Source organism: Ornithorhynchus anatinus, chromosome 3, assembly GCF_004115215.2.
Source record: "Ornithorhynchus anatinus isolate Pmale09 chromosome 3, mOrnAna1.pri.v4, whole genome shotgun sequence".
NCBI lineage: Eukaryota > Metazoa > Chordata > Mammalia > Monotremata > Ornithorhynchidae > Ornithorhynchus > Ornithorhynchus anatinus.
The window spans coordinates 50,139,085-50,378,467 of NC_041730.1; the positions used below are offsets into that span (position 1 = coordinate 50,139,085).

Here is a 239,383-nt window from a genome sequence, read left to right on the forward strand (position 1 = left end):
AGACCACGCTGTAGTCCAGCGCTTAGAACAGTGCTTGGCACATAGTGGGCGCTGAACAAACACCATCATCATTGTAAGTAGTAATAAAGAAGCCCAAATATCTCTCTGTGTTTTTATCCACCATATAGCCACCCTATCCACCGTATATATGATGGGGTGACAGGAGGGATGGAGGTCAGACAGCAGCATGGCGGATAGAGCCCGGGCCTGGGAGTCAGGAGGTCGTGGGTTCTAATCCCGCCCCCGCCGCTTGTCTGCCGGGTGACCTCGGCAAGTCACTTCACTTCTCCGGGGCTCGGTCACCTCCCCTGTAAAATGGGGATCGAGACGGGGGAGCCCCACGTGGGACAGGGACCGTGTCCGGCCCGATCTGCTCCACGTACCCCAGCGCCCGGTGAAGTGCCCGGCACAGAGCGAGGCGCCTGACGGATACCCCGATCGCCGTCATTATTACAGCTGGGAGGACCGCCCTGTGAAAGATCTAAGAGGGGAGGGGAGGGCAGGGCAGGGCAGGGCAGGGCTGGACTCGAGGCAGAAGGTCGTCTGCCTGTGAGGACGCCGGGACACGGCTGTGGGGGGTGAGACGGGCCGGCTGAGCTACGGAAGGTCCGGCCCCGGGGGCACCCTACGCCCCAGTTACCCCGTTTATTGAGCGCTCTCCCACGGGCTGGACGCCGTGTCTACCGGGCCAGACACGGTTGTTCTTGTCCCACCCGAGGCTCACCCGGTCCAGTTTATCCCGATTTCGCAGGTGAGGAAACTGAGGGGATTCGGTGACCTGCCCGGGGTCGCACGGTAGGCCAGAGGTGGAGCCGGGACTCCTCCTCTGGTGACCCCGCTCCTCCCAACACACCCAGTCCCTCCCCGTGGGTGCCCCTCTTTATTTGAGGTTTTAGGTCAGGGCGGCCTGCCTCAGGTCCCCGGAAGAGGGGCGTGGAGCCAAATGGGCCAAACAGAGAAGCGGCGTGGCCTAGTGGATAGACCCCCCCCCCCCAGGCCCGGGAGTCAGGAGGACCTGGGTTCTAATCCCGGTCTCGGTACCCGCCCGCTGCCGCAAATCACTTTACCTCTCTAGGCCTCGGTCACCTCCCCCTCGAACAGGGGGATGAAGGCTGCGAGCCCTGCGTCGGACGGGGACCGTGTCCGACCTGATCGACTCGGCGTCGCTCGGCGCGTAGTAGGCGCCGGATTTGAAAAAAAACAAAATGGTGCCCGGGACCGCGTGGACCCGGAACCTCCTCCGGATCAGCGGGCGGGAGACTGGGGTTGAACGGATGCAGGCGACTGACGTGACCCCTCGAGGCTCCCCTGCCCCTCTCTGCCTGAAGCGGGACCCTCGGGGCCTTCTGCGGGCCTCGTGACCCCGGGACCCCCGTTCCCCCGGCCCCCTCCGGCCGGCCCGCTTTTCCGGTGGCGAGACCGAGGCGCGGACGAGGGTCCGCTCCGGGGCCCCGGCCTCCCGCCCGGGGCGGGGCGCCCCGCGGCCCGGGCGCCCCAAGGTGAGCGGCCCCCCGCCCCTCGGGCCCGATGTGCTGGCGAGGCCGTTTTTAATTGTGTCCCTGTCAGCCTCCGGAACAAAGCGGCCACTCGCTCCGCGCCGGGGCCTTTCAAAGAGGCCATCGACCCGGACACAAAGGCTCCCCGGCTCCCCCCGCGACGCCCTTTATCTCCCCATCTGAAGGCTCCTCTCCGAGCCCCCGCTCGCCTCCTCCAAAGTCTCGCTCGGCCTTTCTTTCTCTTCCTTCCCTCTCCCGCCCCCCCCCCCCCCACCTCCATCCCTCTTCCTCCTCCTCCCTCTGCACCCTCCTTTCTCCCCCCTCCCCACCCCTCATCCCCCCCGCTCCCCCGGTCTCCCCCCCCTCCCCCTTTCGTACCCCTCCGGTTCAGGGTGGCCGAGGGCGGAGGCCAACGTTTAGCCTCAGCTCCTTCCCACCCCCGAGAGGGTGAGATTCGAAAGGGGCGGCGGGGAGAGAGGGCCCACGAGGGCCGCCGACCCCCTCCCCTCCGGCGGGGCACGACCTTTCTGCCCCCCAACCGGTCGCCTCCTCCCACCCCACCCACCCCGGGCCGTGAGGCCTCGTTTGGTCTTCCTACCCACCGTCCTCCACTCCCTGCTGCACTTTCTGCCCTCTTCACCGGCCTCGACTCCTTCCCCCCTACCCTTCGCCCCCCCCCCCCCCGCCCCCGGCTCTGCTCTGTTCCCCGTCCCCTCGCCGATCTCCTCTCGCCAGCCCCGGTGGCCCCCGGTCCACCTCCGCCGGTACGCTGCCTCTGCTCCCGGCCTTGTGTCCGGGGAGATCCGGGGACGTGGCTGCCTCGGACCGCCTCGGATTCATCCTCGCCGCTATAAATCTGCCCTTCCTTCCGCTCGGCAACACCGTTTCTCCTCCCTCATCGACTCCCATGCCCACTGACCCCTGCCAACCGGTGGGTCGACCGGTGGTATTTATCGGGCACTCGCCGTGCGCGGAGCACCGCCCCGAGGACTCGGGAGGCTACGACGGCGGCCCGGGAGTCGGAGGAGCCGGGGGCCGATCCCCGCCCCGCCACTTGGCCGCCGGGCGACCTGGGGCGAGTCGCTTCACTTCTCTGCGCTTCAGTTACCCCGTCTGTAAAATGGGGTCTGAGACTGCGGGCCCCGGGGGGGGGGGGAGGGGGACCGCCCCAGGGCTCAGCACAGCGCACGTGGTAGGCACGTTATTATCGTTATCGATCCCGGCTCTGCCCCTCGCCGGCTGCGTGACCCGATAATGACCATGGCATCTGTTGAGCGCTTACCGCAGCCTGATTTACCTTGCACCTACCCCGGCGCTTAGAGCAGCGCTTGGCACACAGTCAGCGCCGAACGGATACCGACTTCGTCATTATCATTATGGTATCTGTTCAGCGCTTACTGTGTGCCAAGCGCTGTTCTAAGCGCCGGGGTAGATGCAAGGTAAGCAGTTTGTCCCACGTGGGGCTCACGATCTTCATCCCCATTTTCCAGACGAGGGGACCGAGGCCCGGAGGGGTTCCCGTGGCTCGCCCGAGGTCACGCGGCAGACAAGCGGCGGAGCCGGGATTAGAACCCACCACCCCCGACTCCCGAGCCCGGCCTCTTTCCGCCGAGCCTCGCTGCTTCTCTAACTACTTCACTTCCTTGTGCCTCATCTGTGATATAGGGATTCAATCCCGGTTCTCTCTCAGTCGGTCCATCAGTGGCATTTACGGAGCATTTCCAGCACTTAGAACGGCGCTCGGCACGCAGCAGGCGCTTAACCGACGCCGTGATTATTATTTACCGTGCGCAGAGCACCGTGCTAAGTAAGCGAGCCCCGTGGGGACGAGGACTGTGTCTGACCTGATTATCATCTATCCACCTCTGTGCCCTGCCCGTGCTTGGCCCATCGAGGTCTTAACGGATATTACGATTATCGGATTCCTCCCCACCAGGAACTAACGCTCTAGTGTCCCAGACCCTTAACGCCCTCCGAAACCCCCCGATCCCTTTCCCCTCTCACCCCTCGCTAACCACCTTTTGACCAATTCAAAACCCTCCTCCAGACTCTAAGCCTGTTGTTGGGCAGGGAACGTGTCTACCAACTCTGTTAGATTTTTACCGTCCCAAGCGCTTGACGCAGTACTCTGCACGCAAGTGAGCACTCAATAAATGCCACCGATGGACTGAGCTGGTGAGAACGCCCCCCCACTTCTCCCCTCTCCTCCCCAGCTCCCTTTCCCCCCCACCCACCCCTCATCCATTCCGTCACCCTTCTCTGCCATCCCTCTGGGTTCGAATCTCAGCTCTGCCGTTTGTCTGCTGTGTGACCTCGGAGCAACTCGGGTTAACTTCTCCGTGCCTCAGGTCTCCCACATCTGCAAGATAAAGATTCCTCCATTAATTAATTAATTAATTCACTGATTTATTCATTTTACCCTTCCTCCTCCTCCTCCTCCTCCTCCTCCTCCTCCTCATCAACAGGATCGAGCGCTCACTGCGTCCAGAGCGCTGTGCGACGCGCTCGGGAGAGTACGACACGGCGGAGTCGGTAGACGCGTTCCCTGCCCACGACACGCTCATTCGTTCATTCGTTTAGTAGTATTTACTGAGCGCTTGCTACGTGCAGAGCACCGGACCAAGCGCTCGGAATGGACAAATCGGCAACAGATAGAGACGGTCCCTGCCCTTGGACGGGCTCACGGTCTCATCGGGGGAGGCGGACGGACGAGAACGAGAGCGATAAATAGAATCGAGGGGAGGAACATCTCATTAAAACGATAGCAGATAAATTGAATCAAGGCGATGTACATCTCATTTAGCGAAGTAAATAGGGTAATGAAGATATATACAGTTGAGCGGACGAGCACGGTGCTGAGGGGAGGGGAAGGGAGAGGGGGAGGAGCAGAGGGAAATGGGGGGGAGAAGGGGGTTTAGCTGCGGAGGGGCGAAGGGGGCGGGGGAAGAGGGAGCAGAGGGAAAAGGGGAGCGCAGTCTGGGAAGGCCTCTTGGAGGAGGTGAGCTGTAAGTAGGGTTTTGAAGAGGGGAAGAGAGCGAGTTTGGCGGAGGTGAGGAGGGAGGGCGTGGCCCAGGGGTCGACGGCGGGATAGGTGTGAACGGGGGACGGCGGGGAGGCGGGCGGCGGAGGAGCGGAGCGTGCGGGGCGGGCGGTGGAAAGGGAGAAGGGGGGAGAGGTGGGAGGGGGGCGAGCGGATCCGCTGCTTCAGAGCCGCTGGTGAGGGGTTTCTGGTTGAGGCGGCCATCCGAGCGACGGACCGAACGGCTCTGGAGAAGAACGATCCCGGCCGGCAGCACGGCGCACCTCCCTTCCTCCCTCCAGCTTAGACAGTGAACCCCAAACGGGGCCTGATCGGCTCACGTGGAGAGAAGCGGCGTGGCTCGGTGGAAAGAGGTCAGAGGTCATGGGTTCGAATTCCCGCCCCGTCACCTGTCAGCTGGGTGACTGTGGGCAGGTCGCTTCACTTCTCTGGGCCTCAGTGACCTCCTCTGTGCAATGGGGATGCAGACTGGGCGCCCCAGGTGGGACCGCCTGCCGACCTCGCATTGTCCCCCCCCCGAGCGCAGCGTTTCGAACGGTGCCGGGCACGTAGTAAGCGCTTAACAGATACCCTCATCGTTATCATCATGATGATGATGATGATGATGATGATTCTCTGGGCCTCAGTGACCTCCTCTGTGCAATGGGGATGCAGGCTGGGCGCCCCAGGTGGGACAACGTGCGGACCTCGCATTTCCCCCCCCCCCTCCACCGCAACGCAGCGTTTCGAACGGTGTCGGGCCCTTAGTCAGCGCTTAATTAGAGCGTGAGCGCGTCCCTGGGCAGGGCTTGTCTCTCTCTGTTGCCGATCTGTCCATTCCGAGCGCTTAGTCCAGGGCTCTGCACCTAGGAAGCGCTCAAGAAACACTACTGCATGAATGAATGAATGAAGGAAGGAAGGAAGGACCCCCCCCCCACGATGACGTCATTACGACGCGGAGGATGGGCGGAGGCGCCGTTGCCCGGGGAACGGGGCGGCCGGGGATTTCCCCCCTCCCTCCCCTCACTTCCGGTCCGGGGGCGGGTCTCCGCGGGGGCGCGGTGACGCACTTCCGGCCGACTCGCGGGGGGCGCGGGCGCCGATTGGCCGGCGGCCCCGTCTGTCCCGCCCCTCCGCGCGCGCGCGCTCCCTCGCCACGCCAGTTCCGCTTCCGGCCCCCCCCCCCCGGGGGAGGAGGAGGAGGGTGCGGGAGTCATGGCGGCGGCGGTGGCGGCGGCGGCGGAGGTGCAGCGGCTACAGGCCCGGCTGGAGGAGCTGGAGCGCGCCGTGTACGGCCCGGGCCCGCAGAAGCCGGACGCCCCGACGGTAAAGGCGGGCCGCAGCCGCCATTCGGGCGGGCCCGGGACCGTCCTCCTCACCGCGGGGTGTCATGGGAGCTCACTCGGTGCCCGGCACTGGGCTAAGCGCTGGGGGGACGGGCGAGCTCGGCCGGTGGGCCCCCGTGGGGCTCCCAATCTGCAGCCCCATCGCACAGATGAGGTCACCGAGGCCCAGAGAAATCAAGTAGGAATAATAATGGTGGTGATGACGATGGTACTTGGCCCCCGTGGGGCTCGCAGTCTCAGTCCCCATTTTACAGATAGGGGAACTGAGGCACAGAGAACGAGGATAAGAAAGAAGGAACGAGGGTATCATTTGCTGAGCGCCTACCGTGCGCCAAGCGCTGGTCTAAGCGCTGGGGGGGGAGATACAAGGCGATCGGGCGGTCCCACGCGGGGGCTCGCGGTCTTCGTCCCCCTTTGGCAGATGAGGGAACCGAGGCACAGAGGAGTGAAGCGACTTGCCCCCGCAGACGAGGGGCGGAACGGGGATTGGAACCCACGACCCCTGACTCCCGAACCCGTCCGCTTACGGTGCGCAGAGCACCGTGCTAAGCGCTGGGGATGTACGGCGCCTTAATGGAGAGGCGCGATTCCTGCCCACAACTCATTCAGTCATATTTATCCATTCATTCATTCAATCAATAGTATTTATTGAGCGCTTACTATGTGCAGAGCACCGTGCTAAACGTTTGGAATGTACGGCGCATTAATAAAGAGGCACGATTCCTGCCCACAACTCATTCAGTCATATTCATTCATTCATTCACTCATTCAATCAATAGTATTTATTGAGCGCTTACTATGTGCAGAGCACCGTGCTAAGCGCTCGGGATGAACCAGTCGGCAACAGATAGAGACGGTCCCTGCCCTTGGACGGGCTCACGGTCTCATCGGGGGAGACGGACGGACGGACGAGAACGATGGCGGTAGATAGAGTCGAGGGGAAGAACGTCTCGTAAAAACCGACGGCGGCTAAATAGAATCGAGGCGATGTACAAAATAAACAGGGTAATGGAAATATAATTATTGAGCTCAAAAATACTCATGGAGCGCTCCTGCGTGCAGAGCACCGTACTAAGCGCTTGGAACGTACGATACATTAATACATTACGATCCGTTGTTAAAGACGCACGCTTCCTGCCCGCAACTCATTCGGTCGTATTTATTCATTCAGTAGAATTTATTGAGCGCTTACCGTGTGCAGAGCACTGTACTAAGTGCTTGGAATGTACAATTCGGCAACAGATAGAGACAGTCCCCGCCCAGTGACGGGCTCACAGGCTACCGTGTGCAGAGCTAAGCGTTTGCGATGTACAATCTATTAATGAAGAGAGACGGTCCCCGCCCACAATTCATTCGGTCGTGTTTACTGAGCACCTACTGGGTGCACAGCACCGTCCTAAGCGCTCGGAAAGCAGACTACAGCAAGGAAGAGAGACGATCCCTGCCCACACCGGGCTTACGGTCTAGAAGGAAGGAGGCAAACGTCCGAACGGGTGAACGGGCGTCAGCAGAAATGAGTAGAATTACAGATATGTCCGGCCATACGCACAAGCGCTGTGGGGCGGGGAGAGCAGAGGGAGCGAGTCGGGGCGACGCGGAGGGGAGGGGGAGCTTGATGTTGCTGCCCGTTTACTGGGAATTGTACCTTCCAAGCGCTCGGCACAGAGTCCTGCACACAGCCGGTGCTCGATAAGTGCAGCGGAATGAGCGAGTGTAAAAACAGCAGTGAAAAGCACCTAACGGAGGCCCCCCTTTGAGGGAAGACAAAAGTCGCTCACGCAGTCCGGCGCGGGAGGGGAGGAGGGGACATAGTCAGGGAAGGCCCCTCGGAGGAGCCGCCGATTCCGGGAGGGCCCCGAGGGCGCGGGGAGCGACGGCCCGTGGGACGCGAAGGGGGAGAGGGGTCCCGGCCGGCAGGGGGAAGGGCGCCAGAGTGCGGCGCGGGGAGCGGGACGGGAGAAACGGAGGCGAGCGGGCGGGCCGGTGGTCCCTGGGAGAGGAGGGAGGTCGGGCAGGAGGGAGAGCGGGCCGGGGGGCCGGGGGGACCGGGGCTCGGGTGAGGGAGGAGGAGGACGATGATGACGTCGGTATCCGTTAAGCGCTTCCGACGTGCGGAGCGCTGTTCTGAGCGCTGGGGGGGGATACGGGGTCATCAGACCGTCCCCGGTGGGGCTCACGCTTTTCCGTCCCCATTTGTACAGATGAGGTGACTGAGGCACAGAGAAGCGAAGGGACTTGCCCAAGGTCACCCAGCAGACAGGTGGCGGCGCCGGGATCAGAACCCACGACCTCCGACTCCCAAGCCCGGGCTCTTGCCGCTGAGCCACGAGGGATGCCCCGGAGGCGGCCGGGAGGGAAGGACCTAGCCCGGGTGGGGTCGGGGGGTGGCGGGGAGTGTTCAGAGGAAGGAGAGGATCGCCGGCCTCGATGGGAAACGGTTTTTTGGCGGGGGGGGGGGAGGGGGGAGTCTTTAACGGTCTCCGATAAGCGCCCGCCACGTGCCGGGGTCTGTACCGGGCTCTGCACCGGGCTCTGCTGTAGATAGAGGCTGATCAGATCGGACCCAGCCCCTGACCCGCGCGGGGCTGACGGCCCTAACCCCCGTCGTACAGCGAAGGAACCGAGACCGAGAGAAGGGAAGCGACTCGCGGCGGAGCTGGGCGTGAGAACCCGGGTCCTTCCGCCCCCCCCCCCCGGGCCGGCCTCTCTGCTTCTCACCCGGGGCCCGGGACGCAGTGGGCGCTTAACGGACGCCGGGATTGGCGGCGGTCGCTCCGTAATCGTCGTCGTCACTGTCAGAGCTCACGGGGTCCGGACCCCAGCCCGCGGATGCCCGGACCCCACCCGGACACGGGGGGGGGCGCGGGGGAGGGGAGCGGGGCCCGGCAGACGGCAGCCCCGACCCGCCCCCCCGCCCCCCCCGACACGCCCCGCCGCTCTTCTCTGCAGGTGGCCGACGGCTTGGTCAAGCTGCAGGTGGCCCTGGGGAACATCGCCAGCAAGAGGGAGAGGGTGAAGATTTTGTTCAAGAAGAGTGAGTACCCCGAGGAGCCCCTCCCGCCCCCGCCGGCGGTCTCATCCCTTCTCCCGGTTGCCCGCCGCCGTCCCGTCCCAACAGCCCCCCCCCCCCCCCCCGCCCGCAGCCGACCCTGGCCTTCCACCCCGCCCCTCACCTCACCTGGCTTTCCACCCAGTCCAAGACCTGGTCAAGTATCTGGACCCCCAGTACATGGACCGCCTCATCATGCCCGACGCCTCCAAGCTGCAGTTCATCCTGGCAGGTGCGGAGGGTCGCGCCGGGCGGGCAGAGGGGAGGGAGGCGGAGGGTCGGCCCGGGCCCGAGAGACGGGCGACTTGGGCCGCGCCTCCCCGGAACGGTCGTCGTCCGGTCATCCGGTCGTATTCGTCGGGCGCTTGCTGTGGGCGGGGCGCCGCAGTAAGCGCCCGGGGGCGGGCGGTGCGGCAATGAAGAGAGGCGGTCCCCCGCCCGCGGCCAGCTCACGGCGTCGGGGAGGCGGGGAGTCGTGGCCGGCCCGCCCCACCCCGACGCCCGCCCTCGCGCGAGGGGCGAAACCGAGGCGGGGCCGGGGGGGGGGGGGGGGGGGCGAGGAGGAGGAGCCGGCCGGGGTCCCCGCCCCTCTCGGGGCCGGACGGCTCGGCAAGCGGACCGGGCACGGGCCGAGTCGGAGCGGGTCCGGCGGCGTCACGGGGACGGGCGGGCGGGCGGGCCGCCTTTCGCCCCGGGCGGGCTTCGCGGAGGAGGTGTCCCGCGGGGATCGGCGGAAGGGAAGAGAGCGAGCGTTCCCGCGGAGGCCCGGGCCCGGCGAGGAGGGCGCCGGGCTGGGGGGCGAGGACGGGGGAGGCGCCGGTCCGTCCGGAGGGAGGGAGGGACGTCCGTGGCTCGGCCGCCGCGGCTCAGCGTCCCCCGCCGTCTTCCCGCCTCCGTCGCAGAGGAGCCGTTTATCCTGTCCCAGATGGCCCTGCTGCAGCGGGTGGAAGCCCTGGTGCCCCTCCTGGACAGCCCCCAAGTGAAAGGTAACGCCCGCCCTCGCCGCCCGGGTCCCGCCCGCGCCCCGGGCTGCCCGCCGGTCATCCGTTCGCCCGTCCCGTCCCGTCCCGTCCCTCCGGCGCTCACTGCGTGCAGAGCACTGGAGAGTACCATCGGGCAACAGATAGCGACAGCCCCTCGCCGACGGCGGGCTCGCGGTCCGGAAGGGGCGGTGGGCGGAGCGGGGGAGACGGACAGCGGAACAAGGCATCGCCACCGTCGGAACAGATGAACGGAACCATAGGTGAAGGCGCCTCGGGAGTGAAATGAGTAGAGCGATCACCGCGTGCAAACGTACACGAGTGCCGTGGGGAGGGGAGGGCCCCGTCCGGGAAGGGGAGCCCCGGTGGGGCCGGCCGATCCCCGGGGCCGGCGGTCCGCTGGGTGTGCGGAGACCCGATGCCCCGATCCCGCCGGGGCCCCCGGGGACCGTCGAGCGGCCGGGGCCCCCGGGGGCTGAGCCGCCCGCCGCCGGTGTCTTCGCAGTGGTCCCGGAGCACGCCCGGCGGTTGCGGGCCCTGGCCCAGATCCACGTCCAGCAGCAGGTAGGGGCCGGGCCGCCGGCGCCCCGGGGGCGGGGAGGGCGTCGGGGCCGCCCCCCGCCGGCCCCGGGCCGGGCCGGGGGCCGGGGCCGGGGTCGGGGTGCCGCGCGGCCCCTCGCCGGGCCGTGACCGGCCCCCGCGCCCCCCTGCAGGACCGGTGTGAGGAAGTCACGGAGGCGTCCAAGCAGCTCCTGGAGGAGTACAACAAGATGGTATCCTCCGGGCGGGCGGGGGGCGGGAGGCGGGAGGGCGGCGGGGGGGGGCCCCCGGCTCGGCCTCGTCCCGCCTCTGGATCCTTGGCCCTTAACCGGGGGCGGCCCAGACCGTGCTGCTGTCCAAGCAGTTCGTGCGGTGGGACGAGCTGTTGACCCGGCTGGAGGCCGAGAAGCAAGCGAAGCCGGCGGCGGAGTGAAGGCGGGCGCCGCCCCGTCCGGCCCGCGCCCCCCACCCTCGTTCAACGTCGCGGCTTTGCCGCCGCCCCGGGTGCCCCGGGGGAGAGGGGGCCGGACGTGCTTTCGGGGGGGGGGCCGCCGTCCGCGACAATAAACGGCTCGTGCGGCAGGTGCGCGCGGTCTGATGTCCGGGCCCGTCCTCGGGCGGGGGTCGTCTCTCTCCGTCGCCGAATCGGACGTTCCCAGCGCCCCGTCCGGCGCTCTGCACGTGGCGAGCGCTCGGTAGATGCCGCCGGGTGCGCGTCTCGGGGCGGGCGGGGTGGCCTTCCCGCCGAGCGGCGGGCCGAGCGGGAGGGAGTCGGGCCGTCTCTTTCCGCTCTTGCCCCCTTCCTGCCCGGGGCTCGGCAGAGCGGCCCCCGGGCCCGCCCCTTCCCCGGGCTTCCCGGCCCTTTCCCTTCCTCCGCCGGCACCCGTCTTCCCTCTCGGCGAGGGCGGGGGCCGGGGCGGGAGCGGGACCGTCTCCCCCTCGTTTCCCCGGGCCTCCGTCTCCTCATCCCGCCAGACGGGGACGGAGGCCGGGGGCCCCCGCGCGGGAGGGCCCGATGACCCCGCGGCGCTCGACGGACACCCGCCGCCGCCTCGTGCGATGACGACGTCGGGGTCCGTCAAGCGCCCGCTACGGGCCGAGCGCCGGGGGGGGGATACGGGGTCGTCGGGCGGGCCCACCTGAGGCTCACGGTCTTGGGGCGCGGGGGAGTCAAGTGACCCGCCCCCGCTCACCCGGCCGCCGGGTGGCGCGGGCTGGATCCGAACCCGTGGCCTCGGACTCCGCCACCCCAGCCCTTAACGGACACCCACGTCATTCCCGCAAGCGCTTAACCGATACCGCCGTTGTTATTAGAACGGGGACGGAGCCCCGCGTGGGGTGAAGCCGACGACCTCGAATCGCCCTCCCCGCCGCGCTTGGAAAAGCGCTCGCCACCCGGTCGGGGCCGAACGCGGCCCGTGGGGATGACAGATGGGTGGGGAGGGGCACGTGGGAGGGGCCCTCGCCCTCCCCGGATCGGGCGGCTCGCGTCACGTGGGACCCGGGGCTCCCCCCCCCCCCCCCGCGGGAGGCGGCTCGCGTCACGTGGGAGGGGCCTTCGCCCTCTCCGGATCGGGCGGCTCGCGTCACGTGGGGCCCGGGGCTCCCCCCGCCCCCTCGCGGGAGGTCGAGTCACGTGGGACGGGCCCTCGCCCCCTCCGGATTGGGCGGCTCGCGTCACGTGGGACCCGGGGCTTCCCCTCCCGCGGGAGGGGGCTCGCGTCACGTGGGAGGGGCGTTCGTCCTCTCCGGATCGGGCGGCTCGCGTCACGTGGGACCCGGGGCTCCCCCCCGCGGGAGGGGGCTCGCGTCACGTGGGACGGGCCCTCGCCCCCTCCGGATTGGGCGGCTCGCGTCACGTGGCGCGGGGGCGCTCGGCTCACGTGGGAGGGGCCCTCGCCCCTCCGGGTCACGCGGGCCGGGGGGAGGGGGAGAAGGGGGGGAGGGCTCCCCTTCCCTCTGCGGATCGGGCGATCCGGGTCACGTGGGGCGCGGGAGCGGCCGTTTCTCCCCCCCCCCCTTCCCGGGCGCATGCGCGCGCGGCCAGACGGAGGAGGGGCAGCAGCAGCAGCAGCAGCAGGAGGAGGAGGAGGAGGAGGAGGAGGAGGAGGGTTCGGACGGGGACTGGGCCCGGGGCGTCGGCCATGGAGAACTACCAGAAGGCGCGGACGGTGGAGCAGCCGTGGCCGCCGGCGTTCCCCGGCCTGCCGCCCGGCACGGTGCAGATGCGGGTGAAGGACGGCAGCAAGATCCGCAACCTGATGGGCTACGCGCTGGGCCGCCTGGAGGCGGGCGGGGCGCGGGCCGTGCTGTTCAGCGGCAGCGGGCGGGCCGTGGGCAAGACGGTGACGTGCGTGGAGATCGCCAAGCGCCGGGTGCGGGGCCTCCACCAGCTCACCCGCCTGCTCTTCCGCCAGACCGAGGAGGCCTGGGAGCCCCGGCGCCCCGACGCCGGCCTCGACCGCCTCACCGTGCGCAGGAACCTGCCCGCCATCTGCGTCCTGCTCAGCAAGGACCCGCTCGACGCCCGCCAGGACGGCTACCAGCCCCCCGACCCCCGCCCGCCCCCTGACACCCCCGACCCGAGCCCGCCTGCGGACACGCCGGCCCCCCTCGGCCCCCTCGGCCCTCCCCTATCCGTCGGGGCGGGGGCGTCACCCCGGACCGGAGAGGGTCGGAGAGCCGCTGCGGAAAGGACGGGCCTCGCCGCCCTGCCCCTCCGTCGGGGCCCGGGCCGCACCCCGTCCTGAAGATGGCCCGAGCCCCGGTCGGCCGAGACCCTCCGGCCCGGGGACGGGCCACCGGGGACCCGCCGCCGCCGCCGCCGCCGCCGCCGCCTTCCGTCTGCGTGCCCGCTCCCCCGTGGGACCCGCTCGGAGACGAGCAGGGGGACGCCGCGCCCGGACGCCCCATCCCGGTCCGTCCCTCCCGCGCGCCCTCGGTTTGGCCGGCCGCCGAGCGGGCGGCCGGGCCCCTGGGGTGTCCGAGGCCCGAGGTCGCCCCCGAAGAACAGACAGCCCCAGACCTCGACGACGGCGGGTCGCGTGGCTCTCCCCTCCCGGCCCCCCCTCCGCAGACCTGCGCCTCGGCCTGGCCGGGACGATCCGCCGGCGGCCCCCGGCCCGTCCCCCGGCAGCCGTCTCGCGGCCTCGCCCGTTTGGTGCGGCCGCAAGGCGCCTCGTGCTCATCCGTTGGTCCGTTCCTTCGACCGAGCGCTCCCCGGGTGCGGAGCGCAGGACTGGGCGCTTGGGAGAGTCCGCCCGGGCGGCGGGGGGGAGCCGACCCCCTACCCCGCAACGGGCTCGCCGCCTAGAACCGGGGGGGAGACGCACAACACGACGGTGCCCGCGCTGGATGTAAATGGGCCGTGGAAGGGGAGCCGAGGCCGAGGGAAGCTGCCGCCTCTGAGATGAGTCGGGATACGATTTGGTGACTATCAGTTACCGCTAGCAATTATCGTCATCTTCGGAGGCAGAGGCGGTTCGGTCCCGGCCCCGCTCCTCTCTCCGCTCTCCACCTACCCCCCGGGGGTCCCCCCTCACTTCCGCGACTGTCTTTCTGCCGACGGCTCCCAAATAAAAACGGCGATAGCGGAGAACGGCGTCGGTCGAGCGCTTCCTGTGGGCCGGGCCCTCTTCTGAGGCCTGGGGTGGATACGGGTTCATCGGGTCGGACGCGGCCCCCTTTCCCACCAGGGGCTCACGCTCTTGCCCCCGTTCCGCGGGCGAGGCGACCGAAGCCAAGAGAAACCAACTGGCTCGTCCCCGCGGCGGAGCGGGACCTGAGCACCCGGGTCCTGTGGACTCCCCGGGCCGGGGTCTGTCCGCCGAGCCACGCCGCTTCTCGTTACAACCGAACGGCGCGCGCTCGTCGTGCGTGCCCGCTGCTGCGTTAGAGTCGGTGGGGAAAGCCGGCCGGCGAGGCCCGGCGCCGAGCGGTGTTGAGGGGGCGGGGGGGCGGGGGGGGGGGGGGCCGGGCCTGTGCCCCGAACCTCGCCGCCCGGACGGCGGTGACGGAGGCAGCCGGGCAGGGGCTGCTCCGGCACCGTAGATTCGTTCGTCCGCTCAGTAGTGCTTGCGGAGCGCTTACTGCGTGCAGGGCCCTGTACTGAGCGCTTGGAGTGGGCCATCTGGCAACAGAGAGAGACCATCCCTGCCCAGGGACGGGCCCACGGCCTGGACGGGGGAGACGGACAGCGGAGCCGAACAGGAAACGAAAGCAAGACGACGTCATCAAGATGAATGGAATCGAGGGGTTGCGCGTCCCCATTCGCAAAATAAATAGGGTAATAAATCTATACAAATGGGGGTCTGGGAGGGAGGATGAGGAGCTCGGTTTTAGACACGTAGGTGCCCCTTGACCGCCGGCATCCCCCCCCCCCCCCCGAGGCTCCGTTCCGGCCCCGCCGCTCTCTCCACCCACAACCCTCGGGGGCTCCCGCGGCTTCTGCCTTTCTGCCGACGGCTCCCAGATACCGACGGGTGCCGGCCACCGTTCTGAGCGCCGGGGAGGATGCGGGCAGACGGGGTTGGACGCGGTCCCCGTCCCGGGGCGGGGGGGGTCTCGCGGTCTCCATCCCCATTTCACCGACGAGGTGACAGGCAGAGGGGAAATCGGGCGATCGGGCCAAGGTCGCAGCAGACGAGCGGCGGAGCCGGGATCGGAACCCGTGACCTCCCGACTCCCGAGCCCAGGCTCGAGCCACCGCGCCCCGATCTACATCACGGCGAGCTCCCCCCCCCCCCCCCCGCCCCGACCCCGCCGATCACCTCCGGTTCGAGGCTTTTCCCTTCCAGATCCGCTCGTCCCCCGCCAACTGCCCCTCGAAGCCCGGAACCTCGGTCTTCTCTCTGCCTCCCCGCGGCGTCCTCTCCAAAGTCAGATCCCTTCCAAATCCCCACCTCCCCCAGCCAGCTTTCCGGGATTAGTTTCCCAGCACCCTGACCTCCTTCGTTCATCCAGTCGTAGCGAAGGAGCGCTTACTAGGTGCGGGGCGCTGCACCGAACGTCTGGAAAGTACGGTCCGAGCGCTAACGACCTCACTCGCACCTTCCCGAGCGCTCGGGTGCTCTGATCCATCGCTCGGTTTCGATCGGTCTAAATGGCGAATATTTCTACTGCCGGCCGGGGCCTCCGGACCGGCCAGCCTCGCGACCTTTCCCGGTCCTGACTCCCTACCGGCCCTCCCATCCCTCGAGGTGGACCTGCGCGCCCTCAGCCCTCCCCACGACTCCAAATTCAACAATCAATTCAGCGCAATCGCCTGGGAGAGGGCAGCGCGGTACCGGACGTGTTCCCCGCCCGCGGCGAGCTGACGTTCTAGACCAGACGTTAAATAAAGACGTCGGGGATCGGTCCGTGAGCGCCGTGGGGCTGGGCGCCGGCAGAAGGGAGCGGGAGGAGAGGTGAGGATGCAGTCGGGGGGTTCTTGGAGACGGGCCTTCGATAAGGCTTGGAAGGTCGGGAGGACGGTCGGATGGGAAGAGCGGGGCCGTCCGAGGCCCTAGGGAGGCTGCGGGGGCGAGGTTGGTGCCGAGGCAGAGGAGACCGAGGTACAGCGGTTAGGGGAGCGTGCGGGCCGGGTGGTAGTAAAAGAGCAGAGAGGCGACCAGATGACGGAGAGCTTTACGGCCGACGGCGAGGGGCATCCGTTGGATGCCGAGAGGCGGATGGGCGACCGCCGGAGGTCTCTGGGAAGTGGGGAGACGTGGTCTGAAAGTTTTCAGAGACCGGGGTGGGGAGAGGCAAGGAGCCGGGAGGTCACCGGGGAGGCTGAGACAGGAATCGAGGCGGGATAGGACCAGGGCTTGGACTGACGGGGTTTGGATGGAGAAGGGAGGGTGGATTTGGGGGACGCTGCGGAGGCCGAACTGACGGCGTTTAGTGGGAGGCTGGGTATCCCGTCGTCCCCTGCTCATTCGTTGGTTCGATCGTGTCGACTGCGCGCTCACTACGGGCGGAGCGCTGGACGGAGCGCGTGGAACGTACAGTCGGGCGACAGATAGAGCCCGTCCCTGCCCAGCGACGGGCTCGCCGTCTAAACGGGGGAGACGGACGGGGAAACGAAGCAGAACAAACCAAAACGCATCCCTCTGTCCCTTCTCCTCACTCCAAATCCCCCTGTCCCCCCCCGTTCCTCACCCTGCCAGAGTCCTCTTCGCCTGCACTCCCCCTCCACTGCGCCCTTCCCTCCTCCCCAGTTCTGCCCGCTCTCCTCTCGTCGGCCTCCGGCCCTCGGCTCATTCTGCCCCCGGCCTCTGTCCCGTCCGATCCGCCGGGCCGCGGCCCTCTCCGTCTCCAGCCGTCGATCGAGCAGCTTATCTACGGAGGAGGGGGCCGGGGCCCAGAGAAGGGAAGTGACTTGCCCAAGGTCACCCAGCGGATGAGCGGCGGGGCCGGGATTAGAACCCAGGGCCTTCTGGCTCCCAGGCCCGTGCTCTATCCACCGCGCCATGCCGCTCCCCCGCGTACACGTCCGTAATCGTTTACGTCATTGTCCGTCTCCTCCTCTAGACCGTAAGTTCACGGTGGGCGGGGAATGGGTCCGGTCATCGTTCCGTCGTAATAAATTAAATCATCCTGATGGTATCTGTTACGCGCTTACTCCAATAATAATAGTAATGATGGTAATGACAACGTTGGTGTTCGTTGAGCCCTTACGATGCGCGGAGCGCCCTTCCAAGGCTGAGCACTGTTCTCAGCACTGGGTGGGTTTGTCCCACGTGAGGCTCACAGTCCTCACCCCCGTTTTACAGACGAGGGAACCGAGGCACCGAGAAGTGAAGTGACTCGCCCAAAGTCACCCAGCTGGCGGGCGGCGGAGCCGCCGGGATCGGAACCCGGGATCAGAACCCAAGACCTCCGGCTCCCAAGCCCGGGCTCCTTCCGCTGAGCCACCCCGCTTCTCTGACCGAGCACCGTTTCTGAGCAGCGCTTTAGGACGGGGTTCGGCGCACAGTAAGCGCTCGGTAAATACGCTTCTTGGAATAAACGTGATCTAAGGAGATCTACTTTGTGCACGCTAAGTGCTCAGTCAGTCCGTTCCACTGATTGGTTGAGAGCCGGAAGGAGGAGAGCAGGTAGGTGAGATGGGGAAAGTAAGGAGCTTCTCTCCGATGGGGGATCAGCGGGAATATCTGAGGGGTGTGGAGGGAAAGTCCATCCGCAAAAGTGGCATTATTCTCCCCTCATCGCTCTCGTTCAACCCACGCGTTCGACCACCGCCTAAACTATCTACCGCCTCAGCCTCCACGCCGGCCTCCCTGCCCCCCGCCTCTCTCCTCTCCAGGCGGTGCTTGGCTCCGCCGCCCGGACCTTTTTCCTAAAGAGAGTTCGGTCCGGGTCTCCCCGCCCCTCCGAAACCTCCGGGGCTTGCCCATCCGCCTCTGCCTCGACGTGGCTCAGAGCACGTACGCGCCTATCTCCGTGTGCCGTTGATCATCCGTGTTCCGGTCCGTCTCCCTCTCTAGACTGTGAGCTCCGTTTCGGGCGGGGAACGCGACTGCTCGTTCCGTCGCGTTGCACTCTCCCAGGTGCTCGGCACGGCGCTCCGCACGGGGGAACCGCTTAATAAATAGCCCCGATGGATCGACTGATTAAAGACCCTCCGGCCTTCTGCCTCCGGTTTCCTACCCCGGCCCGACCTGCACGTTTCACTCCCCTTTCCCAACCTACTCTCTACCTCGAGCCCGTCCGACCCGCCCCGGCCCGTCGCCCGGGTCCTCCCTCGGGCCCGGGGCTTCCTCCCCGTCTCCGTCCAACAGACCGCCGCCACTCCACCTCCGAAGCCCTCCTAGAATCACATCTCCTGCAAGGCGACCTCCCCGCCTAAGCCCTCGTCCCCCCTATTCCCTCTCCCTTCCGCGCCGCCCCTCAAGCATTTGAAACGCGCCCCACCCTCGGCCCCGCAGCGTGGCCCTACGTGTGCGCGCTGCCGTCGTCGGTCGTTTACGTTATCGTCCGCCTCCCCCACTGGATCGCGAGCTCCCCGTGGGCGAGGACCCGTGTCTAGCGGCTCTGTTGTATTCTACTTTGCCAGGTGCCTCGTACGGTACACGGTAGGCGCCCAGTGAGTACTACTGATTGCTGCGGGGGAGCGGGAGAAAAGCCCTCCCAGGCCTGGGCCCGCGTGGAGCCATTCAAGGCGCAGGCAGGACCCTCCAAGCCCCCAGGACGGTGCAGGAATGTGTCTGCTATCTGTTGTTCTGCTGTACTCTCCCAAACGCTTAATACACTGCTTTCTACCCGGTCAGCGCTCAATAAATACAAATGAAGGGAGGATAAGCGTCTGCCAAATCAACTCTCCGTGCTCATAACCGTCGGGGAGAAAAGAAGGAGCTCGGGCCCATTAGCTCCGCTCCCTCGCCCGCCACGGAGTCATCCGGAAAGATGCGGCCCCCGGGATTTGAATCCCAAATCCGGGAAGCTTCCGGGGGGAGGTTGCGTTGCCGGCGGGTCCCCTGGGGACACATCTGGGGGAAAAAAGCTAACTGCCTCAGCTCCCTCCCCGAAGCTCTGTAGCTTGGCAGGGGTGACTGTAGAGTATTTATTAAGCGCCTCCTGTTTGAACCTTTCCGGCTGCTGGGAGAGGTCACGCAGGTGGGATTTAGATAGGATCTCTGACCCTCTGGGGGGGGGGGGCTCACAAATTAAGCAACAATCACGGTGTTCCTTGTGAGCGGCGAACGGGTGTCCCAGTTCTGCGTTACCGTACCCTCCCAAGCGCTTAGTACGCTGCTCTGCACAAAGTAAGCACTCGATGAATGCTACTGAATGATGAGGGGTGTGCGGCTGAGACGTGCGCGGGGGCGACTGTGCGTGTGTGGGGACCGCGAGCCCCTTCGGGGCAGGGAACGTGTCTGCCGACTCTGCCCGTGCCTTCCGAGCGCTCAGTACAGCGTTCTGCACCACACCGCAAGAGCGCAGTAAACTCGGCCGATGATGACGCGGGTGGAAAGGTGGCCGATTCGGCCCATAGTAAGCGCTTTAACCAACACCGCCATCGTCATCCTGGGTCGGGAGGGGGTGAGCCTTAGAGAAGAGAAGCACCGTGCCTTAGAGGAAAGAGCCCGGGCTTGGGAGTCAGGGGTTGTGGGTTCCAATCCCGGCCCTGCCGCTTGTCAGTTAACGTGACTTTATTTCGCCTCTCTGGGCCTCGGTCACCTCCTCTGGAAAATGGGGATGAAGACGGGAAAGTGGGACAACCTGATGAGAACCTTGTACCTCCCCCAGCGCTTAGAACAGCTTGGCACCTAGTAAGGGCTTAGCAAATACCATTGTTATTATTATTATTATTAATAATAATAATAATAATAATGAGAAAATAAGACCAGCAACTGCACCTCTTTGGGGTTTGCCCACACGGGGGCAGGCTGAGCCCACGGATTCCCGCTCGCCACTGGACCCGAGCACGTGGACGAGGGAACGACTTGGGAAGAGAGAGACGAGAGAGACAAGAAAGAGAGAGACGAGAGAGACAAGAAAGAGAGAGACGAGAGAGAGAGAGAGAGAGAGAGTGACCTAATTTCGGACTAGTCCTTGGACCCCAGTAGCAAGAGCCCGGCTCCGGAAATCAGAAGACTCGGCCTCTCCTCCCGGTTCTTTCGTTCATTCAGTCATATCATTGAGCGCTTGCCGTGCTAAGCGCCCGGAGGAGTACCCAGAAGGGAGTGGGAGAAGGGGAAGGGTGGGGCTTTAGTCTTGGAAGCCCTCTTGGAGGAGATGTGCCCTCAATAAGGCTTTGAAAGGGGGAAAGATTGGTCGGATCTGTCAGATTTGAGGAGGGAGGGCGTTCCAGGCCGGAGGGAGGGAGGGGGCTAGGGGTCCCTGGCGAGATAAGAGAGATTGAGGAACGGTGAGTAAGAGGAGCGGAGTGTGCGGTTTGGGTTGTGGAAGGAGAGAAGCGAGGTGAGGTAGGAGGGGATAAGGTGGTGGAGGGCTTTAAATGATAACAATAATGATAATGTTGGTACTTGTTGAGCGCTTACGACGTGCCCTGTTCTAAGCACAGCGGTGGATACAGGGTGATCAGGTTATCCCACGTGGGGCTCACGGTCTTCACCCCTATTTTCCAGACAAGGTAACTGAGACACGAGGAAGTGAAGTGACTCGCCCGAGGTCACTCAAATGCTGGAGCCGGGAATAGAACCCACGACCTCTGACTCCGGAGCCCGGGCCCCGTCCACTAAGCCACGCCGCTTAAAGCCGACGGCGAGGAGTTTCTGTTGGATGCAGGGGTGGATGGGCAACCAGAGGAGTGTTTGGAGGGGTGGGGGCGACGTGTTCCGAACGTTTTTCTGGAAACGCGCAGGGGGCTGACACCGGTGAGGCCGACGCGTACACGTCGCGGCGCGCTGTGCCCCAGCGGGAATGTGACTGGTGGGGACAGAAGAGCGGGCTCGGTGCGAGGCAAGCCGCCGGCCCCGTGACCACTTGCCGGGCCAGGATGGCCTGACCCCCTCCGTCTGCCCGTCGGCCTCCCCGAGCGCTGGCCCCGCCAAGGGGGTCCGGGAGGGGAGGCCGAGGGGCCGAGGTCGACACCCGCCTGCTCGGCTCACCTGCGCTTCCCTCTCCCTCAACCTGTCCCCGTCGCTGTCCTTGTCCCCCGCCCACCGTCCCGTCCCTATTTCCCGGTCCCTGACCCTGACCTCTCCCAGACTCTGTCCCCGACCCGCTCCCTCTTGTCCCCGACCCCGTCCCTATCTCTCACCCTGTTCCTGAACCTGAGCCTGTTCTTGCCCCTGTCCCTGTGCCAGTCGCTGCCCCCGGCCTCGCCCCGGCCCCCGCCCCCCGTCTCCTCCCCGCCGAGGACGTATGTAGTTTTAGGAAGAGTCCAGGAGCGCTCAGTGTTTTCGCTCAGTGAGGGAGTCTAGGCACCCCCGCGTCTGCGTGGGTCTCCGGGTACTCGTCCGTGTGCCGCAACTCCTCGTGTGTGCATCTGGGCCCCTGTAGCCGCAGTGAAATCCAGGCGCGGGTGTGCGTGGAGTCACGGCTCTGTGGCCCTGCTGCCCTCCTCTCTCCGCCTGGGCCTCCGGGGGTGTGTGTCTCCCGATGTGCCTGTGTGCGCCCGGGTGTGGTGTGTCTGCGTCCGGGCCCGCGTCCCCCCCCCCCCCCCCGGGTGTGTGTGTCTGTGTGGGTGGGGTGCATATCTGCCTGTGTCTCCCAAGGTGTATATGTGTCTCTAGGTGTGCATCTGTCTGTGTCTCTCCAGATGCGTGTTCGTGTGTGCTTGTGTGTCCCCGTCCCCAGTACGGCCGAATGGGCTCCGTCGCCCGTCTCCCCGGGAGAGGGGCAATCTCCCGTTCGGTTCCTACTTTAGGCTCTGAACGGAGGCTCTTGACCCCAACGTGCCAATACGTGTAAAACGATCTGTAAATTCGCCATCTGTTTCCGAGCCCCCATCACGGGATCTCTGGGACCCTGCGGCAGGTGGGGGGGGCCGTGGGGGCGGACTAGATCCGGAGAGCCCCCCACCGTGATCCTCGGGTTGGGCCGGGGGCAAAGGGAGGGGGGGGTGGCGGCGGGGAGGCCTGGCACCTCTAAACTTTCCTCCCAAATCCCGGGCTCTGGGGTTTTCCCTCTTCCTTCCGAGCTCCGGGGGGGGGGCCCGGGGAGGCAGGGGCGGGTCTTCCCGTGCCGGGCAAGGCCTCGGTCTCCAAGGGCAACGGGGATGGACCCCCAGAAGGCCGGGACCCCCACCCTTCAGCGGGCCTCTGTGGTCTGCGGATGCAGGCGTGACCCCCATTTCCCGGCCCCTGGAGCCAGAGTCTCCCCCCACCCCTCCCCGGGTCTATCTGTGGTGGCCCCGTGACCCCTACGGGACAGGATGTGACCTCCGAGGGAGGGGAAGGGCCCCTGCCGCTCAAGGAATGAAGGGTGGGGGTCTCTGAGGGGAACCTCGTTTCTTTGGGCAGGAGGGGCAGAGCCTCGGAATTGGGGTGGGACCTCCGAGGGGAGCCCGGTGGCAGAGAGTGACACGGGGTCCTCGGGGCAGAGGTAGCTTCTTTGACTCCCGCCGACGTCTCCGTGTGGCAAATCCAGGAATGCGTGAACTGGCCAGGTGCGGCGCCGATAATCCGGTGCCGAGGAAACTAGGCGCTCACATCCATCCATTCATTCGTTCGGTCCCATTTATCGAGCGCTCACGGTGTGCAGAGCACCGTACTGAGCGCTCGGAACGTACGGGCCAGTTGGGAGAGGCAGGCCTTCCGCAAGCCCAGATCGCAGCTGGCTGCGTGATCGGATCTGCCCTCGGACCAGCGACGTCATCGGGGTTTTCCAAAGCGGCCGGGGGGGGGGGGGGGCGACCCGAGCCGCCGAGCGGAGTGTGGCCCCGAGACTACCGTGTCTCCCCTCCCGGCCGCCGTCGGCCCCTGTACCCCCACGGAGACAGAAGGTGGGGAGACCAAAGGCTGCCCGCTCCGGAGATAGAGACGGGCTCCGCGAAGGGTCGCGGGCACCCGACGGATCACCGTAAGAGCCTCGATGCCCAAGTCGGCAGCGGTGCCGGACAGTGAGAGGCGGTGTGGTCCATTGGTCAGGGAGTCGGGGGACCCGGGTTTTAATCCTGGCTCTGTCACTCGCCGCACGAGCCTGGGCCAGTCACTTAACTTCCCTGGCCACAGTTTCCTCGTCTGGGAAACGGGGATTCAGTACCTGTTCTCTCCCTCCCTGTCGGCCCCACGTGCGGCAGGGAGCGGTTACCTCCTATCTACCCCAGTGCTTGGCATATAGTACAGCGTTGCAGCCAAGACTGTGGTTATTATTATCCCCCACGGTCTACTTGGGCTCAGGGAAGGCACTAAGCCCACCTTGGGCTCGCCGCCGTGGTTGGCGGAGCCAAGGGAGGATCTTCCCGGTGGTCCCCGTCCGGGGCTGAGCGGCGCCCGACGCTGACGGGCGACACTAACAACGTCCCCTCAGCGGCAGGGGGGACGCTGGGGTGCGGGCATCACGGCAGCCGCAGCGGGGACGGAGGACCGCGGGGCTCGTCGGCCGACACCCCGCCCCCCTCACCCCGGCCGGGCAACCGCTGCGTCAAAAAGAGGCGTTCAACCCACTCACGTAGCCAAATGGCAAGCCCTGCGGCTCAGCAGACCCTCGGCAAACGGCGAATGAGAAGCAGCGCGGCACAGTGGATAGAGCCCGGGCCCGGGAGTCAGAGGGTCACGGGTTCTAATCCGGGCTCCGCCGCTTGTCGGCCGTGTGACCTCGGGCGGGTCCCTTCACTTCTCTGGGCCTCGGGAACCTCAGCTGGAAAATGGGGGGTCGAGACCGTGAGCTCCACAGGGAACGGGGACCGTGGCCGGCCCGCCCCGCTTGTATCCACCCCAACGCCTAGTACGGTGCCCGGCCCGTGGGAAGGGCTCCACGGGTACCGTAATTATGAATTATTTTGACCAGAGACCCGGTTGGAGGGTGGAAGTGTGCTTGTGTGGGCACGGGAGGAAGGCGGGGAGAGTCTTTTGAGGAAGCCAGGGTCGGGGGCTCCTTCTCTGCTCGGAGCAGCCCGGCCCCACCCCGTGTCTCTTCTGCTCACTCTTTGGTCGAGCCTATCCTTTTCCTCTTACTCCCCAGGCCCCAGCCCACCCAAGGAGACAGAAGAGGGTGACCTCCACCTATCTCTTTTAGGCCCGCTTCCTGATTTCCCTCCTGGGCCGCGGGAAAGGAAGAGAAGAGCGGTAGGAGGGCTGCGGCGGGGGTCAGTGGGGAAAGGGAGAAGGAGCGGAGGCCAGCCACGGCTCACGGGGCGGGGGGGGGGGGGGGAGACCAACCGGGCCAATCACCTCCGCAGCCCGGCCCCGGGCGGGGTGGGGAAGGGGTGAGGAGGGCATGCCGGGACCCGACCCGGGAGCCAGTCGTCCCTTTCAGCAGCAGTAATGAGCCCAGAACGGGCCGGGTGGGGGCGGATTTCAATAAAGAAAGGAGAGCGGGAGAGATGAGGGAGGGAGAGAGAGAGGGAGGGGGGAGACAGAGACACTGGGAAGAGAGGAGAGAGGCCAACATTGTAATAATACCAACCGTGGTATTCGTTAAGCGCTTACCCTGTGCCGGGCGCTGCGCCGAGTGCCGGAGTGGCTGCGAGCAAGTCGGGTTGGACGCAGTCCCTGTCCCACGTAGGGCTCACGGTCTTGGTCCCCATCTGACTGAGAGCCAGAGAGGCAAAGCCGACCGGCCCAAAGTCACCCAGCGGACCAGTGGCAGAGCCGGGATTAGAACCCAGGTCCTTCCGACTTCCAGGCCCGTGGTCTGCCCGCTAGGCCGTGCTGCTTCTCTGTAATGCTTCCAGAGGGCTCCGCCCAACTCCAGCCCGTCACAGGAGCCCGGGGGCCCAGCAGGGCAGAGGGAGAGGCCGGGAGTCCTTGGGTGTCCTTGGGTGTTGGGGATTGCTTGGCCCATGACAGACCCCGCTTGGGGTCCTTAGGCAGGGGGATGGATGGGATCATCTCTCTTGGTCCTCCCCATCCCTCCATCTCTCTGACGTTGGGATCCTTGGAGTCCCACGGCAGAGAGAGAGAGAGAGAGAGAGAGAGAGAGAGGCCACCGGGAACCAGCGCGGGCTGGCCGGCCACGGTCCCCCCCGGTCCTGGCTCTCCCTGGACTCCCTCATCCGCCCCGCTCTGCCCCCCTCCCCTCCCCCACCCTCCCCCTCCTCCCCCGCACCCGCACCGGTAAACTGACTTGCCGTTCGGGGGTGGGATCGAGGCGGGATCGTCTGAGATGTCGGTGTCGAAGAAGCGGGCTGCCGTTTGGGAAGATTCTCAATTCCCCTCCGGGCTGCTGGCGGGCTCTGGCTTGTTGTTTCTCTCGGCTTGACGGGGGAGCCGGCTGGGCAGACGGCCCCCCGACCCCCCGCCCGGCCCACCCTCCCAGCCGGGCGCCGGCCTTAACCGACCAACCGGGGCTTTCTGCAGCGGGAAGCTCAGAAGCGGCGGGTCTGCCGGGGCGGAGAATTCACCCGCCTGTCTCAGTCTCCGCGGATTCGCTGCCCCCGTTCAGTTGTTAGGCCTCGGGGCCGGGTCCTTCTGTCCCTTAGGGGTGATTTGCCCAGCGCCCAGGACGGGGCTCAGTCAGTGCTCAGTACGGAGGAGATGAGCCTTGCCGGGACCCCGGGTACGTCCCGCCATCCAGAGCCTCGCCCGAGCCCATCCGCCGAAACCTCCGTGTTCTTCTAGATCATCCCCCTGCCTCTGCACGGGCTGGGGCCGGGTCTCTCCTGGGCAGAGTGAGATTCTGGGGGTGCCGAGTCTCCGCTCTCCCCTACTCCTCTGACCCCGTAACTCCCCGCCCGAGGTCCTTCCCCCCGTCTGACCTCTGACCTGATAATAATAGCCGTGATATCTGCGAAAACGTTTACCGGCGCCAAGCACTGGACTAAGCACTGCGGGTAGATCAGCGGGTCCCACACGGGACTCTCTGCGTAAGTAGGAGGGCGAACAGGTATTGAGTCCCTCTTTTACAGAGTAGGGACCTGAGAGCCAGAGAAGGTCATCGACTCGCCCAAGCTCACCTAGCAGACGAAACGGCAGAGCCGGGATTAGAACCCGGGTCCTCTGACTCCCAGGCCCGTGCCGTTTCCATCTGGCCGTGCTGCTTCTCTGCCCTGCCCCCGGGTTTCTCCTCTGGGGGGGGGGATCCTCTTCCTCTGGGACCCCGAAGGGTCAAGAGGCGACCTTGGGTTTGAAGTGCCGATAAGGTCCCACCGATCGGTGAATCCGTGGCATTCATCGAGCACTTACCGTGAGCAGAGCGTTGTACTGGGCGGTCGGGGGAGTACAGAACCGGAGAGTTGGTGGACACAGTCTCTGCCCTGAAGGAGCTTACGGTCTAATAAGTGAGTTTGCAACCTCGTTTTCAATCCAGGCCCCACTAGCGTGAGAAGCTCTTGCGCGCCTAGCGTCCTTTTTCCCTGAAAAGGCGGTGGGACGCTCTCTCCGGCCCCTTCTCGAGCAGCATGGCGTGCTGGCTAAAGCCCGGGCCTGGGAATCGGGAAGGTCGTGGATTCCAATCCCGGCTCCGCCACTTGTCTGCCTTGTGACCTTGTGACCTTACTTCTCCGGCCTCGGTTCCCTCATCTGGAAAATGGGGATCGAGGCGGTGAGCCCCACGTGGGACGGGCCCCCTGCCCAGCCCGATTTGCCTGGATCCATCCCACTGTTTAGTACGGTGCCCGGCACGCGGTAAAGCGCTTAACCAATACCACGGTTATTGCGATCAGCGGTTAAGAGAGGACAGGCGGGGCCTCCTCCCAGCAGGACGGGCTCTGGAATTGGTTTTCCGGCAGCGGTGAGGGTTTGTGCCGAGCCATCCGCCCTCCCTCCAACCGTCCAACGCTTTCACCCCGAACGTGCGCTCCTGCCTCCCTCCCGTTCCGGGACCGGGGGGCGGGAGTGGGGAGGAACGGGGAGGCGCCGGGAGGCTCGCGGCCTCTCCGCAACTGTCCGCTCCGGAGCCGGGGGTCGGACCCCTCTCCCACCCGGCCGGCCCGCTCCCCCGTAGGATGGCGGGCTCCCGGCCACGGCCACGGAGACCGGAAGCGGCACCGGGCAGCGGCTCCTTCTCCCTGTCCCTCTGTCTCTCGGTCTCTGCCTCTCTGTCTCTGGGGCGGCGTGAGGCCGGTTGGCGACCCGGAGGAGAGCCGGGGGCGGGAGGGCTCCCAGGGTAGGGGACAGTGGATAGAGCCCGGGCCCCGGCGTCGGAAGGTCATGGGTTCTAATTCCGGCTCCGCCGCTGGTCCGCGGTGCGAACGCGGGCGAGTCACTTCACCTCTCGGGGTCTGAGCTACCTCATCTGCAAAACGGGGATGGAGACCGTGAGCCCCACCTGGGATAGGGACTTTGGGTTCAACCCGATATGCTTGTATCCACCCTGGAGCTTAATACAGTGCCTGGCACAGAGTCAGCGCTTAACGAATACCACGATTATTATCAGAAATGAGCTTGAGGGCAACAGTTGCAGTCGGTTTGCTCAGTCTTCTGGGGGAGACAGAGACCTGGGGAGACCCCCTCCCCCCCCACAGAGTTACCCGGTCACACACAACACGCACACAGTTACACACTCTCTACGTACTCAGACCATTCCTCAGGTCAGATGAGCGGGGGCCGGGGGCATCCAACCCGTGTTTGAGGCAGTTGGACTCCAGGAGCCTGTGTCCAGCTTTGACCTCCGGCCTCCCCCGCCGGCCCCCTTCTGCCCCGGACCCCTCCCCGGCTCCCCCGATCCCCCCGCGTGCGGCCCCGCCCCCGGGAACGGTGGGCTACCGACCCACTGTTCCCAGGTACTCGGGCACCCGGGCAATACTAATCATCACGGTAGTCGTTAAGTGCTTTCTAGGTGCCCACCACTGTTCTAAGAGCCGGAGTAGACACAAGTAAATTAGGTTGGACACAGTCCCGCTCCCCCACGGGGCTCACACTCTGAATCCCCATTTTACGGATGAGGTAACTGAGGCACAGAGGAAGTGAAGTGATTGGCCCAAGGTCACGCAGCAGACACACGGTGGAGCCGGGACTTGAACCCAGGTCTCTCTGACTCTATCCACTAAACCACGGTGCTTCTCCCACTTGCGTGCGGGCCAACCCCCTCACGTGTGTGCACACACAATGAGGCGTAAGCACAACCAAGCAGCGTGGCTCAGCGGAAAGAGCCCGGGCTTGGGAGTCAGAGGACGTGGTTCTAATCCCGGTTCCGCCACTTGACTGTTGGCTGACCGTGGGCCAGTCACTTCACTTCCATCTGGAAAAACGGGGATGAAGACTGTGAGCCCCACATGGGACAACTTGATTACCTAGAATCTACCCCAGTGCTTAAAACAGTGCTTGGGCACATAGTAACAAATACCATAAACAAAAACCAAAAACGACTCAGATTGGCTCCAGAAATTAAACCCGGGCCTGGGCTTCGATCCGGGGTCCCTTGAAGTGGTCTCCCGGTTCTGCCCCGCTTCTGTCCCCACGCCGCCCCCCGCTGCCATCGCCGCCTTCCGGGGGTCCAAGCCAGCGGAGGAGAAGGGAACGTAGCCCGGGCCCCCGGAGGGATCCGCGTTTTCCGCACAAATTAAGTCCAGTCTCCGGCTGTGCCGGGACAGTGGCCGGCCAGGTGGCTGGAGGATTTGATTTCTTCAGTGATTTTGCTCTTTCGCTTCGTCTTCGGTGTCTCCCGCCCGCCCCCCGGCCCTTCCGGGATCCCGAGCGCCGGGCTGGCAACGAGCTGGAAATCGAAGTCGCGCTCGGTCCGGCGGGCTGTGGAAGAGGGGCCCGGGGGGAGAGTGGGGGGACTCGGTGCGTCTCGAGCAAGGAATGAGGGAGAGGAAGTCCGGAAAGGGACCCGTCCCAGGGGAGGGGAGTTGGTCCTATTCTTCCCGCCGGGGACGCGGCCCTGGCCCGGGCTCGCCCCGCCATCTTTCCGGTCTCCTCCACGGCCCCTGGCTCACACACGCTCACAAACACCCATCTTTGCACCGTCTCGCAAATGCTGTCGAACCACCGGAATGCACACACGCATACACGGAGAGTGTCACCCTCCACGCTGCCCAACTCAGCCACCCAGAGTCACCCACAGACCCATACGCCCACCCACCCAGACTCACCCAGTCCGCCCCATCACTCGCAAGCACACAGCGACACCCCCTGGTCTCGCTGACATCTCTGACCCACCCCTTCCTCTTCAGAGCTAGGGAGGCGACCGTGCAACTGAGTTGGCAGATGCGACCTTCTCCCTCCTCTGCTGGTGCCCCCCGGTTCCCATTCCTCCCTGCCCCCGGCCTGTGCCGTCGTCCTCAGGACCGGCCTCTCCCTCCCGTCACGCACGCTTACGCAGACGGACCGACGCGCCCGTACGCACCCGCACACGGTCCCGTGGAGCCGTGCGGGGAGAGGAGGGAAAAGAGGCCAGGTAGAGAACATTCCTTTCCATTTCGATCCCCCCTGCCCGATTTGCTCTCAGCCCTGCCCAGCCGGGCCCGTCGGCCCCGTCGGGCCGGCAGAGGGGCGTCCGTGTGCCGGGCTCCGGGGGAAGCGTTTTCACCCCAGCTGCTGATCCGGGAGAGCTTGTTCCCCGGGGCCGGAGCCCGGCTGGGCACTCCAGTCCTCCTCCGGCCTCCTCTCCTCCCTCCCGCTCCCCACCAGCCGCTGCCCCGGGCCCTCACGGGGCTTAGGAACCTGGCCGGCGGAGCGGGAGATGTGCGGACGCCGGCCTCCTGGCAGGGCGCTGGGTCCGTCCAGGGTCCCGCACAGGTCCCCGAAGAGGCAACCAACTGATTTTGCAGCAGGAGATATGGAGGTTAGACCCAAGGATGTACTTCCCGAACGGGCCAGGTTGGGAGGAACCGGGAGAGGTCAGACAGAGAGACGTTTCCTCCCCCGGGGAATCTGCCTAATCAGGGAAGTTGCCAGCCGGTCGGGATCAGGGGAGGGAGAGCCCGTCTGGAGGCAGGGGGCCGATGGCCGCAGAGACCCCCTCGAAGGCTCCCTCAAGCAGTGGGAGGCCGGGGGCGGTGCCGGCGGCGGGAAGGTTGGGACCGGGGCGAGCGATGGCCGGATCGAGGCCGGGGTCTGCGGCGGCGGCGGGGGGAGGGCACCGGGAGCTTCTCCTTCTTAGCAGGATGAGGGATGGGGAAGCTGAGCCCGGCGGGGCGGGGGGGATTAGCTTCAAGCGGGGAAGCCCGGGGAGACTCATCCATCTCCGCCGCCGGGTCGGGTTGGCGGCGGTGAGCGTGGCAGGCGGGTGTGGGCCGTCAATTACGGGGGCCGGCGCGGGGGCCGGGGCCGGGGCCCGCTGGATCTCCGGGAGAAGCCGGAGTGACCGGGGCCCGGGGGCCGGGGGTGGCTGACGGGACGGGGGGAGGCGGAGGTGGCCGGGGCAGCGGGGACAGGCCGAGGGGGCCCCAAGCCCAACGGGGCCTCGGCGCCGTGGCCCGGGGCGGAGCTGGCCGGAGTAGGAAGCTCCGACACGGTGGCTGCCCCGGCGCGGAGGGTGCCGGGGGCGAAGGGGGGGCTGACTGTGTGGCAAGAGGGGCTTAGCCAGGTGGGGCCTAGCCGGGGGTTGCACTGCTCTCCTGGAGTGCTGTGGTCCCAGGTACCCGGCCTGATCAGGGGTCGCGCCCTGCCCGGGGACCGTAGGGGAGAGTGACGGGGCCGACCTTCAGGGGGTTCGGGTCTCCCGTGCCATTCGACAGAGTGGGGCGGGAAGTGCCGGGTCTCTCCCCGAACCCGTGTGACCTCCCTGCTCCCTGGCACTTCCCTTGCTTCAGACCGGCGCCGGCCAAAACCGGACCGGACCCCTAGACGGGGTCGGGCCGGAGCCAGCGGGGACCCCCAAGGCCGCCGGGTGCAGGCAGAGAAGCGCATTCGTAACCCTCAGCCCCGAGGTCATCCCAAGGCCACGGCGGCCGTCCTCGGCCTCAGCTCCCGCCCCGTGGGGTCCCCCGAAGCGGGCCGCCTCCAGAGCCGGGGGGGCCCCGGCGTGGACGCCCCGCGGCCTCCCCACCTCGCCGAGGAGTCCTTGCCGAGGTCCGGTCGCGGGCCTTCCTGCGACGGAACCAGCCGGGACCCACTTCCCCCAACCCCCCGAGAGTCAGCGATGCCGACGCTCCAATCCGCAGCGCTCCAGCCTCCGCTCCGGCCCGCTCCAGCCTCCTGGGTCGGGGCGGCGGGAGGTGGGGGGCGGGAGGAGGGCTCGGGGAGAGGGCGGAGCAGCTCCGGGGCTGGGGGCGAGGGGGCTTGGGAAAACCGTGATCCAGCGTCCTGACCTAGCAGCTGCTGCCCCTCCCTCAGCCAGGCGGAGACCTGGCCTGCCGGCTTGGCTCGCCGGAGCGGGAGCGGAACAATGCAGGCCGCTGGTCCGGACGGAGCCAGCGAGATGATGGATGGTGTTTATCGGCGCGGACGGACAGCGCTGGACCGCGGGAGTGGGCCGGGGCGGGACGCGGGAGGGGGTTGGTGTGCAGCAAGAGGTGGCCGGTGTAGGGGACACGGGGTGGAGGGGAGATGGGGGTTTGCTTCGGAGCAAAACACGGCCAGAGCCAGAGGGAGAAGGTGAAAAGGGAAGGGACGGAATCAAGAGGTGGAGTGAAAGGCGCAAGACGGAGACAGGCAGGGAGAGGAGGTGAAAGACGGGGGATAAAGGCGGGGGGGGGGGAGGGGGTGAAAGGCGGGCAAGGGGGTGAAAGGGGGAGCGACAGAGGCGGAGAGAAGGGGAAAAGAGGTAGGGAGAGGGGATGAAAGAAGCGGGGACAGAGGCGGGGAAACGGGGAGAGAAATCTAGAGCCAAAGTGAGAGTCGGGCAGAGAGAGAGGTAAGGGCAGGGAAAGACGGAGTCAGACACTGGACACCCAGAGAGAGGTGCAGAGGCCCCAGCCGGGATGGGCCGGGGGAAGGTTGGGGAGGGGCATGGCCGAGCCGGGGAGGGGGGCGAGGGGGGGATCCCAACCTCGCTGGGGGCAGGGCCGACTGCCGCCGCGTGCAGAGAAGGGGTGGTGGGGTGTGGACGGAAGAGGGGCCGTACAGAGGGAGCTGGGGCCGGGAGTAGCTCAGACCAGGGTCTGGGGGCCGAGCAGCCTGTTCCCACGAGACTGTCCGGGTGGGAAGACCGGGTTGAGGTTATAATAATAATTACGGTATTTGTTAAGCCCTTACTGGGTGCCGGCCACCGTACTAAGCCTGGGGCAGATACAAGTAAATCGGGTTGGACGCGGTCCCCGTCCCACAAGGGGCACGCTGTCTTCCTCCCTGTTTTACAGATGAGGTAATGGAGGCACAGAGGAGCGAAGTGGCTTGCCCGAGGTCACACAGCAGACGAGTGGCGGGGCCGGGTTTAGATTCCGGGTGACCTTAACACCTCCTCCTTCCTCCTCTTCTTATTTATTCTCCCTACTTTCTCCTATCCCCCTTCCCCCCTCCATGACCACCTCCCCGCCACCGCCCCCCCCCCAGCTCAAGGCTCCAGCAGAGTTCAGCGGGCCCCGGGCCCGGTCGTGGGTCGCTGTCCGGCCGTCCACACGCCGAGCTCCTCCCCCTGACCCCAAGGGCCGGTCTCCTCCTACTCCACCCGTCTCCCCTTTCCTCCAGGGCTGAGGCAGAGGTCTCTGCTGTGCCATGTCTCCGTTATCTCTTGTCACTGCTTTGACTTCACCGATCCCTCCGTAGCGGCCCAAGGCAGCCCCCAGCTACGCGGAAAGCCCCACTCCCATCCCTTCCTCTTGCCGTGGATCGGTTTCCTGTCCTTGATGGGCAGGGCCACATCTCAAATCCCTACCACCCAAACCCTGCCCACCCAGTACCCAGTTCCGGCCCCGCATCCCATCCCCACACCCCCCAACCTCCCCCCGAGGTTGGGAAGGATGGGAGAGGGAGGAAGAGGTGGGTTGGGAGGAACCGGAGGGAGAAGGAGGGAAAGGGGGAAGGAAAGGAGGGAGAAGAACGGCAGGAGAGGGGGAAGGAGGAGGAAGGGAAGGGTCATCGACGGGCTGGGCCGCGAGGGAGAGGGGAGGCCGGAAACCGGAGGAGGAACGGAGAGGGACGTGCCGGGACCGGACACGGCGGGCCCCTGCCCGCGCCCGGCCCGCGAATGGCCCGCAGCCCCCCCCCCCCCCGAGCCAGCCTCCAGCTGCCTCCCACCGCGAGATCCCGGGTGAGGGGGGGCAGGCCAGCTTCGCCTGGGGCTGGAGCCCGGGCTCCGGCTCCCAGGAGGAGAAGAGTTAGAGAGATGTAAATTGGATGGTGACGATTATTAATAAATACTTTCGAGCTGGGATCTTATCTCTCCGCTTTGTTTCTGCTTTTTTAATTAAACTCTGCCTCTGGCCTCCCGGAAACCCACCCCTTCCCGGGAGCCGGGGCCCCAAGCCTCCGGCCGGGCCTGGAGCCGAGACGGGGGCTGGGGTCCCAGTCCCGGGGGGGTCCCCGTGTGGGGGGGCCGGACGCCGTGGGAGACCCGCTGGGAGGGCCTGGAGCTCGGCAGGGTCACTAGCTACGGGGCCCGAGGGCGGAGGTTGGAGATCGGGGAGGTCGGGGTCGGGGGAGAACACGTGGAGGAAGCAGGGAGGGAGGGAGGGCTACGCAGAGATGCACAGGCATAGAGAGACAGATGGAGAGATAGACAGAGGCAGGGAGACGGGCACAGAGACGATCAGGGAGAGACACTCAGAGGGAGAGATGAAGAGGCCGAAGCGCGGGCGGGGAAAGACACACAGAGACGCACAGGCAGGGAGAGACAGGCGGAGAGGCAGAGAGAGAGAGGGGCAGGGGCCTAGGCAGCCCGGTCCGGAGCTGGCCGTGTCAAGGAGGCAGCGTCGGTCTGTCGATCGCATTCACTGAGCGCTTACTGTGTGAAGAGCACCGTACCAAGCGCTCGGCAGAGCGCGGTACAGCAATAAACAGACTCATTCCCTGACCGCAACGAGTTTGCCGGAGATCGGAGGCGGATTGGGGGCTGTCTGGAGGGAGAGTGGAGGCTGGCTGGGGGCAGGGTGGAGGCTGGATGGAGGCATGTCGGAGCCTGGCTCTCCACTGGCTGGAGGCCAGGTGGAGGAAGGATGGAGGCTGGCAGGCGGAACTTGCCCGCACTAAATTTCGGTCTGCCGATACTCGTTCCTAGACCTGGGAGGTAACAGCATTCCTTCCAGTGGCAGTAGAATTAATTAAGAGCCCGCTGAGCGCAAAGCACTGTAATAAGCATCAGGAAAGAGTGCGTCGATGAAGCGCAGATGGCTCCAGATGGCTCTCGGCCTCAGGTGTGGGAGGGGCGGGGGTGCACAGGAGAAGGGATTGTCTTAGGTGTCTGTCGCCAAAGATGAAACAATAAAAAAATCTCATATTCAGAGATAAAGAATATGAAACGGTTTCTCCAGTCCTTCCCACCCCCACCTCCTTTTCTCTGTCCCCAGAGCCTCTCGTAATAATAATAACCGCGGTGTTTGCTAAGTACTTACTCTCTCCCCGGCACCGTACTAAGCACACTGGGGTGGATACAGGCAAATCAGGTTGGACCCAGCCCCTGTCCCATGTGGGGCTCGCGGTCTCGACCCCCATTTTCCAGATGAGGTAACCGAGGCACAGAGAAACGCAGCGACTTGCCGAAGGTCACCCAGCAGGCAAGCGGCGGAGCCGGAATTCAAGCCCGGGGCCTTCTGACGCCTAGGCCCATGTTCTATCCACCACGGTGGAAAGAGCACGGGCTGGGGAGCCAGAGGTCATGGGTTCGAATCCCGGCCCTGCCACTTGTCAGCTGTGTGACTGTGGGCGAGTCACTTCACTTCTCTGGGCCTCAGTTCCCTCGTCTGTAAAATGGGGATGAAGACCGTGAGCCTCGCGGGGGACAAGCTGATTACCCTGTATCTCCCCCCCCCCCGCGCTTAGAACAGCGCTCTGCACGTAGCGAGCGCTTAACAAATACCAACATTCTTCTTATTAATAATAATCCCGGCTCGGCCGCTTGTCAGCTGTGTGACTGCGGGCAAGGCACTTCTCTGGGCCTCAGTTCCCTCAACTGTAAAATGGGGATGAAGACTGCGAGCCCCACGTGGGACCACCTGATGACCCTGTATCCCCCCCAGCGCTTAGAACAGCGCTCTGCACATAGTGAGCGCTTAACAAATACCAACATCACTGTTACACCGTGCCGCGTCTTCTCGTCCCAACCCCAGGCTGCTCCCTGGGCTATAGCCACAGGAAGAGGGGGATCTGGCCCAGCCAGCCCCCTGAGCAGCCCCTCGCCCCCTATGCCCACCCCACGTCGGGCAGAGGGACCTGGAGGAGAGCGACCCGCTCGGCCTTTTCCCCTCTGACTTGAATCCGGGGCAGGAAACCAGCCCTCCCACTCCCTCAGGCCTCCTCTGGCCCCGGCCTCGCCTCTAGGTGGGCCCAGCCTGGCCAGCCAACGGCTCTTAGGTGGTTGCCTGGCCCGGAGGCAGCGGGGTGGATGCTGGATGACCTTCCTGGCCGAGGGACCCGCAGCGGGCATCACCCGGTCCCTCCCTGCAGGGTCCCCAAGACCTTACTGGATGGGATCGCTCACCTGCCGACTTTCGGAAGCCGGGGGCCGAGCCCCGGGCTTTGGCGGGCAGCAGATTGGGAGTAGGGGGTGTCGGTCCGGCCGCAGAGACTGGGGGGCGGCGGAGAAGCAGCCAGTCCGAGACTGGGACAGAGGCAGGGGGGTGGCGGGGAAGACCCCCAGAGGGCTCGCCAACCGCGCTAGGTGCCCGGGCCCCAGTTTTCAGGGCGCTGGCATCGCAGTGGAGCGGTGACTCAGATGGCCCCGGGGTTCGGAGCTCCCCCCGACGGCTTGGCGCGGGTTGAGTTGGCAGGGAGAGCGTGTGGGGGGTCCTGGCTCAGCCCAGAGGGTCCGTCCCCCCCACCCACCGTCCTCTGGCCTCTCAGCTTCTCCCACCCCCACCCCCGCTCTCTGATGGTTATCTCCCCTGGGAACTGCAGGGGAGAGAGATCCCGATGATCTCAGCCTGGCAGCTTCTTCCCGAGCAGCTTCCCGACTCCTCCCCCACCCCTGCCCCCCACCATCCCGAGGTGGGGGCGGGAGGGAGGAGGGGCCCTGGCGAGAAGCTGGATTGGAAAGGCAGGCCTCAGCTCCATGCGGGTCGCCGCCGTCTCCCCCTTCGCCCGCCTGTCTGCAGCTTCTCCACCCGGCCGGGGCGACCCGCTAATCCCTCCGCCGCCCACGGCTGTCCCGCCGCCGTTCGGCCACTGCCTTCCCTATTCCCCCTCACCCCCGGAGCGCTCTTCCCATTCCTCTCCCCGGAGCTCTCTCCCTTCTTGCCTTCCAAGCCCACCTCCTCCAGGGAGCCCTCTTGGACTAACCCCTCCTGACTTCGATCACGCCGATCCCTCTGTCGCCCCATCTGCTCGAGGCCTGGCGGTCTGTGAGCGCTTGTCGGCCTGGGGCCTAAGCAGACCGGGAGGCCCTTGGGGACAGGGACCGTCTCCTCTCTTCCTCCCTCTGTGCCGCTTCCGGGACCCGGTATAACGTGCGTACGCGCGTGTGCGTACGCGTACATACGTGTGTACCCTGCCCTGCAGGTTGCATCTGTCCTCTGAGGGTACGGCTGGCTGATCGGAGGGGGTGGCCTGGCGGGCCGGGCCGGGGATGAGTTGGGGAGAGGAGGTCCCCCACCTGATGTGCGGGATAAACGGGTGATTCAGGTGATCGCCCAGAAGGCATTTGGGGTGAGGGCGTATGACTGGCCAATCCTGCCAACCACGAGCCAACAAGTGAAGAAAGGCTGAGGCTCCGGGACTCGCTCCCGGCCTGGGGACCGGGACTCTCTGGCTCCTAGGCTTCTGGGCCTCCCGGGGAGTCTTTTGCTCTGAGAAAGGCGCTGGGCCTCAGGTGGAGCTGCTCGAGGACCTCCGAGCCCTTGACTTCTGACTCCAGAGACTCTCCCACCGTGTCAGAGACGAGACCCAGAGAGAGACGCCGGGGTTGGCCCATCTCACGAAGGCAGCCAGAAAGATAGTCCTTCCCCAGACAGACACACGGTCTTCCCTTACACACAGTCGGTTCTTCCTCAGAGAAACACAGCCCAAGTCAGCCCTTCCCCAGATAGGCACGGAGACGGTCCCTCCCCAGAAAGACGCAGAGACAATCCTTCCCCGGACGAATCGGTCCTTCCCCAGACAAATGCTCAGCAGGGAACGTCACTGTTTATCGTTTTATTGTGCTCTCCTAAGCGCTTAGTACAACGTTCCGCACACAGTAAGCACTCAGTAAATACGACTGAATGAAACGCACAGCCAGGCCTTCCCCCGACAAATCCACTATCAGCCCTTTCCCGGGCACACAGTCAGCCCCGGCCCAGACGGGCACACAGTCGGTCCCTCCCCAGACAGACAGACGTTCAACAGTTCCCCGGAGAGACACACGGGCAACCCTTCCCCGGACGGAGACACGGTTTGCTCTTCCCCTGAGAGATGTACAATCTGTCCTCCTCCAGACAGACAGTGCGTCCTCTCCCTGTCCTCCCCCGGTCCTTCCCCTATCCCAAACCGATTCAGTCGGTCCTTGCCCAGAGAGTCAGCGCTTCCCCAGATAGACACGCGGTCTGCCCTTTCCCAGACAGACAGTCGGTCCTTCCCCAGACAGATATACAGTCAGCCCCGGCCCAGACAGACAGTCGGTTCTTCCCCAGACACAAACATAGCCAGTCCTTCCCCAGACAGACGATCCTTTCTCAGACAGACCCACAGACAGTCCTCCCCCAGGCGGACACGGAGACGAGCCTTTCTCAGACAGTCAGTCCCCATCCAGACAGACGCCACGGACAGTCCTTTCTCACACAGGCACCCAGTCAGTCCTTTCCCGGAGAGACACATCACGGTCAATCCTTCCCCTTGACAGACGCAGCTGTCTTCCCATCAGACACACAGACGTACAAACGTGCTCTGACAGGCAGGTATCCAGACACACGTAAACCCAAGAGAACAAAAGAAATGCCATCCCGGATCAAACCCGTGGCATGACCACACACACACGCCCTGGCACCCCCCGCCCCCTCACCTCCCGGAGAAACACACAAGCCTCTTTCACATAGAAACACATGTGTACGAACCCCTCCTCTATAGACACATGTACGGACACATAATCAGAGACACCAAACCAACACAGAAACCGACACGCACCCGCCCCCCCCCCCCCTTCACAAGCACGCACCCTCCCTCCCTCCCAGTGTGCATGCACGCACACACGCGCCGACTCGGATCATCACAGGGACGTGTCCCGTAATGGGGAGTTGCAGGCTCAGGGGGTTGAGCCCCCCGGGGTCCGTCCCCGGGTGGGGAGGGAGGATGGATGGAGGGCGGAGCCGGGGGGATGGCCGGTCCAACAGCGGGAAGGATGGAAGTCAGATGACAGAGAGGCAGCGTGGCCTACTGGATAGGGCGCTGGCCCGGGACTCAGAAGGGCCTGCTCTGCCACTTGTCTGCTGTGTGACCTCGGGCAAGTCACTTTCCTTCTCGGCGCCTCGGTTACCTCACCTGTAAAATGGGGTCTGAGACCGTGAGCCCCACGTGGGACACGGACGGGGTTCGACCCGATTAGCCTGGCTCTACCCCGGCACTTGGAACGGTGTCCGACGCGTAGTAAGCGCTTAACGAATACTATTTGGAGAAAAAGGAAAAAAAGAGAGAGGACTCCCAGACGGGAGGATGGGGAAGTCCCGAGTTGGGGCGTGGAGGCCCCGAACCGTCTGTCCCGGAGATCTCTCGGTCTCCTGGTGGAGCCCTGGAGGGTCCCCGGCCCCCGGCTAAGACGGGTCAGATGCTCGATAGGGCAGGGCTAGCCTGGTTCCGTGGTGAGAGCCAACAACTAAGTGCTTAGTACAGCGCTTTGCCGCCGATAAGTGCTCAAATACGATCGAATGAACGAATGAACCAACGGCAGCCTGGGGTAGCAATAATGATGATAATGATAACCGTGGTATTTGCTAAGCGCTTACTACGTGCCGGGCACTCTACTAAGCCCCGGGTGGATACAAGCAAATCGGGTCAGACGCAGTCCCCGTCCCACGTGGGGCTCACGGTCTCGATCCCCATCTGATAGCTGAGGGAACTGAGGCACAGAGAAGTGAAGTGACAAGTGGCAAGCGACAAGGGAAGTGAAGTGAAGGTACCCCCAGCTCCCACCGCTCCCTGCTTCTCAGTCCGGCCTTCGATCCACAGTATCTGTTGAGCGCTTACTCTGTGCAGAGCACAGAGTCCCGCTTCCACTTAACCGAGAAGGAGGAGGGCAGTGCAGGGAAAAGGAGGGGAGGGGACCGTGGAAGGGGAACGGGACGAACGCCGCCCCCCCCCCCGCCCCCCCCGGGGCCGCCAGCCCCAAATCGACGATCCCGTTCCCCGGGGGGGGGGGGGGGGGGCGCGTGTGTCAGCGGCTAAGAGGATCCAGGTGGTAGGGAGGGGAGAAGGAAGCCAGCAGCGGGCTCCCGTGGGCCGGGGCCGGAGGGCGGGGAGGGGTGGGAGAGGACCACTGGGGAAGCCGAGATGCGGGCTGGGGGCCGGGGGAGGCGCGGGCGTCGGGCCGGGAGCCAGTGTTATGGTTGCTAATGGCTCTGACCTGGTTCCAATTATACCGAACCAAAGCCCTCCCGGCCCCCTCTGCTCCCCCTGAGCCCCCGTGCCGTCACTCACCGCCGAAACGGCCACCACCTCGGGGAAGACAAAGAACGGAGGGGGGGGGTACCCTGCTCCCTTTACCCCCCCCCCCCCCGGGGCCTCTGCCCTCCTCCGGTGCCCTGCCCCCTCCCCCCGGCCCCCCCCCCCCCGGCGCCTAGGCCCTTGGGCTCCCCTCCTCCACTCTCCTCTGCCCACTCCCCACGCCGCGATCCTCCCCGCTTCAACTTGTTTACGTGTTGCACCGGGGATGGTCATGACCAACGTTTTATCCTTCTTCAGGCCCAAGCTCCGTGTCTTTGCGTCCGGCCCCGTACGGGGAAGGGATGTGTCTGTTCTAGCGTACCCTCCCAAGCGCCTAGTACAGCTCCCTCCGCACGGTGAGCGCTCAATAAAGACGACCGACTGACTGGGATCCTCCCGTGGCCCGGCCGCGGGTCACGGGTCCCGGCCTGGGTCCCGCGTCCGTCCACGTGTCCTCCGGTGAGTCCCTCCCCGGATCTGGCCCCGTGTCCCCCCACGCCTTGGGCCCGCATCCAGCCAGGTGATACTTCGGGTGTCCATCCTTCCCCCTGCCCCGAGGCTGAGGCCGAAGAGCACCGGAGGGGCCAGAGGGACTCGGACGAACGAGCCCTCCCCTGCTACAGTCTCTGGGCGGGCGGCCGCCGCCGCTCTCCGCGAGCCCCGGGGATCTGGAGGGGAGACGGGCCAATGTCGCCGTTCGCCCTCGGCCGGGGGCGGCCGAAGAGGTCATCGCGATCACGACCCTGCCTCCGGCAGAGCCCACCCCGCCTCAGGTCTCTCCTGGACCGAGAGAGGCCGGAGGCGGGATCCCACGGCCTCCGCGACCCCGCGGCGGCCTGGCCACGGGGGAGTCCTCCCTGCCGTCCGACCTCGGTCCCTCCCGCTGTAGGCCCCCCTCTGCTCTGCCCTCTGAGAGGAGGGGGTGGGCTCGACGCCAAAACCGACCCCAAGGACCCCGGCCCCGGCCCTGAGGTCTCCTCTGCCCCTCCCGCTTCGCCCTTCGGCCTCGTGGGCGGGGCCGAGGGCCGGGGGCGTCTGCCTTCACGCCTCTCCCTCGTGTTCTCCGTGTTCTCCGGTCCCACCGCCCCGGGGTCCGTCGGCGGGGCCTGCTCTGGGGGCAAGGGTCGGGCCGGGACCGGGGCGGGGGCCGGAGAAGGAGGAGAAGGGAGATGGGGCCGGGGGTGGGGTGGGGGGGGGATTTATGGGGCGGAGGATGCAGCGGCGGCGCGGGGAGTCTAGCCCTGGGGCTAGGAGCGGGGAAGATTGATGCTCAGCATTCAGGGCGCATTCTCCCGCGGTGAGGTCAGGCAGCGGGAAATGCAGCCAAGAGAGGCCCCGGAGACCCCGGCGCCACAGGTCACTGGGAGGAGACTAGATAGAGCGCTCCTGGCCCCGCGCAGGGGCCGGCCGGCCGGCGATGGACGGCCGGGAGAGGAGGGGTCTGCGAGGAGTAGCGGGGCTAGCAGGAGCGCGGGGCCGCCTCTCCCGGCCTCCCTCTCCGGCCTCCCCGGCTCTCCGGCCTCCCTCCGCCTCCAAGGCCGCCGGCCTCCTCCGTCTCTCTGGCCTCCCTCCGGCCCGCGCCGCTCCCGGGTCTCCTCCGGCCCCCGCCCCGGCTGACCCCAGACAGACCCCTGCCCCTCGGAGAGAAGGCCCTTCCGGGAATCCCGCCGGGCGGGCGGTGGCGGCGCCGTCTTCCTTTCTGACCCGGCCCACGACCGGCCCCGGGGATCGGGGTGGGGATCGGGGGTAGGCCTCTCGTCCGACGTCCGGGCCCTGGGACCTCAGGCGCTGGGGTGGGGCGGGCGGGGGGCGAGGACCCTGGGGTTCGGCCCCCTCCGCCTGGGCCCCCGGCGTCCCAGCGGGCCCAGCGGGAGCAGGAGCCCCCTCCGACTAGGATTCAACCCCTCTTTGGGGCGGGAGGTGGGGCGGCCGGGCGGCCGGGCTGGGCGCCACCCTCTTCCGGGGCTGCCCGGGGCTGGGGGGTCCCCGTGCCGGGTCTGACGAGAGGCCCGGGACGGCTCCCGTCGGGGAGCGTTAGGCGTCGGGCGGCCGGGAGAGATGGCGCCCTCGCTCCGCCCTTCCGAGGATCCCGGGGCCGCTGTGGGAGGGGTCCTGGTCTCGGGGGGGGGGGGCTGCCGGTCTGAAGCAACGCTTTGCCCCCGGCCCCGGGACAGACACTTCCCGACTCCTTTAGCCGGAGGGGAAGCACAGTCGCACACTCACAGATACACACACACCCCGGGTCCCCCCCCCCCACCCGGCCCCCACAAGCCATCCACACGCACACACGCCCCTACTCCCAAACTCGAAGACAGTCACGCAAACACACTCATACACACGTTCGCATCCGCCGGGAGGGGCCGTCATCTAACAGAGACCAGGACTAGAGTTGCAGCGGGCTAGACCGAGTTCAGACAGCGGGAAGCACTCCCTGCCGGGGACCGGGGGAGTCAGGGGGAAAGGAGGGTCCGGGAGACGCGAAGGAAGCGTTAGGGTCTCGGTCCTGGACTCTGTCACCCCACAAGAGACCCGACCTCGGTCGGGGTGCACGCGTGTGGGTGGGGGGGAGGTCCGGCCTGCCCGGAGGCAGGGGGCAGCTAAGATGACCTCTGACCCGAATCGACCGGGGCTCTTATCTCTTTCCCCTCGAGCTTCACTCTCCCCGCGTAGCAGATGGCAAGACTGAGGTCCAGGAAGGGGGCAGGGCGCGGGGGTGGGGGTGCTCTCCAGCTCATCCCCCCGCCGGCTCCCCCGGTCCCACCCGGCAGCCATTTAGTTCCCACTGTACCCGGGGAGGGTCGAGATGAGCTGGCCGAGTTCTCGGGGCCCGCTGACTGGGCCCGGCGGCAACGGTCCTCCCTGGCATCGAGCCGGGGTCACCAGCAGGTCTCGCTCCCCCCGCGCTGATTTATTTGTTTCTCGGGACCGAACCCCTGACCCGAGTCATCCGGAAGCGGCTGGAGTCTGCCCCATCGGCAGCGCCGGGGACAGGGGACGCGTAGCCGGGGGAGGCAAACGTGGGCGCGGAGACAAGGGTGGAGAGAGGGAGAGATAGAGGAAAGGCAGAGACGGAGAGACTGAAGAAGTTAGAAGGGCAGAGAGGGAGTCTGACTCTCCCCGCCCACGGCGGCACGGCGGCACGGCGCCTTGGCGCGCAGTGGTTTTCGGTCCTCTCACCGGTCCTTGATCGGGTCTGCGGGGAGGCAGGGTGGGAGAAGGGCAGGAGGAGGAGGGGGAAGGGTAGGAAGAGGAGGGGGAAGGGAAAGGGAGGAAGAGCAGGAGGAGGAGGGGAAAGCGGGGTCTACTGGAGGACGTTGCTGAACCACGGGGAAACCCAAGCTCGTCTGCCCCGGGAGTTCTCTTGCTCTGTTGTTTTTACTGAACGGGGAATTTTCTCTCCATTTCTTGGTTCCAAAAACAGCCGTTTCAGGAAATGATCGAAGAGCAAGCGGGGGGCACGGCCGGCAGCAGAGGCAGGAGACCGGAGATCAGCCACCCTCTGTGGAATTCCACCCTGGGTGTCCTCGTCCGTGTGCGCGCGCCTGTGCAGGCGTGTGCGCGCCCACATGTGCACGTGCGCCCGAGGACGCACGTACAGTTATATCCGAGCACGCTCGGGAATCAGTGCGAGCGCGAGTGTGTACCCTTGTGTGTACGTAGCCCCGTTTAGATGAAATGGGATTGTGTGATTATTATTACTGTAATTATTATTGGTTTTGTTGAGCGCTTACTCTGTGTCAAGCACTATTCCGAGTGCTGGGGGAGACGCAAGTCGATGGGGTCAGACACCGTCTCCGTCCCCCGTGGGGCTCACCGTCTAAGTGGGAGAGAGAACGGGTATTCAATCCCCAATTTACAGATGAGGGACTGAGGCACAGGGAAGTGAAGTGACTTAGCCAAAGTCATAGAGCGGGCAATGGGCAGAGCCGGTTGTAACGCGGGGAGAAAGAGGAAATAATAATAACGACTGTGGTCTTCGTGAAGCACTTACTATGTGTCAGGCACCGTACTAAGTGCTGGGGTGGAATCAGGCCAGTTGGGTTGGACAACGGTCCCCGTCCCACTTGGAGCTCCCAGTCTCGATCCCCATTTTACCGACGGAGCGGCTGAGGCCCAGAGAAGTGAAGCGACTTGGCCGAGGTCGCACAGCAGACCCGTGGCGGAGTCGGGATTAGAACCCCTGACCTTCTGACTCCCAGGCCCGTGTTCTATCCGCTACACCACGGTGCTTCCTCACAGGACTGATTATATGTGTAAAGGAGGATGTGAACAGGTGCACACATACATATAGGTACTGTAATAATAAGAAGAATCGTGGTATTTATTAAGCACTTACCGTCCGCCAAGCACTGTGTTATGCACCGGGGTAGGTGTGGGAAAATCGGATTGGACCCAGTCCCCGAACCACGTGGGGTTCATATGTATGTGCTTGAATGTGGGTGCGTGTATTTATCTCTATGTAGGAGTGCCTGGGGGATGTATATCTGGATCTGCGTTTGTGTGCCTGCGTGCACGCGTGTGAGGCCGTAAGTCTCTTTGCAGGTGAGTTTATCTGTTCGTGTCTGTGTGTGAGCACTTACTGTAGGCAGGGTTTGGGGAGAGTACGGTCCAATAGAGTCGGTAGACGTGTCTCCTCCCCACAGGGAACTTACAGCCTAGTAGGGGAGACTCAAATAAAATTCAGAGCTGGACGGTGGGCAGCTCGTTCATTTTCCTTAGCGTAGTCTACCTCCGGGAAGACGGCGGCCATTCCGGTCTGGCCCCCGATTTGGGACAAAACCGCCTTCTCGTGAGGTTCGCGCAGGCCGGGTCTCTCACGGATTTAGAAATTCCAGGGTCCGAAGCCCCGGGGCCTTCCCCGGCTCCAGCCGGGGCTCCCTGGTGCCTGATCCCAGAGAGACGGGGTGGGATGGGGCGAGAGGGATGGAGCGTGAGTGGAATAGGGAAGAGCTAGGGTCTCCGCAGCCCCGGTCTGGCCCCCCTGCACCCCTTCCCCCCCGATCCCCAGCAGCAGGGTCCACAGAAAAGGATTGGGCTTTTACAAATTTTTTTTTTAAAAAGTGTCGACTCTCTCTCTCTCTCTCCCTCTCTCTCCCTCTCTCTCTCCCTCCCCTCCCCACCTCTCCGTCTCTCTCTCTCTCTCTCTCTTCCCTAACTAAAAATATCTGCTCACTTAGGAGTTTCCAGAAACCGAGCCCCGGAGAGGAGACGGAGCCGCGGGCCAGGCTGCGAACTGCAGATGGTTTGTCCAAAAACAAAAATGTTTTCCTTGTTGTTGTTTTAATTACTAATATTTTCCACCTTCAGACTCCCAGATGGCCATCTCGGTCCCGGATCCGGCCCAACCCCCGAACTTGCCCCTCTCTGCCCTCCCCGCCGCCCGGCCGAAGCCCGGCCCCGACCCCAACGGGCCCCGGCCCCGGCCCACCACCCTCGACTCCGGCTCCGGGCTCCGGCCCCGGGTCTCACGGGGCCTAACCGGGCAGGGCCAAGACGCCGGGCCCGGGTCGGGCCCGGGGCCGGGCCGGGATCGGGACTGGACGGAGGCCAGAGACGGACGCTTCTCGAAGCGGATCCCGGGGAAGGAGAGAAAACCCCGGGTCCCGGCCTGGAGCGGGGCGCGCCGGGCAGACGGCACCCGGGACTCCGCTCACCCTGAGGATCACATCTAGGCCTCGCCCGACTCCCGCCGGGCCGTCGGGGGGTCCGTCTCCGGCCTCGCGGGCCCCCGTGCTCCCCCTCTGCCCCTCGCCTTCGTTCCCCCCATCCTCACTTCCGATCGATCAATCCCCACATCGCGTCCTCGGAGCGGTTCCGGAGGCCGTCGGAGGCGGCTCGGCCCATTCCCCCCGCCCGCGGGCCCGGGGCCTCGCCTCGGCTGGTTCTCCCCTGGACGGAGAGGTGGCGGATGCCCATCGTCGGGCCGCGCTCTCCCGAGCGCTTAGTACGGTGCTGTGCACACCGTGAGCGCTCGATGAATACGATCGAATGCACGAACGGATGAAAGACTATAGAGCCCCGGAGCCTTCCTCTCTTTCTCCCCCAGCCTCGGCCCCCCTCCCCGGCCTCCACGCAGGGGTCAGCTGGGGCCCACGCCCAGCCAGGTGAGTCCCGGAGCGAGGGGTGCGGCGGGGTAAGAGGGTCTGGGGGTCCCCTGCCGTCTCCGAACATCCCCGCCACGGCCGTCCTTCCCCGCGGGAACCCCGCACCGTCCAGCCCGCCGGCCTCCACCCGGGCCAGGCGAGGTGAGGGGTCCCGGAGGCCCCGAGGGCCCAGGGCTCGGCGGCTAGAGGCTCGGCCCGCGGCGGCGGCCCCGGCCGGGCTCCTCCCTTCCTCTGCGGACGCTGGCCGCCGGACTCGCCGCTGGCCGCCGGACAAGCAGCCGGGCCGGGCCGGGCCGGGCCGGGCCGGGCCGGGCCGGCCGCTAGGTGGCGCTGCAGGCGAGGCCACCGCCCGGGCAGCCGCCCGCTTCTCACCACCCCCTCCCCACTGCCCCCGGCTCCCTCCTCCCGACTGCCCCCTCCTCCTGTCTGCCCCCAGCCGCCCCCTCCCGACTGCCCCCGGCCCCCCCTCCCGTCTGCCCCCAACCCCTTCCTCCCGACTGCCCCCGGCCCCTTCCTCCCCACTGCCCCCGGCTCCCTCCTCCCCACTGCCCCCGGCTCCCTCCTCCCGACTGCCCCCCCCTCCCGTCTGCCCCCAGCCCCCCCTCCCGACTGCCCCCGGCCCCGCCTCCCGTCTGCCCCCAACCCTTCCTCCCCACTGCCCCCAGCCCCCTCCTCCCGACTGCCCCCAGCCCCTTCCTCCCCACTGCCCCCCCGGCTCCCTCCTCCCCACCGCCCCCGGCTCCCTCCTCCCGACTGCCCCCTCCTCCCCACTGTCCCCAGCCCCCGCCCCCCGACTGTCCCAGCCCCCTCCTCCTGTCTGCCCCAACCCCTTCCTCCCGACTGCCCCCAGCCCCCTCCTCCCCACTGCCCCCAGCCCCCTCCTCCCTACTGAACCCAGCCCCCTCGTCCCCACTGTCCCCAGCCCCCTCGTCCCCACTGCCCCCCAGCCCCCTTCTCCCGTCTGTTCCCAGCTCCCTCCTCCAACCGCTCCCAGCCCCGGGAGCCCCTCAGAGCCCACGGAGCGTCTTTCCAGCAACCCCTCCGCCCGGCCTCGAATAATAGTAATAATGATAGTATTTGTTAAGCTCTTACTAATCGCCAGGCACTGTACTAAGCGCTAGGGTAGAAACAACTTAATGAGGTTGGACACGGTCCTTGGTCCCTCACAGGGCTCACAGTCTTAAACCCCATTTTATAGACGCGGTAGCTGAGGGCCAGAGAAGTTAAGTGACTTGTCCAAGGTCACCCAGCAGACACGTGGCAGAGCTGGGGCCAGAGCACAGGTCCAGGCCCGTGCCCTATCCATCAGGCCGCGCTGCTTCTCGGGGCCTCATCCTTCTGCCCAGTCCCCCTCCCGAGAAGAAGAAGTTGGGCGGTCACCTTTCTCCCCGACCTCTTCGGCACCCCCTTTGCCGGCAGTGACCGGAGAGGTCATCGGATCCAGCCCTTTGCTGCAGAGGCGGGCCTGGCTCATCCGGTAGGGCAGACTTCTTTTCCTAGAGGCCAAGGCCGGTTCCAGACGAAGGAAGCCTGGCCCAGGGAGGTGGGCTGAATGGGGATTCGGGGGCAGATGGAGAAACAGCCACCCGCTCTGGGGTCACGGAGAAGTGGGGAGCAGGAGGAGCCAGAGGGGCACAGGAGGGATACAGAGACCAGAAGAGACGGTTGTAGGGGGATGCGGGAGGGTCCGGCCTGGTGTGCGGACGGGGGCGGGAGGGGAAGCAGCTTGCTGTTTTGCCCTAACTGGGCTCGGAGGGGGGGAACCCAGGTCAGGCAGGGGGTTTGGGGAGGGGGCTGCTAAGGGGGGCAGAGCCCAGATAGGGAAAAGGAAGAAGGGCAGGTTTGGAGAGGACGGGAAGGGAAAGAAAGAAGCCTCAGAAACACACCTTCCGCCCCGCCCCACCCCAAACGGGCACACATCGAGGCACATGGACACACGGAGACTGACATATGCTTTCGCCCACAGCCGCTCATCTGCACGTGGACCCCCACATTGAAAAACTGACCCATGTGCTTGCGCGCGCACACACAAACGCACAAAAATGACCGGCACCACCAAGGACAGAGAGGTAACGCCTCCCCCTGCTCTTTCTCTTTTCCCACCTCCGGAGGCTCGGAGGCTTGGAGGTTTGGAGGTTTCAGAGGTTTGGAGGCTCAGAGGTTTGGAGGCTTGGAGGTCTGGAGGTTTGGAGGGAGGCCGGGGAAGACCGCTCGCTCGCTCGGGAAGTGCCAGTGTCGGGCGGGAACGGGGAGGAAGGGGAGCGGCCCTGAGAATGGACCGGGGCTGACCGGGACTCACCTGGGACTCGTCGGCACACGGGGTCCCTCACTCCCCCCTGCAGAGCCACACGCGTGACACCCTGGCACGAAGCGGCGTGGCCTAGTGGAAGGAGTCCGGGCTTGGGAGTCAAAGGACACGGGTTCTAATCCCGGCTCCGCCACTGGTCCGCCGTGTGACCTTGGGCAAGCCACTTAGCTTCTCTGGGCCTCATCTGTAAAATGAGGATTAAGAATGTGAGCCCCAGATGGGACAACCCGATTCCCTTGTCTCTGCCCAGCGCTTCAAACGGTGCCCGGCACTTAGAACAGTACCCGGGGCTCAGAACGGTGCTTGGCACATAGTAAGCGCGTAACAAATGCCATCATCATCATTATTATTATTATCCACGCACACACCGGCGCGCGCAAGGATGCCCATGCCCATGTGCACGTCCACACATATGCTTACAGCCAGAAACACATGTACAGCCCTGTAGAAACACACACACACAGACACACAGACACACACACCCCCCCCTCGCACGCACAGGGTCCCCGCAGGGAAGTTTCGCAACCTCCTCTTTTAGGGTCATCTCCGGGCGGCGGCAGAGGCGAATTCCTTCCCCTGCGGTCCCTCCGGGACGCGGCCCCCGGCCCAGGCCGGTCCTGGCCTCCTCCCTCCCTTCCCCGCCCCGCACCGGCCCCCGCACCGGCCTCCCCGACCTGCGCCTCCCTCGCTCCAGGCTCTGCACGGCGCGGGGGGTTGAGGGGAGGGGGTTGGTGGGGGGGAGGTTCTGCAGGCCGGAGACCCTCCACCCGCCCCTTTCCCGCGCGTTGGTCGACCGCCCGCACCTACGTTCCCCGCACGCCCGCTTCCCGCCTCACCCGGCCCGGCCTGGCAGGTGGCGGAGTGGGATTTGCGCGGCTGCCGGTCCTAACGCCGTCCGGGGCGCAGAGTGCGGGGAGGTCAGGCCCAGAGCCCCCCTCCCCAAGCCCCCTCCCTAAGATTCCTCCCCAAGCCCCTTCCTCAAGCTCCCTCCTCAAGATTCCTCCCCAAGCCCCTTCCTCAAGTCCCTTCCTCAAGATTCCTCCCCAAGCCCCCTCCCCAAGTCCCTTCCTCAAACCCCCTCCCCAAGCTTCCTCACCAAGCACCTTCCCCAAGCCCCCTCTTCAAGATTCCTCCCAAGCCCTTTCCTCAACCCCCTTCCCCAAGGCCCTCCCTCAAGCCCCCTCCTCAAGATTCCTCCCCAAGCCCCCTCCCCAAGCCCCCTCTCTAAACCCCTTCCCCAAGCCCCTTCCTCAAGCCCCCTTCTCAAGATTCCTCCCCAAGCCCTTTCCTCAAGCCCCTTCCTCAAGATTCCTCTCCCAGCTCCCTTCTCAAACCCCCTCCCCAAGCCCCTTCCTCAAACCCCCTACCCAAGCTTCCTCCCCAAGACCCTTTCTCAAGCTCCTCTCTCAAGCCCCTTCCTCAAACACCCTCCCCAAGCTTCCTCCCCAAGTCCCTTTCTCAAACCCCTTTCTCAAGCCCCCTCCCGAATCTTCCTCCCCCAGTCCCTTCCTCAAGCCCGAGCCCCTTCATTCATTCATTGCTTCCCTCAATCGTATTTATCGAGCGCTCACTGTGTACTAAGCGCTTGGAAAGTACCATTCAACTATAAAGAGAGACAATCCCTGCTCACACCAGGCTTACAGTCTACAAGGGGGGAGACGGACATCGAAACAAGTAAACGGGCATCAGTATAAATAAGTAGAATTATAGATAGGTCCGTATAGACACACAAGTGCCGTGGGGCGGGGAGGGGGGGGGGGTACAGCAGAGGAGTGAGTCGGGGCCACTTGGAGGGGAGGGGAAGCTGAGGAAAAGGGCCCCCACTCACAGTCCCCCTCCATCCCCCTACTCCCGGTCCCTTCCTCCTCCTCCATTCCCGGAGGTAAAAGTCGGTCCCGGCCCTCCCGGGGTGGGACGGGCAGAAGGCTCGGTGGGGATGGGGTCCAGGGGAGGGATTCGGGTCGAGGACAGAGATGCTTTCCCCTTCCCTCCCCATCCTCATCGCCTCCCCTCCCCTCCCTGGCCCTAATCTTCCTCTCTCCCAGGTCCGTCCCGAATTCCAGAAAATCCAATTCTCCTCCCCCCCTGCCTCCCCCCCCTTCTTCTCCCCCTCCAGCACTTCTCCCCCTCCTCCTCCCCCACTCCTCCTCCTCCTCCTTCCCCACTCTCTCGTCTTCCTCCTCCCCCACTCCTCCTCCTCCCCACTTCTCCTCCTCTTCCTCCTTCCCCACTTTCTCCTTTTCCTCCTCCTCCACTCCTCCCCCTCCTCCTCCCCACTTCTCCTCTTTCTCCCCCCCCCCAACCCACCGTCCTCCTTCTCCTCCTTCCTCTTTCTCTCCCCCACCCCCCTTCTTCTTCCTCCTCCTCCTCCTCCTCCTCCTCCTCCTCCCCCTACTCCCAGCCCCCTTCCCGCCGGGCGCCGGACGAGGGGAGAAGAGCCGGGAGAAGGGGCTTCGACGTAGTCCCAGCCTGGACTCACGGGTGAATTCAGCCATCTGAACGCTGGCCTCCGCCTCCCCCCCGCAGCCTTCCCTGGCCCCGGCCCCCGCCCCGACCCCCGGCCCGTCCCGCGCTCTCCCCGCCTTCCCCACTCCTCCTCCGCGCTGGTTTGTAAATGGCCCCCGGGGTGGGCGTTGCTCGCGGCGTTGTTGAGAAGGAGAAAGGAGCAGGAGGGTGAAAGGACTGGCGAGGACTGTGCCCACCCTCGGCCCCCTCCCCGGCCTTGCCCCAGCCCCGGCCAAGTCCCAGCCCAACCCCAGCCAAGTCCCAGTCCAGCCCAGCCCAGTCCAGCCAAGCCTAGCCCAGCCCCAGCCCAGCTCAGCCCCAGTCCAGCCTAGCCCCAGCCCCAGCCCAGCCTCAGCTCAGCCTAGCTCCAGTCCCCCTCCCCTCTATTCTGTTGCTTTTCATCTCCCACCTCTGCCGGTCCCTGGGGCTCCTGGAGCAGCTCCTGTGCTGCCCAGGCGCCCAGTGATGCCGAGGGGGGTCAGCGTCAACGTGGGGGTCTGACTTTCACCGAGTCCGGGGGGAGAGCTGGGACCCGGAAGGTGCATGGGTGTGCTTAAGGCGTTCGAGACCCAGTTATTCGTGCCCGAATGCGGGGGCACTTCCTCCTGGGGAGGAAATCCGTCCGCGCCCATGTACATGCAAGGACACATGTGTTCATGTACGTGGGTGTGCCTGCCTGGGGAAGGTGCATACGCGTCTACGTGAGGGGAGGGGGAGGCTTTTTATTGTATTTATTGAGTTCTCTACTAGGTGCCGGGCACTGTCCTAAGCATCGGCTCCTAAGAGGTCCTCGGTCATCCTGGCCAAGGGAACCCGTGACACTAAATGAGGAGAAGCGGTGTGGACTAACGGCTAGAGCACGGCTCTGGGAGTCAGAGGACCTGGCTCTGCCACTTGTCTGCTCTGTGACCCCGGGCGAGTCATTTCACCTCTCCGTGCCTCAGTTCCCTCATCCGTAAAATGAGGATTGAGACGCTGAGCTCCACCTGGAACACGGTCCGCGTCCAACTTGATCGTTCTGTCTCTACCCCAGGGTTTAGTACGGTGCCTGCCATAGAGTAAGCGTTTAACGAAGACCGTAAAAAAAAATACCGAGTTGCACGAGAGACGCATTTGTGTACAGCTCTCGCTCCTCCTAGAGAGACCCTATGTGCCTGTGTGTGTGCGTGTCCGTCCCTGACCAGATGAGTATGTGTGTGTGTGTGTGTGTTTGTGTGTGTTTTTGTGGCGGGAGCCACTGTGCGTCCATAAGGCAGGAAGGGTCTCTGTGTGAAAGGGTGGGAAAGGGTCTCCGTGTGAGGATGGAGGAAGAAGAACGAGCAAAAGCGAGCGTCAGAGTTTTGCAGGGGTGCCAGGGACCGGCCACGCAGGGGGTGCATTCGTGTACGTGCGTGTGAGTGCATGTGCAAAACCTGGGAATGTGTAGGGGCCGGGGGGGGGGGGGGAGTGTGCACAGGTGACAGGAAAAAGAGCAGGGTGTGCGCGGGTACAACGTAGGGGTGTGATAAAGAGCGGGTGAGACAAGGAAACTCTGTACACGCACGGGTGCGACCCGGTTTGCGTGTGCATCTGTGCGATGCCACGTGCGTCTGCGTGATACGGTGTGTGCGAGAGACAGAGGGTGAGGCTGGGAGATTGCTGAACGCGTGTGACCGAAAAATGGCAAAGACTGTGAGCCAGACGGTGCGCACGCCGGTCTGCCTGTGATACTGTCGAGGTGGCCGCCGGAGTCTGGGTGCGACGGAGAGGCACAGCGTGCGTGACTGAGAGTCCGGGAGGGGGACAGCGAGACCGAAAGGAGAGGGGTGTGTATGTGTGCTTGCGGGCGCTTGTGTGTGCTTGTGTGTGTACGCGTGTGATCGAGCGACCGAGGGAGACAGCGAGACCGAAAGGGACGGTGTGTGCACGCCTGGCGTGTGTTCGCCTGGGTGTCTGTGTGCCTGTGTGTGTATATGGGACTGAGCGTCTGAAGGAGGACAGCGAGCCCGAAAGAAGTGGGTTGTGTGTGTGTGTGTGTGGGTGAGAGAGAGAGACACACACACACAGAGAAAGAGACACAGAGAGAGACAGAGGGGACAGAGACAGCGAGACCCAGAGAAGTGGTGTGTGTGTGAGTGAGAGAGAGAGAGTGAGCGAGAGAGACAGAGAGACAGCGAGACCGAAAGAAGCTGTATGTGTGTGAGAGTGAGAGATACAGAGAGAAAGAAAGAGACAAAGAGATAGAAAGAGAGACAGAGAGAGCGAGAGGGACAGAGAGAGCGAGAGAGACAGAGAGAAAGAGCTAGAGAGATAGAGAGAGAGACAGAGAGAACGAGAGGGAGAGACAGAGAGCTAGAGGGAGAGACAGAGAGAAAGAGCTAGAGAGATAGAGAGAGAAAGAGAGAGAGAAAGAGACAAAGAGCTAGGAGAGACAGAGAGAAAGAGAGAGGGGGAGAGACAGAGAGTGGGGGGAGAGACAGAGGGAGGGACAGAGAGGGATAGAGGGAGAGAGAGGGAGAGACAGAGAGAGACAGAGAGAGGGAGAGCCAGAGAGCCGGAGGGAGAGACACAGAGAGAGAGAGAGAGACCGTGCGCCTAAACGGGGCTGAGAGAGGCGGGGGGGGGGGGCGGCGGAGGGGGGAGAGATAGATGGTGTGCGCCTGACTGTGAGTGTGTGACAGTGTGTGTGCGCGGGAGGGGGAGGGAGGGAGGGGAGAGGGAGGGGGAGGAGAAGGAGGGGGAGGGTCTCGCCCGCGGGCGCGCGTGTGTGTGTGTGTGTGTGTGTGTGCGCGGAGTGTGCGTGTGCGTCCCCGCCCGCCGCCCGCATTTTTGCCAACACTTGCTAGGGAGCGCACACCCGCTCCCGCTCCCCTTCCCGCTCCCCATCCCCATCCCCATCCCCATCCCCATCCATCCCGCTCCTTCCCTCCCTCTTCCCGGAGCTCCCTCCCTTCCTCCTTCCCTCCCTCCCTCCCTCCCTCCCTCCCTCCCTCCCGGGCGGCCGGGGCCGGGGCCGGGGCCGGGGCCGTGCCCAGCGTGCCAAGCGGGGCGGGGGCGCCCCCCACCCCCGGCGGGCCCATGGCAGGGGCAGGGGCGGGGGCCGGGCCCGGGGCCGGGGCCGGGGCAGGGGGGCGAGCTTAAGAGGAGCCTCGGTGCCCGGCGGCGGCCGCGGGGCCAGAGCGGGCGGCCTGCGAGCCGGGAGCGCCGGGCACGGAGCCGGGCACCGAGCCGGGCACGGGCAGGGCACCGGGACAGCCCAGGCGGCGGCGGCGGCGGCGGCGGCCTCCAGCACCGTCCGGACCCGTAAGTAAGGAGCCAGCCGCCCTCCCCGCAGCCGCCCCGCACACCCGGGCACGGCGCGGGCGGGAGCCGGGCCACACGAGGAGCGGCAGCGGGAGGTCTGGGCGGGGGGGGGGACCCCAGCCCCGGCCGGGTGGGGTGGGGGGCGTGCGGGACGGGGGTGCGGGGCGCCCGGCTCCCTGCCGCTTTTCCCGATCCAGAAGAGGGGGCAGGAGCTGGGCAAAGGAGAGGGAGGGGCTCACAAGGGCACGGCCGGGACCGGAGACGGGAAGGGCGGGAGAAAGGGGCAGGGGCAGGAGAAAAGAGTGGGGGTGGGAGAAAGGAGCAGGGGCAGGAGAAAGGGGCAGGAGTAAGGGGCAGGGGCAGGAGAAAGAGGTCGGAGCAGTAGAAAAGGGCAGGGGCAGGAGAAAAAGGCAGGGGTAGGAGAACTGAGAGGAGGGCGCAGGGCGAGGAAAGGTAGGGGCAAGGGGAGGGAAGGGGCAGGGATTGGCAAGGAGAGGCAGGAGCCGGGTACCAGGTTCCCTTCCCTCCGCCCCACCCCGAGCGAAGAAGCCCCGGAGAGCGCGGAATCTCCGCTCCGCACCGAGCCCCGGCCGCTTGGGCCTTGGAGGTCCCCCCTGCGAGGGAAGAGAGGGGGGAAGGAGGCAGGGCGAACAGCGAGGGGGCACGAAAAGTTCCAGGGAAAGTTGGTCCCAAAACTCACACGCCCTCCTCCCTGGCTTGGGTCCCCCCCCCCCACCTCATCCCTCCCCCCGCCCGCAGCTCCGAGGTCCGGCGAGGGTCCGGGCGGCCCGGCGGAGCCCGGCCGACGGTGGGCAGTGGTCGTCCCCATGCTCGAGGAAGGGGAGGAGGAGGAGGAGGAGGAGAGGCCACCCCCCTTTGCTTTCTCCCCCTCCGGTTCCCTCCAGTGCCCATCCCGCGTCTCCAGGGGCCGGGGAGGGCAGCCGGGGGATGGTCAGCCTCGTGTGCGCCCGGGGCGAAAGCGGGCACGGCTTGGCACGGGGCCCCGTGCCCGGAGGATCGCCCTTTGCCCGTCCCTCTGAGAGGGTCCGCTGCCTGAGCTGTGCCCCCCGGGGCCTCGGTGGAAGGTGTGAATTTGCCTCTGCAGGGACTTGAGCAGTTTTCGCTTAGTCCAGCGCTCTGCGCACAGTGAGCGCTCAATACATGCCACTGAATGGGCGAATGAAGCCCAGGGTAGGTGCGAAATGACCTGCTTAGAGCTCCGAAGGCTCTTGGGCCGGCCAGCCTAAACCTCTGGGAGTCCGCGCCGGCGTCGAAGTGTTTTCTGGAGGGGTGCTGGGTGACCTTAGGCCAGTCGCTTCACCTCTCCGTGCCTCGGTCACCCCAGCTGTAAAACGGGGAATAAGACTATGCGGGACGGGGAATGCGTTCGATCCGATTTGCTTGTAACCAACTCAGGGCTTAGTACGGAGCCTGGCACAGAGTTAGCGCTTAACAAATACCATGATGAGGATGATGATGATGAGTGTGTGTGTGTTTGTGAACGACGCGGGGAGGTCGCAGGGCGCTCTCTCTCTCTCTCACTGTCTCTGGATCTATCCCTCTCTCCCGGCTCTGCCCTTCTCCGTTTAATCTACTGGGCTCTATCAGTCCGTCTCTTTCCGGCTCCCAGGGTTGCCGATTTCCCCTTCCCTCGGCGTCTCTGCCTCTCTCATTTGGGTGGGTGGTCGCAGGAGGGCTCCCCTTGCCTCCCGGGTCGCCCCCGGCTCGGGTGGGACGGGAGCCGGGCCCGGCGGATCCAACCTGGGGGATCCGAAATCCCGTCTGATCTGGTCCCCTAAGCCCCCCACCAGAACACACCCACCCAGGCTCCAGGCTCTCCGCCTCGGCCTCCCTCCCTCTAGCTTGGGTCCTCCCCGACCCCCGCCTGGGTCACCTCGTCTGAAGCAGGCAGGGCCCTGAGGAAGGGCTGGGGACGGGAGCACCCTGGGGAAGGGGCAGTGGGGGAAGAAGATGGGACAAGGGCAGGAAAACTTGCCGTTCCCCTCTCTCTCGTCCCCACGGCTCCCTGGTCGAAGGGAAGTTTCCCCTCCTTCCCCTTTTCCCTCCCCTCCCCTGTAGCCTCCTGCCTCCACCGGGTTGGCGCCGGCCTCAGGCCCCCCTGCCCCCGGCCCACAACCACGGCAAGGAGCAGGAAGGGAGCCGGTAGCGTCTGGGGCCAACACTGAACTTTACGGACCTGGGCGTGTGGGCTTGTGTGTGTATCGACATCCGGAAACGCGGATGCACACGGACAGTCGCAGACCACGGTTACCCACAGAGACCCGAAGCACCCACTCAGATACCCTCAGAGTCACACAGAGATAAATACCGAGGCTCACGGATTCATTCATTCAATCGTATTTAACGAGCGCTTACTGTGGGCAAAGCACCGTAGTGAGCGCTCGAGAGAGTATTAGATACAATCAGACACATTCCCTGCCCACAGCGACCTCACAGTCCAGGGGGATACACAGATATCTAGAGGGATACACAGATACACAGAGACCCACACACAGAGGTCCCCGCGGAGACGCACGGATAACGCACCGACACATAAACCCACATATATGACTGCACGGACAGCTGCATGCCTGAATACCCGCCTACCGATTTAAAGGCACGTGAATTCACCCAGGCACTCGCGGAATCACAAAAGAGACACTTGGATACACACATGTGGCTAGACACAAACACAGGTAACCATAGAGACACATGGATCCAGATATAATAACGATGGCATTTGCACAGAGAAGCAGACAGGGAGAGAGTCAGGCACGGACAGAGAGATGCCTGTGCGTGCAGGCACGCGCGCACCCTCACACAAACGTATCCACTCACGAGCTCACAGGTGCCCATTCCCAGGCGAGGCTCGGAGCCACCGAAGTCCTTGCTTTTTGCCCCAGAAGCTGTCCGGGCTGGGCCCCCAGGCCTCATTCATTCTCCCAGCCTCTGGCAAGATCCGTGAACGTCCAGACGAGAGCTGAAAAGAGCCAGAGTTTCCCTTATCAACGGTTTCCCAGCAGTTTGCTAGCTCTTTGAGGCCCACCTGCCCCTCCCAACCCCAACCTGCTTGCTCCCCACAAAACTCCATCTACTTTTCGCCTCCTCCCCCAGGGTGAAAAGGGTCAGGGGCTCCCTCTGTACCCACCCCCATAAACACTCTCACGAACTAGTATACAGGTTCACGCGTATAGATTCATACCCAGTGCACGCGTGCACCCGTTCACACGTATAGATTCATACACAGTGCACGTGTGTGCACACACATACATGGCTACCCTCCACATTCATACTCACCCACCCAGTTACAGGCTGTAGTCACTCATACGGTACACTCCATAGACCTCACACACACACACACACACACACACACACACACACACACATATACTCCCCCTACAGCTCACACGGACATCCACTCATCCAATGCCCCACCCACTCAGAGTTAAGGCAGAAAAAGCTCTCTGCACCCCGGAGCCAGATTCCCAGTCTGCCCAGATTGGAAGGTGGGGCTCCTACCCAGAGGCAGGGGGATGCCAGAATGACCCACGGGAGTGACTCCTTCAGTGCTCCCCTCGGAGGCCTGGTGAGCTTCGCGGTTCGTCGGAGAGGGACAGGTCTGGGAGGCCAGAGGGGGGTCTGATTTACAGGTTTGCTGAGAGCCGAGAGCTGGGCTGGACTGGGGTGTGGCTGGGCTGGACTGGTTTGAGGCTGGGCTGGGTTGGGCTGAGGCTGGGCTGAGTTGGGCTGAGGCTGGGATGGCTTGGGCCGGGTGGGTTGGGCTAAGGCTGGGCTGGGTTGAAGTTGGACTGGGTTTGACCGGTCTGGGCTGAGCTGGGAGAGGTTGAGGCTGGGTCGGGCTGGACTGGACTGGGACTGGGTTGGGTTGAGCCTGGGTTGGGCTGGACTGGACTGGGGCTGGAGTTGAGCTGGCCTGGGCTGGAGTGAGGCTTGATGGGCTGGCTCTCAGACCAGCTAAAGGGGACCGAGCGCTGAACCTATAATTCCTGGATTCACTTCCAGCTCCTCTGTCACATGGCCTCTCCCTTCTCCCCCCTCCTTTAACCCTCTGACCTGGTCTTCCCTCTATGCCCGGCCCAGTTTTGGGTCACTCTCCTTTGGGTCCCGGATGGGAGAGACAGGAATGTCCAGGGCAGCGCCTGGTCTCCCACACCGCATGAGACCTCCCCCAGCGGCTCCAGAGATCCCGGAGAGTGGTTCCATGTCTGCCCGAGGGGAGCCCCAACCCTGGGCGGTGGGGGGGGGGGGCTCCCTCCACGCCCCCCGCAAATCCTCCCATCTCCTCCGCTCACCTCCTGCCCCTCCCCTTCTCAGCATTCCAATTCACGCCCTGGACAGAGGCAGCGTCTGAGAGCCAGGCGGTTTTGCGTGAGTGTGGGCCGCTGCGTGTATGGGTGAAGATGTGAGAGACTTGCCCGGGCATCGGTGGGCACCTCTCTGCCTCACTGCCCTTGCCCTCTGGGATGCTCCTAGGGCTGGATTTGTGCTCTCTGAGGAACGGGTCCAGGTGTCTCTGGGGTCCCAGGGTCCCCCCACTGCCCCAGTCCTAGCCCCGGGAATCCTTTTGATCAAATCAACTCGTCTGACTCACCCTTCTCCTGCACCACGGCCTAGCGGATAGAGCCCAGGGGTGAGGGAACCGGGATTCTAATCCCAGTTCTGCCAGGCGACCTTGGGAGGTCACTTTGCCGCTCTGTGCCTCAGTTTCCTTAGCTCTAAAATAGGGATTCAATACTTGTTCTCTCTCTAAGACCGTGAGTCCCAGGTGGGACAGGGAATGCGTCTGACCTGATGATCTTGTATATCGTCTGGTGCTCGGCGCCTAGTAAGAGCTTAACGAATGCAAACCTGCTGCGGACTCCATCGTTGCCGCTATTGATTATGATGAGGAGGATGATCGCGATTAGCCCCTCCTTCCCTCCTCCGGGCTTCTCACCCCACTTTGCCACACTCTCAAATTCCCCTGGGGCACTGAGTCGGGCGGGCATCTCTCCCCTCCACGCAGGTGTCAGTGAGTCAGTCGTATTTACTGAGCGCTTGCTGTGTTCAGAGCCCCGTACTGAGCACTTGGGAGGGTACAGAGTGACAGTACGACGGACACATTCCCTGCCCACAACGAGCTTACAGTCAAGAGGGGGAGACAGACATTAATATAAATGATTACAGATGAGTGCTGTGGGGCCGGGAGGGGGGGGGATGCGCAAGTCAGGATGGTGCAGGAGGGAGTAGAAGAAAAGGAAAAGAGGGCTGCATCACGGAAGGCCTCTTGGAGGAGATGTGTCTCCAATAAGGCTTCGAAGGCGGGGAGAGGAATTGTCTTTCAGATATGAGGAGGGAGGGCATTCCAGGCCAGAGACAGGATGTGGGGGAGAGGTGGGCAGCGAGATAGACAAGATCGGGGTACAGTGAGAAGGTTAGCGTTAGAGAAGCGAAGTGAGCGGGCTGGGGGGTGGAGGGAGAGTAGCGAGGTGAGGTAGGAGGGGGCGGGGTGACTGAGTGCTTTAAAGCCGATGCTGAGGAGTTCCCGTTCGATGGGGAGGTGGACGGCCAACCACCGGAGGTTCTTGAGGGATGGGGAAACGTGTCCTGAACGTTTCTGTGGAAAATTGATCTGGACAGCAGAGTGACGTATGGACTGGAGTAAGGAGAGACAGGAGGCGGGGAGGTCAGCAGGGGGGCTGATGTAGTAATGAAGGTGGGATAGGGTGAGTGATCGTATTAACGTGGTAGTTTGGATGGAGAGGAAAGGGCCGATTTTAGCCGTGTGGTGAAGGTCGAACTGACAGGATTCAGTGATGGTGCCTAGGCATCAGAGGGGCCTGGGGCATCCAGGGAGTGTGGGAATGTGGAGGCAGCTGCATTCCTGGCCCCTCTGGGCACACGGGCAGCCTGGAGAATCCACAGACCCTGGCAGCATAGAGCACCTGGTTCCCCAGCTACACGCAGTGCCTGGCGTCGGCTCTCTGGGGGACCACGGGTCAGCGAGGACTCCCCCTCATCTGGGTTGCTCTGTGGCTCCGGATCCCGGCCTGTGGGGGCTCTCTTTGGGCCCCGGGCGGGTGGGCCGGGGGTGGTCGGCCCTTATCCCCTAGTTATTCACGGTGCCCTTCAGGTCTAGGACAGAACCCAGGACAAAGGCAGAGAGACAAAGACCGACTGAGACAGCGAGAGACAGACGCATGGAAACTGAGAAAGAGAGAATCAGAAACAGAGACACGGGGAAAGAGAGAGAGCCAGAGTGCAAGGTTCGGAGAAGCAAATTCCAGAGGTTCGGGCTTCCCCTTTATAACCCTCCTGGCCCATCATGGGCTCAGGGGGAATCTCTGCTCTGTGCTCATCCCTCTCCTCTCCACAGGAGACAGCAAGGCCCACTGCCTGTGGCTGATTCTGAAGTCCGAGTCCCCTGACTTCATTAACTTACCTCCCCCTGTCTTTCTGCTCCCATTCCTCTACTCCCTTTCCCCCTCTCTAGTCTCTCTACTCCCTTTCCCCTTCTCCTGTCCCTCTTTTTCCCTTTCTCTTCTCCTGTCCCTCTTCTCCCTTTCCCCTTCTCCCTTTCCCCTTCTCCTGTACTTCTTCTCCCTTTGCCCGTCTCCTGTCTCTTCCTTTTCCCTTCTCCCTTTTCCCTTCTCCTACCTCTCTACCCCTTCTCCTTCTCCCGCACCCTTTCCTCCTCTCCCGTCCCTCCACTTCCCTTCCCCCACCTCCCATCCCTCTACTCCCCTTCCCCCCTTTGATCTCTTCACTCCCTGCTCCTGCAGAGTCTGGCCTCAGCCCCTCACATCCATTGCTTTCTCCTTATGCCACGGATCCCAGGCCAGATGTGAGGTGCTCATTCCCTGCTCTTCTGATAGACATTCCTGATAAGTGTCATGATGCAGTGTGTTCAGTTCTCTTTTCTGTTTTTAGTGATATTTTTAAACACTTACTGTGTGCCAGGCACTGTTCCAAGTGCTGGGGTAGATAGGAGATAAATGGGTCAGACACAACCCTGTCCCACACGGGGCTCACAGTCTCAGTCCCCATTTCAAAATGAGGTAACTGAGGTGGAGTGAAATTCCCAGACTTGCCCAGGGTCACACAGCAGAAAAATGGCAGAGCCCGATTAGAACCCAGGTCCCCCGACTCCCAGGCCCTTGTTCTTTCTACTAGGCCGCACTGCATTCCAGCTCAGTCTCTCCATCTCCTCGGGCCACGTCGGGGCCTGCTTGAAGGCAGGGGAATGGATGAGATGACTTCTCCCAGCCAGAGACATTCAAAACTGAGGCGGAGCGGGAGGTAGTTTCTGTTCAGAGCTGTGGGGCGTGGATGGGGAAGGGGTATGAATTCTAACCCTTCTCTGCTGTGCTGTGTGACTTTGGGGCTATCGCTTGACCTCTTTGATCTCTAAAAGGCCTCGTACGCAAAATGGAGGCAGAGATGGGCCCCGCAGGGGAGGCTGGTGAGAGTCCGGATGCTCCGGGGAAAGGCGGAGAGAGGCGGAGGAGTCGTGGAGGAGAGGGGAGATGGCAGGATAGGAGTTTGGGAGAGAAAGGAAATCTGGCCCTGATCCCTCCCCTCTGACGTCAATGATCCGAGAAATAATGGAATAAATATTAGGGGGAGAATCTGTAGAGTTATGGGGGCCAGCTCGGGCGGGAGGAGCAACAAGCGAGGCCCCGGTTTATTGGGAACAGGCTGAGCCAGACGGGAGCGGCAGCGTTTTCCAATAGAATCAATTCCAAATCGGCAGTGGGAAGAGCGGTTGGCGGGCGCCCAGGCACTTCACAAAACTGTCCCGGTAAAAGGGTCCTGAGCCGGGCCGGTGTGGGCCGAGGACTGCGGGGAGCCACGTGGCGGCAGGCCTGGAGAAGATACTGGGGAGTCAGAGTAGAGCTGAGCCCGGGAAACGGCCAGGTGGGCGGGCGGACCGACCGGCACGTGGGGAGAGCCTGATGCATGAAGTTTGGCTGGGCCCGGTGGGGACAGATCTGTCTAGGCCCCGGGCTGGGACCGGAAGAGGGGTGGGCCCGGGGGGCTCGGGCAGGAGGGGCAGGAGGGGCAGCAGCTCGCAACCTGGGTACCGGGAGACTCCACAGGAGCCAGAGGCCAAGGCGGAGCCTGGGACTCACTCACTGACACAGACACCCTGAGAGAAGCGATCAATCCTCTGTATTTAGTGAGCACCTGCTGGGTGCCGAGCGTGGTACTAAACGCTTGGAGGGGAACAAGAGAGTCAGTAGACACAGTCCCTACCCTTGTGGAGCTTACAGTCTAGCCGGGGAGATGGACCCTGACATAAATTACATCGAGGGGGAGGTAATATTGTAAGTAAAACACGTCCATTCGTGCTACGGGGGTTTGTGAGCACTTAAATGCTTAGGTTGCGGGAGTATAACCTAGAGAGATGAGAGATTAATCAGGGAAGGCCTCCCGGAGGAGATGTGGTTACAGGGAGGCTTTGAAGACGAGAGAGCAGTGGCCTGCCAGATGTGAAATGGGAGGGAGTTCCAGGCAGGAGGGAGGGCATGAGCAAGAGGTTGGAGGTGAGAGAGATGAGAAAGAGGCATAGCGAGTAGGTTAACACAGAAGGAAGAGTGTGAGCTGGGGTGTCATGGGAGAAGAGGGTGGATGAGTTAGTAGGGAGGGAGTTGATGTAATGTTTTACAGCTACTGTTCATGAGGTCAGTTTCTCCTGGGCACTGTCTCCGAGGGCCTGACAACCTGTTCAGGGAAGTGGACGGACACGCAAACATGGGAAGACACGCAACTGGATCCACAAGGGCGGTTTGGGGACAAAACATTTCACAGAATCCGTGACAGAAACACGCTCAGGGGACTTCCAGGTCAAGATAGGTCCCGGGTGGGTAACTGGTGTGAATGGCTAATCCAGGAAGGCTTTCTGGAGGAGGAAGCAGGTTCCTCATGACCGAAAGGAGGGAGGGAGCCGATGGGCTGGGAGAGGCATTCCCGAATTCAGCACGGGGTCCGGGATGGTTTAGGATGAAGAACTGCATGTAAGGGTGGGAGCATGTGAGCAGGAATAGTGAGAGACAGAGGGTGGGGTGGGATGGTGGTGCTGGAGGCTCAAAGGGAGACCAGAGTCGGGTGTGGGGTCTGGGATTGAGTTTGGATTTCCTCGCACCGGCCTCGGCTTTGGGAAAGACATGGGCTGGGGGAAGGAGACAAAGGAGAGCTAGTTCATCTCCTCAGGGCCCGGCAAAGTGCGTCAGGGGCTGGAGGGATCAATCAATCAGCCAGTAGTATTTACTGAGCGCTTACGTTCCCTGCCCACAGTGAGTTTACAGTCTAGAGAGGGATGCGGACATGGATATAGATAAATGAATTATGGCTATGGACATAGTGGCTGAGGGAGGGGTGAATAAGGCTCCAAATCCAAGGGTAAGGGTGACAGAAGGGAGTGGGAGAAGAGGTAATGAGGGCTTAGTCGGGAAAGGCCTCTTGAAGGCAGTGTGCTTGCACGGGCCTGGGAGTCAGAAGGACCTGGGTTCAGATTCCGGCCTTTCCACGCATCTGCTATGTGACCTTGGGCAGGTCATTTTACTTCTCTGTGCCTCAGTAGCTTCATCTGTAAAATGGGGATTAAGACTGTGAGCCCTACAGGGGACTTGGACTGTGCCCAACCTTGTATCTACCCCAGTGTTTAGTGCAGTGCCTGGCACATGGTAAACGCTGAACAAATACAGTAAAATAATAAATGAAAAAAAAGAAGGCTTCGAGGGTAGGGAGAGTGATCATCTGTCAGATCTGAAGAGGGAGGGTGTCCCAGGTGGGATGTGGGAGAGAGGTTGGAGGTGAAATTGATGAGATCGAGGTACAGGGAGAAGGTTGGCATTAGCCTGTGAGCTCGTGGGAAGGGAATATGTCTGTTTACTGTTGTACTCTCCCAAGTGCTTAGTCCAGTGCTCTGCACAGAGTAAGTGCTCAGTCAGTACAATTAAATGAATTAGAGGAGCAAGGTGTGTGGGCTGGGTTGTAGTAGGAAATCAGGGAGGTAAAGGACGAGGGGCAAAGATGATTGAGTGCTTAAAGTTTTGTAGAAAAATGATCCGGCCAGCGGAGTGAAGTATGGACTGGAGGGGGGAAAGACAGGAGGCGGGAAGCTCAGCAAGGAGGATGATGCAGTATTCAAGGCAGGATAGGATAAATTATTGGATGAACGGGGCAGCAGTTTGAATGGAGAGGAAAGGGTGGATTTTAGCGATGTTGTGAAGGTCGAACCGACAGGATTGGGTGACGGATTGAATATGCGGGTTGAATGAGAGAGTTGCGTTGAGGATAACGCCAAGCTTACGGGCTTGTGAGACAGGAAGGATGGCTTTGCCGTATTTGGTGATGGGAAAGTCTTCCCCGCTAGACAGTAAGCTTGTTGTGGGCAGGGAACGTGTCTCTCAACTCTGTTACATTGTTATATTGTTCCAAGAGCTTGGTACAATACTCTGCACACGGTAAACACTCAATAAATATGATCGATTGATCCACCAAGAACTAAACCTTGAGGGACTCCCACGGGCAGAGGTTAGGAGGCAGGGGAGGACCCCACAAAAGATAAAGAAAATCAGTGACGGAGAGATAGGAGGAGAACCAGGAGAAGACACTGTCAGTGAAATCAAGCTTGAATAATGTTTCAAGGAGAAGGGGGTGGTTAACAGTGTCGAAAGGCAGCTGAAAGGTCAAGGAGGATTAGGATTTGGCAAGAAGGAGATCGTTGGAGACCTTTAAGGGGGCAGTTTTCGTGGAGTGACGGGGGTGGAAGTCAGATTGGAGGGGGTCAAGGAGAGAATGGGGGAGAGGAAGTGGATACAGCAGTGTAGACACCTTATTCAAGGAGTATGGAGAGGAATGGTAGGAGGGTGACGGGACAGTAAATGGAATCAGGAGTGGTCAGGGGCTGGAGGGAGATTAGTCAGGGACTGGAGTGATGAAGTCAATCAATGTACTGCTGATATCGCTGATATTTACTGAGCACTCACTCTAGATCTCGGTACTGAGAACATGTGAAATCAGGGGCGGGAGGGTTGGGAGAGTCAGCTGGTACGCCAGAGTTCCTGGTCAGGAAGTTGAGGGAGGCAGTCGCAGGCGGAGAGGATAGCAGGCAGCCAAGGGGTCTCTGGCCCCCGAGATCTCAGCCCAGGGGAGTTCTACGTGGGTAGGGTTTGAACCGCTCGGTTACGGGGGATGGGACCGGTGACCTCCCATTTTACAGGTCGGGAAATAAGGTCCAGAGAGAGGAAGCGCTGGTCCTGGCTGATCAGGAGAGTTGGGTCTCTGTGGGGTTTTGTTTTTGTTTTTTTTCTAATGGTATTTGTTATTCGCCAGGCTTTGCACTAAGCGCTGGGGTAGGTACGAGCTAATCAGGTCGGACACATTCCATGTCCCTAACAGGGGGCCCAGTCTTAATTCCCCTACGACGGAGGAGGGAACTGAGGTCCAGAGAAGTTAAGTGGCTTGCTCGGGGTCACACAGCAGACACGTGGTGGAGCCGGGATAAGAACCCAGGTCCACCGACTGCCAGGCCCGCGCTCTTTCCTCCAGGCCACGCTGCTTGTCCGTTGTTGCCGCAGGGCTGAGCGTACCTTGCTGTACGGGGCCAACTGGCACCACGGCCGTAACCCGGGCCGGGCCGGGGGCCCGACCTCGTCCTGTCCAGGCGGGGGGCCGGGCCCCGTCTCCTGTCCCCCAGAGACCATCCCGACTTCTCCATCTCCAGAGCTGCTCTCCTACATTATTCATGGGCTCATTGGCTGATCCACTTCCCTTTCAGCAGAGGCACAAAGGCTTCCACAGTGACATTTCTATACAGCCCTCTCCCCTCCGCCCCCTCCTCCCTCCTCCCTCTTCCCTCCATGTCTCCCTGCCCCAGCCCACCCTGGCCCTTCGGGTCCTCTAGCAGCACCACCCGTCTGCCAGGAAGAAGAGGGGCGGGGGGCTCCTCTAGTCGGCGGAGGGGCTCGGGGAGGAAGCGAGGGGCCGGGGCCCCGGGGGAAGGGCCGGCTGGCAGTCCCAGGGCCTGGCAGCAAATACTCTGGAGCCCTCGTGGGTCCCAGGAGCCTCAGGCGAGTGGGGAGGACACGGAGCAAACCAGCGCAGGACTTCAGGGGCTTGCCCGTCTGGTCACTTCATCTGTGGGTCCAGGCCTGGCCGCCCTCCGAGAGGACTGGAGGAAGCTGAGGGACCAAGGACAGCAACCCGGGGACCCAAGGGGCAAAATGAAGGCAGGAAAGGGAAGGCCGAGGGGACCATACCTTCCCCCGGGCCTGGAAGTCCCTCCCTTCCCCCTCCCCATCTGCCAGACCACCCCTCTCCCCGCCTTCAAAGCCCTTCTGAAACCACATCTCCTCCAGGAGGCCTTCTTGAGGTCCTTCCCCCTCTAGCCCGTAAGCTCACCGAGGGCAGGGAATGTGTCTACCAATTCTATCGTGTGGTACCCTCCTAAGCGCTTAGTACAGTGCTCCGCACACAAGTGCTCAGTCAGTGTCACTGATTCCCTGATTCTTCTTTCATCTCCCCATTTTATAGACGCTCCCCCCAAAACCACTTTGGCACTTCCACTGTAACTAAGTACTTGAGTATTCAGACCCCTGCGACACTTATGAATATACTCTTATTTCCTTCTGTCCGTCATTTACTTTTGGGTCTGTCTACCCTGCTAGACCGTAAGCTCCTTGAGGGCAGGGACGAGGCCTATCACCTCTATTCTGCCGAGAGCTTCCTTAGTACAGTACTCCGCCCGGAGGAGGTGCTCGAAAAGTTCTACCGATTGATTAATTGACCGGAATCTGGTGGAGATGAGGCGGGGGCTGGGAGAGGATTTAAGTCTTCAGATCTTGGGACGGGCATTATCCGAGAAAAAGCCATTCAAGTGGGGGTGGAGTGGAAGCCGGAGGGCAGGGAGAAGTCCCCAGTGGGGAGGGGCAGAGATGCCGCTGGAGGGGTCCCATATGGAGCCCCCCGCTGCCCCATAAACAAAATGGGTCCGAGCGCAGGATGAGCAACGACTGCGAGGAATTCAGCCATCTGCCGGTGTCAGATCTGTAGGTCATTAATGCCAGAGGACGACAGCAGTCCTCCCGCTTTACCCTCCGTGCCCCCAGCCCTGCCCCCTCCTCCAGGGCCCCCAGCGTGGCCTGGTGGATAGAGCACAGGTCTGGGGAGTCAGAAGGATCTAGGTGCTAATCCCGGCTCCGCTGTGTGACCTTGGTCGAGTCACTTCACTTCTCCCCGCCTCAGTTACCTGATCTGGAAGATGGGGATCGAGGCCGTAGCCCCAGTTGAGACTGGGTCCAAACAGATTAGCGTGTATCGACCCCAGCGCTTAGTCCAGGGCCTGGAACACAGTATATGCTCAGCAAATACTGCAGATCCCTGACTCCGACCCTTCCTCCGGTGCCCCCGGCCCCGTCCCTGTCCACGTCTAGACTCTGTGGTCTGGGGGCCGGTGCTCGGGCTGACTGTCAGGCAGACGATCCCCTGAATGGGAAACCCAGGAAGCATACCACTGGCTGGGCTGGGACGGACCGGGCCGGGCCGGGCCGGGCCGGGCCGGGCTGCGGGTGGAGAGACGGCAAAGCCCCTGGAGAGCCCGGGAAGGGGGCCGGGATGGGATCCTGCTGGCAGCTGCCGACAAGTAGAAAGAACCGGGTGTGTTCTCTGCAGGGCTCCAAGAAGCAGCAGGGCCTGACAGTCTGGCAGGGGAGAGAGGACACAAGCGTGGACGTGCACACGCATGAACACACCCACACTTAAGCACGTCAGACATGCGTACGCATGAACAAACGCGCCCCCCACACGTGACACACGTGTGTACTTACACTTGCACGCACTTTAAAGCTTCCTGGAGGAGGAGGCAGCTGCCGTGTCTGAATCCACCCTCGGACCTGGTTCCCGGAAACCCGAAGGTTGGGCTCTGGACGCCGCTGCCTGGGGCACCCCGGACTATCTCAATGAGGCTTGAGGGTGTCCGGTTCCCGGAAGAGGCCCGCTCACAGCCCTCAGGCAGCTGAAGCCCGGCCCATCAGGAAACTGAGGCTGGGAGAGGTTCAGATCAGGTTGGGCTCATATCGGGGGAAGCATGGCGGGATTGGGAGACCACCCTTCGGGGTCTCCACGCCTGCACCCGGTCTTTCTCGTGCCCCGATGCATGAGACCTGCATCTGCCTGGGACCACCGAAAGCCACTGCCCCAGCCCCATCTTGGCACGCCTCACTTCTGTCTCTGGCCACAAGCACTCCACCCCCGCCTCCATCCCAACCCCACCCCGGGCCCACCCCCCGGCCTGACCATGTGCTCCTGGAGGGGTGGGTCCTAGGCTGGGCAATGCCTGGCGACGCCCGCTACTAGTTCTTAGCCCACGACAGGAGGCTGGTGCCCTCCCCCTCGCCTCCCTCTGCCTGCCCACCGGGCAGTGTCCTCTGCTAGTGACATGAGGTGTGGTCTGCTGCCCACATGTCACTGTGACTCGGCGAAGTGGGCAGCAGTGGGGGCTCCAGAGGGGCACAGTTCAGCCATGCCCTCCTTCGATGCCCCTGCCTGCCCCCACTGGGTGTCCAAACTCAGGATGATCACTGGGAGGTGATGCCCTCCCTCAGGGTAGCTGAGGCCCCTTCTCTGAAGCCAGGCAGTCCCTCCTCTAGACTGTAAGCTCCTTGTGGGCAGGGAACATGTCTATCAAATCTACTATATTGTACTCTCATCCAGTCAGGGCACAGCGCTGTACTAAGTGATTGGGACTGTACAATATCACAGGCACATTCCCTGCCCACAATGAGCTTACAGTCTAGAGGGAGAGACAGACATTAACATAAATAAATAAATGAGATAAGGACATAAGAGCTGTGGGACCGGGAGGGGGGGCTGAATAAAGGGAGCAAGCCAGGGTGACGCGGAAGGGAGTGGAAGAAAAGGAAAAGAAGGCTTGGTCAAGGAAGCCCTCCTGGAGGGGATGGGCCTTCTGCACACAATAAGTGCTCAAAAAATACGATTACTGATTGATTGATTGATCCTCCAAAGGCCCCGGGGGAAGTACCCATAATGCAAAGGAGCCAGGTGCCTCCTGGCTTGCGGCCCAGGGGCCCAGGGGCCCAGGTGCCGAATGGACCGGCCAGACTTAAGGCTGACCACTTTGGTCACTGTGCATCCAGGTGGACTCGGGGGACCAGTCTTTCCTAAGGGAGACCTGCAGAGAGCCAGGCCCAGTTTCCCGGAACCTGGGCCAGAGAGGAAGTTAAAAAGGGGGAGGAGGTCATAGGGGCCAAATAGACTACAGAGTCCCTGCCAGGACAAGGGAGGGGCTGCTAGCTAGTGAGGGAGCTAGAGACACCCATGCATTTGTGCATGCATGAGCACACACAGGCACACACACACACACACACACCAAGGGGCAGAGACCCTACCTGATCATCATCCCAGCCCCACAGACCCAAAATTCCAGAGCAGGCCTGAATAATAATAATAATAATAATTATGTTATTTGTTAAGTACTTACTGGGTGCCAGGCTCTGTGGTAAGTGCTGGGGTGGATACAAGCTAATGTGGTTGGACACGGTCCCTGTCCCATGTGGGGCTGCAGTCTCCATCCCCATTTTAGAGATGAGGTAATTGAGGCACAGACAAGTTAAGTGGCTTGCCTGAGGTCACACAGAAGACGAGGGGTGGAGCCAGGATTAGAACCCATCACCTTCCGACTCCCAAGCCCGTGCGCTACCCACTACGCCATGCTGCTTCTCCAAGACGGGGGACCCCGAGGGCCAGAAGTCCAGAGGGGTTAATCCTGGCCATCTTCCTGGAGGAGGTGGGGGTGATCAGGGACACAGGGGTGGCAGAGGTCAGGCTGGGGAAAGGAGCAGCTTCCGGGGTGGAAGGTAGTGGTCAGGGCCTGCCGAGCGCCGATGGGGCAGCTCTGGGGCAGCTCCCCGCCTAGCAGGGAAGCTTGGTTCTCTGGGCCAAAGCCCCGCCAGCCGGGATTCTTTCAGCTGCCAACCCCTCCCCACCCCCTGGCCCCGCCAGCCCATGCTGCCAGTGAGACCCAGCCTTCCTCTCCCTGGGGCTCGCGCCCCTGCCCTGCGTGGCCTTGGACAGCTCTGTGTGGCCCCGGGCTGCCCTGGACAGCCATGGGCAGGCTCGGAGAGCCCCATACGGGCATGGATGGCCCCGTGTGGACATGGATGGGTCTTGTATGAGCGTGGAAGGCCCTGCATTGGCATGGACAGCCCCATACGGGCATGGATGGCCCCGTGTAGTCTCAGCTACCCTGGCTGGCCAACCAGGTTGCAGTTAGACCCGGGGGGGTTGGGTCCCAGGGCCCGTTGGTTTATTATTATTAATAATAATAATATTAATAACACCCGTGAAGCACATACTATGCGCCACACACTATTCTAGGAGAGATACAATTTAATCAGGTTGGACATAGTCCCTGTCCCACTTAGGGCTCACGGGCTAAGTAGGAGGGAGTGAGATTGAATCTCCATTTTACAGATGAGGTAAGTGAGGCCCAGAGAAGTGAGGCGACTTGCCTAAGGTCACACAGCAGACGCCGCGGTGGAGCCGGGATTAGACCCCGGGTCCTCCGACTTCCAGGCCCGCGCTCTTCCCACTAGGTTGCAGAGAGCCAGGCCAGGGAGAGGGAAGGGGACCAGCGAGGCCACGATAATTACAGAGCATTCATTATTAACGAGCAGAAATTGCCGGGCGCAGCCCCGCCGCCCGGTTGCTCGGGGAGAGAGTCAGGACACGGTTTCGGCTCCATCTTCCTGCTCTCCCGCTTCCTCCCTCCGCGACGTTCCTTCAGTCTTGGCTCCTGCCCCAGCCGCCTCCCCCACCACCTCCTCATCCGTGTCTCCTCCCGGAGGGTAGCCCTTCGGGGGTCTCCACCTGTCCCCCCCGGCCGTCTGCCTCTGAACCCGCTCGTGCGCTCAGTCTGCCGGCCTCTCTCCGCCAATGCGGCCCGCTCTCACTTCGGGCCTCTCTATCTTACTGTGTGCCTCTCTGTCCCTGTGGGCCTATATTTCCATCTTTTTGGTCCGCCTCTAAGTCTCTTCGCAAGTCCCTTTCTCTCTCTCTCTCTCTCTCTCTCTCTCTCTCACATTGCCTCTCTGTGTCTCTCTAAGTGTCTCTGCCTCACGGTTTCACCGTCTCTGCCTATGTATCTGTCTCTATGTGCTGTCTTCCTGACCACGTGTCTCTTGGCGCTCCGTCTCTCTCGTTTCTTGCGTCTTTCCCTTTGTGTTTCTGTCTCTCTGTCCTCTTCTATGTCTCTGTGTTTCTATCTCTCTTTGTCTCTGTCTCTGTGTGCCCTATTCTGTCCCTCTGTGTACCTCTGCCTCTCTGTGTGTCTAATTCTGGGGCTTGTCTCTGTTTCTGTCTGCCTTGATGCCTTTCTCAGTGTTTCTCTCTATCACTCTGAGTGTTTCTCCAACTCCGGCTACTTGTCCGAGTTTAGGTTGACTCTGGCAAGCCTTCTCCCCCCGGATCCACCCCGGCCATCAGCTGTCCAGGCTGGGCAGAGCTGGGTGGTAGACTGGGAAGAGGAGGAAAGGGAGAGAGGGGCGGTCCTGTCCAGTCCTCTCCCTCCGGGCCCTAGAGAGGGGGATCCAGAGGGGTCATTCTGTCCATCCACCGGCCTCCAGCCTGGACCGTTCCTAGTGTCCCAGGCCAAACCTCCATGCGTGGGGTGGGGGGTGGGGAGTCGGCTTCCGGTGCCCACCCCCCAAGGCAATATGTGTGCAAGGCTGAGCGTGAACGGGAATAGGCATCTCTCCGTACCTGTACGCGTGTGTTTGTGTGTGTGTCTTTCTACGTGTCCATGAAGTGTGTGGGTGTATATATGTGTACGTGGGCGCGGGTGTCTGTGAGACCATGTGTACATCTGAGCGCACGTGGTGATGGATGGGCTGTGGGGGTGGTGGGGGCTGTGGGGAGGGAAATATTTCAGCCTCTGACACATGCCATGTGCGATGGATTGGTGGTGCGCTGGGCCCTGGGCTGACAAGCGGCCACCCCCCCCCCCTCAGAGGGCCCCAAGCTCGTTAATTATTCCCCAACACTGCCGAGCACTCGCGCGCTCTCTCTCTCCCTCCTCCCCTCCATCCCTTCACTCCCAAAGGCAGACCTTCCCTACCATGACTGCCACTCTACCCAGTGTCTTCGGCCCTTTAATTCATGTATGTTTGACCTGTCTCCCCCACCAGTTTGTCACTCCTCCTTCTCCCTCTCCTCCTCCTCCTGTTCCTTCCCTTCCCCTCCTCCTCCTCCCCCCTTCCTCCCCCATCTTCTCCCTTTCTCCTCCCCTTCTTTCTCCACCTTCTCCTCTTCCTTCCCCTTCTCCTCCTCCCCTCCCCGAGCCCCCCTCCCCCCAACTCCTTCCCCTCCTCCTCCTCTTGCCCTAATCCCAGCCCGGTGTTTGACCTCAGATGGACAGACAGAACTGGTTGGGTCCAGAAATCCGTGGGAGTTCGGTCTCAGCTTGTCCCTGAGTTCAATGTCTCGGACCGTGCCCTCCCGTCTGCCTCACTGGAGCGGGGCGGGTGGGGCGGGCACGGCTGGTGCGGTCTGAGACTGGGGACCCCCGGGAAGACGGAAGCCCAGCCCACCCTGGCCCTCACTCTCTGCTCTGTTTGCTTTCAGGCTGCGGCCCTTCTCCAGAGTCCTCTGACCCACCCCCTGGCCTGACCCACCAGAGAAGCGGGCACCGCCGGGCTGTAGTGGATGACGCTTGTGGAAGGAGCTGTGCAGTCACCGGGAAGGAGAGGTAGGCCAGGCCAGCGGAACCGGGACGGCCGGCTGACTCCAGGGAATGAGGGGGCTTCCAGGGGTCAGACCAGTGGGTCGGTCAAGGGGGCCGGGATTTCAGGGGAGGTCTCAAAGTCGGGACTGATGCTGCACTGAAGTCTGGACTTTCCCGTGTGTGTGTGTGTGCGTGTGTGTGTGTATGGGGGGAAGTGGACAGAAGAGGGGAGGACTGGATCTCTCCCCCAGGAGGGCTCAGCCTGAGCCAGGACTAGCATGGGAAAGTGGGGGGAAGTGTCTGAGGGGCTTCCGCTCCTGGTAATGGGGCAGCGATAACCATTTGTAAAGGAGCCGACCGATGCAGTCCCCTTTGGAACCCGGGGACCCTCCACCCCGAAGGCCAACTCAGGGGATGTGCCGGCGAGGAGCCGGTTCGGGGGGCCAGTCCGGAGAGGGGGAGATGGACGAACGGTCCTTTCTGAGGTTGAGGGCTGGGGGCTGGGGGCTGGGGGCTGGGGGCTGAGGGTTGGGGGCTGAGACATCGAGACTGCTGGAGTGGAAAAGCCCTATTGTCCCCATCGGAATTTCGTGTGAAAGGCTCTCAAAGGCCAGGCCAGAGCTGCCCGCCGCCCGCTGCTAAGGCCTTTGTGGCTCTCCGCGCCTTTGACAGCCAGGGTGGGGCTCCTGGGGAACGTTTGATCCCAATCCTAAACAGATCGGGCATTTTCCCGAGCCGGGTGGGGTGCGGGGGGGGGGGGGAGGAGGAGGGAGGAGGGAGGGGCCGGGGGCTCAACGAGGGGTAGGACCCCTCTATCCAGTCCCCCCATCCCCCCAGCAGCAGCCAGTCAGTGTCGGGGGAGGGGAGGGGAAGATGAACAGGAGGGCAAGACGTGGAGACGAAGGAGTGGGGGCACGAAGGGGGTAGTAGCCGGGAGCCAGGACTCCTGGGTTCTACAGGCTGCGATGGGTCCCGGGCAGCCTGCCTAATGGAAGGGGCACAGGCCCGGGAGTCAGGAAACCTGAGTTCTAATCCCGGCTCTGCCACTTGCCTGCGGTGTGACCTTGGGCAAGACACTTAGATTCTCTGAAACTCATCTGTAAAATGGAGATTCGATACCTGTTCTCTCTCTTACTTACACCCTAAGCCACGTGTGGGACAGATAATCCAAGCTGATTATCTCGTATCTACTCCAACATTTAGTAAAGGCTTGGAACATAATGTACACCGTTTATTGTTATTAAAGGGGTTGGAGTCAGCAGGATGCTATCTGGCAAGGAGCAGCGGTCCCACTCTCTTCCCAACTTCCTTAAAGTAAGGACCCAGATCTGCTGTCTCCCCTCTGGACCCCGAGGGCTGTCGGAGTCAGGGGGGAAGGACAGCCCCAGGGCAGGTGGCTTCAGAGAGGGCGGCTTGGGGTCGAGACTGGGGGTGGTACCTAGATGGAGGAGTGGGAGGAGATACGGGGGTCTCCATCCTGGGAGAGAGACCAGTGGGGGTCATCACCCTCCATGTCCGGGTGACCCTACCCCTCATTTCCTCTAGACTCTAAGCTCGTTATGGGCAGGGAACGTTTCTGCTAATTCCGTTGTTTTGTACTCTCCCAAGGGTTTAGTACAGTGCTCTGCGCATAGTAAGCACTCAGTAAATACCATTGACTGGGCAGTTACCTGGGCTAGGACAGGAAACCAGAAGAAGGGAGAAGAGTGGGGAAGGAGGAGGAGGAAGAGAGGGAAGCGGAGGATGAGAGGGAGAAGAGCGGAGGAGGAAGGGGGGGGAGAGTGGAGGAGGAGCGGGAAAAGGAAGATGAGAAGAGCAGAGGAGGAGAAAGGAGAAAGAGGATGAGGAGGAGATCAGATGGGGAGGAGGAGGGGAAAGAGAATAAGGAGGAGGAGAACGACAGGACACCAGGGTTAGGGTGAGGGTCAGCGATAAGGTTGGAAGCTCCTGGTGGGTGAGTGCTTTTCTCCTGTCGCCCTGTGGAAATATATAGACCTCGTGTCAAAGCAGGGGGATAGTCTAGATGACTTCTAGGTCTCTTCCAGCTCCACAGAGGTTGGGGGTCAGCAATCCATCGGTGGCTTCTCAACTCCGCCTTGGCCATCCTGATCCTGCTCTGGTCTCTCAGAGCTTCAGTCTCCCTTCCTGTTGGCCAGGTGGCCCCTGGATCTTCGCTGAGACGTCAGTGAGCTCGGCTCCCCGGGTTGGCAGGGCCTAGCCCTGCCTCCTGTCCCGGTAAGGTCGAAGAGGGAGCTCCACCCACCAGTGTCTCTCTGCCAGAAGTCTCGGTGAGTAGGAAGTTGAAGCTCTCACGGCTCTGGATTTCAGTTAGCTGGACCGCAGAATTAAGAAGGGCCTGAAGCCAGTCCCACCCCATCCCTGGGGGGCGAGGGTCAACTGGGAGAGTGGAACCCATGCTCCTGGAGTGGATATGGGCAGTGCCAGTGCACAGAGGCAGAGGCAAGAGAGGCGGGATCCGGCTGGGATTTCCCAGTCAGGGCAGTGGCAGAATCAGGCCTGTCCCCTGGGATCTGTGGAGGCTCTGCTTACTAAACTGACCAGCCCTTAACTCAGTCCAACCCGCCAGCCCAGCTGGCTGTTGGTCGTGGAGCTAGACCTGGACGTGTGTGGGCACGGGCACAGGGGAGGGCGGGGTTGGGTGAGCAGAGGGCCTCTGGGAGACTTATGCCCAGTGGGGCTGCGGATGTGGTGATTTTGTCAACAATGACACCTCAGGGCCACAAATGACCGAGGAGGTCGGGTGAGATGGCATAGGGGGATGGGGGTGGGCAGTGGGGGGCAAGGGGTGGAGGAAGCAGACGTGGGAGGCCTGGGCTCAATTCCTGTGGGGGCTTTCGCCAGGATAGCCTGGCTCGTTGCCCCAGCTGGACTCTGGGCAGGCAGATTTTGAGTCCACAGGCCCACTGGGGACTCAGTTATGGCCCAATCACCTGGGCTTCACACATACACACACACACAGATGCATGCGTGCACACGCCTGCACACACACACACACACACACACACACACATTCCAGCCCACTTGGACAGGCTGACCCAGAGGGGGCTATGGGGAGTGGAGGACCTCAGAGAGGGGGTTGAGTTGGTTGGAGAGTGGGGGCTTCTAAGACGGCTTCCTAGAATAAGTGCCCTGGAGGTGAGCCGTGAAGCAGCGTGGCCTAGTGGAGGGAGTATAGCCCCGGGAGTCAGGGCAAGTGGATTCTAATCCTGACTCTGCCGTGTGCTTGCTGTGTGACCTTGAGCAGGTTGCCTGGCTTCTCAGTGCTTTTTCCTCATCTTTAAAATGAGGATGAAAATTCCCTTTCTCTAACCCCCCCTCACTCGGAGAGATCTGTGTGGGACAGAGACTGTGTCTCATCTTATTGCATTGCATCTACTCCCCAGCGCTTAGCACAGAGTTTGGTACAGGGTGATAGCTGAACAGATACCCCAATTACAGTTATCATTGATCTGTGAAGATGTGATGGACAGAGGAGGGAGTGGAATTGGCCTAGTGAAGAGAACATGGGCCTGGGAGTTAGAAGGACCTGGGTTCAAGGATCTGAGTTCTAGTTCTGGCTCTGCCACCTGCCTGCCGTGTGACCTTGGACAAGTCACTTCATTTCTCAGTGCCCCAGTTGCCTCTGTAAAATGGGGATTTAGAGTGTAAGACAGGGACTGTGTCCAGTGTGATTATCCTTTATCGACCCCTGAGCTTAGAACGGTGTCTGGCACAGAATAAGCCCTAATGAATATCACAGTTATTAGGCAGAAGGAGAGGGAAGGAGACAGACAGGATGGGGGAAGTGAGACTATACCAGGCCGGAGGGCCTGGGTGGGTAAGGGATCAGGGGGTGGGAGACGGCACCCTAATCCTAGGGTGACAACCCTTATCTCCTGCAGACCCTGCAGCATTAGGGACAAAGGTCAGACAACAAGAATGACTTCCAGGGGGTGAAGCCGGGAGGCAGTGGCTTCTCTGTACAGAAGACTGGTTGGGATGACCTCTCTGGGCTTAGGGGAGTGAGATTGGAACTCCGGTCCTTCCTAGTGACTTGCCCCAGCCCCTGTGCCTTGTCACAGGAAGATTGGGTGGATGGTTGGATTGATGGATGGATGGGTGAGTTGATGGATGGATGGATTGATGAATGGACGGATGGGTGGATGGTTGGGGAGATGGATGAATGGATGGGTGGATGGATGGATGGCTGGATGAATGTCCCACCCCATCCCCACTCGGGACAGTGGGAGAGCTGGGGGGGATGGTAGGGGGAGCGGTCTGTTTTCTCAGTGCCCTTCAGATGCTGAGTGGTCCAGCTCCCTCCCACCTCTCCAATCCCCCGTCACCCCCTCCATGCTGAAAGCACGTTAAATATTTATCACCATCTCAGCCTCGTGCCGCCTGCCCGGGGAACAGATTGTCTCCATAACTACCACAGCACCCTTCCCCCTTTCCCCCTAGGGTGCAGAACCCTGTGACCGCCCCCAGGCCTCCAACCCCCATCCCAGACCCTTTCTCTCCTCATGGGGGATGGAGAGGGGGGAGCCGGGGGTGGCGAAAGAAGGAGGAAAGAAGGGAGGAGGAGAGGGAGATGGGGCTCAGAGTTGTCTGGGGAGTAGAGGCCCAGAGATGGTAAGCGGGCTGCCCAAGGTCACCTAGAGCATCTGCCGGAGCTGAAAATAGGGCCCAAGAGTCCTGGCTTCCAGCCCAGGCTCTCCCCACCCTCGGCCTCGCTCCACCGCCTCGCCCCCGCCTTGGTCTGGCCCTTCGGGCTGCTGACACGGGTCACGGGTGGACACGTTGGTGGTGTCGGGCACTGGGATGGCGGCGCTGTACATTACTCTGCAACAGACCCCTCCTCCAAATGATTGTCCCTTCCCGTGCCCTGCTGGGGATCCTTCCCCCTCTCTTCTCCCTCCCCCTGCCGTCCCCTCTCTCTGCCCCGGCCCCTGAGTGGCAGCTGGACTGGGTGGAAGTGGTGACGGTGATGATGACGAAAGGCCTCCGCTGGGGCAGTCGGTGAGGATATTTTGCAGTTGGCCACTGAGAGCCAGAGCTAGGGATGGACTGGCTCGGGAGGCAGCAGGCAGAAGGACAGCCTGGGTCTCAGGGACAGCCGAAGGGCCTCTACTTCTGGGATTTCTCAGCCTGGGAGAGGCCCCTTGGAGGGGACTGGATGAAGAGCTGACCCAGAGGCAGGGGCCTGAACTCCTAGGCCCACGTGAGGGACACCCAGAGCCCCCGCCCTGCCTGGACCTCCTCACCCTGGAGAAGCCAGGACAGGAGCTGCCTGGGCCTTTTCACCCTGGGCAGACAGCAGGTCCTGTATCCCAGAAGAACATCTCTAACATCTCAGGGAAGGAGAGAGGGAGGAAGAGTCTCCGTGGTTCTTCCAAAGAGACACAGGGAGTAAAGACGGTATTTACTCTGCGCAGAGTACTGTACCGAGCACTGGGAAAGAGCTTGTGTTTCCCCCCCCCCTCCCCTCCCCTTCTCACCCGATACCTCCCACCCCAGCTTCATCTTCAGCATCTTCCCGGTCGTCTGTCTTCCGAAGGGCCTACCCGTGGGAACGTGTACAGGCATGCGTGAGGTTATGGAAGCGTGTGTTCGTGAGTGCGGGTATATGCCCCCGCGTCTACGTTCTTATCCGTGACTGTGCATCCTTAAGCGTGCCTGTGACGTGGCACTGTGTCAGCGTGTCTGTGCGAGTGACCTCGACTGACCAGCAGGCCGACGTACCCCAGCACGGTCCACAGACGGTGGAGAGCTCGAGCTTTGAACAGAGGCTCCCCGCCTCTCGCGGGGGTGGGGGGCATCTGTGTCGACCTGAGTCCCTTCCCCTCCCCGCACTGTCCGGCCTTGGCCATTTTCTCCGTCGCGGCCCTCTGGGGATCGGCCACGCCCGCGGCCCCCAGCGAGCGAAGCTCTCCGTTCCTGTGGACCTCATGGGGACGGGGGGGGGGGGGGAGAGTCCCACCAGGACACGGCTCTGGGACCGGAGGCTGCAGCTGTCCACCGGACCGGACCTGAAGGGCCGACGGGACCCCGGTGGGACCTGGCTGGGGGCGGGGGCGGCCACCTGCAGACCCACATTCCTAGCCCAGGGGGTCCGTCCAGAGACGACCCACTCCAGCCTGGGGATGGGGAGGCAGAGAGAGGTGCCGACCCACGTCCCCGTAAGGCGGCCTTGGACCGCCCTCCCCTCGAGGGTCTCCGGGGTGGGGTGGGGGGCCCGGGAGGAGGAGGGGGGCTCTGCAGACTGCCTCTCCTGCCGCCCCCAGCCCCCTCCCCCAGGAGAGTGGGGAGCCGCCGGGCGAAACCTCCTCCATCTGGCTTCCTCCATCAAGTGCCACATCTTCTCCTGAGTCAGACAATTAGATTCAAACGATGACCTCACTGCACAGCGGCTCCCTCTCCCTCCCGCTCTCCGCTCTTCTCCCCCCCCCCCAACCCCCGTGTCTCTCTATGTCTCTCCCTCTGTCTCTGCCTCTCTCTGGAACTGCCTGGCTCTCCGCCCCCAGCCCCAGTCGGGTCTCTCCTCGAGGGCCCCTGTCTTTCTCCTCCCAAAGTCCCAGGGGCATCCAGATGCCCAGGAGGGAAGAGGCTAGAACCGAGGGGAATCTTCTTTTGGACCCAGGTCAGTGGTGGCCCCGCTCCGCGCCCCCTCGCCAGTGGCTCGGCCCCGGGACCTGTCAAACCCACGTGGAGCCCGGCCCCTCGCTGTGCCCCTGCCCCCTGCCCCCTGCCCCTGCCCCCTGCCAGGCGCGTCCCTCCCACCCCCCAACCCTTCCCCTTCTTTTTTCTCCATCGTCCCCTCCTCCTCTCCCCACCCCCGGGTCCTGCCCCATCCCACCTCCCCTCTCCCCCCTCCCCTCCAGGAGTCCTCCAGGTCTGATGGCAGGGGTGGGAGGCTCGGTGGGGGAGGAGGGGAGGCAGCCGGGGCGCCATTTCTGTTTCCGACTTGTTTCTGACTCCCCACCGGCCGACCGATTGATTGATTGATCGATTGACAGACCGACCGATTGAACCCACTGAGGGGCTGGTCTCCGTCACGGTGATGCCCCGTTTCCCGGCCCCATCTTGATTTGGCGCTAAAGCAGCACCGACTCTCGCGTCTCAGGGCCTGGGGCTGGGCGGCAAAGTGGGGAGGGCCAGGGGCTCAGGGCAGGGGCTGCAATCGGGCAGAAAACGGCAGGCCCCCCTCCCCTCTAGGTTCCCTCCTTTCGGGTCCCCAACCTCCCCTCGTTGGCAGCCCTGGAGCAGGAGGGGTGTCGGTCGTTTCTACAGCGCGACCTCGTCTCTCTATTGCGGCATCGACTGGCCGGTGTCCCCCCAGAGGAGAGATCCGGGGGCGACGGGCGGAAAACCCCACCTTTCGTCCCCCCGCGCACTCGCTCTCCGCGGGCGGGCAGCTCTGACGGTTCCTCCAACCCCAGGCCCTGGTCGTGAGGATGATAACGATGGTATTTGTTAAGCGCTTACTATTTGCAAAGCACTGTATCCGGGGGGGATACAAGGTGATCAGGTTGTCCCACGTGGGGCTCACAGTTTTAATCCCCATTTTACAGACGAGGTCACTGAGGCCCAGAGAAGCCAAGTGACTTGCCCAAAGTCACACAGCTGATAAGTGGCAGGATTGGAACCCACAACCTCAGACTCCCAGGCCGGGGCTCTTTCCACTGGTCGTGCCCCGGCTCTACCTCTGCCGGTGCCCCTTGATCCGGCCAAGGGAAACCAAAGGGGGCTGAGCGTCAGGGCAGGCTCGCGTTCAAAGGCGTTAGGGGGACCCCGGGCTCCGTCCACCTCCTTCGCCTGACGACGTCTAAACCTAAATTTTCGGCTCCACCAGGCGGGGATCTACCAACTACGTTGCATCCTTCTCTCCCAAGCGCTTAGTACAATGCTCCGCACACAGTAGACACTCAAAAAATAGCACTGATCGATCCCTTACTTCCTCCCCTGACTCTAGGGTACGGTCGACCTTCCTGCCTGTAGCACGCGGGCCTCGGGCTGTGGGTAATTACTCATCCAGTTTCTTTCAGGGCAACCCATTTTTCCGCTGGTCTGCCCCCTGTTGATGATGATGACGGTATTTGTTAAGCGCTTACTACGGGCCAAGCACCCTTCTAAGCGCTGGGGTAGATACGAGGTCATCAGGTTGGCCCGCGTGGGGCTCACGCTCTTCATCCCCAGGTAACTGAGGCGCAGAGAAGTTAAGAGACCTGGCCAAAGTCACGCAGCTGATAAGTGGCGGAGCTGGGATTAGAATCCGCCACCTCTGACTCCCACTTCCCGCTCAGCCCTGCTGCTCCCACAAGTGCCACAAGTTAGGAGAAGCAGCGTGGCTCAGTAGGAGAAGCAGCGTGGCTCAGTGGAAAGAGCACGGGCTTTGGAGTCAGGGCTCATGAGTTCGAATCCCAGCTCTGCCACTTGTCGGCTGTGTGACCGTGGGCAAGTCACTTCACTTCTCTGGGCCTCAGTTCCCTCATCTGTAAAATGGGGATTAAGACTGTGAGCCCCACGTGGGACAACCTGATTCCCCTATGTCTACCCCAGCGCTTAGAACGGTGCTTGGCACATAGTAAGCGCTTAACAAATACCAACATTATTAAGTGCCCGGTTGGGTGCTGATCCACCCCCGGTACTTAATCTCAGCTCCCGGCCACCCCCAGACCTCGACTGGTCCCCGGAGTTCCCTGGCTCAGAGAGAGTGCCTGCGTTCCGGGAGGAGCGCTCTTGTGCAAGTGAGAGGCGGAGAAGTTCAGGGTGCCCCCAGAGCAGCGCCAGGGATATGGATGGAATCAGATGGGCGTCCTCTGGATGAAGCCAGCGAAACCCCCGTGACGTCCCCTGTGCCCTGCCCATTCACCCCGGACACACGCGTAGGTCCTCCCTAGGCCCCGGCTCGTTTTCTCCTATGCAATAGCCTCGTTTTCTTTTAGGTTCCGGGCCGGGAACCCGTGAGGGGCAGTCTGTCCTTTCACTGAGTGACCCTCAGGACGCAACACTCTCCTGGCCCCTGTGGAGGGCAGTGTGGCCTGGTTGTTGGACGGAGGGGCGTCTGCCAGGTAGCCTCCGGCTACTCACTCACGGGGGGACCCTCCTGCCTGCCCCAGGCCCAGCCCCAAGGCCGCCCCCGGAGAAGCAGGCAGCCCAGGGCACAAGTCCCCAGGCGAGAGGACCGGGCGGCAGAGACCAGGCCGGACAGCTGAGAGCCGGACACCAGAGTCCCGGGGTCCCGGGCCAGTGAGCCTGGCCCCGTGGCCGCCCCTCTCCGCACAGTCTCAGCCCTTGTCCCTGGACGAGGCCTGCCCAGCTTAGTCCCCCTGGTTGGGGGCCCGGACAACGGAGAGGGCAGGGTAGGGGCACAGCAGAGGCGGAGGAGGGCAACGTGTCGCCACAGCAGCGGTGGGGGGAATGAGGGGAGCCTCGGTGGAGCCCCGGAAAGAGGGGGCCAAGCCCCTCTAGCTGGGCCCTGTGGAGGCGAGGCTACTGCGGGGAGAGCTGGTGGGGGCTGGGCGGGGGCTGGGGGAGGTGGGGGCGGGGGCTCGGCCCCGTGGAGTGTCCATGTGACTGGGGGGAGGAGGTGGCGGGCGCAGACTCTTCTCAGACCGCTTCTCCAGCTGAGCGATGACAGCGCTTGGCTTCCGGTCCCTCTCCAGGAGCCGCCTTTGCTCCCCCTCTTCCTCCCTCTCCTCCTCCTCTTCCTCCTCCTCCTCCCTCTCTTCTTTGGCCTCCTCTGCCACCGGCTCCGGTCCTGGGGGTCCTGCCTGCTGGATTTGGCCCCTGGAGGAGCAGGAGAGGAGGGGGCCTCATCAGAGGAACAAGGCCGGGCTGCAGGCCGGGAGGGCGGGGAGGGGGGTGGAGGCGGGGTGCCACCCTACTCTGCCCCCTGCCCATCCATCTGCCCGCCTGTCCGCCCTCCCGCCGGCCTCACCCACCCGGGCCGCCCTCAGGCTCTGTGAACAGTGGGGCAGCACTCAACCTCCAGGTCAGAACCGAGCCCCCGGACGGCCCCGGGCCCCTGGCCGGGCGGCGTGACAATGCGGGGGTCACAAGGAGTGGGCGGGGATCACGAGGATGGTGCCTGTCCTTGACGGGCTGGGAGTCTGACAGGAAAGAGAGAGGACAGACCACAGACACAGAGAAACATGTATTGAAATGGATAGGACAGGTCTCGGGGCACAGTAATACCCCAAACCACCCACGGGATGCCCTCTGGGGCTTCCAGCCGGTAGCGTTGGTCCTGGGGCAGCCAGAGGTGGGGGGCGGGAGAGAGACGGCTAATCCAGGAAGGCTGCCCGATGTGGGGGTTTTCAGGGCAGTTAGGGAGGAGGAGGGAGATGGAGTCGGGGTAAAGGAGAAGGGAGGGCAGGTGGTGGCTCAGAAGCGGGTGCGTTCTGAGCCCGGTGGCTTGGGCAGGGGATGGGAGAGCTGAGGTGAGGCAGCCCAGGCTTGGAACTCAGAGTTGGGGTCTTCAAGAGCCTCAGGGGAGCTCCCCACCCAGGACCCAATGGGTACGTGCGTCCGTGTGTGGGGGTGGGGGGGGGTGGGTGGGTGCGCGTGTAAGGGTGGGGGGACTTGGTTGGCGCTTCCAGTCTGACTGCCCCCTTCACCACCCCCTTCTCCCCGGGGCCTACACATCCTAACCCCCTGACTGGGGCCCAGTATGCAGAGCGTACTGCACAAATTATATGACATTGTACAGATATTGCCGCTGGCATACATGGATGATTTAAGCAACAGGGTGACTGTCTTGCTCCTGCCAACGATGCTGCCCTATCCCGGGGCAACTCCCGACCACCCACCCCATCATCTCCGCAATTCGATCGTGGCCAGCCCCTCTTCCCTGCGGAACCCTTCAGCTCTTGGATGTGGCCATACCTGTGGGATTCTCCTCTTCCTCCTCCTCTTCCTCCTCCTTTTCCTCCCCCCTCCTCTTCCTCCTCCTCTCCCTCCTCCTCCTCCTTCCCTTCCTTTTCCCCCTTCTTCTCTTCCTCCTGTTTCTCCTATTCTTCGCCCCCTTCTCCAGCTTCTCCTCTCCCTCTTTCTACTCATTCTCTTCCTCCTCCTCCTTCTTCCCCTCTTCCTTCTCTTCATCCTCCTCCCACTCCTCCTCCTCCTCCTGGTCTTCTACCACTTCTCTCTCCTCCTCCCCCACCCCTATCCTTCTCTCTGGAGCCAAAGATGTTTCTCCCCCTTCTCGCTCCCCCTTACTGAGAATTCGCTGGTTTAAATTTAGTCATTCTGCAGCAAGCACCAGCTTCTCATTGTCCCCGCCCATCTCCCTGGTCCCCCTGGGTCTCCCTACCCCAGCTCCCCCCATCCCCCTGCCCCTCCCCCTCCCCCCGGCCCCTCCCTCTAGGCCTCCCCTGCCTGTGGACAACCCCACCCGGGGTCCTCCCTGACCACTGAGCTAGACAAGGGACCCTTCCGGGCCGGAGTCCTGGGTGGGGGAAGGGACCGGGCCTCTGTGGCTGAGGCGGGGGGGTGGGTGCAGTGACCCCCAGGAGGGACCAGAGCCCGTGGGAGGGGGAGGGGAGAGACAGACAGCCCAGACTGAGGGTGGGGGTGGGGCTGAGGCAGAGGGACGAGGCATGGGGGAGATTGGATTCCTCTTAGTAAATGAATAATATGCAAATTGCGGGAAAGCAATACCCAAATGACAGCACAGCTGGGGCACAGCTGGGCACGTTTTGCCTGGGTAGGAGGAAGAGCGGCTGACCCAGGGGCAGGGGGATGGATGGAATGACCTGAGTCTGAGAGCCTATGTGCTGTTTAATCATTTGTTAACCCCTCCTGATCACACCTCTCTTCAACCTCCTCATGAACTTACGGGCGCCCTGGCCCGAGCTCCAGCCCTGTCCCTTCTGGACCCGGCCTCCTCCGGTCACCATTTGCTGACATGCGTGTCCTCCCATCCTCCCAGCGGCATCGGGGTGGTATCTCTGGGGGACCTTGGCCCCTGAACCTACCCACCCCTCTCTCCCAAGGGCATGGAGACCCCAGTCCCCGTTGGAGGTATTGCCTGGGGGGTAACCAGAGTCCCCTGGTGTTGGGAAAGCAAAGGGGGCAGGGATAGCAGCCCAAATTCAGGGAAGCAGCCTCTGACTCAGGTGGATAAAGTATGAATACAGCCACCAGGCCCAGGTGGTGCCCTCAGACCACCCTTTTTTGCTTTCTCCTTCTCAGTGGTCCCCATCCCCCCCGCCCCTAGAGTTCCCTCTCTCCCTCCCTAGGGCAGCACTTTGCTCGGGGAAGGAAATATCCTCCTTCACCTTGAGACAGAGAGGAGAAAGTGCTGAACAGGGGAAGGAGCCCGCTGAGGAGAAACAGAGCGGCCTCGTGGGTAGAGTATGGGCCTGGGAGTCAGAGGATCTGGGTTTTAATACCAGCTCTGCCTCCAACCTGCTGGAGAAGCAGGAGGAAGAGGAGTAGGGGGAAGAGGAGGGAGAGGAGGAGGAAGAGGAGGAGGGGAGGAGGGAGAGGAGGAGGGGCAGAACCCCTTAGGAACGGTCACTTAGATGTGGCCAATGATGAGGTGTTCCACGGGGAAGAGGGGCTTCCACAATTCCTGCCCACATCGAGCATACAGTCTAGAGGGAGACAGACCTTAATATAAATAAATAAATTACACATATGTACATAAGTGCTGTGGGGCTGGGAGGGGGGACGAACCAAGGGAGCAAGTCAGGGTGACGCAGAAGGGAGTGGGAGAAGAGGAGAGGGGGGCTCAAGTCAAGGAAGGCATGTTGGAGGAGATGTGGCTTCAATAAGGCTTTGAATGGGGGGAGAGTATTTGTCTGTCAGAATTGAGGAGGGAGGGAGTTCCAGGCCAAGACGGGCTGAGCCCCGCTGATTATCTTGTGTTTCTCCCAGTATTTGTCACATAGCAGACACTTAAAAAATACCCCAGTTATTACTATTAGAAGACTGAGGGCAGGGGGAGGGGGGAGGAAAACTGAGGGCAGGAGGTGGGGACTCTAGAGGAAGAGGAGGAGGGGACCCAATGTCCAGATCCAGGCCCTGGGGTGGGGGAGTTGGTCTGGCAGGAAAGAGAGAGCTGGGGGACAGGAGAGTTGATGCTGGAGAAGGACAGGGAGCTGTAGGGAGCATACACAATTCCCAATTCAAGCATACACACACAAGCACACACGCAGAGGCTGCACATGTTCGCGTAAATAGAACCCCACACCTGACATACATGCGAACCCTCATGCACAGGCTGCTATTACACACCTGCACCTAGATACACGTCATATCCTCATATTCACAGTCATACTGACTTGCGTGCCCCCCGCACACACTCGCTTGCAAACACACAATCACCACACATACATATGTGTGAGAGAGGCTCTGAGAGCACACAGAGAGAAAGAGAGGAAGAGACAGAGACAGAGCTGAAGAGCGGGAGGGACGGTGCAAGAGAGAGCGAGGGTGAGAGTGTGTGAGAGTTGAGAGACAGAGAAAGACACTGTTACCTGCCTAAATACCACATTCCAGGCTGTGCCCACCCACCTACCTGCCCTTCCCAAAATCCATCTACCCCTTCAGCCCCCTGTTTATGATGGGGTGGAGGAATAGGGGCTGTGGGCCTTTCCCGGTGGAACAGACTGGGGATGAGGGGAGACTGTAGGGCCTGTCCCAGGTCCGGGCCCTCTCTTGTCTTCGCCTGGGCCTGGTCTCTCTGTCGGTAATAGTAATAACTGTGGTATTTGTTAAGCACTTGCTGTGTGCCAGGCACTGTACTGGGGTTGGTACAAGCTGGAGAGAAGCAGCGTGGCTTAGTGGAAAGAGTACGGGCTTGGGAGTCAGAGGTCGTGGGTTTGAATCCCGGCTCCGCCACTTGTCAGCTGTGTGACTTTAGGCAAATCACTTAACTTCTCTGTGTCTCATTTACCTCATGTGTAAAAGGGGGATTAAGACTGTGAACCCCACGTGGGACAACCTAATAACCTTGTATCTACCCCAGGGCTTAGAACAGTGCTTGGAACATAGTAAGAGCTTAACAAATACCATCATTATTATTATTATTACAAGCATATCGGGTTGGACGCAGTCCCTGTCCTACATGGGGCTCTCAGTTTCAATTCCCATTTTACAGAGGAGGTAACAAGCACAGGGAAGTGAAGTGACTCGCTCAAGGTCACATAGCAGTCAACCGGGGGTGTCTGCTGATTGGCCTGGGTCAGCCTGACTTTTTCTGACAGGGGCTCTTAACTGTTTGAAGGTTTCTATTTGGATAGTGCTGGATTAATTAATTAATTCATTCCATTGTATTTATTGTGTGCTTACTGTTGTAAAAAGACACATTCCCTGTCCACAACGAGTTTACAGTCTGGAGGGGGAGGCAGACAATATAAATAGGTAAATTACAGATAATAGCAATAGTAACTGTGGTATTTGTAAAGTGCTTACTATGTGCCAGGTACTGGACTAAGCTTTGGGTTGGATACCAGCAAATAAGGTTGGACTGTGGGGCTGGGGTGGTGAATGATGGGAGCAAATCTGGGCGAAGCAGAAGGAAGTGGGAGAAGAGGAAAGGAGGGCTTAGTCAGGGAAAGTCTCTTGGAGGGGATGTGTCTTTAGTAAGGTTTTGAAAGAGGGGAGAGTGATTGCCTGCCGGATATGAGGAGGGTGGGCATTCCAGGCCAGAGGCAGGACGTGGGCGAGAGGTCAGTGGCGAGGTTGGCGAGATTGAGGTACAGTGAGAAGGTTGGCATTAGAGGAGCGAAATGTGCGGTCTGGATTGTGGTATGAGAGTTGTGAGGTGAGGTAGAAGGGGGCAAGATGATTGAGTGCTTTAAAGCCAGTGGTGAGGAGTTTTAGTTTGATGCGGAGACGGATGGGCAGCCAGTGGGGGTTCTTGAGGAGTGGGGAAGCATGTCCTGAAAGTTTTTTGTAGAAAAATGATCTGGGCAGCAGAGTTAAGTATGGACTGGAGTGGGGAGAGACAGGAGGAAGGGAGATCAGCAAGGAGCCTGATACAGTAATCAAGGTGGGATAGGCTAAGTGCTTGGATTAACACTGTAGCAGTTTGATTGGAGAGGAAAGGGCAGATTTTAGTGATGTTGTGTAGGTGGAACCGACACGATTTAGTGACAGACTGAATGTATGGGTTGATTGAGAGAAAGGAGTCCAGGATAATGCCAAAGTTACGGGCTTGTGAGACAGGAAGGATGATGGTGCTGTCTACAGTGATTATTGATTGATGTGGGACAGGAGCTGTGTCCCATCTGATTATCTTTATCTATCTCAGCGCTAGAATAGTGCTCAAAACAAAGTAAGCGCTTAATAAATACTATTTAAAAAAAGGACAGGGGTGGAGAGAGCCTTGGGTGTTGTCCGTGTTGAGGTGATAGCTGAAGTCACATGAATAGATGAGCATCTGGAGATAGGGAGTCCAAAGCAAGAAGAGCGGAGGGCCCAAGAGCAGAGCCTGGGGGGAAGACCATAATAAGATAATAATAATAATAATAATACTTGTTAAGCACTTACTATGTGCCAAACTCTGTTTTAAGAACTGGGGTAGAAACCAGTCGATCAGGTTGAATACAGTCCCTGTCCCGTGTGGGGCTCACACTCTTAATCCCTATTTTACAGATGAGGTAACTGAGGTACAAAGAAGTGAAGTGACTCGCCCGAGGTCACACAGCTGACATCTGGCAGAGCCGGGATGAGAAAGCAGGTCCTTCTGACTCCCAGGCCCGTGCTCTATCCGCTAAGCCTGCTGTTCCTCACAGCCACGCTGCTTCTCAGGAGAGGCAGAGGAGGAGCCAGCAAGTGAAACGGAGGAGCCATGGTCAGAGAGGAAGCAGGAGAGCCGAGTTAGTTGTCTATTAGCAAACCCCTGGCCTGACTGGGCCTCAAGGAGGAGAGGTCCCAGATGTCAAAAGCAGCAGAGAGGTTGAGAAGGATCAGGAAACAATAATAATAATAATAATTATTATTATTATGGTATTTGTTAAGTTCTATGCGCCAGGCACTGTACTAAGCGCTGGGGTGGACACAAGCAAATAGGATTGGTCACAGTCCCTGTCTCATGTGGGGCTCACGGTCTCAATCCCCATTTTACAGATGATGGAACTGAGGCCCAGAGAAGGGAAGTGATTTGCCCAAGGTCTCACATAGCAGACAAGCGGCAGAGCCGGGATTAGAACCCATGACCTTCTGACTCCCAGGCCCGTGTTCCATGCTGCAGTCAATAAATATTATTGATTGATTGTTTTCCCTGGGGTTGGAGTTGAGTCCTCGGGACTGGGCTATAAGAAGGTCATTGGTGACCTTAGAGAGCGTGCAGTCTTGGAGGAGCGATGGGGTGGAAAGCCAGCCTAAAGTGGATGGAGAGGGGAGAGTGTGGTGAGGATGGCCTGGGGTTAGGAGGGGGCTCCGCTGACTTTTCCCCACCTCAAGACTGTAAGTTCGATGTGGGCAGGGAACGTGCCTGTTTATTGTGATTTTGCACTCTCCTAAGTGCTTAGTACAGTGTTCTGCGTGCAGTGAGTGCTCAATAAATACGATAGAATGAATAAATGAATGAATGACCTTCACCCTCCATCACTTCATCTCTCTTTGTCTCTCACTCTGTCTCTCTCTCCCTTTCTCTCTGTCTCTTCCCACTCTGACTCTCTCTCTGTGACTCTCCCCCCATCTGTCTCTTTCCCCCTCTCCCCCCGCAACTCTTCAACTCTCCCTCTCTTTAACTTTCTCTCTCTGATTCTGATGCTGTCTCTCCCTCTCTGTGACTCCCTCTCTGACCGTCTCTCTGACTCGGAGGGTCTCTCTCTGCTCCTCTCTCTCTGTTTCCCTCTCTCTCTCTCTGCCCTCCAGGACTGTTTTCCTGCTGCAGAGACAAACTGTGCTGTGTTCTGGACTGCATAATCCTGAATGTGAATGTTCTCTCAGAGGCGGGGTGAGGGACAGGGGAGGGGGAACATTTTAAGAGATTGACTTCAACAAAGAGAATCTTTCAGAGGGCTCCTTGGCCCTGCTTCTCCTAGGATTCCACCGAAAGGGGAGATAACTTGCCAGAGGTCATCTCATCCATCCCTCTGCCCCTGGGAAAAAGCTCCTCCCCATCTGCCCAGGTAAAGGACCCAAATTGCACTCTGACCTTCAGGGGTCAGTGCCTTGGGAGCGACAGTACCATCCCTGGCACATAGTAAGCGCTTCACAAATGCCACAGTTATTATTATTGTTATTAGTGACCTCCTTATAGCTCAGTCCCCAGGGCTCCATTCCATCCTCAGTGAAAACGATCAGTCAGTAGTATTTATTGAGCAGCTCCTGATCCTCCTCAACCTCTCAGCTGTTCCTGTCCCCTACTCACGGTAGAAGGTGAAGGTTCTACATTTATGACCTTGGGCAGGCAGGGGACATTGTCCTGGGAGAGGTGGGCTTTGAGAGAGAAGAGAAATGTGGTTTGGGGAAGAGGAGCAGAAAGAACCACTCAGGTAAAAGAATGAGAAGCAGAATGGCCTGGTGGATAGCACACGGGCTTGGGAGTCAGAAGCACCTGGGTTCTAATCCCGGCTCTGCCACTTGTCTGCTGTGGGAACTTGGGCAAGCCACTTCTCTTCTCTGTGCCTCAGCATCCTCATCTGTGAAATGAGAATTAAGACTGTGAGCCCCATAGACTGTGTCCAACCAGATTGGCTTGATTCTACCCCAGCACTCATTACAGTGCCTGGCACATAGCAAGTGTTAAACAGATGCCACAGAAAGCAAACAAACAAACAAAAAAACCAAAGGCCTCTTGGAGGAGAAGAGCGGAGATTCTAATATGGCTTTGAAGGTAGGGAGAAGGGGGAGGGAGATTCAGGCCCAAGTGAGAATAAGGGGTTGGCAGCGAGATAGATGAGATCCAGATAAAGTGAGTAAGTTGGTGTTAGAGGGAAGCAGCGTGGCTCAGTGGAAAGACCACGGGCTTGGGAGTCAGAGGTCATGGGTTCGAATCCCAACTCCGCCACTTGTCAGCTGTGTGACTGTGGGCAAGTCACTTAACTTCTCTGTGCCTCCGTTACCTCATCTGTACAATGGGGATTAAGACTGTGAGCCTCACGTGGGACAATCTGATTACCCTGTGTCTACCCCAGTGCTTAGAACAGTACTCTCCACCTAGTAAGCACTTAACAAATACCAACATTATTATTATTATTATTATTCTTAGTGGAGTGAAGTGTGTGGGCTGGGTTGTACTAGGAGAGTAGTAAGGAGAGGTAGGAGAGCACAAGGTGATTGAGTGCTTTAAAACCTATGGTAAAGGGTTTCTGTTTGATGTGGAGGTGGATGGGCAACCTTTAAAAGTTCTTGAGGAGTGGGGAGATATGGACAGAATTTTTTTTTAGAAAAATGAACCAATCATCAGAATGAAGTACAAGTTGGAGAGGGGAGAAACAGGAGGCAGAGAGGTCAGTGAGGAAACTGGCGCAGTAGTTAAGGCGGGATAGGAGAATCAAGCTATCAGTCGATCAGTAGTATTTATTAAGCGCTTGGGAGAGTACAGTACAACAGAATTAGCAGAGACATAGTCCCTGACCATAACGAGTTTACAGTGTAGAAGGGGAGACAGACATTAATTTGAATAAAAAAGTAATTTTTCGTATATAATTTAAGGTTATGTACGTAAGTGCTTTGGGGTTGGGGATAGGGTGAATATCAAATGCCCTAAGGTCACAGTTCCAAGTGCACAGATGCTGCAGAAGGGAGACCAAGCTGGGGAAAAGAGGGCTTAATCAGGAAAGGCCTCTTGGAGAAGATGTGACCTTAACAATACTTCAAAGGTGGAGTGAGTAATGGTCTGGCGAATAAAAAGTGGGAGGGAGTTCCAGGCAAGAGGAAGGATGTGGGAAAGGGGTCAGTGGTGAGATAGATGAGATCGGGGCACCGTGAATAAGCTGACACTAGAGGAGCGGAGTGTGCAGGCTAGGCTGTAAGAGGAGATTAGTGAGGTGAGGTAAGGTGGGTCAAGCTGATTGAGTTTTTGAAGTCGATGGTGAGGAGTTTCTCTTTGATGTGGAGGTGGATGGGCAGCTATTGGAAGTTCTTAAGGAGTGGGGAGACATGGACCGATCGTTTTTGTTGATAAATGATCCGTGCAGCAGAGTGAAGTATGGATTGGAGTGGGAAGAGAGAGGAGGCCGGGAGGTCAGTGAGGAGGCAAAAGCAGTAGTAAGGCCGGATGGGATAAGTGCTTGGATCAGCGTGATGGCAATTTGGATGGAGAGGAAAGGGCAGATTCTAGAGATTTTGTGACAAATCGATCGTGTGAGTAGTATGAGACTAATGAATCGATGATAATGTCAAGGTTATGGGCTTGTGAGATGCGGAGGATGGTGGTGTTATCTACAGTGATGGGAAAGATATGGGAAGGACAGGGTTTGAATGGGAAGATGAGGGATTCCGTTTTGGGCTTGTTAAATTTGAGGTGTTTGTTGTTTTTTTAATGTTAAACATTTACCTTGTGCCAGTCACTGAACTAAGCACTGGGGTAAGGACAAGATAATCAGGTAGGGCACAGTCCCTGTCCCACATAGGGCTCACAGCCTAAATAGGAGAGAGGAGGATTTAATCTCCATTTTGCAAATGGGGCACAGAGAGGTGAAGCCATTTACCAAAGTCACACAGGGGTCAAGTGGTGGAGCCAGGACCTCTGACTCAGGTCCTCGACTACCAAGCCCGTGCTCTTTCCACTCAGTCATACTGCTTCCCATTGAGCTTGACGTGACAGCGGGAGATCCAAATAGGGATGTCCTGAAGGCACGAGGAAATGCATGAGTGCAGAGAAAGAAGAGGCCAGGACTGGAAAGATAGACGTGGGAATCATCCATGTAGAAAGAGTAGCTGTAGGAGTGAATGAGTTCTTCAAGATGTGGAATAGAAGGGGATCCAGAACTGAACCATTAGGGTCTCCCACAGATAGAGGGTGGTAGGCTGAGGAGGAGCCTGAGAAAGAGACTTAGAGAAGCAGCCAGAGAGATGAGAGGAGAACCAGAGGAGGACAATGCCGGTGAAGCCGAGATTGGATAATGTTTCCAGGAGACGGGGGTGGTCCACGGTGTCGAAGGCCGCTGAGAGGTCGAGGAGGATTAGGATGGAGTAGAAGCCGTCGGAGCTGGCCAGGAGGAGTTCATCTGTGTCCTTTGAGACGGCAGCTCTGGTGGAGCAAAGAGAGTGGACGTCAGATTGGAGGGGGTCAAGGAGAGAACTAGAAGAGTGGAAATGGAGACAGAGCGGGTAGACAACTCGCTCAAGGAGTCCGGAGGGGAATGGTAGGAGAGAGATGGGAGGATAACTGGGGGGAGCTGGGGAACGAAGGGAAGGGTTTTTGAAAGCAGTGGGGAAGGAGCCTTTGGAGAGTGAACAGTTGAAGTTAGGGAGTCAGGGAGCGAAGAAGTGTGGTTGGTGGGGGAGTGGTTTGATAAGGTGTGAAGGGATGGGGTCAGAGGTGCAGGTGGAGGGGTGGGTTTTGAAAGAAAGTGAGAGATCTCCTCTTGAGATACTGCAGAGAAAGACAGGAGAGTCTAAGAGATGGCAGGAGGAGGGGGGGACTGGAGACGAGTTGGGGAGATTTTAGGGAGGCTCACACCGGATGGTTTCAATTTTAGCAATAAAATTTGTGGGAGGAGCATTAGGGGCTTGAGATATTAATAATGATGATGGTATTTGTTAAGCACTTACTATGTGCCAAGCACTTCGCTGAGTGCTGGGGTCGATATAAGATAATCAAGTTGGATACAACCCCTGATACTCATCAGGCTCACGGTCTAAGTGGTAGGGTGAACAGGTATTTAATCCCTATTTTAAAGATGAAGAAATCGAGTCCCAGAGAAGCGAAGTGACTGGCCTAAGATCACAGAGCAGTCAAGGGGCAGAGCCGGGATTAGAGTTGAGGGAGGAGGCAGGGGAGATGGGGGTTTGAAGAGGGAGTTAAGAATCTTAAATAGCTGGTGCAGACGATGGGTATGGGAGTCAATAAAGATGGATGGATATTGTTTCTGGGTGGAGGAGAGGACAGGGTTATAGCAGGTGAGGATAAGGTTAAAATGGACAAGGTTGACTTGGTTTCTGGATTTCTTCCAGCAGTACTCCGCAGCTCTAGCACAGGAGAGGAGAAACTGTACTGTGGAGGCGATCCAGGGCTGTGGGTGGGTGGAATGAAACGGTTGGAGGGACAGGGGACTGAGGGAGCCGAGTTCAGTGGAGAGGGTGATGTTGAGGGCATGAATTTGTGCATCTAAAGTAGGTAGGTTGGGTATGGAGACCAAATGGGGCATGGTGACTTTACAGAACTTGGAGGGGGTCAAAAGATTGAAGGTCTCTGTTGGGGAACAGGACAGATTCACAGTGAGTGGCTGTGTGGGAGAGAAGGAAGGAGAGGAAGTTGTGCTCAGATAAGAGGATTTTCAGAGTTGGTGAGGGTAGAGATTGTAAAGTGATTAAAGATGAAACACACATGATCACCCCTACTTTCCACAGGCACAAACACGCACACACACACACACACTCTTCTGGGTGCAGGGCACTGTACTAAAAGCTTGGGAAGGGACAATGGAAGAAGAAGACACTAAAATAAATCAGAGGCAGGAGGAAGTAAAAGAGCATAAAGACATGGACAAAAGTGTTTCGGGTGTGAGGCGGGGGGTGGAGAAGCAGACGGAAGGGGGTGAGTTATTCAAATGCCCCTTTTTTAAATGGTATTTGTTAATTGCCTACTATGTGCCAGGCACTGTTCTAAGCCCTGTGGTAGATACAAGGTAATCAGGTTGGACACAGTCCCTGTCCCACTTAGGGCTCACAGTCTTAATCCCCATTTTACAGATGAGATAACTGAAGCCCAGAGGAGTTAAGTGACTCGTCCAAGGTCCCACAGCAGACAAATGGCAAAGTCGGGACTAGAACTCAGGTCCTTCTGACTCCCGGGCAGGCGCTCTATCCACGAGGCCATGCTGCTACACACTGCTTACCTTCCACTGAAGTGTAGCTGCAGGGAGAGACAGGAAATTAATCCAGGAGGGCCTCCTGTAAACGCGATCTTAAAAAAGCCTTGAAGATGGGGAGAACGGGGAGATGGGGAGAGATGGGAAGGAAGAGGAAGTTCCAATCAGGAGGAAGGGCCTGGGCAAGAAGCCACTGGCAAGAGAGATGAGAAGGAGGCACAGTGAACCGGTCGGCTCGAGAGGAAGAAGGAGTGTGAGCTGGGGTGGAGGAGGGGGAGGGCGTGGATAACCACTGGGGGAAGAGCTGATGGATCAAGAATTTAAAGAGGTTAAATCTGATGATCGAGAGTTTCTGCTTGATGTGGAAAGGGATGGGCGACCACTGGAGGTTTTTGGGGAGTGGGGAGATGTGTGCAGGATAGCAGTTTAGAAAGCCCAGTGCCCACACCTTGCTGCTTCATTCAGGCCCTGGGTTTCTTTCATCCTCCTTCAGCTCTGAGAAAGGGGGATCGGGGACGATCGAGGTCTCCAAACTTGAACTCTCTAGGCTGGTCTCCAACTGGCAACCACAGGAAGAGGAGAGGCAGAGGCAGAAAGATTCAGAGACTGAAAGAGAGATATAAGGAGAAAGAAAGGAGCGAAGGGAGGATTCTTCTCTCTTTCGCAGGCGGCTCCTCTGCCTCCCGCTGCTTAACAGTGTGAGCCCCTCTGAGGTTCAGTTCTGGGTCCTTCTATTATCCATCTATACCCACTCTTTTGGAGAACTCATTCACCCCAAGGCTTCAACTTACCATCTCTACGTGGATGATTCCCAAATCGACATCTCCAGCCTTTACCTCTCTCCTTTTCTGCAGCATTGCCTTTCCTCCTGCCTTCAAGACATCTCTACTTGGATGTCCTGCCGACACTTCAGGCTTTAAATGTCCAGAACAGAACACCTCATCTTCTCACCCTAACCCCATCCTCTCTGACTTTCCCATCAAGGTGAACAGGACCACCATCCTCCCTTTCTCACAGGCCCATAACCTTGGCGTTATCCTCGTCTCGTCTCCCCCATTCGACCCACATATTCCGTCTGTCGTCAAATATCGTCGGTTCTGCCTTCACAACATTACTGAAATCTGACCTTTCCTCTCCACCCAAACTGCTACCATGCTGATCCAAGCTCTTATCCTATCACACCTTGACTGCTGCCTTTGCCTCCTCACTGACCTCCCTGCCTTCTGTCTTCCCCGTCTCTAGTCAACACTTCACTCTGTTGCCCGGAACATTTTTCTACGGAACCATTCAGTCCACGTTTGCCTGTTCCTTAAGAACCTCCAGCGGATTCACCTCCACATCAAACAGAAACTCTTTACCATTGGCTTTAAAGCACTGAATCACCTTGCCCCCTCCTACCTTATCTTGCTGACTTCCTACTCCAACCCATCATATTCACCTCGCTCCTCTTCCGCCAACCTACTCACTGTAGGTTAATGTTACTGTCGCTGCTGACCCCTCAACCATGTTCTGCCTCTGTCCTGAAACATCCTCCCCCTTCGTATCCAACAGACCTCTCCCCACCTTCAAAACCGTATTAAAATCACATTCTCCTAAGAAGCTTTCCCTTGATTAAGCCCTTATTTCCTCTACTCCCTCTTCCTTTGCCCTTGAACTTGAATCTGTACCCTCCACCCCAGAGCACTTATGTTCATATCTGTAAATTGTTTTCCAGTCTGTCTTCCCTCTAGACTGTAAGCTCCTTGTAGGAAGGGAACATGTCTACCAACTCTATTATATTGTATCCTCTTGGTACAATTCTCAGAGCACTTGGTACAATTCTTTGCATACAGAAAGTATTCAGTAAATACAGTTGATTGATTGATTGATTGATTGGGAGAAAGCGGGGAGAGAGACAGAATGGCGGAGGAAAGAGGGTCTGGTTCAGGGAGAAATTCGTATTCTCCAACCTTCCCACAGCGTTCCCTGTTGGCTGCCCCTCCGCCAACCTTGGCCCTCCCCCATGTTGGCATGTCCTTGGTCCTGCAGGGAGGTTCCAAAGGGACTGAGCGTGCTTGGGTGTTGGTGTGTGTGTGTGTGTTGCATGTAGAGGGGCTCAAGTGTGTTTGCTAGTGTGTAATTTGTGTTTGGGTGCAAGATAGTCCCGTGTGAGTGTGAGAATGTATAAGCAAGGGTACTTGTATGAGTCTGGATGCCTGGGTGTGAATGTCTTTGTGTGGGCATGTGGGTGTGAGCAAGCAACGTGGCTCAGTGGAAAGAGCACAGGCTTGGGAGTCAGAGGTCATGGGTTCTAATTCCTGCTCCTCCACTTGTCAGCTGTGTGACTTTGGGCAAGTCACTTAACTTCTCTGTGCCTCAGTTCCCTCATCTGTAAAATGGGGGTGAAGACTGTGAGCCCCACGTGGGACAAGCTGATTACCTTGTTCCCCCCACCCCAGTGCTTAGAACAGTGCTTGGCACAGAGAAAGCGCTTAACAAATACCATTAAAAAAAAGGGGGGCCGTGCGTGAGGGTAAGCACGTGTATGTGTATGGGTGTGTGTGGAACGTGTCTGTTCTTTGTTATATTGTACTCCTCCAGGCGCTTAGTACAGTGAGCGCTCAATAAATACAATTGACTGACTGACTCTGTGTGTGTTTATGCCTGTGAGGATAGTATTAATGGAATTTATTAAACACTTACTATATGCAGACATTGTTTTAAGTGCTGGGAAAGAGCACTCCGTTGGGGATTAGACATAGTCCCTGTCCCTGAGGGAGCTCACAATCTAAAAAGTTTAAGGGGAGCGTGACTGAGCATGTGTATTCATTCATTCATTCATTCATTCATTCATTCATTCATTCATTCATTCAATCGTATTTATTGAGGGTTTACTGTATGCAGAGCGCTGTACTAAGCCCTTGGAAAGTACAATTCGGCCACAAATAGAGACGATCCCTACCCAACAACAGTCTCACAGTCTAATGTGTGCGTAAAAGTGTGTGGGGATGTGCATGTGTGAGTGAGGAGGAGTGTGCGTGTTTGTGTCCCAGTAAGGGTGTGTGTGATCATGTGTGCGTATGATGTGTGTGCAAGTGTGTGTGTACGAATGAGGGTGTATGGGTGTAGGAAGATGTGTGAGTGTGCAAGCGAGGGTGAGTGAGGGTGGATGTGAGCATGCAAGGAGGGAGAATTATTCCCTCTCACGGGCTCAGTCAGGATGCCCCAAAACAAATCTCCTGCCACAAGTCGCAGTTCGTCAGGATGAGGGGGCCCGGGCTGGTCAGCGATTAGCATCGGACGGAAGGTCCAGTCCCGGGGGGGCAGCATGGGATGGGAAGAGCTGAGCCATGTGGAAAGAGCATGGGCTTTGGAGTCAGAGGTCATGAGTTTGAATCCCAGCCCTGCCACTTGTCAGCTGTGTGACTGTGGGCAAGTCACTTAACTTCTCTGGGCCTCAGTTACCTCATCTGTAAACTGGGGATTAAGACTGTGAGCCCCACGTGGGACATCCTGATTCCCCTGTGTCTACCCCAGCGCTTAGAACAGTGCTTGGCACATAGTAAGCGCTTAACAAATACCAACATTATTATTATTATTATGTCTTACACCCAAGCTCTACGGCGACGAAGCTCCCCGATCCTCTCCCGGCGTAAGGCTTCGGGCCTGGGTGGTCTGCCCTCCCTGCCCCTGCCCCCGTCCTCTTCTCGCTGCTGCCTTCCTTACTCCCGGAGTGGCCGAGGGGCGCCATTCTGCAGGTGTCTCTGCAGCAGAAGGGCTGAAGGCTAGCGTCCGCCCGAAGAGTTCTCAGGTGGTGAGAGGGGCACCGGTTGGGGCTGCCCGAAGGCGGGGTGATAGGCAAGATGAGATTGCATGAGCTTTTAGGGACCCAGGACACTGGCTGCATAGATTTGCATAGATCTCCATAAGTTTGCATAAATTTGCATAACACTGTTTAGATTTGCCTGCACTCTGGCTCCGTCCAGACTCCTGTGGTGCCCTGGGATCTCATGATCATTCTGCTTTTTAAAGGAAGACGTGTGTGTGTGTGTGTGTGTGTGTGTGTGTGTGCGCGTTGGGGGGTGGGGGGAAGGCTTTCAGGAAGCGGCGTGGCTTAGTGGAAAGAGCCCGGGCTTGAGAGTCAGAGGTCGTGGGTTCTAATCCCGGCTCCTTGTCTGCTGTGTAACCTTGGTCAAGTCACTTCACTTCTCTTCCCTCGTCTGTAAAATGGGGATGAAGCCTGTGAGCCCCACGTGGGTCAACCTGATTACCTTGAATCTACCCCCAGAGCTTAGAACAGTGCTTGGCCCTCAACAGACGTCATCGTTATTCCTGTTTCAGGAGGAAGGAGGAGGGGTAAAATGAGGAGGAGGAGGGAGAGGAGGGGGCTTTAGAGAGAACGGCTATGCAGGCCACCAGCGACATAGCCCACCTCACCCCCCGCCCCAGGGCCTCAAGGAGGGACAAGGCGAGGGCTGGGCTGGAGCAGCCTGGGAGGGTCTGTCTTCCCAAAGTCCTAGGCATGGTGACCCCACAGCCCCCCTGCTTCCCCCTTTAATCCCTCCCTCCCTGCTGGGGAGTCCTTCTTCTTTTTCTACGGTATTTGTTAAGCACCTACTCTGTGCCAGGCACTATCTTAAGCTCTAGGATAGATTCATTCAGTTGTTGAATGCTTATTGAGTGCTTACTATGTGTAGAGCACTGTACTAAGCACTTGGAATGTACAATTTGGCAACAGATAGAATCAATCCCTGCCCAATGACGGGCTCACAACGATGCAAGGCAATCAGAACGGACACTGCCCATGTCATTTATTCATTCTAATGGTCATGGGTTCTAACCCCAGCTCCGCCACTTGTCCGCTGTGTGGCCTTGGGCAAGTCACTTGTTTTCTCTGGGCCTCACTTACCCCATCTGTAAAACGGGGATTGAGACCGTGAGTCCTAAGTGGGACAAGGACTGTGTAGGATGTACAGTGCCTGGAACATAGTAAGCGCTTAGCAAATACCATCATCACCATTCATTCTGTCGTATTTATTGAGTGCTTACCGTGGGAAGAGCACAGTATTAACTGCTTGGGAGAGTACAATACAACAGTAAACAGACACATTCCCTGCCCACAGTGTTTTAATTCCCGTTTTACAGATGAGGTAACTAAGGCACAGAGAGGTGAAGTGACTTGCCCAAGGCCACACAGCAGACGAGTGGCAGAGCCGGGATTAGAACCCATGACCTTCTGACTCCCAGGCCCGGACTCTATCCACTGCGCCATGCTGCTGCTCCGCCACTATTGTTCAGTGGTACCTATTTCTGCACGTACAATGTGCAGAGCACTGTGTTAAGTGATTGGGAGAGTACAGTAGAGTGAGTAGACGAAAGCTTACAATCTGGATGCTAGAACAACTTCCAGACAGAAGGAAAAAATGGAAGTTCGGTATGTAGATGAGCGAGGGCTTGAGAAACAGGGTCTATAAAATGATATGTACAGATGTGCTCCTGCGGTGGTGGTGGTTCCTGGGGGAGGGGACAGAAGGGCAAACTGAGGCTCAGAGAGGGAGAGTGAATTGTTCACGGTCACACAGCGGGGCAGAGACAGAGCAGCCCCTTGGTCTCTGGGCTGTCCCCGACAGCCTCCAGCCCGGGGAGCCTTGGGAGGGTGGGAAGGACCAGGATTGGGGCGATAGGAGCGGGGAGGAGTGGTGGAGGGAGGGGTGGGCCGGGGGGAGGCGGAAGGAAATGATGTTTCCATTTTGATTCACCACCCGGCTTCCTCGCAACCCGATTTCTCAAAGGCTGCGGGCTCCTCTGTTGGCTGGGGAGGAGGGACCCGTGTCTGGCGCAGGCTGATAACGGGGCTCTGACTTCTGACTAGGTGCCCAGATGCCTGGCGGCTCCTCACGCTCTGCTGAGCCCGCATTCCGCTCCCTAATCCCGCATGGGAAATGTGGGCCTTGTGTGCACGTGCACGGGTGTGTGTATTTGCGTGCACACGTACATCAACATCTGTGGGAGCACTTGGGCGTCAGTTATCCTATGTGGATGCACTGGGTATGAGCACCTTGCGTGAGTATTTGTGCACCTGTTTGTGCATTTTTGTGGGTGCCCCCAGGTGCGCATCATGCGTGTGTCCCTGGATATACGTCTTGTGTGTGTGTGTTCGCTTGTGAGTGCACTTGGGTGTGTCTCATGTACGTGTACCCTTGTGGGTGTGCCCATTTTGCGTTCTATGTGTGCGGGTATGTGAGAGACAGAGAGAGAGACGGATAGGAGGGGAGAGAGTGAGTGACATTCCAGCCTGGACACAACCTCCAGCAGTTCCTGGTTGTCTCCTCGGTGCCACCTGGACTGCCTGGCAGAGCACTGAGCTTGGAGAGACCTTTCGGGGGAGGCCTGCTGGAGAAAAAATCTGCAGCGGGTCCTTGCTGGATCCTAGACGGAGCTGGAAAAACCGCTTGTTTGTCCAGCTGTCTCAACCTGCCAGCTGGAAGGCTGCGGCTCTAGGGCTGAAAGCAGACACAAGAGATGTCTGGGAGATTGCAAAGTCGTCCCCCTCCCCCCCACCCACCCCAGCCCCGCCGACCCTGGTCCGGGGCAAGGCTGCCGGCTCTCTGCTTCGAAGGAACGGGGAGCCCGGAGGGGCTGCCGGGAGATGGGGACGGGGGGCATCCGGAAAGCGGGGAGGAGGAGTCGGGAGCCGACGGCCTGGAGAGAAGGCCGAGGGGCAGAGTCCGGTTGGACAGATCCCGAGAGGTCACTGGAGGAGGGGAGGCGGAGCCTACAGCAGGAGGGATGGAGGTCAGACAACAGGAACGACTCCCTGGCAGGCTGGTGAGTGGAAGGTACCGGAGGCTGGAAGTGACCTTGAGAGGTCATTTGGTCCTGCCCTCAACTCCCACTCTTTGTCCAGGCCACCCTGCCCTCTGGAGCTGGAGTGATCCCCGCCTTGGACAGCGTGAGGGGGGGCGGTCCATGTCCAGGGGGTGGGGGGCACTAGGGAGGCTCGACGGCACGGACTGGCCAGGGTCGCTCCCCAGATCGGAGGGTAGGAGGAGAAGAGAATCCTACAGTGGCAGCGGGGGACGGGGTGGAGGGGGATGAGGAGAGGTGCTCTGCTCTGGCCTCTGCAACTCTGCCATAGTTTCTAGGGAGGTGGGAGCCCCCAGAGTGGTTTGCTGGGGCATTTTCGCCTCACGCTGAGGTCACGGGCAGGGAGCAGGATGGGGAGCCGAGGAGGGGGTAATTGGAGCGGCCTAGGTAGGGAGGACAACCCCAGGATCCTTGAAGGGGGCTGTTTCTTGATCTTCACTAAGGGCTCGGTGAACGGTGTGTGTGTGTATGTATCTGCCAGTGTATGTCCGTCTCTGTGTCTGTGAGAAAGTATGCGTTTGTGAGAGTAGTCGCTATGTCGCTCATGCATGAGTGCTATGGACAGGCTCCAGACACCGAGGGCTCTGGCTCAGACCTGGGGAGCCCGGGAGGATGGGAGAACGGAATCCCGGGGCAGGTAGTGTGAGGGGGTGGGGGGATGGAGCTAGAGTGCAGGGCCTGAGAGGTGGGCGGCCCTGACCCAGACCCTCTCCCCGCCGGCTTTCTCATTCCTTGCAGTGGGTCGTCCGACCCCGCCTCGTCCGCTAGATCCCGGGTGGGAAACTCCTGGAACCCAGCCTGGGCGTGATTGGGTCTGCTGCCAGCCGTGAGGGTTGAGGAACTGCACCCGTGTGGGTGGGTGTGTGTGTGTGTGTGTGTGTGTGTGTGTATCCAGGGAAGGGGCCACGTCTTCTTTACGCCTCCCATCCAGTGTCCAGTGCATTGGGTTGATTCTTCTGCGGAAATTTGTGTGTGTGTTGTTCAACGGGTGCACGGGTGAGCAGGCCAAGGTCTCCAGGGAACGGCACTGATGTGCCCAGCTTGGCCTGCAGATTCTGGGGGTGTTGAGGCCCCGGACTGGGTTCGGCTCACACAAAGCTGAACCCCGGAGGGTTGAACAGGCTCGGTCTCCCCCCCGCCTCCCCCGATCTTTCTCCAGTCATGATCTGGCTTGGGTGGGGGCAACCCCTGGCCGCCGGAGACCCCGGCCGCTAGAACTACAACTCCCAGCAGCCTCAGGGGTCGACAGCAGACGCCCCGCCGTGTACCGGGCCTGGGGTCAGTTTGGCTGGGTACTTGGATCTCCGTGTCCAGGGCTAGTCCCAGGCCAGAGTGGATCTGTGCATGGTGGTGTGTTTGTGTGTCTATGTGTGTGTCCCAGGAAGAGGAAGTGAGAAGCTATGGGTGCTAACCCCCCAGGGTGCTAGGGAGCAGGATCTAGACTGTGAGCCCATTGTCGGGTAGAGATGGTCTATCTGTTACGGAACTGTACTTTCCAAGCGCCCAGTACAGTGCTCGGTAAGCGCTCGATAAATACGATCAAATGAACGAATGAAAGAATGAATGAGCCTGGGCAGCAGAAGGCCAGAGGGGTGAGGCCAGGCTGGGAGGTGAATTCTCTGCACACCTGGGGCCAGCACTCTGACCCAGCCTGCATGAACGTGTGCGCGTGCACGCGCACGTGTGCGTGAAAGAGAGAGGGACAGACAAGTGTGTGTACACATGAGTGTTAATATAGCTGCGGCTGGGGCGCCAGAATGGATTTTTTTCCATTAATAAAAGCTGAGATAAGGGCCTTGTGCCTGCGGGAAAGTGCGCTCGCTCTGTTCGCCTCTCTCTCTCCCAGTCTCCCTCTCTCCCGCTCTTTCTCTCTCTTTCTCTCTCTCTCCCGTCTCTCTCCTGGAGAGCAGGGAGCGGAGCTGTCCAAAAACTCATTTCAGGTGAGAATAAGCTCCCGCCTGCGTTGGGCAGCCTGCCCCTCTCGACGAAGGCCCACGTCTCTCCCTCCGTGTGGCTTCATTACGGCTCCCGGGTCCTTCAGCTGGGGGCAGAGCCCCCTCCTCTCTGTTCACGGAGCTGGAGGCTTCCAGCTGGGGGGCAGGGCTGCTGCAGGAAGCTAGGGTTGGGGGCTGCGGTTTGTGGTGGGGGAGGATGCAGCCGGGGACCGTAACTGGGGGATTTGGGCCCGGGGAGCAGGAAGGAGGGAGGTAGAGAGAAATCAGTTTTCTCTGGCTCCGCTTGGTGGGTGCATCTGATCTTCGCCTCTACACCGAGATCAGAGGCGAACTGGGTCCCAAGATTACGGAGTTTGTGGAGTATGTGTCCGCCCCGGCTCAGAATATTCTTGGAAAAGTTCTTTTCCGCATGGGCTGCCTTCAGGCCTGGCTCAGAATATTCTTGGAAAAGTCCTTTTCCGCATGGGCTGCCCTTAGGCTGAGGGGAGCGAGGGGAACAGGCCTGCCCGCCTGGTCAGCCTGGCCTCGAGGGTTCCAGGCCGAATTCCGGCTCTGCCGAAACCTCGCTGGCCGTGTGAGGGGTGAGCTCAGCTCTTGTGCCTCGGTCTCCCTGCCTTCCAGAGGAAGAAGGGGAGGAAGGAGAGGGGGCTGGGCGAGGTGATCGGTGCGGGGGACCCTGATGGGGGAGGGGCCCCAGAAAGCCTTTGGCCAGGACACTGGACCCTGGCGACAGAGGAGGAGGTCTCTCTGTCTCCCTCTTCTCCCTCTCCTATCTCTCCCTCTCTCTGGATCTGTGTCTCTCTGACTCCGTCTCCCCCTCCCCGATCTCTCTGTCACTGGATCTGTGTTTCTTCCCCCTTCTCCTCCCTACCCATCTCTCTCTGGGTCTGGGTCTCTGTGTGACTCTGCCTCCCTCTCCCTCTCCCCATCTCTCTCTTTCTGGGCCTGTCTGCTTCTCTGTGTGTCTCTGCTTCCCTCTCCCTCCCCCCATCTCTCTCTTTCTGATCCTGTCTGTGTCTCTGTGTGTCTCTCTCCCCCCGTTTATCTCTCTCTCTCTCTCTGGGTCCATATCTCTGCTTCCTTCTCCCCCTCCCAATCTCTCTCTCTCTCTCTCTGGGCCTGTCTATGTCTCTGCATGTCTCTGCCTCACTCTCCCCCCCCCCCACCCCACCAACTCCTTCTCTCTTTCTGGGCCCATGTCTCTGCATCCCTCTCCATCTCTCTCTCTCTCTCTCTCTCTCTCTCTCTCGGCCTGTCTGCTTCTCTGTGTGTCAACCTCCCTCCCTCTCCCTCTCCTTCCCCCAACCACCCGCCTGGAACCGTCCCCGGAGGAGCCGCTCCCGCTATGGTGCGTATGCAGCACTTTCACATTCTCCTGCTGTCTCGCCTGTCATCCTGCTCAACTCGGGCCGACGGGGCCTCCGCCTGCTGTGGGTGCCACCCTGGGTACTGCCGTGGCCGCCTCCACCGAGGTGGGGCCTGGGCAAATTCCGGCCTGGCTCTGAGGGCCCGGCATGGGGGTTGGTGGGAGCGAGGCTCCCGAGAGTGTGGGGAAACCACAGCAGTGGGAAATGCCTTGGCTTGGTCCCTGTGGGCTCTGGTTGGCACCGCGGGAGACCCAGGGGTCAGTGCCCAGCCTCCGCCCTGGGGGGCTCGCCTGCTTTGAGGTGCCACAGGGAACCTGGTACTGACTCCGGAACAGAGCTATGGGACCCGGGGTCAGGTAGGAGTGAGGGATCCTGCTGGGTCAGGCTGGGGCTGAGTGGCCACACAAGCGAGGCTGCCCAGAAGAAGCCCTGGAAGATGCCCTGCACGGGCAGCCGGGGAAGGGTCAGGAGGGAGCACGGAGGGTCCAGTGAGAGCGGGGAAGAGGCTCTAGGAGGGGTCGGCGAAGGACGCTCAGAAAAACTGGCAGGGAATGATCCAGGCAGATTTCAACCTCGGCAAATCGAGCGGAGCTGGGACTGGTGGCAAGAGAGGGCAGGGAACCCTGCCAGAGAGCAGGGAGGGAAGAGCAAGGGGACGCAGGGGGTGCACCCAGAACTTGTGTGTACTTGTCTGTGTATGTGTTTGTCTGTGGGTGCGTGTCTGGGGGACCTCGCCGAGGTGCTCCGATGAGGCTGGGAAAAGGACAGGATCTGGGGCTTGGTTGTAATGATAATAATAATAATGATGGTATTTGTTAAGCGCTTACTATGTGCCAGACACTGTTCTAAGAACTGCTGTAGATACAAGGTAATCAGGTTGTCCCATGTGGGGCTCACAGTCTTAATCCTCAGTTTACAGACGAGGTAACTGAGGTACAGAGAAGTGAAGTGACTTGCCCAAGGTCACACAGCAGACAAGTGGCGGAGCCTGGATTAGAACCCACGTCCTCTGACTCCCTAGCCCGTGCTCTTTCCACTAGGCCATGCTGCGTCTCTAGCTTGTAGTTTGGGGAAGAAGGCGGGGAAGGGAATTCTGGGCCGGATTGGGAGCGGGTGCCGGTGCGATGGACGGGTGGTTTGAGAGTGGATGGGTGGGCCCAGGTTCAGAGTAAATGGCAGTTGGGGACAGGGGCTGTCTTGAGCTGGGTGTGGGGCCAGGTATGGGGGTCGGGGCCTGCGTACTCTCCGTGTTCTAATTCTGAGGGAATGAACTAGACCTGGGGCTAGATTGCCATCTCTTAGATAGCTGCCGTAGGAGTGCGATGATCCCTCGATTGGTTAGCTGAATCATTTCATCTTTCCAATTGCCCCGTCGGGGCCCAGGATTACCGTACGCCCCCCGGCCGAAGCTCCATCTGTGCGCAGGTCCCTCTGGGACCACCCCCGCCCTGCTCCAGACCCCCACCTGGCTTTGCCACACGGTCCTGCCACCCAGCCCTGCCACCAGGCCCAGCCGGCCGCACTGCCCGCCCTGCGTCTCCCCGAGCGGTGGAGTGGTCCTGGAGGAGGGTGCCAGCTGGCGGTGGGGGGCTGGCGGCGGGAATGTTGCTGACAAGCTGGATTTTCTCCTCCCCCTCCCAGGAAATCCCCTCTGCTCCTGGCTCCGGCTGGCGGCGGTTGGGAGGGCTGGGCCTTGGGGAGGTGGGGTTCCGGTCCGGAGTTGGCGGACCTAGTGCCCCCTCCCACCCTCACCCCCCGCCCCCTTCCCCGGGCATCGCCGCCAGCCAGAACGGGTCTCACCGTGGTTCACATCTGCTCCCCATCTGGGGAGGGGGAAGGGCAGCTTGTCAGAAATAGGGGATGGACTGTGTGCCAGCCTGCGTGGTCTGCCCAGGTGGTGAAGTCTGTTTGCCAGAGTGTGTGGGGGGCAGCCGGGGAGGAAGCAGGTGTCTGGGCTCCTTCCAGGCTAGCTAAGGGCACCCTGGCTCCTGGGATCCATCTGGAACCCGGGCCCCAGGCTCTGGACCTTGGGATTCCCACTCCCTCCACCCTGAAGTCCCGGGGCAGGGAGATGCTGAGTCTTCCTGGGCCTGGGCCTAGGCAGGAATTCACCAGGCAAGATGCTGGAGGAGGAAGAGGAGGAGACAGAGGAGAAGGAGATGAAGGAGAAGGAGGAGGAGGATGAGCAGAAAGAGGAGGAGAAGGAGGAGGAGGAGGAGGAGAAGGAGGAGAAAGAGGAAGAAGGGGAGAAGAGGAGGAGGGGAAAGGAGAAGGAGGAGGAGAAGGAAAGAGAAGAGTAAGAAGAGGAAGGGGAGAAAGGGGAGGAGGAGGAGGAGGAAGATGAGAAGAAGGAGGGGATGGGGTGAAGTGCAGAGGTGGGCAGATAAGGTAGGGATGCTGCAGCAGGTCCCTGAGTGTCAGGGCTCTATCTTAGTGGAAACACCATGGGGTGGTCTTTTCTTTCTGGGAGCCAGGACTCTGGAATCTCCTAAAATGGAGAGGGAAGGGCAGACTTCAATCCATCAATCGATCAGTGATTTTCATCGAGTACTTACTGTGTGCTTACTGTGTACTAAGCCTTTGGGAGACTACGATGCAGTCGAGTTGATAGACACGATCCCTGTTTTCAAGGAGTTTACAGTCTAGTGGGGAAGGCAAACTTTAAAATAAACTTTAGCTGGGGAAACGGGCTGTGCGGGAGGACTTGGGTTAAAAAAATGCTTAAGGGGTACAGACTGGAATGCATAGGCTATGCAGAAGGGAGGGCCGACGGGGTAGAGAAATGAAGGTCAGAGAAGACCTTTTGGAGGAGATGTGATTTTAGTAGGGCTTTGAAGTTGGGGTGAGTGGTAGACTGTCAGATACGAAGAGGGAGGGAGTTCCGGGACAGAGGGAGAACCTGGGCAAGGATCGTCAGCGAGATAGATGAGAGTGTGATACACTGAGTAGGTTGGTGTTAGAAGAACGACGTGCGTAGGCTGGGTTGTAGTAGGAAATCGGCGAGGTGAGGTGGAGGGGGGAGAGCTGATTGAATGCTTTAAAGCTGATGGTAATGAGTTTCTACCTGATGTGGAGGTGGATGGACAACCACTGGAGGTTCTTGAGGAGCGGGGAGACGTGGGCTGAATGTTTTCTTTTAGGAAACCGATCCCAGCAGCAGAGCGAAGTGTGGACTAGAGAGGGGAGAGACAGGAAGCAAGAAGGTCAGCGAGGAGGCTGATTGAGTAGCCAACCACAGTGTATTCTGTCCCAGAGCCCCAGAGCAAAAAATAAAAATAAAAAAATCCTGTAGCCGGAACAATCAGCAGGGGTTCTGGGTGGGGGTGAGGGCGAGCGGGAGCTCTGAGGGTGGTGGGGGAGCAAGAGAAAGCCGGACAGGGGCTGGGGGAGGGGATGGACGCCGACCCTTCCCTGGCATGGCACTGCCCTCCCAAACCCTCAGCGGCTCAAGTGTCCGGGGCACAGAGGCGGCACGGGCAGCCCAGCACCGCGGGGCGGTGGGGGGGAGGTGTACCCAACCACGGGCTTTCCAGCTTCGCCCTGTGAGCCGCACAGCAAGGGAGGAGGGACGGCGGCTGGCGGAGAGCCACCGTAGGCCCCCTTGGCCTCTACCCTGGGCGATCCCCGGAAGTCCTGCATCCGGGCTCTCTGCTCACCCACAGAGGAGGCTGGAAGCTGACATGACCCTTGGCGGGGTTGAGTTCAGGGACAAGTGCATCTAGAGATCCTTGGGGTGTCCACCTGCTCACGGCGGACCCGAGAATCTAACCCAGCCAAACTGGGAGGGGTGGGGGCATGAAGCCGAGAGCTCCTGACTGGGGTGAGGCCTGCCTCCCTTTCATCCCCCTCTCCTCCTCAGGGGAAGAATTGGGTGGAAAGGGGGGTGTCCTGAGGGCCTTGGAGAGCCGGACTGGTTCTCGCCTCTGTCCGGTGGGAGCTCGGACAGTGGTCGCCCAGCAGCACCAATCCCCGCGGGGCCTTGTATCTTGCCCCGGGGCGCAGACCCCTCCGACCCCCCAAGGGCCCCGGTGCCCCCTGAGGAGGGAAGCGGTAGCTGAAGAGGGACCCCTGCCCTGCCCCCGGCCAGCTGTTCCCTGCCTCGGTCAGTCAGATGACAAAGGACACACAAGGTCAGGGGCCTGGTGAGTTGTGCCAGCGGCTGGACGGAGACCCCGGGGCTCCTGACTCCTGGCCCCGCTCTGCTGCTTCGACCCCCTTCTTGGGCCACGGCTTCACCGGACCGTCCCCGCAGGGTCAGTGGACCTGCCCCAGGGGGTAGGGGAGGCTGGGCCTGGGGGAGGAGGGGGCGGGGGAAAGGAGAGGGTGCCCTGGGCCCCAACTATTCCAGGTATCTGGGACAAGATGAATCAGCCTTTGGAACCCAGGACACTGTGACCTTCCCGGCGGAAACACTGAACCTCAGGCCTGGAGGGATCTGGGAGTCACCTGATTTCCCCCCGCCCCACTAACCACCCCAGAAAGAGAGAAAGCGGCCTGCTCCTGACTGGGGAAGGCTAGGCAGCGGGAGGGACGGAGGGCGGTCCCTGCTCTGGATGCAATGACAGGGGACAGGGTGAGACCCGGAAACGGAAAGCAGGGGAAGCAGAGATTGTGGCTGGATCGTGGGGGTGGGGCCGGGGTGCTGTGTGCAGGCTGGTAAGGTGCAGTCTGTCTACAAGACTGGGGTCATGCCAGCTCTGCTCTCCCACACCAGTCCTGCGGGGACGTGGCGATGGGGGAGCGAGTCCTGCGGGAGGAGTGGGGCTGGGCACCTTCCAGGGGCCTTCCAGGGATCTTCGTGCCAGGGAGCTCCGGGGGAGGGCATAAGGAGTAGCTGGTCCTCCCCTAGCCCGCAGCCCCAGGCTCCAGCTCCACCCCCGGCTCCGGTCCCCGGCCACAACCCCCAGCGTTAGCCTCAGCCCCACCTCCCAGCCCCCCAGCTCCACCGGCCCGGGCACCCCGGTGCCCCCCTCTCCCCTGAGGGAGAAGCATGCTTCTGGGTGTTCCCACCACTTCGGCCTGGCCCGGCCTGGCCCGGCCCAGCCTGGCAGGCCCCGAGCTGGATCTCAGAGGGAAGGCAGCTGGGGGAGGGAGGGAAGGAGAGAAGGAGGCAGAAGAGAAACAGCCAGTGAGAGCACATTACGTCATCCCACTCTCACAAACCCCTCTGCCAGCACCAGCCGGGCCAGGGCGGCTCACTTTTCTTCCGCCGGGCTGGGGTCCAGCGCCCGCCTGACAGGACAGGGAGACGAGCAGGAGGTGCAGGAGGAAGAGGAGGAGAAACTGGAGAAGAGGAGGCACGTTCCCTACTCTTGAGGAGCTGATAGTTTGGTGGCAGAGTAGGGATACACACACACACACACACACACAGTTCCAGAAACACATCTGAGTGCTGGGAAAGCTGGGAGGTACAGTAGCCAGACAGGGACAATCCAGGAAGGCTTCCTGGAGAAGAGAGGTTTTTTTTGTGGAGATTAGACAGAGGAGGGCAAGCTTGCTTCCGGCAGCCTGGCCCATTGTGCCAATACGGTGCCCCAGTGGCCCAGCCCATACCCCAAGAGGTCTCTGGCCGGCTGAGGGGAAAGAGGAGGAGATAGGGGAAAGGAAAAAGCAGCTCTCTGTAGGCCCGGTGGAATGAGTTTGAGCTGCAGATACTGACAGAGAAGGGCAAAGACCAAGCAGGGGAAAGAGCACACGATGGGGACTAAAGTGACCGGTAGCTAACCCCGGCTTTGTCATTTGCCCGTTGTGTGACCTTAGTCAAGACACATTCTCCCTTTCCCTCAGTTTCCTCAGCCTATTTGTTCATCTACCTATCTAGCTGCCACCTATCTGTACATCGCCCTGTCTGTCCATCTGCCGGCCATTTTCCTGTCCACCTGCCCATACAACCCTCTGTTTGTTCTCTCCTGCCCGATTCAGAATCTCAGACTCACTTCCAGAGGTGATGTCCACCCTCTATCGTGGGCAGGTCAATCTTTTCTTCACCTTTCCCTCACCCGATGGAAGTTGTCTCCTTCCTGCCCCGGGAAGGTGGGCGGTGCCTTTTAGAGGTCATCTCTACCATCCTTCTGCCTCCAGTCAGGCCCTTCCCTGCCTTTCCAACCCTCCTGCCCCAGAGGAGCCAAGCAGGTGAAACACACGCCCTCTGCCTATGGACTTTGTCTCGGGGTGTCCAGTCAGTCCCTGTCCTGGATCCTCTCGGCTTTGGACTGGCCAGACCTCTTGCCTAGTCCTTCTGGTTTCTCCCAGACTCCTGTGGGTGAGAGTTGGGGCATAGCGGGAAGTGGAGTGGCACTGGACCTCATTTTGCCTTTTATCCCCCACAGGATGGGCACTGCCTGTGCTCCCCTGAGGCTGTAGGGTGCGTGGTGCGGTCCTGTTGGCAGATTGAGGCTGGGGAGGCCAGACCTGCGCTTTGGGAGCCCCTTTCTTCCCCCTGAAGGCAGAAAGTGAGAAGCCTGAGGGATGTGGCTACTGACCACAACTATTGACCGCTCCTGACTCGCAGAGGGACCATCGCCGCCCCCTGGGGCCCCGGCTTCCTGGGGGGTGGTGCCGGGGCTGGCCCGGGGCTGGACTTCGGGTCTCGTTTCCCCCAGGGGCTGCTTCTTCTGAGAACCCGGTTGCTTCGACAGCAAGGATGTTTGCGGTCATCTACTTGTTTTGTTGTCTGTCTCTCCCCTTCTAGACTGTGAGCCCGTGGTTGGGTAGGGATTGTCTCTATCTGTTGCCCAATTGTACTTTCCAAGCGCTTAGTACAGTGCTCTACACACAGTAAGTGCTCAATAAATACGATTGAATTAATAGATCTGGGACTTACACGTCAGCATCCTCTTCCTCTCCCCCATCCTCGCAGCTTTCCCCCCCCCGCCCTCCCAAGACTGGCCGGCGGCTGAGGCCTATGAATTTTGAACCTCAACCTATCTCTCCAGTCATTCCCCTGCCCCCCTTCTCAGCATAGCATAGTGGATAGAGCACTGGCCTAGGAGTCAGAAGATCATGGGTTTTATTCCTGTCCCTGCCATTTGTCTGCTGTGTGTCCTCGGGCAAGTCACTTCACTTCTCTGTGGTTCTGTAAAACGGGAATGGAAACTGTGAGCCCAACATGGGACAGGGATTGGGGCCGTCAGGATTTGCTTGTATCCGCTTCAGTGCTCAGTACTGTGCCTGGCACATAGTAAGTACTTGACAAATACCATTATTATTATTATTACGATTATTAAATACACCATTATTATTTTATTATTATTATTCTCCCCACCCACTAGCCCAGGCCTTCATGGCCAGCTCCTCTCCTAAAGGGAATCGCAGGCCTCGGTTTCGTGGGTGTGGAGCATGAGCGGGGATAGTCTGGCCGGAGATAGGGCATCCGCTCAGGAACTGTTGAAGGACGTGCTGGGGGTATAATCGGCATAGTTTAGGTCCCAAACCCCAGCCTGTGAAGCGTAGAGCAAAGCCCTCCAAACCATCGTGGAACTCCCTGCTACCAAGAGAAATGGAGGAGGGAGCGGGGAGGTCGTAGCGTGTAGGAGAGACACCATCGTATACGCACATACATGCATATTCATGTCTGCATACATATGCATGTGCACGGGAGCTCCCACACACACACACACAAGCGCCCGCACCCCCCCCCCCCATTCTGATTCTCTCGGATTTTCCCTCCTGAACCTAGTCGCAAATTATGGATTTGCCAGGCCAACGCCCCCTGCCCCACTGACCGGATTTAAGGGTTGCAGGCTGAGGGCAAGCAGGGGGTGGGAATTGGTGAAGGGGAGGGGACAGACAAGGGGAGCAGAGCCGGGCGAGGGAAGAGAGACAGGGAACGAGGGCTCTTCCCTTCCCTTCAGTGGCCTCAGCAGGCACGAGCTGGCCGCAGAGGGTGAGTCGGACGCCAGGGTGCCGGCCAGGGGCCGGACCAATGGCGGACACCAGGACCACTGGACACCGGTGGCAGTTGTGGCTGCCAGGCCACCCTGAGGCCCATCTGTCCTCCGGGGCAGTGGGTAAGAGGTTCCGTTCTGTGGCAGCCTGATGATCTGCTTCCTCCCCTGCAGCACGGTCCCTGGCGGAGGGCTCTGCCCCCCCACACTGAAGGGCATCCTGCTTCCATCCCATTTTATAGATAAGGAACCTGAGGTTCAGGGAGTTTAAGGGGCCGGGGGTGGGATGGGAGTGCGATGGAGCCAGGTGCCTAGCAGGTGCCCCCGATGGCATCGGGTTCCCTCTGCTCTGCTCCGCTGCAGGCCCCAAGGTGGATGGTTTTTGAGCCCGTTTCTTCTTTATTACCCTCTCAAAGAGCTGACACAGAACCACCTCAGGGAGACAAACCCCACCTTGTTCCCCACCTAGCTCAAACCCGGCCCTCAGAGTCACTGTGACCTATAGGCCTCTTCCTCCTCCTCCTCCTCCTCCTTCTCCTTCCCTCCAAAGTCTCTCTCTCCTCTTCCTCCTCATCTTCCTCTTCTCCTCCTTTTCTCCTTCCTCTTCTCTTCGTCCTTTCCCTGCCCTCCTCCTCCTCCGTCTCCCTCCTCCTTCTCCTCCTCCTCCATCTCCTCATCCTTCCCTCAAAAATCCCTCTCTTCTTCCCCCTCCACATCTTCCTCTCCTCCTTCACTCCTGTCTTCCTCTTCCTTTCCCCTTCCTCTTCCCCCTCCTTTGCACCCTTCCCTCCGTTTTCTTATTTCCCTTCCTATTTCTTTCCCTTCTCTTCCATCTCCTCCTCCTTCACTCCTCTCTTCTTCCTCCCCTTCTTCTTCCACCCCTTTCCCCATTCTCCCCTTCTTTTTCCCCTTCCCCACCTCATCCCCCTCTTTCCCTTTCTGCTATCCCTTCCCCTTTCTTTCTCCAGCCCTCCTCTTCCTTCACTCCTGTCTTCCTCTTCCTTGCCCCTTTCCTCATCCCCCTCTTCCTTCCTTTCCATCCTTCCTCCATCTTTGTCTTTCCCCTCCTCATATCTCTTTTCCTTCCCTTCCTCCATGCCCTCTTCCTCCTCCTTTTCTCCTCTCCTCCTCTTTTTTCTTCTTCCTCTTCCCCTTCTGTTTCTTCCCATCCCCCATCCCCCTCTCTTTCCTTTCCCTCTCCTCTTCTTCCCCTTCTCTCTCTGCGCGCTCTCTCTCTCTTCCTGTTTCTGTTTGTGTCTCCCTCTGCTTCTCTCTGTCTCTTTCTCAGCCTGTCTCTTCATCTCTCCCTCTCTCCCGTTCTGCCGGTGGCTGGCTCCCTTGGCTGTCTGAAGCATAGGATTACAGTAACTCATCAGGGTGATGTGCACGACTTTGATGGAATATTTCCACCCGCCTCTAATTTCACCGAAGGGCATTAGCTGGGCTTTAATGGATTGTCTGACTAATCCGCTCGGAAAGGGCCGGGCCAGTGGGACCGGGCTCCTAATGGGGCTGTCAGACTCTGAAGCGAAGCAGCAGGAAAGCGGGGAGGGTGGGAGGAATGGGGGTCACTGAAAGGGGGATGGGGGGGCGAGGAGAAGCCAAGGGTGGGCGACCCCATGCTGACCCAGAGGAGCAATGAAAAAATTCTCCTAGCTCAGCTACCTGAACAGCCCCTGGCTCCGGGGAGGGGCAGGATGGGGAGCTGAGGGCCAGAAAACAGAGGACCATGTCAGAAGGCGGGGGAGCTGGGTGCATTTTTGTTCTCAGACTGATATCTTTTAGGACCTGTGACTAATTCCTTATTGCCTCTGGGTCCCGTCCCGGCTTTGTGGCACATGTGTGTGTAAGGGAGAGAGCTCTGCCCCTCTCCTGGCCGGGTCCAGGGTCCGCTGGGCAGCCAAAACTTGGCACTGGGAGAGAGAGAGGGAGGAGGGAGAAGAGAAGAGCAGAGACCTTGGGATAGAACCTGGAAGACCCTCCTCCAGGCTTCCTGTACAGCCTCATTCTGTTTTCAGCTCCCACGTGTTCAGGTCTCAATCACCTTCTGACTGACACTTCTGAGTTTGTTCCCATGGGACCTAGAACCGTTAACCCTGGGGTGATGTGTGTGAGTGTGTATTTGTGTTTCTGTGTGTGTTCTATGGAAGGTGTGCAGAGAGACCAGGCCTGGATCCTACCCTTGTGGGAGCTGAGAGTCCGGTAGGAGAGATAGAACACACAATCAGACACACACACGATCACACAAAACACCCAGCACGGCCTGGCGGATTGAACGCCGGCCTGGCAGTCAGAAGGACCTGGATTCTAATCATGGCTCCAACACTCGTCTGCCATGCGACTTGGGGCACTTAACTTCTCTGTGTCTCGGTTACCTCACCTGTAAAATGGCGATTAAGACTGTGAGTCCCGTGTCCAATCTGATTAACTTGCATCTGCCCCAGTGGTTAGAACAGTGCTTGACACAGAGTAAGTGCTTAATGAATACCATCATCATCATATCAAAAAATCTGCCCAGCACAAATCTGGGCAGACGTCCTGGAGGAGGCATGCTCTTGGGAAAAGCTGAAAGGGGGAGAAAAGGAGGTTGACAAAGAGGAGCAGGTAGGGATTTCTGACTGGGGGACATAGCGTGCGCCGGGACCACCGACAAGGGGTGGGACACGTTACGGGCAGCAGTCCTGGGGCTGTGGGGAAACTGAGGACCAGGTGGTCGAAAGAGGAGAAAGCAATGTGAGCCTGGTCCATGGGGAAACAGGTCCAGGCCTGTGGGGAAGCGACAGGAAGGTGATTCCTATAGTCCTCACCCTGGGTTTTGGGTTTGAGGTCTCTGACTGCTGGTAGAGTCTGGTGCCAGCCTCAGGTCAGGGGGTGATTGGGGTCTGTGGAACTCCAACTTTCAGGTGGGGAAACTAAGCCCCAGAGGGGGGCAGTGACTCTCCCTTGGCCCCCGAATCACCTGGATGCAAGGAGAATTATGCTCTAGGCTTCAAACATTGACATCTCCACTGTGCTCTCATAAGCCTCAGTACAGTGCTCTGCTCTACTCTGTAGCACCGTAGTGCTACCCCCATTTAGACCTTAAGCTCGTTGTGGGCAGGGAATGCGCTTGTTATATTGCTAAACTGTACTCTCCCCAGAGTGCTCTGCACACAGTAAGTGCTCAGTAAGTACGGTTGACATGGTAGAGCTCAGTGAGTAGCACTGATTGATTGATGCTATTGACTGATGACTGATTGGCCTGGAACCAAGCCCTGGTCGGAACTCTGATAGGTTCTTGTGCCCCCTGTCTGCTCTGTCCTTCCTCCTCCTTCTCCCCCAATACCGGGCAGCCTTTTACCTCCGCGCTCTGTTCCGGCCCCGCCGTGCTCAGCATAGCCCTGTCCAACCGTGTATCCACCACAGAATGAAGATTGAGAGAGTGATACCGTATAAAGGATTTGGGAGAGTACAATATAGCAATAAACAGACATGTTCTGGCCCACAACGAGCTAACAGTCTAGAGGATGTGACTACTTTAGTACTTAGGTGGGGCGGGAAAGCTGAAGTTGCAATTGAGGGATAAAATGTGGAGAAGCAGCTTGGCCTAGTGGAACGAGCCTGGTACCAGGAGTTAGAAGACCAGGGTTCTAGTCTCAATTCTGCCACTTGATTGCTGAATGAGTCACTTTGGGCAAGTGACTTAACTTCTGAGAAGGAGCATGGTCTAGTGGAAATCAGAAGTCCTGGGATCAAATCCTGGCTCCACCACTTGCCTGCTGTGTGACTTTGGGCAATGTCACGTAACATCTCTGTGCCCCAGTTTTCTCATCTGTCAATATCTGTTCTCCCCTCCACACACACACACATTTATACTTTGAGCTCCATGTGGGACAGGGACTAATTCTGATCTTATTACCTTGAATCTACCCCAGGCCTTCTGACACTCAATCATTTTTATTGGGTGCTTACTGTGTGCAGAGCACTGTACTAAAAGCTGCAATATAACAGTATAACAGGCACATTCCCTGCCCACAAAGAACAGTCTAGAGGGGGAGAAAGTGCTTGGCACATAGTAAGAGTTAAACAAATACAACCATTATTATTATCTGTCCATCGGTTTCCTCATCTGAAGAATTGGGGATAAGATGTCTATTCTCTCCCTTTAGTTCAAGTCATGGGGAGGCAGGGGCAAGAGGTCAGCTGTGGGAGAGATGAGAATGAGGCACACAATAAGTAGTTAAACTTGTGAAGAATGGAAAGGGGAGTTGGGGTGTAGTGGGAAAAGAGAGCTGATTTGAGTGCCGTTAAGACCGTGATCAGAAGTTTCTGCTTTACGTGGAAGGGTATGGGCAACCACTAGAGGTTTATTTAGAAGGAGATGGGGACACATACAGATTGACATTTTAGGAAAGTGATCTGGAGACAAAGTATGGACTGGAGAATGGAGTGCCTAGAGGCAGAGAGGTCAGCGAGGAAGCTGATGCAGTAGACTAGCCAGGATATGACGTGCCTGGAGCAGGGTGGTGACGGTTTGGATGGAGAGGAAGGGGCGGATCCTGGAAATATTGCGGAGAAAAACCGACCGGATATAGTACATATGGGAAGTGAAAGAGAGGGAGGAATCCAGCATAATGCTAAGGATAATGCTGGGGGGGATGGTGGTGTAGTCAACTGGGATGGGAAGCAGTGTGGCCTGGTGGAAAGCGTGCGGACCTGGGAGTCAGAGGACCTGGGTTTTCATCCCAGCTCCGACACCAACGTGCTGTGTAAAGTTGGGCAAGTCATTTAACTTTCCTGAGCCCCAGTTCCCTCATCCGCAAAATGAGAATTCAAAACCTGTTCTCCTTCCTACTTGGAATGTGAGCCCCACGTGGGGCCTGATTATCTCGTATCTACTCCAGTGCTTAGTGCAGTGTTTGCCACATAATAAATGCTTAATAAATACCACAGAGATTATTATTATATCAGATGGAGGTGGGTTTTTGAGGGGAGACATCAGGGGTTCAATTCTGGACAGGTTGAGCTGGAGCCGTCGGGGGGACAGACACGTAGAGATGTCCTGCAGGCAGGAGGAGAAGGAAGATTGCTGAGGATGAGAGATCAGAGCTAGAGGTAGATTTACCACATGGAAGAAGTAGATGAAGCCACGGAGGAGGATGATCTCCCCAAAGGAGTGAGTGTAGATTTAGGGGGCCCAGAGCTAAGCAATCAATCAGTGATATTTATTGAACGCTTTTCATGGGCAAATCACTATATTATGCGTTTGGAGCAGTACAATAGAGTGGGTAGATACGATCCCCACCCACCAGGAGCTTACAGGGGAGGAGACAGTTGTAAATTACAGATCTGCAAACTGGCAGAGCATGAGAATATGTGTGTAAGTGATGTGGGGGTGGGGGTGGGGTGAATAAATAAAGTCTTAGCTGTTGGGACTAAGTGCACCCGACTTTAAGCTTGTTGTAGGCAGGTAACGTGTCTATCAACTTTGTTGTATTGTACTCCTCTAAACGTTTAGTACAATTCTCTGCACCTAGTAAGCATTCAATAAATACTAATCAATCAACCAATTACTACATGTAGAGCACCGTATTAAGTGCTTGGGAGAGTACAACAGCATTAGCAGACACATTCCCTGCCCTTATTAAGCTTACAGCCTCCCACTGATGGACTGACTGATTGGCAGGTGAGGCAGTAAGAGGGAAATCGGGTTGGAGAGTGAGAACTAAGTTGGGCGAGGCTTCCTGGAGGCGACGTAATTTTAGCAGGGTTTTGAATTAATCAGTCGGTGCTATTTACTGAGCGCTTCCTGTGTGCAGAACAGTGAAGATGGGAAGAGTGGTCGCCTGCTGGATTTGAAGGAGAAAGGTATTCCGGGCTAGAGGGAGGGTGGGGGCAGCGGACCAATGGTGAGCGAGATGAGACCGAGGAGCACTCGTAGTTAGGGGGTGGAAGGCGGAGGAGATCTGGTGAAGAGACTGAGAATGGGACAGGAGGAAAACCGGGAGAGGACGGTGGTCCATGAAGCCACGGCTGGAGAACGTTTCCAGGAGAAGGGGGTTTCACGCTGTCGTGCAGCTGAAAGGTCCAGGAGGATCAGGACAGAGTAGAGTCCGTTGGAGAGCAGAGTAACCCTGGGGAGAGCAGTTTCGGTGAGAGCGAGGTTGGATTATAGAGAGTCAGGAGGAGCGATGGTGCTTTGTCCTGGAGAATCGAATTTCCCTGACTTGAGGTGAAAGTGTTCTTTATAAGGCCACCGCTCCCCACTTCCAGATCCTTCTCCCCAGCCCAGAGGCCAACTCAGAGGTGCCTCTGAACATGCTGCCTACATGGTAGGAGCAGGAGGGCAAAGGGAGGGAAGGGCCCAGCCATGGTGGGGGGAGGTCAGGGCTCGGGATAGAGATGGTGGTAAGAGATCCCCAAGGCGGATTGGTCTACAAGAGGGCCCATAGCAGAGATGGAGTAATTGTGGTCATGGTTCTCCAAGCCTCATGGTCAGTCGATCAATCACTGGTATTTATTGAGTGCCTAATATGTTCAGGGCACTGTACTGGGCATTGGGAGCACGGGCCGATCGAAACAGAAACCTGGCGATTCCTCGGCCCAGACTCTCCCAGGGTGGCTGAGCTGGAGGCTTCAGACGCCGGCCCTGTGGGATTCCAGCAAGTCGATCCCGGCTTCGTCCTTGGCTCCTGGGCTCCATCCCTGGGCCTTGGCCACTGAGGTCTTCCATTCCAATGAGCCTGGGGGGGGGGGGCGAGAGTGGGAAGGGGGACAAAGCAGGGGTGGGGGATTGGAGGATCAGGGTTGTGCAGGAATTGAGCGTAGTGAGAAGCAGCGGGGTTTAGTGAAAGAGCCCGGGCTTGGGGGCCAGAGGTCATGGGTTCTAATCCCTGCCCCGCCACTCATCAGCTGTGTGACTTTAGGCACGTCACTTAGCTGCTCTATGCCTCAGTTACCTCATCTGTAAAATGGGGATTAAGACTGTGAGCCCCACGTGGGACAACCTGCTTGCCTTGTATCTACTCCAGCCATTAGAACAGTGCTCGGCACATAGTAAGCGCTTAACAAACACCAGAATTGTTATTATTATTATTACTACCCAACAACTTTCTGCCCAAGCCTGGGTAACACTGGAAAAGACACTGACCCAAGTTTGAAATCAATCAATCAATCAATCAATATTTATTGACCGCTTACCCGGTACAGAGTACTGTACTAAGCACTTTGGTAGATAAGTTTCCTGTCCACAACAAACTTAGAGGCTAGAGAAACCTAGTGAAAGTGGAGGAGACTAGCAGACCTGGCTGCCTCGTCTCCCTGACCCTGACCTTGATCTTAACCCTGCCCAGTCCTGACCCGGGCCTCGCCCTTCCTCCTACCTTGAGCCTGTCTCTGTCCCTGACCCGGACTTGAACTTCACTCCTAGCCCTGACCCTGTTGGTCCTCAGCTCTGACCCGCTGGGCTTCCCAGAGGACAGAGTCTTGGTGGCATCGCCGATGGGACCATTCCTTTCCCCTGTTGGTAGGAGTCCGATGACCCTTGCCCTCGGTCGTCATTCCTGACATCTCCGTTTCCGGGGCCGGGTGGTGGGAGCAGGAAGAGACATGGAGAGGGCTGAGTGCCGGGGTAGGGGGGATGCTCCTGCAGGTGGGTGTCTCTGGAATGGGGGCGGGGAGCGCGGGGTCCAGCTGGAGCCCAGCTCACACCAACTCGCTCCCCTGGCTTTCCTGTAGACTGTAAGTTCGTTAGGGGCAGGGGATGTGTCTGCTAATTCTACTGTATTGTACTCTCCCACTAATAATAATAATTACGGTATTTGTTAAGCGCTTACTATCTGCTGAGCACCGTTCTAAAGCTGAGGTACATACAGGGTAATCAGGTTGTCCCACGTGGGGCTCACATTTTTTTAAATCCCCATTTTACAGATGAGGTAACTGAGGCACAGAGAAGTAAAGTGACTTGCCCAAGTTCACACGGCAGACAAGTTCGGAGCCAGGATTAGAACCCACGTCCTCTGACTCCCAAGCCTGTGCTCTTTCCACCGCCCCACGCTGCTTCGCGCTCTGCACATAGTTTATGCTCAATAAGTAGCAGCTTTGAGAAGCAGCGTGGCTCAGTGGAAAGAGCACGGGCTTTGGAGTCAGGGCTCATGAGTTCGAATCCCAGCTCTGCCACTTGTCGGCTGTGTGACTGTGGGCAAGTCACTTAACTTCTCTGTGCCTCAGTTCCCTCATCTGTAAAATGGGGATTAAGACTGTGAGCCCCACGTGGGACAACCTGATTCCCCTATGTCTACCCCAGCGCTTAGAACAGTGCTCGGCACATAGTAAACGCTTAACAAATACCAACATTATTAATAAGTACCGTTGATTGAATGATTGGTTTCCCTTTCTGCCAATCCTCCACCCAGGAATCACCCTGCCGGGCACTGGTTCCTTAGGGGAGGACTGGTCACCCAGGCCTCGGGCCCTGCAGCCTTCCCCTCCCTGCCTGACCACAGCCTCTATTATCACATCTCCAGGAGGTCTTCCCTAATTAACCTTTCCTCTCCCCACCCTATTCCTTCCCCTAACGCTGCCATCTCAGTACTCAATACTGCCTGACCAGAATCCAGGACTACTAGATATAGAAGCAGAAAAAGTAATGCTATTTACTGAGCACCTGCTGAGTGCAGTACACTGTACTAAGTGTTCGCCAAAATACAATAGATTTTGGGGAGTTGACCTTCGATGGTTTCGATTCTGCCGATTGGTCAATATGTCAAGGTCAACAGGGGCAAAAGATGGGGGAGGCGGGGGGACAGGGCATTTGAGGAAGGCGTTAAAAGACAGAAACAGGGCTCGGAAGTTGTTAAAGTTGGAGAAGTAGTGTTGCGGGGTGAAGGGGAGGACAGACTTAAGGTGAGGTAGAGTTGGAGATGGACGAGGTGTCTGGATTTCCTCCAGCGGGGCTCCTCGGTGTGAGCAGAAGAGCAGGGGAAGCAGGTTGGTGATGTGAGGCTGACGGAGGACCAGGGTTGTGCGGGAATTGAGTATAGTGCAGAAGGCAGAGTTGAGAGTGTTGATTTGCGCATCGAAGGAAGGTAGGTCGGGTAGGAATACAAATAGGGCATGGTGGCCTGGGATAGGTGGGGAAGGTCAAGAGATCGGAGGCCTCTGGGTCGGGGCAGGACCATTTTATAGGGAATCGGGGTTTGTGGGAGAGAAGGCACGTGGGGAGACAGTAATAGTAGTAATAACAATAATAATAGCAGTGATATTTATTAAAGTGCTTACTGCGTGCAAAGCGCCGTACCGAGAGCTGGGAAAGAATACACAGTTGGGAATGAAACACAGTTCCTGTCCCCCCCCGGGGGCTCACAGTCTACAAATAAAAAGGGGGAGACGAGACTGGCGAAAGACGCCTAAGGAGAGAAGAAACAAAACAATAAGATAACACAAAGACAAAAGCCAATTCTTTAGAGTATTCGTAGTATTCGTTAGGCGCTTACTATGTGCCGAGCACTGACCTAAGCGCTGGAGTAGATACCACGTAATCGGGTTGCCCCACGTGGGGCTCGCAGTCTTCATTCCCATTTTACAGATGAGGTAACTGAGGCACAGAGAAGTTGAGAGGCTTGCCCAAGGTCACACAGCAGGCAAGTGGCAGTATTGAGTACTGAGATGGCAGCGTTAGGGGAAGGAATAGGGTGGGGAGAGGAAAGCTTAATTAGGGAAGACCTCCTGGAGATGTGATAATAGAGGCTGTGGTCAGAGAGTGGGATTTCGGAATTAATCGAAGAAAGTGCAACTGAAACTCCGTTTATATAAACGAATGGTAAAGATGGGTATACATAAATACATAAATGAGGTGCTCAAGGTGGCCGTTGGGTGCCGGGCATGGATCAGGAAAGGTCAGGATTTCAGGAGGGCTGGGAGGGTTGAGATCTGGCCAAGGGATTCCGGGCTGGGGCATGGAGGGGTAAAAGTGTGATCAAGGGGTCAGAGGTGGGAGAGACAGGAATTGGAAGGAAGTGAGATAGGAAGCCAGGTTGGAAGGAGCAAATGCTGTGAGCAGAAGTGGGAGAGGCAGCCTGGCCTAATGGCTACAGCACGGGCCTGGGAGTCAGAAGGACCTGGGTTCTAATCTCAGCTACACCACTTGTCTGCTCTGTGACCCTGGGCAAGTCACTTCACTTCTCTATGCCTCAGTTACCTCATCTGTAAAATGGGGATTAAGACTCTGAGCCCCAGGTAGGACATGGACTATGTCCAACCTGATAAGCGCTTAACAAATACTAGCTCTCAAGGGACTCAAAGCTAAGGGTGAATGACCTTTTGTTTGATGCAGAGAGACACGGGCAGCCATTGGAGGTTTCTGAGGGGAGGAGAGATGTGCGTGGAGTGATGTTTCAAGGAAGACCATTAATCGAGGGCTACGAACCGCCTCGGGGGTTGGAGCCCGGAAAACCAGTGAGGAATGAGGAGTTCAGTTTTGGACACTGTTGAGTTTGCGATGCCAGAGGGGTATTCACGTGGAGATGATATGGAGGCAGGAGAAGCTGCGGTGGTCTAGAGGAAAGAGCACAGGCCTAAGGGTCAGGGGACTTGGGTTCTAATCCCTGCTTCACCACTTATCTGCCAGGTGACCTTGAGCAAGTCATTTGACTTCCCTGTGTCCCAGGTTCCCCATCCTGTAAAATGGGGATTAAATGCCTGGTCTCCTTCCTACTTAGACTCTAAGCCCCATGGGGGGACAGGACCTGTGTGTAGCATAATGTTTGGCACATGGTGAGCTCTTAACAAATACTCCAAATTATTATTATTATTACAGGAGAAAATGTGAGATTGAAAGATAAGGTTGGGGTGGACCAGGAGACAAGAGGGGAAAGCGGGGAGGGGAAATGGAAAGATGGGGGTAGGGTCTCTATTAGGGCAGGCTCTCTTGCTGCTTCTCGGGCTGGGGAAAGGAGATGGGAGACAGAGACAGAAAGAAATACAGACAGCTACCCTGAGAGGCCTCAGAAACCCAAAATAGAACCTGAGAAAAGGGTCAGAAAGAGACAGTGACAGAGAATCAGAGACACAGAGAGAAGAAGCCAGAGAGAGAGTGAGAGCGAGAGAGAAAGAGAGCCCACGAGAGGTGAAGACAATCAGAGATAGACACCCAGAGCCGGTAAGCCAGAGAAGCAAGGGAGGGTGGGAGCGCTGGAATCAGAGACAGAGAGCGAGCGATGGAGCGTGTCGGCTCCGACATTTGGTGTTTGCTGACGCGGGGACCGGGGGGAGGAATGTCCGCGGAGCTGGTCCAGGGAACGGAGCCGCGTGCAGGGTTGTTTGTAAACCGACCGGCCAAGCGGGCTGCAGATGTCTGGAGACGGGAGCGGCTTTCAAAGGCCCGTCCGTGCCTCATGGAAAACTGGCCACATATAACCGGGAACAATTTCACTTTTGCTCCTATCTCGCTCCTTCGCTGCCTCTGGCGCCGGTGGGAGGTGGGGATGGGGGTCAATCTCCCCTCCGGTGGGACAGGCAGCGGGAAGGGAAGGCACAGCCCATCTCGTGCCCCAACCCCCGAGCCGCGGAGCCTCTGGGCCACAGCTCCGCGGACGGCGGCAGTGAGGGAGCCCGGCCTCCAGGCCCAGGCCCCAGGGAGCTGCAGAGATGGAGTAGAATCTGCCTTTCCCGACTGGGAAGTGTGGGAGACCTGGAAGGGTGGGAGCTCTGGAGGAACCAGTGGACTCTCTCAATCCAGGAGAAGGTAGGTGGTCAGTCCTGAGGTGAGGCAAGGAGATGTAAAAGATGACCTTGACAGGGTTTAGCTGCCTCCAGGAAGGGAGGGGGGATGGAATAGATCTTGGGAGTGAGGTCATCCATGGGTAAGGGACATGACTGAGGCCGAGATTGAAGGTGAATCCCTCTCCTCGTTCTTGGCAGTGAGAAGGCAGGGACTCTGGTCTCCTAGAAGCCAGAAGAACTGACTCCAGTTTCCACCATTTGGCTCAGTGACCTCAGTTGGGGGCAGCAGAGGGTGAAGCCCCAAGGGGTGGTATGGTTAACATTACTGACCTGGCTGGGTGGAGGTGACAAGATAAACCCTCCCCTTTCGACTGCACGTAGCTCTCTGCTCCACACCGGCCTTTGGCATTCAGGCCCCGCAGAGGCCATCTTTTCCAGCCACCTGCCTCTAAGCAGGGCTGCACCAATCCGGTTCCGATGGGTGATTCGCCTTTTGGGGTTTGGGGAAGCCAAAGCCGTCTGCGGGCTTGGCCCCGGGCCTGCCTCTGAGGCGGAGGCCTAGTGGAGGCCCGGAGTGAGCTGCAGGAGGTCAGGAGGCTGGCCAGACCCCCGGGGTGCCCCGATCCTCAGCCGTGTGGACACGGACCTGGCAGCGGATTCCCCGGGGAGGTGCCAAGCAGGGAAGGGAAGGCGGAACGTGGCAGGACTCAGGTGAGCCAGACTCCAGCCACTACTCTGGGCCGTTCTACCGGTCTCTCCGAGCCCGGTTTCCTCTGACAACATCTGCTGGGAAACCGTGGGGGTCCATTTTCTCCCCCGGCGCAACCTGTGCTGACCGAGCTGAGGGTCGACTCCACCCTGGCCACCCCTCTGTCAGACATCTATAAACTGTAAGTTCATGGTGGGCATGGAATGTGTCTGTTACCTTGTACCCTCCCAAGGGCTCAGTACAGTGATGATACTAATAATAATTATTAGTTCTTAGTTTGGGCCAGGCAATCTGGTTACAGAGAGGGTCGAAAGCCACGACTGCTCTGAGGACCTGGAGCTTGGCCTGGCACTGATCCGGTCTGGGTTTAGGACCTGTCATCACCCCACTTTATCTGTCATTCTCCCCAAACCCAGGGGGCTGTTTTGATCTGGCTTTCCGCTTCCTTGTCTATCAGGGCGTGGCTGAACAATGTTATGCACAGGAAGTTTTAGCATTGGATTCTGTGCTGCCAAAAGGAGACTTTGGTTGTGCGTTGGGTTTCATGGTGCAGCGGGAGGCCCAGAATCTCAGGAGAATTGTCAGTCTACAAGACTGTGGGCCTCTGAATGCATGTCTCCTCCTGGACTGGTCCCCAGAGCATAGTCCCCACCTCCTAGAGGGTTTGGGTGGGTGTAAAAACCAAGGTTAGCGTGTCGCTCCCCATAACATTTTTTTTAATGGTATCTGTTAAGCATTTACTATGTGCCAGGCACTTTATTAAGCCCTGGGGTAGATACAGGTGGGACACAGTTCATGGGGCTCAGAGTCTTAATCCTCATTTTGCAGATGAGGTAACCGAGACATAGGGAAGTGACTTGCCCAAGGTCATCCCGCAGACAAGTGGCAGAGTCAGAATTAGAACGCGGGTCCGCTGACCCCCAGGCCCCTGCTCTTTCCACCAGGTCCCGCTGCTTCCCAGATAACCAGCAGGCCTCCCTTCATCCCAGCTGGACATCTGGACTGCAGTGGGTTGTTCTGTTCCGGGACTTAACTAGGGCTGGGTGTTCTTCATCCACTCGGGACGAGGACCCTCAGGTTCTAAAGTCTTTCTTGTACTAATTCCTGAAGTGTTTGAATGGCGGGAAGGCAGACAAAGAACCGGCCACACTCACCGGCCAGTGGTTTTGGGAGAGGAGGGAGATGGGAAAGAGAGAAATCCAAGTGTTTGTGCATCTGTGTTGTCAAGCGCTCGTTATCACGGTCAGCCCTCGGGGCAGGCCAAGTGAGTGACAGTCCGGGATACTGAGGGGTTCATCTGCCAGTGCTCCCAAATTCCTCTCACTCTCTACGTGCCAGCATGTTTGGAATCCAAGAGTTTCTGAGAGTTGTAGTTCCAGAACCTTCCTTCAGACTTGAAGACTCGGGAGCAAGTGTACAACCCGCATAATTGAGTGCAGAGCACTGTACTAAGTGTTTGGGAGAGAACAATAGAATACGATACAATTCAAAGTCCGCAAAGCATTTAAAATCTGCCTCCCCTCCCTATCTGTGGGCCCTGTCCAGTTCATTTTTTCTCCACATTTTGAGCACGTGTGCGAGAGAGACCACCTGAAGGCGTGCGTATTGTGAATCTCTATGCATGAATATGTGAGCGTGTCTCTGTGTGTGCCTGCATAAATTTATGAACACATGGGAATGTTTGAGGGTCTTTTCTTGAACGTGTCTGTGGGTTTGAGCATATGTCTGGGTTACTGTGATTCTGTGGTACTACTCTATGTGTCCACGGATTTGTGTAGCTCTGTGTGTGAATGGACGAGTGTGCCGGCTTAGTGGGTGTATGACTCCCCGTCCTGTCCCGATCTAGTTCTGCATGTGAGAAAGAGTGCGTCTGTGAGAGTGTAAGCGTGTGGGGCTGCCCGGACTGAGATTGAGTCTGCATGTGAGTATGAGCGGGAGGTGCCCGTGTCCGTACGAGTGGACGGCCGGGTCTGGGTCTCCTCTGCCCCGTGCCGGGCCTCGAGCAGGGCTGACCCCGTGCCCCGGGGTGGGCTCCACCGGGCCGGCTCCGCGGCCGGCTCCTCACCCGGGGGACATCCCGCCGCCAGAGACGGCTTTGACCATTCCTCCCCCATCAACCCAGCCGCGCTTCCAGGGCATCTGACCAGCAGCAGCTTTTTGTGTTTATTTGAGTTGGCACCAGAAGGGAGGGGAACGAACGGGCCCCCCCGCCCCCCGGCCTCCACCCTCCCCCCAGGCCCATCAGGGCCCAGCAGGAGATAGGAGAGCCGAAGCCAGGAACGAGCGAGCGGGTGTGTGCAAGGGCTGGGACGGAAGAGGGGTGGGAGCCGGGGGCTGGCAGGAGATTTACTTTGGGCCTGACCCCTCCCATCCAGGGAGAATTGGGTCTCGGTAGGGCTGCAAAAGCAGGCGGCCTGCTTTAAACCAGTGAAATAGGCCAGAAGGGGACGCCAGGAAAGCTCCAGCCTCAGGACTCCTTGTTCTGCTGGACAGGAGGGCAGGGGAAGGGCAGAGCTCGTTTTGGTTGCTCTCCCTGCTCCTCGTTCTCTCCGAACTGCCGGGCACCCAGCCTCGCCCCCGTTTTCCCTACCAGGATCTCCCACCCAGCCCCGCGGGAACCAGGAGTGGCCAGTGGCTGGGGAGGGGAACCGGCCCAGGTGAGCAGGTTCCTAGCAGCCGCCGTGCGGGGGGCCCGGGGTCCGGCAGGAACCGAGGTCGGGGCGGGGGCGACCCCGGAGCAGATGGAGCCATCAACGCGGGCATCCGGCAGAGGCAGCGCCCCGCCGTCTGAGGCTTCAGGAAGATCGGGGGCGGGGGGGAGACCGAGAAGTGGGGTGAATGGGGAGGCGGGCCGGGAGCCCCAGCAACAGGATGGTCAGTCAGTCCGCCAATCTGCATTTATTGAGCGCTTACTGTGTGCGGAGCACTGTACTAAATGCTTGAGAGAGTACGACTTAACAACATAACATCTTCGAACGGTGGGGCAGAGAGCCAACTTGGCAGGAGGCAGAGGGGAGGAAGCGGGATGGCTGGAGAGAAACTGGGGAGAGGCACACATCAGAAGCCAGGGGCGAGGTACAGGTCAGAGGTCAGGGCGAGGGCTTCAGGCTTGACTTCCACCCCACTTTGCCCAGGCAGATGACATGACTCTGAGGCAAAATGCAAGCTGAGGGCCTTGGGGGTCTTTACAGACAGGGCGAGGCCTGCCTGCCTGCCTGGAGTGGCAGTTTTGGGAGCCGCCTGCAATCGAGGGGTAATTCGGGGTAATTAGAGCCATGTGAGCAGATGGAGCCACTCTGGATGGGGAGGGAGAGTAGGAAGGGTGTTGAGAAGAGGAGGGACTCAATCCCAAGCTCTGGAGTCGGGAAAACTGTTACGGAGATAGGATGGGGAGGAAGGGGGGCACCTGCAGAGGGGCCGATTGAGCAAAAGAAGGAAAGTTAGGGGAGGGAAAGAAGGAAGGAGAAAAAGAATCAGGGAGACTATCAAGAAATAGTCGGGACGACAGACACAGACAGGAGCCCAGAAAGGAGAGATACAGAGTCCGACAGTGAGAGGGGCCGAGAAATAGAGAAACAGAGAGACAAGGTCTGACGGAGAGGGACCGAGATCAGGGGGTTGGGGGTTGACAAGGCCCAGCCTCTCCATCAGTCCCAGGTTGACCACCCTTCCTCGGGTGAATGTGGCCACCACTGGGGACCTGGGGATGGACGGGACGGGCAGCGCTGGGTAAGGCAGCAGCTGGAAAGCCGCGTGCAGCCGAGCTCAGCCTCTTTGGGCTTGCCTGCAACAACCAAGGGTCAGCCTCAATCATTCCATCGTATTTACTGAGCGCTTCGTGTGTGCAAAGCACTGGGAGTTACCACTGGGCAAGGGATAGAGACGATCCCTGCCCAACAACGGGCTCACGGTCTTGAAGGAGGGGGTTTGGGTAAGGAGCCGAGAGAGGGCAGGTCAGGCCAGCAATGGGGAGCAGGGTGGGGGGACACCGGAAGACCAAGATGTCAAAACCAGAGACATCAGGGAACCTCCTCTGGGCCCCTTCTTCTCCCCCCTCGTGAGGCCGGAGATATCGCCACCGATGGGACGGGACCTCTACATGGCCGCGCTGGGCCGGGGGTTGGGGTGAGGGGGTAGTGAGGGGGCACGGGCCTCGAGGGGGGCCAGGGCTGGTGGAAGGTGCATGGATTGCGTCAGTGGCGGCTTGTAAACCTTGCCCGCCCGCCCGGGGATTGGCGAGGGGCGACCCGGCCGGTGATGGAGGTCGCCTGTCAGGCCAGCGGCTCCTCAGTGGGAGAGTGGCCACCTTGACAAGGCCCATCCGCCGGGGGGGGAGTGCACATAGATGCGGGTGGGGTAATAATAATAAGCGCTGGGGTAATAATAATAATGATGGTATTTGTTAAGCTATGTGCCCAGCACTGTTCTAAGCGTTGGGGTAATAATGATGGTGTTGGTTAAACGCTTACTCTGTGCCAAGCAGTGTTCTAAGCGATGAGATACCAGTTCATCAGGTTGTCCCACTGGGGGCTCGCAGACTTCATCCCCATTTTCCAGATGAGGGAACTGAGGCCCAGAGAAAGCAAGTGACTTGCCCAAAGTCACCCAGCTGATCAGCGGCAAAGTCGGGATGAGAACCCACGACCTCTGACTCCCAAGCCCGGGCTCTTGCCATTAAGCCACGCTGCTTCTCTAGTACTGAGGGGTGGGCGTGTGTGGGTATGCATAGATGTAAGCGGTAGTTGATGCTCTCAGCAGATTCAAAATGACCCGACTCTGGGCACAATCCCATTTGAGAAGCAGTGTGGAAGGAGCCCGGGCTTGGGAGTCAGAGGTCGTGGGTTCTAATCCCGGCTCCGCCCCTTGTCAGTTGGGTGACTTTGGGCAAGTCATTTAACTTCTCTAGGCTCCATTTACCTCATTTGTAAAAAGGGGCTGAAGACTTGCAAGCCCCAGGTGGGACAACCTGATGACCTTGTATCTACCCCAGCGCTCAGAACAGTGCTTGGCACATAGTAAGCGCTTAACAAATGCCATCATTATTATTATTGTCTTTATATATGGAAGCAGTAGTTTACTCTATCAGCAGATTCAAAATTACCTGACTCTGGGCAGGGACCCATTTCATGACCCCAGCCCCAGGGATAAAGGAAACCGTGTATCCTCTTCAGCTCTTAGTTTTTGACACATAGTAAGCGCTTAATAAATACTATTATTATTATTAAGCCTACATGTATTTGTATAGTGGGAGAGCTCATTGTGGGCAGGGATTGACACTCTTTAGTGTTGTATTTTCCAAGTGCTTAGTATAGTGTTCTGCACACGGTAAGTGCTTAATACGATTGAATGAATGAATGAACCAACACGTGGAATAGTCGTGTGTGTGTGCGCGCGTGCATGGGAGAGAAGGGGTTGCCCCTCTTTGCTTCTTCTCCTCCCTCCGCCCCACCTTTCTGGGTTCAGTGACCAGGTCTGTGGGAATATACATTATCCCATTACTGGTCTTGGGAGTGTGGGCTACAGAGCCTGCCCGAGGATCTCCGCATGTCTCCTCCCTGTGCCAGTCAAAGCCATGGTCTCAGAGGTGAGGCTGTGTGCCCCCTTCCCCACAACCTCCTTGCCATGTCAAAGCTGCCGCCCTCCATGGGGCATCATCTTGGGAGACCAGAGCAGCTGTGGCAGCAGATGTGCTCTACGAGTTTGCATCCTGTCTTCTCTTGTGAGCTTGTGCGTGTCAGTGGTTTACGCTCTCAGCAGACTCAAAATGATCCCACCCTGGGCCCAGACCCATCTTGTGAGCCCATGGCCCAGGGGTAAAGGAAACCAAGCAGTGGACTGCAAAGAAAGCAGGCAGTGGGTTTAAATGCCGTTGATTTCTCTTCCTCCTCTGTAGGGTGGCTCAATGGAAAGAGCGTAGGCTTTGGAGTCAGAGGTCATGGGTTCGAACCCAGGCTCTGCCACTTGTCAGCTGTGTGACTTTGGGCAAGTCACTTAACTTCTCGGTGCCTCAGTTGCCTCATCTGTAAAATGGGGATTAAGACTGTGAGCCCCACGTGGGACAACCTGATTCCCCTGGGTCTACCCCAGCGCTTAGAACAGTGCTCGGCACATAGTAAGCACTTAACAAATACCAACATTATTATTATTATTATTAGGGTCCGGGCTCTTTGGAAGGGGGATGGAGGCAGGTCACAGTGACTTCGAGATTGGCGGGTCCAGTGACGGAGGAGTGGCTTCCATGCCTGGGGAGAGAATACGGTGGAGGGGTGAGGGGAAAGGAGCCAGGGAAGCTGTTTGGGATTAATCATTCAAGCAGCCAATCGTAATTTACTGAACGCTTACTGTGTACAGAGCTCTGTAATAAGCACGTGGGAGAGTACAATACAACAGAGTTGGTAGAAACATTCCCTTCCCACAGTGATCTTACAGTCTAGAGGGGGAGACAGACATTAATATAAGTAAATGACGGATTTGTACATAAGTGCTGGGGTGCCGAGGGAGGGGTGAATAAAGGGAGCAAATCAGGGTGACACAGAAGGGAGTGGGAGAAGAAATGAGGGCTTAGTCAGGAAAGGCCTCTTGGAGGAGATGTACCTTCAATAAGGCTTCGAGGAGGAAAGAGTAATTGTTGACTATGAAGAGGGAGGACATTCCAGGCCACGGGCAGGACGTGGGCGAGAGGTTGGCAGAGAGATAGAACAGATCGAGATACAGTGAGAAGGTTGGCATTAGAGGAGCGAAGTGTGAGGGCTGGGTTGTAGCAGGAGAACAGCGAGATAAGGTAGGAGGGGGCAAGGTGGTGGAGCGCTTTAAAGCCAATGGTAAAGAGTTTCTGTATGATATGGAGATGGATGGGCAACTACTGGAGGTTCTTGAGGATTGGGGAACGTTTTTGTAGAAAAATGATCCGGGCACCAGAGTGAAGTATGGACTGGAGTGGGGAGAGACAGGAGACAGGGAGGTCAGAAAGGAGCCTGTTACAGTAATCAAGGCGGAATAGGATGAGTGCTTGGATTAACGTTGTAGCAGTTCGAATGGAGAGAAAGGGCGGACTTTAATCGACGTGAAGGTTGAACCAACGGCATTTAATGGCAGATTGAATGGGTGGTTTGAATGAGAGAGATGAATCGAGGATTATGCCAAGGTTATGGGTTTACGGGACTGGAAGGACGGTGGTGCTGTCCACAGTGACGGTATCGGTTTTCCAGTTAGCTGGGAAAGCAACGTGATGCAGAGCTGCTACTGCTTTCATGGATTCAAGGCGGAGGAGGAGTGGGAGGAGGGTCTGGGGGCAGGGCAGGACTTTCGATGAAGATACAGGGCCAGGGGAAGCCAGGTGGTCTTCATCCCTGTCTAGAGGAAGGGTGGTGGGCCATGTTAATAAGAATAATTATGATGTGCCAGGCACCGTACTAAGCTCTGGGGTGGATACAAGCAAATGGGACTGGACACAGTCCCTGTCCCATGAGGGCTCACAGTCTCATTTTACAGATGAGGGAACTGAGGCCCAGAGAAGTGAAATGACTTGGCCAAGGCCACACAGCAGACAAATGGCAGAGCCGGGATTAAAACCCAGGACCTTCTGACGCCCAGGCCCGTTCTCTAATCACTAGGCAAGAGTGTTTGTCTGCTGTTCTTCCTCTCTCTTAAACCCTGAGCCCCTTGTGGGGCAGGGAGTGGGTCAGACCTGGTTATCTTGTATCTACTCCAAAACTTAGCAAAGTGCTTGGCACATAAATGCTTAAGAAACACCACAGTTATTATTATTATTCTGAAGACGGTGACCTATGAGGGATCATACCAGCCTGGCCACTCTACCTCCCTCTGCTCCCAGGGAAAGTTAGCTTGGCTTATTGACTAGAGCACAGGCCTGGGAGTCAGAAAGGACCTGGATTCCAATCCTGGCTCTGCCACACGTCTGCCGTGTGACTTTACGTGTGCTGTGTGACCTTGGGCGAGTCCTTTAACTTCACTGGGCCTCAGTTATCTCATCTGTATGATGGGGATTAAGACTGTGAGCCCCGTGTGGGACAGGGACCGTGTCCAACCTGATTAACTTGTATTTTGAGAAGCAGCACGGCGTAGTGGATAGAGCACAGACCTGTGAGTCAGAAGGTCATGGGTTCTAATCCCGTCTCCGCCACTTGTCTGCTGTGTGACCTTGGAAGTGCCACTTCACTTCTCTGTGCCTCGGCTACCTCATCTGAAAAATAGGGATTGAGACTGTGAGCCCCACATGAGACAGGGACCGTGTTCAACCCGATTTGCTCATATCCACCCCAGCGCTTAGAACGGTGCCTGGCCCCTAGTAAGAGCTTAACAAATACTGTAATTATCATTATTACCCCAGTGCTTAGAACAGCGCAAATACCGTAATTATTATTATTATTACCCCAGTGTTTAGAATACTGCTCGGTACACAGTAAGGGCTTAACAAGTACCATAATTGTTATTTTTATTACCCAGCAGGGGACAGCGGGAGGACTTGGGGGGGTTCAGACCGGGTGGCCTGTGCAGGGGTGACCGTCAGCTCGTGGCTTTGACGGGTTCTCTCTCTCTCTCTCTCTCCTCAGATGGCCCGGCCCATCCCGCCAGCCTGCTGGGTGGTGCTAGCTGCGGTGATGGTGGTTTGTGCCCAGAGACACAGTCAGCCCGGTAAGTCCCACCGCACCCAGCCCCCCACCCTGGGGACCCCCACGCGTTTGCGTGCACACACGGATGCCCACAGACACAGCCAGGGACATACAAGTGGGCACACACTCTCGGCTGGATTAGAAAGGTCACGCGTCTGCCTGTACGTATCCGTTTATTGGCCCCCTGATCGGAGGGTCTCGATCCCCCGCAGTGGGGGGATTGCTCTGCCCAGCTGAAAAGTACAGCTCGGGGGCAGGTCTGGTGTGGGTGAGTCCCTGCCATCAGCTCCACCCAGGGAGCCCCTGGACTTGGGCAGAGGTGGTTAGGGCAAGGGCAGAGTGTGATGAGGGGGAGGGGATAGGAGGCAGGCCCGGAGTAGCTATGGAAGCAACTGAGAGGAAGAGAGACACTGAGGCAGGGCTCTGTCACAACACACCTTTGAGATCTCACCCCAGACCCCTGAGGTAATTATGGTGTTTGCTTCCCTAAGGGTGGAGGAGGAGGACAGTCTATTTGTTTCTTTTCGGTCTCCTTCTGCCCCGTAACAATAATAGTAATCGCGGTATTTGTTAAGCGCTTACTATGCGCCAGGCACTATGCTCAGGCAGGTACAAGATGAACGAGTTGGACACAGTCCGTGTCCCAAACGGGGCTCACAGTCTTAATCCCCGTTTTACAGATGCGGAAACTGAGGCCCAGAGAAGTGAAGTGGCTTGTGCCAGACCTCACAGCAGACAAGTGGAAGAGCTGGGGAAGGTAGGGAAGCTGAGTGGCTTAGAAGACAGAGCATGGGCCTGGGAGTCAGAAGGACCTGGGTTCTAATCCCCGCTCTGCCACATGTCTGCTGTGTGATCTTGGGTAAGTCACTTAGCTTCTCTGGGCCTGAATTGCCTCATGTGTAAAACTGGGGATTAAGAGTGTGAGGCCCTTGTGGGACAGGGACTGTGTCCAGCCTGATTAACTGTTGTATCTACCCCAGCACTCAGAACAGCGCTTGGCACATAGTAAGCACTTAAGTGTACCATAATTATTGTTATAATTATTACCGTGACAGTGAAGTGGCCCGTTTTCCCATTTCCCAGCCTTCCAAATCCTGTGAGTCATCTCCTTCATTGAAAAGCTTACAGCAGACTGTCCTGCTCCGAGGCAGGGGGATGAGCGAGGTGGCCTCAAAGACCCAGTTTGGCTGACTTGTTCCAACAAGTACCCGGCAAGTTGGGATCATTTCCTACGGCAGGATCGAGGACCCGGCTCCCGCGCTGAGTCTCGAAGAATCCCGAGCCCAAAGGGTCAACGGCTCCATCCCTCTGCCTCTCGGCTGCCCGGCATCGATAGCGCAGTCGATCCGTGGTTTTCTGCTCTGCTCCTGAGTGCTTTCCTCCCACCCCTGTGTCAGTGGTTAACCACAGCTGTTCTCAGGAAGTTCTGCCTCAAATTTAACTGCAGCCTCTCCTGCTGAACAGACAGCCATTTCTCCCTGCCCTGTTCTCAGAGCAGCAGCAGTAATAGTACTAGTAGCAGACTGTAGACTGTAAGCTTGCTGTGGGCAGGGAATGGGTCTGTCTGTTGTCGTATTGTACTCTCCAGAGGGCTTAGTACAGGACTCTGCACACAGTAAGCGCTCAATAAATACGACTGAATGAAAAAGAGCAGGAAAAAAAGCAGAATGGCCTGGGGAAAGAGCTGGGAGTCTGAGGACCTGGATTCTAATTCTGGGTTGGTCATTGGCTCGCTGTGCAATCTGGGGCGAGTCACTTGACTTCTCTGGGCCTCAGGCTCCTCATCTGTAAAATGGGGATTCAGTGTCTGTACTCCCTCCTGTTGGGACGCTGAGCCCCATGTGGGACAGGGATTGTGTCCGATCTGATCGACTGGTGTCTACCCCAGGGCTTAGAACAGTAAGCACTTAACGAGTACCATAATGATGATGATGAACTATTAGTAGAAATGATGTTTTCTGAGTCCCCACCCGGGTCATGGTTGGGGTGGAGGCGGGGGAGAGTCTCCCCCTGTGCTGTTCTGTTTGCCCATTTGAGAGTCCAAGTAGCCAGAGCCTTGGGCTTCTGTGCAAAGCCCTGAACTGGCCAGGAGCAGACAGCTTGATGGCGGGGGGGGAGAGATGGAGAGATGTCCATCCAAGTAGAGATTTCTTGAAGGCAAGAGGAAATCCTAGACTGCGGAGAGGGCGAGAGATCAGGGCTGGAGATGTAGATTTGGGGATCATCCACAGAGAGGTGGTAGTTGAAGCCATGGGAGTGAATGAGTTCTCCGAGGGAGGGGTGTAGATGGAGAACAAAAAGGGATCCAGAACTGAATTCTGGGTGCTGGAGGTTGGGGCCGTGGGAGCAGGAGAGAGCTGAGGTCTCTGTCCTTTTAGGAGAAATTTCAGAGAGAGGCTGGTCTCCCCCTCCCAAGCTCATAATAACTTCCTGAGTTTTAGTACTTTATTTTCCAAAGCACTGTGATATCAGCTGTCTTAATTGGAACAACCCTGAGGTACGGAGAGGCAGATAGTATCCCCATTTTACAGATGAGGAAACTGCAGCACAGTGTCCAAAGTCTCACTTGCTCAGGTTAGGGGCAGAGCCAAGATTAGAACCCAGGCCTCCTGACTCCCGGACCCATGGTCTTCTCAGAAGACCACATTTGCAGCTCTATCCTCGGGGCCCTCCGCAAATCCTGCCTCTCTACAGAAGAAGTGTTTCAGGGAGAAAATTCTCTTTTTGCCTTTGATTCTGCGGGCAGGAGGGCCGGTATCCTCGAAGACTTGGTCATTTTGTAGACACCCATCTGTAAGGAGAAGCAGCATGGCTTAGAGGGTAGAGCATGGCCCTGGGAGTCAGAAGGACCTGGGTTCTAATCCCGGCTCCGTCACATGTCTGCTCTGTGACCTTGGGCAGGTCACCTCATTCTCTGTACCTTAGTTCCCTCATCTGTAAAATGGTGATAAGGGGGTGAGCCCCATGTGGGACAGGGGACTCTGTTCCACCTAATAATAATAATAATGTTGGTATTTGTTATGTGCAGAGCACTGCTCTAAGCGCTGGGGGAGATACAGGGTAATCAGGTTGTCCCACATGAGGCTCACAGTTAATCCCCATTTTACAGATGAGGTAACTGAGGCATAGAGAAGTTAAGTGACTTGCCCACACTCACACAGCTGACGAGTGGCAGAGCCGGGAGTCGAACCCATGACCTCTGACTCTGACGCCCAGGCTCTTTCCACTGAGCCACGCTGCTTCCCCACCTGATTAACTTGTATTTACCCCAGCGCTCAGAATAGTGCTTGGTACCTAGTAAACACTTAACAAGTACCATAATAATAATAATGATTATTATTAAGGCAGTATCTGAACCCTCTCTTCCACATCACCCCACAACTTAGTTACTTCCTCCTACCCCCACAGCATGGTTGTATGCATCTTTATACTCAGTTGCTTCCCCTATCTGTAATTTATTGTAACGATGTTTGTCTCCTTGACTAGACTGTAAGCTCCTTGAGGGTAGGAATCATGTCTACCTGTTCATTGTTTTGTATTATCCCAAATGCTTAATACAGTGCTCTGCACGTGGTAAGCGCTCGATAAATATCACCGACTGATTATTGGAAGATGTACAAATGTGAGGGTCTTAAGCTCTTCAACTCCCTTCTGCGTCTCCCTGACTTGCTCCCTTTATTCATCCCCCAACCCAGCCCCACAACACTTCTGTTCATATCTGCAATTTAGTTATATTACTGTCTCTTTTCCCCTCTAGACTGTAAATAATAATGTTGGTATTTGTTAAGCGCTTACTATGTGCTGAGCACTGTTCTAAGCGCTGGGGTAGACACAGGGGAATCAGGTTGTCCCACGTGGGGCTCACAGTCTTAATCCCCATTTTACAGATGAGGTAACTGAGGCACAGAGAAGTTAAGTGACTTGCCCACAGTCACACAGCTGACTGTAAAGCTCGTTGCGGGCAGGGAATTCAGTTTTGGGTCCCCTTTTGTTCTCCATCTCCATCCACTCCCTCGGAGAACTCATTCGCTCCGGTGGTTTCAACTACCACCTCTTTGCGGATGATTCCCAAATCTACCCCTCCAGCCCTGATCTCCCTCCCTCTCTGCAGTCTAGGATTTCCTCTTGCCTTCAAGACATCGCTACTTGGCTGTCCTCCCGTCACCTCAAGCTTAACGGGTCCAAAAGCGAACTCCTTATCTTCCCACCCAAACCCTGTCCTCCCCGTGATTTTCCCATCACTGTAGACGGCACCACCCTCCTTCCTGGCTCACGAGTCCATAACCTTGGTGTTATCCTCGACTCTTCTATCTCATTCAACCCACACAGTCAATCCATCACTAAATCCTGTCGGTCCCACCTTCACTACATTGCTAAAATCCATCCTTTCCTCTCCATCCACCGCGTTTAATGCGGTCACTCATCTTATCCCCCCCGCATTACTGTGTCCTTGCTGACCCCCCAGCCTTCTGTCTCTCCCCACTCCAGTCCATACTTCACTCTGCTGCCCACATCATTTTTCTGTGGAAACGTTCAGGGCATATCATCCCGTTTCTCAAAAAGCTATAGTGATTTGCCCACCCACCTCCACATCAAACAAAAACTCCTCATCGTTGGCTTTACGGCACTCAATCACCCTGCCCTCTCCTACCTCACCTTGCTACTCTCCTTCTACAACCCGGCCAGCCAACCTGGCTCCTCTAATGCCAACCTTCTCACTCTGTCTCCATCTCACCTACCTCACCACCAACCCCTAGCCCACTCCTGCCTCTGGCCTGGAACGCCCTCCCTCCTCTTAACTTACAGACAATGACTCGCCCTGCCTTCAAGGGCTTATAGAAGGCCCATTCCTCCAAGAGGCCTTCCCTGACTAAGCCCCCTTTTCCTCTTCCTCTCCCTTCTGCGTCGCCCTGACTTGCTCCCTTGGTTCTTCCCCTCCTCCCAACCCCGCGGCCCTTACCTATCTACCTGTAATTTATCTATTTGTATTGATGTCTGTCTCCCCACCGGTAGACTGTAAGCTCACTGTGGACAGGGAACGTCACTGTTTATTGTTGATTGTACTTTCCCAAGTGCTCAGTACAGTGCCCTGCACAAAGTAAGCACTCAATAAATACCACCCACTGACTGATTGACCACCCTGCCCCCCCAAATCCCCCAGTTTTCCCCTGGCCCCGGGCTGTTTGGAGCTGGCCTCCCGGTGCAGGGAGGACCGACACCGAGCCGTCAGGCTCCGGCCAGCCTCAGCACGTGTGAGCCATCTGCCCGATCCCTTCGCCCAGGCCACACGTGCGGGGGTTATTTCAGTGAAGAAAACCAAGCTCCCTGGTTCCCGAGAGAAGCCACACACTGAGCTTGTCCTGCCCAGGACCAACGTACGGGCCACCGGCGGGACGCAGCTGCCACTTGTCTGCTGTGATTTCAATTCTCTATGCCCCAGTTCCCTCATCTGTAAAACGGGGATTGAGATTGTGAGCCACACGTGGGACAGGGACTGGGTCCAACTCGATTTGCTTATAGCCACCCCAGCGCTTAATCAGAGAAGCAGCGTGGCTCAGTGGAAAGAGCATGGGCTATGGACTCAGAGGTCATGAGTTCGAATCCCAGCTCTGCCACTTGTCAGCTGTGTGACTGTGGGCAAGTCACTTCACTTCTCTGTGCCTCAGTTACCTCATCTGTAAAATGGGATTAAGACTGTGAGCCCCACGTGGGACAACCTGATTCCCCTGTGTCTACCCCAGCGCTTAGAACAGTGCTCTGCACATAGTAAGCGCTTAACAAATACCAACATTATTATTATTAATACAGTGCCTGGCACATAGCATTGCTCCACTGTGGCAGCTTGAGAACTGGGTCCCGTGGAATGACAAGTCTTTGGGGACCTTGGGGTGTCTCCCCTCCCCCCCCCGCCCGAGCTCTGTGTTGTGGGCAGAGCTGTTTGCCAGGTACTCGAGGGAGGGATGGAGCGAGGAGGAGACAGAGTCTCTGCCCTCATTGGGAAAATGAGATTCACACACCCGGACACACACACAACAAGGAGACACAAACATCAGTGGCGGAGGCTGAGACCATGTGAGAACATGCCTGAACAGACACTGTAACAGAGGTAGATGGGGTTGTGGGGCGATCAGAGTAACTGGAAGTAGGTCAATGGATGGTGTTTATTGAGCACTTACTATAGGTTGAGCACTGTACTAAACACTTCGGAGTAAACAGAGTTGGTAAACGTGGACCGTGCCCAAGTGAGCCTAGAAGTAGAGGGGGATAATCCAAGAAAGCTTCCTGGAGGGAGCGGGCTTTTAGGGGTTTGCAAAAGGGGCAATTTCCGTTCTCCCTGGGTTATATCTTGCCAACTACACACTTGTGTACTCACCACCATCTGAGGCGCTTCTGTACATATTCAGTATGCCTGATTAATTAAGAGCTAACCCATATACACAGATCGCGTTCCTTCATTCTCCTATTCAAGCAACGTGGATTAGAGTCCGGGCCCGGGAGTCAGAGGTCGTGAGTTCTGATCCCTCTCCCCGACTTGTCAGCTGTGTGATCCTGGGCAAGCCCCCCGTGGGACAACCTGGTAACTTTGTATCTGCCTCAGCACTTAAAACAGTGCTTGGTATATGGTAAGCGCTTAACAAATACCACCACCATCATCATCATCATCCTATTTGTAATTCTGCGCCTGTCTCCCCCCCACAGTGTAAACTAGTTGAGGACAGGGATTGTGTCTAGTAACTGCTGTACTCTTCCAAGACCTTAATAGTGTTCTGCGCACAGTAGGTGCTCAGTGATTGGTGGATTGTTTGGGCAGCGCTGGGTAGAATACCCGTGCCTATCTCAGGCTCTCTCCCTCTTTCTTCCTCTCTCCCTGCCTAATTCCATCATCATCATCACTGGTATGTATTCATTCATTCAATAGTATTTATTGAGTGCCTTCTATAATAATGTTGGTATTTGTTAAGCGCTTACTATGTACTGTTCTAAGCGCTGGGGGAGATATGGGGTAATCAGGTTGTCCCACTTGAGGCTCACAGTTAATCCCCATTTTACAGATGAGGTAACTGAAGCATAGAGAAGTTAAGTGACTTGCCCACGGTCACACAGCTGACGAGTGGCAGAGCCAGGATTCGAACCCATGACCTCTGGCTCCCAAGCCCGGGCTGTTTCCACTGAGCCACGCTGCAGAGCATTGTACTAAGCGCTTGGAATGTACAAATCGGTAACAGATAGAGACAGTCCCTGCCTTTTGATGGGCTTACTGTATTTATTGAGCACTTACTGAGTACAGGGTGCTGTACTAAGCTCTTGGGAGACTATAATATCACAACAAACAGACACATGCCTGCCCACAACAAGCTCACAGTCTAGAGGGGGAATCATCTGGTGTTGTGCTGGACAGTCCAGGGTCTGGTTGGTCAACCCCCTCCCCCCCCCCCCACCCGATCCAGTCCGGTTCTGACGACCGACCCTGCCCCTTGGACAACTAGTTGCCCCATCCCTGTCCCCTGACCACTGGACCTGCCCGGTTATCATTTGTCTGGGCGCGATTGGGTGATCCCCATTTCCAGGAGTACAGCTGGATCACTCAGTGTCAAGCTGGTACTCCCCAAAGTCCCCTACCTCGGTTCCCGCTTCTTGCCATTATTTAACCTGCTCCAGGTCCTGAACTCGGGTCTGGTCGTTGGTAGACGGCTGAGGGGCTCGTTATCAGGGGGCTATTCTGGACTGTAAGCTTGTTGTGGGCAGGGAATGTGTCTGTTTATTGTTATATTGTAGTCTCCCAGGCATTCAATACAGTGCTCTGCTTTGCATACAGTAAGCGCTCAGTAAATATGATTGAATGAATGAATGAACCTGGGCTTCGAGCCTGTTGGCTCCTTTCTCCTGCCTCTGGGTGCCGGGAGAGGAGTGGACAAGCAGGAGCGAGGCCCTGCTTCTCCCCAATCCCTCCTTTGGGGGGGTGGTTGTCTCCGTTCCTCCTCCCTGCCTAGGGAGGCACAATCCAACCTTGACCTAAGCACTTAGTACAGTGCTCTGCACCCAATAAATACGATAGAATGGGTGGGGGGCACCATACAGGCCCCCTCCAGGACGCTCAAGACCCCCACCACTCTTTGATTTGGATTCTCAGTCTCGTTCTCCCTCCGGGGCCCCGACCAGGCCTAGGTTTTCAGCCATTCTGCCTCCCACTCTAGACTATAAGCTCGTTGTGGGCAGGGAATGTGTCTGCTTATTGTTGTATTGTACTCTCCCAAGCGCTTAGCACGGTGCTTAGCGCACTGTAAGCGCTCAATAAATACGATTGAATGAATGAATACAAATTGAATTGTCTTTCCCCCACTGCTTAGTTCAGGGCTCTGCACACAGTAAGTGATCAATAAATACCACGGCTTGCTTGTTTGATTGACTGATAGGTAGGAAGATGAGGTTTCTCACCCCCACTTTAGAGATGAGGAAACTGAGGTACAGAGAAGTCGTGATTTAACCGAGGTCACCCAGCGGACCGATAACAGAGTCAGGATTAGAACCGAGGTCTCCTGACTCCCAGGCCCATGCTTTTCCACTAGGCCATCCTGCCTCTAGCCCCTGTGATGTTAATCAATCGGTCGTATTTATTGAGTGTTTACTGTGTGCAGAGCGCTACGCTCCCAAGAGGCAGCATGGCCTATGGCTAGAGCACGAACTGGGATTCAGAAGGACCTGGGTTCTAATTCTGACTCTGCCACTAGCCTGCTGCGTGACCTTGGGCAAGTCACTTGGCTTCTCTGGGCCTCAGTTACCTTAGCTGCAAAATGGGGACTAAAACTGGGAGCCCCAGGTGGGCACAGACACTGCTTGTAGCCACCCCGGCACTTAGTACAGTGCCTGGCACATAGTAAGCGCTTAAGAGATGCCCAATTATTACATAGTTTAATGCTTGAAACTCAGTAGACATTCAACAAATGCCATTCATCAAGCGAGCGACGCAAAGCCCGGAGGAGAGAGGTGGCTGTGGCTCTCCGGCCCAGTGGATCCTGGAAGCCTGTCCCCTAAAGTCCTCGCCCCTTTTTCGCCCCAGCACAGCCAGGGCAAAGTGGGGCCCTTCAACGTGGGACACACCGGTTTGGCGGCCAACAGAGATGGGTGGGTCCAGAGGGGTGACGAGAGGGCAGGGGGAGCTGATATCATCAGGGTGACCGGAATTGGGTGGGGTTCATCCAGGAAGGCTTCCTGGAGACGGTGGGCTTGGCAGCCCCGAGAAGAAGGGGAGGGATGAGGTTCTGTTGGCCTCGCGCTCCCTGCCCGGGGAAGGGAGAGAGGGAGAGTGTGTTTGTGTGTGCATATCGATCTTCTCTTGGCTGAATTAACTCACGTTGAAACAATCAGTGCGGATTTTACCCGTCTCCTCCCTCCCCCTTTCTTGGAGAGAAGACAAAGAGATAAACGTCTCTGAATGCGCTGAGCCCCCTCCATCTGTGTGCCGGGGTTAATTTATGGAGGCTGGGATAGGCTGCTGTCTCCGAGCCTGCTCACCAGCAAGAAGCAATTATCCCCAATCATCCCCCGGAGGGGTAGAGAGAGATGGTTTCCAAGGTCTGGACGGAGCTCTCTGCAACCAAGCCGAAGTGCAGGGTTCTCTCTGAAACTAGCTCACCATTCCCCCACCTGGAATGCCCTCCCCTCACTTCTTCCCCAGGCCCCATCCGTTCCTTTCACCGTTACTAAACCCCTTCCCCTCCAGGAAGCCTTCCTGGATTTAGCCCCGGGATCTCCAGACACGCGCCCGGTAGCACCTGGAGGGGGTCAGCCCCGCTTCACCCCACAGATCCCGGGGGTGAGCGGGTCCGCTGGGCTCGGCGGTGAGGCTCTCATGAGTCACTCTTGCTGCCGGCGGGGGAACGAAGCCAGCGAATAGCTGGGCTCCTCCCGGGCATCGAAAGAAATCACCCTCTAGTCCTGGCTCCGTGCCGGGCCTCCTCGGGAGCCGAGGTTTCCACAGGCTCGTGTAACGGAGCCTGTTGACCCCGATCAATGGACTGGACCGGGCTCAGGACCCCGAGAGAGAGAGAAAGAGAGTGTGCGTGGGCGCACGCACGTGTGCAGTGCATTCGTGTGTTTGTCACTCTGTCTCTGTGACTCCGGGGGCCTACCGTTCTGAGGATGAGCTCCTCGTTGACCACGTCCAGCAACTCTGTTGTAGTGTACTCTCCGGAGCACTCAGTACGGTTTCTGCCCACCGTAAGCGCTCAGTAAATACCATCGTTTGATGAGTGGAGGTGCATGTGTAAGCAGGGGGCCGTATCTGGGACTGTCTGTGCGTGAAGCAGCGTGGTGTAGTGGATAGAGCGTGGACCTGGGTGTCAGGAGGTCATGGGTTCTGAACCCAGCTCTGCCACTTGTCTGCTGTGGGGCCTTGGGGAAGTCACTTCCCTTGTCTGTGCTTCAGTTACTTCATCTGTAAAATGGGGATTGAAACCGTGAGACCCACGTGGGACCGGGGCTGTGTTCAACCTGATTTGCTTGTATCCACCCCAGTGCTAAGTATGGTGCCTGGCACCTAGTAAGTGCTTAACAAATACCACAGTTATTATTGTTGTTATTATTACTGGGACACCAGTGTGAGACTGGATATGTGTGAAGGTCAGGCTCTACTTATACTTGTGTATGACTGAGTGGCTGTGGGTGTGCGCTTGGCTTCCTGTTTGCAAGGAGGACTCTGCGTGTGTAGGTTCTGGGAGTGCGGGCGTATACGTTGGCCAGTAAGGCCAGCGGAAAGCTCAGGGGTGGTTGGTTCTCCCGGGGTCTGAATTTAACCTTTTCACTTGGGGTACCCATCTCCTTCTTAGGGTAGCGGCCCCATCCCCCACCAGTCTCCCTTAGGTGACAGAGACATGTCCTAGCTGGCCCTGGGAGGGCAGGTTCAGTGATGAGTTGCTGGGGGAGAACCGGCTGGTTGGAGGGAAAAGGCTGATTGTGGGGACCAGGTTGGTGGGGGAGGACAGGTTGGATGAGGAAGCTGGTTGGGAGAGCAGTTTGGTTGGGGGAGGACAGGTTGGATGAAGGGAGAACAGGCTGGTTGTGGGGAGCAGTTTGGTTGGGGGAGGACAGGTTGGATGAGGGAAGGACAGGCCGGATGTGGGGAGCAGGTTAGTTGTGAGGAGGACAGGTTGGATGAGGGGAGGACAGGCTGGTTTGGGGGAGTAAATTGATTGTGAGGAGGACAGGTTGGACGAGAGGAGGACGGGTTGGACGAGAGGAGGACAGGCTAGTTGGCGGGAACAGGCTGGTTGTGAGGAGCACAATTTGGATGAGGGGAGGACAGCCTGGTTGAGGGGAACAGATTGGTTCCTGGGAGGATACGTTGGATGAGGGGAGGACAGGCTGGTTGGAGGAAATGCCTGATTAAGGGGAGCAGGTTGGATGAGAGGGGGGCAGGCTGGTTTGGGAAACAGCCTCATTTTGGGAAGGCAGGCTCGTTGAGGGGAGGATGCTGGTCGGGGGAACAGGCTGGTGGAGGGAAAAGGCTGGCTGAGGGGAGCAGGCTGGTTGGTGGTGGGGAACAGGCTGGTTGGGTTGCAGGCTAGTTATGGGAACCGGTAGGTTGGGGCGGTCTAGACTGGTTTCAGGGCGCAGGCCTGGCTGTGGGAGAGAAGGCTGGGGGAGCAAGCTGCTTGGATATTGGGGAGCACGATGGCTGTGGGGGAACAGACTGGTTTGGGGAGCAACCTGGTTGCAGGGAGCTGGTTGGTTGTGAGGAGCAGACTGTGTGGGGGAGTAGGTCGGTTATGGAGAGCTGTTCTGTGGTCTTGGGGCTCTCTGGGCCAGCCCCGCTCATTCCCAAGTGGATTTTTCCGCAGCTGTCAGGTGTCTGCCCCACAGGGTTCCATATCCAGGAATTGCGTGGGATCCAGATCAGGGTCCAGGGCGGGCATCGAGAAAGGTGATCAGGGAGGAGATGGAGCAACTGGTTGGGGGGCATGCAGGCAGGAGGACTTGGGAAGAGCAGGAGACTGAGAGAGCTGGTTGTGAGTAGGGGTCTGGGTGAAGAGACAGGGGAGGGAGGCTGGGGCTAGACTCATCTTCTCTTGGTCCCAGCCTATTAATAATAATAATAATAATAATGATGATTATGGTACTTGTTAAGTGCTTACTATGTGCCAGACACTGTACTAAGTGCTGGTGGATACAAGCAAATCAGGTGGACACAGGGACTCACAGTCTCGATCCCCATTTTACAGATGAGGTAACCGAGGCCCGGAGAAGTGAAGTGACAGGCATTTTTAAAAAATGGTATTTGTTACGTGCTTACTATGCGTCAAACACTGTTCTAAGCGCCGGGGTAGATATCGGTTAATTAGGTTGGACCCAGTCCCTGTCCTGCATGGACTCACAGTCTAAATAGGAGAACAGAAGAACTGAAGCACAGAGAAGTTAGGTGACTTGCCCAAAATCACACAGCAAGCACTCGGCGGAGCCAGGATTAGAAACCGGGTTCTCTGACTCCCAGGCCCGTGCTCTTTCCATTAGGCCATGCTGCTTCTGCCTGGGTGGGGTTGGGGCAGGGATGGGGGACGGGATGGGGGTGGAACCTGCAGGGCACAGAATCCCTATCCCTCAATCAGATCAACCTGGCCATCCCTCTGCCTCTGGGTGACCTAGCCCAGCCCCCCCGCCCCGTCCAGGTAGGGTCTTTCCTCAGCTCAGGAGAGACCCCTGAAGGTGGGTTCTGGGTCCCCCCCCCCCCATCCTCCCTTCTCCCTCCTGTCCCCTCAGTCAATTCGTTGATCAATCATATTTACTGAGTGCTTACTACGTGCAGGCCACTGTAGTAAGAGCTCGGGCGAGTATAACACAGCAGTATAACAGACACGTTCACTGCCCACCACAAACTTACAATCTAGAGGACGAGCTTCGAATCCTTCCTGCTGTCTGACTCCCATCCCTCTTACTGCAGGCTCGGCCACACCCCTGGCTGTTCTCTCAGGGGAAGTCCGCAGATTTTCCACCTTCCTGGCCTTCCCGTGACCCTTTGGTGACTCCCCAGGAGGCTCTCCCAACTCTTCCCGTCCATGTGTCCATCTGTCCATCTGGGCTCTTTGTAAATGCAGAGGGGCCAGGTGTGTTCTTCCCCCTCCCCCCGCCCCCCACCAGACCCACGGCCATGTCTCTCTTCGGGGGTCTCACGGCCTGCTCTTCCCCTCACTCTCTTACATCTGGGGCTCGGCTGGTTGGGAAGGGGAGGGGTGGGGAGGGCAGGGAGCAGAGAAGCCCCCTCAGGGTCATCGCATCTGTGGATGGCCTGACCTCCCTCCCCTTCTCTCACCCCCCTGCCCTCTTCCCCTTCCCCTTCTCACTCAGCCTCCCCATCCCCCACATCTCCTCTCTGTCTCTCTCTCTCTCTCTCTCCACCCCCCCCCCAGCCCCAAGCAGGGTTTGTCTCTGAAGCCGTCTCTCCCTGCCCCCCACCCTGGGCACCCATCCAAAACGCTGTGAATACTAAATTCTGCAGAAAATTGAAATTTCTGCAACGCTGTCACCTAAATGGGAAGCGCTGGGCGTGGGGCTCCGGCTGAATTATAGATCATACTATTGACCGTGAGATTCATTCTATTAGCTCAGCGCTTGCTGGGGGAGGTGGGGGCGTTGAAGGGGAAGGCGGGCAGGGGGCTGGGGCGGTACGGGGAGACGGGCGGGATGTCACCACCATGCCGAGCCCTCCACCTGCCTGGATCTGGATCCGCCAGGCTGGATTTCCGGGCCTCCGGGACCAGGCGGGCTCTGAGTTCCAAAGCTGCTCCGGGCCCCGCCCGGCTCAGGCTGGCGGCTTTGCACATCCTTCCACATCTGACCTGGAGAGAATTCTAAATGCCCCCAGGCTGGAGGGGCGCCCTGGGTCAGCTCATCCGTCTCCTTGATCTGGGTGGTCCAACTCCCCACCGTGTGGGTCTCTCCTGGGCAGACAGATGCTAGGGGCGGAGACCTCCACACACCCCATTCCTCCCCTGGTCCTGTATCTCCCCCTGCTCCCCTTTGGGAGGTCCTGCGGGGGGTCCGTTCTCTCTCATGCGAAGCGGCGTGGCTTAGTGGAAAGAGCCCGGGCTTGGGAGTCGGAGGACGTGGGTTCTAATGCCGGCTCCGTCACTTGTCGGCTGCGTGACCTCGGGCAAGTCACGTGACTTCCCTGTGCCTCAGTTACCTCATCTGTAAAATGGGAATTACAACTGTGAGCCCCTTGTGGGACAGCGTGATTACCTTGTATCTACCCCAGTGCTTAGAACAGTGCTTGGCATATAGCGAGCACTTTACACATTCCAGAATAATAATATCCTTCCTGCTGCTGCGCTAGTTTGTCACCTCTCACCCTGTTCTTAAAAGGGGGGCCTGCTCCCCTGCACTGTTCTGGGGAGTGGCTCAACCAGAAGACCGTTGGTCTGGAAGGGACCTCAAGAGGTCAACCCCAACCAGCCCCCTGCCTTTTGAAGGTGAAGATGGTGCGCTAGGCCTGTTGGATCCTGGGGGTGGTCGACCCTGACCCTCCCCGACCCTCCGAATCGGGGTCCTCTTGAAGGCGGGCTGTAGGTGGGGGGCGATCCTGGCCCTTCGGGGGGCTCCGTGGCCATCCCGCCGCCGCCTCTCCGTGCACCGCCCCCAGATGTGCACCGGGCTTCCCGCCCCTGGATCGCTGGTCCAGGAACGCCGTGTTCCCGCCCCTCCCGCCAAGTCCTGGGGGTCCACAGCAGATGTCCGGCATTGCGAGTCCTTTTGTGTGTCTGCGCCTGTCTTTTCTCCCCTCGCTGGTCTCCCGCCCAAAACTCCCCTCCTCACCCCCGCCCCCCCTGCACTCTCCACTCCCAGCTCAGGACCTTCGGGCCCCTTGCAGATGTTGACTCGGACAGCCGGGATGGGGCCCGGGGGAAACTGAGGCCCAGGGAGAGGAAGGAGTGGGTCCTAAGGTCAGACTGCTCAGGACCCAGAATTCCCGCTCCCCCTCCTGCCCGCTGGCTCTTCTCGGCCTCCCCCGAGCGGGGGTCTTGAAGTGGGAGCAGAAACCCTGGGTTTTGGTCAGCCCTTCTGGGGGTTGGGGGGAAAGGGATCCTGGGAGGACCTGACTGGCAGCCGTGAGCTCTATCACCCCTTGCACCTGCCCCCACCAGATCCCGGGGAGTTCTCCATCCAAACCCTCCTCCTGCACCTCCAGACCAAACTGCCAGAAAGGGGGCCGGCCCTTCCCTCTGCCGACTCGAGCCTCGCCCGGGCGTGCTCTGCCGGGCCTCGGCCGGTCCTCTGCTCTCGCTCTGGTGGCCGAGGGGAAGCGGCCTCTTGTGCTGGCCGGCCGGGCAGCTGCTGCCCCTGCCCCCAGCCCCAAGATATCCACAGTGCCCACTCTGCAAACTCTGCTATTTCTCTGTCGCCGGGTGGACACTCTTACCGTAACCTGGGCCCCCTCCGAACCTCCCAACCGCAAATGAAGGGAAACGACCCCATCCCTCCCTCATCCCTTCTCCGCTGTCAGCTGCCTCCCGCCTTCCATTCCAAATCCCCGACTTCTGCAGACCTGGCTCTGGGCCCACCCAGCCCCTGCCCTCTGTGCCCCGGGGTGCTCAGCTCCCCGTCTGTCCTCTTCCGTCAGCTGGTCTTGCCGCTGCCCTCTCCCACGGCTCCCTGGGGCCGAGAGGGACAGCAGCGGGCTGAGCCGGAGGGGAGCTAGAGGCCGGAGGATCCGAGAAGTTCAGAGCTTCCTAGAGCCAGTCAGACCGCCTGGCCACCAGTACCACACCCTCACACACACAGACACCCAGACACGCGTACCTAACTAACCCTTGCCAATCCTGATGCCCTAGGGACGAGAACCCCAGACTGAACAGAGAGGGAGGGAAGAGGGAAAAGACAGAGACCCGTGTGCTCTGGGCTGAGTTTGCTGGGGGTCAGGACACGTGTGCAAACTCTCTCTTTCTTTCTCTCTCTCTCTCTTTCTCACACATACACACACGCTCATGGTAGGGAGAAATGGAGTGATTGGGACCAGGTGTGGCTGATCTGGGAAGTGTCCCTGGAGGCGTAGGCAAGTTTGGGGAAGGAGGGCGAAGGACACAGATAGGCAGCTCGGAAGCGGGCGCGGTGGCCGGGACAGGCGAGGGGCCGACGGTGGCGTCTGGAGCTCCGGGCCTTGGCGGGCTGGGGCTGCCGGGGAGCTGGGGCAGACGGTCCGGGGTTCCAGAGGGGCCTGCGTCTGACAGACCCGTTCCCACAGTGAAGTGGGGTGGGGGCAGCAGGGGGCCAAAGAAGACCTGTCCCAATCTCTGGTTCCCACCTGCTGGGCTGGCCCCAACCCCCCAATCTAGACTGTAAGCTCACTGTGGGCAGGGAACGTCACTGTTTATTGTTGTACTGTACTTTCTCCAGCGCTTAGGACAGTTCTCTGCTCACAGTAAACTCTCAATAAATATGACTGAAGGAATGAATAAACTCCGGCCAGGCCCTAGTGTTGCCAACCTCCTTTCTGTCCGCTCCAAGGTGCAGCTTCCCCTAACTTAGGTGCTTAATTTGGGTAAACAGAACTGGTTGCCTTGGCAATGAGGGCTAGACTATTCGTTAAAGGAAATCAATTAATATTTGCTTTACTCTCGCTATATCCCTCTGGCCTAACAGACGCCCCTCTTTCTTCCCCTCCTCCTCCTCCTCTTCGGTACTTGTCTCTGAGCTGGGCGTGCTCGGAAGCAGGGGGATAGCTCCCCTTTTCCTCTTCAGAGCTCGCTTCCAGGACGACACCCCCCCCCCGCCCTTCGCCCAGGGTGGACGAAAAAGCCGCTGCCTCACAGAACCCGATCCCCATACAAGAAGTCCTGGAATGGCTGTTACGGTTCGAAGGTCATCTCGAGGCTGTGGGGACGCCGGAGACCCGGGCCGTAGTCCAGGGGGAGGGCGAAGGGCCGGATGTTGTCCTCTCCACGGGGCAGCAGCCCGATCCCCCAATTCCCACTCGCCCCCCACGTCCAGCTCCGACTGAGCTATATTGGTTCCCCCCACTCACACACTCACACACCTTCCCCCCAAACAAATCAGCGAGCCCTAGTGGATAGTACAGTCCTGGAAGTCAGAAGGACCAGGGTTCTAATCCTGCACTGAACATATCAGCATGCCCTAGTGGATAGTACAGGCCTGGCAGTCAGAAGGACCCGAGTTCTAATCCCAAATTGAACATATCAAGGTACCCCGGTGGATAGAGCCCGGGCCTGGGAGACAGCAGGACCTGGCTTCTCTTCCCGGCTCTGCCACTTGTCCACTGTGTGGCACTGAGCAAGTCACTTCACTTCTCTGTGCCTCAGTTACTTCATCTGTAAAATGGGGATTAAGACTGTGTGCTCCACGCGGGACAGGGACTCTGTCTAACCTGATTTGATGGTATCCACCCCAGCGCTTACTACAGTGCCTGAAATATAGTAAGGGCTTAACAGGCGCCACAGGTATTATATAGCACGCTGGCACCCACGGCCCCTGTGCCACCCTAACAAAAACCTCGTATTCTCACCCAACACGACCTCGCTGCGAACACGGAAGCGGAGGCCCACGCGCACACACCTCGCCGGGTAGGCATCGGTGTGAGCAGGGAACGTGTCTACCAACTTTGTCATGTTGTCCTCTCCCAACTGTTTAGTACAGCGTTCTGCCAGCAGTAAGCGCACAGCACCCACGTGTACCCACACCTCACACAAGCACTCGCAAGCCCCTACGTACAGTAAGAGGGCTCACGGGCAGACACCCTCTCCCCCTACCCCCGGAGTGCATTAGTGGAACGTTGTTTAAGGAGATGGAAGGGGTCGAGTGCCCGGTGCCCGCGCTGAAGGGACCGTGCCCTGCCGGGGGAGGGCGCGGATTCCGGATGGGTCCGGAGCTCCTAGAAGACGATCCGGGGGTCACAGTGGGGCGCCTAGGGAGGACCGGCGGGAGAGGGGCGTTGGCCTCGTTGAACCGGCTCAGGGAGGGCTATATTGCAACACGGTCGGAACCCGGAGGCGAGAGTCGGGTCGGGATCCATCCTGTTCGACAAGCCCAGACCCCCACCTGCGGGCTGCGGTGGGGAGGGAAAGGGGGCAAGGCCCCTGAGGGACCCAGGTGGCTGCGCCCCACGGGGGGACCCGCCACTCCTTCCTCAGAGTCAAGGCGTGGGCTAATCCGACCCCCCGAGTGCCCTTCCCCCAGCCTCTGCCCCAGGGAGAGGAGCGGCGTGGCCTGACGGAAAGAACACAGGCCTGGGAGTCAGGGGACCTGGGTTCCAGTCCCAGCTCCGCCATCTGCCAGTTGCGTGACCTTGGGCAGGTCGCTTCACTTCTCCCCCGGACCTCCGTGTCCTAATCTGTGAAATGGGAATTCGATACCTGATCTCCTGCGGCCCTTGTGGGACGGGGACCGTGTCCCACCTGCTTATCTTGTATCTAGGGCTTGGAACGGTGCCCGGCACAGAGTGAGCACTGAACAAATACCACAGTTATTATTAATAAACCCTATCCTCCCCAATCCTTTAAAATCAGGAAGGAACTTCACCTCTTCTAGGAATTTTTCGTCATTAACCCTGCCCGGCTGCCCTCACATCTCTCTCTATGTCTCTGTGCTCATGGGGGCCCGGGGTGGTCTCTGCCCCTGTTGCTGCTGCTGTGTGGGGGGGTGTGTCCTTTCATTCAATCGTATTTATCGAGCGCTTAGCTGTGTGCTGAATTGGGAAGTCCAATTCAGCAACAGAGACAATCCCTGCCCACAGTGGGCTCACAGTCTAGAAGGCTGGAGACAGACATCAAAACAAGTAAATGGGCACCAGTAGCATCAATATAAATAACTAGAATTATTGATATAAACATCGTTCCATGTCCAGTGCCCAGAGTCCCCTCCTCCCTTGTCCCTCCCCCGGACTAAGCCTTCCATTTCCCCTGCCCATCCTTCCCCTCCGAGTCAACTACGCACTTTACCGGGTACCCCTTCAGCAGTCGGCTACTCACCTCAACCCGCCCGCATTTAGGTACGTAATCTCAAACTATACCGCTCCCCCATCCGTAATCTATTTTAATGACCGTCTCCCTGTAGACTGTAAGTTTCTTGTAGGCGGGGATCCCATCTACCAACAACCTTTTTTAATGGTAATTGTTCAGCACCTACTTGGTACCAGGCATCGCGCCGGGGTATCATCAGGTTGGAGGCCGTCCATTTTTACAGACGGGGTGACTGAGGGACAGAGAAATGAAGTGACTTACCCGGGGTCAAGCAGCAGACGGGTGACGGAGTTGGGATGAGAATCCAGGGCCTCTGACTCCCAAGCCCAAGCTCTTTCCACTAGGCCACGCTGCTCCCAGAGTGGCTGAGACGTAGTTGTTGCCGTAATGCCACTGATTCTATCTGGGATGGTGTGTGAGTTTGTGCGACTTAACTTGGTTCCTGGAGGGGAAGAGAGGCTCCCTTAACTGCCGCCTGGGGCTCCTGTGAGAGTCCTGGTCTCCCAGCTCCACCCGCGGACGGTGGATCCCCAATTCTCTCGGACGCTGGGACGAAAGGGCCGTCAGACCCCTGCGGTGGGAGGGGGTGAGGTCGGACGGCAGGAAGGGCTCCCCGGTGGCGGAGGGCACGCAGCATTTTCAATCCTGGGGTCCTGGTCGCGATCCCCCCCGGCAGTGATCGATTCACTAATCAACGGTATTTATCGAGAGCTTACGGTGTACTGAGAACTCTGGAGAATGCAGCACGAGAGAGTTGGTCGACACGTTCCCTACCCGCGAGGAGCTTAGAGTCTAGAGGGTGATGTGGCCCTTGGAGGCGGTAGGGCGCTTGGGCTGCGGGCCGGCTGTAGAGCGGGTGGGGGGGCGGGGAGGAGGGCTGGGGGGAGGCCCGCAGATGTGAGATCCTGCACGGTTTCGGAGGGTCCCGGGGGGAAGGGGGGCGTGCGCGGAAATGAAAGGGAGGCCTTCCAGGGCCGGCAGCGGAGGGAGGGGGCCGGGGGAGAGGGGGGGTCCTGCTGGAGCGGGCCTGTCCCTCCTGGCCGTCAGCACGGCTCAGTCTCACCCCGTATTTAAACGCGCGTGTCAGCATCGCTCCAGCCCGGTCCTGCATCATGTCTGCAGGTCTCGGGGGCCCAGCGGGGGAAGGGGCCGGAGGTAGCGGCTGGGGGCGGGGGGCAGAGGAGGAGAGCGGCCGGGGGGCAGACCGGGTGGACAGGGAGGCCGGGGAGGCTGGCGGAGGCGTTAAGGCTCTGGATTCTAATGCTGCCCGGGCCTCGCCGGGGTCTCCCGGCACGGGCGACCCCACGCTCCCGGTCTCTGTCGCTGCGCAAGCTGTGAGGGGAGGAGACCCCTCCCTCCTACCTCCCCTCTCCCCCTTCCCCAATCCCCCGCCACGCAGGTGGAAGGTCGCAGAGCTAAGCGGTGGCTCTCCGGGCAGCGGGAGCGTTCCGGGGGCCGGAGTCCGTGAGCGGTCCGTGAGCCGGTGGGTGAGACTGGGCCTCGCCCTCGCGAACCTGGCCTTGCTCCAGGTGCTGACCTGGAGACTCTCCGGCCCAGCTGCTGCCCCCCGATAGAGCCTCATCCTTTTGGACAGTGGGATCAGTGAAATGGTGGTGGCGGTGGTGATGGCGGCCAGGTGGGTGGGCATGAAAACACCCCGCCAGGCAGGGATCCCCCGTCCATGGGTGCCATTTGGAAAAGGAGCCCAAGCTGCAAAAGTTGGGCTCGCCTGCTCTTGTCCTAGCAGTCAGTTTCTTGTTTTATCGTAGTCTCGCAGGCACTTAGTACCGTGTACGGTAAGTGGTCAGTAAATAAGACTGACAGACGGAATCGGCCAGCCGAGGGTGTTTATTGAGCACTTACATCATGCGGAGCACCGTACTAGCTCTTGGGAGAGTACAACAGAGTAAGCAGACACAATTGCTGACTTCAAGGAGCTCGCAGTCTAATGGGAGAGACGGGCACTGAACTAAATTACAGCCTGGGGAAGCAACAGAGCTTAAAGATATGTGCGTAAGTGCTGCAGGTTGGGCTAGAGAGATGGTGAGAGATAGAGAGAGAGATGGTGAGATAGAGAGAGACGGTGAGAGAGATGTGAGAGGTGGCTAGAGAGATAGTGAGTCCCCAAGTGCTTTAAGGGTGCGGAGGTGGAGTTGAGGGGGAAATAGGAATAGGAAGATGAGAGATTAATCAGGGAAGGCCTCCTGGAGGAGATGTGATTTCACAAGGGCTTTGAAGATGGGGAGAGTAGTAGTCTGCTGTATGGGAAACGGGGAGAAAGTCCTCTAGACTGTAAGCTTATTGTGGGTCCGGAATGTATATACCAACTCCGTTATAGTCTACTCTTCCACGCGCTTAGTACAGTGCTCTGCACACAGTAAGCGCTCAAAAATTACGATCGAGTGATTCCGGGCAGGAAGGGGTTTGTGAGCAAGAGGAGGTCGGTGATGGGAGAGATGAGAACGAGGAACAGGGAGTAGATTGGCTTGAGAGGAGTGAAGCATGCCAGCTAGGATGCGGAGGGAGAGGAGTGAGGATAAATAAGGGGAGAGAGCTGAGCGAGTGCCTTAAATAATAATTATGGTATTTGTAAAGCGCTTACTATGTGCCAAGCACTGTTCTAAGGAGTTTCTCCTTGATGCGGAGATGACTGGACAGCCATTAGAGGTTTCTGAGGACCCAGAACAAATTTTAGAGACATGACCCAGCCGGAAGAATGAAGTATGGACTGAAGCAGGGAGAGACTAAAAACAGGCTGAGTGTGTGAGTTGTGGGGGGCTGCTCTTTCAGGGCTCCAAGTGCTGGACCCTGGTGAGCGAAGTTGGGGTGGGGGTGAGAGAGGGAGACGGTGGGGCGGGGGCCACATGATGGCGGCCGGCAACCCTGCCTAGAGAGGCTTTCACGGTCAGGCGTCATCGGCCGACAGCTGGAGGTCAGGGGTCATCGGAGCAGGATTGGCTCTGAGCTGGGCCTGACGTCCAGGCCATGCGTGGATGAGTTCGAGAACCCCCTTCCCCATACGTTCACAGGATGAACTTGTCTGACGTCCTTGCCCGCTCGCAGTCTCCTCGCAGATCCTCTCAGTCTCCTGTCTCCTCCCTCGCAGGCTCCAGTTCTCCATCCCTTCCCCTCAGGGCAGGTGAGCATCGGGGTTTCGACCCGGGACCCCAAGTGATTGGGAGCACAAGAGAGAGAGTTTGGCCACGGGCAGCGCTTGGCCCTGAGCCCGGCAGAGCGGGATCCTTCAGTTTGCGAAATAAACGTGAAAACAGCAATCGTGGAAAGGGAGAAAGGCGGCCCAGGGGACCAGAGACACAGAGACATGGAGGGACAGAGATGGGAGTGAGAGACACAGAGCTATGGAAAGACAGAGATGGGGATGCATCTGTTTTATTGTTGTATTGTACTCTCCCACGTGCTCGGTACAGTACTTTGCATGCAGTAATCGCTCAATAAATACATTTGAATGAATAGATGAATGAATTTGCAGAAACACGGAGCAATGGAGGATAGAGATGGGAGCAGACATGACACAGGGGCAGAGATGGAGACCGAGAATGTGGTCTAAAGACGGGTGCCTGGCCCCCTCTGGGGGGGATGTTCGATTTCTGTGTCCGTGGACCCGTGTTGGTGAAGGAAGAAATAATTTCCCTGCATTCGGACTCTCCCTGCCCCTCTCCCTCACGGGCCCGGATTTGCTCAGGTTTGAGGAGAGGTATCATTTCTGCCTCTGCTCTCTGCCTGCCTGTTCTCCCGGTACTGAGTGTGTGCGTGCCTGTGAGCACGTTTGTATTTGCAGGCGTGTGCACACGTGATTTGTATGCCCATGCGTGCACATGCACACATGTATGTGTGCGTGCATATGTGTCTGGGTACCCCTGGGGACTGCCAGGAAGTGACAGACATCCCAGAGTCGTAGGTGGGCAGCCCGGGCCAACACTTGGCCCTCCGTCCCCGCCCTGATCCCTTCCCCACCGAGCCCCCCGGGATCGACCTTGGCTACGCTGGGGGTCCACTTCCATCCCACAGGACTTGGCACCTGGGGAAATGCTGTCCTTGCTACCACCTTCTTCCCTAGGCTCTAGGAGGGCAGGGCAGGGTGGGACGAGGAGGGGCGGCGGTGGAAAAGCGGGATAAGGCATAGCAGAGCCCCATTTCTGACAAGCGAACCCGCCCTTCCCAGGGATGGGCACGCACATCCCCGCCCACGAGCGGGGAGGACACGCGGTGGTGCCCCGGCTCCGGACGTGGACTGGTGTGGCCGTGCGCTGAGCGGGGAGCACCGACCGGGGAGCCGATCCGCGTGTAGTAAATTCCAGAAGCATTGAGTACCGAGTGCCCAGCCCCGGGGCGGGGGGGGGGGACCTGAAGCTCCAGTCGGAGTCTTAATTTTATTTGAGCGGCGGCAGGAAGCCGGGGGATGATGTGAATAGATTGGCGCTTGCCAAAGATGCTTTTCACGCTGGCTGCTTCCTCCCGAGCGGAGTCATATAGAGCACAGGCAGCACGGCCACGGGAGAGGTGCCGAGTTCAGATCCCACTTTTCCCGGGGAGCTGCCGTAGGGCTCGGGGCTGACCGGTGCGCTCTCCGTCGGGCAGGGAGGCTTCCTCTGTGAGAGGGAATTCTTCAGCCTTCCCCCCCGACTCCTCCCCCTGCCGGGATTGCCTTAGCAAGAGGTGTCTCCCCTCAGCCTGAGTCCTAAAATCGGTTAGGTAGGTATCCTGACCTGGGCCGTGAGGCCTGTTTCTCCACCCGGCTCCATCTGGCGCTCCTGTGGGAGACCCTGGAGCTCTGGGACTGGCAGTGGGAGTCAGAAGGAGTCAGGTTCTAATTCCGGCTTCTCCGCTTGTCTGCTGGGTGACCTTGGGCAAAGTCACCTCACTTCTCTGGGCCTCAGTTACCTCATCTGTATAATGGAGGTTAAGACCGTGAGCCCCGACTGTGGGACGCGGACCTTGTCCTACCTGGCTAGCGGTGCCTGGCATACAGTAAGCTCTTAACAAACAACCTCCTCCCTGCCCGCCCCAACCCCTCAGAAAAAGGTCAGGGTGGCTCACAGATGCCCATCCCCCAGGTCAGCCCTCCTGCCCCATTCCATCTCTCCAGTCCTGAGAGAATGAGAGGGGGCCTGGGGCAGCCATAAAATCTGTGGCATTATGCCTCCCTTGGTCACCCGGGTTGCCGAGCAGCACTCGTGGGGCATTATGTCTCCCGCCTGACCAGCGGCCCAGATCGAGACTCTTCCTAAGTGGGAGACTGCCTGCCACCCCAACCCCCCCGCCTCTTTTTCTGCGGCACTGCCCATTAGGCCCGGCTTCCCTTTCTCTGGTGTTTGGCCCAGTGGGGTCCCGTGCCCTGTCCCCCTCCCCCTCTCCTCTCCTCTTCTCCTCCACCCTGCCATGGCAGGGGGACTTCCAGCCCGTAAATCTCCGCCTAATGCTCTTCCCCAGCCTTCACACGAGTCCATAAAATCCCTCTCACTCTCCCTCTCTCTCCGAGCGCCATTAACCTTCCGGGGCCTCCGGCACTAGCCGGCAACAGGCGTCTGTCTGTGCGGCCCCCCTGCCCACCTCCCAGCCCCCCGGTCCTCCCTTCCAAACACACGGCTGTGGACTCAGGGGTGGGGAAGGGCGCTGTGGGGGAGAGGGCAAGAGAGGGCCGGCTGTAGTCCTGCAGCCAGAGGGGTCTGTGGCCAGCCCGGGGTGAGGTGAAGAGCCGTGGGGGTCTTTCGTTCATTCATTCTTTCATTCAATCATATTTATTGAGCGCTTACTGTGTGCAGAGCACCGTACTAAGTGCTTGGAAAGTACAATTCGGCAACAAACAGAGACAGTCCCTACCCAACAATGGGCTCACAGTCTAGAAGGGGTCTCAGCTCAAGAGGGGCTCAAGGGGTGTCCCGGTGGACTTCGAGAGAGGGGAAGAGCCCTCCGCTCCAGTTTGGGGATTTCCCGGCCCCAGGAGGACGTGGGAGACCCAAGCAGAACCCATACGAGCGGTCCCTCTCAGAAGGTCCCAGGTCCACCCCTGCCCTCTCCCTCGCTAGCCCCTCGCCGCCCGGGGCCTTGGCCGCGCGCCCCAGCAGAGCGGAGTTTCCGGCCCGGCCGCCGGGCCGCCGACCGGCGAGTGATGGAGTGCCCGTCCTGCAGTGCCCATCTGTTATCTCTTAATTAAAGCTCGGCGCTAATGATTTTCCCTGTCGGGAGAGCGAAGCTGCTGACTCGAGGGAACGGGCCCGGCAGAGCAAACAGAGCGAGGCGCCGGCGGATCCGGATCTTCGTTAATGAACAGATTAGGGCCGGGACGGCCGCGGCTCCGGCTCTGGCGATGACTCTTAATTACGCCTGTTTCCTCCCGGAGAAATACGCTGCTGTGAATCACCCGGCCGGGAGCCGGCCACGCCGTGCACGGCCTCCGTCCGCCCTCCCGTGTGGCCGGGAAGCCGGGGGTCAGCTCCACCCAACTATCTTTCCGTCTGTCCATCCGCGTGCCCCGGGGGACTGGGCTGGGTGCCGGAGGGAGGGTCAGAGGAAGGGGACCCGGGGCCGGCCACAGAGGGGCTGACTGCCTGCTGGAGGAAACACAAGCACGCACATGCCCGCGTTCATGCATCCTCGCACATGCACACCCACAAACACGTGTATACACCCACTGTACGGAGCCCCGAAGAGAGACGGGGAGGAGCAGTCTGAGAGGGGAGCCCTAATAGCTTGGAGGATAGCCCCGCTTGTGGTACTGAAAGCGTGGTCACCTCCACCCTGTGGGGCTCACAGTCTCAATCCCCATTTACAGATGAGGTAACCGAGGCACAGAGGAGTTAAGTGACTTGCCCTGGGTAACACAGCGGAACAGTGGGGGAGATCATGGAAGGTGAGGTTCCAGAGCTGGGTAACAAGAAGCGGTGTGGCCTAATGGAAAGAGCACGGGCTTGAGAGCCAGAGGACCTGGGTTCTAATCCTGCCTCTACCACTTGTCTGCTGGGTGTCCGTGGGCAAATCACTTCACTTCTTTGGGCCTTAGTTGCCTCATCTGTAAAATAGGCATCAAATACCTGTTCTCCCGCCGTCTGAGACTGTGAGCCCCGTGAGGAACAGGGGCGGTGTCAGACTTGATTATCTTGGAACTACCCCAGCACATAATCCAGGGCGTGGCGCGTAGTAAATGCTAAACACCACAGTTATTATTTTTATTGTTAGAAGTAACAATAGTAATAACAGAAAAGGGAAGGGAGGAAGCAACAGCATGGCCTAGTGGATAGAGCCTGAGATTCCAGAGGACCTGGGTTCTAATCCCATCTCTGCCTCTTGTCTGCTGTGAGACCTCGGGCAAGTCGCTTCACTTCTCTGTGCCTCCGTTACCTCATCTGTCAAATGGGGATTAAGACCGTGTCCAACCTGATCAGCTTGTATCTACCCCTGCGCTTAGAACAGAGCCTGACGAATAGTAAACGCTTAAAAAATGCCATCATCATCAGCAACAAAAACAGCGCTGGGATCTGGGCGCGTGTCCAGGCAGTCTCCAAGATGACCCCCTCCGCCCCGGCCCTGAGGGGCCCTAGCTGCTTCTGGTCCCAGGATGGGAGTGTCACCCAGCTGGCATCTCAGTCCTGGAGAGCCCCAGCAGTGGGGTGTCCGGCGAGGGAACGAGGCTAGGAAGCTTTTATAACCGGGTGTCACAGTTCCTCAGATAGGGCCTCCCCCCCTCGGCATTCTCCGCCGCTTCTGGCCCTGCTCGAAAGGCTTCTGAATTCCGGGGTTGAATGCCAGACCATCTGATGCCAATGGGAGGCCTGCCTAGTTGGGACCAGGCTGTGGCTGGAAGGGCCGGCTAATGATGATGGGACTGAATCAGCGCTTACTCTGTGCCAAGCACTCTGCCAGGCCCTTGGGTAGATATGAGATAATCAGATTGGACCCAGTCCCTGTCCCACACGGTGCTCACAGTCGGAGAGGGAAGGAGGGCAGTTTCGAATCCTCACAGACCCAGAGGAGCCCAGAGAAGTTAAGTGATTTGTCCAAGTCACGCAGTGGGCAAGTTCTAAAAAAAGGGGTCCTACTTATGTCTCCCCACTCCATGAGAACCTTCGGGGGTTGCCCATTCAGTTTCACATTAAAATAATGATAATAATCAATAATAATTATGGTATTTGTTAAGCACTTATTATATGCCGAGCACTGTTCTAATCGCTGGAGTGGATACAAGGTAAGCAGGTCGGCCCAGGTGGGGCTCTCAGCCTCAATTCCCGTTTACAGATGAGGTAACCAAGGCACAGAGAGGTTAAGTGACTTGCCCTGGGTCACACAGCAGACAAGGGGCAGAGCAGGAATTAGAACCCGTGACCTTCTGCCTCCCAGGCTTGTGCTCTATCCACTACGCCATGCAACCAACGCACAGTCACCCTCTGGAGGAAGGAGACGCAGCCCAAGTAGCAAGGCTGGGAGGGAGTGAAGGAGGGCGGCATAGTGGTGCTGATGGTAGTTCGATTATTCTGAACTGGAGCCTTATTTCCCCATCACTGCCAACCAAGGTGTCTCTCAGCCTCTCCCCCTCTCAGTCTCTCCCTCCCTCTTTCAGGCTCTCCATCCCTCCCTCAATCTCTCTCCATTCAGCGTTTCCCAATATACTTTCTCCTCATATTCTTCCCCTTCATAAATACGGGCAGAGCCCCAAACGAGTTCTGTCTTCCGAGCTTCCCCAGTCGCCGGTGGCACGGGTAGCCGGCCGCTTTCCCGTCGGTACGGGAAACAAACAGAAACACATCAAACAGACACTCCTTACCATCGACTTTAAAGCGCTCAATCAGCTTGCCGCCTCCTCCCTCACCTCGCTGATTTCCTATTACTGCCCAGCCTACACACTTTGTTCCTCCAGTCAATCAATCAGTGGTATTATGGAGTGCTCACTATGTGCAGAGCACTGTACTTGGGAGAGTACAATACAACAGAATTAGCAGACACGTTCCCTGGATATAAGTCTGGAGGATGACCTCTGGTCATCAACCAATCAATCTGGTGGTCTCGCTGCTCACCCCTTGCCCATGTCCTCCCTCTGGACTGGAGCTCCCTACATGTCCTTTCATATACGAAAGACCGCCACTCTCCCCACCTTCAAAGCCCTCCTAAAATCACCCTGCTCCAAGATGCCTCCCTCAACTGAGCCCTCATTTTCCCTATTTCCTCTCCCGTCTGTGTCACCAATGCACTTGATATTCATTCAAGCCTCAGCCCCGCAGCACTTATGCCCTTATGTGTCATTTAGTTTAACGTCCACCTCCTCAACTAGGTTGTAAGCCCCTTATTGGTAGGGAACATGACTGCCAACTCTCATGTACTGTACTCTCCCGAGCGCTTAGTAGAGCGCTCTGAGTACAGTAAATATTGATTGATCGACTGCAGTGGAGCTGGTGCTAAAACCCAGGGCCCCTGACTCCCCGTGCCCTTGTGTTTAAGCACCAGGCCTCCCTCAAATTTCTACCTCGAGCCAATCTCTGTCCCATGTTCATTTCACAAATTAACACACACACACTCAAAACACTCAAATGCACACACACAAATATTAACACGAATATCAACATCACACACGTAGATACTGTAACCCTCGCATAGCCCTCATAAACTCACACACTAACAGACACCTGTTCCCAAACACACACATATAGCGGGTAAACGTACAGCGAGAGACAGGATGGCCCAGTGGAAAGGGCATGGGCCTGGGAGTCAGGGGTCCTGGGATCTAATCCCCACTCCGTCACTCGTCTGCTGCGTGACCTTGGGCTAGTCACTTCACTTTTTGGGCTTCAGTCACCTTGTCTGTAAAATGAAGACTGAGTCCCACACAGACTGTGTCCAATCTGATTAGTTTGTATCCACCCCAGCCCGTGGTGGCAGGGTTGCTGGGGTTCTGGGCTCCGGGCAGGGAAGGTCTGGGGGCCTGGCTCTCGCCGTCGTCAGCTCTGGCCTCTGAGGGTCCTGCCAAAAATCCTGACTCCAGCCTGGAACCCACCCTGTTTACAGAGGAAAAGATGCTGACTCAGTGACCAGGCCTTCTGCCCCTCCCTCCGGGAAATCTGGGCCAGAAGAGCGTAGCGTGGGGCTGGATGGTGGGCAGAGATTCTGCCCCACGCTCCTGGGGGGCATCGCTGGCCCTGGCACCCCGCCGCTGGCCTACCCTGGGCCCCACAAGTCTTCTAGAATGTAAGATCACTGTGGGCAGGGAATGTGTCTGTTATATGGTTATACCGTGCTCTCCCGAGAGCTTAATACAGGGTTCTGCACACAGTAAGTGCTCAATAAATGTGATTGACTGACAGCAGGCGGGAGCTGGGGACCACCTGTGGCTGGGGAGGAGGGGTCGGGGAAGGTCCGTCTCCCGTGCCCCACACGGGCGTCCACTAGATCGAAAGCTCTGGGAGGTCAGGGATCGGGTCTGCCAACTCTATTGTACCGCACTAACGATAATAATAATAACCGTGGTATTCGTTAAGCACTTGCTATGTGCCAGGCACCGAACTAAGCACTGGGATGGATACGAGGCAAATCGTATTGGACGCAGTCCCTTTCCCATGAGGGACAATCCCCGTTTTACAGATGAGGTCACTGAGGCCCAGAGAAGTGAAGTGACTTCCCCAAGATCACACAGCAAACAAGCGGTGGAGCCAGGATTAGAACCCATGACCTCCGACTCCCAGGCCCGTATTCTATCCACTCTGCCGTGCGGTACTCTTCCAGGCGCTTAGCACGGCGCTCTGCGCACAGCCAGCGCTCGACAGATACCACTGATTGAGCGATCGATGGATTGAAGGAAAGCCTGCAAGAGACAGCGAGAAACAGCCACTTGCAGCATCTTCCAGTTGCCTTTACAAAGGTGCTCCGGGTCCGGGGCAGTGGAAAGCCGGCTTAGAAGAGGGGAGGAAATGGTTGGAGAGTACTTAAATAAGCTGGATGTAATTAAGTCAGTAGGGCCTAATGGCATGTTTCCTAGAGTACTTAACAAATTGGCAGATGTGAGTGCAGACCCACTAGCCATTATTTCTGAGAACTCAGGGAACACAGGAGCGGTCCCCGGGGCCTGGAGGAGGAGACAAATGTCCTGTGCCTTTCAGCAGGGGAGAGGGAGGAGTCTGGTCGCTGTCCACTGGACGGTTTAGCATAGGTCCCGGAGGGGAGACGATCACGCGCTCGCCCTGAAATACCTCCAAGAGCCCAGAAGAGAAGATCAGAGGGTGCCAGGCCCCCGCTTTTATTTCTTTTTTCACATGGTGTTTATTACTGTGTGCCGGGGACTGGACTAGGTTCTGGGATAGATACAAGCTAATCGCGTTGGACCCTGGCCAGGTCCCACATGGGGCTCACAGACTTAATCCCCATTATGCGGATGAGGTAACTGAGGCACACGGAGAGGTGAAGTGACTTGCTTAAGGTCACGCAGCAGACGAGTGGCAGAGCCGGGATTAGACCCCAGGCCTTCTGACTCCCAGGCCCGTGCTCCTTTTACTAGGCCTCGCTTCCTCCCTGCTTCAAGAGGGCCGGGCCCCAGAGCGAGCGGTAGCCGTGGAACGCACCTCCCTGAGCTTGAGGCGGGGAGGGTCTCCGTTCCGTGCAACCCCCTCGTCCACGACCGTTCTGGAGGCCGGACAGACCGCCCTACCTCTTCCTGCCCTGTAAATGCCCCCTGCCACTCCTGGCTTCTCCGCATTTCCCATGCCCCCTGTACTGCCAGGTGCTCCCTCCCACCCCCACGGCTCTGGGGGCCCCGTGTTGGTTTTGGCTGCGGAGACCCCCTGACGGTCAGTCTCGTGGGAGGCCCCCCGGGGCGGTGAGGCGGAGAGTGGTCTGGAGCTTCCCCCCGGCCCCCACCCCCTCGGTCTTGGCCGCCTCCTCGCCCCGCTACGCTGGGCTTTTCTGGGCCGAGGCAGGTGTCAGCTGCAGGATGTCGGCTCCTGTTCGGCTCTGCCGTCCGTGCTCCGCTCCGCCGTCCGGGGGGCGGGGGGGCCCCCGGCTTCCTCCCGGGGAGCAGACGTGGGGCTGGAGGGGAAGGGAGACGGCCTTGGTGGACAGACCCCTGACCTGTCGCCCTCCCTCCGGCACGCCCCGACCGGCCCTGAGCCTCATCTGCAGAAAGATGGTTTGGGGCTCGGGGAGGAATGGGGCGAAATTTTCCCAGGGGAGGAAACTGAGTCAGGGAGCTGGATTTCCATCACGTTTCCGGCGGGCGGGGTGAGGAGAGTGGCGATGACTCCCCCCACCCCCCGCCCCACCGCCATGACTGCGGACTGCCTACACCGTGCCTGCTGGAAACAAATGCCCCAGGCGTGTCTGGGGTTGGGGGCGGGGGGTGGATTCCGGGGCTGGGATTCTATCCACGTTCAATCCCCCGCACTCAGCCGGGTGGGCTCAGCCAACACAATAATAATAATAATAATGATAATAAATAACGGTATTTGTTAAAGCGCTATTTGCCAGGCACTAAGCACCGGGGTGGATACAAGCAAATCAGGTCGGACACGGTCCCTGTCTCACGTGGGGCCCGCGGTCTTGATCCCCATTTTCCAGATGAGGGAACTGAGGCCCAGAGAAGTGAAGTGACTTGCTTCAGGTCATACAACAGACAAGTGTCTAATCCCATGACCTTCTGACTCCCAGGCCCGTGCTCCATCCACTACGCCATACTTCTCCCCCTGTCGACTGTGATCAACTGATAGCTAGTGATAGGCCAGTGTCGGGTGGGGGCTGCCCCATCCTGGCCCTGGGCAAGGGTGGCGTGCCTCCAGGTGTCCCTCGCGGCCGCAGAACCCGAGGGAGAGATAGGTGGTCAACTGGCCAGGGGGATTGTGGAGAGGCGGCGTGCGCCAGTAGGCCGTAAGCTTGTTGCCGGCAGGGAACGCGTCCGCTGATTGTTGTACTGTACTCTCCCGGACGCTCAGTACGGTACTCTGCACACCGTAAGCGCTCAATGAATACGATGGGATGAAAGAATGAATGCCGTGGGGTTTGACCTGACCACGTGTTCCACGGCTCCTTGAATCAGAGGCCGGTGAGGACCCGTAAGCAACGGCATCGGGCTCGCGGGAGAGGAGGGGTGGATGAGGGTAGGGACAGCGGGGCGCCGAAGGGGGAGATTCCGTCAGGCGGCGGGGACGGAGGGGTTCAGCGGTCAGGACGCATCAGGGACCGGGGGAGCTCAGTGTCCAGGCGACGGCAGGGCCTGGGGACCTCGGTACCCAGCTGACAGTAGGGTTAGGGGTGTTCTTTGCCGAGGTGCTGGCAGGGATGGGGGAATTCAGTGCCCAGGTGGCAGCAGGGGAGTTCACTGTCCAGGGGGTAGCAGGGACAGGAGAGCTCAGTGGCTGGGTGATGGCAGAGACGGGGGAGTTCAATATCCAGCTGATGGCGGGGGCGGCGGAGTTCAGCGCCTGGGCCGAGGCAGGGAAGTTCTGTGCCCAGGTGCCACCGGGGATGGGGCGGTTCAGTGCCGGGCTGTGGAGGGGACAGAAGGGCTCAGGGTCCACGCCACGACAGGGATGAGGTGGTTCAAGGTCTAGGCGGCACCGGGGGGCGGGGGGGCCGAGGGCCCAGGTGGCAGCAGGTTCGAGGGAGTTCAGTGGCCGAGCAGATTTTCTGGCGGATCCCAGCAGTCTCCCGAGGAGCAGAAATCCAGTGGAAACAAGGTCCGCGCGGGCCAGGCTCTCCGCTCTGGGTCGGCCCACGTGCAGGGGATGATCCATTTGGAAAATATTTTAAATGAGAAAATTGGGGCAGTGAAATGTGAAGAAACTGGCACTGTGGGGGAAGGTCTCAGAGCCAGGCTTCCAGCCTGTTGGAAACACGTATTTTTCACAGTAACACACACACACATTCACACTCACATGCGGACGCTCGAGGGCACACGCACGCAGTAGACTTATACTCACACCGAGACGCAGACTCGCATGTACTCGCACAGATAAACACTGACATACTCGAAGACGCGCGCTCAGACGCACACGTCCGGAAGTATACGTTGGCACACTGGAACCTGCTTTCCCCTTGGCATCTTTACATCAAGATTCGATCACATACAGGCACACACACAAACAAGCAGAGATATACACACACACCCCCGCATGCTCCCAAACATAGATTTGCCCATACCCTGACTCACATTTATTCAGACACACAAACACACACTCACTCCCTCTGAAGCCTATGTTTGCACATATACTGACTCACAGTCATTCAAATACGCACACAAACACCCTGTCCCTTCTACCCTCCAGACTGTAAACTCATTGTGGGCAGGGAATGTGACTGTTTATTGTGTATTGTACTCTCCCAAGTGCTCGGTACAGTGCTCTGCACACGGTAAGCGCCTAATAAATACGATGAATGAATGAGTGAATATTCCCGCTCAACCAATCGATCGATGGTATTTATGGAGCACTTACTTTGTTTAGGGCAAGGTACTGGGGAGAATGTAATACGATAGAGTTGGTACACACAATCCCTGCCCACGTTCCCTCTTTCTTTGGGGACTGAGATTACAGTGAGTAGAGGAGAGGGTCACCCCCCCCCCCCCCGCCCCATTTTAGGTACAGCGAGACGGTACCCCTCCCCTTTACCCTCTCCCCCTCCAGGGTCTCCCTGAATCCAGACCTCTCCCCACTGTCTGAGTCTCCAGTACTTCTTGAAGCTGAAAGCCAAGCCCAAGGATGCAGGGGCTGGTGGGTATTAGGTGCCCTCTTGAGGTCTCTCGGTCTACCCGGCCCCCAGCCCCCAGCCCCCGGTGTTCCAGCCCCTTCCCCCCGGTCCCCCCTCTTCTGCCCCCTGCCCAGAGGGTATCTGTTGGGCACCCATGAGCCCCGGGCCTTCCAACTACCCCATTCCCTCCCACTGACCCTGGCCCAGCTGGAGGCCGGACCAGAGGAGGGTGGGGTAGAGGAGGAGAAAGGGGGCTAGCCTTGGGGGTCTGCAGGTCCAGAGATACAGGGGAGCCCTCCCCCCCACCTTTCCTTGCTCCCCATCACAAATGCCACCCTCTCTCCCTTTCCCCCGCGTCTTTTGTTCCTAATGTGGCCACAACTGGCTATGCCTTGGCCAATCACGGACTAAAAGTCCAGGACGATTGGACTGGTGGCTGTGCCCCACTCCCCCAGGAAGCCATTCCAGCCCACCTAGCCCAGTGCCCTCAGCCACCCTTCCCTGCCCACCCTGGGGTAGGCCCCGGGCCCGGGGCACAACTGAAGGCAGGGTGGAACTTCTGGCCCAGGGGCGGGACGTGTTGGAAACAGGCATTGTTCTAGACTAGGGGAGGGCTGAGGTGCTCATGGTGCTACTGGCTGAGGGAGGCTGGGGTCCCTCCCTGGGAAATTTCACAGCCCCGGAGGCAGGGGGATGGACGGGATGACCCCCAGCAGTTGCCGGTAGGGTCAGGAAAAAGAAGAGGAGTAGATCCAGCTCTCCTGCCCCTCCCCTGAGGACAGCAAAGAGAAACCCCACCGAATACTGCAGCAGAAGGGAAGCAGGGCAGACTGTAAGAGAGAACGTCCTTGAAAGGCTGCGGTGTGCCACTCGGAGCTCGGGCTTCTGTTCAGGGCCGGCAATTTAGCGAGGCCAGCCGACAGCGGGGGTCAGTGGTCCAGACAGGTGCTATTTGTCACTGCCCTTTGCCCTTTTCCTGGCTTTCTGGCTGGGATGGACCTCCCTCCCCAACCTTCTGCGGTTGTGATGTCTGGATAGCAGTGCCTGGCAGGAATTTAGTTTGGTTTCCCCGGCGTCTTCCCGGCATTTTAGCTCTGCCCACACTTCCTTATCTTTCCTTCATTCTCCCACAGGGACAGCACTTTGCTCTGATCCCGAGGTAGCTGGAATTCCCTCGGGGAGGGGGCATCCCTCCGCTTCGGATTGGGCTCTTGGGCCGGACTACCTTCCCTCTTCCTTCTCAGCTTTGTCCTCCTGCTCTGATTGTCTGTCGCTCAGCTGCTTCCCCCAGGCTCCTCCCCAGAACCCTCTCCCACCCCACCCCATCATGAGCAGGCCTGTTGTCCCAGCCCAGCCTCTGTACACGCTGCATTGTGGACAGAGTAGCTCGTGGCCTGCTGGGAAGAGCCCGGAACTGGGCCTCGGGAGCCCCGGATTCTAATCCTGGCTCTGCCACTTGCCTGCAGTGTGACCTTGGGTGCGTCACTAAAAGGTTCTTTGTGTCTCGGTTTCCTCCTCTGTAAAATGGGGATTCAACATCTATTCTCCCTCCCCTCAGACTGAGCCCCATGTGGGACAGGGACCGAGCCTGACCTGATTGCTTAGAATCTACCCCAGTGCTTAGTAGAGTGCTTGGCACATAGTAAGAGCTCAACCAATTATTATTTTGCTGTAATACTGCATCTAGGCTCGAGCCGATCAGGCTCACCCGTGGAACTCCACCACGTTTTCCAGCCATGGACCCATCTCCCCGCTTCCCTTCCCGTTGCCCCTACTTCCTGCCTGCCCTCTCTCTTCAGCGCCTCAGTGACCTCCTCACTCTAGTCACTGAGATCTGAAGATGAATATTTCCTCTTCCTGTCCATATTTGCGGCCACCCCTCTGGTGTGTGTTCGAATCGCCTCTGGTTCGGCTTACTGCATCGATGTTTTTTCTAAGCGCTTATTATGCGCCATTAGCAATGGTCTAAGCGCTGGGGTAGATATAGGGTTGTCCCAGGCGGGGCTCGCAGTCTCAATCCCCATTTTACAGGTGAGGAAACCGAGGCACCAGGAGGTAAAGTGACTTGCCCAGGGCCACACAGCAGACAAGTGACGGAGCCCAGGTCCTCTGACTCCCAAGCCCGGGCTCTTTCCACTAAGCCACCCTGCTTCTCACACACACAGACACACATACACACTGAATAAATGTTACAGATAGGGATGTAAGTACTGTGGGGCTGAAGGTGGGATGAATATTTAGTGCCCAAAGGGTACGGATCCAAGTTCATAGGTAACACGGAGGGGAGAGGAAATCAGGCCAAAGAAGGCTTAATCAGGGAAGGTCTCTTGGGGGAGTGCCTTAATAAGGTTTTGGAGGTGGGGAGAGTGGTGGTCTAGCTTATGGGAATTGGGAGGGAGTTTCAGGTCAAAGGGAGGACATGGACAAGAGGTCGCTGGAAAGATAGATGAGACACAGATACAGTGAGTGAGCTGGCGATAGGGGAGCAAAGTGTGTGGACTGGGTTGCAGCAGGAGATCAGCGAGGTGAGCTAGGAGGGGGCAAGAAGATGGAGTGCTTTAAAGCCAAAGAAGGAGGTCCTGCTTGATGTGGAAGCACGCACCATCGATATCTGCTTGCCTCTGCCATTCGATTGTAGACTCCTCAAGGGCAGGGACTGGGTCTCCTACTCTTACTATCTGTGTTCCCAAGCTCCTACCTCAGTGCTCTGCCCCTGATGGGCTTTGCTGGACTGGACCCAGCCAGGGATGGACCAGGATCAAGCAGGGAGCCTTGATGACTCCCGCTGTCCTTGGAGGGGGCCAAGGAGAGGCGGCATCATGTGCAGTAGCAGTAGCTGTGTGCCAGCTGGCCTAAGGCACTGCATTGCCAGGCAAATTTTATCCTCTAGACTGTAAGCTCTCTGTGGGCAGTGGACCTGTCTGCTTATTGTTATATTGTGCGCTCCCGAGCACTTAGCACAGTGCTCTGCACACAGAAAGCGCTCAATAAATGTGACGGAATGAATGTTTGGGCCCTGTCTCCCCCAACAGATCGCCAGCCCAGTGAGAACAGGGACCACATCTTCGCTTTGCTTTCCCCCTGCCCCTGAATTCAGTACAGTGCGTGCTTGCATGTGCATTCTATTTTCCCTACCAGGCTTTCAGCTCCTCCTGGGCATGGTCTATGAGGAGTTTTCAGCCTGGAAAGGCACAGACTGAGAAACGTAATGGAAGTGAACAAAGCCATGACGGGTGTGGACAGGGCAAACCCGGATTGCCATCCACTAAATCCCACACATCCAGGAAGAGGGGACCAGCCCCCGGCCCCCGACCGCCTCGGAGGGTGGAGGGTGCAGTTTTGAAACAAACTGAACAAACCAAACCAGCGGGTGGGGAATGGGAGGAATCCATTCCCATAGGGAGTTGTCCAGCCAAGCAGAGCAACAGGCTCAAGCGGTCGGGGTAGATTTCTGGACAGGTGAGTGGTCCGTCATATGCTTCACAGGAGGGAAAGTCAGGGGTGTGGGATGGCCCAGACGTGCCCCCCGATGATGATCTGGGCCTCAGTCCTCCCACGTCCCCTAGGGGGCTGGATCAGTGGGTTGGGGGGCCTCCATTGGCCCGAGGCCAGAGGGGTACCTTCTTCAGCCTTCGGCCACGATGGTGAGGGCAGACAGTGATGTCCCGACTTGCCTTCCTCCCCAGACACCCACGTCCAGTACGAGCGGCTCGGCACCGACGTGACACTGCAGTGCGGGACCATGGCCTGGGACGCGGCGGTCACCTGGACGATCAACGGCACGGACATCGAGTCTTCGCACCTCAACGGCTCACGCCTGGTCCTGCGGGCCGTGGACCTGTCCCAGAGCGGACACTACTCCTGCTATGAAGGCGCCTCCTGGCACAACAAGTACCAGGTCCTGCTGCATGTGGGAAGTAAGTCCCCATCCCCATCACAGAGCCCCAGGAGGCTCGGGGTCCACCCCCCGACCCCTCAGAGAGCACCTTGACACGAGCGCCCGCTCTGGTCCATGGCTGGCTATGGCTTCCCCCACAGCCCCTCTCCTGGGAGGTCTGGCCCCTCTCTCTCCGTTCACTGCCGGGCGGCCGTGGCCTGCCTTGGGCCCCGGAGTAAGGGGTGCCCTCTCTTCCAGGCCCAAAAGGAGAATCGGCTCTTGTGGGCTGGGCAGGGTAAGAGCCTGGGCAGGGAGCCTTCAGCTCCCTGCTGCCCTCAAATGCAGTTAGGAATAGCCAAGCTCATTGTGGGTTGAGAATGTATCTGATTAGTGTTATAGTGTCCTCTCCTAAGTGCTTAGTACAGTGCTTTGCACACAGTAAGTGCTTAACAAATACAAATGAATGAAGGAATGAATGAATAGCCAGTCCGTCAGCCGACAGTCTGCCTGAACTCTTGCTCTCTCAGGGCGCTGGATCGGGCAGTGGGGACTGGGCACTGGAGACCTGGTACTGGCGACCAGAGAGAGGGAGGAGGAGGAAGATGGGGAGGCAACTCCCTTTCTGCTCCGAAGGGGCTGACAGTTTGGAGCAGGCGGCAGGGTGCACGAACACACAGACACACGCAGAGGCCAGGAGACACGGAGACACAGACATATTGCTAGTGTCAGTCTCTGGCAAGCAGGACTTGAGGGAGGGAGCCACAGAGGAAGCAGAGGCCACGGAAGGCACCCACCCACCTGCACGGGGCGCGGGGCTCTAGGTGGGCAGGGGCTGAGGCGGAGAGGAGGATGGGCCCGAGGAAGCAGGGAAGTGGATTTCCCTCTGTGAACTCAGCCTGACCGGGTTTATTCCGAGATCTCCAGGGTGGTGCAGGGGGTGGGGGACCGTGGAGGGGAATCGGGGTCAGCGGGGAGGTGGGGAACAAGGGGCGGGGGAACAGAGGAAAGGGTCGGCGAGGAGGAAGTCTCAGTAGCTCCCCTGGGCTCTGCATCGACAACGCTGTCTCCCGGAGAGGTACCCCGGTGCCGCAGAACCAGGGGGAACCACTGGGAGAGAGTGGAGGAAACCAGCTCTGGAGGGAGCAGCCCAGGGGTCAATAGGGGGTAATTACCCAGCATGTGGTCTGCAGGCACAATTAATCAGCTCCTGCTGGGGGTGAAGGGCAGGAGATCTGGGGCGAGAGGGAGGCTAACTCTGCCCACACACATGGGAGAGCAAGGCCAGGAACACCTCTACTGGAACAGGATCATTTCTTTTCAAAACACAGTCACATACACGCAACCCCCAGACATCCACAAACACACATATACTGCCAGATAATCACAGCCTTATACATAAACGCACACATACATAAAAACACCCGCAACCACACAGATAAATAGAACACACAAACACACGCATAGAAACATGAAACAAACGCACGGAGACAGAATACACACAGATATCAATATGCAACGATACACTCCGAGAGACCCAGACACACATACAGAATCAGGGACACATGCAGACACACAGGAACGCAGAGAAGCACTCGTAGCCACACAAAGAAGCACAACTCCACTCCACAGCCAGGTCCATACGCACACATACATGCAACCCGACACAGTCATATACAAACGTCTGCTCACACGACTGCACACAGACTCTCACAAGAGTACACAACCGCATTCAGACCTATGAATGACCGCCCACAGAGTCATGATTGCACAAATGCATTCCATCTACCTGTACACACAGACACGCTCGGGCACACATGCACACACGCACCTAAGCACACCTACGCCATATTCACCGATGAGTGGCCTAGTCCCTGCAGCTGCGATTCCTGGATTATTGCCCACTGAGGTGGGTGGGAGTGGGGGTCTTGGCTAAGCTGAGAGAACAGGCCATTTTGGGGAGACACCAGGCTGCGTCCTTCCCTCCTGCCCCATCCCAGCCAAGCCCTTGGGACCCTCTCCCTCTGCTTGTGCTTTCTGACCACAAAGGAAGCAGCGTGGTCTAGCGGTTAGAGCCCGGGCCTGGGAGTCAGACGGACACCAGTTCTAATCCCAGCTCTACCTTTTATCAGCTGTGTGACCTTGGGCAAGTCACTTCACTTCTCTGGGCCTCAGTCACTTCAAGTGTAAAATGGGAATTAAGACTGTGAGCCTACGTGGGACGTGGACTGAGTCCAATCTGATTACTTTGTATCTAACCCAGTGCTTAGTACAGTGCCTGTAAGCACTTAAAGACCATAAAAAAAAAGGACCCGGAGGATGTGGCCTGGGGAAGATCAGGCTGAGGGCACTCCCTCCCTCTCTGCCCCCCTCCTTCCTCCCCTCCCTCCCCTCCTCCCTCCATCCCACCCCATAAGGGCAGGGGGATGGAGATCAAATAGCCGGGCAGCCTGACCCTGGCTCCGGGGCTGGCTCCCAGAGGACTCCACTCCGGCTGCAGGGTCTCCACCCTCGGTAACTCTCAGCCGGGGTGTTAACCCAGTTGTGGAGGAGAGGCCAGCCCGCTGGCTCGGGGCAGCGAAGTGGACATCACCCCGGTCTCTGAGGAAGCATCCAGCCCTGGCTGCTGGAAGGTGATCCCCAGCCATGGGGGTCCGGACCGCCAGGCCCTCTGATGGACGCCAGGCAGAGCTAAGCCCCGGGCCTGGCCCTGGCTCTTTGGCAAGAGTCACAAACCGGGACTGCCCAAACCAGGGCTACGCAAACTTGGGCTGCACAGACTAGGGCTGCACAAATAGGGCTGCAGCTCCCATCTCCCTGCCCCTCTCCCTGTCCTGAACTGTCCTCCCAGCCGTTTGGCGAGATGGAAGGAAAATACATGTGGTTTGGTGAGAAACTACATGGAAAAACCACCAAATGAACAGGAAAACAAACAAAACCAAGCCCTCCAAACACTCCTCCCCACCCCCACACTCACAGATACAGACACACACACACACACACCCCCACACACATACGCACACACACACGGCATTCAGAAGCGGAAGACATGGGACACACACAGGCTGTGCGTGGATTTGGGGGCACACGGAGAAACGCAAATGCACCGCACCTGTGCACCCAGAGACAGCGGTGCACAGGCACGGATTTGGTCAAACGACATAATAATTGTGCTGTTTGTTGTGCTCTTAATATGTGCTAAGCACTGTACTTAGCGCTGGGGTAGGCGCAAGATAAGTCATATCCAGTTCCTGTCCCAAACAGGACTCACATGCTAGGGTGGAAGGAGAATAGGCATCGAATCTCCATTTTACAGATGAGGGAAGTGAGGTACAGAGAATTTAAGCGACTTGCCCAGAATCACACAGCGGCGTCTCCCTTTGACACATGTACACACAAACACACACATGTACAGCAATAGATATAAATTATGGTGGTGCAGTAGGGGGGTGTAGTAGGAACCAGTTGGGTTCATCTGGGAAAGCTTCCTGGGGGAGGCAGGTTTTTAGTAGGATTGCCAGAAGAGTGGTGAGGAGCATGAAGGATGGCTGTAAACTCCTGGAGGGCAGGGATCATGTCTACTTCCTCTGCTGAACTCTCCCAGGTGCTCATACAGTGCTCTGCACACAGTAACCGCTCCCTAAATACCTTTGATCGATTGACTGATCGGAGAGTTGATTCAAGGAAGGGGTTGGCATTGTTTGGGGAAGAGGGAAAGGGCAGTCCTAGGCCCAGAAGTGTCAAGTCAGATGTGCAAGAATGATAGTGTTTTGGTGGGACCAACTAAGAACGCTTCACCTCTTCAACACCTCCCCAGTCTGGGGTTCAGGGCAATAGTTTGGGGCTTCAATAAGAATAATAATTGAGCTAAAATCCACCCTGGCTGGCAGAGGGAGGCTGTTTGTCTCCTTTTTGCCCCTAGAGAGACCATGCCAGTAGAGGAAGTGAAGGAGAGCCTGCCTGAAAAAAAAAATAATAATAATAACAGCAATAATGATAATTGTGGTATTTGTTAAGCACTTACTATATGCCAGACACTGTACTAAGCACTGAGGTGGGTACAAGCATATCAGGTTGGACACAGTCCCTCTCCCACGTGGGGCTCACAGTCTCATTCCCCATTTTACAGATGAGATAACTGAGGCCCAGAGAAGCTAAGTGACTTGCCCAAGGTCACGCAGCAGACAAGTGGCAGAGCCGGGATTAGAACTCATGACCTTCTGACTCCCAGGCTCATGCTCTATCGGCCAGGATGACGTTGCCAACGCCTGCAGCTGAGGGCCCCTGATTCTAGGCCTTCCCTAGAATCCCTAGTATCCTTACTTCCCCCTTCTTGTCCCCAGGCTGCCAGGCCCCAGTTCCACCCACTCCTAGCCCAAAGCCCTAGAAAAACTCATGGGTGGAGTTCACGAAAACGTCTGATGTCTTTCTTTTCTTTCAATAGTATTTATTGGGCGCTTACAATGTGCAGAGCACTGTACTAAGCACTTGGAATGTGCAAATCGGTAACAGATAGAGACGGTCCCTGCCCTTGGACGGGCTCACGGTCTAATCGGGGGAGACGGACAGACGAGAACAATGGCAATAAATAGAATCGAGGGGAAGAACATCTCATTAAAACAATAGCAAATAAATAGAATCAAGGCGATGTACATCTCATTTAGCAAAATAAATAGGGTAATGAAGATATATACAGTTGAGCGGACGAGTACGGTGCTGAGTGGAGGGGACGGGAGAGGGGGAGGAGCAGAGGGAAAGGGGGGAGAAGAGGGTTTAGGTGCGGAGAGGTGAAGGGGGGGGTAGAGGGAGCAGAGGGAAAAGGGGAGCTCAGTCTGGGAAGGCCTCTTGGAGGAGGCGAGCTTTAAGTAGGGTTTTGAAAAGGGGAAGAGAATCAGTTTGGCGGAGGTGAGGAGGGAGGGCGTTCCGGGACCGCGGGAGGACGTGGCCCAGGGGTCGACGGCGGGATAGGCGAGACCGAGGGACCGCGAGGAGGTGGGCGGCGGAGGAGCGGAGCGTGCGGGGTGGGCGGTAGAAAGGGAGAAGGGAGGAGAGGTAGGAAGGGGCAAGGTGATGGAGTGATTTTAATGAGGCTGCGAATATGGGGAGAGTGATTTCAAGTTCCCCACGGGCAGGGAACGTGTCTACCAAGTCTGTGACCGGCAAGGGTGGCTGGGGATCCCTGAAACCATTCTCCTCTCTCCCACCCACCCACCTCTCTCCCACTCCCCTCCCACCCACTCTCCTACCTCCCCCTCTTCCACCTTCTGCTCCCTTACTCCCCTCCCACTGGAATCAGTGCTCACATGCTCCCTGATCCTCTTTCCCTAGTCCCCCTCCCTCTTCCCAGTGCCCCCACTTCTCCCCAGTCTCCCTCACCTCTTCCCAGTCCCCTTCCCTCTCCTCTTCTCCCATTCCTTGTCCCTAGGTCAGACCCTTTGCAGGAGGGCCCAAGATGGTGACACAAAAATCGCAAGTGTCAATGAGAAGCAACCTGGCCTGATGGAAAGAGCACGGGCATGAGAGTCAGAGAACCTGGGTTCTGTTCCAGACTCTGTCACTTATCTGCTCTGTGACCTTGGGCGAGTCATTTAATTTCTCTGTGCCTCAGTTTCCTCATCTGTAAAATGGGGATTCAGTACCTCTACTCCCTCCTACCATGTGGGACAGCGTCCAACCTGATTATCTCATATCCACCCGGTGCTTACTGTAGCGATCGGTACATAGTAAGTGCTAGAGAGACGCTATTATATTATTATTATGCTTTTCAAAGGCATGGATTTGGGATTTTTCATAACCCTGCTCCTGCCCCTCCTCTCAATGCTCAGCCCCCTGCTCCACTGACCCCAGTAGTCCCTGTCCCTGCTCCTGCCCCTGCTTCTGGACCACTGCCCCCGGTCCAGAGTGGCTCCAGCTGGGGGCTCCTTGCCGGAGCCCTCCCTGCCCAGCACAGTGGCTTCAGAGTTGGGTGGGATCTGAAAGTCACTCCAGGCCTCCCTCCTTTCCACTCTGCCCTTCCATGTCCTAGGAACTTCCTCCTGGGGCAAGCACCCTCTGGCCCAGCACCACTTACATTTCTGGCAGAAGGGAATGAAGATGAGGAAAACTGAGGATTAGTCTGGGAAGGCCTTCTGGAGGAGATGTGCCTTCAGTAAGACTTTGAAGGTTGGAGGGAGAGTCACCGTCTGTCGGATTTGAGGAGGATGGACGTTCCGGGCCGGAGGCGGGACGTGGGCCAGGGGTCGGCAGCGAGACAGGCGAGATGGAGGCACTGTGAGAAGGTCAGCGCTAGAGGAGCAAAGGGTGCGGGCTGGGTTGTAGAAGGAGAGAAGCGAGGTGAGGTAGGAGGTGACTGAGTGCTTTAAAGCCAATGGTGAGGAGTTTTTGTTTGATACCGAGGTCGATAGGCAACCACTGGAGATTTTGGAGGAAGCGGGTGACAAGTTCTTAATATTTTTGCAGAAAAACGATCCGGGCAGCAGAGTGAAGTATGGACTGGAGGGGGGAGAGACAGGAGGTTGGGAGGTCAGCGAGGAGGCTGATGCAGTAATCTAGGCGGAATAGGATGAGTGATTGTATTAGCGTGGCAGCGGTTTGGATGGAGAGGAAAGGGTGGATTTTAGTGATGTTTGAGAAGGAGCGTGGCTCAGTGAGAAGCAGCGTGGCTCAGTGGAAAGAGCATGGGCTTTGGAGTCGGAGGTCATGAGTTCGAATCCCAGCTCTGCCACTTGTCAGCTGTGTGACTGTGGGCAAGTCACTTCACTTCTCTGGGCCTCAGTTCCCTCATCTGTAAAATGGGGATTAAGACTGTGAGCCCCACCTGGGACAACCTGATTCCCCTGTATCTACCCCAGCGCTTAGAACACATAGTAAGCGCTTAACAAATACCAACATTAGTATTATTATTAGGTTGTGAAGGTGGGACCGGAGAGCAGGAGAGCAAGCTCTCGGGTCAAGCAGGAACGCCCTCCCACCCCCACCGCACCCCCACCAGCTCCTCCTCTCTCAGCTCTTTCCTATCCTCTATCTCCCATCCCCTCCCCACCCACCCCCAGCTGGAGCTGTGACATCCAGATGAAGCCCGTGGCCCCCTCCCCCCTCGACCACCCCTTCTTCCAGAGTGCCCCGGGGTTGCGGACCACCTAACCCGTCCCTTCCAACCCACCTCTGCCCTCCTCCGTCCCAGACCGGCCGGTGTTTATGGCCCAGGCCGTGTGCCCACACAGAGCTAGAGTCTAGAGGCTGCCTGTTATCCCCCACCCCCATCCCAAGGAAGCCCCCGGCTTGGACCCAGAAGGGCAGACTTTGTTGGGGCTCTGCCTCCCTCCCTGCTTCTAGGGTTGTGGATCAGCTTCAGTTTCCCACTGCTTGGGATATGCTTAAGTCTCTTCAGCCCCACTCAGGGACCCTTGACCCCGTGGCATTGGGCCATACCCTCGGGGTCTCCCCGGCTCAACCCGCCCAAGCCAAGAATCTCCCCACCCGAACCGTCCGAGTCTGTTGTAAACTGGAGGTCCTCGGCTGTCCAAATTCCTGCGGGAACATTTTAGCAACAAGGGCACCCCGACATTACAAAGGCATCCCGTGACTTAAAGTTACAAATCGAAAGCACTAAAATAATGTGGATTGACCCTGTGGGAGCCGGTAGTTGCGGTCACAGGGGTGTTTCTGGGTAGCTAAGTGCCAGTCTTTCATTTCAGCGTGGGGGCAGTAGGAGGGCAAGGATTTTTGGGGGACACGACTGGTTGATTGATCGGTTGGGAGAAGACAGGCTCGCAGAGTGCTAATGGACTGGAAAGCCACTGTTCAGGAGCTTGCCCATCTACCTCTGATCAAGGCTTTAAAACACTCAATCAGCTTGCCCCTTCCTACTTTATCTCTCTGATTTCCTACTACAGCCCGGCCCACGTACTTCCCTCCTCGAACACCAACCTGCTCACCGTACTATGATCTCGTCTATCTCGCCTCTGACCCCCTGCCCACATCCTCCCCCTGCCCTGGAACGTCCCTCCCGCTTCTTATCTGACAGACCTTCATTCTCCCCATTTTCAAAGCCTTATTAAAACCAGAAATCCTTCTCCAAACAAGCCCTCATTTCCCCTGCTCCCTCTCCCTCTCCCTTCTGCGTCCCCACGGCACTTGGATCCGAACCCTTTAAGCGCTTGATATCCACCCCACCCTCGGCCCTACAGCACTTGCGTACATTTTCATAATCTATTTTAATATCTAATCCCCCCTCTGGACTGTAGGCTCTGCGTCGGCGGGGAACGTGTCTCCCAATTCTGTCGTATAGTACTTTCCTAAGCACTTAGTACAGTGCTCTGCAGACAGTAAACGCTCAATAAATACCATGGATGGATAGATCACAGACTCTCAGATTTTTGTCCTGGTTTTGTCTTGTCCAAATGTCACGGGGCGGGATGCCCCAAGCCCCTTATGAGTTGGCACTCATGGTTCTAGACCCTAGACTAACCAGGAGATAAACAAGTATTTTACTAAAACTAAGAAACGTAGTTCAGGTTTTAAGTAAAACTGTGAAGAGCAGTCGGTATCGAACAAGCTTAGAGCAGATAACGAGATTATACAGTACTAGGTCGAAACCGCATAAAATAAAATCCAGCCCCCAACACAAATCTCTCCTTGGTTCTGCACCCCTCCCTGAACTGAATCCATGTTCCCCCCACTCTTCCAAACTGAAGGCCCTTAGCTCCGTCAACCTGTGATGTTTACGTTTACGGAGTTCTTTCTGTATGCAGAACACTTGTACTCGGCATTTGGGAAAGGACAATACAATAGAGTTGGTAGGCATGAACCCACCCTCCAAGATTTTACCCGTTAGTGGAAAAGACAGACATTAAAATGAATTACAGAGTGTGAGGATAGATGCATAAGTGCTGTTGGGCTGGGGTGAGTAACAAAATGCTAAAGAGGTACAGGCCCAGGTGTATAGAAAATGCAGAAGCGGGCCGGAGTGGAGGGTAGGGGAGAAAAATAGAGAATTTGTTCAGTGCTTACTTGTGCCAAGCGCTGTATAAGCACTGGTTTAGATAGAAGATAACCAAGTTGGACAAAGTCCCTGTGCCATATGGGGCTCACAGTTTAGGTAGGAAAGAGAACAAATATTGAATCCCCATTTTACAGATGAGGCACAGAGAAATTTAAAAAAACTTGCCCAAGGTCACACAGCAGGGAAGTGGTCAAGTCAGGATTAGAACCCAGGTCTTCCGACTCCCAGACTCATGTATTTTCCACTAGGCCACGTTGCTTGAGAGTTAAGAGGATAGTCAGGGAAGTTTTCTGGAGGAGATAGTTTTAGAAGGGATTTCAAGTTGGGTATAGTGTGGTCTGTCTGATATAAAGGGGGAGGGAGTTACAGGCAGAAGGGAGGATGTGAGCCAGGGTCAACAGTGAGAAAGATGAGATTATATTACAGTAAGAAGGTTGTTACGGGAGCAAAGTGTGCTGGCTGGGTTAAGGTGGGAGAGGAGCAAGGTAAGATAGGAGGGGGAGAGCTTATTGAGTGACTTACAGCTGACGGTAAGGAGTTTGGGGCAGTTCCTGAGGAGTGGAGAAGAGAGTGCTGAAAGACTTTGTAGAAAAACAACCTGGCAGCAGAGCCAAGTATGGACTGGAGAGGGGAGAGGCTGGAGGCAGGGAGGTCAGCGAGGAGGCCGTTACAGTAACTGTGCAGGTTATGACAAGTGTTTGGATCAGCACAGTAGCAGTTTGGATGGAGAAAGGCAGATTTTAGCCAGGTTGTAAAGGTAGAACCGAGGGGACTTGGTGACAGACGGATATACGGGTTGAATGAGAGAGATGAGTTGAGGATAATGCCCAGGTTCTGGGATTGTGAGACAGGGAGGATGGTGGTGTTAATTGTCAACAGTGATGGGAGAGTCTGAGGGAGGACAGAGTAGGGGTGGGAAGGTGAAGAGTTTTGTTTTGGTTGTGTTAAGTGTGGTGTGTCAGCAGAACATCCAAATACAAACTGTCCTGAAGGCAGGAGGAAATATGAGACTGCAGAGAAGGAGAGAGAGGTCAGGGCTGTGGAGATGGAGATTTGGGAAGTCATCAAGAGTAAGAGATGGAGGAGGTACGGGGTGGCGGGGGAGAGGGATGGATTTGAAAGGCGGTTAAAAATCATCTGCTTCGATCCCTCCTTGGGGAAAAAACCCAACTGCTTAGAAGCCTCCCCTGCCCCAGTCCAGCCGAGAGCGTGCCGGAAGCCACCCCTCTACCTTCAGCCTGCCCCCGACTCTCTGACAGGCTGGTTGCCGAGACGGACTATGCAGGCCAGCCTGGAAGCGAGCCCAGTGCAGCTCGCCAGTAGAGAGGTTAGGGCCCAGGTGGCCATCCTCAGAGGACTGACCAGTCTTCCCCATCTCAGCAGACATCCAACGGGAGCAGAGGCCCACTGGACCGGGGGGAGGGAAGCGGTGGTTTCACCCTCACACCTGGAAACCGGCAAAGCAGTTGGCCTCTTCCCAGTTCTCCCACGCTGGTCACCCGATTTGGCCTCTAGGGATGGGTGGAGGTGGGGGGGGGCGGAGGAGGGAGATTCCAGCCCCAGCACCCGGACTTGGGGCAGTTGCTCCTTCTGGATGCCAGAAATGGTTTGTTCCCACTAATTTGGCTCCAGGTAGAATCCCACGGAGCAGACAGGAAATGTGTGAGCTCTCACAGACTCATGAATACACTCACTTCCATATATGCGCATATTCACACTTTTTCGGAAACAGGGCTGAAGGGGGAGGGAGTTAGAGTGATGAGAGTGATCACTGCCTGGTGCATTTATTAATGATTATAATACTAATAAAAGGCTTTAGCAATTGTTAAACATGCACTGTGAGTCAAATACTGAGCTAAGTGCTGGGGTAGATGCACAATAATCAGGTTGAACATGATCCCTGGCCCACAGGCATCCTGAAGGAGGTGGGTTTTCAGTAGAGTTTGGCAGGAAGGGAGGGGCTGGGTCTGTGGAAGAGGAGCAGGAGGAGAAGCAGTGTGGCCTAGTGAATAGAGCACAGGCCTGGAGGCAGAAGGACTTATAGAGCACAGGCCTGGAATCAGAAGGACTTGTTCCCCACTTGTCTGCTGTGTGACCTTGGGCAAGTCACTTAACTTCTTTGTGACTCGGTTACCTCACCTGTAAAATGAGGATTGAGATAGTGAGCCTCACGTGGGACACGGACTGTGCCCAACCTGATTTTCTTGCATGTACCCCAGTGCTTAGTACAGTGCCTGGCACATAATAAGCACTTAACAAATACCATAAAAAAGAAGAGAAAAACGGCCGTGGTTGAGCCGCGGGGAAGCAGGAGGGGCCTGGAGGGGACAGGGCTCTGATTGGCTTCAGCTTGCAGGGAGGGGAGGCAGGGAGGATGGGAGCTGAGAACTTGGGAGAGGCACTGGGGGTGAACCCCTCCGGAGTTGATTGAAATCTCTGTGGGGTCCGTGTGGGAGGGACAGGATGCATTCAGGACGAGTAGGGTGTGACAGAGGAGCTGAGAAGGCTGAGGGGCTGGGGAGCTGGGGGGCTCTGGAGCTGGGGGACTGAGGGGGCTACGGAGCTGAGAGGGCTGGGGGCCTGTGGAGCTGGGGGGTTGGGGAACTGGGAGAGCTGAAGAGCTGGGGGAGTGGAGAGCTGGAGAGCTGGAAGCCGAGGACTGCGGAGGAAATTCATTCATTCAATCGTTTTTATTGATCTCTTACCGTGTGCAGAGCACTGTACTAAGCGTTCGGAAAGTACAGTTGCTGAACTGGAGACAAATGGAGACAATCCCTGCCCACAATGGGCTCACAACCTAGAAGGGGGGAGACAGATATCAAAACAAGTAGACAGGCATCAATCGCATCAATATAAATAAATAGAATTATAGATTTATAGACATCATTAATCCAGATAAATAGAATTATATGTACATATATACACAAGCGCCATGGGGCGGGGAGTGGGTTAGAGCAAAGGGAGCGAGTCAGAACGAAGTGGGGGGTGCAGAAGAAAAGGGGGCTTAGTCTGGGAAGGCCTCCTGGAGGAGGTGAACTTTCAGGAGAGCTTTGAATGGGGGGAGTGTGATTATTTGGCGGATTTAAGGAGGGAGGGCGTTCCAGGCCAGAGGTAGGGCGTGGGCCAGGGGTCGACGGTGGCACAGGAGGAAAGGAGGCCCAGTGAGGAGGTTAGCGGTGCCAGAGGAGCAGAGTGTGTAGGCTGGGATGGAGAAGGAGAGAAGGGAGGTGAGGCAGGAGGGGGCAAGGGGATGGAGGGCTTCGAAGCCAACGGTGAGGAGAGGTGGGTGGGGAGTTAGGAGAGCTGAATAGCTGGGGAACTGGAAGAGCTGGAGAGCTGAGAAATGGAAGGGCTGGAGAGCTGGGGGCTGGGAGGGACTGGAGAGCTTGGGGGAAGGGAGCTGGAGGCTGGGGATCTGGGGGGCTGGGAGAGCCGAGAAGCTGGGGGAGCTGGGAGACCTGAGTATCTGTGAAGCTGGGGTTCCCCACTCAGGGAGATTTATTATAACATTATTTATTACCTGGGGGTACTGGAGTCCTGGGGGCTGTTGGGGCTGGGGTACTGGGCAAGCTGGAAGCCCTGGAGAACCTGGAGGCAGGGGAGCTGGAGGTGCTGGGAGTGCTGAGAAGGCTGGAAAGGTTGGGGAGGGTGAGCGTGGCCGGAAGAGCTGGGAAGTTGGGGGATTGGAGGGCTGGGGGTTGGGAAGATGGAGAGCTCGGTTGTGGAGTGGCTGGGGAGCTGGGGCCTGGGCATCTGGGGGGCTGAGAAGCTAAGAAATGGGGAGGAGAGGGGTGGGAGACCTTGGGGAGCTGGAGAGCTTGGGCCCTGGGGAGCTGGGGAGCTGGGGTTGGGGGGGGGGGGACTGAGAAGCTGGGGGATCTGGAGAGCCGGGGGGCTTGGGAGGGCGGGGGACTGGGGAGCTTAGGGACGGGGCCCGAATTGCACATTCCAAGCCCTTAGTACAGTGCCCTGCACATAGTAAGCGCTCAGTAAATACTATTGAATGAATGGGGGGATGAGGAGGCTGGGGGAACCGGGGGGCGAGGGCTGGGCTAGGACCAGGAACCACTCTCAAGCCTCTGATGCCCAGATGGGGCGTCACACACGCGCACCCATTCTTTCTCACCGGAACACCCCCACACCCTCCATCCCTTTCACCTCAAGGCCTCCTCCTTCTCCGGGAAGCCTCCCTCCGCTCCGTCAGCCTCCCCCTCGGCCCCTTCGCCCGCCCCAGCGCGGCTGCACGGGGCCCGTCCGGGTGGCCTCCTCCCTTCGCCTGGCAGTCCCCGGAGGGCCGGGGGGACCCCGTCCTCCTTCCCCCGGGAGGCCCGGGCGCCCAGGATGGGGTGGTGCCCGCTGGGAGCCCAGGAAAGGCTTTGATGAGGGTGGCGGGGGCGATGCCATTCAGCAACAACCAGCGCGGACAGCTCCGGAGCCCGCATCCCACTCGTCTGTCTTAATGCTGGCTGCGCCCCCTACTGTCAAGCCTCGGCACTGCGGCTTCCCGCAGCCCACTGAGAAAGCCCCGGGAATCACTCGATCAATCAATGAATCAATCAATCCCGGCGTGCGATCCGCTGTCCGAAGCGAGGGCTTGGGAAAGTGCAGTGGGAAGCCAATCAGACATTCTCCCAAGGAGATCCACTGATTAGCGGGTTTCTACTCCAGGGCTCAGAACGGTGCTCGGCATACAGGGAGTCTAAGCTGCCAGCCCGTTGTGGGCAGGGGTTGTCTCCATCTGTTGCCGAATTGTACTTCCCTAGCCTTTAGCGCGATTGGATGAATTTAACTCGACCCCCCCCCCCCAACCCTTCGTCCATCTCGTACCACTAACCCCGGGTCACCTCCGCAGTCCGTTTCCTTCGCCCTTGTGCATGAGACGCAGTGAGCCGCTGGCGAAAATCGAGACATCAGGCCTGCCTCCTCCACTTCAAGTTGATGTGCTTGAATTCTGCCCTTTGCCTTCTCTGTCCTTACTGACGCCCGAGCCCTTTGCCCTCGCCAGTTGTTCCGGACGTTCAACTCCCTCCTCAAACCCCCTGCCCACCCACCTCTCCCATCCCTTGCCCCCGATGACCTAGCCGGCTACTTTATCGAGAACATCGAAACTACCAGGCGTGAGCTCCCTGATATCTCCCATGTCCCTCCCAGTCCACCCGTCCTTTCTTTAACTCTCCCATCTTTCCCAGCGGTATCTTAAGAAGAGACCTCCTGCCTTCTCTCAAAGTCCACCCCCTCCACCAGCACGTCCGACCCCTTCCCTTCTCACTTTTCCTTTTCCTTTTCTTTTCCCTTTCTTCCAATCCCCTCTGTGTCACCCTGACTTCCTCCCTTGATTCACCACGCCCCCGGCCCCACGGCACTTCTGTACGTGTCTGTAATTTATTTATTTGTTTTAAAGTCTGTCTCCCCCTCTAGACTGTAAACCAGCTGTGGGCAAGAAGTGGGTCTTACATCGTAATATCGTACCGTCCCAATAAAGGCAGTATAGTGATGGGCTAATAGTAGGACAAAAGGAAGAAGCGGAGAAGAGCAGAAAGTTGCACAAATCCATCGGCGTGAAATAGCCTAATAAATATCGACTTGGCCGATAAAAATATATGTTGGTACATAAATGCTGAGACTAGACGTTAAATATGGAAGTGCCCGAAGATAGGTGTTGAGGAGGTGTCTGATGGAGGAGGTGTGAATTAATCAGGAAGGCTTCCTTAAGAAGATGGGCCTGCAGGAGGGCTTTGAACTTTGAGAGAGCTAAGCGGGGACTTCCCGGGGCTGGAGTGTAACAGTGGGGAGGGTTTCCGGCAAGATCAAGGGCCCAGTCAGAAGAAAACCGGAGGCGAGACCAGTGTGATCTGGGGAGGGAGGGGTGAGTAGCAAGCAATTAATCGGTGGTATTTATTAATCTCCTACGGAGTGCAGACCACTATAGGAAGTGCTTGGGAGAGTGCTACCAGATAAATAGGCCATAATCCCTATCCTCAAGCCGTCTAGCGGGGGAGACGGGCACCAAGGTAAATCATATGATTCGTAGGAGGAAATAATGAGCATGTATATGATCAATCGGTGGTATTTCTCGAGTGCTTACTGTGCTTACTAAGCGCTTGGGAGAGTTGGTAGACTCCATCCCTCCCTGGCTACAAGGAGCTTGTGGTCTAGAGAGGGAGGCAGACACTGAAATTAACACAGATAAGGCAAATGGCAGGGTGTAAGGATGTACACGTGTGTTGTGGAGCTGAGGGCAGCGTGGCTTGGAGGAAAGAGCCCGGGCTTGGGACTCAGAGGTCGTGGGTTCTAATCCCGGCTCTGTCACTTGTCAGCTGGGTGACTTTGGGTAAGCCATTTCACTTCTCTGGGCCTCAGTTTATCATCTGTAAAATGGGGATTAAGTCTGGGAGCCCCACTTGGGGCAACCTGATTACCTTGCGTCTACCCCAGCGCTTAGAACGGTGTTTGGAACATAGTAAGAACTTAACGAATAACATCATCATTATTATCATTATTATTATTCAGGGATACAAGATCCAAATGCAGTGATGGAAAAGTCCCAGGGAGGACAGGGTTTAGATTCATTCATTCACTCAATAGTATTTATTGAGCGCTTGCTACGTGCAGAGCACTGTACTAAGCGCTTGGAGTGTACAGTTCGGCAACAGACAGAGACAGTCCCTGCCCGATAATGGGCTCACGATTGAAACGGGGGAGACAGACAGCAAAGTAAAGCAGAACAAAACGAAACAAGCAGTCTAGCGCAGACATCATCAAGATAAATGGAATCATAGAGATATACATATCATTAACCAAATAAATAGGGTAATAAGTAATACGTACAAATATGCACGGTGCTGAGGGGAGGGGAAGGGGGAAGAGCAGAGGGCGGGAGGGGGGAATGGGGAGGGGAGAGGAGCAGAGGGAAAGGGGGGGCTCAGTCTGGGAAGGCCTCCTGGAGGAGGTGAGCTCTCATTAGAGCTTTGAAGAGGGGAAGAGAGTTAGTTTGGCGGAGTTGAGGAGGGAGGGCATTCCACGGGAAGATGAGGAATTCTGCTTGCTAAGCGCTACGGTGGTTAGGAGGGGAGGGAGGCTGTGAACACTTCAGGGCTGAAGTGGGAGTTGGAAGGTGTAAAGTGGGGAGATGAGAGAGGAACCGTGGAAGGCCTTCTGGAGGAGATGGGATTTCAGAAGGCCTTTGAATAAGGGGAGAGCAGCAGGCAGCCGGCCGTGAAGTGGGAGGGCGTCCCAGGCCGACCTGACCTTGGGGAAGTGTAATAAGCAGGGTCAGTCTCCTCGCGGGGGCGCTGAGAGGGGGAGGGGGACGTGGAGCTGTTAATTGCCCGACTCAAACAGACGGGCCAAAGGTTTCTTTGCCGGATCCTGGTGCCCCTCCGGCCAAGCCCCAGCTAGGTAGCTCCCCAGGGCTGCTGTGGGGAGCCTGAATCATAATTCATAATAAAAACCGTAGGCTTTGTTAATCGCTTACTATGTGCCAGGCACTGTACTACACGCCGGGGTGAATACCCGTAAATTGGATTGAACACAGTCCCTATCCCACATGGGGCTCACAGTCTTGAGTCCCATTTGACAGATGAGTTAACTGAGGCCCAGAGAAGTGAAATGACTTACCCAAGGCCACGCGCAGACAAGCGGCAGAGCCGGGATTAGAACCCATGACCTTCTGACTGCTAGGCCCGACCTCTATCCACTACGCCACGCTGCTCTGGGTAACCTAGGCCTCCTGGCCTCTGCTCCTTGCCGAGCAGCCAGAGCCTGGAAGCCCAGGCTGGGTGAGGAGGAAGCACCCCAGGGTGTGGCTGGGAGCCGGGGCGGCCGGGCTCCACAAGAGGCGACGGCAGCGGAAACGGGAACCGCAGTGTTGGCCTTGGGGGAGCAGGATCAAGGCGGAAACCGTTTCCACACGCGGGCCCGGGAGTCACAAGGTCATGGGTTCTACCCCGGGCTCCGCCACTTATCTGCTGTGTGATCTTGGACAAGTCACTTCACTTTTCAAAGCCTCGGTCCCCTCGTCTGTCAAATAGGGATTGAGATCATGAGCCCCACATGAGGCGGGAACAGTGTCCAACCCGATAAATATGATTGAATGAAAGGGAATGATCCCGGGCCCGTGACGGAAGGTCACCAGGCCGCTGGCCGGCTCGACTACCCGCTCCTCCCTTCACCGGGCCATGGAGGCTGAGAGAGGGGGTGCCTGGCTTCCGGTCTGCCCCTCGACCCTGTGCCCCCTTGGCCTCTGCCAATAGAGTCCACAACCGTGCCCCGGAGCTCCTCCGCATTGGGTCAGAGCGGGCAGGATCAAGAGCAGCCATTGCCGGAGAGGAGGGGGATTCATTGCACATCTGGGCTGCATTTCCACCCCTGGATGCGGCTCAGATGGCCACTGGGGCTACCGCTCTGACCCAGCCCTCCCACGGTCCCGGACGCTGGGTAAACACTTGCCAGTCCCGCACCCCGGCTCTCCCAACTCTCACCCCAGTGGAACTGGAGCTCCCTGCCCCCGCAGGATTCTCCATCTCGGGCCTGGGAAGAGCCGCCTCGGCCCCACGGCCCCTCCCCCATTGCCTCAGCCTCAGTTTAGGGCATCAAGTGCCCTGAGCCACCGAGGGTGTCAGAGCTGGGCGGGGTAGGGGCCGGAGCTGTGCCAGGGCTATGCCAGGCCTGGGACGAGGCTGGGCAGAACAGAGGGTGGGGCGGGAGGTGGGGCTGAGCGGGGCCATGACTGGGAGGGGCCAGGTGTGAGCCCGGGCCCGGGCTAAGCAGGGTCGGGGCCGAGCCGGGTCGGGATGGGCCAGGCTAGGGCCACCTGGGATTGAAGGACAGTTGTCCACGGCCAGAAAGAGGCAGATGTGCAAGGAATTGCCCACGCTTTAGGGGTTCCGCAGGGGCCTGAGCTCTGATTTATTCAGAGAAATGACCTCAGCTCTCTGCGGGGGCCCGTGGAGAGGGCAGTAGAGAGGGGCAGCAGAGAGGGGTGGGGGGGCAGCGGGGCTGGGCTTGCTGGACTGAGGCAGGGGCAGAGGACATTCCAGGGTCCGATCCGGCCCCGCTTTGGCGGGGCGCTCTCCCGCAGTGGCGTCAATCACGTTCCTAATCCGGTAATCCTTTAATGTTCTCACCGAGGCGCGGGGCCCCTAAGCCCCTGGATTTGTTCTGGGGGAAAATTTAAGGCGAAATAACGAGGCAGGGCGAAGGGGAGGGGAGTCTTTCCGGGGCAGGAACCTCGGATCCCTCCGCTTCTAGAACCACCGGCCTCTTCCCGGGATAGGCCCCACCGGATCCTCGGGGTCAGGCCGGCCATTCCCCTGCCCCGGGTAGGGTTGCCTCTTCCCTAATCATAATAATAATTGCGGTATCTGTTAAGCGCTTACTATGTGCCAAGCGATGTACTGAGCGCTGGGTGGACACAAGCAAATCGGTTTAGACACAGCCCCTGTCCCATGTGGGGGTCGCAATCTCGAGCCCCATTAACTGAGGCACAGAGAAGTGAAGCGACTTGCCTAAGGTCACACAGCAGGCGTGGGGCAGTGCCGGGACTAGAACCTAAACCTCCTTTCCCTGAGATCCCCCTCCCTTCCCCGTCACCTCGACTCGCTCCCTTTTCTCTTCCCCACCTCTCCCCGCCCCTCAGCACTTACATATATGTGTATATATCTATGATTCTATTTATCTATATTGGTACCTGTTTACTAGTTTTGTTGTCTGCCTCCCCGCTCTAGAGTGTAAGCCCTTTGTGAGCAGGTAGCAGGTATTGTCCCTCTTTATTGCTGTATTGTACTTTCCAAGCGCTTAGCACAGTGCTCTGCACACGGTAAGCACTCAATAAATACGACTGAATGAATGAATGAATGAATGAATGACCTTCTGACTCCCAGGCCCGTGCTCTCTCCACTATGCCATGCTTCTGTGGGCCCTGCCCCGACTCTGCTTCTGGGCTGAGTGGACCCAGGCCCTTGTGTGTATATATCCATAATTCTATTTATTTACAGTAATGCCTGTTTACTTGTTTTGTTGTGTATTTATACCTCTAATTCTATTTATTTATATCGATGCCATTGATGCCTGTTTCCTTGTTTCAGTGTCAGTCTCCCCCCTTCTAGACCGCGAGGCCGGATGAGGGCAGGGATGGTCTCTCTTTATTGCTGAATTGTACTTTTCAAGCGCTTAGTACGGTGATCTGCACATGGGAAGCGCCCAGTAAGTTCCCTGCCCACAACTAGTTTATGTTTGTGTGTATATGAATGTGTACATGTGCGACTGAATGTGTGGGTCAGTGTGCGTGTATGGATAGTGGGTGTGAGGGTTTTGTGTTCTTGCAAGGGATAAAGTTTCTCTTAACGTGGGGGATCCGCTCTTGGCCTGGGGAGGGTGGGCGGAGCCCCGGTCGACCCCTTATGTATCTCCCACTCCAGAACTGGAAACCCTGCTCTTCTTCGGGAGGGGAATCCGAGCTGCAGCAGGGAGAAGGGCCCCTCAGTCCCTGCCCCAAACCACCAACCCCAGCCCAGGCCAGCCTCCCACAGAGCCCAGAGAGGGGCAGGATCTGCCCAGAGCTTTCAGCCACTGGATATTGGACCTTTGGGCTGGATAGACAAAAAATAGTGGGGCCACAAAATTCACCGTGTAGACAGAACCTCTCGGGTCTCAGGGGCTGTTCTGGGCCAGGAGCAGAGGACCTCTGTACGGCGAGTCCCCGTGTGTGTGTGTATGTGGAGGGGATCATGTGTGTGTGTCTTTGTGTGTGTGTATATGTGCATGTGCATGATGACAGAGACTGTGCAAGAGTCACTTTAAACTTTAAATCACGGTAGGATCCAGTGCCAAACCAAACGCAGACCAACGGCTGCAGCAGTGGAGATTGAGGGTTGAGTGGAGGGGGAGGGTAGACATGTAACATTGGTACATTGGTGTTCCCCGCCTTTGTAGATCTTACAATCTAGTAGGAGAGGCAGGCAGTAAAACAAATTAAAGGTAAGCCAGGCAACCAAGTAAAAGGATTAGTGTAATGGGAGTGGGGGTGAGTCCCTAAGGGCAGAGATGACAGAGAAGGGAGGAACAGTAGAGTGGGGATATGAGACATTAGTCAGGGAAGGCTTCCTGAAGGAGATGTGATTTTTAACAGGGCTTTGAAGTTGAGGGCAAGTGTTGGTCTGTCATATATGAAGGGGAAAGGAGTTCCAGGTGGGGGGGGGGACATGAGCAACGGGTGGGGGGGAGAACAAGGCATTGTAAGTTGCTATTAGGCGAAAAAATTGTACGTCTGGGTTGTAGTGGGAGTAGGGTGATGGAGGATACCCTAGGGGCAGGAAATGAGAAGATATGTTGGCCCTCCCCCTACATTTACACTAATTTCTCCTCCAGCCCTTCCAGAGAGTCCTACCTGTTATCTGTCCTCCATCCCTTCTGCTGCAGGGCCAGCGAGGTCGTTTCCAAGCCTGTCTGTGGTCCTGGGCTGAGTGAGGTTGTTGGGGTTGGGGAGAAGGGGAGGGTGTGTGTCGGGGCCTGGACTGTTTCTCAGGCATTGTGGGCCCCGGGGGCAGGGTAGCTGGCTGTCTGGGCTATAAACATTTATCTAGCAGATTTCTCTCTCCTCCGCTCTGGAGAATGTACCGTCCATAGCGGATGACAGAGCAGGAGGCTGGACATTTGTGTTTGATTTTCTTCGCTGGGAGGGGCCAGGGCGCCACAGGAGCCGGGAACTGGGGAGGGACGAGCATCCAACCAGGCCCTACTTCGGCTCCCCAACCCGCTCCCCGTCCACCCTGGGGGACAGAGACTTGCACTGGGCTGGGGGAACTGGCTGAGACAAAGTGCGGACAATAGAAAGGACTTTCCGGCGGAGGCTTGTGGTGGGAGGACGTGGGGCCAGGTGTGGGGCAGCCAAGGAATTCTAGATTCTCTGTTTCTGGAATCTCGCAACCCAGGCCTGGGTAGGAAGGGTCAGGGATGGGCAGGAGGACTCCTGAGTCATGGACTCTGATGCTTTGGCAAGGAGGAGTCTTCTCTCTCTCCCTCTTTGCTGCCCTGGGCTCACCAGCTGGCAGCCCAGGAGAGAAATCAGGCCTCCATCTGCCGGGACATTCAATAGTATTTATTGAGCGCTTACTATGTGCAGAGCACTGTACTAAGTGCTTGGAATGTACAAATCGGTAACAGAGACAGTCCCTGCCCTTTGACGGGCTCACAGTGGTCGTGGGGACACGGCACCGAGCTCTTGGGACTGGGACACTTGGGGAGGGGTTGCCTCAACTCCAGAGAGCCGATCACAACTCCCGACCCTCATCCGTACGTACGGCCCCTCCAGTCCATCCCCAGGCTGTCCTCGGGTCTCCCCTCCCCAGCCCGGAAACCCCCTCTTGGATCCGTCGGAGCAGACCCGGCCTTGCCCTCCGCCTTCTCCTCTCCCGGCCGCACACTCCCTGCTCCTTCCCCTGCTGACCCAGCTCTGTGGGTCCTGCAAAGGAAGGAGTCAGGGTCGTTGCCCTTCAGCCCCCCTTGGGGATCCATGGGGAGGGGTCTCCTTGTCCTGGAAGAGCGATCACAACTGGGCAGTAGCAGGGAGAAGGCCCGTGGAACTCACGCTAGGGTCTCCGGGCTCCTGATCAGGAGTGGGGTGTGTGTGTGTGTTTGTGTGTGTGGTTCATTCATTCATTCAGTTGCATTTATTGAGCGCTTACTGTGTGCAGAGCACTGTACTAATCACTTGGAAAGTACAGTTCAGCAACTAACAGAGACAATCCCTATCCAACAAGGGACTCACAGTCTAGAAGGGGGGAGACAGACAACAAAACAAAACAAGTAAACAGGCATCAATAGCATCAACATAAATAGAATTATGGATATATACGCATCATTATGGTGTGGAGTGGTGCCGGGAGTTGGGACCAATGGGGCCGAGGCAATTACCGAGAAACAGTCCAGACCCCCAACCCGGCTCAGCCCAGCACCATGAACAAACAGGCCTGGATACAACTTTGCTGGTGCTGCAGCAGGAGGGATGGAGGTCAGAGGACTCTCTGGCAGGGCGATAAGAGGAACTGGCTAATTAGACTGCTAATTTGTTTTCTCAGTTCCTCCCCCCTTCCCCTCCCCTCCCATGGTTTGCCTCTTCTTCTTCTTCCCCTCTCCACTCTACCCCTCTCCTGCCCTTTTCTTCCCTGCCTCTCCGTCCTTTTGCCCCTCTCCTCCTCCCTGCCCCTCCGGGCTCCTGCCCCACTCTCGTCTTCTCGTTTGCCTGGCACCGGGGTTTCTGGGGAAGCCCGGGCGGAGTAGTGGAGCCACCGGGAGAGCTGTCCCACTCCCGGGGAGATGGTCTGAAGGGCCCGTGCGCATCTGCCAAAGAAAAGCCCTGAAATGCCCCGAAATCCGGGCCTAGGCCAGCGCGACTAAGATGTCTGGAGGCCCGTGCTGGGCCTCGGGCGAAGCTGGGAGGGAGTCTCTGTTCGAATCTTCCCTCGCACCACTCCAGGGGAAGAGAAAAGTCGGCAGCTCCCTCCCACTGCTTCCCCATCCCTCCTTTCCCCTCCCCCAGACCCTTCCTTCCGGAAGTGTCCAGTCTTTGGGCACGGATCCTACCCCGGCTTGGGGAGGAGAGGTCGGGGCGAGGCCTGGGAACTGGGGCAGTGGGAGACCCCCGGGGGCAGAGGCCAGAGTAGAGGCCAGAGCAGACCCCCTCCCTCACCATCCACCTTAGAGCCATCAGGGGCTACACAAGAGGCAAGAGGGGCAATACCCTTAGAGAAACCTAGACACATCTAGATATATTTAGAGACCTCCAGATACCCTCAGAGACCCCCTCCACACTTTAGAGACACCCCCCAAACTCCGGCCCCCGACACATTGAGGCCTCAGACACGCCCAAGCACACAGAGAGATCTCCAGACAAATCTAGTCACACTCAGAAACCTCCAGGCACCCCTAGGCACATTCGGAGACCCCCTAGACACACTCAGAGACCTCGGACGCACGCAGACACATTCAGAGATCCCCAGACACATCTGGAGACACTCAGAGACCCCCAGACACCCTCAGAGATCTCCAGACACATCTAGACATGCTCAGAAACTGCCAGCCACTCCCAGACACACTCAGAGGCTCCCAGATACACTTAGATATACTCAGAGACCCCCCCTCCTCTTTCCGACACCCTGGATCCGGCCCCAACCTGCCAGGCTCAGGGCTTGTCATGACCCCTCTGTCTCATAGCTTGGTTGTCCCTCTGCCTGGCCCCTCTAGTTCTCTCTGGGTAGTCCAGCACATCCTCCTCTCACCCCTGCCTCTGTGACCCCAGTGGTTTCTGCCTCTGCCCGGCCAAGGTCCGAACCCCGAACTGGACTCAGTTTCTCCCCCCCTTCTCCTTCGTGGGGGCCACTGCATCCCTTTTCTGCCAGTCTCTCCTCCCTAATAATGGTACTATGTGCCAGGCACTGTTTTAAGCTCTGGGGTAGATATAAGTTAATCAGGCTGGGACAGTCCCTGTCCCACGTGGGATTTACAAGATGAGGAGCAGGGAGGAGGATTGAATCCCCATTTTACAGATGAGGTAACTGAGGCACAGAGAAATGAAGTGACTTGCCCCCGGTCACACAACAGACATGTTAACAGAGACAGGATTAGAACCCAGGTCCTCTGACTCGCAGGCCCGGGCTCTTTCCACGAGTCTAAGCTGCTTCTCCTGCCCGGAAGGCTTCCTGGAGGACCCACCTCGTAACTGGGCTGACCTGGAGGAGAGGGAGGCCGTTTGGATCTTGGACTGAGGAAGGGGCCGGGGCAGGCTGGGTGGGAGGGGAGGGGTCGGTGCCCCCTTTTAGCAAGCTAGTCTGTCTGAATCGGTCTGTGCCACCAGAGGAGTGGGGGGGTTTCCTCTTGTTCTTCCGTCTGCGTACTTCCCAGAGGAGGGTCCGTCTGCCTGGGCCAGTACTTGGCTCTCTGCCTCCTGGGTCCAGGCGGAATACGTCTACCAACTCTGTTGGATTGTATTCTCCCGAGCGCCTAGCATAGTGCTTGTACACACAGTGAGCGCTCAATAAATACCATCGATTGGTTGATCGATAAGGCCGGTCCAGCGGGCAGAAAGCTGGACTGCGGAACCGGATTCCCTGCTCCACCTTGCCCCGAGAAGGTTCTCTGAGCCTGGGTTCCTTCCAGCCCCCTCTCGCTACAGCCCCCCTACCCTCCTCCCTCTACCACCCCCTGCCTGTACCCACACTTGCCCTCCCCGGCTTCCTTCTGCTTCATCTTCTGCCACTTGTCGGCTGTGTGACTGTGGGCAAGTCACTTAACTTCTCTGGGCCTCAGTTCCCTCATCTGTAAAACGGGGATTAAGACTGTGAGCCTCACGTGGGACAACCGGATGACCCTGTATCTTCCCCAGCGCTTAGAACAGTGCTCTGCACATAGTAAGCGCTTAACAAATGCCAACATTATTACTATTATCTTCACTTTCGACCGCCCTCCTCCCCCCTCCCGTCCTCTTCTCTCCCTGCCTCCAGCCTTCCCCTTTTTCTGTGCCTTCAGGGCGTCTCTAAGCAGTAGCGGCTGCATTTACTGAACGGCTATTGGGTGTGGCACACTGTACTAGGCGCTCGGGAAGCAGCAGCTTGGTATAGTGGACAGAGCATGGGGCTGGGAGTCAGAAGGTCATGGCTTCTAATCCCGGCTCTGGCACTTGTCTGCTGTGTGACCTTGGGTAAGTCACTTCACTTCTCTGTGCCTCACTTATCTCATCTGTAAAATGGGGATTGAGACGGTGATCTCCACATGGGACAGGGGCTGTGTCCAACCTGATCTGTTTGTATCCACCCCAGCGCTTAGCACAGTGTACGGCACATAGTAAGTGCTTAAGAAATACCATTATTATTATTGTAGAATAACAAAGTGGCAGGTCCCATGCCCACAAGGAATTTACAGTCGAGTGGGCTAACAACCCTCCAGATTTTAACTAGCGCAGTTCAAATAAGAGGGCAGTTGTGGGGAGAGTAGGAGAGAGGGGAGGGGATGGAGAGACTGTGAGCCCGTTGTTGGTCAGGGATTGTCTCTGTTGACGAATTGTACTTTCCAAGAGCTTAGTACAGTGCTCTGCACACAGTAAGGACTCGGTAAATACGACTGAATGAATGAAAAAAGAAGAGCAGGGGAGGTGGGAGGCAGCGGGGAAGAGGAGCTAAGTTTCACGGAGACCCGAAGGGTGAAGCGGTTTCGTTGTCGGTACCCACTCGTGCCCGCCGCCCGTAGGACCAAGCCGAGAAGGACCTGACGCAGCCTCCCCGCGTGTGTCCATCCATCCGTGTGGGCGGGTTAGTGTAGAATTGTATCTTTGTGGGTCTGTCCGAGCTTCTGTGTCTATGTGACCGTGCTTCTGTTCCTTTATCTGACTCTTCCAAGTATCCAGCGTGAGGTTCAGTAAATACCACCGATGGCGTGGGTCTGTCTTTGTGTGTCTGCGTTGATCTATTTGTGAGTCCTTGTGGGCGTGTGTATGCGGATTTGAGAAGGGCAAGACCAGGGCAGAGGTGGCACGAAACGTAGGAGGAGCCGGGGCCGCTTGGCTGTTTGGCCTCCAAACTCAGGAGGAGGGTTCGCCCCCCCGCCACAGGGTGCGGACGGGGTGGTGAGCAGGGAAAAGAGCTGGTCAAGGGTCTCCTAACCAGAGAGGGTCAGGGACTTGCACCAAGATGCACAACACAAGGTCAGGACTCTCGTGATTGCGGGTAGGGTCAGGGCGGGCAGGCAGGTACAATCACCGTTAGGAAACTGAGGCAGGAAAGGTCAGGTATGAAGAGATCCTGGGGCAGCAGATCCTCTCCTAGGGCGTGGGAGTCCGGTCAGTTGATTTCCGTGTGCTCCAAAGACCCAGAGAGAGACAGAAAATGGGCTTAAAGAGCAGAGGAGTCGTAACACACAGTCACAGCCAGAGACGGAATCCTGTCAGTGACAAAAGCCCTGTCAGAGATGGAATCCTGTCGGAGCCGGAATGCCCCCTCCAGAGACAAAATCCTGTCAGAGATAGAATGCCACCGCCAGAGACAAAACCCCTTCAGAGACAGAACCCCGTCAGAGACGGAATGTCTCCCCCAGAGAAAAAATCCTTTCAGAGATGGAATTCTGTCAGAGACAGAATGTCACCGCCAGAGACGGAATCCCGTTAGAAACGCAGTGCCACCGCCGGAGACTAAACCCAGTCAGAGACAGCACCCTGTCAGAGGCCGAATGTCACCGCCAGAAACAACAAAATCTTGCTAGAGACGGAATCCTGTCAGAAACGGAGTGCCACCGCCACAGACAAAATCCTGTCACAGACAGAACCCTGTCAGAGGCAGAATGCCACCACCGAAGACGAAATCCTGTTAGAGACGGAATCCTGTCAGAGACGGAGTGCCACCTCCAGAGACGAAATCCTTTTACAGAGGGAATCCTGTCAGAAGCGGAATGCCCTCACCAGAGACAAAACCCGGGCAGAGCCCGAACCCTGGCAGAGACAGAATGCCACCACCAGAGACAAAATCTCGTCAGAGACGGAATCCTGCCAGAGAGGGAATACCACTGCCAGGGTCAGAACCCCGTCGGAGACAAAACCCTGTCAGAAACCCAATGCCACCACCAGAGACACAATCCTGTTAGAGACGGAGACCTGTCAGAAACGGAATCCTTTCAGACACGGAATGCCACCGGCAGAGACAAAATCCGGCCAGAGATGGAATACCGCTGCCAGAGGCAAAATCCTGTCAGAGACAGCACCCTATCGGAGACGGAACGCCCTCACCAGAGACAAAGCTCTCTCAGAGGCAGAATTCTTCCGGAGACGAAATGCTGCTATGAGAGAGAAAATCCTGCCAGAGAAGGCATCTTGTCGGAGATGGCATTCCCCTGCCAAAGATATAACCTTGTCAGAGACAGTGCCCTCTCAGAGGTGGCACGCCACTGCCAAAGACATGACCTTGTCAGCGCCCTCTCAGAGATGGCACACCACTGTCAGAGACATAAGCCTGTCAGAGACAGAATCCTGTCAGAGATGGAATCCTGTCAGAGATGGCATGCCACCGCCAGAGACGAAAACCTGTCAGAGATGGAATGCCACTGCCAGAGACAAAACTCTGTCAGAGACGGAATCCTGTCAGAGACGGTACACCCCTGCCAAAGACAAAACCTTATCAGAGACAGAACACTGTTAGAGATGGAATGCCACTGCCAGAGGAAAGATCCCGTCAGAGACGAAGTCCTGTCAAAGATGGAATCCTGTCAAACACCGAATGCCACCTCCAGAGACAAATTCCGATCAGAGACGAAATGCCACTGCCAGAGGCAAAATCCCATCAGAGACAGAATCCTGTCCAAAATGGAATGTCACTGCCAGAGACAGAATTCTGTCAGAGATGGAATACCATTGCCAGAGGCAAAATCCTTTCAGAAACAGAATCCTGCCAGAGACGGGATGCCACCCCTTAAGACCGGAACCGCTCAGAGATGGTATGCCACCACCAGGGATAAAACCCTGTCAGAGACAGAACCCTGTCAGAGATGGAATGCCACTGCCCGAGACAAAATCCTGCCACAGATGTACTGTCACTACCAGCGACGAGATCCCATCAGAGATAGAACCCTTCCAGAGATGGAATGCCCCTGCCAGAGACAAAATCCTATCAGAGTCGGAATGGCACCATCAGAGGTCAAATCATGTCAGAGGCAGAATCGTGTCAGAGATGACATGTCACCGCCAGAAACAGAATCCTGCCAAAGAGGGAATGCCACCCCTGAAGACGGAATCCTGTCAGAGGCCCAAGGTCACCTTCAGAGACAGAATCCTGTCAGAGACAGAATCTTGTCAGAGACGGACTCTGGTCAGAGACAGAATCCTGCCAGTGATGGAATCTTGCCAGAGACAGAATCCGATCAGATACAGAATCCTGTCAGTGATGAAATCTTGTCAGAGACAGAATCCCATCAGAGACAGAATCCTGTTAGAGAAGGAAGCCTAACAGAGACGGAATCCCATCAGGGGCAAAGTCCTGTCATAGTCGAAATCCTGTCGGAGGCAGAATTCCAGTCGACGAACCGTTTGTCTGAATTGACATGTCATGGCATAGGGTCTTAGAACAGGCAAATGAGCAACTGGAGAGCTTTGACGAAAAATCAGAGGCCGTTTGTTCTATAGTGTTGGTTATAGACGTTCACCTGCCTAAAAGAGAGGGGCTGGAGCAGCTGACCTGGGTCCTCCCTCCCCGTAAGGCTCCGGGTGTCCAGCCGAGGAGACCGCGGGATATATATAGAGGACCCTGCATTATCGGATCCTAAATCCTGACAAGGGTCGGAGAAAGGGGCAAGGCAACAAAACATAGTGGAATTTCGGAAAGGAAAAGTGGTCGACTCTGAAGGAATGTGAAATGAGCTCCCAGCCCAGCTGGCCACTGCTCAACTCTGCCTGCGACCCACAGAGAGGGAGAGAAGAGAGGGGAAGCGGCAGGAAACGGAGGGGGGTGGGGAGAGTGGGAGGGAGGGGAGAGGGAGAGAGGGGGAGCAGGAGTGGGAGAGAGAGGGAGTGGGAAGGGGGACGGGGGAGCAGGAGGGAGAGGAGAAAGAGGGGAGTAGAGAGGAAGGGGGAGGGAGAGTGGAGAGCAGGAGGGAAGGGAGAGGGAGATAGGGGGTGGGAGGAGGGGAGAGAGAGTAAAGACTAGGGAAGAGAGAGGGAGGGGAGAAGGAGAGAGGGGAGCAGAAAGGAAGGGAGGAGGAAAAGGGAACAGAGGGGAAGAGAGAGGGCATTAGTGTGTGGGAGAGAGGGGAGCAAAAGGCAGAGAGGGGGAGTGGAAGGGGAGAGAGGGGAGCAGGAGGAGAGAGGGAAGAGAGAGAAGAGCAAAAGAGAGAGGAGAGGGAGAGGGGGCAGAAAGGAGGGGAGAGGGAAAGAGAGGGAGGGGAGCGGAAAGGAGGGAGAGAGGGGAGCAGGAGGAAGAGTCGGTGCGGACAGCAGCAAGGGTTTGGGCGAGCGATGAGAAATGAACTGACCAAAAAATCTCCCCAGATACGTTTGTAGGCGTGCTAGGTTTCTTGCTGGAGCTGGCCGGCCCCTGAAGGGGCAGCTTGTTTGACAAGCTTCGGCTGCCTCAGGGAGATGGAGCCGTGGGTGTCGGGCAAAAGGAGGAGACCAGGGGTTCTCCAAGGAAAAGCTGGCACCCCAGGTACCACCCTCGTTTGAGGTGACCGCCAGCCAGGTCCAGCTGCCCATCACTCCCCAGGTCCCGGAGAGCCGGTCTCATCCAGGGTCTCAACCCAGCACTCAGCACCTGCCTTTCCACCTGCCAGTCCTGTCCCCCCGTCCCCAGACAACGCTGGCCCGCATGCGGCATAGGGAACTTGCCGGGGAAGACCACAGGCCCGGTCTGGGAAAGGACCACGTAAGAGGGCAAGAGAGGGGCAAGTGCATCACCCAGAGGCAGGGGAATGGAAGGAATGGCCCTGGGCTGGGGAGGACGCCCCCCACCAGTGACCTCAGGAGTCCGGTCTGAGGATAACGGCGGAAAGAGAAGCTATAGAAAGGGGGGTGTAAGGTGGGGCCGGAGGAGGGAACCAGGTACTCAGTTCGATGGCCTGGCCCCCAGAGAACTCGGCCACCCCGATCCCGTCCTCCCTGGCAGGGATGCGAGATTAGCCCCAGGTTCCCATGTTCAGGCCTGGGAGAGTCTGGCACCTTTTACTTCAGCTCTGGGTGCCCCGGCCGGGCAACTCCGGGTCAGCAGCAGAACCATCTATTAAGCACTCACCCGGTGAAAAGTACTGTTCTAAGGGCTTGGGACTTACAAAATAAGCAAGTAACCCAACCCTTGCCTACCAAGAGCTTCTGCTCTAATGGGGGAGGCATTATTTATGAGCAAGTATTTTATCAGCGGAGTAATGTAAGTAATTGAGTGCACGATTGAATGAGTCTACTGGGCTGGGGAGCGGGTGGGGTGGGGGTGAGGATTCTCTCTCCTCCCTTCTCTATGCTTCTGTTAAACCCTCTGGAAATGGGGCATAAATCTACCTGAGGGCCCAGAAGGAGATCTCCCAATCTGCGTCTCCCCATCCTCCGTGGGCAGAGCCGGAGACAGGCAGGAGCCGTGCTGTGGAAGGGGTGTGGGGAGGAGGTTTCCGTTTTTATCTACCTCTGCTTTGCCCACGGCCGGCTTTCTTTCAAGAGTCTTGTTCAGGCCATTCTTCAACATCTCTAGTGGGTGAGGAACTCTTCCTGAGTTGCAGCCTTAGGATGTGCCCCACGCCCACCGATCGAGACAGGAGCCCAAGCTTCCTCGCAGAAAACGATCGGGGGCCCTGCTCTCAGGAATCTGTCAGTCTGCAGGCCTGTCAGGACAGACAGACACAAGGCCAGTCCCTGACACATGGCTGGGTAGGCCCAGGCACCACAGGGAGGGAGCGGAGGGAGGCGAATGGGGTCATGAGGGAGGGAAGAGGGGTCACCAAGGAAGGGAGCAGGGTCCTAAAGGAGGAGAGCCAAGTCACGAGGGAGGGGAGTGGGGTTTGAGGAAGGGGAGTGGGAACACAAGGGAGGGGAACAGGGACACGAGGTAGGGGACCGGGGTCACCGGGGAGGGGAGCGAGGTCACGGCTGGAGCTATTTGGCCATCGGAGGGGAGGACAGTGAGTGGGAGGGAATTGCAGAGGGCTAAAAAACTTCTTGGAGAAGGTGGTGGTGAGCTGAGGTGATGATGGAGGGAAGGGGAGAGGGGAGGAGTTAGAGACACTTGGGGCAGAGCAGGGGATCTAGGGAGCTAAGTGGAGCGGGGAAGGAGTGTGGGTGTGGTGGTCCAGTGGGCAGGGGGCAGCGTGGTGGGTAGGACGACAAGAGGGGCCGCCCCGCAGAGCCGGACACGTCTCTCAGTCTTTTACCTGGAGTACCTCCGGGCTCCAGAATGGAAGCACCCCATCCCAGGTCCCCGTCCCATCCCGGTCCTGCTTCCCGCCCTTCCATGCCAAAGCCGCAAGAGGTTGGACTGGTGCAAGGGGCGGGCTGGCTTGCCAGTCAGACAGGAGGGGATGACAAGTCCTTGGTTTTCCCAAGCTGCCTGGCTTTGTCTCTCCCGGCTTCCTCTCGCTTCCTTCTCCCCGTCACCGTGCCGCAGCTGGGAGGCTGGCCTTAGTCCAGCAGTACCATTAAGGCCTTCTCCGTCCTCCCAGGCCCCCGCCCCCCTGCTGCTGCCCCCCCCAGCCCTTCCGCCCTGCCCCCTGCGTATCCTCATGCACTGCAGTTTCCTCCCCGCCCCCTTCTTCCCATACTGTGCCCAAGGGGGCCGGGCCGTTCCCTGCGGACACCGGGCTGGGCATCGGACAGGTTTGAGATGGACGGGCATCCCCCAGATTTGCACATCCAATCCTCCAGCACACCCCTGGGCTTCACCAGTTATCTCCACTAGTCACCTGCATAGAGGCCTGATATGCCCCTCTCCCCAAAGCACATCCCTACCTGTGACCTCCCACCCCATGGCACCTGGAAAGAGCCAGGACCCGTCCCCCCTTGTACGGAGGGGAAACAATCAATCAATCGTATTTATTGATCACTTACTGCCTGCAGAGCACCGTACCAAACACTTGGAAGAGAACGATATAGAAGAGTTGGTAGACGTTCCCTGCCCACAATGAGCTTACGGTCTAGAGGGGGAGACAGGTGTCCATATAATAAATGAATTACAGATAAAATAAGTAAATTACAGAAGCAAACTCAAGAAGAAGGGTAAGTGACTTGTGCCAGGCCCCTCAGCAGGTTGGGAGCGGAGCGGTGTCCTTTCCGGGACCAGAGGAGGGTCTCTCCCAGACTCGGCCATTCAGCCTGGACATGGGAGATGAAGGGCATCTCCCTTTGGTCAACCTGGGGGGTAGGAGGGAGGCAACAGTCACCTGGAGGGGTAGGGTGAGGGTACTGAGGTTCTTGCACTCTGTCCCCTGCTCCGCCCTGACTCGCCGAGTGACCTTGGACTGGTCACTGGCCTTTTCTGAGCCTCCGTTTACTGTTATGTAAAATGGGCGGAGGAGTCTGAGTCCCGGGGTAACGGTGGAGGCTCAGGAGGTTTGCTTGTCTTCCCGCTGGCCTGTAATGCCCCTTCCTCTTAGGTCCCCAGCCCCAGTCCCCCAGCCCCCCACCTCTCCTGATTCCCCGCTTGCTCTCTCCGAATCCTCATGAAGTCACTCAGTGGAAAGAGAACAGGCCTGGAAGTCGTAGACTGCAAGCTCTTGGTGGGCAGGGATAGTGTCTGCCAACTCTACTGTGTTGTTCTCTTCCGAGCACTCTCTTCCAAGCACACAGTAAGTGCTCAACGCAAACCACTGATCCACTGATCGGAGACCTGCATTCTAATCACGGCTCCGACTCCTGCCTGTGGATGACCTTGAGCAAGTCACTTCTTTCACTGCTGAAGTGTGCTTTCCAAGCGCTTAGTACGGTGCTCTGCACACAGTAAGCGCTCAATGAATGAATGAATGAATATTGAATGAACGAATGATTTCTCTGTACCTGTGTTTCCTCATCTGTAAAATAGAGATTAAGTACCTCTAGACTGTAAACTCGTTGTGGGCAGGGAATGTGTCTGTTCATTGTTATGTTGTACTTTCCCTGATTTCTGCCAGGGAGCTGGAGGTGGGAGTGTGGGTGTGTGAGTTTGGGGGGGGGGGGTCTTCTCTGCTGATGCAGCTTCGGCCCCACCTCAGGCTCCCCAGGGACTCGAGACGGGAGGAGGCCCCCCACACCAACTCCTGGCCCTTTCCTGCCGGAGCAGAGGCCGGGCAGGGCCCGGGAGGAGAATCAAACCCCCACCCCCTGAGTGGACGGAACCGGAGAGCGAGATGAAGGGTCTGGAGACTTGGGCAAGGGGTGAGACAGCTGGGTCCCTCCGACCTCCAGCCATTTCTGAAGGTTCCCTCCAGGGGGTATTGCCACCAGCAAACAAGTAAATAGGATGTTTGCTTCTCCCGGCAGCTGCAGAACAGAAATTTCAAAGCAGGAGAGTTAAAACAATTTAGGTTTTATTAAAACGCGTTGCGAAGGCCACTGCCGGGGGCCTGCCAAATGGAAACCATCTTCCGGAGGAGCTGGCGGCGCTGGGCCGTGCTGCTTCCAATTTCTCCCGGGCTCAGGGGGGACTCCCCGGGGACGACAGTTAAATCAGCCTCAGCTGGCGCCCCGCGGCACCCCACAGCCCGGGAAGGAAGCAGCCCCGGCCTGGCCCCGCCTCGTCCACCCCCAGCCCCCACCACGGTCCCCATCCCAGCCTCCACCCGGCCTCCACTTCAGCCTCCACCCGACGCCCACCCCAGCCCCCAACCCGGTCCCCACCGTGGCCCCCACCCGGCCCCCAGCCCAGTGCCCGCACACGACCCTAGGGGAGGGAGGGCTTGCAGTGCAGCAGGAGGGATTCTGGTGAGACCTGGGGAGGGGGAGTGGGTGGTGCCCAGCGGACCTCGGGCGGGCCAAGTCAGCAGTGCAGTTGCGAGGAGCGAAGACCCCCACGGAACGGGGGTGGGTGGGAAATGGCGGGAAATCGGAAAGTCACCCTTCCTCTCCCCGCTGGTCGGGCCAGCTCTTCATTAGAGTTCCATGTCCAGTTGGGGTTCCTGCACTTCCCGCAGGCTCCAGGGACCCAGCGAAGGAAGGGTGGCCTTAGGGGTGAGTCCCCATCTCCAAGACTTACGGGGAGGGGGCTGGCCAGCTGCCGTCTCTGCCTGCTGAGGACCCAAACCAGGGGAAGTGGGCTGACGTTAAGGCAAGAGGGATTTCAGCTGGACATGAGGAAGAACTTCCTGGCTGTTGGACAGTGAGGGTCGGAGGCTGGGGAGATCTCATTCGGGAAAGAACAGTTGCCCACCCTCTGACACTCCCCGATGAGTGAGCTATGCCCGGCCTGGAGGTCGGGGGCTGGAATAGATGAACTCTCTGGCAACTGCCTGGCTCTGCGGTTCTAGCCCTTCTGGCTCTCTGCCCTCTGCTCCTTGTCCTTCCCTTCACAGATGTCCTCTTGGACCTCTGACCCAGTGGTCTGTCTTATCCCGTCCTGGCTGTCCTATGCAAGGAGAGCCTCCACAGTGTGAGAGGGCCATCCTACCTCTGCACCACTGTCCAACCCCACAACCAGAAGGGCCCTCTGCCTCCCTGCCCCCCTACCTACTTATCTTCCCCAATTTGGTCAAGGCTGGATCTTCCTTCCTTCCTTCCTTCCTTCCTTCCTTCCTTCCTTCCTTCCTTCCTTCCTTCCTTCCTTCCTTCCTTCCTTCCTTCCTTCCTTCCTTCCTTCCTTCCTTCCTTCCTTCCTTCCTTCCTTCCTTCCTTCCTTCCTTCCTTCCTTCCTTCCTTCCTCCCTCCCTCCCTCCCTCCCTCCCTCCCTCCCTCCCTCCCTCCCTCCCTCCCTCCCTTCCTTCCTTCCTTCCTTCTTTCCGCCCTTAACATTCCCTGCCCACAACGAGCTCTGAGCGATCAACTCCAGGATGGGCATCAGATCAGGAATGCTCAAGTTGCTCAGTCTCTGGGGCTGGGCCGGGCCTTTCAGAGGTCACCCTGTCCATCTCTGGCCAGGATGTCCCTGCTCTGCTCGTGTTTCCATGCTTCCCGTTCCGACCCGGGCTGCTGGCCCGGTCGACCCCTAGCCAGGAAAGGGCAGAGAAGGGAGGGCCGGCTTGGCTGGGGCTGAGAACCCACGGAAGACAGTGTGCCGGACCATTGTTCCACTCCCCCCCGCCCCCGCCACCCGCTCCTTCCCTGCCCTTGCCTCTTGTCTGCTGTGTGACCTCGGGCGAGTCACTTAACTCCTCTGTGCCTCAGTTACCTCATCTGTAAAATGGGGATTGAGACTGAGGGCCCCATGTGGCACAAGAGTATCTACCCCAGTGCTTAGTACAGTGCCTGGCACATAGTCAGCGTCTAACAAATACCGTAATTGCTATTGCCCTCTCCGGGGTCCCTCCAACTGGCTCTAGTCCCGAAGGCCCCGGGGGGGGGGGGGGGGGAGGGGGCAGGGCCAGGGACACTATCGGCTGCTGCCACCTTGTGGCCGCCTGGCGTTACGGCCGAACAGCTGGGTGGGTGAGGCCCAGGGGAGAAGGGAGGCCAACGGGTGGGCACCCTTGGGAGCGCGGCAGCAAAGCCACCGTGCAGGGGGAGAGGGGCACCTGGAAACTCAGGCAGGGAAGTCCAGGAACCAGAAGGATGTAGGAGCGGGACAGGCCAGGTCAAGGGGGTGAAGGGAGTTGGCAACGGCTGCCCCTTCCCGCGGCCTTCCCTGTCGGCTGGGGCCTGGACCTCCACCTCTCCTTCTGCATTCCCGCATCCTTGCCCCGCTGTACTCCTGCCCTCCGCCCCACTGCTTTCCTGCCACGCTGCGACCCTGCTTCCAGGCCCTTCTGCAGCCCCGCCCCGCCAGCTCCCATTGACCCCTCTGCCGCCGGGGCCCGGGAGACGTTGCCCGGCCTGACTCCGCCACCATCTGGGCTCTCGATCAGATCGGTAGCTCCGGGCAGAGTGGGATCATATCGGTTGCCAGGTCCCCTCCCGTCTCGCTGGGCCCCCAGAATGGGAGAGAGGCCTTGGGGAACAGAAAAAAGGTGTGGGCCGGTACCCTTTCCTCTCCGCCCCCGCTTTGCTCTGGGTTTGGAGGAGGGTAGGGTCTGGGAGCTTCCTGGGAGACGGTGCACTCAGCCACCACACGCCTGGCGGTGAGGATCCCCAGCTTCCGGGGACCACCTAGCTGGAGAGCAGACCCCCTTTCCACCCTAGAGCTTCCCCCAGTGCACCCTGAATGCCGCCTCTGCCTCATGGTCTGCAGACAGAACTCGGGTGAAGAGCAGCCTTGTAGCCGGAAGCTCCCTCGACCGGGCCTACCTGCTGGCAACCTTGGGGAGGGCGGGGACGGGAAGGGTAAGGGCTGGGTGGGGGGTCCCTGCGGGGGAGGTGTGGGGTCTCAGCTGCCCACTCACCTCTGTCCAGTGTCCCCAGAGAGGGTGAAAGAGAGCTGAGACCACCAAGGTGCACGGAGTGGCAGAGTTACCCACAAGCCACGTGGGAGCTCCGTCGCCTCCACCCGCAAATACACAGACGCACGTACCCCCACCCATGCACACACGCACACACACCCCTTGATGCCAGCTTGCTCTAAACACTCCTCTCAGCCTCGGCTCTGGGTAGGTGCTCCCCAGAGTCGGGCCTCCGGGGTCCTGGGGTCCCCAGCTACGCCCATCCTAACATCCCTTCCTCTTCTCCCCTGGCAGCACCACCCAAGGAACCCATCCTGACCTGCCGCTCCAACACGTACCCCAAGGGATTCTACTGTGGCTGGCACCTACCCAGCCCCACCTACATCCCCAACGTCTTCAACGTCACGGTCCTGTAAGTCCACGGCCTTCGGAGGGGGCAGGGAGCTCCCCTCCCCCAGCCCCTCGTCTGGCCGCCCCCGCCCGTCTGCTTAGGCAGAGAGGCTGCTCCCTTTCTTGGGGGCAGTCGGGAGGGGCGGGTGGGAGGGGCCTGATGGTGGGGGAACTGGCCTAGAGCTGCAGGCTCGAACTGATGGAGCTATTGACTTCAATCAAATCCAGGCTCTTTCTCAGATTGCTTTGAACACAATTTACATACCATTACCGTAATGTCAAATCCGGCCTCGTTCCCTTCCCCAACGGAGAATTAGCTGTAACCTTGTCTCCTCGTGGCCCTCGTTCGCTGTGCCTTTCCGCCTCCGTTCTCCCCACGTGCCCCACCCTTTCGTCTCCGGGTCCCTCGGCTTTCTGCCTTTGCCCAAGTCGCCCAGCTCCCGGCCCTCTCCCGCAGGAGACTGTGGGGATGCCCGTGGCGGTGGCGATGCCGGCAGTGAAGATGGTAACTGTGGTGAGGGCGAAGGTGGGGGTGATGGCGATGTTGTGATGGCGGCGGCGGGGGCGACGAGGATGGTAACGATGTTGGCGGTGATAGTAATCTTGAGATGACTGGTGAGGCGGTGAGACGATTGTGATTTTATACGTGATACAGGAAGGATTTTCATCCCTAAGAGCTGTCTCTACTGATATGGGGCCAAAATATTTATTCACACAGGAGGGGCGGTGGTGGGGATGGTGGGAGGGGATGAGGAGCGGACTGACCAATGGGATTCTCTCCTGGATCTTTGAGTTGCTGGTTGAATCCTGCTCCTAACCCACTTGTGAGCCCCAGCTGGGGAACAGCGCCCAGGAAGGAGGGAGAACTTCCAAGGAGACCGCTTGGACTCAAACTCTCCCTCTGCCTTTGTGTCTCTGTGTCTCCCTCTATGTCTCTGGCTCCACCCCCCCACCCCGCCTATGTCTCTCTGTCCCCCTCATTGTCTCCATTTCTGGGTCTCCCTCTCCATCTCTGGTTATCTATCTCTGTCTCTGGATCCTTCTCTGCTAGGTCTGCCTGTTTCTCTCCATGTCTCCATATCTGTACTTCCCTCTCTGTCTCTGCTTCTCTCTATGTCTGCCAATCCCTCTTTGTCTCTGGCTCCCTCTCTGCTTCTCCCTCGCTGTCTCTGCTTCCCTCTTTCTCTGCCTCCCGTTTCCCTCTTTGTCTCTGAATCCTCTCTGACTGTTTCTCTCTGTCTCTGGCTCTGGCTCCTTTCTGTCAGTTTCTCTCTGTCTCTGCCTCACCCTCTCTGTTTCTCTCCATCTCTCCACCTCTTCCTCTCCCTCTCTGTTTTTGTTTCTCTCCATCTTTCATTCAATAGTATTTAGTATTTATTGAGTGCTTACTATGTGCAGAGCACTGTACTAAGCGCTTGGGATGAACAAGTCAAGTCATCTTGGCCTTGGGATGAACAAGTCAAGTCATCTTGGCCTTTCCCTCTTCTTCTCCCTCTCTATCTGTGGGTTCCCCCCTCCCCCCAACTGCCCCCGTCCTGTGTTTCTCTCTCTGTCACTGCCTCTCCATCTCTCTCTCTATCTCTGCCTCTCCATCTCTGCTCCCGGCTCCCTGCCTCTGGTTCCGCCGCCCACCTCTCTCACCACCGGCTCTATGCTCTCGGCAGGCACGGCCTCCAGCCACTGAGCTGCGAAAAGGCCCCTACGCCCAAGAACCGATGTCAGATCCGCCTCATGCATCTCTTCTCCACCATCAAATATAAAGTCACCGTGACTGTCACCAATGCCCTGGGCCACAACGCCACCACCATCACCTTCGATGAAGTCACGATAGGTAATCTTTGTTCTCTCTGACGTCTAGAGTGGACGGGGGTGGGGTGAGGGAGGAGGGGACTTGATTCGTGTCTTAGTGACCACAATGGGTCACTGGGCCGTGGACTTCCCAAACTCCAAAAATGGGTACGGGTGGAGTTTCCTTGTGGGTCTAGGGAGAGCCCTGGAGCCCCATGGTGTATCCCATAGGCAGGAGCCCTGGCTGGGAGCAAAGGAGGACAGAGAGAGAAGGGCAGGTTGCTGCCCTTGAGGGAGAGGGGGATTGGCAGTTTCATCTGAGACTAGGGCTGGGCTGGGCACTGTTGGTGCCATCCTTCCTCTGTCTTTCAGCAGCCACCCATGCCATGCCCTGCCTTGCCCTGCCATGCCCCAATGTGCCCTCCCCTCTCTCCCACTCCTGGTTGGCACCGCTGGGGCTGGGGCTGACAGGGATCTCCTTGGAGATCTCAGACAACTGGTGCTTGGTCAGAGGGCTGGACCGAACCCGGTCAGTTGAACACAAGCCCAGCCGGAACCGTCGTCCACCTCGTGGGCCTATAAGGGCTCAGTCCAGCCAGTCCAGTCAGCATTTGCCGTCCCCTGAGGAGTGTGGGCCGCCCCTCATCTCCAGCTGGCCCCACCCTGCCTCCCCTATCTCTGCCCCGGGATGCCCCGCCTCCTCCTCCTGGTCCTCTGGTGAGGCAGAGGGCCTGGGACAGGGCGGGAAGGGGCAGCTGGCCTCCTAGGACTTGGGCCTCCTACCCTTGTGCATGGGGATATCCCCCCCACCCCAGCCCCCCTCTTAGCTCCAAGTCAGGATCCAGGGTTAGAGAGAGAGGCAGTCCTCCTTTTGTCCCCTCCCTGTGACTCCGGCCTCTCGGCGGGAGCGATGGGGGCGGCAGGGGGTGGGCTCTGGTGTCTCTCTCTCCCTCCCCTTCGCTAACTCCTTCACACTGGAAATTACATCCGACCTGAGGCGGAGCCATCCGCACTCAGTCTGGGAGCAGGAGCCTGGCTGCCCAGAGGGAGAAGCCGGAGAAGGTGCACAGGCCCAGCCCAGCCCGGCCCAGCTAGTGCCTCCCTGCTTCCCAGACAGGATCTGCAGAGGTGGCAGGGAATGCTGGGCTGAGGGCCGGGGGCTGGGCCCAGGGGATGAGGGAAAGAGGCAGCGGTGGCGAGCGGACAGGACCAAGGGCAGGGGGAGGTCGCAGGGGTGGGGTGGTTCTGCTGGACTGGGTCTGCCCCACCGGACCGAGCAGGGCCCAGGAGCACTGGGAGTGCGGGACTGGAGTCCTGGGCACTGCGGGGAGGGGCTGAGGCGCTGCAGGAGAGGGGCGGGATCAGAGGCACTGAAGGAGGGCCCTGCTGGGAGAAATTCTGTGCATTTTGGCAGTAAATCCCTCATGTGCAAATCATAAAAAAAGCATGAAAATTAGCATCCGGGATTTTCGAGTTAGCAACTCCATCCCCTTTTGTGGTGTGACTGAAGCCCTGAGAGAGCCCCGCTGAGGGAGGGAGGGTGGTGGGGGGGTTGGGGAAGGGGGAGGGGTCGTCTGACTGGGAGTGGGGGAGGGCCCGCCCAGCCGAAGGAGGGAGAGAGTTCCTGGCAGGAGGAAGAGGAGAAGGGCACAAGGTGCCTGGGGTGGTGGGACTCCACAGCAGCTAAGTGGGGAATGAAGATGGGCCGGGACCCTCAGGTGACCAGCGCTGATGCCGACAGACATGCCCCCATCCTCAGGTGGGAGGAGCAAGGCTCTCCAGCACAGCTCCTCTGCCCCTCTCCACCATCCAGCTTCCAGGGAACATGTAGCGGGAGTCTCTGCTGGCACAGACCCCTCTTGCCCCGCTCCCCGCAGCTTCCTCTGTTGACCTAGCCGCCCCCCCAACCGGCACCGTTATTCCCCTAACTCCCCCAGCACCCTAAATCCCTAGGGTTTCTCGTTCTCCTAAACTCCCTGCCCTGCATCTGCCATCTCCCGCTTTTCCTCTAGCCACCCTCACCACCCCAGGAGAGGGGGTTTGGATGGTGGGAAAGATGCAGGAGCTGTCTCCCGGTAGCCAGCCTTTCCCCTTCTGCCTCTGTCTTCCCCACCCCTCCGAAAAAAAGAAATCCCCTAATTTCAGCTGGCTAAATCCTCTTCTTGCTAGCCAACCAGGCCATTCCTCTGCCACCAGGCCCAGGGACACCTACCCCCTTAATAAAACTCTCCAGGGAAGTACAATCACAAACCGCCTCTCCGGGGTGTTCTTCCTGCTGTCTGACCTCCATCCCTCCTGCTGTAGACTCAGCCCATTCCCTTATACTCTGCCCTTGGTGGGGTTGAGGGACAGAGCCGAGTCTTCCCGTCCCCCTCCCTCTTCCCGGAGGACCCTGCCGGGCCTGCTAGCTTGGACTCCGACCCCGGCGCTTGAGTAACTGAGGGGTTCACCTGCCTACGGGCAGGGGGCTGGACAGGTTGACCTCTCGGGGTCCCTCCCAGGGTTGTTGCTCCACTGCGATCTGCCAGCCCCCAAGCCGCCATCTGCATTCGTTCAGCGCCACAGCCCCTGACCCCCCCCCCCCGCCCCCCGCAATTCCCCGCCCCCTGCTGCGTCCCCAGAGCCCAAGTCCTACGCAGCCCGCGCTTCGCGGCCTTTGAACTGCTGCTCGGCTCCGCCGGCCACCGGGCCCCGGCGTTCAAAGCAGCGGCGGCGGGAGGGAAACCCAAATCCCTGGCCATCTGGAGCAGCTCAGGGCTGCGCCGGGCAACCAGCCCCCTCGCCTGCTGCCGGCTGATAAAAGACAAAGCCGCCAGAGGACAATCGGGGGGCCGCCCCCTTCCCGCAGCCTCCCCCAGCTCGGTCCCAGCCCGGCCCTGTCCCAGCCCCAGCCCTGGTCTAGCCCCAGCTTAGTCCCAGGCCCGGCCCCGGGCTAGCCCCAGCCCGGTACCGGCCCCGGTCCCGGCCCCAGCTGTGTCTCCCGCTCCCCCTTCCCGCCCTCTCCCCTCAATCCTCCTCTGCCCGGATCTCAGAAAGATTCGGGGTGGCAGTGGCTGCAGGAGGTGGGAGGTGCCGGGGCAGAACCCGGCTGAGCCTGGAGCCAAGGCGAGGGGAGGGGACCCAAGCTTTGACGTCTCTGGAGCCTCTGTCCCTGCTCCAGATCCTGACTTTAGGCGGAGTGAGCCGTTCTGGGAAGGAGACTGTTGCATCTCTTTCTCGTTCTCAATCGGTGGGATTCCCGCCCCCAAAGCCCAACCCCTTTCTCGAAGGCCTCTTCTCCGGGGCCTGGAACTGGGGCCTCTGGGCATCGGGGAGGGGTATGAAGCAGGGCCGGGGCCTGGCCTGGGAAGAAGGCGTTAGGAAAACTTGGCACCACCCCAGATTGGGGACCAGGGGAGGCAGAAGAGGGCTCGGAGGTGGTGGAAGTTGGCATCTGTATGTGGGAGAGTGTGCCTGCAGCCTGGTGAATCTCTGAGTTTGGGAGACACCAATCAGGCATCTGTCCCCAAACCCCGCTGAGGACTCCCCCACCCACCCACCAGCCCACCTTCTCAGACCCTCACGGGGCCATGGGCATCCTGGCCTCGAGGCCAGTGGGTTGGGCCAGGCAGAGGGTGAAGCCCGGCCGCTGCCCCGGGGCCCGACGACCGGTGAGGCGGAAACACGGCCTCTGTTTGCTGGGTGTGCGTGGCGGGGGCGGGGGGATTCAGGCTGGGAGTCCTAGGGTCGGCAGGACCCCCGGGGTGGGACTGGAATTGTCAGGGACCAAGAGTGGGATTGTGGGGTAGGAGGGGGGAAGGGAGGAGCAAGCCTGGCCGGCGGTCTCTCCTGGCTGTCTCTCCTGACATCCCAGCCTGCCTGCCTGCCTGCTTGCCGGTCGGCCGACCGACCACGGCCGCTGCCGGTGTCTCCCGCACTGACACCTCATTCATCACCAGGACGTAAGGAATCCATTAACCGGGTGGGAAGAGGCTGGGCCGCCGGGGGAGGGAAGGAGAAAGGGGAGGGGAAGGAGGAGTAGCCCCAGCTGCGCTCTCTCTGCAAAATAACCCACTGCGTTGCCTTTCTCTGGCCCCGGCCCTCTGAGAATCATCGGCTCCCCGAGTCCCAGAGGTCATCTCGTCCATCCCCCCGCCTCTGTGGAGGGTCAGGGGTGAGCCCTCTGTGAAGACCCACCCCATCCCAAACCTTCCCTTGCAGCTAGTTGGAATGCACTGGTAAGGAGAGGGGCAGGGGCAGCCCCCTCCCCCCCAGCGACCCCCTCCTGTCTATCCTCACCACCCAGAGCTGGCTTCGGACAGCCGAGGAGGAAGCTGAGCCGTGGGGATCCCGAAGCGAGAATATGAGCCAGGTGTCCTGGCTTCCAGCCCAGCTCTCCGGGGTCTCCCTGCGGCAGGTGGAGGGGCGGGGTGGGGGTAGGAGAGCAGCGAGAGGGTGAGCAGATTCTCCTTGTGATGGGTCATCACCGGCCAAGGGTCCGTGTCCTGCGGGGGTGCAGTGAGCCGTCGGCTGGCAGGAAGAGGAGGGAACGGGGAGACTCGGAGCCGGAGAAGGAGAGGAATCTGTGGGCACACGGACTAGAAGACAGACACCCTCTTACCCGGACTAACCGGGCAAAACCCTCTGAATTTTTCCCTCCTTGGAAGTTTGAGTCCCTGGATGATGGCGATGCGGAATGAGGTGTCCACGGTGGGTGGGGCTGACCACGGTGATGGTGTCCATGTTGGGGGCTGGCCATGGTAGTGGTGATCATGATGGGGCTGGCCATGGTAGTGGTGACTCTGGCGGGGCTGGACATGGAAGTGGTGACCCTGGTGGGGCTGACCATGGTGGTGGGGTTGACCACGGTGGCGTCAACAATGGTGGCAGTGACCATGGTGGGGTTGACCGTGGTGATGGTGACCCTGGTGGGGGCTGGCCATGCTGGGACTGACAATGGCAGGGCTTGGCACGGCAGGGGTGACGACAGTTGGGGGCGGGGTGACTGGCAGAAGCGGTGACAGTCTCAAGCGGCGACAGTCTCAGGGGAGGGCATGATGGCAGTGTGTTTCCTCAACAGTGAAGCCAGATCCTCCTGAGAACGTGGTGGCCAAGCCAGTCCCCAGCAACCCCCGGCGGCTGGAGGTGACGTGGCAGAACCCCTCGTCCTGGCCCGACCCGGACTCGTTCCCGCTGAAGTTCTTTCTACGCTACCGGCCGCTCATCCTGGACCAGTGGCAGCACGTGAGTGCCAACAACCAATCACTCAATCGCAGTCACTGAGCGCTTACCGGGTGCAGAGCATGGACTAAGCGCTCGGGAGAGTACGAGGTCCCTACCCCCCAGGAGCTTACGGGGGGGTGGGGAGGAGGCTGGGGTAGAGGGTCCACAGATGCTATTACGGCAATCCAACAGTCCGTCTGCCCGCAGATCATCCCTGGGGCCTTTCCAATCAATCAGTCAATCAATAAATCAATGGTATTTACTGAGTGCTTACTGGGAGCAGAGCAGAACGGTGCTCGGCACATAGTAAACGCTTAAAAAAGTACCATTATTATTATTATTATTGTAACTAAGCGCTTGGGAAAGTACAACACAAAGGACTAGGTGGACACAATCTCTGCCTACAACAAGAAGCAGCATGGTCTAGTGGAAAGAGCTTAGTAAAGTGCTCTGCAGGTAGTAAGCGCTCAATAAATACGATTGAATGAATGAAGAGCCTAGGCCTGGAAGTCAGAGGACCAGGATCCTAACATAGGCTCTACCACCTGTCTCGGGTGTGATCCCGGGCACCTCGCTAAGCTTCTCTGTGTCTCAGTTACCCCATCTGTAAAATGGGGATTAAGATGGGGAACGCTGTGCGGGACGTGTTCTGTGTCCAACTTCATTCATTCAGTCGTATTTATTAAGAGCTTACGGTGTGTGGAACATTGTACTAAGCGCTTGGGAGAGTACAATATAACGATAAACAGATCCATTCCCTGTCATTTGATAATCTCGTATCTACCCCAGCGCTTAGTACACAGTAAGCACTTAACAGATACCATAAAACAACAACAAAGCTCACAGTCTAAAAGGGGAAGACAGGCGTTAATATAAATAAATGCATACATAAATGATGGATGTATCATCATATAACATCATCATCATCATCATTATTATTATTATATGTATATAAGTGCTATGGGGCTGAAGGTGGGGTGAATACCAAGTGCCCAAAAGATATAAATCCAAGACCACCCTCTACCCCTCAGTTGTTCCCAAGAAAGGAAGCCAAACCCCAGTGTGGGACCCTAGGGCCTGCATCGCCCCTCTCCGAGCCTCGGTCTTTCTTCTCTGTGAAATGGGGAGAAACATTCTCAGGCCTGTCCGGGCCGGGCACCGGGGATGGGGGTGGTTGGCGGCCGGGCCGACTCGCCGCAGCCTTTGTGGCCAAAGAGAAAGAGGTCCGGGTTGAGTTGAGCGTCCGTGCTGAGATCTGCCCGGTGGACGTGGGATGTCGGGGAAGGGGAGGGGGAGCAGAGTCGGGGGCCGGGGCTGGGAAAGCTGCACTCTGAATTTCCTGGCTACCACTTGGGCAGACACAACCTGAACATCGCTCTTCTGTGCTGTCTCCCGGCCGGAGACTGAGCAGGCGGGGATCTGGCCTGTAATTCCCATTATTTCGGGGCGAATGCACATCTGTATTTCTTCCCAATTGCATCCAATCCTTGGGAGGAAAAAAAAAAACAGGAAGAAAGAAAAGGAAAAGAGAAAAGAGACATTCTTCCAGCAATCTCCCTTCCCTGGGAAATGGAATATCTTTCCCATATTTTGTCCCATGAAAAATTCATTCTGCTGGAAAAGGATTCCTATGCCGAGAGACCCGACCCGCCGACCTCATCCTCCTGGCTGCGGGTGTTTCCGATCCTGTCCCTGGACTTTCGTGAAGAAGGCCAGGGTGGGGTGGTCGGAACCGGCTCCGGGAGGCCAGGGATGGCGGTCCCGTGTCCGTACCCCCGGCCCATCACCCCTGTCCACCTGAGGGCCTAAGCTGGCCCATGCCAACTCCAACGCTAACGCTTCGGTATATTCCCTGCTTTTTGTGGAAGGGCAGGAGCTGGTGGGGGCTGGAGCCCTGGGGAGCTGGAAGAGTAGGGGATTGGGGTGCTGGGGGGCAGGGGATGAGAACAGGGATGGAGGAGGGGGGATGGGGTGAGGGGCTGGGGAGGAGGGGACTGGGACCAGGGTTGCTGGGGACGGGGGCACTGGGAGCGAGGGGGCTGGGAACGGGGGGGCTGGGGGCGGAGGACCGGATCCTGTCTCCCGGATCTGTTTCTGTTCCTGCCTCTACAGAGAAATGCGACTTGTAGGTGGGAGGTGGGCGTTCTGGCCCCCCGGCCTCTTCTATCCCCTTCTGCTGGCCCCTAGGGGCCTCAGCCATCAGCGGTCAGCTGGGGTGTCGGTTAGGGTGGCCTCTCCTCCTCCTAGTGAAAATAAAAGAAGCGAGCAGACCCCGAGGAGGCCCTGTGAGAGTCGGTGTCAGTCAGTAGTACTTGGAGCGCTTACTGGGGGCAGAGAACACTGTACTAAGTGCTTAGTAAACACGATTTCCTGCTCTCAAGGAACTACAGTTTGGAGGGGGAAACAGACATTAAAATAAATTGACAGAGAGGAAATGGCAGAGTGTAAGGATATGTGCGTGAGTGCTGTGGGGCTGGAGGTGTGGGGACTGCCAGTGCACCCAACCCCCTCTCTGAGGACCTCTCCCCCTTTCTGACCCTCCTGCCACAGGCCGACTAGCTCCTTTGATCTCGGCTTAGTCACCCGTGAGGGAGCCCTAGACAACAGCCGTCCACGCTGGACAACAGGTGCCAGGGCCTGGAGAATTGAAAGAGCAGGTCCCCTGCGGCCACTCTGGGGGTCAGAGGGTTGGGGCGAGCTGGGAGCCAGAACTCCCGGCTTCTGGGACATCTGCGGGCAGAGAGAGCAGCTCGGGACCCCGACTGGAAGGGATGCCGGGGGACGCGGGACGAAGCCCATTTCTGGGGAAGGCGCTCTCTGAGCTAGGCAGGGAGCACAGCCTGGAGCCTGTTTTCGTTTGGGACCCAATTTCGTTCAGTCTGGTGCTGATGCTTCCCGGTGCCAGGCCGCGGCACGCTGTAAGCCCGTCTTCCGCTCCCGGTGGCCTCCTCGCCACCTGCTCGCCCCCGGGCCATGCTCGGCCCTCCGGGCTGGGCGATCGTTGCCACTTCTTTCGGGCAGGGCGAAGGGCCCGGGCACCGTCCGGGCTGCAGCAGGTCCCCAGGGGGTTGTGCCGCCCCACCCCCCCCTTTGAGCCGGCCTCTCCCCCTCCCCATCCCCTTATGGGACACTCACCCATTCCACCCCGGCTGCCGGGACACCGCTTTGGGAGGCTTCCCTCCGCCCGGGGTCTTACGTGGTCCCCGAGGGGTGTGGAGAGGAGAGCTGCTAATGGTCATAATAATAACAGTAATTGTGATATTTGCTAAGCGCTTACTATGTGCCAGGCGCTGTACTAAGAGCTGGGATGGATACAAGCAAATGGGGTTGGACGCAGTCCCTGTCCCACGTGGGGTTCTCAGTCTCAAGCCCCATTTTACAGATGAGGGAACTGAGGTCGAGAGAAGCGAAGCGACCGCCGGCGGGGCCTCCCCGGAGAGCTGACCCGGGGGTGTCCACCCCAGCACCACCCCCCCCAGCTCCCCTCCACCCCACTCCTCCGGAGACCCTCTCCCTCCCCAGACCCCGATCTCCTGGGTTCTGACGGGTCCCTCCTCCTCCCCCACCTCTCCTTCCTCTCCTCTTCCTCTCATTCAGTCCTACTGATTGAGCGCTTACTGGGTGCAGAGCAGTGTACTAAGCGCTTAGAGAAGCAGCGTGGCTCAGTGGAAAGAGTCCGGGGTTGGGAGTCAGAGGTCATGGGTTCCCAACCCGGCTCCGCCCCTTGTCTGCTGTGTGACTTTGGGCAACTCACTGAACTTCTCTGGGCCTCATCTGTAAAATGGGGATGAAGACTGCGAGTGCCAGGTGGGACAACCTGATCACCTTGTAACCCCCCCACCCCAGAGCCGAGAACAGTGCTTCGCACATAGTAAGCGATTAACAAATACCATCATTATTATTACAATAGAGCAATAAAGAGAGACAATTCCTGCTTACAGGGAAGGGAGACACCCTTCTCTTGTCCCTCTCCTTTTCCATCCCCTCCTCCTCATCTCCCCTCCCCTCATCGGGAAATTCTCCTGCCCCCCACCCCCCAACTCCCTCGCCCTCTGCCAAGACGGAGAGTTTTGGAGTCGCCGCCGCAGCAGGGCTTTTATTCTCCTTTGGCTGGGCCTCGCGTTCTGTCTCCTAAATATAAAACATTAAATATTTAGGGCATCCCTTTCTTGCTTGCTTTTAAGTCGGTAATTCAAGCCAGATCAGCCCGGTTTCCTTTTCTGCTTTACAGGCCCGGCCTGGCCGGAGCGAAGGCGGAGGCTCCGATGGCCAGCCCCTAATGGATCCGCTACCCGGGAATGCCACCCTGCGCTCTAATGGCCTGCTAATGGGCTGGTGCTGCTCTACCCGGGCGAGAGCGTGCCATAATAATAATAATAATGATGGTATTTGTTAAGCGCTCACTATGTTCATTCATTCATTCATTCAATAGTATTTATTGAGCACTTACTATGTGCAGAGCACTGTACTAAGCGCTTGGGATGAACAAGTCGGCAACAGATAGAGACAGTCCCTGCCGTTTGACGGGCTTACAGTCTAATCGGGGGAGACGGACAGACGAGAACAATGGCACTAAACAGCGTCAAGGGGAAGAACATCTCGTAAAAACAATGGCAACTAAATAGAATCAAGGCGATGTACAATTCATTAACAAAATAAATAGGGTAACGAAAATATATACAGTTGAGCGGACGAGTACAGTGCTGTGGGGATGGGAAGGGAGAGGTGGAGGAGCAGAGGGAAAAGGGGAAAATGAGGCTTTAGCTGCGGAGAGGTAAAGGGGGGATGGCAGAGGGAGTAGAGGGGGAAGAGGAGCTCAGTCTGGGAAGGCCTCTTGGAGGAGGTGATTTTTAAGTAAGGTTTTGAAGAGGGAAAGAGAATCAGTTTGGCGGAGGTGAGGAGGGAGGGCGTTCCGGGACCGCGGGAGGACGTGACCCGGGGGTCGACGGCGGGATAGGCGAGACCGAGGGACGGCGAGGAGGTGGGCGGCAGAGGAGCGGAGCGTGCGGGGTGGGCGGTAGAAAGAGAGAAGGGAGGAGAGGTAGGAAGGGGCAAGGTGATGGAGAGCCTCGAAGCCTAGAGTGAGGAGTTTTTGTTTGGAGCGGAGGTCGATAGGCAACCACTGGAGTTGTTTAAGAAGGGGAGTGACATGCCCAGATCATTTCTGCAGGAAGATGGCACTATGTGCCAAGCACTGTTCTAAGCGCTAGGGTAGATACCAGGTAATGAGGTCGTTCCACGTGGGGCTCACGGTCTTCATCCCCATTTTGCAGATGAGGTCACTGAGGCCCCAGGGAAGTGAAGTGACTTGCCCAAAGCCACTCAGCTGGCAAGTGGCAGAGCCGGGATTAGAACCCACGACCTCTGGCTCCCAAGCCCGGGCTCTTGCCACTGAGCCACGCTGCTTCTCTGCCGTGCCACCGCTCGGAAGCGTGGACACGCACGCGCTTCGGGCACCTGCCCGTGGCTTGGCCGTGGAGAAAAGGGGGCATTAGAATAAAAATGATGACGATGGTACTTGTTAAGCGCTTACTTTGTGCCAAGCACTGTACTAAGGTGGACATGGTCCCTGTCCCATGTGGGGCTCACCGTCATTCACTCCATCGTATTTTTTGAGTGCTTACTGTGTGCAGAGCACTGTCCTGAGCACTTATGTATTTAACTGCTTACTATGTGCCAAGCGCTGTTCTAAGAGCTGGGGTAGATACAGGGAAATCAGGATGTATCATGTGGGGCTCACACTTTTAATCCCCATTTTGCAGATGAGATAACTGAGGCACAGAGAAGCTAAGTGATTTGCCCAAGGTCACACAGCAGACCAGTGGCGGAGCCGGGATTAGAACCCACGACCTCTGACTCCCGAGCCCGGGCTCTTTCCACTAAGCCACGAGAGCAGGCCCGGAGTGCTCATTCGCCCTAGAAAAAGTCCCGGGGGAGCCGCAGCGTCGTCCTGGTCAGCAGAGTCCTCTACAGTCCGGGCGGGCCGGAGCTGCGCCCGCCTGGCCCGGCTCCAGCCTTCCATCCTGGCTGGCTCTGGGACCGCCGATGCGGTAGGATCAGTTTCTAAAGATAAAAAGGCCCAAACGTTCATCACCATCCCGACGAGCCATTAATATTTATATTAATTTATATCGCCCTCCTCCCACCCCGGGCCCCGCTGCGGGGAGAGGCTGCTAACGGACACCGGGCGACCAGACAAAGCCTTGGCTTTTCATTCATTCGTTCATTCACTCATTCATTCATTCATTCATTCGTATTTATTGAGCACTAAACACTTGGAAAGTACAAACTGGCAACAAATAGAAACAATCCCTACCAAACAAATGGCTCACAGTCTAGAAGAGGGGAGACAGACAACAAAACAAAAGAAAACAAGTAACAAAACCAAAGGAGTAGCTTTTCTCCACTCCCCATCGCCTTCCCCCGAGCCTCTCTTCTCCCTCGACCCCACGCCGGCACCCCCAGTCCTCAAGGCTTGTCACGGCCAGAGGCGCTGGATTCCTGCTCTTGGACAGCCTGGATGGCTTCTCGGAGGCAAGGACGGGGCGGGCAGGCGGAGGAGGGTCGGGGGAGAGGAGGCCCGTTGGATCCTGCCGTTTCCTCAGGGTCATCCTTGCTGGAGAACGTTTCCAGGGCCGGGGCGATCTCCAGGCCCGGTGAGCGGGGCCGTGCCCGGAGTCGGACCTCAGGGCTGGACAGCCGCCCTTGCCAGTCATGGACGCCCTGTCCCTCCCGAGGACTCCAAGGAGGCAGGAGGAGAGGCCCCGGCCCAGCACCCCCTCCTCTTTCCGGCCCAGAGCCCACCAGCCCGGCCCCGCCAGGCTGGTCCCGGCTCGGCCTGTCCGGTCCCGACCCGGCCCGTCCTGTCCTGCCTGGGCCCGGGCCCGGCGCGGGTGCGGATGCCGGATTGGTCACGGGCCCCGGGGCCTGCTCCGCCTGCCAGTTCAGGCTGGACCCTGGCCAGGCCTCCCCAAGCGGGGCGGGCCCCGCCTTCCCTCCGCCGCTCCGGAGTCTCGGCCTGGGGGCTCCCGGAGAGGTGGGGTAACTCAGAGACCCTCCTCACCCCCCAAACAGCCAGCCCACCTTCACCCCACCTCTGAGAGGCCACCCTCCCCACCCCCTACCACCAGTGCACCCTTCCCCATCCCCCCAAAACCGAATCCTGTTCCTTTTGGTACCCCCGCTCCCTCCTCTGGAGACGGGAGCCTGTGGGCTGTATGGCCCGGGTGATCCCTCCTCTGCGGCCACCTGGAACACGAGGCTAGTGCCGAACTGGATCGGGGAGGCGGGGGAAGGGCCCGCTGGAATAAGAAAGAGGTCGAGAAACACCAGAGAGCCGGGAGTTTGGAGTGAGAACAGAGTTGGGGAAACAAAGACTCAGAGGGAGGGAGAGACGGAAGAAGGGAGAGAGGCAAGGGCAGGAAAGGCCTACAGCCCCCCTCCCTCTGCACTCCTCCTCCCCTTCACCTGCAGACGTGGGTGGGGAGAGGGGCAGCCCTGGCCTGTGAAGGGAAGATACCTCATTTCAGTTACTTGGCCAGAGGCCCTGCTTTATGCTGATACCGAATCAATCGGTGGTACTTCCGGAGCACTTTCTGTGTTCAGAGCATCGTACCAGCATTTGGGAGAGGAAGCTACAAGAGAATCGGTAGACGTGTTCCCCGCCTTCAGGGATCTTACAGTCTAGCTCAGGAGACAGGTACTATAATACGTGACGGGCAAGAGAAGCAATTGATAAAGATATGGACATGGTTACTGCGTGGTGGTGGGCAGCGGTGATTATACAAGAGCTTGAGTGACCCAGAAGTGCTACAGTGTCAGGGTTGTGGGGCGGTGTGAGGGTCCTGCTTGTGGCTGGAGTTGGTGCGATGACAGACTGGGATGTCCGGGAACGCTGGTGGTGGGGAAGCAGGGGGAGGGTAAGATGGGGTTCAACGGGGGCCACCACTCCTCTTAGCTATCACTTCCGCTCTCTCCATCCCCCTCTTTTGTCCTCCCTCCCCCTCTGCCCCTCCCCACGCCTCTGCTCTCAGACCTTGGAAGGATGGGGGGGGGGGGGCGCTCAGGCCAACGAATGGCATCTCTTCCCTTCCAATCCTAATTCAAGGGGGAGATGGCCCCTTCACTTTGCCCAGAGTTGGTGTCTTGAACCCCGAGTGGGGCTCTTGGCCTGGTCGAGCCTCCCGAAGCTTGGCCCCTTGGTCTGCTGGCCCACTGGTCTGTAGTTCTGCTGGTCTGCCGGTCTACAGGTCTGATGGTCCGCCAGTCTGCTGGCCTGCTGGCCCTCTGATCTGCTGGTCTCCCGGTTTAGTGGCCCCCGGGTTTGCTGGCACACTGGTCCTGGTCCATTGGTCAGCTAGTCTGCTGGCCCACTGGTTTACTGGTCTGCTGGTCCGTTGGTCTACCGACCCGCTGGAGTGGGTCTTCTCGGATTTGCCTCCTGCACCCAGGATCCCAACAGAGAGCATGGGACGCAGCGGGGAGAAGGGAAGGGGGGCGGAGGCAGGTCCGGCCGTCACTTGGCCTGAGAGGATGAAGGGGAGTCAGGGTCGGGAAACCCCCTTTCCAGGGAAGCGGGATGACGTGCAGTCTGCCGTCGTGGGGCCAAGTTGGGGAGAACTCCTGTCCTCCCAGAAGCCCGTGCCCTGGCTCAGTCCGGCCTGAGAGCTGATGGCAGGGGGCGGGGGGCTCGCTCCATATCCGAAAGCCTTTGCGACTTTCCCAGAACTCATTCCCTGCACCTTCTCCTCCTTTTGCCCTCATCTCATCATCTTCCTGCCCCTCGTTCCCCCATCTCCTCATCCTACCGCCTCCTTCCCATTTCTCGTGCCCCGCCCCTCATCCCCCTGCCTCTCAGCCCCCTTGGCCGTCGCCCCCTCTCCTCCTCAAGTTCCTCATTCCTCTCCCCACCCCTCATCCCCCAGTCCTTAATCACCACGCCCCTCACCTTCACCCTCCCGCCCTTCACCCCCCGCCCCCCAATTCCTCATCCCCAAGCCTCTGATCTCCCCCACCTGTCACCGTACCCCCATCTATATGAGTGGCACTACAAAAGTTTTCCATCTGGGGGAGAAACAAGCTCCCACTCCCCTGGGGGGCCCGGGCAGGAAGTGGGCAGGGTGGGAGGGGCCCCTCCTGTCCCGATTGGGGGTCTCTCCTTCCTACTTTCATTCCATCATATTTATTGAGCGCTCACGGTGTGCAGAACACTGTTCTAAGGGCTTGGGACAGTGCAGTACCACAGTAAACAGACCTTCCCTACCCACAACTACCCTTCTGTGTTGGGGGTCCATGGGGGTCTGGGCCTGGGGGTGACCCCAGGGTAGCTGGTTCAGGAGAGCGGAGAGGGGCTGGTCCAGGGGATCTGTGGCCCGCGTTCAAGGGGAACCTTATCTTTCCTGACATAGTGGATAAAGCCCGGGCCTGGGAGTCCGAAGGTCATGGGTTCTAATCTCGGTTCTGCCATTTGTCTGCCATGTGGTCTTGGACAAGACACCTAACCTCTCTGGGCCTCAGTGACCTCACCTATAAAATGGGGATTGAGAGTGTGTGCCCCATGTGGGGCGGGGACTGTGTCCAACCTGATTTCTTGTATACACCCCAGCGCTTAGTACAGCGCCTGGCACACAGTCAGCACTTAACAAATACCATTATTATTATTATTATTGTTCTTCTTATTATTTCTGCCACCCGTCGCTCAGCTGGAGGCCAAGGGGAGGCCCGCCCGGAGAGACCCCGGAGCGGGCTGGTGGGGAGGGGGTCCGGGGTTCTCTGGGGCTGGCCGCAGTCCCCTTCACCCTCTGCTCTGGGCTGGAGGTCTGAAGGAAGAACGAGACCCAAATCCAAGTTTCTCCCCCCGCCCTCCCCACCATTTAACGAGCTCTTTTATAACCATCCCTGCGGCACGTTAATGAGGAAGCAAGTGAACGCGAAAGAAAGCAGAGGTCCAGGCCCGTGGATTCCTCTGCCTGGGGTCAGGCGGGGAAGAAATCCCCCCTTACACCCCCATCCCACCGTAAACACCGGCTCAGCCCGCGCCCCCTTCCAGAGCCCCGCAGACTAATCGCGGGAAACCAAAGCCCCCGGGATGTGAGTCCCCTCATGGGCAGCCTCCCCCAGACCAGGGATCAACGCTCATAAAATTATCAGGCAATAAATCGGGTGGGGGAGGAGGGAAGCAGGGATGGGAAGTATGTTGGGGGGTTGGGGGGGCTGAGGGTGACGTGGGGATGGGAATTGCTTCCCTGGGAGGGGAGAAGCAGGGACCGATGGGATGGGGTTTTGAGGGGGGAGAGGGGAGAGTGGTTCCTGGGAAGGGAGAATCAGGCATGGAGGGGATGGGATGAGGGGGAGTCTCCTGGGAGGTGGGAGGAGAGAAGCAGGGATGCTTGGTATAGTGGAAGGAAGAGTTTCCTGGAAGGGGAGAAGCAGGATCGAATGGGTGTGTGGAGGGGTATTTTCTGGAAGAGGGGAAGGTATGCTTGATGAGAGGAGGGTGAGGCAGCTAAGTCCACAGAAAACTTTGTGACACTGTGGGCAGTGGAGCCCTGGGGTGTCTCTGCCCAGGGGGCATTGGGGGAATGTTAATCCCCCAAACGCCCCTGCCCCCTACCTGGATGGCCTGAAGACAGCTTGCCCCTCCTCACCCCAGCCTGGAGCTGGGTAGCTGGGGGAGGGAGAGACGGGGGAGGAAGAAGACCTGCAGGATTCCTCCTCCCGGTGGAACACAGGAGAGGTGGGGCCGCTAAGGGGCAGTTTCCTGTCCAAGGTCAAACAGCAGGGTAGGGCCCAACAGGGCCAGATGGGCCAGGGCAGAGCAGGACAGGGCAGGTAGAGCAGAGCGAGGCAGGGTGGAGCAGGGCAGGGCAGGATGGGCAGGCTAGATGTCCTGCAGCCAGGCCCAGAGGTGGCATGGCAGGCCAGCCTGGCCGGAGGCCCTGTGTGAAGAAGTCACTGGGATGTAACTAGGAGGGTCCAGACCAGAGAACAGAGGTATTTTCTAGAACAGAGGTATTTTCTAGTAGGTCCTGGCCGGTCTCTTATGGTACCAGGTATTTTGCAGCCTCCAAAAAGGGAAACTGAGGCCCACAATCACTCGCTAAATGGGGATCCCCCGGGTTATATCTCCTTTCTGCCCAGCAGGGTTTTCTTAATAATAATGATGGCATTTGTTGAGCGCTTACTATTTGCAAAGCACCGTTCTAAGCGCTGGGAAGGATACAAGGTGATCAGGTTGTCCCACGTGAGGCTCACAGTCTTAACCCCCATTTTACAGATGGGGTAACTGAGGCCCAGAGAAGTGAAGTGACTTGCCCAAAGTCACACAGCTGACAAGTGGCCGAGCCGGGATTTGAACCCATGACCTTTGACTCCCAAGCCCGGGCTCTTTCCGCTGAGCCATGCTGTTTCTCTTAAGCAGCTTCTCTTGTGTGAATAAGAACCAGGCAACTTCACAAGGAGGTTCCTGAGCCCCTTTAAGACCGAGGATTAAATGGGGAGCTTGATGGTGGAGGGACGTAGAAAGAAGGAGATTGTCTCTCTCTCTCTCTCTCTTTGTCTCTCTGTGTCTGTTCTCATCTCCTCACCACTTGAGACCCTGCTGCTCAGATCTTAGGGCAGACCTGATAAAGATGGTGGTGGTGATAATACTAGAAGGAGGAAGGGAAGAAGGCCTTGGGAGCTGACACTGGAGGAGGCCTGCTTGTCCACCATTCCATTTGTCCATCTATCCAAATCTCCATCTGTTTAAATATCGATCCAACCACTCAATCATCCGTTCATCAATCTGTCTGTGCATCCGTCCTTTCATCTGTCCAACGATCCGTCCCTCCAAACATCTATGTGTCTATCTGTCCATTTGTCCATCCACCTATCCATCCATCCATCCATCCATCCATCCATCCATCCATCCATCCATCCATCCATCCATCCATCTCTCCGTCCATCCATCCACCCTTCAATCCTGCAGCACTGTGCGGGCGGCAGAGGTGTTGCAGAATGGAACACAGAACCGCTGTGGCCGCGGGGGTTGGGGTGGAGGGAGGCGGTGGTGGGAAACACATTCTCATCTGGACGGCAGAGAGACAGAGAGACATCTGACTCTTTCCCCTTCAAACACACGCTCCCTCCCCCGCCCCCGCCCCTTGCTTGGGCTGCTGGGGGAGGGATTTAGTTCCCTTTCAAGGCCATCTGGCCTTCAGACTTCCCCGATCAGCCTGCCGCTCTGGGGTTCATGCTACCTGCCAGGAGAGGCTTATTGAGTGCAGGAACGGGGAGTGTCTGCTCCCCCTCTCCTGCTCACTCTGCTCCCCCTTTCCAAAATGCAGCCTCACTGACCCCCAGTGGCAGGGAGGGCCGGCAGGAGCTGGGCCTGAGGGGAGGTGGGGCTGACAGGATGGCTTGGAGGACTCTAGCAGAGGAGATTCCCATATCCTACTTTATCCGAGAAGGGCCGGAGCTCATGGGGTGGGATGATTCTCACCACGCTCGATCTCTCCACTTCCCGCCACAGAGCTCACCCTGGTCTTTCCATTCCCGGCTACCGGATGGAAGCCTGAGGATGGGATGGACTGGAGGTTGGGGAAGGGGGAATGAATCCGGGTGAGCGGGTGCTGGTGGCCCCAGAAGTCCAGCAGTCCCAAGTCCCAGGCCTGTCCCCACCCCGTCCCTAAATCGCAGGCATCAGGAAAAGGAGTTGACTGGAGTTGGCCACGGGGGGCCCCAAAACATGGTGAGTGTTGTGGGTAGGGAGCGTGTCAACCAACTCTGATAGGTTGTACCTTCCCAAGAGCTTAGTACAGTGCTCTGCACACAGTATGCGCTCAACAAATATGATTGATTGATTGATTGAGTGAGTGAGTAAATGACTTAGTGTCCACCCTGAGCTCAAGGAGGTGGAGGCGGAGGGTGGCAGGGGGCCCCGGCCAAGGCCAAGAGCAGGCAGAGTACCTGGAGCTGTTTTTCACTGAACCGCCAGGCAGAGACCCAGCCCTGTCCAGGCAGGGTCCCGGGGGAGGCAGATCCTACCCTCGCCCCCCCACCGCCCCCACTGCTTCTAGTCATGCTCCTTCCCTGCCCATCTGCCTGGGCCTGGTTCTGCGATTGCTGTAGGAGGGATGGAGGTCAGGAGCAGGGAGACCTGGGGGCAGGAGGCCACGGGAGGCCTGAAGAGGTCTTTGTCCCTGAGACCTCCCAGCTCTGGGACCTTCTCCGCCTTGAAGAAGAAGGGCAGGATGATGGGCAGCACATTGCTCATCTCTGGCGTATTTCATCCTGGAATATTCATTCTTTCTCCCTATCTGGACATGGATCTTCCCCTGGCTCCCACTGTCCATAAAGATTCTATCACCCCATCAGAATTAAGTTTCTGTGCTTCTCTTGCAATTTCCTAGAGGGCTTAGTACTCAGTAGCACTCAGTAAGGGCTCAACGAACCTCATTACTCTCAGCAGTCAATCAACAGTATTTCTTGAGCACCCATTCTGTGCGGAGCACCGTACTAAGCATTTGAGAGATTACAATAGAATTAGTAGGTATGTTTCCTGCCCTCAAGGAGCTTACAATCTAGCCAGGGGGATAGACATTAAAATAAAGTAGACAAGGAACAATAGAATATAAAGATCTAGCTATCTATTTACCTCTGTGCTCTATTGTTTTATACTCCATGTATGTAATATATGTAATATATATATGTATACTCCATGTATGTAATGTATATATGTAATATACATACATACATATATATGAGAGAGAGAGAGAGGGAGAGGGATGTGCTGTGGGGAGGTGAGAGTGTGCAAGTGTTGGGAGGTGCAGAAGTGCTGAAATGATAGTAGAGGAGGTCATAGGGTGGGGAGATGAGAAATGAATCAGGGAAAACCTCCCGGAGGAGATGTGATTTCAGAAGGGCTTTGAAGACGGGAAGAGCGGTGTTCTGATGGGTGTGAAGGAGAAGAGAGGTCCAGGTAGGAGCGAGGATGTGAGCAAGTGGTCAGCAGCAGGGGAGATGAGAAAGAGGCCCAGTGAGTAGGTTGGCTTGAGAGGCTAAGAGATTCCCTTTTCCCACTACACCCCAGTTCTCATGCTTCATTCAATCAATTAATTTGTTCAGTTGGATTTATTGAGTACTTACCATTTGCAGAGCACTGTACTAAGCATTTGGGAGAGTACAATATAGCAGTATAACAATACACAATAGACCAGAATTGGTAGATATGTTCCCTGCCCACAAGGAGCTCACAGACTAGATGGGGAGGTGGACATTAAAATAAATTAGGGTTATGTAGATAAATGTTGTGGGCTTGAGGGTGGGGTGAAAAATACAAGATGCAAATCTAAGTATGAGGGAACCTAGAAGGGAGAGGGAATAGGGGAAGTGAAGGCTTAGTCAAGGAAGGTCTCTTGGAGTGAGTGGTGGTATGTCGGATACTCTCCCAAGCACTAAGCACAGTGCTCTACACATAGTAACTACTTAATAAATCCCATTGATATGAAGGGGGAGGGTGTTCCAGAACAGAGTCAGGACATGCACAGGAGGTCAGCGGTGAGATAGCCGAGATAGAGGTACGGTGAGTAAGTTGATATTAAAGGAGCGAAGTGATTATGCTTTGGTGTGAGCTCTCAAGGGTGTAAGCTGGTGTGTAGGGGGAAAAGAGAGTGGATAAGAAGGAGGGAGTCAGCTGATTCCTTTAAAGCCAAAGGTCAGGAGTTTCTACTTGATGCTGGCGGCGGGGGGGAGGAGGGGGAGAGATGGGAAGCCATTGGAGATTTTTAAGGAGTGGGGAGATGTGTGCAGAACATCCCCTTCCTCTCCATTCAAAATGCTTCCCTTCCACTCAAGATATTAATCGTATACCATCCTGACTACTGCATCTTAATCCCCATGTAATAGATGAGGCAACTGAGGCACAGAGAAGTGAAGTGACTTGCTCAAGGCCATATAGCAGACTGGTGGAGGAGCCGGGATTAGAACCCATAACCTTTGGACTCCCAGGCCGCACTCCATCCACTACGCCATGCTGCCATGTTGCTTCCCCTCACTTGTCTGCTGTTTAACCGTGGGCAAGTCACTTCACTTCTCTGTGCCTCGGTTACCTCATCTGTAAAATAGGGATTGAGACTCGGAGCCCCACATGGGACAAGGACTGTGTCCAACCCAATTTGCTTGCATCCACCCCGGCTCTTGGTACAGCGCCTGGCAGATAGTAAGCGCTTAACAAATACCAACATTATTTCCCCCTATACCAGCAGCAGAGCCTAGAGGGTGATGGGGTAAGCTGGGAAAAGGGAGCGGAACAAGGGAGGGATGTAAAGGAGCGATGGGGAAAGGGGAGGGATTTCCAGGGTTTGGTTGGGAAGACAGGGTTCGTCTGACCCTGCCACTGCAGTGCTGGGACACCCTGGGTGGGACACTTGACCTGTCTGAGGCTCTGTTTCTTTAAACTGAAGAGAGTTGTGCACCACCCTCCCCAACCCCAGGGCTACAGGGAAGAGAAGGGAGACACAGTCAAGTTCTCCATTAACTGCTCGCAGAGCGTTAATCACACAAGTCAATGGATGAGACAAATTGGGAGAAACAAATTCAATCAGTCAGTAGTATTTATTGAGCACTTACTGTGTACAGAGCACTGTACTAAATGCTTGGGAGCGTACGATAAAACAGAATTAGTAGACATGTTCCCTGCTCACAAGGAACTCACAGTCTAGAGGGAAGACAGACATTAAAATAAATTATGGATATGTGCATAAGTGCTGTGGGGCAGAGGGTGTGTTGAATAGCAAATACTTAAAGGTACAGATCTAAGTGCAGAAGCAATGCAGAAGAGAGTGGTAATAAGGGAAATAAAGACTTAATCAGGGAAGACCTCTTGGAGGAGGAAACTGGAACCCTAAGCCAGTGCAGCCTGTTGGGGGGCCAGTGGTGAGGGTCCCCTTTAAGACCAAGGGACAACAAGCTTAGAACTGGGAGAATTTAGGAATCTGCTAGGTTTATGCCATCCATAGTCAATGAGCATTAACTCTTCTAGATGTGACCATGCATGCTTTCAGGAGGAGAAGCAGCACAGCTCAGTGGAAAAAACACAGGCCTGGGCCTCACAGGACCTGAGTTCTAATCTCAGAGCAGACACTTACCCACTGACAGGCCACTTAACAACTCTGTGCCTCTGCGCATCTCTAAAATGGGGATTTAATAGCTGTTCTCCCTCTCCCTTGGGCTGTGAGCCCCATATGGGGCAGGGACTGTGTCCACCCTGATTATCTTGTATCCACCTCAGTACTTAGTACAGTGCCAGACACATAGTAAATGTTTAACAGATACCACAGTTCTTATTAGGTGTTGGGGGAAGGTGGGGGCAGAAAGTCCAGATGTAATGATTACGATGATGATGATAATCATCATGATGATGATGATGATGATGATGATGTCTTCCTGAAAGCTTGAGAAAGGCCAGGTCTGAGGATTTTCTAATCCTGTCTGGCCTGCAGCTGACTTCTCCAACTCTGAGCTGGAGAACCCATGCTAGGCAACCGCAGAGTGGGGGAAGGACGAATTGTTTCCACTTCCCAATAGATCAGCCAGCATCTACTACGCTAGCCTCTCTGACCTCCAGAGTCAAATGGGAAAACTCTTTTGCGCCACCAAAGAGGCCAACGTCCTAATCAATAGTATTTATTGAACGCTTACCGGGTGCGGGGCACTGTACTAAGCGTGTAGGAGAGTATAATATAACAGAATTGGTAGGCATGTCCCTGCCCTTAGTCTAGCTTCACACCCTAAGACCGAAGGGGCTCCTCACCTTCCGGATTCTCTGGAAGGGGAGGGATGGGGATTTTGCCCAAGGGTAGAGGGGCATAAATGCTGTGGGGCTGGGGTGAGGATCAAAGTGCTCAGAGAATACTGACCCGAGTGCCTAGGTAATGCAGAGGGGAGGTGAGATAGATAAGGGAAGTCTGGGATAAATAAGGTTGGCCCGATGTCTGGATGTCTGCCAGCAGTGCTCAATCCTTAAATCAATCAGTGGTATTTTTTGAACGGTTGCAGCAGATCATTGTACCAAGTGCTTGGGTGGGTACAATACAATAGAGTTGGCAGTCATGATCCCAGCCCACAAGAAATTTACAGTCTAGAGAGAGAGGTAGACATTGAAATAAACTCCAGTTGGGAGAAGTGGAAAAGCATAAGGATATGTAATTAAGTGCCACGGGAATGGGGAGAGGATCAAAGTGCTTGGGGGGGCAGATGAGAGTGCATAGATGACACAGAAGTATGGGCAAATAAGGAAAGTGGGGGCTTAATAGAGGAAGGCCTCTTGGAGGAGATGTGGGTTTGGAGGAGGGGTTTGAAGGTGAGAAAACTGAAGGTGAGAAAAATGGCTATCTGTTGTATACGGAGGGTGAGGCAGTTCCAGGCCAGAGGGATGACGTGAGCAAGGGGTCAGTAACGAGGTAGATGGGATTGAGGTATAGCAAGGACATCGGCGTTAGGGGATTAAAGCAACTACAGCGCTGAGTTGTAGTCGGAAATCAGCGAGGTAAAATGGGTGGGGGTGAGCTGATTGAGGGCCTCAGAGCAATTGTACGACATTTCTCTTTGATGTGGAGGTGGCAGGGAAACATGGCACAAGCACAAGAGTATGTTGTCAAGCACGTTGCCAAGGTGGTCCAGGGTGGCGAGTTGGTGGCATGAGATTGACCGAGAAGAGGGAAGCGAGGGGATGAGGATGGAGGGCAGACCGGGGCGGGGAGGGCTGTAAGATGTGTCTCACTGATGATAAGGGAGCTGGGAAGGAGGAGTCGGACCCAGTCGGGGAGGTGACAGGGTCTCTAGTGATATGGTGGAGGAGGGGGTCAGTAGTCCGGGGCGATGGGTTGAGGGGAGGGTGTCTGAAACCACCCCCCTTTCCTGGAGATCCGCTCCCCGATCTGTCCCCCGGCCCCTGCCAATGCTACTCCTCCCCTTCCCCGGGCCCAGGTGGAGTTGTCGGACAGGACGAGCCACACCATCACGGATGCCTTCGCGGGGAAAGAATACATCATCCAGGTGGCGTCCAAGGAGAACGACATCGGCACGTGGAGCGACTGGAGTGTGGCGGCCCACGCCACCCCCTGGACCGAGGAACCTCAGCCCCGCACCACTGAGGCTCAGGTCACAGGTGAGGCCGCGCCTGGACACACACACTGCTCCTGACCCTGGCTCCCAATCCCGGCCTCTGATGCCGACCTCTGACCAGAGACATGGACCTGGGTGCTGATCTTCCCGGTACTGACCTTGTCCTCTGACCGTGGAACCTGTGTCCAGCCGCTGACCCTGACTATTGACGGTGACTTAGACACTGACCCGCTTACTGACTGACTTTTGTCCCAGGGACCTGTCCCCAGCCCCTAACCCTGACCTCTGACTTGGTGCTGAACCTCAAGCACTGACATTGATCTTTGACCCCGTGGTCTGTCCACAGCCTCTGGCCTCTGATTTCGGGCATCGACTTAGGTACTGACCTTCTGAGTACTGACCTCGACCTCTGACCCAGGGACCTCCCCCAGCTACTGACCACTGCTGCTGGGGATTGGCCAGTGGACACTGGATAATAATCCTCAAACTCTGCTCCCTGGATTGTTTCTGGATGCTCCCTCCTTGGCTGGGAGATTCCCCTCCCCAACCTGGCCCCACCTAACCCAGCCCCTCCACCCAATGTCCTCTCTACTGAGACCAGGTTTCTGCTAAAGGTCCAGTCCACCCTCCCAGATCCCTACATCCCACTCTGCCTTTCCTCCACCTCTCCTTTTTCCTCTCGGAGTGACCCCACTCAGCCCCAGTGGCACCTTCCTCCTCTGCCACTGCTCATGAACGCCTGCTGCCCGTCTTTTTGTCTGATCAACCCTTCAGGGGCCTCCCAACTCTATCCCTTTTTTCAAAGGTATTTGCTAAGTGCTTATTGTGGGTCAGGCACTGTACTAAGATACAGTGTACAGAGTTAGGTTGGACACAGTCCGTGTCCCACACTGGGCTCACAATCTTAATCCCCATTTTACAGATGAGGTAACAGAGTCACAGAGTAGTTAAGTGACTTACCCAGCGTCGCACAGTGGACAAGTGGTGGAGTTGGGTTTAGAATTTCTGACTCCCGTGCTCATGCTTTTTCCACTAGGCCACGTTGCTCCCCTCCCCCCCGCCACTCCTCTCTGGCCAGTATCTGTGTCCATTTGATTATCTCTATCGTGAATTGAGCTCCCTCACTAATCTGATTATCTCTTATTTACCCACTGAATCTAACTTGTCTGCCTCTGCCTAACTAGCTAATCTGCAGCATCTCTCTCTCTAATCACTTTAGCTCTTTATCTCTGAGTCTACTCACCTGTGGATGCATCATTTCTTACTCCATCCCTCCTCCATCTGTCTAGCGCATCTATCTACTCTCTCCCTTTCTCTCTGTCTTTCCCAGCCTGTGTAGCGGTGTGACTATCCTATAAGCTTTTCTCCAGCTATGCTTTCTCCTCAAACTCTCCCTCACCTTGACTTTTCCCTTAACCCCGACCCCCAACCCCCGGACCCTGTTGCCTGGACAGAGTTTGGATGGTGGGGCCGGGGCCGGGGCGGAGGCAAAAGTATTCCTGGGCTCCCTGCAAGAGCCACCTCGGTTGGGGAATGATCTCCGGGAGGGGTGAAGCATTGACCGCCCACCTGGGCCGGAGGCCGGAGACCCCAGTGTTCTCCCGGCACATTCCGGAGCAGGACCATGGGAAATGGGAGGAGCTGGGGGCTAGTTGCTGGTGCTGCTGGGATCTGAACCTCAGGGATGGGCTGGGGAAACCGGACCAGGGAGCATAAGGAGGGCAGGTGAGGGGACGGTCATTCCCCATCAGCCTCTCGGGGTTGGCCCTGCACCCCATATTCCACACGGGAGTTCTGGCTCCTTACCACCCCCTTCTTCTTCAAGCCCCGGCCCTGTGAACTTTTGAGGCCCTTGGACTGCCAGCTCTCTATTTCTGGGGCCCAACAGAGCCCCAACAGCTGTGAGGGCAGAGCCCAGGAGGGATTCCCAGGGGAACGGGGGCAACTGACCTGTATGCAAGTGCGTGTTCATGATCTGCATGTGGCAGCGTGCATGTGGGTGTGTGCATGTGGTATGTGTCTGTATAGGTATTTGCAAACAAATTCAGATCGTGCGTGTGCCCAGATTCCTGCATCTTAGACTGTCTGACCTGGGAAAGTCCCGAAGAAGTCATCCGGTCCAGTCCCCTGCTTCCATGCTAAACCACCTAGGGCAGACTAGCATCTGTTCTGTTCTTAGAGGACTTCCAGGAATAGAGATTCCACACCCTCCCTCAGGTGGCCGGTCCAATGCTGTATCCCTCGGACAGTCAGGAAGTTCCTCCTTGTGTCCAGCCCAAGTCTCTCTGGTTTTAATTTTAATCCACTTCCTCCTGTTCGGCCCTCAGTGGACACAGAGAACAGCTGGTCAACATCTTCCCCATAAACGTCCTTCTGAATCTTGGAGACTGTGACTAAGTTCCCGGCAGCTTTCTTTTTTGCGGGCTGGAATTCCCCCCAACTCCCAGCCTCCAACCCCCCACCCATCCTAATTCCTTTACCTTTTTCTGCTAGGACTTGTTCACCTTCTTTTTTGTGCCCACGTAAGCTCACATTTGCGGGTCGGTTTGGGCAAGTTCCTGAAGATATGGAAGTGCATATATGTACCTGAACTTACACATCCCTATTATTGTGTGTGCATGCACGTGTGTATACAGTTGTGTGTGTTCATGTTTATGTGCTGGGGGGGGAGGGGGTGTATGGTGTGTGTGCGCGTGCGCAGAGGCAGCTGGGAAGAGGACAGGAAAAGGATGTGGGGAGGGGTCTGCCCTCCTCTGGAGTGTCTGCTGCTCTGGTTCCCACAGTAACCAGGAAACCCACTGGCTGCCTGTCCTGACCTCCTATGTTCCCCAGCCCCAGCAGATAAACACTGTCAAGTCCTATAAACAGGCTGCGGCCCGTGTAAACACAGGGCCCGGGGCTAAGGGGAGCAGGCAGCTCTCCCATCGCTTGTTATTCTAGCGAGAGTAGTGGAGAAGGACCTGGCCTGGCAGGCACGTGGTGAGAAGACCCCCGCCCCCCACCCCGGCCTCCAGGGCATCCAGCCCAAAGCCCCCCAGTCCAGAGGTCCCTCCTCAACTCCTGCATGGAGCAGCCATCCTCCCAGGGGCTGCCGAGAGCCAGGGTGTTGGAAAAACAGGCTGGTGTCACCCAGCACGGATAAGGGGTTATAGGGGCCGTATCTCCATCGGGAGGTGGTGGAGGGAATCCCACCAGAGTCCACAGGACTGGAACGGGGGCACTGATCCACAAGCGTCCAAGACATATACGCTTTAGATTATAAGTCCCTGTGGGCAGGAATGTGTGTTTATTGTTGTATGGTACTCTCCCAAGTGCTTAGTACGGTGCTCTGCACACAGTAAGTGCTCAGTAAATACGATTGAATACTACTGAATGAAAGAATGAATGACAGAGCTAGGCACAAGTGGAATGATGGTGGAGATGGGGTGTTGAAAGCGGTCATGGCTGTGGTGGTGATATGAAGCTATGAGTAATCAGAGAGGTTTTGAAGATGATGGCAGGCCTTGTAATGTTGGTATTTGTTAAGCGCTTACTATGTGCCGAGCACTGTTCTAAGCGCTGGGGTAGACACAGGGGAATCAGGTTGTCCCACGTGGGGCTCACAGTCTTAATCCCCATTTTACAGATGAGGGAACTGAGGCACCGAGAAGTTAAGTGACTTGCCCAAAGTCACACAGCTGGCAAGTGGCAGAGCTGGGGTTCGAACCCATGACCTCTGACTCCAAAGCCCGTGCTCTTTCCAGTGAGCCACGCTGCTTCTCTAGGCCTTTTCTCCCTGTCTCCCCGACCCCTGCCTCAGCATTGAACCCTCTGACAGCCTGACCAACCATCAAGAGTCTAAGGCCATGGTCCACCCAGCCCAGGATTCTGGCAGTGGGATGATGTCCTCCTGGAGACCTTTTCTTTCCTTCCGCACCCCTAACTTTCCCTCCCGTAACCACTTGCTCAAGAACCTATCCAGAGTCTCTTGAACAGGTTGCTATTTCCCTCCTGCCCAACTCCCCGGGGAAAGGAGCCCGGCCCCAGGCCCGGATCTCCTACTCACTGAACCCTGCCCTCTGCCTGGAATTGGCAGCACCACCTGGCACTCTATACTCCTACAGCACTCCCTCCTCCCCTCTCCCCACTCTCTTCCGAGAGGAGGTTACTCATGTCTCCAGCTCAGGAGCACAAATCTCATCCTTGCCTCTGCCGTGAGGCTCCCGGAAAGACATGGGGTAGGGGTGAGGGGCCCCCTAGTACCCCGCTAGGAGCTGACTAGTCCCTAAGATCTCTGCCTTCAGCCCACTCTGGTGGAATCACCCAAAAGGAAGAAGGGCTCATTTGACAGAAAAGTGGGTTTGGGAGGAAACGGTAGCCCTTATTTTTGAGGCTTGGTCTAGGAAGTGGCCCACCCCAGATCAACATGGATAGGGGCCAGGAGGATATGGGGAAGGGAAGAGGGAGACCTGGAGCCATGGAGTCAGGGCCCCACCAGGTCTCCCCCTTGAGGTTTTTCCCTCTCCCTCTGACTGAGACTGAAATTGACCCTGCACCGGTTCTCCAGCCCAGCCAGGCAGAGGGGCAGGGAGGGGTGGGGGGGGACCAGAGTTTTACCCACCCTTGGCAGCCCCTTAACCCTGCCCATCCTCCCATTCACAAGGTCCATCCCTGCTGGCGGTGGAGTCCCAGGGAGATGAGTCCCATTGCACCTCAAAGTGAGCTCAAAACTCGAGATCAGAGGCTGAAGAGTGCCCCCGAAACTGCCCCCGCCCAACCCCGGAGTCCCTTTCCCATGGACGCCGCTTGGGGCTGGGGGCTGGGAAGGGGTGGGTGATAGCTCCCTGGAAGGATTTGAGGGGGGAAAGGGATGGAGAAGGGAAGGATTTGAGCGGGGAAGGGATGGAGAATGCAGATAGACTCCCTATGAGGAATAGGCCTTCTCTAGAGGCAGATGCACGAGGCCCGTCGACTACGTGCCAGCACCGTGCCAAGCCGGGCCTCGGCCCCGGGCCTCCGGGGAGAGAGGCCTGCCCCGGGGGGAACCCAGATGATGTGGGTTGGACCGGAAACCACCCCCAACCCTTCTCGATCACCCACCTGGCCGTGTGGGTTGGGATCGGGGTCGGGGGGGAAGGGGTTGAGAGCTATGGCTGCGCCCGGCCCCAACTTTCTCTCTGTCCCTCCCCAGAGACCACCACCACAACTATGACCTCTCTGGCTCCGCCTTCCCCCACCAAGATCTGCGACCCCGAGGTTGGCAACAGCGCGGGAGCCGTGTCGTGGACGGCCGGCGTGGTGCTGGCCGCATCCAGCCTCCTGTTTATTTAGTAAGTGTCTCCCCCGGGTACCCTTCCCCCCCCACCGAGGCCTGCCCTCCCCCATCATCTGAGGACTAAGGCCCCAGGACACACGGTAGGCCTGGGGAACACCTCGGCGGGAAGGGCCTTGTTCAAGGAACTTCCAGGCGGATGGAGGGTTCAGAGCAGGCAGGGTGCCAGGGAATCGGGAGGGGTGAGGCTAATGCCCTCCTTCTCTCCCCGCCCCTAGATTCCCCTTTTGCATTCCTGTGGAAGAAACGACAAGGAAAAGCAAAAATAAAAAAAAAAACAAACAAAAACAAGGAAAAGGAGCCGTAGGGAATCTATGTTTTTTTCTATTTTGCACGTGTTCCGGAGGACAATTTGCATTTCTCTTCACCGCTTCACTTTCCAGAGACAGAACTACGACCCCCTTCCTCCCCACCCCACCACCTCCCTTCCCCTTCGCGGGACCCCCAGGGCGCCAAGACCTCAGCTACCAACTGCTCCCATCGGAGGGGCTTCGGGCGGCGAAGGAGGGGACAGCGCAGCAGCTCCCCCGTCCCTCGCCCGCGGGCGCAGAGGAGACCACACAGCATCATCCGATGCCAAAACCCTAACGTGCTCTCGCCCATGTCCGGGTAGGGGGTGCGGCACCAGCTCTTAGGACCCCCTGACCCTCCTCCCCGCCCCGCCCCCCACGCAGGCCTTCCACCTCTCCACCCTCCTACCTCCCCCTGTGACCTCTCCAAACTCCCCCAGGCCTCCCACCTCCTCAGTCACCTTCCCGTCCCCCCACCTGCCTCCCGCTTTCCCACCCACGCCCACATACCCCACCAGAGGCTCTGAAGGTCTGACCTGGGGGTGCCGGGGGCTGGTCACGGGCCCTGGGGGCCAGGGGCTGGGTAGGACCCAGATGATCCAGGGAGAGTTGGAGAGGGGCAAACTGGCACTTAGCCATCCTCCCTGCCCTCACCCCGCCATGCCCCATCAGCGCCCAGGAGGAGGCACCGGAAGGGGTGGGCAGGAGTGTGGACAATCACCCTGCCCTGACCCCCACCTCTCCCCTCCTCCGATTTCATTCTGCTTCCCTAGCATCCTGGCCTCCAGGGGAGGAACCGCTACTTTGGTTGTTAGATTTGTCTTATTAGAAACCGTCCGTAATGGAACCGCAGAATCCCAGCAAGCCCTTCCCCGCCGCCCTGCCCACCCGGTCTCCCCACGGCCTCCCCGCCCCCCATTTTGTATGATGCCCCGCCCTGGCTCCCCCACAGTATTTATAACACCCTACGTCCTAGTAGTAGAGAAATGTTAACATTGCTGTATTTGAACTTTTTATAGATGTATATACAAACTGGAGAGAGATTGTTCATTAAACATGGCCATTTCATGACAAGCGGGGCTGGATGGAGTCGTCGATGGGCAAAGGGTCTCGGGGAGGTGGGGCTTGACCTGCCCAGAGGCAGGGGGATGAATCAGGTGACCTCAAGCCCTGAGGTTTCTGGGACAATTCACACACACACATACACACACAAGCACTCTCTCTCTCTCTCTCTGTCAGCCATACATTCACACTCGGCCACACCCACAAATAAATAGAGTAGCCCTACC

General features: G+C 58.4%; 3 protein-coding genes across 5 annotated transcripts; all 3 read left to right on the forward strand.

The window, feature by feature from the left end:
- Nucleotides 1-5,702: 5,702 nt before the first annotated feature.
- On the forward strand, nt 5,703-11,030 carry DCTN3 (dynactin subunit 3). Its single transcript, XM_029059053.2, has 7 exons — nt 5,703-5,841; nt 8,811-8,895; nt 9,056-9,142; nt 9,813-9,896; nt 10,396-10,454; nt 10,604-10,663; nt 10,774-11,030. Exons 1-7 carry the CDS (start codon nt 5,731-5,733, stop codon nt 10,861-10,863), a joined length of 576 nt encoding a protein of 191 aa, XP_028914886.1. The 5' UTR covers nt 5,703-5,730; the 3' UTR covers nt 10,864-11,030.
- Nucleotides 11,031-12,438: 1,408 nt separating this feature from the next.
- RPP25L (ribonuclease P/MRP subunit p25 like) lies at nt 12,439-14,028 on the forward strand. The gene has a single exon (XM_001518404.4). It carries the CDS (start codon nt 12,575-12,577, stop codon nt 13,178-13,180), a length of 606 nt encoding a protein of 201 aa, XP_001518454.1. The 5' UTR covers nt 12,439-12,574; the 3' UTR covers nt 13,181-14,028.
- A 39,561-nt stretch (nt 14,029-53,589) lies between these two features.
- CNTFR (ciliary neurotrophic factor receptor) lies at nt 53,590-239,168 on the forward strand. Of its 3 annotated transcripts, none has more exons than XM_029061230.2 (10): nt 53,590-53,771; nt 72,413-72,536; nt 133,490-133,571; nt 170,874-171,104; nt 207,303-207,420; nt 209,063-209,229; nt 214,246-214,409; nt 232,356-232,536; nt 237,664-237,802; nt 238,188-239,168. In XM_029061230.2, coding segments are annotated over exons 3-10 (1,083 nt in total). In that variant the 5' UTR covers nt 53,590-53,771; nt 72,413-72,536; the 3' UTR covers nt 238,189-239,168. The 3 variants fall into 3 exon arrangements, with proteins under 3 accessions (XP_028917063.1, XP_039767411.1, XP_028917061.1); XM_039911477.1 differs by having other exon boundaries at nt 53,590-53,767; nt 238,023-239,168; XM_029061228.2 differs by having other exon boundaries at nt 53,590-53,767.
- Nucleotides 239,169-239,383: the final 215 nt, after the last annotated feature.

Bases quoted from the DNA above. Each gene is read 5' to 3' on its own strand.
- CNTFR (XM_029061230.2), top strand. From the start codon at position 133,490: ATGGCCCGGCCCATCCCGCCAGCCTGCTGGGTGGTGCTAGCTGCGGTG. The intron at 171,105-207,302 runs GTAAGTCCCCAT...CTCCCCTGGCAG, and splicing joins GGTCCTGCTGCATGTGGGAA to CACCACCCAAGGAACCCATC. The intron at 209,230-214,245 runs GTAATCTTTGTT...TTTCCTCAACAG, and splicing joins CTTCGATGAAGTCACGATAG to TGAAGCCAGATCCTCCTGAG.
- RPP25L (XM_001518404.4), top strand. From the start codon at position 12,575: ATGGAGAACTACCAGAAGGCGCGGACGGTGGAGCAGCCGTGGCCGCCG.
- DCTN3 (XM_029059053.2), top strand. From the start codon at position 5,731: ATGGCGGCGGCGGTGGCGGCGGCGGCGGAGGTGCAGCGGCTACAGGCC. The intron at 9,143-9,812 runs GTGCGGAGGGTC...CCTCCGTCGCAG, and splicing joins GCTGCAGTTCATCCTGGCAG to AGGAGCCGTTTATCCTGTCC. The intron at 10,664-10,773 runs GTATCCTCCGGG...GGGGCGGCCCAG, and splicing joins TGGAGGAGTACAACAAGATG to ACCGTGCTGCTGTCCAAGCA.